The sequence below is a fragment of the Meles meles genome, chromosome X, assembly GCF_922984935.1.
Source record: "Meles meles chromosome X, mMelMel3.1 paternal haplotype, whole genome shotgun sequence".
Taxonomy (NCBI): domain Eukaryota; kingdom Metazoa; phylum Chordata; class Mammalia; order Carnivora; family Mustelidae; genus Meles; species Meles meles.
This window is the reverse complement of record NC_060087.1, coordinates 42,047,182-42,335,539: the sequence shown is the minus strand read 5'-3', so window position 1 is coordinate 42,335,539 and position 288,358 is coordinate 42,047,182. Positions and strand designations below refer to the sequence as shown.

The following is a 288,358-nucleotide window of genomic DNA, read 5'->3' as shown; positions in this document are numbered from 1 at the left end:
CAGTGCAAAGAAGCCCTACCTCTACATCAGAGAGCTGAGACACTCCTAAGGGGAATCCTCATTCTTCTGCAAAACAATCTCCAAAACATTAATTTCTGGAAACTGAGCCACCTGGAGAAAGGGAACGATGCTGGGGGCCATGAGTCCTAGAAACGTGGGAATAGGAGCCCTGAGAAGAGGCATTCTGGAGACAAATTCCTAAGGGGAGCAAGATAGGTCTATAAGACTTGCAGATGCTCCTGTCCCCCAGAGAGGGCACCATGGGTCCAGCACAGCTTGTTTACTTCAGTTACTGAGCAAAAAACTGAGAAGCACATACTTCTAAATGTTGGAAAATATGTGATTCATGGGAGTTCCCCATCTGGGCAACACTGGGATGCGGAACGCCTGAGACAGCATCCACGAAAGAGGGAAAGAATGGCCAAAGCAAAGGCCTTGGAGGTAGGACTGAAGCTGCCTGGCATGGAGGAGGGAGTAGAGAATGGTTTGTAAGTATTGGACTTGGGGACTGGAGAGGCTAGGGGAAGAGGGGATGGAATCTGAGTCCTGGGGATCCTGGCCAAAGATGATCCTTGAGAGAGAGGTAAAGGACGTTACTGGCAGAAGTCACAGCACATGCGAAAATATAGAGGTTGTCTCTTCCCCCCACCCTTAGAGATGGGTCAAGTGATCATCTTAACAGATGAGGAAACCAAGTCTCAGCGGGGATAAGTCACTTTCCCAGGGGTACGGTGGAAACCTAGTTTGAACTTTAAGCACTCTGACTCTAGACTCCACACCTTTACTACCTTGTTTAAACAGGCCAAGGACTTAATGCATAAAGAATGAACAAACGAATAAATGGATGATTCACCTGAAAATCCTGCAGACAGAGAGACTCCAAATCTGCCTTTTTCTTACCGTACTTTCTTTTACCTCACTCCATCCGCCAACATCACTCACTATGGCCCGCAAGGACCTGCTCAGTGTGGTCCTTGCTAACCTCTCTGACCCCATCTCCTGCCACAAACCACCCCACACACACTCACGTTGTTTCAGCCACACTGGCACCACTTTCTAGCACATTATTTTTTTAAAAAAAATGCATGGATCAGAAAGTGAACCCGACCCTTTGGGAATGAATTGGAGCTCCTGGATTCCTTCATTTGTAAAATGGGAACGTTTCCCACCCCATTGTATTGTTGTGAGGGTTGGATGAAATAATACATGTAAACAGCTTAGTTGGGTGCTGTCAACAAATGATTGTTTTTAAATAGATTCACACTTTTATTGTAGAATCTTAAAGGATCTGACAGGGTGGCTTCCACAGCCCCCTTTGCCTGGACTATCAAGGTCATTTGCTCATGTGGCAAACATCATTTGGCACCTACTGTGTGCATACCCTACAATGGGTCTGCCTCTGTCTGTGGAAAGTTCTCTGGTGCGGAGGAGACAGCCATGGGCACTGATGATACCAGATGGTTATGGTGGGTTTTGGCTTTTCCAGGGCAGAGCAATGGGGCATATAGAATGAGTCTGTGTGTGTGTAGGGCCTGGGTTGGAGGGACAGAAATGGACACACATCAGGTCTGGAGCTTCAGGGAATGTGTCTTTGTGGCAGATCTAGGTTTATCGTGACCATCTGTGGGTATGTGATTTGTCTGGGTGTGCATGTTCGTGTGAGTTTCCTTGGGTCTCTGTGTGTAGGTGTGGTGCCTGTTTGTGTGTGTGTGTGTGTGTGTGTGTGTAGGCATATGCGTGCGTGTATGCATGCATGCCCATGTGTGTTACCCTGGGCATCTGTATAGATACCTAGATCAGTGTGATCTCTGTCTATACGTGCCTCTGTGTGTTTCTTTACTTTTGTTTGTGTCTATATGTCTCATCACGTGTGTGTCATTCCTCTGTGCCTCCAGGCCCCAGCAACCCAGGGCAAGGCTGTGTACCCCGCCCAGGTGTCCAAGTCTGCCTGTCTGATGCTGTCTATGCCACCCCCGCACCCTCTCTCTGCCTAGATAAGCCCGTAGGATATGGGAAATTGATTTCCCCTTACAGGGTACTGCTTGTGACCCCCATCTGTCGCGGTGAGGAGGTTATTTTTCTACTTATGAGTCTCTGCGTGTGCCTCTATTCCCCCCACGCCCCACATGACTTCTGTGGTGAATATCAACACTGGAAACTTGAGTATTTGCAGAGAATCCTGCGTGTGGGTGCGTCTGGGTGTGAAGACCAGAATGAGGAGGCGTGGGGGTTCTTGCCTGACCACTCACCCCGACCCTCCCGAGAAATATCTACCCCGCCCCCACCCCCCAAATTGCGCATCCCCAATCGGACGAGGGGGAGGGGAAACAGGATGCGGCGTGGCGCGTGCGCACTGCCGCCTTCAGCACCACGGACAGCTCCTTCGCCCCCGCCTGCCGGCGCGTGCCACCGCCTCCCCAGCACTGAAGGCGCGCTGACGTCACTCGCCGTTCCTCCCCAAACTCCCCTTCCCGGCCGCCTTGGTCGCGTCCGCGCCGCCGCCGGCCCAGCTGGACAGCACCACGAGGGGCGCGAGATAGGGGGGTACGGGCGCGACCAACCGCGCTGCGGCGGCGGCGACTCAGCGCTACCTCAGTCTGCAGCGGGCAACCGAAGAGTCGCGTCGTGCCTGAGAGCGCAGCAGTGCTCCTGGGCCCCGCGCGGTCCGCCCCCGCGGCTCCTGATCAGACTGCTCCTAGGACCCCCTGCCCCGCGCCGCAGCCATGAACTACCTGCGGCGCCGCCTGTCGGACAGCAACTTCATGGCCAATCTGCCAAATGGGTACATGACAGACCTGCAGCGCCCGCAGCCACCCCCGCCGCCGCCGGCTGCCCCCAGCCCCGGAGCCACGCCCGGTCCCGCGACTGCCACTGCCGAGAGGTCCTCCGCGTCTGCCCCTGTGGCCTCTCCGGCTGCCCCTAGTCCTGGGTCTTCGGGGGGTGGTGGCTTCTTCTCGTCTCTGTCCAACGCGGTCAAGCAGACCACGGCGGCCGCGGCGGCCACCTTCAGCGAGCAGGTGGGCGGCGGCTCTGGGGGCGCAGGTCGTGGGGGCGCTGCCGCCAGGGTGCTGCTGGTCATCGACGAGCCCCACACCGACTGGTAAGCCACTGCCGTGGACGTCTTCCCGCGGGCCTGGGTCCCCAGATCGTTCCACGACGAGCACTTACCAAGCACAGCTTGTGTGCCAGGCACCTGGCCCCCTAGCCTAAACCCTTTTACTTTAAATTATTATACCGTGTGCATCCTCTGTGCCCCACCCTTGCCCCCCACCCGGCCTTCTCCATCCATACAGGGAGCAGTTATCCGGCGCCTGCTGTGTAACTCCTTCCCGAAAGACTTGGCTTTAGGATATCCTGTGAGCGTTGGGGAGCCTAATGTGCCTTGCCGCCCCACCCCCCCACCCCAAAGGCCTTGTTCTTTAATGGATCTTGTTAGCATTTATCAAGTACCTGCAGTGTGCCTTCTCTGGGAGTCCTTCCCCAAAGCCTTTGGCTTCCCTGAATTTTGTGAACATTCATTGAGAGTTTGCTATGTGTCTTGTCCCCCTCAAGTCTTGCCCTAAGGCATTCTCTCTAACAGATCTTGTGAGCATGTATCCAGAGTGTGGTATGTGCCCCATCCCAACCCTCCCCGCAAAGACCTTTCAAGCCATTCAGTGAACGTGGATTGCCTGCTGTGTATCCCATCCCCTCTTCTCCCCGAGAAAGTGTTGCCTTTAATGGATCCTGTCAGCCTTTATTGAATGCCTTCTGTGTGTCCCAACTCTAAGTCCTCTCTCCAAGAGCTTATTTCTCCAAAGCACCTAGAAAACATTTACTAAGTGCCTGGTGTATGCCCTATCTCCAAACCCCTTTCTCAAACGTGTTTTGCTCAAATGAGTCCCATGAGCATTTTTGAGCCTCTGTGTGTGACTCATCTTCAGACTCTCCCCAAAATCCTTTTCCTCCGATGGATCTAGAAAGCATTTATTGAGGGCCTTGTTTATTCTCCATTCTCAGGCTACTCCAAAGACCTTTCCTTTGGTGAACCCACACAGAATTTATTGCCTGCCTGCTGCCTGAGCCTACTCGAAAGCTTCTTTCCTCCAGTGTATTCAGCAAGCATTTATTGAGTGCCTGTTGTTTACCCCATCCCCAAACCCTTTCCCCAGTGACATCAGTCTGCATGTGTTGAACACCTGCATGACCCAACCTTAGACCTTCTCCACAAAGACTTGTCTCCAGTTAATACAGTGATCAAATATCTAACACTTGGTGTGTGCACCATTTCAATCCTCTTTCCAGAGTCCTTTTCTTTTTACTCACCCCTTGGAGCATTTGAGGAGGACCACCGTGTGCCTGATTCTATGCACTCACCACAAGAGCCTTTCCTTTCATGGATGGAGAATCAAGCTTACATATCAGGCTTCTGCAGCCCCATTCCCCTTCCCCGAAGACTTTTCCTCCAGTGAATCCAGTGATTGTATGCCTACCCCTAGCCCACCCTCCAGCAAAGACCTTTTCTTTTAATGGATCCAGTGAGCATCTAGTTTTGTACTCTCTGCCAGATGCTTGATTCTAATCACCTTCCCCCAGAGACCTTTTCTTCCCATGGCTCCTGTGAGCATTTGGAGTGCTGTCTGTGTGCTCTATGTTCACAACTCCTTTCCAAAGTCTTTTTCTTTTAGTGGATCCGGTAAGCACATATGCAGTGCCTGCTGTGTGCAGGGAGTAGACACCTCTTCCTTGCCCCTAGAAGAAACTGTGCCAGTCATAAAGCCTCTTCCTAAGATCCTTTTTTTTTTTATAAATCTAGAGCCCAGTTTATAAGGATTACCCTTTTTCCACTCCCCTCAATGTCCCTAGGATTCCCTCTCCCAATCTTAAATCCGTACCCCAAAAGTACTTTCTTCTACTTAAGCCAGTAAACACTTACTTGAGTTCCTACTATATAAGGGCCATTCTCAACGTCTTCTTTTCCAAGTCTGAAAGTTGCTGTCCTGTCTCAAGACCTCTCTCTCCAGGAGTCTACTTCAACCTAAATTTATTGAGTACCAGTTTTTTACTGTTTAGATCGCTCCTCCCCCGCTGCCTTTACCTAGCAGCCGTTCTCTCTATTCAGAGCCGTTTATTCACTCTATAGGTATTTACTGCATAGTTTGCATGTGTCAGAGTGTGGGAGGCATCCATTTAGCATTACTACATACTAGAAAGATCCCTCCTTCAGTTCCCCTTCCTTCTAACCCCAGCCGCCAGCTGGATTCTCTACACCTTCTTCTCCATTCAACCCCACAACTGTTTAATAAACACTTACTGTATACTAAGGTCCCCATATTCAGTGCCTCTTTCCCTCCCCCTCTAATTCCCCCTTTGACAATCCTCATCTGACCTTTGACTCTATGCAATCTGGAAAGTTCACAATGTGCACCTACCGTATTCTGGCTAGGTCCCCTCCCTCCCTTTGTAGCCATCTTCCCAACTGCTTCCCCCCAACCAATTAATCCAAAAGCATTTGTTAATCTCTGACTGTATTCTTTTCAAACCATCTCCTTTTCTCCATCAATCCATAAAGCAGTTCTTGAACACTTACTGTAATTCCTTCACCAACATCCCCTCACACAGGAGCCATCTTCTTGGCTAAATTTGCTCCACTGAAGTCAACAAATGTTAATGGGGCCCCTGCTGTATACTGGTAGCCACTCTCCTTTAGACTTCCTTCCCCACTCCCACACTCCCGGAAGTTCCTTTGCTGCATTTTCCTTTGTTCCAGCAAACATTTATTAATTATCTACCGAATACTGACAAGACCCTCCCCCTTTCCATAATTACAACTCCAATGTTTTCCATTATTTTCGAAGTTGTCCGGCAAGAATTTATTGAGCACCTGTTAAATTCAGTGAAAGATTCTTCCCTTCTCTTCCTGCATCTCAGAAACTCCCCTTTATCCAGCTCCTCTAGTCTTTTCTTCTGGTCAGTCTAGCAAGTGTTTATTTAGTGTTTACTATAGTTGGGGTGGGATGGACAAAGGGAGAGGACTTGTGTACACACAGCAGGCTCAGCGTGGGGAACAGAGACCTCTGCATCACCTGCCTACAGATACTGCAAATACCATCCAGGCTTTGGGGATTTCAGCCTGGAATAGAGGAGGAGTTGCGCAGACTCCGTAATGGATTGTACTCCTAGATAGAGTCTGACACCTTTTCCACCAAATCTCACCACTCTCACCCTTTCCTGGGTCTCGGGTCCTCTGTGGCGCACACTTGCAAACTCTGAGTTGAGAATCATTTCCTCCTTTTAGAGATAATGTAGCCAAGTGTTTCGTTCAAACTACAGGTCACCTACTGGCTTGTAACCAGGATTTAGTTTTCTTCATGCAGTAGTATAAATGAAAATAGAATCTAACAAAAAATATATGACACATGGTAAGTGGGATTATTACCATTTAGTGGAACTCTTACTCCAGGAAATACAATCAGTAATGTATGCCATATACTATATGTGGCATATGCTCTATCATACATTTGCTATATAATAGGTTTATAGTACATAATACATATATATATATATATATATATATATACACACACACACACATGTGTGTGTGTTTTTCTTCATGAAATGGAATAAAATAGAATAGAAAATATCAGACTCCGGTGCACATAGTAAAGGTAATCATTTACTGAAAGTTTCATTCCAGTTCTATAGATATGTTTATATACCTTCTAGGTACATATATGGTTAGTGTGTAATATGTAATATATGATATGTTACATAAGCCACACTATATTATATTTGCTGTGTAACAGTAGAGGTGTCATATAACATATATTACATATATAGGGTAGGTTATTATGCATATATGTATACAGTGGGTTATATAAACTATATCTCTTCTTGTGGCTTCTTTTCTTAGACTTCCCTGGAAGCAGGCCCTGAGACTCTGAGGTTTGTGTGCAGATTTACTGGGGAGAGCTCTTGGGAACAACACCTGTTGCGGAGGAGGAGTGAGGGAAGCAGGATTTAGTGGAGGGAAAGGTTGAGCTATGATGCAGCCACAACAGAAGACTCAGCCAACACTTGGGGGGAGCTAGGGAGCTAGGATGACCCTTCAGAGAGACCTTCACTGGGGGCGGTGGTGTCCAAGCTTTTGTATTCTTACATCAGTCAGTCAGCCTCCTGGAAGGAGGTCTAATTTTGGGGAAGGCAGACCCCTGCTGCAGAAGGCAGTTCCCAGTGAGGGACTCCCAGTGAGCACCGTGAGCCTTCCACAGCAAATCTCCCCGGAAGTTGGAAACTAGATAGGAAAGCTTGAAGGTGAGCCCCATGGCGCGGCAGGTGGAGGTGGGGGGGGGTGGCGGAGTGGAGAGTAAATGGGAGTGGGGGAAGATCTGAGGGGAGCACAGAGTCCACTCCTTATACTGCTCAGATTCACTTCTTAGATTAAGTTAATCACCCCATCTGGGCACAGCATCTCCAGGATTGTGATTGGTCAGGTTTTCTGGGGCGGGGTGGGGGGGGGAAGCTTGAAAGAGAAGGGTTAGTAGCCTCCACTGCTGCAGAAATATATGATCTGTTTCTTCTGTTTCCTTCTTCTACCATACATTCTAGATTCCCCTCCCCCTCAGCTAGTCTCTTGGTCTCTGTGGCTTACCTGATGAGTGATTCATTCCCTCATCCTTGGAGGATCCCTGAGCCCTTGGTCCCCATGCCCTTCTCAGGCTGTGGCCACTGTCCTTGTTCATTTCCCTGCAGAGCTGTGCAAGGAGTACCCACAGACAGCTAAGGGGATCGCCTGTGTGCCAAACATATCTCTCCCCACCCCCCGCTCTTGCCGTGTAATAACAACCCCACCTCCTCCTGATGTTCCAGGCCACGTACCCTTGTGAAGACAGTGATTCATTCCTCTTCATATTCATTGGCGTGTGAAACGTAGGTGTCCAGGTGGCATTCATAGCTTCGAATGTAATAGGATTCTTGCTGTGTCCCCTGGTAGCGGTGTTCCCCTTTGGAGAACCAGGACCTCTAACCTTGCAGAGCCTTGAGCGGGCAGGAAGCACCCGTTCCAAAAGTGGATCACTGGGACTGATGGTAAGCTGGGCCCCTCCTACTTTCTCCTCCGAGTTCCCAGACCCATATGTTCTACCTACTGGGAACACAGCGCAATGAATGGGCCGCTGGTTTTGGGTGCTTTGGAGGACGGTGCCGCATTCTTTCACAGTATCATGTCCAAGCTAGCATCTTCGCCCTGGCTGCAAGCTGTTCCAGGCCAGCAGCTCCTGGGTGCTGTGATGTATAACATCATCAATCAACTCCAAGGTCATGGGCCCGCTTCAGTACCTCCTTTGCTATCAAATGTGTCCTTCCATTTGATGCAGTGTTATGAGGGATCTCATACCGGTGGTTCCAACATTGGGTAAGCCCTCGGGCAGTGATACTGGCTATGACCCTGCGGTCGGGAAAGGCAAACCCCCCATATACAATATTCCCGACAAAATGAATCCTTCGTCTTTCCAGGGTGGTTGGGGCCCAATGGAGTCAGCTCGCCACCAAGTGGCTAGCTAGGCTTCTTAACGGATAGGGACGGTGCTGTGTCATGGGCTCAGTGTTGGTCTCTGCTGCTGAAAGATTGGGCCTCCAGCAATAACACCATTGGCCCCACTTAGAGCCACTTTCTCTGCTTGTCTTGCTACTTCATTCATGGGCCCATCTGCTCGCACTGGGGTGGCCGACTTGAGAGGCTGGCTGACATCATCGGGCTGACTCATTCCGTCTACCTGGTTGTTTAGTGCCTCTTCCATTGTGGATGCTGTCTGGTGGGTGTTAACACACAATGCACAGATCTCCGCTCCTCACTTTTTGCCCACTCCCATGTCCACCCACGTTTCTGTGCCCCAGACCTCCTTGTCCTGATCTTCTTTTTTTAAGTTTATATTTAAATTCCAGCTAGTTAACACACAGTGTGATATTAGTGTCAAGTCTACAGTCTAGTGAGTCAGCACTTCCTTGCGTCGCCCGGTGCCCATCGTCTATTTCACCCTTGCCCTCCCACCCCTGTAACCATCAGTGTGTTCTCTATAGTTAAGAGTCTGTATCTTGGTTTGCCTCCCCCACCTTTTACACTTTGCTCATTTGTTGAGTTTCTTAAATTCCGCCTAGGAGTGAGATCATATGGTATTTGTCTTTCTCCACTGACTTATTTTACTTAGCATAATACTCCTTGTCTTGATCTCCTAATATTTTTCCCTTAAGGCCTCTGATCAGCCAAGCCACCCACCGTGGCCCACCAATGAATGTATATTCTAATCCTGGGCCATTTCCCTTTCCTTGCTAAGTAGATTACCGGGGGCCCAGCCCAAAGCTCTGCCCATTGGGAGCTCTGCCACTGTCTTCCACAACCACCCTGAGTGGGGCTATGACACAGCCTCTGTCCCTTTTTGGCTTCTCCCCACACACCAAGCCAGTCCATTTGTGAACCAAGCTGAGGCTTTTTCTCCCTTCCTTCAGCTGCTGGCTCTGAGGGGTCCCCTTGGTGAGCTGAGGGAGACACCGGGGCACCAGGATGGGTGACACGGGCATCAGGATTACCTGTTCAGTTAGCTTGCTCAGTCCTGCTCGAGCCTGATCCCAGCTGCTGGGTCCATGTGATGTTATTATTTGGTGGGCCCGGCCGGACCCAGCTCGCGAGGGGTACCCAGAGGCACAATCGCTTGGTGCCCCATAGCCATGCATTCTGTCTCTTCCAGAGCCTGGTAGGGTACCAGAAAGTGGTTCTCAAGAGTCACATGATTCTCTGCTGCAGATGGCCTGGCCTTGCTCCAGAACCCCCAAGGGCCTCCCACTCACACTTCCCATAAGCTCCACATTGCATCTTTTCCCACTACTGGCTTATCCGGTATCATAGGATCCGCAGGGTCATATGGCCTAAGTGGAAAGATGGCTGGCACCATGGTCTGGCCCTCCTGCGGATCCCTTTCTGCTCTGGCCCCTGTTCAGGGAGGGCAGCCTAATGCTCCCCCTGAAATAGGAATCAGAGTAGTATCTTCAGATGCGGGATAGGCTGCTTCTGGAACCTGACAATGCCTACCAAGTGCTGTGCGCTTTCCCTCGCGACAGGAGGTGCGAGATATGATGCTTTGCCCTATTATTTGGAGGCGACTGTCCCGGGGCCTGCCTTGGGCCATTGGACCCCTGGAACTTTTGCTAATGTTCCAGGCCCCTGAGTCTTTGTAGGATTCATCTCCTGGCCTCTGGAGAGCATACATCTTAGCCAGACAACGTCCTACTCATCCCTTGTTTATGTCGCCCAGTCAATAAGATGCCATTGATAGAGTGGTCCAGTGTGACATCCTGGGGGGGGGGGTGTCCAGATGGCCCAGTGCCTTTGAACCATAGAATGACACAGGGTGAGAAAGACAGCATGACCCCATGGCAAGACCTTTAACAGATATAGCTATCAGTCCCATGTGAACGTGAAAGGTCACCGATCCTCTTTTCTGGTCAGAATAGAAGAGTGCATTCAGGAAGTCAGCGGCTACCTGCTGGACCCGAATTCTGCTCTGACAATGGCAGCCTGTCCAGTATAGCTGCTTCCCTTAGGGATACTGCTTGGTCAAGCTTGCAAGAGTCTGCAGACATTCTCCAGGAGCCGAACTAGTCCATTCAATGGGAAATATGATGGGACTAACACCCCTGCATCCCTTAGATCTTTCAAAGTAGCGCTAGTTTCCACAATCACCCCTGGGATAGATATAATCTTAGCTTGGATTTGCTGATTTGATTGGGATGGGAGGGTGTAGTTCTAGAGGCATCCATTTGGACCTTCCCACCACAATAGCTCTTACCCCGCAAGCCAAGGAACCCACGTAGGGGTTTCTGACAACTACAGATATGCCCAGTTTAATTATGCATTTGCGGACTGGAGAAGTGACTATGGGGTGGACCCACTGTGAACAGGACCTGGGACAGGACTTCAGTTACCACCTTCCCACTACTGTGCTTCTCAGCCCGGCTGGTGCCACTCTTACCAGCATATTCCTTATTGATTTTGTAAGTTGGGTAGATCCGCTGGCCCTTCCCATAGAACAGAGTCAGCTGATGAGTTTCCTAGACTCATGTAGCATAACTTCTCTAACATGTCTGCTTCTCTGAGTCCTTTGATCCTTTCTTCCACAGTCTGCCATGGAAGATTTTGGCATTTCTGCTTCACTTGATGTGGGCCACTGTTTTCTCCAAGCTTCCACAAGTCATCTGACGGTGGATCGGCTACACCTCCTAGAGTCCTTGCCAGGGTTTCCAATTCTGGGCCCTGGGAGAGCACTCCAACTTCATGTTCCACCTCCTTGGTCCATTGTCCTCAGGACACAGCTTCTTGCATACTTTTATAGCTCTTGTCAGTACATACTGGCCAGATTTTTCAGCTTCTGTATACTGTTTGCTTCCTTTGCAAATGTACCTCTCCAATCAGACGTGCTAGGATTTGACCCTCCTTATTGATCTGGCTGCTAAGAGGGGAGGGAGGGAGGTTGCAAAAGGGGCAAGCATTGTTTTAAAAGGCACCTGCTTCCTTCAAGGCCTCTGTATTACCTTCAAGCGGAGGGAAGGTCTATATTCTAACAAGGAGGAGAAGCCTACCTCTGCAGGCCCAGCTGGTTCAGGTGAATCAATAAGTTTAAGGTATTACATGCATCTTTCCAGATATCCTCATCCCGCGTCTAAGGGCTTCACTTTGGGCCTATAAGGACCCTGATCATGACATAAGAGATGTGCTAGGCCTGAGAATTCAACCTCCTCTAAAGTTTTGTTACACTTAAGATCATGCCCTAAGTCCCTGGTCTTCCCCAACGCCTGCCCTCCAGTTGCAGAGGATTAGGGTTTCCTTAAATGTAACCAAGGAGATCCTCTGGCTTCCACATTTTGCTTTGGATTAGTGATCACTCACCCTGAACATATCCCATCTTTCTTCAGCTAATCATTGGCGTTTAGCAAACAGTCACCTGAGTCTGCTGACCATTTCCCCCAGGCCTCTAGAGTATCAGCGACATTTCACCAACTGGTGCACTCCCTTCTGCCAGGATCTCATTACAGTTGACCCTCAGTAAAGTTATTGATACCCCCACAGCCCGGGGGGTGCCACACTGTAATTCTTATGCTCATGAGAATGAACTCCACACTGCCTCTTTTCTCACCATGGACACGTCCAGTATCATGGAATGTGCCAGAACATAAGGGTGTGAGTGGTATCCTGCTGGTACCACAGCCCAGACCTGCGGCGGAGTGTGTTATGTGGCTACAGTATGTGGGTGGCTCTCCGTGCCCCCCCCAACAAAGGAGGGTTCCTCCTTGCCTGCTGGCTGCTGGGCGACCCAATTCCAGAATGGCATTAGAGTCTGTGTGTGTGTGTGTGTGTGTGTGTGGTTTGACAGCTCTGGCACACTGGTTTAGGCTGGGTTCTCCGGGATTGGATTTCAAGGCAGGCATTTGTAAGCAGGAGGCTTGCTGGGGAGTGCCTTTAGGATCAACCCCTGTAAGAAGGGCAGGGTTGGGGATGGGGGCAGCTGGTCCACAAGGCAGCTGCATCAGAGACTGACTAGGGGGAACCCCTGCGGGTGGGATGGTCCTTCAGAGTCAGCCTATACTGAGGCCAAGAGGCTAGCCTTTGTACTCACCCATGGACCAGAGAGAAGACATGGGCTGCCTAAAGTAGGTCTAGCCTTGGCCAAGGCAATTCTCTATGAGAGAAGACAGTTCCCAGTGGGACACAGCCCTAAGATGTCACCAGCTAACACTCAGGGTGCATTGGCTGTGAAGAGGCCATCTGAGCAGAGCACCACGGTATTCACTACACTTAGGGTCAAAAAAGTTGGAAATATGGGGGGCCTGGGTGGCTCAGTCAGTTAAGCATCTACCTTCAGCTCAGGTCATGATTCTGGGGATCCTGGGATCGAGTCCTGCATGGGGCAGGACTCCCTGCTCGGTGGGGAGCCTGCTTCTCCCTCTCCTCCCCACTCGTCTTCTCCCTCTCTCTCTCTCTCAAATAAATTAAATGAACTCTTTTTTTAAATCTTTGAAATACAGTGATAGAGTCTACACTCATCATTATTTTATAAATGAAAAAATGTGCCGGTCTCAGAGAAATTCTCCTCCAACACTTGTGAGGGGACAGTGTCAGTAATGGAGTGTGCTTGTGAGAGAGAGGGAGGGAGGGAGGGAGAGGGAGAGGAGAAAATGGCTGTGCTTGGGGTCTTTGGGGTTTGTCCATGACGTCTGTAGGGCCCGTTTATGCTGGGTGGGTGTCTGTGTCAGAGACAAGCCTGGGAGTGCCTCCTTTCCTCATCCCTCTTGAGTGAGACCCCTGACTGGAGATGAGCTTCTTTGTGTAGAGAAGCCTGTTGGGTAGGAATCCTGGGCCTGGGGGAGTATGCCGCTGGAAACCCAGCCTGGCCCAGGGATAGTGAGGTGGGAGTTCACGCTGCTCTCATGGCTGCTCCTACCCCTTTTCCCTCCTGTGGCTTCCCCTCGCACTCCCCTGGCTGGCTGGCTGCCAGCCACATCCCTCCCTACACCCATTATTTCTGCCCACCACACCCCCCCTCCACCGCCAGCTTGCACCCCTCGATCTGCTCTTCTTTTCTTTATCTAGCCGCCCACCCATAGTTGGGTCCCTCAGAGCGCTCAGGCACACATGGACAAGTGTGATCCTCCATGGGGAAGGGCCAGGGCGCAGAGAGATCCTTCAGGATGCACAAGCAGACACAGGCAACTGAGGCATTCCCCGGGCACACTTCATATATACATATTCTCTACGGGTTTTGGGTTTTGTTTTGTTTGTTTGTTTTGGTTTTTTTGGTGTTTTGTTTTGTTTTGCTTTGTTTTATTGCCATTTACAAACCTCCATGCAATTCCAAAGTACATTACCGCTTGCAGAGCGCACTCCTCCTTTGGCAAAGCTTTCCGAAAACATTTCTGGTAGCCGTGTGATGAGCAAACAACCCTCTGGGGAATGTCTGCCTGCCGGCTGGGGTTTGAGGACTTCGTTTAGAGTTCGCAAAGTCCTCTGACATTTACACACCTCCGGAAGAGATCACAACAGAACTTAGGGTACCCCAAGCACTGTTGAGCTTTGCAAAGTGTTTCAACAATCACGAAGCACTTTATGGCTCTGAAGGGACAAAAGGGTCAAAGGAACTGGCCTGGGTTTTGACTTCCTGAGACTGATGGCTGTGCTCTGCTTTTCCTCTCCAGGGCAAAATACTTCAAAGGGAAGAAGATCCATGGAGAAATTGACATTAAAGTAGAACAGGTTAGTTGGGGCGGATGGATCTGGGGGTCGGCTGTCCAGACGGAAAACTGGATGGTCATTTTGGTGTGATGCGGCTAAATCACGGATCTTTTTTCTCCTTCCTAGGCTGAATTCTCTGATCTCAACCTCGTGGCTCACGCCAATGGTGGATTCTCCGTGGACATGGAAGTTCTTCGGAACGGGGTGAAGGTCGTGCGGTAAGCAGAGAGGTGAACTCGGTGTTATAGGACAGGCATAAGGACTCCCTTAGAGCTGTGGGAGCGTCCCCCACCTCTCCACCCATCCTCCTGGGAGCAAGAACTTAGGTATGTTACAATAGCCAAGATATGGAAACAACGTGATTCACTAGTGAATGAATGATTAAAGAAGATGCGGTGTGTATACACTATGAACTATTTAGGCCGAGAGAGAAGGAAATCCTGCCCTTTGCAACAACGTGAATGGACCTTGAGGACATTATGCTAAGTAAGATAAATCAGACAGAGAAAGACCAATACTGCATGATATCTCTTGTCTGTGGAATCTAAAAAAAGCCAACCTCGTAAAAATAGAGAGTAAAATGGTGGTTACCGGGGACTGAGGGGTGATAGAATAAAAGAGATGTTTAGGGGCGCCTGGGTGGCTCAGTGCGTTGAGCCTCTGCCTTCGGCTCAGGTCATGATCTCAGGGTCCTGGGATGGAGCCCCGCATCGGGCTCTCTGCTCAGCGGGGAGCTTGCTTCTGCCTCTCTCTCTGCCTGCCTCTCTGCCTACTTGTGATCTCTGTCTCCGTCAAATAAATAAATAAAATCTTTAAAAAAAAACAGAAGAGTTGTTTAAGGGTATAAACCGTCAAATAGGGGCGCCTGGGTGGCTCAGTGGGTTGAGGCCTCTGCCTTCAGCTCAGGTCATGATCCCGGGGTCCTGGGATCGAGCCCCGCATCGGGCTCTCTGCTTGGCTGGGAGCCTGCTTCCTCCTCTCTCTCTCTCTGCCTGCCTCTCTGCCTACTTGTAGTCTCTGTCAAATAAATAAATCTAAAAAAAAAAAAAAAAAAATTTAAACCGTCAAATAAATAAAATCTTAAAAAAATAGAAGAGTTGTTCAAGGGTATAATCCAATGCACAGTATAGTGAATATAGATAACAATATTGTATCTTTCTTTAAAAAGATTTTTATTTATTTATTTGACACAGAGAGAGAGAGATCACAAGTAGGCAGAGAGGCAAGCAGAGAGAGGGGAAGCAGGCTTCCTGCTGAGCAGAGAGCCTGATGTGGGACTTGATCCCAGGACTCTGGAATCATGACCTGAGCCAAAGGCAGAGGCTCAATGCACTGAGCCACCCAGGCACCCCAACTATATTGTATCTTAATTATGGAAGTTATTAAGAGGCCAGATCTTAATTATTCCCACCACAGAAAGGAAGTGATAATTATGTGACATGATAGAAGTGCTAAATAATGCTACAGTGACAATTCTATTACAATATATAAGTGTGTCTAATTGACATCTTTTTTAAAAAATATTTTATCCATTCACTTGACAGAGATCACAAGTAGGCAGAGAGGCAGGCAGAGAGAGAGAGAGGGAAACAGGCTCCCCGCTGAGCAGAGAGCCCACTGAGCCACCCAGGTGCCCCTAATCGACATCTTTTATGCCTTAAACTTACACAGTGTTATATGACAATTTAAAAAGAAATTAGTGGGGGGGGGGGGTGCCTGGGTGGCTCAGTGGGTTAAAGTCTCTGCCTTCGGCTCAGGTGGTGATCCCAGGGTCCTGGGATCGAGCTCCGAATCGGGCTCTCTGCTTGGCGGGGAGCCTGCTTCTCCCTCTCTCTCTGCCTGCCTCTCTGCCTACTTGTGATCTCTGTCAAAAAAAAAAAAAAAAAAAAACTTAGAAAAAATAAAAAGAAATTAGGGGGGCGCCTAGGTGACTCAGTCGGTTAACCATCTGCCTTCGCCTCAGGTCATGATCCCAGAGTCCTACGATCCAGTCCCATGTCAAGCTCCCTGCTTGGCATGAAGCCTGCTTCTCCCTCCCCCACTTCCCCTGCTTGTGTTCCCTCTCTCGCTGTCTCTCTCTGTGTGTCAAATAAATAAATAAAAATCTATATTAAATTAAATAAATAAATAAAAAGAAATTAGGGGGTGCTTGGGTGGCTCAGTTGGTTAAGCATCTGCCTTCAGCTCAGGCAGGTCATGATCCTGGGGTCCTGGGATCGAGTCCTGCATTGGGCTCCCTGCCCAGCCAAGACCTGCTTCTCTCTTTCCCTCTGCTACTCCCCCTGCTTGTGCTCTCTCGTTCTCGTTTCTCTCTGTCTTATAAATAAATAAAATCTTTAAAAAAAATAAAACGAGGTACAGAATGTGGGAAGATCGCCTGTCTTCTGCAGAGCCAAGGGTCCTAGCAGACCGCAAGCCAAACTTTTTAGATATTAAATCAGCAAATATTTCTTGAGCATCTACAGAATGCCAGCTGCTGCCCTCGGCATTTTACATTCAACATATATATTTACTGAGTGCTGATTGTGCACCTGGACCTGTTGCATGTGCTGAGGACCTGGCACTTAAGAAAACTGACTCCCCAAAAGAGCCCCTACCCCCCCAAAACCCCCTCTGCCCTCACGGACCTTGTATTCTACTGTGGGATACATGCAATAAACAAATCAGAAAATAGAAAGTTGCTAAGAAAAAATATATAGCAGCAAAGGAATAAAGGAAACGTTGGATGCTGGAGGGGTCTGCAATTTGGAGGAGGAAGACTGATACTGTGAGACATTTTTTAAAGGGTTTGTTTTTTATTTGCTTGTTTGTTTGAGAGAGAGAGAGAGAGAGAGAGCCCGCGCAAGCAAGGGGAGACGCAGAGGCAGAGGGAGAGTGAGAAGCAGACTCCCAGCTGAGCAGGGAGCTCGCTATGGGGCTGGATCCCAGGACCCTGGGATCACCAGAGTGGGAAAGTGTGGAAAGGGTGTTGCTGCGGGAGGAAACAGCTTGCACGTGTGTGCACGCAGACCTGAGCAACCACTTTGCAATTTCTAGGAGCTGCAGAGATTTCGAGAGGTGGTTTTTGTTCTAAGGGTGGTGGGGAGCTCTGGCGGGGGGATGTATATCCTCGACACCTCTCCCCCTGCCGCTCCAGGTCTCTGAAGCCGGACTTTGTGCTGATCCGCCAGCACGCCTTCAGCATGGCTCGGAACGGAGACTACCGCAGTCTGGTCATCGGGCTGCAGTATGCCGGGATCCCCAGTGTCAACTCTTTGCACTCTGTCTACAACTTCTGTGACAAACCCTGGGTGGTAAGTGGCGGGAAGGGCGCTGCTGGCGGAGGGACTATCTCCTGTATGCGTGCGTGTGGGAGTTCGAAATCCCTGTGATCTGGGGGGGTGGAGGGGGATTCGAAGCTCAGAATCCCAGCTTGGAGACTCTGTCCCCGCGAAGGGCGTGCTGACCCATCTCTCCTGGCTCTCCTAGTTCGCCCAGATGGTTCGACTGCACAAGAAACTGGGAACAGAAGAATTTCCTCTTATCGATCAGACCTTCTACCCCAATCACAAAGAGATGGTGAGTCTAGGGGCCGTAGGAAGGGCGGGAGGGGAAAGCGTGGTGTCTACTGCGACCTGATTGCCAGGGGACGCATTATTAGCTATGGCGACGGTGTCAGGGAGCGCAGCCAGTGGGGGGGGGGGCGGGGGGGCGGTGAAGTTGCTTCGCGACCGGGTTTATTAATAGCATGAATATACTGATGGGCTTACAAGTGTGATTGCAGTCATTGATCCTGTTTCTTATAGTATCTTTTCTCACCGGTATTAAAAATCAACTTCTACTGTAAACGAACAGAGCTAATGTAATGAATCAGATTATATTACATATAGAAATCAAGTCATGGTTGCTTATATTAGCAAATATGCTTCGTGATAGAAATGTCACCCATGTTGCAAATGAGGATTGGCAATGAAAATCATCACTAGCGATGTTACAAATTAAATTGCTTACCAGGAGCAATTGAATTGTGGGTTACTATTATTGTAAAATAAAATCACCAATATTACAACTTATCACTACTACTACAAATTACTGTTATTGCAGTAAATTATGAGGACCCATGTTATGAATCAAATTGCAGTTCCTAACAGAAATTGAATAATCATTACTAGTGTCATTGAAGATCATAACTATTAGTACAAATTATTATCAATATTACAAATTATGCTCTAATATAAATTATAAGTCTCTGTTTTGAATTATATTATGCTTACTAGAAATTGCCTGATCACTACTAATATTAAATATTATAACTAATATTACAAATTTCTGCCAATGTTACAAATTAAGATTACTAATATGAATTATGAGTAACTATGTTTTGAATTATCTGGTAGCTTCTAATAGAAATCATCGTTAATATGGTTTTAACAACTCCAGTTTATATTATGAATAATTACTAATATCAAAGTTACAAGTACTAATACAATTTGAGTACCACAGTTATGAATCAAATTTCAATTGCAAATAGAAATTGAATCACCATTACTGATGCCATCAAACTTTACAACTAATTTTATAAATTTTTAACAGTGTTATAAATTATGTTTGCTTATATAAATAATCAACACCACTTGTGTGAGTTAATTACAGTTAAATGTCAATATTGACCCAATGTTACCAACTTGGTTAAAAAAACATTGGTATCAATATTAAAAATTCTCACCAGCATTACAATTATGGCCACTGATATTAAGTTAACAGTGTTACGAATTAAGTTTTTTTTACAGATGAAGATCAAATCATTTGTTCTTAGGAAACCCAATTTGCTTATCATTATTATTATTCCACGTTCCTTGAGAGGACAGAATAGCTGACTGTGGTTGAGAGCGTGGACTTTGGCCAGAATTTCTATACTGGAATCTGAGACCTACAACTTATTAGCTTCCTAACAGAGAAAATGTTACTTAATGCTCTGTGCCTCAGTTTACCCACCTGCAAAATGGGGGTAATAAAAGGCCCTGCCTCCCAGAGTGGATGTGAGAATTAAATTATTTAATGACTGTAAAGTGGTTAGAACAGTGCGTCTGACATACGTTAACTTCTCCCTCAGTGTTAACAAATTTCCCGTCTATTCCTAATTTGTGGCGTATTATTATCAGGAAAGGATGTTGAACTGTGTCAAATGTTTTTTCTGTATTTACTGATATGATCGTGTGGGTTTTTTCCTTTTATTGTGTGAATATGGTGTATTACATTACTTGAGTTCCATGCGAGTTGAGGCGCATTGGCATTCCTGGACCATCTCTCACTTGGTCTGGTGTATAATCCTTTTTAGGATTCAGTTTTTAGTATTTTGTTGAGAATTATGGTATCTATAATCAGAAAAGATATTGATCTCCTGTTTTGTTATGATGTCTTTGTTTTTGGTATCTGGGTACTAGTAGCCTCACAGAATGAGATGGATAGTGGTCCCTTCTCTTCTATTCTGGGGAAGAGCTGTGGAAGATTAGTGTTAATCTTTTAAATACTTGTAGAATGCGCAGGTGAAGACATCGACATCTAGTCCTGAGCATTTCTTCTTCTTCTTCTTTTTAAGATTTTATTTATTTAGGGTGCCTGGGTGGCTTAGTCAGTTAAACATCTGCCTTTGGTTCAGGTCATGATCCAAACTTCCAGGGATCGAGCCCCACATCAGGCTCCCTGCTCTCGGGGAGCCTGCTTCTCCCTCTCCCTCTCCCCTCACTTGTGTTCCCTCTCTTGCTGTCTCTTGCTCTCTCTCTCTGTCAAGGAAATAAATAATATCTTATTTATTTATTTCTTTGACAGAGAGAGAGAGAGAAAGAGAGCACACAAATAAGGGGAGGGGCAGAGGGAGAAGGAGAAGCAGGCTCCCCGCTGAGCAGGGAGCCCAACATGGAACTTCATCCCAAGACCCTGAGATCATGACCCGAGCCAAAGGTAGACGTTTAACCGACGGAGTCACCCAGATGCCCCTTCCTGGCATTTCTTTGTAGGATGTTGTTGTTGTTATTATTACTGATTTTATATTATTATTACTGATTTTATATTATATATTATTACTGATTTTATAGGATTATTCAGATCCTCTAGTTCTTCTTCAGTCAGTTTTGGTAGTTTGTGTCTTTCTAGGAATTTGTCCCCTTCATCTAGGCTTTCTAATTTGTTAGCATACAGTTGTTCATAGTACTCTCTTCAATTTCTTTTCATTTCTGTAGGTTAGTAGTTACGTCCCCTCTTTCATTCCTTATTTTAATAATTAGTTTTTTCCCTTATTTTTCTTAATCTAAAGGTTTGTCAATTTTGTTGATTTTTTTCAAAGAACCAACTTGTGATTTCATTTATTTTCTCTATTGTTTTTCTATTCTCTATTTCATTTATTTTCTCTATTGTTTTTCTATTCTCTATTTCATTTATTTCCATTCTGATCTTCATTACTTATTTTTTTAAAGATTTTATTTATTTACTTGACAGAGAGAGACAGATCACGAGTAGGCAGAGAAGCAGACAGAGAGAGAGGGAAGCAGGCTTCCTGCTGAGCAGAGAGCCCGATGCGGGGCTCGATCCCAGGACCCTGAGATCATGACCTGAGCCGAAATCAGAAGCTTAACCTTCTGAGCCACCCAGATGCCACCGCCCCTCATTACTTATTTTTTATTGAAGTATAATTAACATGCAGTGTTATATGTTAGTTCCAGATGTATAATATAATGATTCAACAATTCTGTACCTCTCTCAGTGCTCATCAAAGATAAGTGTACTCTTAATCCCTTTTATTTATTTTGTCCATCCCCCTCCCCCACCCCACCTTCCCTCTGGAAACCACCAGTTTGTTCTCTGTATTTAAGAATGTGGGGTTTTTTTAAATTATGAACAATTTTAAAGATTGTATTTATTTATTTATTTGTCAGAGAAAGAGAGAAAAAGGACAAGCAGGGGGAGCAGCAGGCAGAGGGAGAAGCAGACTCCCACCTGAGCAGGGAGCCCAACTCGGGACTCAATCCTAGGACCCTGGGACCATGACCTGAGCCAAAGGCAGATGCTTAAGTGACTGAGCCACCCAGGCATCACTAGGCATTTTTTTCTATCTCCTTTATTCTTGTTTTGTTTCTTATTTTTACTTCAAATCAATTAATTAACATATAATGTATTATTAGCTTCAGAGGTAGAGTTTAGTAATTCATCAGTTGCATATAACACTCAGAGCTCATAACATCAGGTGCCCTCCTTAATGCCCATCACCCAGTTACCCCATGCCTACATCCACCTCCCATCTAGCAATCCTGTTTGTTTCCTAGAGTTTAGAGTCTCTTATCATTTGTATCCCTCTCTGATTTTGTCTTCTTTTTCCCTCCCTCCCCCTAAATCTCACATATGAGTGAAATCATATAGTATTTGCCTTTCTCTGACTTATTTCACTTAGCATTATCCTCTCTAGCTCTGTCCATGTCTTTGCACATGGCAAGATTTCATTCTTTTTAATGGTTGAGTAATAGTCCATTGTAAATATACCACATTTTCTTTATCCATTCATCTATAGATAGACACTTGGGTTGCTTCCATATCTTGGCTGTTGTAAATAATGCTGCAGTAAGCATATATATATATATATATATATATATATATATATATATTTAAAGATTTTATTTATTTATTTGATAGAGATTACAAGTAGTCAGATAGGCAGGCAGGGAGAGAGGAGGAAGCAGGCTCCCCGCTGAGCAGAGAGCCCTATGTGGGGTTTGATCCCAGGACCCTGAGACCATGATCTGAGCTGAAGGCAGAGGCTTTAACCCACTGAGCCACCCAGGTGCCCCAGGGATATATATTTTTGAATTAATGTTTTCCTTTCCTTTGGGTAAATACTGCATAGTGGAATTACTGGATCACATGATAATTCTATTTTTAATTTTTTGAAAAGCCTCCATACTATTTTCCACAGTGACTGCACCAATTTGCATTCCCACCAACAGTACATGAGTGTTCCTTTTTCTCCGCATCCTCGCCAACACTTCTTATTTCTTGTGTTTTTGATTTTAGCCATTCTGACAGGTGTGAGGTGATATCTCATTCTGGTTTTAATTTGCATTTCCTTGATGACTAATGATGTTGAGCATCATTTCATGTGTCTGTTGGACATCTGGATGTTTTCTTTGGAGAAATATCTATTCAAGTTCTCTTTTTAATTAGATTATTTGTGGGCTTTTTAGTGTTGAGCTGTATGAGTTCTTTGTATATTTTGGATATAAACCCCTCATCAGATTAACCCCTACTGATTTGAAAATATCTTCTCCCATTCAGTAGGTTGCCTTTTTGTTTAACTGGTGATTTCTTTTGATGTACCAAAGATTTTTATTTTGGTGTAGTCCCAATACTCTAATTTTGCTTTGTTTCCCTTGCCTGAGGAGACATACCTATAAAAATGTTTCCATGGCTGATGTCAAAGAAATTATTGCCAGTGTATGTCTCTAGGAATTTTATGGTTTCAGGACTCACGTTTAGGTCTTCAATCCATTTTGAGTTTATTTTTGTGCACGGTGTCAGAAAGTGATGCAGTTTCATTCTTTTGCATGTAGCTGTCCAGTTTTGCCAACATCAGTTGTTGAAGAGACTGCCTTTTCCCCATTGTGTATTCTTGTCTCCTTTCTCACAGATTAATTGACTGTATGCATATGGGTTTACTTCTGGACTCTCTATTCTTTTCCATTAATCTACGTGTCCAGTTTTGTGCTGGTAGCATACTGTTTTGATTACTGCAGCTCTGTAGTATATCTTCAAATCTGGGATTGTGATACTGTCAGTTTTGTTCTTATTTTTCAAAATTGCTTTGGCTATTTGGGGTCGTTTGTGGTTCTATACAAATTTTAGGATCATCTGTTCTAGTTTTGTGGAAAATGCTGTTGACATTTTGATGGGGATTACATTAAATCTGTATATTGCTTTGGGTTGTACGGACATTTTAACAATAATGGTTCTCCCAATCCATGAGTACGAAATACCTTTCCATTTGTTTGTGTCATTTTCAATTTCTCTCATCAGTGTTTTATGGTTTTCAGAGTATGGATCTGCCATGTCCTTGATTACGTTTATTCTTAGGTATTTTATTATTCTTGGTGCAGTTGTAAATGGGATTGTTTGTTAATTTCTCTTAATTAGTATCTTAGTTTCTCTTTCTGCTACTTCATTGTTAGTGTATAGAAATGCAACAGATTTCTATACATTAATTTTGTATCCTGTGACTTTTCTGAATTCAGCAATCAGTTCTAGTAGTTTTTTGGTGGAATCTTTAGGGCTTTTTATATATAATATCATTTCATCTGCAAACATTGAAAATGTTACTTCTTCCTTACTAATTCAGGTGACTTATTTCTTTTTCTTGTCTGATTGCTGTGGCTAGGACTTCCATAGTATGTTGAATAAAAGTGGTGAGAGTGGACATCCCTATCATGTTCCTGATCTTAGAGGAAAAACTCTCAGTTTTCCCCCACTGAGTAAGATGTTAGCCATGGACTTTTCATGTAAGGCCTTAATTATGTTGAGATATGTTCTCTCTGAACCTGCTTTGATGATGGACCCTGTGTGCCTGTTGGGGCCTTCCCTCAATGCTCTGGCAGGCTGTTTACAACTTTGCCTTAGCCTTTACTTCCCAGTTTTGCAGAGCCTCAAGATCAGCCAGAGATCCTGAGCATGCACACAGCCTTGGGCATATTTGTGGTTTTCTAGATTCCTGGGAATTTGTCAGTGTTTTTCAAAGCCTCCTATGAAGATCTCCTTACCCAACTTTTCCTGTTAGGTTTTTCAGTCTGCTTGTAATGTTTGTCCTACTATAATCACTGCCTCCAGCACTTGCTATGCTAAACAATTGCTACTGATTATTTTTGAAAAAAAAAAAAAAAACAACAACAACAACAACAACAGGGAAAGCTATTCACACTAGTTGAACTCTGAGTCAGATCAAATAGACAAGCCCTGTGAATGGAGTTTTCTAGGAAAGTGCCAGACAGGTCAAATAAAGATAGTTCTCTAGGAATGGGACTTTTGGAGGAAATTCCAACCCTGTTCTTCCTCCCGCTCTGGCTGTTAGGCTTCTGGTTTTCATCAGGATTACAAGACTGTTGATTTTCAAGGCTGTTATGGAGGTACGGAGAAGGTGAAGGAAACAGAAAGTCCGAATGCCACAAAGCATACTGTTCTTACTGAGATTCAGCCATTTTTCTTGAATAGATGCTTCCTGAATTATTATAAGCCTTTGGCCAATTTTTAGAGTTCTGAAAAAATTAATTTTGACAATTTTGCCAGCATTCCCATTGCTTTTATGGAAGAGAAGATTTTTTTTTTAAAGATTTTATTTATTTGACAGAGAGAAATCACAAGCAGGCAGAGAGGCAAGCAGAGAGAGAGGCAGGGAAGCAGGCTCCCCACTGAGTGGAGAACCTGATGTGGGGCTCGATCCCAGGACCCTGAGATCATGACCCGAGCCGAAGGCAGAGGTTTAACCCACTGAGCCACCTAGGCGCCCCGGAAGAGAAGATTTTTATAGGCCCTTACTCTGGCATTCCACTGACATCACTTCCAGACACACCTTCCTCTTTCCCACCCCAGCCCTAAGATGATAGCATTTCAAAACCAGGGTGTGGGAGCCAGATGTACTCATTGATACTAGAATATCTTTGCTTCTAGGCCCTCTCATTATATAGAGCTAAGAAAAAAAAAATATATATATATATATATAAAATGTGTTCACACTGATACCTCTAATTGTAACCCAACACATCACAGGGTCCCATTTAGCTTTCCCCCGTCTATACTTATATTTTTCTTCTATAACAGTGAGAACCCTAGCCTCCAATATCATCAGTGATCAGTGTGTTTACTCATTTGCTCGGTCCCACAGTACACAGAATGTATTTTTAGAATTTCAACATCCACACCACTATGAAAAACAAACTAAAAGCCTGATATTTGTTTGCCCTTTTTAGGTCTTTAGGTGAGGATGCACAGTCAAAGTGCTATATTCAAAAGTTTCTCGGTTATTTTATTTTTCGTTCAGCATGATTACCTTATTCATTGTATTTCAAATATAATTTGTTTCTCTTTTTATTAAATTTTAGTCTTTTCCCCATCTATGACTTAATTGTTTATTTCTTCATGTAAGACATTAGCATGATCCAAAAGTCAAAATATTAAAAAGCATACATGGATAAAATTTTAAAACCTAGACAGAATGGATAATTTCCTAGAGAAGCACAATTTACCCAAATTGACCCAATTAGAGCTTAAAAGACCAATTTCCATAAAACAAAAGAGAAGGTGAGTAAGAAACTGCCTCATAAAAAAGCATTGGGCCCAGGTGGTTTCACAGGAGAAGTCTCCAAACTTATGGAGGAGTTAATCCTAATGCCAAATAAATCATTCCAGAGAACAGAGAATGAAAAGAAATTTCCACATGGTTTTACTAAAGCAATTATAACATTTATTGCACTCAAAAACGCATGGACTATTTTCACTTGTTAATAACAATGCAATAATCCTAACTGAAATTTTAGCAAATTAATTCAAAACTAAATTTAGAAAATAATGTAGCATAACCCAGTAAGTGAGTTTCCTTCTGGGCATGCAAGGATGGTTCTTTATAAGTAATGTGTTAATATCATACAATTTATTAATAGATCTAAAGAGAAAACCATATGATATTTCCATAGATATTTTAAAAGACTTTGGCAGAATTCTGATATGATCATTCAAAAATAGAAATCAACTGATAACTTCTTAACATGAAAAAATTTGTATACGTCAATCCTAAAGTTATCATCAACTTAATGAAACAACATGGAAGGCATTTCCACTAAGATCAGAAACAAGGCAATGCCCTCTGTCTGCACTCCTTTTCAAAGTTGTACTTAGAGGTATTAGACCAATGCAGTTAGACTAGGAAAAATAATTACAGATGTAAGAATGGGGAAAGAAAATACAAAATCATCTCTATTTTTTAAATATTTTGTTTATTTATTTGAGAAAGAGTGAGAGAGAGAGAGCACTAAAGGGGGGATGGTCAGAGGGAGAAGCGGACTCCCCACTGAGCAGGGAGCCTGTTGCAGGACTCAGATCCTGGGACTCCATGATCATGACCTGAGCTGAAGGCAGTCACTTAACTGACTGAGCCACCCAGGGTCCCTAAAAATATCTCTATTTAAGACAATACCAATAGTATACCCGGAAATTCCCAGGAGAACCAATAATAAAGTTAATTCAAGCAATAAAGAATTCAGTAATACAGAAGAATATAAAATCAATATATAGAAATTAGTTTTCACACACACAAAGAACCAGATATATAATATAAGGGAAAATGCTATTTATGATAACAAAAAAGGATAAGATCTGTCAGGATAAAGTCAACAAGGAGTAATGCAAACTTATATGAAGAAAAATTTAAAACACTCCTGAAAGACACAAAGGTAAACTCACACAAGAGCAAAGACATTCCTTGTTCTTGGATAGGATGAATTAGTATCATAAAGATATCAGTTTCCCTTCTCAAGTCTTCATTTATAAATGTAATGTGAACCCCAGAAACATACCTATAAGCTTTTATCTGCAACTGATAAAAGTTGATAGTGAACTTCACATGAAAATGCAAACATGTGGGGCGCCTGAGTGGCTCAGTGGGTTAAAGCCTCTGCCTTCAGCTCAGGTCATGTTCCCAGGGTCCTGGGATCGAGCCCCACATCAGACTCTGCACAGCAGGGAGCCTGCTTCCTCCTCTCTCTCTCTCTGCCTGCCTCTTTGCCTACTTGTGATCTCTGTCAAATAAATAAATAAAATCTTTAAGAAAAAAAAGAAAATGCAAACATGGAAGAATATCCATTTAAAAAAAAAAAAGAAAGAAAAGCTATAATGGGGGGTGGGGGGAATTAGCCCTAACAGCCTTGAGGGAGTCTAATGCCTCTGCCAGCGAACATTCTATGAAGGTTTTCTAATTTAAACAATATGATGCTGACACATGAACAGGCAGTCTGACAGACTAAAAGAAAAATTAAAAGTCCAGATATAGATCCATGTACATATGGGAATCTAGTGGATGATAAAAGTGGCAAGCTTTGTTTTTGACATTGAAATCCTTCATCTGAAATGGATTTTTTCCCTTTTTTTTAGCACTCTTATAGACATCGCTATTACATGTGTTTTGGACACTTCTCTACATGCATTACAGGATGGTTGAAACGTCCATTCACTTATGTACCACCGTTCTTCACATAGCGAAGAAGAAGCACTCTCACAAATGTCTTTATTATGCGTGTTCTTTAGAATTGATCTTCCTATACAGGGTGAAGTAGGTTGAGATCCAGTTTCATATCTTTCCTTTCCTCCCCCACAGATCTGGTATGCCGCCTCCGCCATGTACCCAAATCTCATGTGTGAATGGGGGCCAGTTCGGGACTCTGATCCAGTCCATTGGTCACTTTCTTTACACCTGTCCTGGAGCAACCCTAGCTTAATGACTGTATTTTCTCATTGACTACTGATACCTAGTAGGGCAGTCCCACCTCCTGGCTATTCTGTAGCTATGCATAGGCAGAAAGAATAGGACCGAAGAGGCCGAGAAGAAGATAGAGCTAATGGCGAGCGATGATGGCGGCTGGATCGCATGGGCATTGGACTTCCCGCAGGCTAGCTTGCCACTCACATTTCCTCTTTTGTCCCCCATCCCAGCGTGTCGCATGGAGGGTCGTAAGCTAGGCGTGGATTTGTGGAAGCCGTCTTCCCCACCCCGTACTTTTGAAGCTCTGGTGGGAAGGTTGCCCAACCTCCATCACGTGGTGGGAGGCACCTATGGAGACTCTGACTCCACTACCCCATCGACTCCCATCCAGGCTGCAGGGCACCAGGAACTGTCAGGGTTGCTTCCCCTCCCTTGCTTCCTACACTCCAGGTGATATATGGCTCAGTGAGTATGTACGGAGGGTACCCAGGGGAACAGGTTGAGTCTGATCCCAAGGCTTCTCAGGATCCAGTCCCTTCTCTGGGCCCAGGATTCATGGATTCCGTGCTGTGGGGAAGGAGATGGGTGCTTGGGAGTGTGAATCAACAGAGTCAGGGATGTAAGGATTGTGTGAAAAAAGAGAGGGCAGGAGTGAGTAAGGAAGTGAAGGAAGGCATGGGGGAGACGCATCAAGAGGATGGGGAGTTTTCTTTGGAGGGGCCAATCTCACGGAGATATGACAAGTCCAGGAAAGAGAACCCCGTCCTGGGTGTGCAGATCCTTATATTGTCACAAAGTGAACACATTCCTGTTGTTTGTGTCCAGACAAAGAAGCACGATGTCACCAGATAGATCCCTAGCACAGGTAGAATGCGACGGTCTGTGGGAGGCTTGAGGGGCCAGTAGTGGGAAGTTGGTGGGCTTGAGGAGTCTTGCAAATGAGAAAGGTGGAGAGTCCCTGACTCACTGTGGCTGAGTAGAAGGCTGGGCTCCAGGCAGAAGGCGGTTGTTCGTGAGGAGGATTCAAGAGCAGATACTGGGTCATCAGGGAAGGCAGCCAAGTTCGTGGTTTCCTGCTCTTTTTTTTTAAGGTTTTGTTTATTTGAAAGAGCACGCAAGAGAGAGCACAAGCAGGGAGGAGGGGTAGAGGGAGAGGGAGAAGAAGACTCCCCGCTGAGCATGATGAGGGGCTCCATCCAAGGACCCTGGGATTGTAATCTGAGCCAAAGGAAGCTGCTTAAGCATAACGACTGAGCCACCCAGGCTCTCCTCATGGCTTCATGTTCTTGCCTATGCTCTGATAAGCAGGTGTCCCTCCACAGACACTGTGCAAGGTTGGGACTTACGGATGTGGCTTTGTGGGGTGGGGGGGGGGTGTTGCTGGCAGGAAGGCATGTAGAAGTGGTTGGGCAGAGCACCCACCCCTCCTCACACTTCTCATAGCTTTTTGCTCCAAGGAGAGCAGGGTGGCAGGCACAAAGCATGGGCAGAGGGGTCAGGGAAGAGGGAAAGGGAATAGATCATGGTGGGGAAGCAGGGAGGAGCAGGGCAGGAAGAAGAGAGCGAAGAGAGGGAGCAGGAGCAGGGAGAGGGAGAGGGAACGTGGAGGAGGAGCAGGGGCCAGGGGCCAGGGACGGAGAACAGGGTGAAGGGGCAGGGGATGCAGGGAGGGAGCAGAGAGCAGAAAGAACAGGGAAGAGTGGCACTGTGGCCATGCACACCTGAGAGACACACTCAACACCCAACCACCCACCCTGGGCCACCCTTCCCTGTAGATATTCATGAAGCCTCCCCAATAGGCTCCTCTCAAAGCCCCTTCCGAGGATACACCACTCATTTCCAGAAGTGCAAGTTCCCATCTCTCGCAGAGCCTAGAGAGGACAAATGCCATGCCTGACTCCCGGAGGTCAGTAAAGCGTGACCAGAAGTCCCTTGGCTAGGAATGTGATCCGCGAGTGGTCAATCACGAAGACTCAGAACACTATGGTATTGGGATAGAATTTGCTGGGATTGGCCTCAACTGGGGCATAGTATCCTGGGGGGGGGCACTTGTGGGAAAAATACCCTGGACAGGGGGTACAGAGTTCCAGGGCTGAGATGGGGAGAAGCCTGAGGATGAGGAGTCCGTGCAGGGTAGAGACTCTCCTCATGGATGTCCCCACAGCTGTTCTTGGAGAGTATGTAAATAGAACGGACCACATTGCTCTTTATATTTGGGTACACATGTGAACCAGAGGTTCAGGACCCCTTTAGGAACCTTGATTGTGAAACAAGGAAGGAAAGGGAGAGGTACCCCAAGGAGCATTTATGGGGTGAGGGACCGAGGTCTTAGTGTCACATCAGTAGCTTTTTGGTCTCAGAGACTCACCCATTTCCTCCACCAGAGCAGGGTCAGGGGCTTGTATTTTGGTGGGGAGACAGGTGTAAGGAAGAGGTTGGCAAAGTCTCCCACATGATGGTCCCACATGAGGACGACTAGTCCCAGGAATTAAGCCGTGAGAACTAGGAATGGGAGAAATGTGTCAGGGAACCCTTTTGGGTTGAGGCAAGATTTCCATCATCCCTAAGACTCCTGAAAAAAGTTTGCAGAGCACCTCCCATCCAGGTTCTATCACCTCAAGGGGCTTTACCTCCCCTTCTGGAACCTCACCATGAGCCCCTGTGTTGGAGGCCTCTCCAAGGTCTGCCCAGACTTATCCATGTCTGGGTTACAATAAATAGTATGGGTGTGTGGATGGTAGCATCCAAAGGCTTGCCCAGGGGTGGTCACGGACAGAGCCAGGAGCAAAGCAGGGACCAGCAGGAAGGTGGGACTATGGCTGGTGCCTGAGAGACATGGGTAGGGGGTAGAGCTGAGAAATGGTCTTTCTCTGGCCCAGCTCATCCCTAAGCAGGAGAAGATCCCGGGAGCACCTGTCTAACACTACTGCTTTCTAGGGGCCTGGGGTCAGGGGGAGGCCCCATGGTGGGGTGGGGGGAAGACACTGAGTCTGGACCTCTGGCCGGTGACCCCACCTCCATCCATCAGAGCTGTAGCTCTCCTCAAAGGTTCGGCAAGAGGCCCAAGTTCAGGGGTAGATAAAGTCAACAAGAGGGGCGCCTGGGTGGCTCAGTAGGTTAAAGCCTCTGCCTTCGGTTCAGGTCATGATCCCAGAGTCATGGGATCGAGCCCTGCATCAGGCTCTCTGCTCAGCAGGGAGCTTGCTTCCCCCACTCTCTCTCTCTGCCTGCCTCTCTGCTTACTTGTGATCTCTATCTATCAAATAAATAAAAAAAAACTTTATAAAAAAAATAGTCAACAAGAGGGAGGTGTGGCGTGGGTATTCCTGCCCACATGAGCTCTCTTTTCTTCTTTCAAGGGAGCGTACCTCCAGTCTTCTACTGGAGTGGGGATCAGGAGTTGGGCAGTCTATCTGAGGTTCCAGTGGCCTCTTAAAGAGACTTTCAACTTATATATATATTTTTTTTTTTCAAAAATCTCCACCTTCATTCCCACACTGAAAGACAACCTGCGTCCCAATTTTTTCCTTTGGAGGGAGCTTTCTGGTGTGATAAGAGTTGGTTTTGGGGTTTTCACTACTGCCATAGAGGAGGCGTCCAGGGCTGGATGGTGAGACCTAGGTGTCCGTCATTACCGAGGAAAAGAAAGGGTTGGTCTTATTATAGAAATCTGCCTCTTCGTGTAGAGCGCCTCGCTGGCTCCATCAGCGCAGTTGGTGGAGCGTGAGGCTCTTGATCTCGGGGTTGTGAGTTCGAGCCCCAGGTTGGATGTAGAAATTACTTAAAAAATTTTTTTTAAAAACCCAAAACCAAACAACAACAACAAAAGAAATCTACCTCTTCATCTGTCATTGGTGGGCTGGGGAGAGATATTTCAACATATATGGTAATAAATTGGGAGGTGTTCCAGCAAGGAGAGTTTTCCAAATGGAGGTATCTAAGGATGGGGAAATTTCAATGACGGTCGATCAATAGGGGGCTATATGGGGCTCAATGAATGGAAAGATTTTCAAGCAGGCTAATCAATGAGATAGAGATCAGTGGTGGGTATTTCTGAATGGGAAGATTTGACAAGGGGGTTTATCAATGGGAGCATTTTGATGGGCCTGTCTGAATAAGGAGATATGTCAGTGGGTAGAGATACAGGAATAGGGTGATTTGTCGATAAAGCTTGTCAGTGGGGGATGGTGACTGGCTGGGTTCAGTAGACGAAGCATGTGAGTTTTGATCTCAGGGTTCTAAGTTTGAGCTCCAGGTTGGGTGTAGAGATTACTTAAAATAAAATCTTTTTTTAAAAAAGATTTTATTTATTTATTTTTGAGAGAGGGGCAGAGAGTGCCTGAGCAAGAGGGGGAGGGGCAGAGGGAGAAGCAGGGAGCCTCGCATGGGGCTTGATCCCAGGACCCTGGGATCATGACCTGAGCCAAAAGCAGTTGCTTAACTGACTGAGCCACCCAGGCATCCCAAAATAAAATCCTTAAAAAAACAAGATTGTCCATGAGAATTATGTCATAAATAGGGAATATACCATTTATAAATAGATTTGTGAACTGGGTGGTCAGTAGGGGATATGCGGATGATGGGTAATTACGAAGAGAGATATTTGTCCCTGGGGTCCCTCACTGGGTGATAGATTGCTGCCAGGTATTTATAAATGGGGAAATTTGTCAGTGGGGGGTCACCAATGGGGAGATATCAATGGGGTATTTATGAATAAGGCAGTAGCTCAACAGAGGTATTTGTTCTGGGGCTAGTTGTGAAAGAGGGGATTTGTAGAGTGAGAAGAGAGGGAGCTTTTCCAAGAAAAGATTTGCCAAGTACTTAGAAACTGGTCACCTGTGGTCTTGGCAACAGAAGAGATTTGTATGTGCAGTGATTTCGTCATCCACGGTGAGGACTTGATAGTGGGGAATATTATCACTGGGGGCGGGGGAGGGTTTCCTTAGAAGTCTTTGAAAATGTTGGTGTTTTTCGGTTGGGGAGACTTGCTCACTGGGAAAAAATGTACAAGTTTCAGAGGAATAAGAAGAAACATCCCAAACGAGCATATTAAACATCTGTAACATCTCTGGGGAGGTTACCAGGATCACAAGTTAAACTAAGGTTTTCCGAGTGCATTAAATTATTACTACTGATATTACACATTATTTCCAATATTGTAAATAATCGTTACTGATAAGAATGATCACTACTATTGTATATGTGAAATTATATTTGGCATACTGCTACTACTAATGATAACGAATACTTGTAAGTGTTACGTATGACCTCATTTATTGCTCACACTGTCCCTGCGAGTTTGGCATTCTTTCTATCCCCATTTTACAGATGTGGAAACTGAGGCACAAAGAGGTCATGTGATTTCCTCAAGGACACAGGGCTTGTATAGGGGAAAGGGCAGGACTGGAATGCAAATGGCCTGGCTCCAGCCTTCACGTTCATGTTCTTAATCACTACACGTCGCCTGTCTAGAAACAAAGTCACTGTTAGTGATATTACCCATGAAGTTGTTATTTATGAGCGCTTTGTGTTTTGACCTGAAAAATATTCATGGGACGAGCACATGCATTAACCATCCTCCAACCCTAGCATGGACCTCAGAAGGATTCTGAGTAGGCACCTTGAGGCCCATTTTTTTCAGGGAGAATTATTGAGGCTCAGATGAGGGCCGGCCCCCCGGCCACCTGTTGAGCTGGGACCGCCCCCCCCAACTCCATGCTGCACACCTCGCAGGGCCGTCATCCCACATGCTTCCTCTCAGCCATCCGTCTGTCCTGAGCAGAGATTGACAGCCAGACACATGGAATGCTGGGGGTGGGGGGTTGTGACTCACTTTACTGGAGTAGATCTTCGAGAAGAGCGATGGAGAGAATGTAGGGACCCCAGGACGACAGAAATCCTGCCAGGGGCTCCTGCTTGGGGAGGTGGCCTTGGATGTTGTTCTGGCCTCCTCAGGGCCTGCTGGTCGGCCCGGCCTTGAAGCCCTGCCGTCTGGAACCAGGGCACCACCTGCTGGCGGACCAGACGGCGGGAGACTGGCCTCCACGCTGCTCGGCTCTGGCCTTTTCCGCTGCCTCGTCCTACCTCACCTTCCTCCCAGGGATTCCAGCCCAGCTAAGGATGGGCGCTGGGACCAGGGGACAAGAGGGGAAGAATGCAGGGAGCTGCTGCTAGGGTTTGGTGAACTGTTGGGAGCAGCTGAGCCCATAGCAATGAGGGCACCAAGGGTCCTTACAGTCACACGCATCAGCCAAGGGGCCATTTGCCCCTTCCAGTGGACGGGGTTCAGAGCCTGCCAAGGCATAACTGAGGTCTCAGTGTTGACACAGAAATTGTCAGTGCAGTGGTTGTCCCCTGAGCGGGCAGAGAATAGGGTGCAGAGAGCTGAAAATCTACCCATCCTGATTTAGGACATACATTGGGCCCTGGGGGGCATCTCCCAGGAGTGCAAGAGGGAGGGCCATAGAGGATCCAGGGGGCCACCTTGTTGACCCCAGAGCTCCCTGGAGGAGATCTGGCTTCTTGTTAGGAGCAGTGGGCAGTCCGATGGGAGGGAATTGGAAGAGGGAAGTGCACCGAAGAAGGTGCACTGGAGCCTTTTTGCAAGCAGGTTCAGATCAAGGGTGACGCTCAAGTGTGCACCAGTCTGAGGTTCTGGGTCCCAGGAGCCCACTTGAATCAGGATCTTTGGGGCGTAAGGGACAGAAGCCAGGGACTGGGAAGGGCCCCGCTGGGGAACAAGAAGGCCTGCGGAAGGGAATGTTTGGAGCATCTGTCACTCAGGATTTATGGGGGAAGATGAGCCAGAAAGGTGAGGCTTGGGTCTAGAGGCCCCAGTTTGGGTAAGACAATGTCTGTATGGGAGATAAATGGGCATTGAAGGCTGACATACCTGCCTGGTCTTGATTTTGAACCCTATCTGCACTTCACTGCTGTATTGCCTTCAGTGGTAGTCAAAGGAGTTAGGGGAGGGGCTCCTGCGTGGCGCAATCGGTAAGTGCCTGCCTTAGGCTCAGGTGATGATCCTGGGGTCCTGGGATCGAGCCCCGCCTCGCCTCGGGCTCCCTGCTAAGTGGGGAGTCTGCTTCTCCCTCTCCCTCTGCTCCTTCCTCACTGCTCCTGCTCTCTCTCTCTCTCAAATAAATAAATAAATATTAAAAGGGGGGAGTGAGGGAGAGGTAGGGGAAGGGGATGAAGGGCAGAGCTTGGGGATTTCCAGATCACAACTTCTCCTCATCCCTGCTATTCCTCAAACAGCCACCCTCCCGCAGGCCACGGATGGGGAGCCCCGGCTGCCCCTTCTTCCAGAGGCCCTGGCTGGGTCACATGGTGAGAGGGGACACCGGGGCGCTCTTGAGCGCCACCCCCCAGCTTTCCCCTTTCACTTAAGTCAGACTCACAGTACGAAACTTAAGGGTGGGGATGGAAATACCCATAGATGTGGAGGGAGCAGGGCTTCCTCCTGGATGACATCAGGACAGTGCCCAGGGGGAGAGAGCTGTTTGCCAATCAGTAAGACATTTGTCAATAAGCTTGGTGACTGGAGAGGGGCTTGTGAATAGAGGGGTCTGCCAGGGAGGTAGTGATTTGTCAGTAGCAGGATAATTTTCTAGAGAGCCCAGTGCAAACAGGGATCAGAAATTAGCCTGGTAAGCTGTTCTTAAGCATCGGGGAAAGCGAGATTATCTGGTACGTTATGGTGGGTAATGCAGGTGAAATGGCCATTGCTGGTGTGGCTGATCGCGGGTGCCGTTGCCGATGTGGAGAATGACTCCCAATACCTGAAATTTTAGGCGAAATACAGATTTCGCATCCCTCACCCCCCTCGGCCTTGGTCCCCTGGTGCTGCCACCAGGTTATCAGTGACATGGATTTGTTCCCAGACATGACACGGGGACACTGCCTGCTGGATGGTAGTTCTTTATTTCATTGTTTTGTGGGATGAAGACAGACAGGAGTGGGAAGTGGGGTGAACACTGTGCAGGCTCCGGCTTCTGGCGGGGGTGGGATCTAGGCCACCCGAGGCCGCAGGGACTGCCAGGTGCAGAGCCCAGGCTCTCTGGGCAGGCAGGCAAGCTGGCGGCTCTGGAAACCCTTGTCCGAGCCGGTGAGGAACTGGTCGGTCCACAAGCAATGAGTGTCACTCTGCAGCTTGCAGGGGAGGGATGAGCAGGCGAACACCTAGTGGAGGGAAGGGAGGCATGTCTCTGAGGGCTTCTCCCCCTGCCCCTACCTCCCCTACACAGCAGCACCTTCCCCTCCTCGGTTTTCAACACTGAGCTGCTAGGGAGACCTGGTGTTGCCCCACCTGGGGAGAGACTCGAGAACAGCCCCTCCCGCTGGAGGAACAGTCACTAGGCTTGGCCACAGTAATCCAGCCAACTGTGATCAGTTTCCTGGAATACCGGTTGGGGAACAGTCATGGGGGTGGGGGGGCGGTCAGGCAGGCTTCCAGGGGAACTATCCCGAAGGATAGGGAACAGCTGGCCCAGGGGTGGGGGGTGGGGACTTGGGAATAGGAAAGAGCCATGGGGCTCAGACACAGCCACTGGGATCAGAGGACTTTCAGGGCCATCGGGAGAAAGCCTTGGACAGTCAGAAGGGCAATGTAAAACACAACCCTGTGTGTGAGGCAGTCAGAGCAAGAATCGGAGGTGCTGGGGAAAAAAAGTCAGTGGGTTGGGGCATCAGCACTTTGGGATCTTGAAGAACATTCCAGGGAACCAAGAAACAATCCCGGGGTGTGGGGGGGGGGGGGTCAGGAATAGACAAGGGACTAGAAAATAGTCACAAGGGGGATTTAGAGGGAAAAGCAGCAGCCCGACAGTCCGGGGAATGGCGGGGTCCTCAGGAATCAGACACAGCTAAGAACAACCAGAATTTCCAGGGAACAGTGTCAGGTTCGGGGGAAGAGCAAGAGAGATCAGGGGCAGCCCTAGAGTTTGGGGAGCAGCCATACGGACAAGGAATGGCCAGAGGGAGCAAGAAACAAGCCACGGTTTGGAGGAAGAGCCCAAAGGGTCGCTCTCCAGGCGGCGGGCAGGGCCCAGGCACTCACCGTGCACTCCTCGCAGCCGGCGGCATAGGTCTTGGTGAAGCCCCGACGCTGAGCGCTACTCAGTCTGTTCCAGGGAGCCACGAAACTGCAGGTGTTGATCTGCAGGTGTCCATTCTGCAGGTTTCCTGGGTCGGGGGGCAACAGGCAGCAGCTGATTGGCTGGGCCGGGGGAGGGGGGCAGGACGGCGCCTGATTGGCGTCCCTGGCGCACAGACCCCGGCGGGGCAAAGCCCCGGCTTTTCTGATAGGCTGAGATCAGGGCGGTCCCCATATCAACTGGGACCAGCCCCTCGGAGCCTCGCCCCAACCCTGCTGCCGGGCAGCGTCGGAGGGACCGGCTGGCGTGGCACCGGGCGAGGGGGCGGGGCCTCACCAGCGATGAGAAACTCCTCGCTGCGGTTCTGGGACCTGTGGAAGTATCCGCAGACGCTCTCCAGGGCGGGGGTGTCGACGAACCGGATGTCAGAGGCATTCCCCAAGGCGCTGAAGCCTTTGAACATCTGTCAACAAGAGTCTGTCTTACTGACAGCCCTCCCACTCCACGCTCTTCCCTGAAGTCCTCTCTAGCATCCTGACATCACAGCTAACTTCCTGGGCTTTGACTTTGACGGGAAGGAAGATGTTAGGAAGTGCTGGGGAAAGGGCGGGAGGGATACCTTGGTCATCTTGATCTCATAACGCCGGTTTAAGTCGGTCTGGTTGACTTCTGCAGTCCCCACGAACTTGGCCCTGATGACTGCAGGAGGGAGCGAGGGGAAGACGAGTCAAATGGACTGCTTGAGCCAATAAAGTAAAATAATCACAGTCCTAACATTCGCGAAGCCCAGACTTCAGTAGGGATCGCGGGAATGCCAGCTGGCACGCCAAGGGATGTACACCCTGGGTAATCGATTAATCTCTATATTGAGTGACTACTCTTTGCCAGGAGCTGCTTTAAGCCTTTCTCATATACTCATCGTGTGTTCATTCGCTCCACAGATATTTCAGAGCACGCCGTGTGCCAGGCACTGTTCTGGGTGTTAGGAACACCACAGTGAACAGAAACCACAGAAGCCCCGCTCCCTTGTGAAGCTCACATTCTAGCCAGGAAGAGACTGAACACAAGTGAAATAAGCGTATGGAAGGCATTCAGTGTGTTGGGGAATTTTAGAGCTGGGATCAGGAGTACTAGGGGATGGGGGTTAAAATTTTGAACAGGGTAGTCGAGGAAGACCATCCTGACATCTGGGGCCGCCCCCACCCCAAGACCTTCGCAAAATGGTGTCCCAGGCAGAGGAAGCCGCCAGTGCAAAGGCCCTGGGGTGGGATTGGGCCTAGAGAAATCAAGGAAGCCTGAGGATGTGTCTAAAGCAGTCAGTGCAGGGCTGAGTGGGATTGCTCTAAAGGTAGGAGCCATTGTGAACCTTGCGGGATTGAGAGGAAACCAAAGCACGGAGTGTGTGGGACAGAGTGGGGTGCACTCACCGATCTGGGAGTTGCAGAAGGCTGTCTGCGGGTGCGGTGGGGCACAGGTACAGGCCCTGCTGGGGGCTGTCAGCCACAGCAATAACAGGATGCAGGAGGCCAGGGGTGCCAAGGGTGCCATGGTGGGTGCTGTGGGGTGGGGAGGAGTGGTCGGTGGTCCTCTGCCAATGTGTGCAGCCCCCCCTCCCACCCCCACGGCCAGCTTGGAAGGCAACTAAGCCACTGCACTCTGGGCTTGAGGGGTTGGAGGTGTGTGGAGATTTTAAGGAAGTTGGAGATTTGGGAGTTGAGAGCCCAGAGGAGCTGAGAGCTGTGGTGTTTGAGCGATTTCAGGGACTGGGTGAGTGGGGAGGACATGAGATTGTGGGATTTAAAGAATAAGGGGGCAGAGGGGTTGCAGGATTTAGGGATGCTGGAAAGTTGTAAGGTCGAGAAGCTGGGATGAGGAATTTGGAGTTTGGGGAGCTGGAGGAGTTTGGGGTTTCAGGGTTGTGCATATTAAGATGGGGGAATGGAGAGAAGCTCAGGAATGGGGAGGACATTGGGGGTTGAGGGAGTTTGGGGACTTAAGGGGGCGGGGTGCCTGAAGGGTTTGGGAGCAGAGAAAGTTGTGGAGTTGGGGATTTAGGAGTCTGGAGTGTTGAGGGGAGCGAAATTTAGGGGAGCTGGTGGCCTGGAAGGCAGCTGTGATATTAGGGGCTCATGGGTTCGGAGGAGTCGGGGGTAGATGTTGGGGTTCCAAGGAGTTTGGAGCGTGGGGATCCGGGGAGCCGTTCCAGCACCCTCCCGCCCTCCTCCCATTGACCAGCCCAGGATCCCAGAACCTGCCGGCCAGCCAGGCTGAGCGGCCAGGGGTCTGGCAGGAAAGCTCCAGCCCGGCTCCAGGCCCCGCGGGGCTGCCCAGGGCCCCAGCCTACCTCTGGTGTATCTCTCAGGGGTGCTGGGTCTGCGGCGATGGCGGCAGGGCCTGAGCAGCGGGGGATAAATGTCCACGCGAGGGGCGGGGGTGGGAGCGGTGCGGAAACCACAGGCCTCCAGGCTTCCTGGATGCATTACTCATCCGCCCACCCTCGGTGGAGGCCAAGGGGCGGGCCGAGGGCTGCCGAAAAGGAGATGCACCCTCCTCCTCTCCCTCCCTCTGGGCCTCGCCCTGGCCACCCACCCCCATCTCCACATCAGTCACCGCTCTTCCAGGCAGCCTCTGTGCAGGGCTTAGAGGTAGAACTAGCCCCCCTCCCAAGGCAATTCCCTAAAGTCTCCAAACTCTCTCCAAAGTCTACCCAGTCCCCCGCCCAGCTCCCCATGGCTGAAGCCCCAGTGAGTTCATCCCTTTAATAAACATTGCTTGTGCACCTACTGTGTGCTGAGCACACGCCGCCGAAGTCCCTCTCCTGGGGGATCTGACAGTCTGGTGAAGGGCAAGCAAGGCAGAGGGGAAACAAATGGAGTAGAAGCAGGGAAGAGAGATAAGGCCCGTGCGTGGAAGAGGAATACAAGGTGGGACAACTGAGGCACGGAGGGCTTAAGTGACTTAGCCAAGATCACTGCTAGTAAGTGGCAGAACTGGAATTTGAACTCAGGTGGCCTGAAGCTGGAGCCTGGATCTTAACCCCTCTAAAAAACACAGGCAGGGACTCCTGGCTGGCTCAGACTATTGATCTTGGGGTTGTGAGTTCCAGCCCCACATTGGGTGTGGAGATTACTTAAAATAAAATCTTTAAGAAAAACAAGCAAACAAACACAAAGACAAACGATCAGCATTTATAGAGCACCAGTTGTGTACCAGGCACTCAGCATAACTTTTCTCACTGAAAACTCACACTAAAACCTCTGAGATGGGTACCGGTATTATTCCCATTTTATAGATGAGGAAATAGGAGCATAGAGGGATTGGAGAACTTTCCCAGGATCACAGGACACGGCTGGGATTTGAACCCAGACTAACCGGTGCTAGGCTCTCACCCGAGGCGTGGCACAGCCCTGGCAAGTGGGGAACGTGCCAGTGAATTAGTGAGCATTGGGGTTGGGGGGGGTAGTTCACTGGTGGGGAAAGAGGGCAGTGAGTCAGGAGAAAACAGATCCCCTCCCATCCTGCCCTGCCCCTTCCCCACCAACCCTCCCACACCTCTGGGGGGGGGGCGGTGAGGCAATCCCTGCCCACCAGCTTCCAGATGCTGCCTGAATCTTCACTGGGGTCCTGGGAAAGGGCTCTAAGTGCTCATTAACGTCCTTTGTTAGTCAGGGAAGGCAGACCAATAATAATAGTGATGGGAGCGATGCCGGCAGCCGCTTACTGAACACTGCGCGCTGTGCCCTATATTCTTTGTATAAATTCTCCCATTTGGTCTTCATTGCCCCCTTGCTCCTGAAGCTTGCGGAACTCAGGGAGGTAAGCTCAGCCAGCACCACCACCACCAGCTGTTATGGGTATTAAACCCGGCTCTAAAATCTCGGTGAGTGCTTTGATCCCAGCTGCCTCCTTGTTAACCAATGCTGGCAGCCCCTCCCCGCACCCCCCCCCCGTGCTGATAACGGCGCCCTGAGCTTGTTGAGGATGGAGGAGGCTTCCTGTGCGCTAGATAGTGCACTAAGCACTTTCCCTGAAATAACTAATCTCTTCCTCCCAACTTCCCCGGTAGGCACAGACTTGCGTCTCTCCCTAGGCAGATGAGGAAAATGAGACACACCAAGGGGTCAAGGGCCACCAACCAAGGAATGAGGATGAAGAAATGACCCTGATGGGGGGGAAGGGAAGTAAACCAGGAATTTGGAGAAGCCAGTTGTGAAAGTGGGGAGGGAGAGTGAATGAGGCAGGGGCTGAGTAAGTCAGCGCTTGGCTGGAGGGAGCTGTGCAGGAAGGGAAAGCCCCTCACGGACGCTGCTCCCCAAGGCCGGCTCTGACTCCCCAGCCTGAGTCAGCCCCAAGTCGGGCTGCATGTCTACACGTGAGGGGTTCTGGGCATCTGGTTTGTAGTGTGCGCTTTGAAACCGGAGGGGCATCAAGGAGGGGTATCCAGCTGTGTGGTCCCCGGGGGGAGCCCGATGGGTGGTGGAGGGGGACCGTGGGGCCAGCCGGGTGTGCAGAGCAGACGCCCCACCATTGCCCACAGCATGCCAAGTGCTTTGGGCCTCCGTTGTGCCCCTTGTACAGACCAGGAAACTGAGGCCCAGAGAAGGTTCAGCGACCCGCCTGGGGCTGCCATGTGGCCCGAGGAGGAGGAGAGGCTGAGAGTCAAAACGCAAGGCTCTTCGGGGGAATCCTAGAGAGCAAAGCTCCCTGCCCTCCTGCACACATGGGCCAGCGCAATCGCGCACTGACACCCGACACCTGGGGCTGTGTTCAGGCTCAAGTCCAGCGCAAACAGGGAATGCTTATGAAAAGAGGGGTCTAGAAACCTGGGGGATTGGCGGTGGGGGGGGGGGTGCGTGTGCACTAATGCGGAGCTCTCCTGTGTCCCTGCCTCCAAGAACTGCGTGTGTGCCTTTAGGTGGCGTGTGCCCCTCTGCGTGGTGCAAGCGTGCTCTGTGTCGCTTTGGGGAGTTGCCCGTCTGCCTCTGCAGAGCCGGTCGAGGTTGCTCGTGTAATTGTGGACGTGGTGTTCGGCTCTGAGCTGTGTGTGCGCTGGAGCCTTGCGTCAAGCGCCGCCTCTGCGTTGTCACCCTGGAACGCTAACTAGAGGATCCCTGTAACCCCTGTCCCAACACCGTGCTTCTCAGGGCCCCGTCATGACGCCAGTCATTTGGGAAATGAGGAAGGTGGGGGTGCAGGGAGAGAGGGTGAGGCCTGAAGGTCAATCGGTCACCCTGAGCCTGCGGGCTTCCTGTGCCTGTCGGGAACTGGGAACCGCCACCACCGCCCCCAGCAGCCCCTCCGGGAAAGCCATCTCTCGGAGAGAGAGGGCGAGGGGGCGGTGGTGCAGGGGCCCAACCTGGGGGCGCCCGGCCCCGCCCCCTTTCCCCAGCCAGGGTCGCAGGGCACTCGGGGTACCCCCACACCCGAATGCGTGTGTGTGTGTGTGTCTCCGTTTGTATGGGTAGCAAGGCATGTTGTGTATGTGTGTGTGTCCCTAGATGTACGTTTTGCTCCCCGGGGGCGTGGTGTGGGTGGTTATGTGACTACCTAGAAAGGTGGGTATCTCTATAGGAGGCATGGGTCCTGTTCGTTGTGCGGATGCCTGGGAGTGTTGCGTGTGTGTCTGTGAGTGTTGAGTATGTGCCCGGTTGTGTCATGTGTGCCTATCAGTTGTGTGTGTCTCTGCTGCGTTCTGACGGTTGTCTCTGTATTGCATGGGTAATCCTCCGTGCTGTGTGTCCCTCTGTCTGGTAGGTTTGGGTGAGAGGAAAGGGGCTGCGCGCGCGCGGGTATGGGTGTGTGTGTGTGTGTGTCTGTGTGTGTGTGTGTGTGTGTCTGCTGCTGGGCAAGGAGGCTGGCCGGGAGCCCCTGCCCCAAAGTGCGAGCACCCGGCTGGCTGAAAGACTATGTGGATATCTGTAGCCAGAGAGCAGAGTGTTCCCAGAGCCTGTATTGGTTCTGGGTCTTTCCATCTTGCGGGTGTTGACATGTGTGGGAATCTCTAGGTTTGGTTGTGTAGGTCTGAGTTCTGAGGGTTTGCGTGCAGGTCTGTAGGTTGCGTCTGTGTATGACTGACACTCACACACGAGGCCTGGCTCAGGGGTCTGGTTACTGTGTGCTCACCACCACACCCCCGTGCACGCACACGCACATGCTCACTTCTCTATCATCCATTCACTGTCAAAACAAACTTTCCCTTTTCCGGAAAAGTCCCCCACCCCTATCCCATGCCTCTGCCCGGGAAAGCAGAGGCGGGATGTCTGGCACTTGGGGGTAGTGGAGGGAGGGATGGGCAGGCAGGGCTCAGAGTTCGATTCTGGGCTCAGAGACGCTGTGTGACACCCCTGCTGCTGGCTGTCTCTGACTCGCCTCTTCTGGGAAGTGGCTCCTGATGTGGCTCCCACTAAATGGGCTTCTCTCAGCACCATCCCCCACCCCTGGCGATTGGACCCCCAGCCCTGACCACGCTCTGCCTCCCCCCCCCCAACCAGCTCAGCAGCACGACGTACCCTGTGGTGGTGAAGATGGGGCACGCACACTCCGGGATGGGCAAGGTGAGTCCCCAGATGGGACGTGTGTGTGTGTGTGTGTGTGTGTGTATGGTGCACACTCCTGGCATCGTGCTTATGTGTGTATGTGTATATTACATAGTCAATGCACCCCAGTCATTCCGTACGCTTGTGTGTCCTGGGGCATCTTTATCGATGTGTATTGTTTCCCTTGCATTCTTAGGTTATGGTGGCCCAGTCTTCTGTCAGACATTCGACCAGTTCTGTGTGTCCTGTTCTTTTGTTCGTGCATCCTGCTTCGTGCCTCTGTGTATGCATGCCTCTGGGTTGAACACACAGCATGTGATCTTTCATGTTCAAGGGTCTTAAGGTCCTGCATGCTTTCCATCCCCCTGACCCTGGCACTGTGTATGTAGGAAACGGACTTGGGATGTGTATGTTCGTGTCTGTGCTTCTGTGTGCTTTCCTGTTGTATGAACCACTGACTTTGGGTCTGGGCACTCCCATGCACAGCTTTACTGAGATAAAAGTCACCGCCCATAACACTTACCCACTTAAAGTGGACAGTTCAATCGTTTTCAGTATGTTTCAAGTCGCATCTCCCCACCTGCGTGTCCGTTGCGTCCATGTGAAAACTCTGTACTCAGCTCCCCAGGCCGTTGGCGTGCACGCCCCCACCCAGAGGCCTCCCCACGGCCCATGGCTGCCCTGTCCTCAGCAGGCCCCGATCCCCACCCTGCCCCCACAGGTCAAGGTGGACAACCAGCACGACTTCCAGGACATCGCCAGCGTTGTAGCGCTGACCAAGACATATGCCACCGCCGAGCCCTTCATTGATGCCAAATATGATGTGCGCGTCCAGAAGATCGGGCAGAACTACAAAGCCTACATGTGAGTGAAGAGACCAGGGCCGGGATCAGGGTCCCCTGCCCTGGGCAGCTCAGGCTCCCTTGAGCTTCTGTCCTCTCTCCTCTTGCCCCCCACCCCAGGAGGACGTCAGTGTCAGGAAACTGGAAGACCAACACCGGCTCCGCGATGCTCGAGCAGATTGCCATGTCTGACAGGTAGGGGTGGCTCAGGCCTGGCTGGAGGGCAGGTTGGGGGAGGGGGGTAAGCGTGGCGCGCCCCAAACCAGGCGCTGACAGGCTGCCTTGCTCCCCATCTCGGCAGGTACAAGCTGTGGGTGGATACTTGCTCAGAGATTTTTGGGGGACTGGACATCTGCGCAGTGGAAGCACTGCACGGCAAGGATGGAAGGGATCACATCATTGAGGTGGGAGCACCCGGAAAGTGGTGGGGGTACAGAGGGAGCGGGGGGGGGGGCGGTGGTGCATGGCAGCCACTGAACCCTGCAGCTCTCCATGGCCCAGCAGGGGGCTACCAAAGCCCTCTGCAAACTGTAAAACACCTTATGAAGTAGGAAATGCCACGTGAACAGCAAAGTGCCTTATAAAACTATTTTTTAAAAAAAAAGGAGCTCTGTAAACTGGGAGGGAGGTCCCTGTTATCGGAGCAAAGCACTTCCGACATGCCAGAGTTCTTCATAGACAGCTGTGCCTCTGGGAAACAGTAAAGCCATTTATGAACTCTAAAGCACCTTGAAAAGTGGAGGGCTTGGTAAACGGTTGGTGGCACTTTATTCGTGGTAAGGCATTTTGTAAACAGTGGTGCCCTTGCAAAGCACTTTCCAAAGTCTAAACACACCATGTAACCCCTAGTCCCTTGAAAAGGACAGCGGCTTTGTAAACTGTAAAGCATCGTATAAGCCACAGAGTTCTTCATGAATGACCAAGCACCGAGCATGCTGTAAGACAGGGGTTGGTAAAGGTTTTCTGTCAAGGGCCAGACAGCGCACATTTCAGGCTTTGTGGGCTGTATGTTTTCTGTTGCAGCCACTCTGCAAAAGCAGCTGAAGTCAGTACGTTAAAAGAAAGAAAGAGGAAAAAAGGCACAGCTGTGTTCCTCTAAAACTGTATGGACATAGAAATTTAAACTTCATATATTTTCACGCGGCATGGAATCTTCTTGTGTTTTTTTTTCCCCCAACAATTAAAAAATGTAAAACCCAACCCTTAGCTTGCAGGGGTCATCCCCAAACGTGGGGGGTTGGGGGCAGATTTGGCCCCACACCCCACGGGCCTGATCGTGGAATTCTACTCTGCGCTGTAGGCCCCCCACCCCCCTTCCTGAGCTGTAAGTTACCTTGTGAACAACAGGCCTTCCTTACACTGCAAAACTGATGTCTCTCAGCCTGAATCTGCTTCCTTGGCAGCAGCCCATGCCTTTTAAAACAGAAGGCGCTTTGTCACTGTCACCCTCCCAGGGACCTGCCGCCTCTCTCCTCACTGGACCCCATTTCCTTCCCCAGGTGGTGGGCTCCTCCATGCCGCTCATCGGGGACCACCAAGATGAAGACAAGCAGCTCATCGTCGAGCTGGTGGTCAACAAGATGGCCCAGGCCCTGCCCAGGCAGCGGCAGCGGGATGCCTCCCCTGGCCGGGGGTCCCACAGCCAGGTCAGGCCCCCAGTGCTGGGCGAGGGCCAGGCTGGCCCGAGGAGGCTGGTAGCGGGCCGGCCAGCCCTGGGTAACGTCACCACAGAGCTAATCAGCAGCAGGCAGAGGGCACAGCCATGACCCATGTGTGGCGGCAATGACCAGTGGTTTTAAAACATGATAAAACAGCCGTTATCCTGATTCCCCCCACCATGAGTGCCTCCCAGCCACTCCCTGAGAACTAGCCCCCACCCCAACACACACAGCCCCACATCCCCTCAGCTCAGCCACAGACGTGGCAACACCCAGCGCAGGGGGAGCCCGTGTCATTTTGATTGGCCGAGGCTCAGGCTGGCCGGTAACTATTTTGAACCTCTCCTGCTCTGCTCCTCTGCCGCAGACTCCGTCCCCAGGGGCCCTGCCCTTGGGCCGCCAGACCTCCCAGCAGCCCTCGGGGCCTCCGGCTCAGCAACGACCCCCACCACAGGGTAAGTGAGGGACCAGCTTCCGGGGCCCCTATGGGACTGGCAACCAACGCCCCCCCCCCCCGCCGACGCCTCTCACGTGTGCACTTTTTCTGTCCCTCAGGTGGCCCTCCACAGCCGGGCCCAGGCCCCCAACGCCAGGGACCCCCGTTGCAGCAGCGCCCACCCCCACAGGGCCAGCAGCACCTTTCGGGCCTCGGACCCCCAGCTGGCAGCCCCCTGCCCCAGCGCCTACCAAGTCCCACATCAGCACCCCAGCAGCCTGCGTCCCAGGCCCCACCACTGACCCAGGGTCAAGGCCGCCAATCCCGGCCGGTGGCAGGAGGCCCTGGGGCACCTCCAGCAGCCCGCCCCCCTGCCTCCCCATCTCCCCAGCGCCAGGCGGGACCCCCACAGGCTACCCGTCAGACATCTATCTCTGGTCAGGCTCCTCCAAAGGCCTCGGGGGCCCCGCCGAGCGGTCAGCAGCGCCAGGGCCCACCCCAGAAACCCCCGGGCCCTGCCGGCCCCACACGCCAGGCCAGCCAGGCGGGTCCCATGCCCCGCACTGGGCCACCCACAACGCAGCAGCCGCGGCCCAGTGGCCCGGGACCTGCTGGACGACCCACCAAGCCACAGCTGGCCCAGAAACCCAGCCAGGACGTGCCACCACCCGCCACTGCCGGGGGACCCCCGCACCCCCAGCTCAAGTAAGAGGACCCCACGGCAGCCCTCGCCTTGCTGCTCACAAAACAGGCTCCCGAACCAGGAGAGTGGCCCCAGCTCCCAGGCTCCTCGGACCCAAGTCCCATACAGGGAGTCCCAAGACTTCCATCTCCAGTCTGAGCAGAACCCTCCTCCGAGCGATCCACCCCCCAACCTCGCCCCAGTTCCTGGGGGCTCCTGCCCTCCATCCCAGAGATTCGTTCCAGAATTCCAGAGAAACTTGTTTTTCTTTCTGTCCTCCAAGTAGGCCCCTGGGAAAGCCCCCTCTCCCAGCCCCTCTAGGCCCAACCCAGGCGCCTTGCTGACCCTCCCTGAGTATCTCCCTGCCCAGCAGATCTTCCTCCCCGCCCGTCTGGAGCATTCCCAGCAAAACGCACCCTTCTCCTGCCCAAACAGACTCCTCCCAGGCAAACCCCCAAACTCCTCCCGGCCCCATTCACAGTCCTCCCATCACTTCGTGCTCTTCCCAGCTGCGCTCATGCTTTCCCTAGGCTCCTTTCCGGGCCATCTCAGTCTCCCCCCAAATCATCACACCGTCCTCTCTACCTCTTCTGGTCCACTCCAGACCTCCCCTGCACCTTAGCTCGAAAGTCCTCCGTGACACACATGACCACTCCCCTAAGGGGGACCCCCACCCCCCACCAGCCTGTCCTGTGTGCAAACCCCACTGCCCTCCCTCCGGGACTCCTCACCCAGATTGGAAATCTCCCCACCCATCTTCACCTGCCACTCCTCCCAGTCCAGCCTAGAATGTGGAGGTGGTTCAGTCCAGGACTCTGCCCACTAAGCCCCGACTTCCCCCTAGACGCAAGTCCTCCCAGCCTGGCCCAGGGCTCCCCCACTCCACCTGAGGATCCATCAGGGTCCAAGCCTGTGATGGTGGTGGTGGGGGGCGGGTCACAGGCACAGCCCCAGGACTAGAGGGGCAGGGCTGGGCCGGGCCTGGGGTAACATTGTGTTTCTCTCCCCTTCCTCCCTTCCTCCCCACCCTTCCTCCCATGCCTCCACCTTGTCTCTCTCTAGCAAATCCCAGTCTCTGACCAATGCCTTCAACCTTCCAGAACCAGCCCCGCCCAGGCCCAGCCTTAGCCAGGACGAGGTGAAAGCTGAGACCATCCGCAGCCTGAGGAAGTCTTTCGCCAGCCTCTTCTCCGACTGACACCCCACCCTGAGAACCCTTAATTCCTCCTGGGCAACCCCTCTCTGGGCCCTGAATCCATTTCTCACTTTTGGAGTCTCCAAATCCCTTGAGAAGCCCTCTCCTGGTCCGAGACCCCTCTTCTCACTCCGCTGAATGCCCTACTCCCTGGGGAAACCTCACTCTTGGTCCTAACTCCAACTCCCACTTTTGGAATTCCCAAGTCCCTTTAAAGCCCAGGCCCCACCACCTCAAGACTTTTCAGTTTTAGAACCTCCAAATTCCTGAAGACCTCTACTCCTGGTCCCCCAGAGTGCACCTTCCTTCCCAGAAGTTCCCAAATACCAGGCAACCCGTTCTGGCCCTCACACCACTCAGTCCCCTCCCGGAGCCCTGGAATTCTCGGAAAACCGTACTCTTGCTCCGGGATCTCTCAAGTATGCCTTGTTCCCCATCAGAATTTCCAAAATCCTTAAGAAACCCCTGCCCTGGAGCCCCTCCATGGATGTCCCATCTCTGGAGAGCCGCCTCGTCAGATGCCACTATCCAGCCCCACAAAGATTTCTCCTACCCGCCCCCAGCCCCCTTCCGACACACTGGGAGGTCCTCCCACTGCTAGGACCCTTCTGTTCCCCAGGGACCCATACTCCCACTTTCCTGCCTCTGACAGCTATCTTTAAATATGCAAACTCTAACCATCCTCCCAGAATCCTTTGCACATGGAGGGCCAGTGGTCCTCCACTTCCGCACCTTTGCCGTGATGTCTGTGTCTGTGACTGACGTGGCCTCCTCTCGTGCCGTGCTTGGCATACGTGGTCTTCGTTCATCGTGCCGCCTGTGGTGATGCGTGCAGTGGCGCTGTTTGTGTGGTCCGCACTCCCCACCCCAACCACTCCTTGCCTGGACTCACCCCCACCCTTCAGCGGCTCTGAACCCCATGAGAAGAGTCGGGAAGCAAAATAAACAAGCAAAGGCCCAGCAGAATTCTGTGCTTCTTGGTGAAGAGGGGAGTCCTTGAATGGTGGGGAAGACACAGAGGGGACCCCCCTAAATCCACAGGGGGTGCTGGGGACCCCAAAATCCAGTGGAAGGCACATCAGGCACAAATTCCAGAGAGGTTCTGAGTGGAACCCCTGCCACAAATCCCAGCCATTGCAGATGGAGGAGCTCCCAAATTTAGAAGTATCCCCAAAGCCAAGAGGAAACCAAATTACAGAGGAAGCAGGGGTGTTGGTCTTTGGGGGTCCCCCAATTCCAGAGGAGCTGGAAAAGCACATGGGGACCCCCTCATCTCCCGGGACGGGGATGGGGGGATCCTGAGGCAGTTATCAGGGCAGAAACAGAACATTGGCTGGCTGGTGGGCAGGGCTCCTTTGCGTGGCAGGCTGAGATGGGTTCCCTGGCCACTGGGGGCAGGGCCTAAGGCACGAGGCGGGCCGCGCTGAGGAGGCAGGCAGGCAACTCATCGGCCTGGGTGCGGTGCAAGGAGGGTTCAGAGGCACTCCGCTCAATCTTGGGGAGTGACCGCTGCAGCAGCTCAATCGTGGCCAGGATCTGGGGGCAGGGGCAGGTTAGGGGGGTGTCCAGAGCCATGTAGGCACCCCGACACCCACAAACCCCAGCCTACAGGGGAAGCACACATGCACACACACACACTCTCACACCATACGCTTCAAAGCCTTGAACTCGCACAATTCCCACAGACACCTCGGAGTCCTCCTCCTCCTCAGACTCACCCTCCCCAGTGCGTCCAACCCTCCTGCCCGGCCCACCTGGGGAAAGAGGGGACGTTCCTCCCGCTGGAACTTGAGGCAGTCAGACAGCAGGCGCCGCATGGCCTTGGGGCAGTTGCTGGAGATTTTGCTGAGGTCCGGGGACAGATAGCCACGGCCCACCATAAAGATAATCTGGAGGGACAGGAATGGGGTGGTCTGGAAGTGTGGGCTGGGAGGCTGAGGGAATTGTGGCTCTAAAGGGGCTTTGGGGGCTCCTTTTGGGGGAAACTAGGGCACTCTGGGTATTGGGATCTGGAGTGCTATGGGGACCCAGTGGATCCAAGGACACTGGGTCTCTGAGCACAGGGCTTCTCTGCAGAACAGAGGGATTGAAGCTTGGGGGAAATCCAAAATTACAGGAATCCCTGACCTCACAGGTTTCTGGGGGCTTACAAGCCTACTGAGTCAGGGGAAACATGAAGTTCTGGGTCTGGGAGGAGCTAGGGGAGTCAAAACCTCAGGGGCCTGTATTTCTGCAGGGGTCTGGGGCCTAGAGAACTATGGGTCCATGTGGCCTGTAGGATTGTGAGTGCTCGGTTCTTAGAGCCTAGAGGAACCCAGGTTTCTGAGGGCCTGAAAGATTCCAGGCCTTCAACCTGGAGAACTTGGGAGAGCCTGGGGCCCAGAGTACCATGGCTTCCAGGGCCCCGATATCCTGGCAGACACCCAAGGCCTGAATGACTGTGGGTATCTGTGAGCAGTCCAGAAGCACAGGCGGCTTCTATCATTGGGAGAAATGGGATGCTGGGCTTTGGGACTTGGGAGATTTGGAGTACTGTAGGTACTGGAGGACTTTAGGTATCCAGAGCCCCAGAGGGCTTCTAGGTGTTTGGGGGCCATGGCGGGTTCTGGGTAGAAGGGATTCTGGGGGTTCTGGACCTCAAGGACCCAGAGGATTGTCAATGTGTAGGGAAGGAGGAGATTCTAGGTAGGGAAGACCAGAGGATTCTGAGAGTTCTCAGCCCAGAAGATTTTGGGTTTCTGGGGGGAAGTGTGGCATTCTTGGTCTTTACCAAGGAGGAAGTCTGGGCTTTGGAGGCTGAAAGGATTCCTCTGCCTGGGAGATTGTGGGTGACGTGTGGGGCTCACCTGGTCACGGCTGCCAATGTGGCTGTAAGGCAGCGAGCCGGTCATGAGCTCATAGAGCACAACCCCATAGGCGTAGACATCCGACTGGAAGCTGTAGGGGTTCGGGTCCTGCATACGGATCACCTCAGCCGCCTTCAATAGGGCAGACCAGACCAGGCAGGGGGACCACGGAGGTCAGCCAATGGCCGGCCACACTCCCAGATCCCACCAGCCACACTGGGTACAACTCAGAGCACCCATGTGAGGCAAAGCATGAGCAGTCTAGACAACCCCATCGGGCACAAGCATTCCCATCCCCACTCAGCTCCCCGCATCCCACCCCAGTCACCCAAGCTCCTACCCAGATGGCCCTAGTCCAGCCCGGCCCAACTCACCATCCATAGCACAGAGCCTGAGGGCTGCTCCAAGGGTTGGGCCCCACTCCACCGTGTCTTCACTGTGGCCAGGCCAAAGTCACCAATCTTCACTGTGAGCCCCTCATGTAGGAAGATGTCCACCAGGGTCAAGGGCCACTACAGGAGCTCCCAACAGCCACATCTCCCATCCTGACTGGGCGGTTCCCACTGATGCCCCCACACCAGTCTTGCCCCTGACCCTGACCAGAAGCCCCCCATATCATACAAACTAGTTACAATCTTGACTTGGGTAGGGAACTCCCAATTATTGCCCCTTATGCTACCCCCCACCCCATGACCCCTGACCAGGAAGCGCCTCGAGTGGGGCTTCAGACTTGCCATGCCCTCCACAGCTCCCAAACCTTGCACCCTGCCCAAAGTCCCCAACAACATCACCGAAACCAGCCACAGCCTTGAGCCTGACCAAGAGACTCCCCCCGCCTTAGAGGTCCTATTAAGCCACGTGCCACGTGACCCTTCCATGCATCCCCAGAAGGCCCCCAACAAGAGCCACCCTGCCAAGCCCCCACCCCAGCCCAGCCCGCGCACAGGGACAGGCAGATACTGTTAGACTTGAGATCTCGATGAATGATGTTCTTGGCGTGGAGGTAGCTGTAGGGGTGGAAATGAAAGGCAGATTGGCCAGGGGGTTACCTCCTCTCCCCACCCCAAGCCTCCCGCCACCCCCGCCACTTTGTCTCCAGGCCGGGAGGCTCACTCCATGCCCTGGGCAGTCTGCCGGGCCACGTCGATGAGCTGGACCATGTCGAAGCGAGTGTCGGCCACGTGCAGGTGGTGGTAGAGGCTGGATCCCTCACACCACTGCGTGATGATGGCAAATCCTGGCCGGGTCATGAAGCCCATGAACAGCAAGATGTTGACATGACGGGTCTTCCTACAGGCAGGGAGGGTATTACCAGGACAGGAAGGAAAAAGAGCAACCATCACTCACTTCTGGAGCATCAGGAACGGGGCTATTCACCGCTGCCCGCTGTCAGCACTTCCACCCTTTCAGGAGGCTCAGGGCCAGACTGCCACCAGACTCAGTGCATTTGTGAGAGATGCTTGATGGGTGAGGATTCCCTCCTGGTGGGGGTGGCATATGTCCCCAGCTTCCTCAGCCATCTCCCAACAGAAGGAGGAGAGAGAGACTACTGCCCCCCCCCCATCGACCAGTGGCTCTCCATCATCAACACCTGCCAGTCTCCAACCCTGACCATGACCTGGGCCTGTGACCATTTTACAGACAAGAGAGTGGAATGCCAACCTTCTTCACTGATACAGCAGCCCGATACTGACAGATGCCAGGAAAGATACCCAGTAACGTGTGACTATTTCCTGTTAATTGCCACGAGAGGCTCAGAAGTATAGAGCTTGGAGTTAAGACTCAGATTAGATCCTGTGTTCCAATCCAGGGTACTCACTGTGCAACCTCAGGGATGACACTTAACCTCTCGGTGCTTCACCTTCCTCAACCGCAAAACTATGATCATTATACTAGCTACCTTACAGGGATATTGGCAAGAATGGGTACCAAATGATCTGTAAGGCACTTGAACAGCACCTACCAGAGCTAAGCACCCTGAAAATGTCACTGTCCTCGTTATTGCCACTGGGTGCCTGAGTCTACCTCAAAGAAACTGCGTCACAGTGAACAGACCCCACCCTCTGGTTTAGGAGGACACCTTCCCTCCTTACAAAAGGAGTCACCAGGGGCGCCTGGGTGGCTCAGTGGGTTAAAGCCTCTGCCTTTCGCTCAGGTCATGATCCCAGGGTCCTGGGATCGAGCCCCGCATTGGGCTCTCTGCTTGGCAGGGAGCCTGCTTCCTCCTCTCTCTCTGCCTGCCTCTCTCCCTACTTGTGATCTCTATCTGTCAAATAAATAAATAAAATCTTTAAAACAAAAAACAAAAAACAAAAACAAAAACAAAAGGAGTCACCATAGGTATAATGGCAACACAAATGCGAACACCAACAGTGCTCTGTGATTTTGCTCATGTCACAGTGGGTAACGGAGGACAGGAGCGCTCTTCACAGTGGTCCGATTACAGTTAAAATATTAATGTGATGCAGGCTAGCAGTGGGCTCAAATCATTTCACAGAGAGGAACAGAGAATAAAAGTTTTCTTGCTGCGGTGTCCATAATGAGGATAAATGTTAAAATGGCACAAGAAATTATGAGAACATCAATTCTGTGATGTACCTGTGCCCATTGGTCAGAGGGCACGCCCACATCAGCAAGCCCAGAAGCGGCAGGTAGGAACTAGAGTGGCAGAAGGGGAACACCAGGGCTTCTCAGGACAAATGAACGGACAGAGCATGAGGGACGTATTAAGCAGAGAATTACAATCGTTAATGAAACAAGGACTAAATCAAGTGAAACAACACCCGCCGTTCTTTAAATCATGGCATGACTGTGATTAGTAACAGGAATCCAGCAGGATAAACCTACTGCTAACAATGTAACACAAGCAGAGGGTAAGGAGGGGCCCGAGGCTTCCTGGCAACGTGCTTAACATCATGCTATGAATGTGAGGGCATGTGGTAACGTGGCTGTCCACGGCCATACCCACTTCAGTGCCGGGTAAATAAGAAGATGCACGTTTTGGAGGCGGAGACATTAGTTAATATCAGTATCAACCGGAACACAAACAGTATCATCATCAGAGGGCCTTGAAACGAAGCCATTTCCCAAAGGGGAAAGGGACATTCCCTGATTGAGAAAGAGCTCATTAACACAACGCAAATGCGGCTGACCTGTGGGAAGCGCCCCAGCTCGGCCTTTCCCCAGGGAGGCGCCCCGTCCCTCTGCCCCGCCTCACACACGTGTCATCTCACCTGAGCACCTGCATCTCGTTCTTGAAGGCCTGGGCCTGCTCAGCTGTGGGTTGGGCCACCTTGAGCACCTTCACGGCCACATCGCCATGCCACCGCCCGCGAAACACGGTGCCAAACGAGCCTGTCCCGATCCTCTTCAGCAGCTGCACCTCGCTGGGCGGCACCTCCCAGTAATAGCCCGAGTCCCGGTACCCCAGATTCTTCTGTGGGCCACATGGGCGGCATCTCAGGGGCCTGCCCGCTTCCCTCATCACTCAGCCTGTGGCGCCCCCAGCAAAGGCTCCCCTGGAGCTTACCACTTTCTTCTTGTCATCGGCCAAGGACTTCCGCTCCCGCTGCTCTGATGGGGACTTGGAATGGGGGGACTTCCTCCCCGAGGGCATGCTGGCCGGGCTAGGGCTCCCCCGGGGGGCTCCATCACCACCACCTCTACTACTGGCAGCTGCGATCATTGTGGGGGAGGTGTGAGCAGAGGTGGGGCGGGGGTGAGGGGGTGCAAGAAACGGGCATGGGGTGGGCGGGGTGGACTCACCATCGGTGCCGAAACTCTGGGTAGTGAGCTGGAAGAAGAGGGGCGGGAGTCAGAGAGGGCACACGGGAGCCAAGAGGAACGGCTCTCTCCTCGGCCCGGTGCCCTCGGGCAACGACCCCCTCGCCACCAACCTGGATGAGGCTGGAGTCTGTGGGGCCTGTGGTGCTGACCATGTGGACGTTGGGAGTGGATGTGGAGCGGATACGCTGGAGCGGGGCGTTGGCCGACGCGGGGAAGGGAAAGTGCTCCGGGTTTCGGTGCGGGACACAGGAGCTGGAGGGGGGGTAAAGGCTGGGAAATCACTGTGGGATGAACGCGAGAACATGGAAAGCTGCCCTCCCCCGCCCTGTAAACGTATGTGTAGCTTTGAGTCACCGTCTACTGTTACTATTGCCATTCGTTTCCTCAAGAGCCATTTACTGGGGGCCTACCCTCTGGCTGAGAGCATTCTACGTAGTGGAAATAAAACCATGGGCAAAACGAAAACAAGTTCCTGCCCTCGTGGGGCTGATGTTCCAGTGAGGAGAGAGCACCAAAAAAAAAAAAAAAAAGAAGAAGATTTAATATGTCCATTGGTGACAGGTACAATAAAGAAAAAAAACGAAGCAACACAAGGAGACAGAAAGCGTCATGGGTGATATCTGGAAAGGCTTCCCCAAGGGGACATCTGAGTAAAGACCTAAAGGAGGAACAGCAAGCCACACAACATAGGGGGGAAGAAAGTAATATGTAATATCTTCTAACTGTGTGCACTACTCAAATATGTTGTTATATAATATATAACATATTATCTGTATTAAGATGTCAATGTTTCCAAATATGTGTATTGCAGTAACGTTACACAGCGGATCCTTGAACAATGCAGGAATTAGGGGCACCATCGCCCCCCGGCCCAGGTGAATGTCCATGTGTAACTTCTGACTCCCCAAAAACTTAACCACTAAGAGCCTACTACTGACCAGAAGCCTTAGTGATAACATAAACACTCAATTAAGCATGTATTCTGTATGTTTTATGTATTATATACTGTATGCTTACAATAAGAGTAAGCTAAAGAAAATGTTTCTGAGAAAATACATTTATAATACTGCATGTAAAAAATCCACGTGTAAGTGGACGCACACAGTTCAAGCCCATGCTGTTCAACGGTCAACTGTGTATGTTATACGTAGATGTAAATACATAAAGATATATGTTATATATATTTTAATGTCACGAATACATTTTTATTTTTAATTTTTATTATATCTATTTTTTAAAGATTTTATTTATTTATTTGACAGAGAGAGATGGCAAGAGCAGGAACACAAGCAGGGGGATTGGGAGAGGGAGAAGCAAGCTTCCCGACAAGTAGGGAGCCCAATGTGGGACTCAATCCCAGGACCCTGGGATCATGACCTGAGCCGAAGGCAGACGCTTAACGACTGAGTCACCCAAAAGCTCCACAAATGTATTTTTAAATGTTCCTTTCACTATCCTGAAATGAAATGCATAGGTAATCCACATATACCCATAATTAAAAGTAACATAATGCCCTACACTATTTTATGTTGCATAAAAATGTGTTTTATATTATATAGTGCACATAGAACACATGATATATTAATATAATGTACCATATAAATACATCCTACAATATACAGACAAATACAATGTATATTTTATAAATTTGTGCTATCTTAGAGCAATAATATACTTTAATATAGAAATACTACAGTACTGGAGCGCCTGGGTGGCTCAGTCGGTTAAGCGTTTGGCTTTGGCTCAGGTTGTGATCCCAAGTTCCTGGGATTGAGCCCCACATCAGGTTCCCTGCTCAGTGGGAAGCCTGCTTCTCCCTCTCCCACTCCCCCTGCTTGTGTTCTCTCTCGCTGTCTCCCTCTGTCAAATAAATAAATAAAATCTTTTTTTTAAAAAAAGAAATACTACAGTATTATAATACTTAACATAAAAAAGAGAAATAAAAGGAAATTTACATATGTATTTCAAAATGGAAAGGCTTGAGCATGATTATACTGTAAGAATTAACGAAATAGTGGGCGCCTGGGTGGCTCAGTGGGTTAAGCCTCTGCCTTTGGCCCAGGTCATGATCTCAGGGTCCTGGGATCGAGCCCTGCAGCGGGCTCTCTGCTCAGCGGGGAGTCTGCTTTCCCCCCCTCTCTCTGCCAGCCTCTCTGCCTACTTGTAATCTCCATCTGCCAAATAAATAAATAAAATCTTTAAAAAAAAAGAATTAACGAAATAGTTAGATACTTATATATATGTCCTTGTAATTAATAAAGACTTCTTATTCTCTATCAGATCTCATTCTAAGCACTGGGTACACCTTAACACATTTAAATTCTCACCAGAACGCTATGTGGTAAAAAGTATTATTACCCCCCTCTTTGTAGATGAGAAAACTGTGGCCCAGAAAGATTAGGTGACTTGCCAAAGGTCCTACAGCTCCACACCTATAGGTGCTCAATAAATGTGTGCAAATAAACATGAGTGAAGTACGGTTTGTGATCTACAAAGGCCTCCAGATCTTTTTCTCCCAGCAACAGGCCTTCAGCTAAGGCATCCCTACCTGGGACCCTGAGGGGTTAGCGGCTCATTCAGCGGACGGTTTGAGGGAACCTCGTGCTGTCTGGAGCCTCCGGACAAATCCTGGACACTGTGGTAGAACCTTGAGGGCATTTAAGGGAATGGAGCAAGAGGACAAGGGTCAGCTATCTGTAAGAACCTTATGGCGTCTGTCATCCCCATTCCCCCACCCACCATAGGCCAGGCTCACTGTCGGCAGTTGGTGCTCATGTCAACACAGACTGTGGGGACTTTAGAGGAACAATGCTGGTGGAACTTGTAGCCACAGGTTTGGCAGCGGAAGCCGTGGAACAGAAACTTAAGGCAGAAGTCACAGAATGCCAGGCTGAAGAACGTCTTCCGTACCTGCTGCCACAGAGCAGGGAAGGTTGAGGCCTGGTCAAGGAACCTCCCCGCCTCATGCCCACAGTCTGCCCCGACTCTCCACTCCACACTCACAAAATTGTGCATGGTCAGTGGAACATCTTCGAGGACCTCTACAATGAGCTCCTCTCCATCCAGGGGGGCAATGGCCGTGTCCCAGGCGGTGACTGTCTTTCGCCTGTACAAAGCATGTAAGGCAGTGAGTGAGAGGGTGGACAGAGATTGTGGGAGGAAGGGAACCCCCAAAAGTCCCTCCACGCCCACCATCCATGGAGCAACATCTGACGTGTTTCATTTTCATCATGGCAACTCTAGGAACTAGTTACTATCCTTGCCCCCATTTTTCAGAGGAGGAAACGGAGGCTTAGAGGGATTCAAGTCACTGGCCCAAGGCCACAAAGGGCTGGGAGTGGCTGGCCAGCGTCAAGAGTCCATGCTCTTAACCACAAGGTGAAGGGGAATAAGCCACGAAATCTCAGAAGCACTCAGCAAGCCCCTGAAAAAGTGGCCGACCAGCACTGAGACGACAAATAAAAAGCCATGTGGGCATGGAATAAAACAGTTCAGGAAGCCCACGACAGAGGAATAAATGGAAGGCCGGCATGGCCCAGCTCAGCAGACCAACTGAGAATGAGGAAGCGGAGGACGCGGAGAGCTGGCAAACAGATCAGATGAAATCGTGAAAGAACACCACAGATGAACTCCTGCATGGGGTGCAGGAGCTGGGCAAGGACCTGAGGGCCAAGGAGAGACGAGCTGCTGGCCTCAGAGGCCGATGAATGAATGAAGTTATGAAACAAAAGCTGCACGCACTTGTGGATTCACTGAGCTTAAGGAAAGACGAACGGGACACTGCACGACAGAGGGAAGGAGTCAGGGGCCTCCGAGGAGGGGGTGGGAGGCTGGGGAGCCCAGTGAAGGGAGGCAAAGTGGCGGGGTGGGGGCACACTTACCCCTCGATGAGCCGGTAGACCACACAGCAATCCTGATTGAGACCCCGTACCTTGAGGGCCTTGTCTAGAGAGTCGTAGACACTCATGCCATCCCGGACAGTCACCTATGCATTTGTGTGTGCACACGGGGGATGGAAGGGGTGGTCAGTGCCCAACATGGGCCCCAGCCGACTCTGCCCGGCCTCTGTAGAAGCCTCCTCCCCCCACCCCCAGTCAGAACTGGATCCGTCCCGACCTCCTGCCAGCTTTGCCCGTCAGACTCACCACCGTGCGTTGCTTGTTGGGCAAATATACTTTGACAGTGCCCACTGCCCGGGATGGCTCGGCCCCGTTGGCAGGGGGGCCTCGTGGTGGCTCCATGGAGCCTAGGACTTTGTCAAGATGGGTTGAGGTGGGGCTGAGCAGGTGCCATGGGGCTCCTAGAACACAGGAGGAATTCAGAGGTCCAGTAATGACAGTCTGGAAGCAAAGTGGCAGGGACAAAAAAAATTTCAATGTCCAGGCTCCACATCACCCCCTCCCCGCTGTTGCCCAATCTACACACAAAGGCCAAGGGATCTTGTAAACACCTCGAACTCATCCAGTCTCTCCTCTGCTCAGGCTGGTCTCCTGTTGTTTGTCTCACTATTTTAAGGGCCAAGGTCTAGGATTCACCGCATAGGGTGGGGGCAGAGGAGAGGGGAGTAACGACACAAGGAGAGGCAGCACATACTGTCCTGGAGGGCACAGGCGTACCCAGTCTCTGTGCTGGGGGGTAACAAGGAAGTCAAACCACACTGCAGTTGGGCGTGTCACGTCCATAAAGGACATGAACAGGCTGTCCTGGCTTTTTAATGGAGAAAGGGTGGTTACCAGATACTGTGGTGAGGGAGAAGTCACAGACAGGATGATGGGAAAGAAATGGAAGAGCTCATCAGATACTGCCCTTAGTTGGGGGGAAATGGGAGCCGCACCAAACGGTGTTCTTAGGGGTCCTGGGGGAATCCCTAAGCCCTGGGCTGTAACGATGGCAGGCTCTGAAGCACTGTTAGGTGGCTAATGGCTGTCATCAGACCATGATGGGGACTTCAAAGGGGCTCAGCAGAAACTGTGCTGAAGGGACTGTAGTGGGGAGAAGTATGGATAATGGACATCACCAGACACTGCCATGGGGGAATGGAGGGATATGGTGCATTACCAAACACTGTCGAGGTGAGATAAACAGGTTGAAAGCGGGGGTGGAGGGGTCCAAACTCCCCCCTAACTAAGGAAGGGGTCACAGACCTATTACTAGTGATAATGGAAGGAGGCTGGGGAGGGTTAAAGAGGAGTAATGGAGAAATCCTCAAACAGTCTCCCAGTGGGTCGCGACGAGTAAACCACAGCTCCACGCACTCCCCATTGCCGGCAAGGCAGGGTCATCAAGACATCTCAAGGAGGTTTAGAGGGAGTCCGGGCACACCACAGCCAGCCCAGGCCCCATTCAGCCCGGCCCCGCCTACCGAGGGCCTTCCAGCTCTGCGCAGGCGCATTGCCACACGCGACGGGCGAAACCATCCCCCGCAGCCTTGCACCCCTATTCCTGTCTACCCACCCCACCCCCGCTGTCGACGATGGTCTCGCCCCAGGTCAAACCACTCCTCCGGTTCCGGGCGGGGGGCGCCGGCGTCCAGGCGAAGCCATCCTGGAGCTAAGCTTTCGGTCCCGGCTCCCTGCCCGTGCCCGGCGGTCGCTCCAGAAACCTAACCCCGCCGGGCCCGCCCTCACCTGTCACGCCGCTACGGCCACCGCCGCCTCCATCTTGGGCCTGTCTTCTTGTTTCCTCGCCGAGTCCGCCTCCACCGCCCCTCTGACTTTCACCATTGGCTCCGCCGGATTCACCTCTCCATCCTTATTGGGTTAGGGTCACGCTTGTCACAGCAGGACCGGCGGAATGTGGGTCGCGTTCCGGATTAGGAGGGGCTGCCTGAAACGTCAGGGTCTGAGGCCAATTCGCCAGTCCTGACTCGCGCAGGCGCAGCTGGGTGGAGAGCGCCGCGCGGTGGACTTTAACCCCCATCGTGCCGTGTTGGAGTAAAGATGGAATTTTTTTCAGCCACTTGGGGCTGACTCTAGGGGTTCTTGAATCTGGGCGGGGAATCTTTAAGTGCCCTTTTTTGGCCAATGACCCGAAGCGCTAGGTACCCATTTGGGCTTTCCCTGTGTCTCGGTTTTACCATATTTGAAGTGAGTTGCCATCAAACCGCAGAACTGCAACGTTTGCCAGTTCTAAGAAACTTGTAGTCAAAGCTTTTGATAACAGCGGGTCTCAGGTCGGGCCGGGGCCGGGGCCGGGGTGTCTGGCCCTAGCAGAAGCATCCTGCCCCATTCTGTGCAGCTTACTTGAGGACTGGCTTTGGTAAGGATTTTGGGGGAGATTAGGCATAGATGACCATGTTAAAGAGGGGAGGGGAAGTGTGGACCTGGAATGGGGCACAGAGCAGGGGAAAGTGTGAAGACATTGTAGGGTGAAGAACTTTTCAAAAGCTGAATTTTCCCTGGTGTCAAAAGTGAATGAGGCTTTCCATCCTCCCTTTTCTTAGAGCTTTTCCTTTAGAAAACTTGTAAAGAATTTTTCCTCCTCCCTTCCAGATGAACGTAAATCTTGTAAAAAGCTAAGTAGGCCTCCTGTCCATATCATTACCCAGGAATGTTGTTCTCAAGGGCTCCAAGTGTAAACATCAGCGGGTCTAGTACCCTTATCTCCTTGTCTGGGTAGGAATTTGACCTAGGCTCTTGGCCCCAAGTTGTTAACCTGCTTGTCAAAGAGATAGGTGTTTTATTTTTCCTTTGCGTAAGGGCAGATGGCTACCCCGATCACCAGGTGAAGTGGAGATAAACTATGGATAGCAAACAGTGCTGTCAAGTTCTCTTGCTGGAGGACAAATTGCCATTCTTGAGAACGTGTATATAACGGGTTATAGCTGCTCGGCTGCATAGAAGATGTTTCTTTCTGTCTCCCAAAGCCTTTTTTTTTTTTAAAGCTCTTTTAAAAAAATTTTTTTAATTCTTTCTTGAAGATTTTATTTATTTATTTGACAGAGAGAGATCACAAGTAGGCTCCCCGCTGAGCAGAGAGCCCAATGCGGGGCTCCATCCCAGGACCTTGAGATCATGACCTGAGCAGAAGGCAGAGGCTTAACCCGCTGAGCCACCCAGGCGCCCCTTTTCCAAAGCTCTTTAGCACATTGCTTGAGTTGCACATTGCCATCTGGTTTAATATTTATTCAATAATAAAACTATTTCAATCTTTTCTACCTTTGTGGAGAGGATTCACAAGCTGACACAAGATTTTTATTTTTTAATTATTTCCCCAACAGTGTGAATTGCCTGTGGTGTTTGAACTGGCTACATTCTCCTGTTTGGAGCCTCAGCTTCCTTATGTGGTGAAATGGAAAAGAGCAAGAGAAAAGTCACTAGGTGCGGAGACGGCAACATGCTTCAGTGTGTATTTAACGTTCCTCTGCCTATAAAGAGAGAGATAAGTTTGGCTTACTGGGCTGTCATAGAACCTCCATTTTTCCACCCCTCCATTCTATTTCGGGATTTTCACCATTCAGTGGCAAAAATTAAAAAGACTGACAATAGGGGCGCCTGGGTGGCTCAGTGGGTTAAAGCCTCTGCCTTTGGCTCAGGTCATGATCCCAGGGTCCTGGGATCCAGCCCTGCATCAGGCTCTCTGTTCAGCAGGGATCCTGCTTCCCCCTCTCTCTCTGCCTGCCTCTCTGCCTACTTCTGATCTCTGTGTGTCAAATAAATAAAATCTTAAAAAAATAATAAAAAGACTGACAATAAAGACCACATGTCATTGAGAATGTGGAGCAACTGGAACTTTCATGCATTGCTATTTGGGAGTGTAAAATGATGACCCACTTTGGAAAGAGATCGAAAGCTTCCTATAAAGGTAAACACACACAATCCAGCAATCTGACTCCCAGGTATTCAAAGAAATAAGAGCTTATGTCCAGTGATGTGCTGGATAGATGTTCAACAACCAGCTCTCCAGGAAAAAAAAACCCTCTAATTTGTAGCATTTGCCAATTATGGTGTCAACACTCCCACCATGACTTATTTCAAGCTAGGAATATGACATCGCTTAACCACAGTTGAGATTTGCAAAATCAGCTCAGTGAGCCGTCCACAGCATGTGATTGCAATTATGTGCACACAAAAACTTGCACGCAGATGGCCATATTAGCTTTATTCATAATAACAAAAAACTGGAAACATCCCACGTGTCCAGGAACAGAAGAATTGACAAGAAACTCAACAGCGGGATCATGGACTACTACTCAGTAATGAAACAAACTACTTCCTATGTCTCTGAATCTTGTAGACATAAGGTTCAGTGAAAGAATCCAGAATCAAAGAAGAAATACTGTATTATTCCTTTTGCATGAAATTCTAAGTCAGGCAAAACTAATCTATAGTGAGGGATTTTCAGACTAGTTGTTATCTTAGGGGAGAAAATCTCGGAAGCACATGAGGAAAATTTGGAGGTGATTGGCCTGTTCAGTATGAATCTGTCCAAACCACTGAACTCTGTACTGAAACTGGGGACATTCTATTGTATGTAAAGCATACCTCATAAAAAAAACGCATGGCAAAAAAATGGCTTCAAGCATAACTCCAAACATCGTGATTTCCTGCAAATTCTTACTGGTTAGAGAATTCTTTAAAAAATTCTCTTTTCTGAAATTGAATCCCTGGACCCCAAATTTCCATTTCTCAGTCCAAGAGCCCTGGCCCCCACCTCAGCACCACATGGGGTCAGGAACAACTATTGGAGCTCAGCGAAGGGCTCCAAAATACTCCAACTCCAACAAGAATAATTTCCAGGGTCGGGAAATACATTTTAAATTCCAATTCACTGAAATATTATTCAGTTATATATTATTAAATTTGTTTAAAATTTTTAATTTCTAGGCAGTATTTGAAGACAGACTTCCTGGTTGTTGCTCGACCATTGCAAAGGGAAAAATCCAAGAAGTCACTGCGCAGGCGCCAGGGGGTGGGGTGGCAGGAAGGGATGGATGGCTCTCTCCGGAGGACTCATAGACTCACTTCAAACCCATCCTAACTGGCATGACTTTAGCCAAGTGTCTCACAGGTATCTAACAAAACATGAAGGCCTTTAAAGTGATGGGGGAGGAGCCTGGGTGGCTCAGTTGTAAAGCGCCTGCCTTCGGCTCAGGTCATGATCCCAGGGTCCTGGCTTCGATCCCCACATCAGGCTCTCTGTTCAGAGGGAGGCCTGCTTCTCCCTCTCTCACTCCCCCTGCTCTGTCAAATAAATAAATAAAATCTTTTAAAAAATTAAGTGATTTGGGTTATTATCATCACTGTCATCATACATTTAAAACCATCAGATGCACTATGTATTAAAACAAAAATTAAAACTGGAACTAGCTGATAATGATTTTTTTCAAAATTACCCACCTAGAAATTTTAAACGATTTAAAAGTGGTTGTTGGTTTTTCTTATTGTTGATTTAAAAGCCTTAGAGGGGCGCCTGGGTGCCCCAGTGGGTTAAAGCCTCTGCCTTCGGCTCAGGTCAGGTCCCAGATCAGGGAGCCTGCTTCCCTTCCTCTCTCTCTGCCTGCCTCTCTGCCTACTTGTGATCTCTATCTGTTACATAAATACATAAAATCTTCTTTAAAAAAGCCTTAGAAAGGGGCGCCTGGGTGGCTCAGTGGGTTAAAGCCTCTGCCTTCAGCTCAGGTCATGATCCCAGGGTCCTGGGATCGAGCCCCGCATCGGGCTCTCTGCTCAGCAAGGAGCCTGCTTCCTCCTCTCTCTCTCTGCCTGCCTCTCTGCCTACTTGAAATCTCTGTCAAATAAATAAATAAAATATTTAAAAAAAAAAAAAGCCTTAGAAACGTGTCTAAAAACAAAATTATAGGGCATCTGGGTGGCTCAGTCTGTTAAGTGTCTGCCTTCCGCTTAGGTCCTGATCCCAGGGTCCTGGAATGTAATCCCACTTGGGGCTCTCTGCTCATCCGGGAGTGGGCTTCTCCCTCTCACTTTCCCTCTGTGCTCTCCCTCAAATAAATAAATAAATAAATAAATCTTTAAATGTGTGTGTGTGTGTGTGTGTGTGTATAATCTGAAGTGTTCACTGTGCTGTTGCAATGCTACCCATTTTTCAGATGAGCAAACCGAGGTTCAGGCTGCCCTAACTGGAGGGAGAGAGAAGAGAGCTCATCCCAGGAATTCAAGTTTGATAAAACTGTTAAACAAGGGTGCAGGCCAGGGACACCTCCTTAAGGAATCTTGGATCCACCCTAGCAGTCCTGACTCCCTGAAGCCCGCCTCCAGAACCTGCTACGCCCATTTCCCAAAGCCAACGCCCTTGACTCCCGCCGCCGCCGCCGCCTTGAGAATGACACCTCTTGAGACCCGATCGCAATGACTCCCTCACTCTCAGCTAATCACTTCGGAAGAGATGACCGCGCATATACACATTTCACTGAGGAGGGAGACTTAGCTGGGTGGCCCTCATGCTTAACTCAGGACCCTCACCTATCTACTCCGCTAGGCCACTCCGCCCTCCAGCCCTCGACAGGCGTCGAGATCAGCCAATAGCAATGGAGAGGAGGGTGGGCTTGGGGATGCCGCAGGCATTGACAGGTTCTACCTCAACCCCTGGGGTTTAAGAATGAGAAGGGAGGGTACGTCGGGACGCTGAGGAGCCACTGACAAACCAATAACTATGCACAGGAGGTGGGCTTTGGGCCATCCCAGCCAATGGAGGTGATGCAAGCCTGAGACTTACTACAAACCAGCAATTTTAACGTTTAAATTAGTGACAATGCATCCGTAATCGGGACCTTCTAAAGCGGAGTGTGTAAGTTTCCACTTCTGAATATTCCTGGAAGAGATTTTTAATATACAACCCAGAGGTAAGAAGTGTGAGGAATTTACATATGAACCAAAACATTACTTTTAACATAAATTTTCCTCATTAAAAATTCTAACAAAATGCTTTGAGCAGGAATTTGAATTTGCTATCCCTATGATCCAAATGGATGAAAAACACCATTGAACCAACACAGGAGTCTTTTGTTTAAAAAAAAATTAAGTTCATTATGTGCTACATACGGCATCCCCATGTTTTCATAAAATTAAACAAACGTGCTGGTTTATTATGTATTTTCAATCTCCAAAGGATCAGAGGAGTAAAAAAAACAAAAGTCAATTATTTCTCAATAAAGAGGGGGAAAATAATTAAACCAAATAACAGTCCTGTAATTGTTATCAAAAATTTCCTCTGGTGACAGAATCCTTTGGTCAGTGTGCTTATTTTTTAGAAATAAAACAAAGGTCAAGTATGAAAATATTTAATATTCAGGGGAAAGGATCAAAAAAACCTACAAACTGAGCAATGGAACCACCTTTGAGGTGCCATGAGCAGTAACATTCACCTTTGGTCCTCCTTGGTAGCTTCCTAGGTAGGGACCAGTATTTACTATGGTTGGCAATTATTTTTTAAATTTTAATTAACTGAACAGCAAACAAAAAATAATTTCCCCAAAGAAAGTGATTCAGGGGACACCTGGGTGGCTCAGTGGGTTAAGCCTCTGCCTTCGATTCAGGTCATGATCTCAGGATCCTGGGATGGAGCCTGGCTTTGGGCTGTCTGCTCGGCGGGAAGCCTGCTTCCCTCTCTCCCTCTGCCTGCCTCTCTGCTCTGTCTGTCAAATAAATAAATAAAATCTTTTTTAAAAAGTGATTCAGAAGGGTCTACTTTGGATTTCATCAGAAATGCATCTGGTAAAACTTTTCTTAAGGTTAACAGATTTATTTCAAGCACATATACACTGACCTACAGGCCCATCATAGGTGAAAAAAAAAGTTTAGTATCTGTTGGTTTACATCACACATACTTAATAAATTTCTAGTCAACACCTAAAACCGTTGTAAATGAGATTTCATGCCAATGTACTCCAAGTAAGTTTTCATTATTTCATTCATTAAATGACCCACATGTGGTCTTTTCTATACCATTCCTGATACAATATACATATTATATGTAGTCCTTTGTATATATAAAAGAATTCTTCATAGTTTTTATGCCACTTACATAAATGTTATGTATGGTCACAGGGTTTGAGAAAATCAATTCTAGAATACCTAGAATGCCTTAGGATTTGACCACTTGTCTAGTTAGAGTGTGCAGGTATCCACATGTCCTGCTACGTCACTGTGTGACCTTGGACAAGTTGATTCCTCTCTTCACGTGTCTCAGCCTTATCTTAATATTATCTTAATATTTCCTAAGTACTGCTGTCATTTAAGGACTTCTGTAATACTCTGTGAACTAATCTATATCAAACTTTACACAGTGCCCAATACACAGTGACTAAGCAGGAATTATTAGCTATTCCCGTTATCACTATCATCACCATCAGTATTGTTAAAGTATTAGAGCAAAGATCTATGGCCACTGGCAGAACTTGATATGACCCAAGTTCAAGGATGCTGACAGGATTACAGAAGGTTAAACATCACAAAGCATCCAATATGAAGACTAGTTTCATTTCAGAAGGCTCAGTACCCATTAACAGATGTGTGAGCCATTCTGGGTTACTGGCCCATAACCAGCTCAGCCTGTGCTAAGGCCTTGAGAAGGTCTTCCATTTTTTCTTTCCTTTTCCTTTTCAAAGATACCCTCTAGAAGGTTGATAAAGTTCCCTTTTATCCTAATATTCTGGGAATTTTTATCAAAATGAGTGTTAGATTTTGTGAAATGCTTTTCTGCCATATGGTTTTCTCCTCTAGTTTGTTATTGTTATTGTGGTGCATTCTGTTCAATGATTTTCAAATGTTAAGCCAATTCTACATTTTTAGGGTAAACCTTACTTGGTCATAATGTATTATCATTTTAATATATTATAGAATTTGATTTGCCAAAATTTTGTTTAGAATTTTTGCATCTATGTTACTGAGGGATATTGGTCCATAGTTGTTTTTTTTTCTTTTCTGTTAATGTTTTTGTCTGATTTTGGTATGAGGGTAATGCCAGCCTCATAGGATGAGTTGGGAGGTATTGCCACCTCTCCAGTTTTGGGGAAGAGTTTGTGTAGAATCATTATTTCCTTTTCCTTAAGATTTTTATTTATTTATTTGACAGAGAGATCACAAGTAGGCAGAGAGGCGGGGGTGGGGGAGCAGGCTCCCTGCTGAGCAGAGAGCCGGATGCAGGGCTCTATCCCAGGTCCCTGGGATCATGACCTGAGCCGAAGGCAGAGGCTTTAACCCACTGAGCCACCCAGGCGCCCCTTCTCCTACTTTTTAAAGGAATTTGTTTATTTATTTATTTATTTGAGAGAGAGAGAGAGAGCACGGGCAGGGGGTGGGTGGCAGAGAGAGAAGCAGACTCCCCGCTGAGCAGGGAGCCCGACGACTTCGGGCTCAACCCCGAGGACTTCAGGCTCAACCCCAGGACCCTGAGATCATGATTTGAGCCAAAGGCAGATGCTCAACCACTCAACCAACTGAGTCACCCAGACATCCCTCTCTTACTTTCAAAGTGTTTTTTTTTAAGCTTTTGCATTTTGAGATAATGGTAGATTCACATGCATCTATAAGAAATAATACAGAGAGATCTGTGTTCCCTTTTCCAAATTTTCCCCAGTGGTAACATCTTGCAAAACTATAGCATGTGATCACACTATAGCATGCTATCACAGCCAGGAGCTCTCCTCAACTCAGGGAGTCCACTGGGCTCCATCTCATTCGCTGGCCCTTTGCTGGATCTGGAAACTCTCAAGACTGTAAGCTGGGGCAATCACAGGGCTGACCTTGTTTATTTTCCATTTCTCAGGAATCATGGTCCTTCAGTGCATGATGTCCAATATCTTAAAAACCATTGTTTTATTTATATTGTCTGGGATTTTTTGGTTCTTTCGGATGGGAGGTTATATTTATTCCCTGTTACTTCATCTTGGTTGGAAAAAGAAGTGTTTACTCCCTTTCTTAATGACGCCACACAATCCCCAAAACCAAGACCTTGGGTACTTTTTCCAAAAGAATGATATTACTGGCCAAAGTTTCTTTAAAAGCTGTATCTTCCCCGAAACTGGTTTTTTTTTTTTCTCCTCACACTGGCAGAAGTTTCTCTGCACAGAACATTCTTCCTCTTGAGAAGACCCGTCTGTCATCCCCAGGATTAATTCTGAGCACACAGTTAAATGTGTGTTCTAGAAATAATCTGGGAGCACCTGTCTGGCTCAGTCAGTGGAGGGTACAGCTCTTGATCTCAGGGTTGTAAATTTGAGCCTCTCGTTGAATGTAGAGGTTATTTGAACATAAAATCTTTTAAAAAAGGAAAGAAATAATAGGTATACAATATGCCTCCACACAATATTTCTGTCCAACAGCTATTTTGAAATACAAATACCTTTGGGCATAGGATGAATATTCTCTGAACCTTCTGAAAAAAATTTTCCATGTTGTGGAATTCCATCATCAACCTTAACATTGAAAGAGATGTATCAATATATATATGGGAAGCAAGCACATCTAGTACGTCCAACTTATTTACGGAAGAGAACGTGGACAGCCTCACTGTCTGTTACGGACTGAATAATGTGTCCCCTCAAAATTCCTGTGGTGGAGCCCTAACCCCCAGTGTGGCTGTATTTGGCTATGGGGCCTCTAAGGAAATAATTAAGGTTAAACAAGGTCATTAGAGTGGGGCCTTGATCTGATGGATTAGTGTTCTTATAGGAAGAAAGAAACACCAGAGAGCACTCATGTACTCTCTTCCCCAACCCTCACCCTTCTTTCTCTCTCCCTCCCTCCCTTCCTGCCTCCTTCTCTCCCCTCACATAGAAGAGGTCCTGTGACCCCACAGTGAGTTGGTTGCCATCTACAAGCCAAAAGAAGAGTTCTCAGGATGAAACCTATCTTGCCAACACTTTGACCTTGGACTTCAGCCTTCAGGACAGTGAGAGATACATTTTCATTGTTGAATTCCCCCAATGTGGTATTTTGTTATGGCAGCTCCAGAAGACTGATACACCATATTTCTTCCCCTCCCCAAGGATGGGGATCTGGGAACATTTCTTTCCTCTAGGTTACACAGTTCTGTTTCAGACTCATGTTCCCAATACCTATATGAGCCAAGACAGTATTATGAAAAGGCATGGAAGGAAACTATTCAAAAATGCCTTTTTATCAGTGATTCTTTTGGGAAATCACTAACAGAGCAACAAGTTCTTGGTACTCACAAATGCACATTTGTCCTCACAAATGCACAATTATAAAATTTATAATTTTATAAATGTCTATTTATATTGCACGAAATGGGTCATTTATATTGTACTAAAATACTATTTCAAGAAGATGCAAGTCTTTGAAGATCTTTACAATTTTATAGATGATGCCTATTTTTCTAGTCTAAATATCATGCTATCTCTTGGGCACTCTTTTCCAATACAGAAGGAAAAGAGATGTCTCGTGGCATTAATTTAGTGAGGTGTCCAAACTGGTGATCAGTCCAGGCAGAGGCTGGCAAAGATAAGTGAGAAACTCAGACCCCTCTTCTTCCTTCCTTGGTCCCAAGGATGAGGAAGCTGAACTTGCCAGGGACAGAATGAGGGGACCTAGACCTGCCTTTTCCAGCAGGGCCTAGCCTAGGCCCTGTAAGGGCCTTTTTTTGTAAGAACACAAAAACACTAATTCAAAGGGATCCATGCCCCCTGGTGTTTATGGCAGCATTGTTTACAATAGCCAAGATATGGAAGCAGCCCGATTGAGGAGTGGAGAAAGAAGAGGCAGTTTATAGACAATGGCATATTACTCAACCATACAAGAGAACTGGAAAGAGAAGTCTTTCCATTTGTAACAACATGGACGCAGGTGAAGAGTATAAGGCTGAGTGACATAAGAATGATTTCACTCACACGTGGAATTTAAGAAACAAAACAAATGAGCAAAGGGGGAAAGAGAGAGAGAGACAAATCAAGAAACAGATTCTTAAAGACAGAGAACCAACAGATGGGTACCAGAGGGGAGGTGGGTGGGGGGATGGGTGAAATAGGAGACGGGGATAAAAGAAGGCACTCTTAGCCAGGAACACCGGGTGCGGTTTGGACCTGTTGACTCACTTGGAACTAATATAACACTCTATGTGACCGACATGGGCATTAAAAGAAAAAAATACAAAAAATTTTAAAAGTACGTTTAGAGAAGTCCAGAAGGGGGGGCGCCTGTATGGCTCAGTCGGTGAAGTGTTTGCTGCTCTGTAGGCCCTCTAGTGGCACTATTGAAAGATTTCTACAAAGACTCGCACTAAAAACTTATAATTTTATAAATATCTATTCATATTGCACGAAATGGGTCATTTATATTGTACTAAAATACTATTTCAAGAAGATGCAAGTCTTTTATTCTGATATTAAATGTCTCTATTCAGAGTAATTTTAAATTTTATGTCATACAAAAGAATAAGAAACAAAAAAGACTAAGATGGTGAAAATTACTTTCAGCCTCAAAATGTGGGTTTTTTCTTTTTTTAAAAGATTTAATTTATTTATTTATTTGACAGAGAGAGAGAGCGAGCACAGAGAGAGAGAGCGAGCACAAACAGAGGGAGCGGTAGAGGGAGAAGGAGAAACAGACTCCCCACCGGGCAGAAAGCCCGACGCAGGGCTCCATCCCAGGACCCTGAGATCATGACCTGAAGCAGAAGCAGATGCTTAACCATCCGAATCACTCAGGTGCCCTAAGAGTTTTTTCTTAAAGATTTTGTCAGTAATCTCTACACTCAATGTGGGGCTCGAACTCATGACCCCGAGATCAAGAGTCCCATGCTCCACCAACTGAGCCAGTCAGGCACCCCCACCGCCCAGTATGAGGTTTTAATTCATGTAAAAACCCTTACATTTCTAGAGCACCGATGTTCTTCACAATTAGCGGGCAAATTTTCATGTTTAATCCAAGAGTCTGTGTGCCTTAGTATTTGTACAAACGAACAGAAATCTGAGCTGGGTTAAAGGACATTTTCCATTTTTATCTTTGTTCAAAATGCCCATATTTCCCAGTAGGCTGAAGCTTTGCGACTTGAGGCACAATCTAGATACACGGTATTAACTATATTATATACAGAAGTTTATTGAAACCATATAGCTTGAAGCCGAGGACTAGTCCATCTGCTCAGGTAGTCACGATGTCTGTCATTTCCTTTAAAATCTGACAGCAGAGGCCTCAAGATGGAAAGGTGACTGTGCAAGTTGGGTTTTCTAATAAACAGGCCCTGTGGTGGAGTTCAGTTCACGGACTGTTTATTCGGGAATGTTCTTGGCATCAGTGCACATGGAAACAATGGGAGAGGCTGGATTGGACTGAAGGACAAGGGGAGCTCTTATGTGCAGTGCCTTGGACAGCCTTGGCTGATCACGCAGAATAGCTCTAGATGGAGGGTGGCCCATCAGAGATTTCCAGAGCAGGGCCGAAGATAGCCAGGCCTTTCTACCCCCTTATTAGTCAGTGACTGGGTGTGGACGGCCCTGGGGAAGGCAAAGCCTTGTGCAAAGTGGCTCTCTGCAGCCCTAAGCACCCTTCCGGGGTTGGATGGCTAAGGACTGTGTTCTCAGTGCTCCCAGCAGCTGGGGCCACAAGTTCTTGCTTGAAGGGACATCAAAGTGCCACATCAGAGTATCCCACCATAGCTGGGTTGGGGACATTTTCTAGTTTTATTGAGGTATAATTGACCATAAAAATTATATATATTTAAAATGGACAAGGTGGGCGCCTGGGTGGCTCAGTCATTAAGCATCTGCTTTCGGCTCAGGTCATGACTCCAGGGTCCTGGGATCGAGTCCCGCATCGGGCTCTCTGCTCAGCGGGAGTCTGCTTCTCCCTCTCCCACTCCCCCTGCTTGTGTTCCCTCTCTCGTTTTCTCTTCTCTCTGTCAAATAAATAAATAAAATCTCAAAATGGACAAGGTAATGGTTTGATATACCTATATGTTACAAAATGATTACCACAACCAAGTTGACATATCCATCACCTTCCATAATCACCATCTTTTTTTGGAGGGGGGGTTGTGTTACAGAGAGAGAGCATGAGTGAGGAAGGGTGGGGACAGAGAGAGAGAGAGAGAAAGAATCCCAGGCAGGCTCCACCCTCAGCACGGAGCCTGATGTGGGGCTCCACCTCATGACCCCGAGATCACTACCTGAGCCAAAACCAAGAGTCGGATGCCTAACTGACTGAGCCACCCAGGTGCCCCCTTATCGAGATCTATAATGCCTTGTGAGTTGATGTTTCGTAGATAGTGTGAAATAGGGAACCAATTTCAGTTTTTTTCCATATAGATACACAACTGGCCCAGAACCATTTATTGAAAAGGCCCACCTTCCCCCAATGCTCTGTAGTAGCACCTGGATCGTAGATCAAAGTTCTGTGCTGGGCGAGTTGCCATGCTTTCCATTTGGCTAAATTTATTTGCTTGTCTATTCCTGTGCCATTACCACACTGCCCTCATTTATAGACATTCTGACACCTGGTGGAAAAAGTCTTCCAAACTTGGCTCTTCTTCGAGAAGAACATCCATACAGTCTAACACCCCCTCCCAGCAGGTCCTAAAGCAAAAACACAAACACAGGCCATATGGGTAGTTGAAAGTTATAAGTCAATCAGAGAAAGATAATTATCATGTGGTTTCACTCATATGTGGAATATAAGAAACAGCACAGAGGATCATAGGGAACGGGGCAGGGGCACTGAATGGGAAGTCAACAGAGAGGGAGACAAACCATGAGAGACTCTTAACTCTAGGAAACAAACTGAGGGTTGCTGGAAGGGAGGTGGGTGGGGAGAGGGGGTAACTGGGTGATGGGCATGAAGGAGGCATGTGACGGGATGAGCACTGGGTGTTGAATGAAACTGATAAACTGCTGAACACTGAGTCTGAAACTAATGATGTACTGTATGTTGGCTAATTGAATTTAAATTAAAAAAAGAAAAAAGTTATAAGACAAACTAAAAATTTAAATAAATATGCAAGAATGATCAATGAATACTAAGCGGGAGGGAGGAGTTTGGTCTACAGAACATCCTACCCTAGGGCACCTGGGTGGCTCAGTGGGTTAAAGCCTCTGCCTTTGGCTCAGGTCGCCCATTGGGCTCTCTGCTCAGCAGAGAGCCTGCTTCCCTTCCTCTCTCTCTCTCTGTCTCTCTCTCTGCCTGCCTCTCTGTCTACTTGTGATCTCTGTCTGTCAAATAAATAAATAAATAAATCTTTTAAAAAAAAGGAATCCTATCCTCATCAAAGTGTCTATGTACCATTCTTGCAAGTTTTCTGTTAAATTTAAAAGCATTTCAAAATAAACATTTAAAAATGTAAAATAGGGCCATAAGCCCAGGTGGCTCAGTTGGTTAGGCATCTGCCTTCGGCTCAGGTCATGATCTTGGGGTCCTGGGATCGAGCCCCACATCGGGCTCCCTGCTCAGTAGGGAGTCTGCTTCTCCCTCTCCCTCTGGCCCTCTCCTGGCTTGTTTTTTCTCTCTCTCTTTCTCTCCCTCCTCTAGAATAAATAAATAAAACCTTTCTAAAAATGTAAAAGAAAATATGGTGGGAAAGAGAAGAAATACCCTATCTTGGAACTAGAGAATGCCTACAAACCTACTTATTCCGTAAGTACAGCCCACTCGGGCATACATGGCATTTCCATGTCTGCAGGTTTGGCTTCAGGGTTTCTTGGCCTTCCTTCTCGATGCCCACAGTTAAGCAGAAGACCTGGTGTCTGCAAGGAGTTTGAGGAAGGCGCCCATCCAGGGGTACAGAGAAAGCAAATGCCTGAAGGGCAGAAGCCAGCTGCGATGGGAGACATGAGAAGGTCTCCCTGAAGCATAGTTGAAGAACTAAGGAATGAAGGGGCCTTGGCCAAGTGACAGCTGGGCTTGCGGAGAGAGAAGATCTACCAGAGGGAATGAAAATGGTAACAGTGCTGGTTTCCTGAGACGTAGGGCTTGCAATCTAGATTAGTCAGGGAAATCTTTGGGGGGGGTGGGGTGGGGAGAGAATTAATGGAATGATAAGCGCCTGGTACCTCAAAGGAATTTGTAAATATTTGTGGAAAAAAATAAGTAAATGATCTCAACTCAAAACACACTTTAACGACAGAGAGTCATTGGACAGTTTCTTCCCCCCTCCTTGAAATCAAGATAAAATTTCTTCCTGGAAAAGTGATCCATGCCTTCTTCACATAAGTACATTCTTCCACTTTTTTGGTGAAAGGATAAAAATGACCCAATGAGTGGCGCCTGAGTGGCTCAGTCGGTTAAGTGGCTGACTCTTAGTTTCTGCTCAGGTCATGATCTCAGGGTCCTGGGATGGAGCTGGGTGGGGCTCTGTGCTCAGCACGGAGTCGGCTTGTCCCTCTCCCTCTATATCCCTCTCTGTCTCTCTGCCAAATAAATAAAAAATTTGAAATACATAAATAACAAAAAAATCAAAAATTAAAAAATTAAAAATTTAAAAGTGACCAATTAGGTAAAGGTTAAATGAGTCATTCTCATGCACATTTTAGACTGTTCTAAAAAATGTTTTTAACAAAAATTTTAAAAAGTTGGTCCAAATGTTTTGAATTTTTTAATTTTAATTGAATGAGTTATTATTATTTTTGAAGCAGGCTCTGCGCCCAATGTGGGGCTTGAACTGATGGCCTTGAGATTAAGGGTCCCGGGCTCTACCAACTGAGACAGAGGCACCCCTTGAATTGTTTTGATAGGCATGTATTTACTTCCTGTCTCTTGATTTTCCCTTCTGTGTTTTCTCTTTTTGAAAACGGAATATTCCAAACCAAAAAAAAAAAAAAAAAAAAAAGTTCTATGTTTAAAATCAGGAAAACAAAAGAATGTGGCAAAATTAGCCATAATCTCTTCAGTAGTAATCACTATTTACCATTGTAATGTCTTCCTTTTTAATGTATTCTCCTAAGCATTCATATTATGCGTCTAGATATCTTTCAAATACATTTTCAAACGGGGCTAGGAATCCTAGGGGAATAAAAGCTGCAGTATAAAATACTTGCATGGTAATTCACATAATAGGGATATTTTCCCAAGCTGCTAGTTATTCTTAGAAACCATTTCTTCTGCCTCCTTGATTAAAAGGAAGCTCAGAAGCCATCTGTTGTTAGCCAAACGGCTGTAACTGGAAACTGATGGGCCTGTGGGTGGAGTGTGGGAGGTTGGAAGCCCTCATTCCTCATTTCCTAACTGGTCTCTGCAGCGTCTTAAATACATGCCTGATTGCGGCTCAGAACACAGGGCCCTCTACTGGGCTACGTGCAAAATCTCATCCAGGGAATTTTCTGGAAGGAAACAGGCCGTGGCCAGTGTAAGGGAAAAATTCTGAGAACCAAAGAAAACAAAGAGGTATTCGTTTCATTTTGTACACATTTTGAAAACTGCTTAGAGGATACAATATTTAGATCATAAAGTTAGCTGCTTTTCCCTCTCTCCTTTTGGTTAACAACACCTGACCTGTACTGATGTGTTGTTTATTTTTTTAAAGCTAATGACTAAAATGGTACACTTTTATCATCACTCTGGAAAGCAAAACTTTGTAATTTTCCAACCTTCGTAACTTTGTGGTCTTCAGAATCTTAATTACTATTTTTTTAATATTAAAATTCATATCCACCTGAGAGGTGGTGAAAAAAAAATATATGCTCTGTGACTCAGCATTTTGTTTTTCCAGAATCCTTTATCTCCAGCCACACACTGGAGCAGAGGATGTCAGAAAAGCTTTGGATTAGGTCCTTTGAAACCCTTTGATAAGACTCTCTAGGCATTATAAAATGGGCTTATTTGTTGCTTCTCCGTAACCTAGTTAGTTAAGATATTAACAAAAGAGGAGAATATGAAAGAGAATACATTCTCAATTCCAATGTAATGAGATACTTCTACATCCATTAAAACAAAGGCACTAACTTGGAAAGATGCCATTATTCCATTGCCAAGTGTATAAAAATAAGTTGCAAAGCAATAAGCATTCACTGATCTCATTTTTCTTAAAAAAATTATGTTGGCACAAGAATAGCAAAATGCTCAGAAACATCCATAATTATATTTTTAGGAGGCCTAATTGAGCAATTTTTTTCCTTTCATGACAGCTGATTTGTCAGTTATAAAAATATTCGCCTGTGTTTTAATTTAATAGTTCCAATGTGTTTTTCTTTTTCTTTAGGCTTGTCTGGGTCGTTTTGTTTTGTTTTGTTTTCAGCATTTAAAGCTTCTATCCCAACGGCATTTATTTTGGTATGAGGCATAAGATAGATCTCGAGTTTTCATTTTTTTTCCCCCCAAATAACTACTAGATACCCTAGAAATGTTTGAAATTTCTTGGAACTGGTCAGGAAAAGAGCATATAAGGAAAATAGTGAAAACTTTCAATTGAAAATTTTCAGAGCGCTTTGAATTTCTGCTGTTTTACAAACAGTGAGATGTACAGGAAGAAAGGCCACAGAACGGGCAATTCAACGAAGCAACTCCCGAAATAGAAACATGTCAGGATATTACCTGAGGAGGGAAAAGCCACAGCACTTGGAAATACATGCCCTTTTGGCATCAAAATCTCCAAGCTGGTAAGGCAGAAAAACGCCTTCATCTTGAAGTCTGTAAGAGAAGAGTCATTTAAAAATAATTAATAGTTGGGGCGCCTGGATGGCTCAGTCATTAAGCATCTGCCTTCGACTCAGGTCATGATCCCAGGGTCCTGGGATCAAGCCCCACATCAGGCTCTCTGCTCAGCAGGAAGCCTGCTTCTCCCTCTCCTGCTTCCCCTGCTTGTGTTCCTTCTCTCGCCGTGTCTCCCTCTGTCAAGTAAATACATACAATCTTTAAAAAAATAAAAATAGTTAATAGCCCAAATAAGTTTTGCTCTCTGACTATGAGCCCACAGAATGTAAGGCAGCTAACTGTAATATGTGTTTCCTTTACCCATTTGTGAGGTAAAACTGTTGGGTAAAAAAAATATTGCTGGACATACATCACTCACCAAAATGAACTCGAAATGGATTAAAGACTTAAATTTAAGACCCGAACCCATAAAACTCGCATAAGAAAACACCAGGAAAAAGCTCCTTGATGTTGGTCAGCAGTGGTTTCCTGGATGTTACCCTAAAAGCACAGACAACACAAGGAAAAATAAACAAGGGGAACCACATCAAATTAAAAAGCTTTTGTATGGCAAGAGGGACCACCAAACATGAAAAGGCAACCTAAGGGTATGGGAGAACATATTTGCGAATTGTGTATTTGATGAGGGGTTGATGTTTAAAACATACAGAGCTCCTATAACTCAAAAGGGGAAAATGAACAATCCAATTTAAATTGTGGGCAGAGGATCTGAAGAGACATTTTTCCACCAAAGACATACAGTGGGCAACGGGTACGTGAAAAGTGTTCAACATCACTCATCATCAGAGAAATGTGGGAAAACCACAATGAGAGATTACCTCCCACCTGTTAGAGTGGCTATTCTCAGCAAAGATGAGAAAGAACAAGTGTTGGCAAGACTGTGGAGAGAAGGGAACCCTCGTGCACTGCTGATGGGAATGTAAGCTGGTGCAGCTGTTGTGGAAAACAGTATGGAGGCTCCTCAGAAAATTAAAAATAGCATATGATCTACCAATTGCACTGCTGGGTATTTATCTTAAGGAAATGAAAGCACCAACTCAAAAAGATTTATGCACCCCTGTGTTTATGGCAGCGTTATTTATAACACATAGAATTAACCTAAGTGTCCATCAATGGATGAAAAGATCAAGAAAAAATAGATAAACACACACACAATGAAGTATTTACTCAGCCATAAAAAAGAAGGAAATCCTGCCATTTTCAACAGCCTGGATGGAACTAGAGGGTACTAGGCTAAGTGAAATAAATCAGAAAGAGAAAGACAAATACCGTTGTGATATCACATATATGTGGACTCTAAACAAAGACAAAGAGAAATGGAGTAGAGTGTTGATTACGGGGGTAGAGAGGCAGGAGAAATGGGGAGACATTGGTCAATGGGTACAAACTTCCAGTTATAAGATTAACAGTTGGGGGATCTAAGGTACAGCATAGCGGTTCAAGCTAATGACACTGTATCATATATATATATATATATGTATATTTAAGGATTTTATTCACTGATTTGATGGAGAGAGACACACAGCGAAGAGAGGGAACACAAGCAAGGTGAGTGGGAAAGGGAGAGCAGGCTCCCCACTGAGCAGGGAGCCCGATGCGGGACTCTATCCCGGGACCCTGAGATCATGACCTGAGCCAAAGGCAGAGGCTTAACCCACTGAGCCATCCAGGTGCCCCTCTATGTCAACTTTTATATGTCAATATTGTCAATTGCCTGTTTCAATTTCTTGTTCATTTTTCTATGTAGTTGTCCAATGACTTTCTTTTGTTGTTGTTGTTTTCTTTTTTAAGGATTTTTTTTAAAAGATTATTTATTTTTTTATTTGACAGAGAGAGATCACAAGTAGGCAGAGAGGCAGGCAGAGAGAGAGGAGGAAGCAGGCTCCCTGCTGAGCAGAGAGCATGACGTGGGGCTGGATCCCAGGACCCTGGGATCATGACCCGATTGGAAGACAGAGGCTTTAACCCACTGAGCCACCCAGGTGCCCCAGTACGTGCCCTCCTTAATACCCATCATCGGGCTCACCCATCCCTTCCCCCCAACACTCTTACTGTCTAATCCTCAGACCCCATCAGTGTTCACCTATTGTTCCAACAGTGTTCAGTTATGTTCAGTGTTGAGTTTTTGTGTCTCTTTAGTGTTGTTCAATCAAGATTAGTTCTTCAGTCTGCCTTTGTCTTTCATAAACTTTTGAAGATTGCAGGGCAGTTATTTTGTAGAATGTTCCTCAGTTTGAATTAGTCTGATGTTTCCTCATGGTGAGGTTCAGGTTATGTATCTTTGTCAGGGATAGAACAGAAGCGATGCTGTGTCCCGAGGGCATCCAATCAGGTGGCACGTAATGTCAGTTTCTCCCCTTACCGATAATATTCATTGTAATTGCTTGATTGAAGTGGATCTGCCAGACGTCTCCCCTGTAAAGTTACTCTATCCCCCTTTGTAATTAACATGTAATTTATGGAGAGTCACTTTGAGATCATGCAGATATCCTCTCCCTCATCAAATATTTAATTTATTCATGGCTTTATATCAGGATGCACTCACAATGCCCTGTTTTAGTTAATGGGCTATAAGTTACAATTATTATTTGTTTTTATTTTTAAAAGTTAATATTGTTTTTATTATACAAATTAGGATAAAGGCGGAGAAGAATGGAGTCATACAAAAAGAAGACAGCAAGTCTGAACAGTCACACAAATGGGTACATATAATATTGTAAGGGCCTATTCAGCCAGAGCAGCCCCACCCCGGTTGAACTGCCATTTTGTTGTAAAATTTAAATTGACTTTGCCCACCCCCCACCAGGGTAACTTACTTAAAAACAAGTCCGGGAAACCAGTCCCAGGTAACAAAGTCCAAGTAAAAAGGGTGGGTAAGGCCAGGTGGAGGTATTCAATCAGTGGGGGGGCGCATACCGTCTCCTAGCTACCAAGGAGTATGGGCCCCACCCTTTGGGAGCCTTTTGGCGCCAATCCTAACCAAGGTGTGATAGGCTAAATCAAATGTCTACTAGGGTAAATTGTAATCCAATTGGTCACCTAGCATGACTGCAGCTTTCTCTGTGTGTTACAATTTCATTGGACACCTGTGTGTGGCCAGGCCCAACCACATGGCCTTTGCTCTATAAAAGTCTGGAAAGCAGGGAGGGATCGTTTGATTCTTGATGCTTGGCGCGAAATAAAGCTTTGCTTAACCTTCACTTTGTATCAGTCTCGCTCCTTTAATCACGGACCCATTATTGGGGTACCCATTTTTGGGGGGGCCTAACAGTATATGTTAGTTATCCCCAGAATAATGGAATTTTCATGAGTTAAATAGTCATGTGATGTGATTTTACGGTAGTTTTTAAGATATCAACCTAGCATTTTTTTAGTGCGCCGGGGAGTCAATGTCAGAAGTTGAGCATTATCCTTCCTAGGTGACATAATAGAAATAATAAGAAATCCTTGAGTGCTAACTATGTATCAGGTGCTGTTCTAAGTAGTTTATACATATTAACTCAACTACATTTTATAGATGAGGAAACTGAGGCACGGAGGAAGGGAGTTAATAACCAGGGCTGTAGAACAAGTATGTGGCAGACTCAAGATTCTAGCCCAGGCAATGTGGCTCCTGCCACCACGGGCTTGCTTGTTTCTCTCTGTTGTTTCCAGAAGATTCTTGCCTTCCCCACTTTATTCTCATCACCCCCTGGTGACTACTTTGTAGCCATGATCTAAACCAGAGATATATGACCATAAAATGTGAGTTATGCATTTTTAAAAATTAAACTTATTTTGAGATCATTATAGATTTACCTGCAATTGTAAAAAATAATACAGAGAGATCCTTTATCCAATTTCCTCCAATAGTACACCTTTCAAAACCATAGTATGATATCACAACCAGGGGATTGACATTGATATAATTCACAGGATCTCTCCTGCTGCCCTTTAATAACCACATCAGCTACTTTTTCACCCTCAATTCTCTCCTCCATGTCCCTGTTCCCTGACATGAATCTGTTCTCTGTATCTATCATTTTGTCATTTCGAGACTGTTACACAAATGGAATCATAGAGCATATGACCATTTGGGTTTGGCTCCTTTCAACCAGCATCATTCCCTGGAGGTTCACTCAAGTTGCATGTTCCTTTTGGAACATTTCATTCCATTTTATTGCTCTGTAGTGTTCCATAATATGGATGTACCACAGTTTATTTACGTGTTCGCTGGTCGAAGGAATCTAAATTGTTTCCACATTTTCACTATTACTAATAAAGCTTCTATGAACATTTGTGTACAATTTTTTCGTTTGAACATAAGTTTTTGTTTCTCTGGAATAAATGCTGAAGAGTGTAAGTGTTGAGTCATATGGTAATTACATGTTTAGTTTATAAGAAACTGCCCTACTGTTTTTCAGAGTGCTTGTACCATTTTACATACCCACCTGCGATGTATGAGTTATCCAGTTTCTCTGCATGCTTGCTAGCATTTGGGATTACTATTTTTTATTTTAGTCATTCTGTTAGGAGTGCATGGTGAGAGCTCATTCTGGTTTTAATATTCATTTCCCTATGGATAACAGCGTTGAACAACTTCTCATGTGTTTATTTGCCACTGCATATCCCATTCAGTGAAATGTCCCTTCATACCTTTTGTCCAGTTTCTTTTTTTTTTTTTAACACTGAAAGGAATTTTAATTGATTTAACACAAAGCATTAAGCAAGCAAAATAATGTTAATAAAATTTTTTAAATAAAATATTTAAAACAAAAACAGCAGTGCAGAAAACAGCATTAAAATGTTTGCATATTACAGACATTTTAACACTTGCACATTCTTTTTGGAATCCAGGCTTTTAAGTCTGGGGAACATGTTAAATTACAGGCAAATAGAAGAACGCAGATGAACTGATTCTAGAGTTATAATCCGGAAAACTATTTCCCTAGAGTCCTACCACCAGATGAGCAGTTACATGAATTTTAGAATCAAAACAATATTCTTTGCTCTTCAAAGTAAGACCAAGAATTATACTAGAAAAATGTGTGCATACTGATGTGTTATATAATGTCATCACATTCTCTACCCCTTCCACCTAGATACATTGATTTACCGACCTCAGTTGTATATTACTATTGACTTTGTCAGCACGTTTGCCAGACTCAGAACAAGTCAGATGTATTTTAAACATGCAAACATATTAAAAATATAACCATATGAATCGTCTAATAAAACTGGGGGTCCATTCTGTTAATGCCATCAATCCCCAACAACGAGCGCACTGAAGGTAAGCAGCACAGTGAGCATTTTCACACTCCCGAAAGTCATGAAATGACAACAGTACAATTACTACGTTTAACTGTAATTCGATCCAATGACAGGTACATTTTGCTTAAGAGGATTTTTGAAAGGATTAAAACCTTAAGCTACAGAATTCTGTTCTACATAAAAGGATATGGAAATCTTACACATTCTTTACCATAAAGATGGAAAAGCCCTCTCACAAATTAAAAATTCAGAATACTTTCTATATCTGTTTCAACTGAGTTCCTCCAGCCGATACCTATAAAGGGAGAACTTTCTGTACAGAATTCAGGAATTAACTTTAAAGACCAGGCATTGAATTATTTGCCCATCTTTAAATTTTGCTATTTGCTTCTGATTGGACATGATATAATCCTGGTGCAAAAGTATGCTTTATAAAATGGTCATGTATTTGTGGAAACAACTTGCTTTGCCAATGTTTTTAGTAGGAGGCACGCCATTTTCCAGCTATAGCTACAGAGTTTCATAATTAAGGATTCCAGTGCTAGTCAGTATATATTATCCAAAAAGTTTTCTTTTTTTTTGAATCCCCAGATAATTTTTAACAAATTTATCCCTCACTTTTCAATTCATAAGGAACAAAACTGATACAGGTTTATGTGTATATGTGTGTCTTAACAGATTTATTTTGATATTTGTCAAATAGTTCACATTATATGACACGGGGCTGTCTGAACTCATCCACACAGTAACTGTCCGATAATAGACATTGACTTCAACTATTAAAATTGTACACAAGGAAATTAGGGGTGTTGCAGTATTTGGTTGCAAATAACTTGCCATCTGGTGTTGGGTCAGAAAATGCTATATCATCAATCTTGAGGAAACAGCCAAACATGAAGCAATTCCTGAGAGTATCTACCAATCATCGTGCAATGCGCTTTCTTCGTTTCAGTCTGAAGACCCAGATTCTACTTATTCCACAGACTGCAGGCTCTGGTACATCTGAACATTGCCAAGCCCGGTGACATTCTTTAGAGCTTGGGGATCCTGGACCAGTTGGTTCAGAAAGGACACGGAAGGCCTGTTTGATGGGCTCTGCAATTAAACACCCAACTACTTTCTTTTCATCAGATATGAAGAGAAAAGTCTTGGTTTTGTTTGGACATCTGGGAACAACTTGGTGGAACCCCAATTCATTATCGACCAGTTCTTGGACATCTTCTACCTTTCTAATAGCATAACTTGGATCACGTGGCAGGACCAACACAATTTTCCCATCCCAAAACTGTGCTACTACACGTTCTTTTTTCCAGCCAGTGTATTTGATGCCCTCCAGAAATCTGTAGTGATGCTGGACATGCTGCAGTTCATCTTCAGGGCTGGAAACAGTGTAGATCATGCCACAAGACTTACACATGGTGGCTCCAAAGTGTTTCTGACCTGCGTCAATGATGAGCTGCTCTTTTGTTCCTTTATTTGTATCTCTGGTATTAGTACTTTTCTGTGTACTGATCTGTTTCAAAGAGTTAGCAGATATGATGGATCCCACAGAAGACTGTTCTTCAGCTAAAGATCTTTTTGTATTGACTGGAGACACACTGAAGATGGGATAAACAATGGATTCAGGAGAAACCGCCTTGTTTTCACTGAGAGAATCCTCTGAAGGAAAACACTTATTTTCATCAGGTTTACATTCTCTTAAAGAAACTACTCCACCTAATGAATCCTTTATTAATTTTTCTTCATTTTTACTTCTTGCATGAAGCAGCTCGACGTTCGGTTCTTTTTCTAGTAACAAGCACTTTGGCACTTGCCTTGTCTCAAAATTTTTTCTTTTACTGACAGTCTCTACATCAGAATCTTCAATCACTTCTGATATATTCTTTTGTGTGAGTCCCAGTAATGGCTTGTTTTCCAGAGACAATTTTCTAAGACAGGGCTTTTTTCTACTAACAAAAAATGCTGCTCCCCCCTGCAGTGTAACTTGTGGTTTGACTTTTTGGCTTAGAACCCGAGGAGCATTCAGATTATTTTGAGCTGAATAATAACTATTCTCTTTCTCTATAATTGGCTTATAGACCACTCGATTTTGCTTAGAATTTTTAGAATTCTTTGATAGAGGCTTGATGCATTTATATTTTGGTTGACACTTAGAAGTTAAACTCTTTTGTGGTTTTTTATTCAATCTCTTGGAGCAGACTGGTTTTCCCTGCATTTTTTCTGTCACAACGGGAAAAGATGTGTCTTCATTATTAGTTTTTAGACAAATGGATCTACTCTCTTTTATCAGCTTTCTTTCTAATGGGTTGAGGTACCACTTGTCTTTGTTGTAAAAGGATACAGTAGACACAGCAGATTTAAATGGCGAACCTTGATTTGCAGGTGGAAACCTGGTTTTTTTAGTTGTTTCGAGTGGACTTGAAAGGAAATGGCCTTGTTGAGAGCAGTGTGCCTTTTCTTCACTGTTATCACTGCTTTGGCAAATGTAATTTTGATCAGGTGATGGAAGTATATTCTCAGCAAAGTCCAGAATTGATTTCTTTGATGAAATGTTTGATAATAGGTTGTCATAGTTTGAAGAATGCTGCTTCCTTTTTCTTGGAGTAAAAGCTGACATCTTCTTAACTGAACTCCTGAGGTTCGAAGCCGGGAATCTCCCTCCCGTGGAGCCCGTTTCTCCTCCCTTTTGTCCAGTTTCTAATGGGATTTTTTTTTTTTTACAGTTGAGGTTTTTTTGTTTGTTTGTTTGTTTTGTTTTGTTTTTAGTAGGCTCCGTGCCCAGTGTGGAGTCCAACACAGGGCTCGAACTCATGACCCTGAGACGAAGACCTGAGCTGAGATTAAGAGTCAGACAATTGGGGCACCTGGGGGGCTCAGTTGGTTAGGCATCTGACTCTTGATTTTGGCTCAGGTCATGAGCTCAGGTTCATAAGACTGAGCCCTGCAATGGGTTCACACTCAGTGCAGAGTCTGCTTGTCCCTCTCCCTCTCCCTCTCCTCTTCCCCTCACTTGCTCGCACTCTCACATGCACTTTCTTTCTCTCTCTCTTTAAAATAAACACATTTTTTAAATCTTAAAAAAAAAGAGTTGGACAGTTAACCAAGTCAACCAAGTGGCCCTTTACTGTTGAGTTTTGAGAGTTCTTTATGTATTCTCACATGTTATCTGATCATGTTTTTAATCCACTCTGCCAATCTCTCTTAATTGATGAATTTAGATCATTTACATTTGTCATTATAGATATATTACAGTTTAAGTCTGCCATGTTAATATGTTTTTTGCATGTTTTCTCCTTATTTCTTTCTCTTACTTTCCTGTGGGTTATTCGAACATGTTTTAGGATTCCAACTTGATTTATTTATAGTGTTTTGAGTATATCTCTTTGTATAGATTTCTTAGTGGTTGCTCTAGGTAACAGGTAGATATGCATAACTCATCTGTCGGTATCAGCATTTACTACTTCGAATGAAATATAGACATCTTACTTCTTTCACCCTTCCCCCTTTTTATTTTTTATTATTTATTTAATTTATTTGAGAGAGAGCAAGCACAAAGAGAAAGAGAAGCAGACTCATGGAGCGGAGAGCCCAATGTAGGGCTTGATCCCAGGACCCTGAGATCACAACCTGAGCTGAAGGCAGGCCCTTAACCAACTGAGCCATCCAGGTGCCTCCCCTTTCCCACTTTTTAAATATAATTCTCTTAAATCTTTTTTTTTAACATTTTATTTATTTACTTGAGAGAGAGAGTATGAGTGGGAGGAAGGGCAGAGAGAGAGAGAGGGACAAGCAGACTCCTCATGGAATAGGGAGCCTGATGTGGGGCTTGATCCTAGAACTCCAGGATCATGACCTGAGCTGAAGGCAGTCGCTTAACCAACTGAGCCACCCAGGCATCCCTTAAATCTTTTTTTTTTAAAGATCTTATTTATTTACTTGATAGAGAGAGAGAGATCACAAGTAGGCAGAGAGGCAGGCAGAGAGAGAGGGGGAAGCAGGTTCCCTGCTGAGCAGAGAGCCCGATGAGGGGCTAGATCCCAGGACCCTGAGATTATGACCTGAGCCAAAGGCAGAGGCTTAACCCACTAAGCCTCTCAAGTGCTCCAAATTAATGTTTTTTTAAAAAGATTTTATTTATTTATTTATTTATTTATTTATTTATTTATCAGGGAGAGAGAGCACACAAGCAGGCAGAGTGTCAGGCAGAGGCAGAGAGAGAAGCAGGCTCCCCGCTGAGCAGGGAGCCCAATGTGGGACTCAATCCCAGGACCCTGGGATCATGATCTGAGTCGAAGGCAGCAGCTTAACCGACTGAGCCACCCAGGCATCCCTAGATCTTTTTTTAAAGGACTTTATTTATTTATTTGACAGAGAGACAGTGAGAGAGGGAACAAAAGCAGGCCAATGGGAGAAGTAGGCTCCCCATGGGACAGGGGGCCTGACGTGGGGCTTGATTTCAGAACCCTGGGATCATGGCAGACGTTGAAGGACTGAGCCACCCAGGTGCCCCTTAAATCTTTTCTCTACTTACACTGAGCACCATATCAGATATTATCTACAAGAAATTTACCACAAACACAATGACATAAGTAGATTGAAAGTAAAAGGATGGAAAAAGGTATGCCATGCAAACATTAACTTTTTTAAAAGGGGGCACCTGGGTGGCTCAGTGAGTTAAGGCCTCTGCCTTCGGCTCAGGTCATGATCTCAGGGTCCTGGGATTGAGCCCTGGATCGGGCTCTCTGCTTGGTGGGAGCCTGCTTCCCCCTCTCTCTCTGCCTGCCTCTCTGTCTACTTGTGATCTCTCTTTCTGTGTCAAATAAATAAAATCTTAAAAAAAAAATAAAAATAAAAAAGGAGTGGCTGTATTAATATCAGTGTAATAAAACCTTAGTAAAAACAAAGAGGGATATTGCATAATGATAAAAGGATTAATGTACCATCCTAAATATGCAAGTGCCAAACAAAAGAGCCTCAAAGTTCATAAAACAAAAACCGATGCCCACCAGTCAGAATGGCTAGTATCAAAACCACAAGAAATAACTAGTGTTGTCATACATTACTGGTGGGAATGTGAATTGGTGCAGCCGCTGTGGAGGACAGTATGGAGGTTTCTTTAAAAATTAGAAAACAGGGGCACCTGGGTGGCTCAGTCGTTAAGCATCTGCCTTTGGCTCAGGTCATGATCCCAGGGTCCTGGAATCGAGCCCCGCATGGGGCTCCCTGCTCCACAGGGAGCCTGCTTCTCCCTGCTTCTCCTATTGGCCCTGCTTGTGTTCCCTCTCTTGTGGTGACTCTCTCTCTCTCTGTCAAATAAACAAAAATCTTTAAAAAATTAAAAATTAAAAACAGAAATACCATACAATCCAGTAATTCACTACTGGGTATTTATCCAAAGAAAACAAAAGCACTAATTGAAAAAGATACATGCACCCCTATGTTCATTGCAGCATTATTTTCAATAGCCAAGATATGGAAGCAGCCCAAGTGTCAGTCCATAGATGACTGGATAAAGCAGATGTGATACACACACACGATGGAATATTCCTCAGCCATAAAAAAGAATGAAATCTTGCCATTCACAACAAGATGGATAGGCCCAAAGAGTGTTATGTTACGTGAACTATGTCAGACAGAAAATCAAATACCATATGACTTCATTTATATGTGGGATCTAAAAAACAAAACAAAAGAAACAACAACAACAAACAAAAAAGGACGCATAAATACAAAGAAGAAATTGGTGGTTGCCAGAGAGCAAGAAGGGCTGGGGAGATGATTGGAAGGTGAAGGGGATTAAGAACTACAAACTTCCAGTTATGAAATAAATAAGTCATAATGTTGAAAAGAACAGCATAGACAATATAGTCAATAATACAGTGATAACATTGTATGCTGACAGACGGTAGCTACCTTTTTTGTGCTGAGCCCTGCATAACGTATAGAATTGTCAAATCGCTATGTCGTACACCTGAAAGTAATGGAACATTGTATGTCAACTGCACTTCAATAGTAATTAAAAAATCAGTGGAGCCGAAAGGAGAAATAAACAAACACGCTGTTATAGTTGAGGACTTCGGCACCCGCTCCTATCAACTGATAAAACTACTAGACAAAAACTCAGCAAGTATATGGAAGCTGTGACCCGCCCAACACCTGTAGAATGCACGTTCTTTCCAAGTGTCCCGCGAAGACAGAGCGCTTAATCACGCTGCCTCCTTCTACTGCAGGTGCAGTGGAAACTCATCTCCTCCCCCAGCAGGAAATTTGCTCCCAGCGAAATTAGGGTGTAGACAGGCACCAACTCCTTATCTCTGTGTGGGATTGTGAGCTCACCCCCCTGCTGGGTCCTGTTGACACGGGAGGTGAAGGGAATGTGGAATCCTGCTTAGAGCCCTCTCTCCTCTGGTCAGGTGGCTGGGGATGGAGACTCAGTTCACTTCCTCCTGCTGAGGGGTGGCGTGGAGCATGAGCGCCACGTTCCCCTGATGAAATGATGAAATCTGGCTGTTGTTGGGGTGGGGGGTACCAGTGCTGTGGATTTTCCATTGTGTTTGGCCTTGCAGGGCTGGTATTGTCTAAAAACTTTTCTGTTGTCAGTCCACCGGTTTTCCGGGACCTATGGCTAAGGGGAACAGGCTTTCCTTGTAGTTTGTCATTTTTTTATATCTCTTCGGTGCCTGTCGGGAGTTGGGAATTGAAGGCTTCTGGAGCCCCTGTCCAGGATCCACAGGTAGCAACCGGAAGCTGAGGAAATTCACTGTTGTGTCCCTAGGAGTCCCGGAGTCTCTAGGAAGTTTGTCTTCTTTCCACCTTTTGGAGTCCTTCTATGTTTATTGTTAATTACAGGGGGTTTTAGTTGTAAGAAGGAAGGCTTGGGAGGAATGGGGCTACTCCAACTTGGTGGAAACTAGAAGTCCTATTATTATTTATTTTGGTGCTTAAATGGTCCAGATTTGACCCAGTGAGGGTCCCTTCGATCTGCCTCCTACATCATTCTGATATGCCCCCATCATTCCTGAGCATTCCCTTACTTTCTGGTGCAACATGCTGCAAGTTTATCTTTCACTTCCCTTGTTCAGCCCTGGAATAAGCGATTTCTCCAAAGGGCCCTGTATCCTTTTGTGGAGAGTGGCGTTTAGAAACCACTAACGAGGTTAGCAGATATCCCCTTCATCCCCCTGGGGCTCCAACACATGTTTTCCAGATATAAGGTGTGCGAAGGCCAAGGTTAAAATGTTCCCCCTATCAGAATAAATACTCCTCTTGCAGCCCCTGAGCGCCGCCCCCAACCTGCTCTCCAACTCCATTCACCCTGGCATTGGTCGCTAAGGAGGTATGGCTTTGATTCTGGGGGTGAGCTTGCGTTTGGCCAACCCCAGACATACCTGAAGGGTTCTGGAAAGATCTAAGGGTTGAACGAATGAATGCCTTAGTTTGCTTGGGGGCGGGGTTAGGTTACGCGATGGGCAAGGACGTTGCTTCATCCAGAGATTGGTGCTTTTCTTTTTTTTTTTTTTAATCTTTTTTTTTCAAGATTTTATTTATTTATTTGACAGAGAGAGAAATCACAAGTAGGCAGAGAGGCAAGTGGGGGGGGGGCAGTCTCCCTGCTGAGCAGAGAGCCCGATGTGGGACTCGATTCCAGGACCCTGAGCTGAAGGCAGTGGCTTAACCCACTGAGCCACCCAGGCGCCCCAGATTGGTGGGGAGCTGGCATTCTGACCTGGAAGAGCCAGGCACCCCTCCTCCCCGCCGTGGGGTGTTTCCCTCCCTGGAACCTTGTCGCCGCCCCCTCCAGCATACCCATCCCCGTCCTCCTCCCGTTCCCCCCCCCCCCACCGCCTCTCCGGCTCCTTGGGCACCTTGGCAGGCTGTTCACGTCCCACCCCAGCCCCTCCTTTCTAGGTTTCTAGGTCTCCCCCAGTCCAGCGCGATCCGCCACCCCCCACCCCCCGCCCGCGGCACCTACCGCCGCTGCCCACTGCCAGGGAGGCTCATCTGATGCACTTGTGCCCTTGGCGACAGGGGCAGCGCTTGGCTTGTCGGGGGCTGCAGGGAGCTGCGCGGGCAGAGAGTTAACCCTTATCTCCTAGGTAATACGCAAGACAGTATTGATTGCTTCCTGAGCACCAGCCACCTTGGACGCAGCGGATACAAGTTTAAAACCTCACAAAGTCTCATATATTTACTCTTCTTTTCTTTTCTTTTTTTTTTTTTGTTTATTTGTTTATTTACAGCATAACAGTGTTCATTGTTTTGCCATCACACCCAGTGCTCCATGCAGTACGTGCCCTCCCTATTACCCACCACCTGGTTCCTCAACCTCCCACCAACCCCCCCCCCCCCCCCCCCCCCCCCCCCCGGCCCCTTCAACACCCTCTGGTTGTTTTTCAGAGTCCATAGTCTCTCATGGTTCATCTCCCCTTCCAGTTTCCCTCAACTCCCTCTCCTCTCCATCTCCCCATGTCCACCGTGTTCTTTGTTATGCTCCACAAATAAGTGAGAACATATGATACTTGACTCTCTCTGCTTGACTTACTTCGCTCAGCATAATCTCTTCCAGTCCCGTCCATGTTGCTACAAAAGTTGGGTATTCATCCTTTCTGATGGAGGCATAATACTCCTTTGTGTATATGGACCACATCTTCCTTATCCATTCATCCGTTGAAGGGCATCTTGGTTCTTTCCACAGTTTGGCGACCGTGGCCATTGCTGCAATAAACATTGGGGTACAGATGGCCCTTCTTTTCACTACATTTGTATCTTTGGGGTAAATACCCAGTAGTGCAATTGCAGGGTCATAGGGAAGCTCTATTCTTAATTTCTTCAGGAATCTCCACACTGTTCTCCAAAGTGGCTGCACACACACACATGTGAGGACGAGTGCGGGGGGCGGGGGCAGTGAGGGTGAGGGACAAAGGGAGGGAGAAGCAGACTCCTTGATGAACTCTATCGCAGGGCCCTGAGATCACGACCTGAGCCAAAGGCAGGTGCTTAACCGAATGAGCCACCCAGTTGCCCCCCACTCCTTTTAAAACTTTTTTGGATATTAACCCCTTATCAGATAGATAGTTTGCAAATATTTTCTGCCATTCCATAGGTTGTCTTTTCACTCTGTTGATTGTTTCTCTTGTTGTGCAGAAGCTTTTTAGTCTGATGGAGTCCCACTTGTCTACTTCTGCTTTTGTTGCCTGTGCTTTTGGTGTCAAATCTAGGAAATCCTTGCGGACACCAGTGTCAAGGAGCCTCTCCCCTATGTCTTCTTTGAGGAATTTTACAGTTTTACATCTTACGTGTAAGTCTTTAATCCATTTTGAGTTCATTTTCATGGATGGAGATAGAGGCCTAATTGCATTCTTTTGCATGTGGCATTTATTTCAAAATAAAGGGACTGGCTCAAGGATTTGGCCAAAGTCCCACAGATCCTGGCAAAGCCCGGATCAGGAAAGAGTGCCCCAAAGATGCAGCAAGTGGTACTCCTGGACCGGATGGGGAGAGAATGGGTGAGGACGGAAAGGAGCAAAGCATAAGCTGGGGTTACCCAGTCCTCTTTGCCTTCAGTGAGGTCAATGTGGCTCCGCATTCTCCATCTCTGGGCCTTCCTGAGCAGCCCATGACAAAGACCCTGAGGAACCTGGGGCCAGTTCTGGGGGCTTACAAGGAGCTTACTCCTTTGGAGATTGCCATACCCCTTCCTGGACATCTGCCGGGGAGCACATTCCAGAGAACAGACTTAACTCACATAGTTGCTACTTTTCTGCATTTTTTTTTTTACATTTTTACAAAATACGTATGAATCCTTGAACTTGGGGTGCCTGGGTGGCTCAGTTGGTTAAGCATCTGCTTTCGGCTCAGGTTATGATCCTGGAGTCCTGGGATGGAACCCTGCATCTGGCTCATCAGGGAATCTTCTTCTCCCTTTCCCTCTGCCCCCCACTTCTGCCCCGCGCGTGTTCGTGTGTTTGCGCATGTGTGCCTGTCTCTTTTTCTGGCTCACTCTCTCTCAAATAAATAAATAAATAAATAATGTTAAAAAAAATTTTTTTAAGATTTTATTTATTTTTTTTATATGACAGAGAGAGAGAGAGAGGGAGGGAGGGAGAGAGAGAGAGAGAGATCACAAGTAGGCAGAGAGGCAGGCAGAGCGGAGGGGGAATCAGGCTCCCCGCCAAGCAGAGAGCCTGATGCAGGGCTAGATCCAAGGACCCTGAGATCATGACCTGAGCTAAAGGTAGATGCTTAACCCACTGAGCCACCCAGGCAGCCCTAAATAATGTTTTTGAAAAATCCTTGGACTTAGAGTACTTGTGCAAGTATTTAAACTTTATTTAAATGATGTCAGGACCCTGAGATCATGACCTGAGCTAAAACCAAGAGTCAGACTCTCAACCTCCTGAGCCATCCAGGGGCCGCCAGTATGTATTATTATTTTTTAAGATTTTATTTATTTATTTGAGAAAGAGAGAGAGAGAGAGCATTGGCGGGAGGGGCAGAGGGAGAGGAAGAAGCAATCTCCAGGCAGAAGTTTGACAAAATCCAACACCCATTCTTGATTAAAAAACAAAACCAAACTCTTAGAAAACCTGGAATAAAGGTTAACTTTGCCAACTTGCTAAAAATAAGATCTACCAAAAAAACTATAACTAACATCATACTTAATAGTGAGAGACTGAATGTTTGCTCCCTAATATCAGGAACGACACAAGGACGCCAACTGTCACCACTCTTATTCAGTACAGTAATGAAAATTCTTGCCAGTGCAATGAGGCAAGAAAAAAGAACAAAAGGCATAGAAATTGAAGAGGATGAAATAAAACTGACCCTACTTGCAGGTAACATGATGGTCCAGATAGAAAATCCCTAGGACCCTACACAAAACTTCTAGAAGAAGGGGCGCCTGGGTGGCTCAGTAGATTAAACATTTGCCTTCAGCTCAGGTCATGATCCCTGATCCCACAGAAGGGATCACATGGAAGTCTCGAGTGAAATGGGATCAGGGTCCTGGGATGGAGCCTCACATGGTACACTCAGCGGGTACCCTGCTTTCTCTCTCCCTCCGTCCCTTACCCCTACTCATGCTTGCTCCTGCTCTCTCAAATAAATAACTAAAATCTTTAAAAAAAGAGAAATTCTTTTTAACCCTAAGTTTATAAAGTTACTCCCTTACCATCTCTAATTTTTAGAGTTCTGGGTTTCACATTTATGTTTCAATCCCTCTACAACTGATTTGCATGTTGGATTGCATATGGATACCGGATTGTCCCAGCTGTTAATTAAGATATCCATTCTTTCCTCACAGACCTGATGTCTGGCCCTGTCATAAGTCAAACGGCTCTAATCAGTTCTGTTTCTGGGCACTGTCCTTTATTTGGGATGTTTGTGTTTCCTTTCAACACTATCACACTGCCTTGGTTACTACAGTGTTTACAATCTTGAAATCTGTTGAGCAATTTCCCCATCTCATTCTTTTTTTAAACAGTGTCTGAAGCCATTACACTTCCATGTAAATTTTAAAGTCTGCTTGTGAAGGTCCTCAGGAAACTTTTTTCCTTTTCACGTTGTTAAATTCAAGTTTGTTAACATATAGCATCATGTTAGTTTCAGGGGTAGAATTCAGTGGGGTTCATCACTTACCTACAACACTCAGTGCTTATCACAACAAGTGCTCTCCTTAATCCCCATCACCTGTTTAACCCATCCCCCCACCTACCTCCTCTCCAGCAGCCCTCAGTGTGTTCTCTTTGCCTCTCTTTTTTCCCACCCTCTATATTCATCTATTTTGTTTCTTAACTTCCACATGTGAGTGAAATCATATGGTGTTTCTCTTTCTCTGACTGATTCATTTCACTTAGCATAATACTCTAGCTCCATCCACGTTATCTCAAATGGCAAGAGGTCATTCTTTTTGATGGCTGCATGATATTCCATTAAAGATACACACTTCTTCTTTATCCGTTCATCATTTTATTTACCCATTGGATACACAAATTATGGAAAGGGTCCAAAATGTCCTCAGGCAGGGCGCCTGGGTGGCTCAGTGGGTTAAGCCGCTGCCTTCGGCTCGGGTCATGATCTCGGGGTCCTGGGATCGAGTCCCGCGTGGGGCTCTCTGCTCAGAAGGGAGCCTGCTTCCCTCTCTCTCTCTCTCTCTGCCTGCCTCTCTATCTACTTGTGATCTGTCTCTGTCAAATAAATGTTTAAAAAAAAATGTCCTCAGGCAAACTTTTTAAGCTTTTGCCTGAAAGCGCATTGAATACGAGATTAATTTGGGGACTCTCAACATCTTATTGATGTCGAGTCTCCCTGTGGATAAATGTGGTATGACTCTTCATTTCTTTCAGTCTCCTTTTCTGTCTTGCCATAAAATGTCATAACTTGGTCATCAAAGTTGACTCTGCAGACCATTGCATGAATCAAGATCCTGACTCTGCTCAGCTGTCCGACTGTGGGAAAGTTGCTTAACCTCAGTGCTATGGCGCCCTCATCTGCAAATTGGGGATAACATTACTTATGCCATAGGACTACGTTAAGGATTAGATGCGTATATAAAGTACTTGCTATCGTGCAGGGCACGCAGTAATCGCTATAATTATTTTTACAATTCTTCCTATATTTATTTATAGGTTTTTATATTTGGGGCTGCTATTGAAGATGCTATGTATGTTTTTTGTTTTTTATTTTATTTTAAAAAGAGTTGATTTATTTATTTGACCCAGAGAGAAAGAGAGAGCAAACACAAGCAGGGGGAGTGGTAGAGGGAGAGGGAAAAGCAGGCTTCTCACCCAGCAGGGAGCCGGACATGGGGCTCGATCCCAGGACCCTGGGATCATGACCTGAGCCAAAAGCAGACGCTTAACTGACTGAGCCACCTGGGTGCACTGCTATATATATTTTTAATAGACTTTATTTTTTTAGTGAAGTTTTAGGTTCACAGTAAAACTGAGGAGAAAGCACAGAAAATTCCCATATAGCCCCCTGCCCCCCTCCCCCCACACACAACCTCTCTCCATATCAACATGGCCCCACTGGAGTGGTACGTGCTCGAATCAGTAAACCTACACAGACACATCGTTATCACCCCCAAGTTCATAGTTTATATTAGGGTTCACTCTTGGCCTTGTACATTCTATGGGTTTTGAGAAATGTATAATGACATATATCCACCACTGAATGGAATAACTCTCTTTCAGAGCACCTGGACCGTTTTTCATTCCCACCAGCAATGTATGAAAGTTCTAGTTGTTGCGCATGTCTGCCAGCATTTGGTATGTCGTTCTGAATTTTCACCATTCTGATAGGTGTGCAGTGGTATCCCATCGCATTCATTTGTAATTCTCCCAGGATGTGTGATGTGGTGGCATCTTTTCATATCCTGATTCGCCACCCATGTCTTCACTGCTGAGATGTCTGTTCGGATCTCTTGCTCATGTTTTAATCAGGACGTTCATTTTTTTATTGTTGAGATTATATACTTTGGACAGCAGTCCTTTATCAGATAGATAGGTTTTTTTTAAAGATTTTATTTATTTATTTGACAGACAGAGATCACAAGTAGGCAGAGAGGCAGGCAGAGAGGAAGGGAAGCGGGCTCCCTGCTGAGCAGAGAGCCCGACATGGGGCTCGATCCCATGACCCCAGGATCACGACCTGAGCCGAAGGCAGAGGCTTTAACCCGCTGAGCCACCCAGGCACCCAGATAGATGGTTTTGCAAATGTTTTCTCCCAGTCTGTTGGGGAAGGTCATGGAAGAGACGCAACTGCCCGTCAACCCATCTGTGGGCTCTGTTTACTTTTCCCTCTCCCAGAGGCTGCTCCAAGAACATAGGCTTGAGATGGTGAAGTTGTGTTGAGACCCCCTGCATTAGCATATGTGAGTGAACCTACTTAAGGCCTCTGCATAAATTTTTAAGATTTGGGGGGGTGGGGTGCCTGAGTGGTTCAGTCGATTGAGCATCCTGGGATGGAACCCTGGGTCGGGCTCCCTGATTGGCAGGGAGTCTGCTTCTCCCTCTCCCTCTGCCCCTCCTCAAAACTTGTGTTCTCTCTCTCTCCCCCTCTCTCAAATAAATAAATAAATAAAATCTTAAAAAAAAAAAAGATTTGGTAGGTGGGTGCGGGGATTCATTCATTTGCGGCCACCCAAGACAAGCCTGATCCATAAGCTCCTTTTGCTTATTAAACCTGTCACCTACCAGTCTGGAGGGGCCTGCCTCTTTCTTCCATCTCTCCCTGCCTTCCCCATTTGGGGGCCAGTTTCCAATCACACCTGGGAACCTCCCAAGAAGCTTATAAACCAACAGTTGGTGAGCCATCCAGGAAATCAAAGAAATGGGCCTTGGGAATGAGGCATCCCCAGGGGGGAAATCCCGAATTGGCCATTGACCTCTACGTGGGGGAGGCGGGGACCATATGTCAGATGCTGTAGACCGCCACCTGAGCACAAGGTCACCCTGAAAATGCCGACTGATTTAAGGGGTTTGTTTGAGGAACTGCGCAGAGCACACAGCAGCAAAGAAGGGAAATGCATGGTTGCCACAGTGGGCTGGGCTCTCCTGTGGGCAGTCGGGCTGGCCACCGACGCCCAGCTAAAGGCGGAAGCTCGGGTTAGAAAGTTAGAAGAGCTGAGGTTAGAGAAGGACCCGTGGTTGTGCGCTGCTCTACCAGCGTCGGGGCTGGCAGACCAGGTGGGGGCAAAGAATCATGAGTCAGAGGTCTTTTTCTCTTTTTAAGTAATCTCTGCACTCAACATGAAGCTCGAACTCACCACCTTAAGATCAAGAGTCGCACGCTCCACCCCTGAGCCAGCCAGGCGCCCCAAGTTAGAGGTCTTATTGCGTGACTTTTGGCAAAGCTAGGAGAGCCTAACATTGGCTCAGATTACGATCTGGGTACTTGGGACAAAGCCTGATGAGGATGTTAAGAGGTGGAATCTCTGAGAAAGTTTGGAAAGAGAAGAGGAGGATGTCGTGGTGATTGATACTGAAATGCCTTCTGACCCCTGGTACTAAGGAACATTTTAAATAGCAATTACCCCAACACTCCTGGGAGAAAACTTGCATTCTTCCTCTGTCCCAGGAAGTTGTAAATCGCATGTCTTTGAAACATAAACACCCCAGGAGACAACAAAAACATTGACCAGAGACCAAAGAAAAACAAACGGGGACGCTTTTTTTTTTTTTAAATACAGACTGTTGCAGGAGTTCCCTCGCCCTAAATCCAGCCCACAGCCTCCATAAGATCACAAATATCAATAAAAAGCTCTAGCCCTGTGAGCATGTGCCTGATTCATTAGTTTTGGGGTGAAAACTGAATGGGTAGAAAGTTGGAGAAGGTCTACGGAAAAGGAATACAGAGAAAGGAATTTTATGGGTAGTCAAGCTAAGAGGTTGGAATGGACTTACGTAGGCGTTGGAATGAACTTATGCAAATTAAAAAGAAAAAATAAGAGTTTTAATATCAAAAGTACACTGTTAAGAAAACAGTTTTTTTAGATTATTGGCCGCTTCTTAATAAGAAATTGTAGGGGCACCTGGGTGGCTCAGTCGGTTAAGCATCTGACTCTTTTTTTTTTTTTTTTTTAAAGATTTATTTATTTGACAGATAGAGATTACAAGTAGGCAGAGAGGCAGGCAGAGAGAGAGAGAGGAGGAAGCAGGCTCCCAGCCAAGCAGAGAGCCTGATGCGGGGCTCGATCCCAGGACCCTGGGATCATGACCTGAGCTGAAGGCAGAGGCTTTAACCCGCTGAGCCACCCAGGCGCCCCAGCATCTGACTCTTGATTTTGGCTCAGGTCGTGGTCTCAAGGTCATAGAATAGAGCCCCATGTCAGGCTCTGTGCTCAGCATGGAGTTTGCTTGAAATTCTTTTCCTCTGTACCCCCCGCCCCCGCTCGCATGCTCTCTCTCTAAAATAGTATAGATAAATAAAATCATTTAAAAAGGAAACCATAAATAATGGTTTTTCTTTACTTTTACTGTAATCTGCCTGAAAAACATAGATTGTTTTGTTTTTATCTGGTCTTTGACTACTTAAAAACCGAGTTGTCTCTATTCAAAGAGCTAAATTTTTTATGACTATGCAGCTTTTTGTATATGCTACATTTCATGGGAAGCCTGTCAAAAAGGGTGCTGAAAGATGTATTTGTATGAAATTCCTAAAATCAGATATGTCCTGGTATAATGTTATCAGCCATAATTTTAAAATGTATGTCACAGAAATACCCAAATTCTTTTGTCGATTGAATTGTCATGGACTCTCACCAGATCTTTGACCATGGCCATGTTAAGTCTCTTGTCACTTACAGAGAGTTATTGTTTTACTCTGAGGCTTTGGCACAAAGCATTTTTGCAAAAGTGCTTCATCTTGGGGCACCTGGGTGGCTCAGTCGTTAAGCGTCTGCCTTAGGCTCAGGTCATAATCCCAGGGTCCTGGGATCGAGCCCCGCATCAGACTCCCTGCTCTGCGGGAAGACTGCTTCTCCCTCTCCCACTTCCCCTGCTTGTGTTCCTTCTCTCGCTGTGTCTCTCTCTGTCAAATAAATAATAATCTTTAAAAAAAAAAAACAGTGCTTCATCTAAGGAGATTCATGGAAAAGACTTTGACAAGTTTCTGATAACTAGGCTCAATGTGCCTTCATATGGGAAGGAGACTAGTGAACCTTCCAAGTCTTCCCCCAAGGTCACCCGCACAGCCCACAGTATGTCTTGAGATGGTAGCCCGAGACCTGTCCTTGTTCTTCTTCCCCACATCTGTAATATGGGTCCATCATGTTGATGATATAATGTTAACATGTGAAGATTTGCTTCTGCCACAGGACACACTGAAGGCTTTGCGGGAGCATCTGTGAGGGAGAGGGTAGAAAGTGAACCCACAGAAAATTCAAGGCACAGACACTGCTGTAAGGTTTTGGGTGTCTAGTTAAGTCAAGGTCTAGTTAAGTCTCACATTGTTAAGTCTAGTTAAAACTCATGTTGTTCCCAAAGCTATGATTAATAAGGTCCAGGTCTCTGTAGGGATTTGGGGGTCTGGGAAGATTTTCATTCCCCCATCCCTTATGCCTCCTGGTAAAGAAAGAGCACACGTGGACTGGGGATCAGTGGCAAGCTGCCTTTGAGAAGGGAAAAATGCCAGGGAAAGAGATTAAAGCTCTGGGCATCTCCCAAGCAGGGCGACCATTTGAATTACATGTGTCTGTGATTCGAGAGGGTTTGGGTCCGGTACTATGGCGCAGAATACCCCCAGGATTTTGATCCCAGTTCTGGAAGGGGGCAGAAACACCACATACCCCACCGAGCAGCAACTCCTAGCAGGGAGAACCCCCTCACATGGCAGTCAGTGCAGCAGACAATGGACTGGGTTTGGAGCGGTTTGTCTGGCGATCACTCTTGACCTCTTCCCATTAACTCTTTGCCCTGACAGTTGGACTGTTCTAAAGGGATTAATTGTATGGCTTGGACAGTGGAAAACCAAGTGGGTAAATAATCATAAATAAGCCCTTGTGGGGTCAGGGGGTATGTGAAAAGATATCCGAATTTGCCTACAGGAGCCTGAAACAGCCCTCCCTTTTTCATGGCTCAGCTCATAAAGCACTGACACCCCACCGGCAATGAGAAAGCTGGGACCCTAAGCCCGGGGATGAACCCTAGCTACTGAGTTTTCAGTGGTTACGGCAGATCAGATGCATATAAAGAGTGGCCACCACAGGGCCGGAGTAGGATGGCACATTGCCAAGGGTACCAGACTGCCCTTGAAGTATGGTGATTTGGTTAAACCAGTGAGAGATTAGCAAATGATTATATTGCCCGCCCCCCACCCCAAGTAAGGGTTCTAAATATGCCTTGGTTTGTTGTGGACAATTCATCTGGCCCAACCCACGTTTTCCCCTGTTGCCAGGCAAACCAGACTACAGCCATTAGGAGATTTAAAAAAAAAAAAAAAAAAAAACTATGTAAAGATACCATCATTGTGGGGCACCTGGGTAGCTCAGTCATTAAGTGGCTGCCTTCAGCTCAGGTCATAATCCCAGTATCCTGTGATCGATCCCCAAATTAGGCTCCCTCTCCAGCTCCCCCGTGCTCATGTTCCCTCTCTTGATATCTCTTCCTGTCGAATAAATAAATAGAATCTTTAAAAAAGAGATTAAAATGGACTAAACAGTGATTGGGATCCTGTTTCAAATGTCATGACATACAAGACTGGGCATAGAACATGACCTTGAGAGGCACCTAGGTGGTCCAGTCAGTTAAGTGTCCGACTCTTGATTTCGGCTCAGGTCATGATCTCAGGGTCATGAGATGAAACCCTACATTGGGCTCTGCACTAGGCATGGAGCCTGCTTAAGATTCTCTCTCTCTCCCCCTTTCTCTCTCTGCCCCTCCCCCTTCATGCACACCTGCTGTCTCTCTCTCTCTTTCTCTAAAAAAAAAAAAGAAGAAGAACGTGACACTGAGCAGAGGTTCCATCTCTCCTGCAACCAACAAACAAACATCAGGGTTGGTAAAAAGGAAGGATGAAATATTAAAACAACAGATTAAATTATTAACAGGTAAAACCACCTTGGTCAGGTGGATTAAAGTACTCACCCAGGCTTTAATCCATTTGGATGACCAACCAGTAGGACCTATTGCCCCATATGCCAGACTGGGGACCCCTGTCGAAACACCCAACACCGTAAAGTTGCGGAGGTCTTGGAGAACAACCATTACCTCGACTCTCACCGTGGATCAACGTGCTGTGCTGCTGAGAACACTAAGTCCCATCAAACCTGGGAAAGGCATTATCTACTGGGATTTACAATGGGACATCCCACCAGGATGGGTGAGTTACTCTGTACCCCTGATGGGGGGGGGGAACTACTCAATCTCCCCTGGGATCCCATTGTCTTGCTTCAAGCCAGAACCATTGGAATGGATTGTACCTGAAATGGAACACGCACCATTGAATGAGGGGAGAAGATGGAGACCCTGGTCTGATTTATCCCATCCCCAGTCCATCTCCTCACACCGGATAGTGCTGCCTCCCCCCACCAACATGTATGGTGTGCTCAACCTGGTCAAATTCCTAAAGTTGCCCACCTCCCTCTCCTCGAGGCCAGATGGACACATCCTGTTTTCCATGGGTCCATTTGGCCACCATCTTTGTCCCCACCATTGGAATGGCCGATATTACAGCACACCTAGAAACGTTCACCCAGCAAGCCTTAAATGATAGCCAGCAAAGCCTGAACACTTGAAACGTGTCCAGTGAAAAAACTGTCCTCCAAAACAGGATGGCCTTAGACATTATTACTGCCTTGTAAGTAGGCACCTGTGCCATTATCCCAACAGAATGTTGTGTGTTCAACCTGATGAGTCTGCTAATGTATCATCTTTAATAAATCACACAAGGCCACAAGTAAACGCCTTGAGCGATCCAATCCCCAGTCTAGGGGACTTAATAAATCAGTGGTTCAGATCATGGAGCTCTCATGGCAAAAGTTGTCACTGATTTTGGTATCAGTCTTTTCTTAAAGATTTTTATTTGTTTATCTGAGAAAGAGAGGGAGAGGGAGCATGAGCAGGGGGAGTGGCAGAGGGAGAAGTAGGCTCTCCACTGGGCAGGGAGCCCAACGTGGAGCCCGACGTGGGGCTCGATCCCAGGACTCTGGAATCATAACCTGGGCCCAAGGCAGATGCTTAACTGACTGAGCCACACAGGGGCACCTGGAATCATTGTCTCAATCAGTGTTTTCTCTTACATTTACTTACATTGTTGTGTGGCATCTGCCTCTAATGCAGCCAGAGAGATTGTAAGAGCCTGCTGTGATGGGTAGAGTGTTGGGGAAGGTCATGGACAAGACACGATCGCTGACTGACCCATAAGCTGGACCTGGGCAGTCAGAGGCTCCTCACCACCTCCCCTGTCCTTGGAACATGGGTTCTGCTTGCTTTTCCCTCTTCCAGAGGCTGGTCCAAGGGCAGAGCCTTGAGATAGTGATAGGGTGTTGTGAATTCCTACACGGTATATGTGATTGAACCCAGTGAAGGCCTCTATCTACATAAACTTTTCGGATTTAGCAAGTGGGTATAGGGGTCCACTTGTCTTGCTGCTGCCCAAGACATGCCTCGTATATGAGTTCCCCTTGCTTATTAAACTTGTCACCTGGGGCACCTGGGCGGCTCAGTCTGCTAAGCATCTGCCTTTGGTGCAGGTTATGATCTCAGGGTCCTGGGATTGAGCTGCCAGTCTGGCTCCCTACTCAGCGGGGAGTCTGCTTCCCCTTCTTCTCCCTCTGCCCCTCCCCGCCTCCCTGTTTGGGGGGCCAGTTTCAGAGTCTACCTGGAAAGCTCCCCAGGAGCTTATAAACCAAAACAGCCTGTGGCTTATCATCTCATTCTCTTGAGATGCTATTTTTCAGTTATGTTTTCTAAATGTTTATTTCTAGTGTACAGAAATGCGATAGATTTTGGTATATCTAGCCAATATTACATCAAATTTGCTGTCTATCGCTAATTCTTCTTATTACTATTTCTTATTCTTCTGATCATTATTATTTTTATTATTTCTCATTCTTTCTCTGTAGTCTTGGAATAGACAATCATATCTGCTGATAATGACAATACTTTTTCTCTTTTCTCTGTTCTTCCACACACATCAAAAAAATATTTTAGTAATCTCTACACTCAACAGGGGTCTTGAACGCATGACCCCGAGAACACGAGTTGTGTGCTTAACCAACTATGTCAGCCGCACACCCAGTTCTCACACATATTATACCCTCCTTTTATCTTCCTGCCCTAGTTAAGACCTCCAGTACAATACTGGATAGAAGCAGGTGGTAACGGTTACCCACATGTTTGCCAATTTCTTCTTCATTTTCCCTTTCATCTCCAACCTTTCTTGTGGTATTACTCTCACTCTTCTTCACCACTTAGAAGGTAGTTTAGTAATAGTCTGTTGGTAATAAACTTGCTCTGACTTTATTTTCTGAAGTGTCCTTATTTTGCTTGCATTTTTAGTTAGGTAAGCACCTTTCAAAAATAACATCTTTATTGAGATAGACTTGGCAGATAATAAATTGCATATATTTAAGGTATTTAATTCAATAAGTTTGAGGTGTACATTAGTGAAACCATCACCACAGTCAAGAGAGTGAACATACCATCATTCACAAGAGTTTCCTCTTGCCCCTTATTTATTTATTAATTTAAAAATTTTTATTTTTAAGTAATCTATACCCCCAACACGGGACTCGAACTCACAACCCCGAGATCAAAAGTTGCGTGCTCGGGGCACCTGGGTGACTCAGTCCATTAAGCCTCTGCTTTCAGCTCCAGTCATGATCCCAGGGACCTGGGATGAAGCCCAAAGTCAACTCCCTGCTCAGCAGGGAGTGTCCCTCTCCCCCTACCTCTCCCCTGGGCTCATACTTTCTCTCTCTCAAATAAATAAATAAAGTCTTAAAAAAAAAAAAAAAAACAGAGTTGCGTGCTCTACTGACTGAAACAGCCAGGTACCTCTTGCCCCTTTTTAATTACTCCTTTCTGCTCCTCCCTGTCCCCACAACCACCACCCCTAACCGGACGGCCACTAATCTGATTTCTGCCACCATAGATTAGTTTGCGTTTTCTAGAATTTTATACACATAGAATCCTACAATATGTATCCTTTCTTGTGTACCTTCTTTCATGCAGCAGTATTATTTTGAGATTCATCAACGCCATTGTGTGTACCAATGTCCATTCTTTCTATTGCTGAGTACTCTTCAGTGCATGGCTATTCCATAATTTGTTTCTTCATTCATCTGTTGATGGGCGTTTGGTTCATTTCCAGGTTTTGTCTGTTACAAAGTCTCACAGGGTGTAGAGACTACTTAAATAAATAAACTTTAAAAAAGAAACCTTTTACAAATAACTCATATTTGAAAGTCACCGAAGTCAATAACCTAGAAGCGTATTTTTGGGTTTTTTTTCATTTTAATAAACCATTTTTTGAAGATTTTATTTATTTATTTGACAGAAAGAGAAAGAGAGCACAATTCAAGGGAGGAGCAGAAAGAGAGAGAGAAGCAGCTTCCCTGCTGAGCCGGGACGCCGGCACAGGGTTGTTGTTTTTTTTTTTAAGATTTTATTTATTTATTTGACAGAGAGAGATCACAAGTAGACAGAGAGGCAGGCAGAGAGAGAGGGAAGCAGGCTCACTGCTGAGCAGAGAGCCCGATACGGGACTCGATCCCAGGACACTGAGATCATGACCTGAGCCGAAGGCAGAGGCTTAACCCACTGAGCCACCCAGGCGCCCCTGACACAGGGTTTTATCCCAGGACCCTGGGATCATGACCTGAGGCCAAGGCAGATGCTTAAGCCACTGAGCCACCCAGGAGCCCCTTATGAGCATTTTTGAAGTTTGATTTTTCATACATTTCTCACTACCTTATTCAAAACTTCATTCATCAAATAATTATTGGAAAGCTGCTCTAGGGAGTTAAATACATAGCAGCAAGCAAAGTCAGACACAGTCTGTTTTCTCATGCATCCAACGTTCCCATGGAAGGTAGCTTTCCTTGGAATTTTTGATAAATTCATACTAATCTTTATACCTGTGGGTTCCTGAGCCTTCTGGTTTTGACCTTTTGTTTGTTTTTTTTTCTCTACCTGCTTTCCTTAGGCAATCACGTCCTTGCTAATTGTTTTAAACTTCAACCTACATGCATCTCACTACCAGGTGTAATCTCCAGCTCTGATCTCACTCCTGCTTGACTTATGGGAATGTCCCATAGATCTTTCAAGCTCGAGAGATCTAGAATGATCTTGTCACCTTACAGCCCGACCCCCCTCTACTCCCTTCCCCATCCTCCTCTGATACTAACACACAAATCACTCTGAAATGGAAGTATTCCAAATCTGGAAGCTGAATTCTCCTTCCTTCACATTTCAACAATCAGCAAGACCTGTGGCTCTTACATCCACAGGTGAATTGTGTTCCAGTTCCTCCTCTTTTGTCTGTCCCTCCATGGCTCTAGTTCAAGTCCTAGGCTGCTAATCTATCTCTCCTCTTGTTATGGGCTGAATTGTGTCCCTGGAAAATTCACATGTTGAAGCCCTAACCCCCAGTACCTCAGAATGTGACAGTATTTGGAGATAGGGTCTTTACAGAGATAATCATGTTTCTTTTTTCTTTTTTTTTCAAGTTATTTATTTATTTTTTTAATAATTTCTACACCCAACATGGGGATTGAACTCACGACCCCGAGATCAAGAGTCTCAGGTTCTTCTCACTAAGCCAGCCAGGAGCCCCTGGGGTTAATCAAGTTTAAATGAGGTCAGTAGTGGGCGCCTGACTGGCTCAGCTGGTTAAGCAGCTGCCTCGGGCTCAGGTCATGATGCCAGGGTCCTGGGACAAAGCCCCAAGTCAGACTCCGTGCTCAGTGGGGAGGCTGGTTCTCCCTCTCCCTCTGTCCCTCACCCTGCTCGTGCTCTATCTCTCTCTCAAGTAAATAAATAAAATCTTAAAAAAATACATGAGGTCATTCGGGCGGACTCTCATCCAATATGACGTCTTTATAAAAAGGGGCCATTTGGACACAGAGAAACACACATGGAAGAACGGCATGTGAAGATGAAGCCAGAGTTCGGGTGATGCTTACACAAACCAAGGAACACCAAAGATTGCCAGCAAGCCACCAGAAGTTGGGCACGAGGCATGGAATAGATCCTTCCTCACAACCTCAGAAGGCACCAACCCTGCTGGCACCTTGATCTTGGACTTCCAGCCCCCAGAAGTGAGACAATGCATTTCTGTCACTAGGCAACCCAGTGTGTGGTACACCGCTACATTAGCCCTAGCAAACTAATATGCCCTTCTATTTGGGGATCCCTCTCCTATTTACGCTCAACACTGCAGCTGAGGGAATCAGATCTCAAGACAGATATTCCCATGTCGTTCTCCCGCTAAAAGCCATCCAGTTTAGTTCTTCTTCCTCCCCCAAAAGTGGTCCAGGCTCCTTTAAGCAGAGCCCAACGCCATTCATATTCTGCCCCCTCCTAGCCCCCAACTGCCTCATCTTTCAAGCCCTCCTGCCCTCCCACCTCAGCCCCCAGCTGGTGGGCCTTCTCTACCTAGTACTGCTTTGTGCCCCTGGACCTTTATTCCTGCTGTTCTTTCTGTCTGTGAATTCTTCCGTGTTTTCTTCTATTGGGTCATTCCTTTTTTAAGATTTTATTTATCTATTTGAGAGAGAGAGAGAGAGCGAGCACAAGCAGGGGGAGCAGCAGGCAGAGGGAGAGGGAGAAGCAGGCTTTCCATGGAACAGGAGCATGATGTGGGGCTCTATCTCAGGGTCCTGGGATCGTGACCAGAGTCGAAGGCAGATGCTTCCCCCGCTGAGCCACCCAGGTGCCCTGGCTCATTCTTATTTTGTCTGTACTGGCTCCAGTATTTTCTTTCCAGGGAATGGCTCCCCTTCCCTGTGCCTGATGCAAACCTTTATCTTATTACAGTATTAAAATGACCTCATTAGGAGCCCTGTTCTCCCATGAAGCCTGTCGTCCAAAGGGTTCCGCATGTGTTAGCTTCATGTCTACACCAGACTGGCCCCCCACCTGTTTCTGGATAACACAAAATAGGAACTCATTAAAAGCTCATTTGACAGAACTTTAAAAAAAAAACAAACCAAAACTCCAGTAGATGCCCCAAATCAAAGTGCCAAAGGGCCTGAGCAAAGAAACAAGTATTGGACCATGAGAAAAACATTCATCTCATGAGTGGAAAAAGAAATGAAAATGAACACCACCAGAAAACAATCGTTTTCAAATGTCGAAGTAGCATTAATTAGAAACAATGATATTCAGGGCTGAAGATGGAGATAACGAGGGTTGGGAGTATCAAACCACTCCCTTAGAAAGAAATGAATGATTCTCTAGGCAGAAAGAAATGATTCTCTAGGCAGGTAAATAAGAAAGCTTAAGGGAGCTTGTGCCCTTGGACCCGGTAAGCCTTCTGTGGCTATCGAGCTTAGGGAAAAATGGAAACACAGGAAAACCTTTCCACAGGCAAGCAGTTCGCTCCTACTGTTCACAGAGACCTCAGCGCTCCTGTCCTAGCCTGGCCCTGGGCCACCCCGACCCAAGGCCTCAGGCACAGAGAAACTGAACTGTTCTTTCCCTGTGATTCTGAGAGTTGGAGGGCAGAGCCCCAGAGAGAGGTATGGGACTGAGCTCAGGGACCAAAAGAGCCTGACCCTGGGGCGGGGGGCGGGGGGGGGGGGGGCAAACGAGAGGAGCTCAGGGTGACTCCACAGAGGAACTGCCTTGTCTGTGGGCCATGCGGAGAGTGCCTGGAATGGGAGTCACACCAAATGTTGCCTCAGCCTTCTCGGTTACACAGTGGGCCAGGGAATATACGTAGGGTAGTGGGGGGACCTTTCTGTTTGGTTGTGGGGGCTGAGTAGGGAAGAACTGAGGAGAGAGGCCCAGGAGGAAGTGGCTCCTGTCGCCACACCAAGCCAACTATACCAGTGAGAGCAGGGGAGGCTCCCAAGGACCGGCCTGCCCCAGGGCTGTGAGGCCCTGGTCACTCACAAGGTGGGCAGGAAGGCCCAGAGCTAGTTACAATGCAGGGGTTCCTGGTAGACACGGGGGTCAGACCCAAGTCCCTTCCAAGTTATGCGGAGCTATGAACTCTGGGTCAAGTAGCATCAGAAGCTTCCAGGTGGATGGGACTTGCTGTCCTTCCTGATGGGGGAAGGAAGCCACTGATTTATGGGGACTCTCCTCCTCCTTGCAGAGACACCTGGCTTCTTTGGGGCCTTAATCCCCCTGACCCGCCCCGACAAGACCAGACGAACCTTCCCATGCAGTTCTCAGGTTCTCACCCCTGTTCTCCTCCGAGGACATGGCTGCCCGCCGCGCGAGACACTGACACCATCTGACTGTCGTCAGAGGGAGGACTGCCAGCCCCCTGAAGATCCGGACCACTCTTTTTGCTGGAGGAGGCTTCTGGAACAAGTCACTGTGACCTGCACGGAGCAAACAACGAGTACATGACGCTAAAGAAATGTCTGTGCTCCCAGAATGTTTTCAAATGTAATAAAATCACATTAAATCACATTCCAGTGCCAAGAAAAAAGAAAGGAAGAAAGGAAGAAGAAATGTCTCTGGGATAGGGGCCATCATTTTTCAGTGGAAGTTGCCCTGGACGGGAAGGTGTGTGTGGTGGGGGCATGAGGGTGCCGGGTGGATTATGACAGGTCTCCGACGAACCCCCTTACTCCCTGTACTTGCACTTCCTGAAGAGATGCTTAGGTCACTGAGGGGTCATGGCTGAATCCAGAAGGAGAGCTGGCCTACAGGCCCGAGAACCTCCCTCAACCTCCCTCTCCTCTGAGACCCCTCTGGAAAATCTTCCCTCCCTCTGTCTTCCCTCCTCTCCCTCTGTCTTTCTCTTTCTTTTCCTCCCTCCCTCCCTCCCTCCCTCCTTCACTCTCTTTCTCCTCTCTCTCTCCCGCACCTTTCTTCATTCCTTCCACACTTTGTCTCGAGACCTCATTCTTTCTCCTCTATCCCTTCTTCCTATCCATCCAGGCACGCAGGCACCCATCCTCCTTCCTTCTGTCCTTCTGTCCTTTCTAAATGAAAGGATACAGCACTCCTTCTGCTCTAGGTTGCATTGCTGTGTGAAAGGCCATGGTCGGGCTGAGATGACAACACGTGAGTTATGGGATATTACAGCCTTCGCCTCCCATTTCTCGGCATCCGTGTCCCTCCCTGTGTTGTGAAACCCAGGCCCACATGAAACTTTTTCTGGGAAGGGTGGGTGGCAGGTTGGTTGAATTCGAGATGGCAGGTGGTTGGTTAGGAGAATGCCAAGGGAGGGCGAGGGGTCACTGGGGCAGGATGATGGGAATCTGAGGTCCCAGAGAGCATGTGGAGGGCCCCCATTGTCGCCTACCCTTGGATGGAGCCCTGAATGGCAGAAGACAAATCACCTCACCAGCTTGGAAGGAAGGCTGCTTGGGAAGGGGGTGTGGGCTTGGGTAACTGGGTCATCTGCTGCACTACTTCACTTCCAGAATCCTCCCCAGAGCTGAAAAGAACATGGCATCCCTTTGGAATCCCAGCACTGCCAGGAGCCAGATAAGGCTTTCCTCCTGGCATACACTCACGGAAACCACCTGCGGGGGCTGTTTTCTGACGGAACTCATCTCACAGAGAGGGAGGACCACAGCCCAGCCCTTACTCGATGTATCTACCAGACGCCAGGCACCATGGGGGCTGTTTTTCCCTTGGCCCGACCTGATTTCAAGCTCCCAGGAAGCTTGGGAGGGGAGTTATGTCCATCAGCCTCCCCACACTTCCTGTCTCAGTTCCTTCACCGCTCCTCACCTGGATTATGATGTGTATTTCCCAAACTGTTCTCTCTGCTTCCAGACTTTGGTTCGGTTCTGTGTGTTTGTCTTTATAGACCAAGTTACATTTCAAACTTTATTCAAACACACCAATCGTGGCCAAGAGCGCTGATAAGTGACAGTCATCATACCCAACGCCTGGATCTAAGACCATGAGGGAACCTGTGAGCACCTAGCAGCCCCTGCCCCTTCCGTAGTGCTCCTCCTTCTTCTCTGACACCTGTTGTCACCTTTGAGGTTGGTTAAACCTGTACAGGAAACCAAGGTGCTTTCAAGGAGACTGGGCTGCTCCCCATGACCAAGAAGTACCTCAGGTTCTGAGAAAAAGCGGCAATTGGAGACGCCAACCCGCCTCCTTCCGGCACCCGGCCTGCTTCATCCCCAGCCCCATGATTACTCTGGGCCCTGGCTTGGGCTGGACTCAACAGAAGAGAAGACAGGAAGACACTCTCCACTCAGTGGCACTAGGAAGCTTGAGAGATTGTGTCATGGATTAAGATGATATTCCTAAACCTACAGGCAGAATTCTGGGTAGTTCCCAGCCTTTTCAGGGGGGGTGGGGAATCCTCAATTTATATTTGAAAAGTAAATTCTACACCCAACCTCGGGCTCGAACTAATGACCCCGAAATCAAGAGCCACGTGCTCTAGGACTGAGTCAGCCAGGCGTCCCTTTTTGGTGAGGTGGGGCAGGGAAGGAAAGGAGGAAATCTTTGAAGAGAGAATGCCAGCTTTATTCACAAATGACTTGGGTCCAATACTTTCACAGAAATCCTAGAAAATGACTCATTGGCAGATTCCCGGCATGTTGGAATATTTAAAGTTTGTCACTGGTGATTTTTTTTTTTCACCCAGTGTTAATGTTTGCTTTTTCCCTTCAAAGAGTATTAAAACCGTGACTGTGTTATCAAAATGATAACTGACTACCCTCAAAAAAGAATCCACATAAACCCACTTATAATCTGTAAGTTACCTTTGGACAGAACCAATAAAGAGTTTGCAATATGGTGAAAAAAAATGAAATAAAAGTTGTCACTGGGGGTGGCAGCGAGAGAGGAAACTTGGTGAAAATCAGTCCTCTAAAGGCAGAAAGTTGACCTAGGTCTGCTTGTCAGGATGCTGGGTTCAAGGCCAATACCAGTCCTAGCACCCCCCCCTTTCCAATCTTGCTACCCTAGATGCCCCCTCTACACTGCCAGTGGTCAACCTGCCCAACCCAAGTCCAACACACTTCCTCTAATCCTCGTGCTGCCCTCCATGTTCAGGCTAGTGCCCCCCTTGCCCACCTCCCCTGCTCTGGGACAGCCTTGGTCATGTGAGCAGGGACCTGGGGCCACAGGATCCCTGCTTCCTTTGCCAAGAGACCCCAGCCTTCCTTGCTTGGTCTACTTGGCAAATCCCTGCTCAGCTCACTACTCAGAGCTTAGCTCTGAGGTGACCTCTTGGGAGCCGCATTTTCTGCTCCGCTTCTGACCGGTTCTTCTAGTTTCCCCTGCACAAGCTCCCTGAGTGCCTTTGGCCGTGATACCATCTTCCCTCCTTCACCCTCGGAGCTCATTCTTACTCCGCTTTGCCCCTCAGGCAGCTGGGAGCTCTACAGATACTTGGTGAATGTGTGGACAGAAGAATATAGGGGAAAAAGTGTGGCGATCCTGAGTCTTTGTAAGGCTGGGTCACGTGTGTAAGCTTGGCGCTCCCAGACGTGTGAGTGAATCAGTGGGCAGGCAGGAATCCCTGGGCCCTAGTGTTTGCAACTCTCTTCCCCTCCTGGGGAGCTGGCTCTGCTTGGGAGGTCTGTGGGGTCCCTGGGGTTGGCAGCTGGGTGGGTTCTGGAATCAAGCTTTGTGTCTGACTACTGGGAATCATCCCCCGCCTGCAAACCATGCTTAGGTGGCTTGGGTCAGGCCATGCAATCCCTGGTCTGGGACAGCAGGAGCGATAACGTGGGTCCAAACACAGGAGGCATAGAGAGGCACGTAAATGGGGATTCCAGGTGACATAGGATGCGAATTGAACCTCATGTGGAGAGACTTGACCCTGGCTTTGTGGAGGGTCACTAAGATGCCTTCTGGACCCACGTGGATTAAGTCTGGAGGCTGGACCCTGAGAAGTTCTTCAGGCCAGGAGCCTGGCTGGAATTCGAGAGCGGGTGGGGGCCCCCCTGGCCAGAATCCCTCATATCCGATCACCCTCAATACATGATCAGGCTCCTTAGGCTCCACCAGCCCTGCCCAGCGATGTGTGATCACCCTAGCCTGCCCTCAGCAAGAACCGTCACAGGTCCATTTAGCCGGAGTCCCCCTGACCCTGCCATTTCTTCTTAATGATGTTCCATCCCCAGGTACACCCCTTCCCCGCTCCTTGGCTGTGCATTGCCACTGGCCCAAGCCGTATTCAGAACTGAGGCCGGTTCTCTGCCGAAGTTTCTTTTCCCCTGTTGCCGTAGTCCTGAGTAAAATCTGTTTTCACCACTCTAACTACTGTCCAGCTCTGGTTTTTCTTTGACAATGGGAGGTCCAGGCCCTTGACACCCCCAGGCCTCTGGCTTTCCTGTTCGATTTCCTCTGCCCGAAGTGGGGGACCTGCAGGGGCAAAGCTGTGCAGTCCCTACAGTAGCCGGGTTTGGTCCCTTCCAGCACCTCCACCCGGGACCACAGAGACTGAGAGACCAGGATCTGCAAGGAGGGGCCCCGGGCCCCTGGCCCCGGCAGCTAGGGGCGACAGTTCAAGATCAGCCACAAAATGCCGGGAGGGGAACTGGACCCTGGCCAAGTCGCCAGCCGGCCCGCCCGGGCCCCCTCTCGGCCGGCTCGTTCCCCTGGGTCTAATAAGCAGCCAGGTCCGCAAGGGGCTCCTCGGGCTGGAACCCCCACATTAACAAGCGGACGGCTGGAGAGAGACAAGGGAGAGAGGGGTGAAGGAAAAAGCTGCGGCAAAATGGAGGAGGCGGCGGCGAAAAGGAGAGGAAGAGCAGCCGCCCCTTCCAAGTTTACGGCGAGAACGGCAGGGGGCGCCGGAGACCGCTGAGGCCAAGGCCAGGTGCCACTGCGGCAAAGGCGCCCGCCCTGTTCTCCGCAGTGTGGAGGGCTGGCCTCCGCCTTCCGACTCTAGCCGCTCCGCCCCGTTCCGCAGCCTCGGCGCGGTGACGGTAGTGCTCACTCCTGGCTCCGCTCCCCCTCTACCAGGGCTCCTAACGTGAAGCAATGGTCCTCCTCCCTTCGTCCTCCCTCTCCTCCCACGCCTCCTCCATCTTCTCGTTTCTCGTCCATCTTCTCCATCTTCTCGTCCGTATTCACCTGCCTTCGATACACAGATGGTAGATAAAGAGATAGGGGTGTGTGTATGTGTGTGTACAGGTAGCTATCCAGGCTTTACTTGTAAAAACGGAAATATTGAAATCACAGTTGGACCGTAATAAACTAAGGAACCCAGGGTAGACTGCCTCTCTAAAGATACTATGAAACCATTTAAAATATTGTTTCTCAAGACTGTGTAACATGACTGGAAAATGATTTTTCATGCAATAGTAAAGCAAAAAATGCAAGAATATACGTGGATTTCCATGTAAAAAAATGTTAACTACTTGAAGAAAAGGAATGACAATATCCACCCCCCCAAAATATGAATAATGGTTTTCTGGAGGTATAGTAATGCTTTTCCAGAGCTTACACGTTTATAGAATTATAAACGCTAATAGAATTCGTACTAAAAAAAAGGAAAAAAAATAAAAAATAAAATAAAAGGAAGCCTTCTCTCTTTGCAAGTAGAGGAAACAAGCTGCATCAGGGCTGTGGCTGGGCGGGAGGGGGAGCCTGGGCAGGGCGTGAGTGGAACACCGGGTCTCCTGAGCAAAACCGTGGCTGCTGTCCTCCAGACTCTGGGGTCTACCCCATACATCTCGAAAACCCGCAGTTCTCGGCACCCCCCTTCCTCTGTGCGCAGGTATCTCATCCTTAAGAACCCCACACACACACACACACATATACAAACCCACCCACACAAACCCAGAACCTTGCTCTTGAAGCTTCTCGAAGTAACCTGTTAACATTTCTCTGCTCAAAATAGTTTTAAAATCTTTTCATTGGCCTAATGAATTGAAGAAGTCTATCCATGTCTGGCATTAGAAACATTAGCACATTTGGCCCTGATTTATAGTTTCCTGGTAACTGCAATTTTCCCCATAGGTATATGTATCAGACAAAGGAGGCAAGTGGCCATTCCTGAATCCTCCTCACCTTGCTGATGGTGCTCAGGGCCATCCATGCCCCTGAGCCCTGGGCTCAGAGCCCTAACGGGGAGCTCAGAGCCCCAGGGTGTGTTGCCTTGGCCCCAGGGAGCCTTGAGTCTAACAGATGGCACTGAAGTGAAAAGACAGGTAACACATGTGCGGGGCACAACCCTGGCAAAGAGCAAAGCAAGATTTTAAAATAAGCATTTCATTTCCAAGCGTCTGATACACTTTATAGTCATGTTCAGGCCCTACCCAGGCCCCTAAAAGTAATTTTCACCCAAGTATATTGGGCCCAGGATGGCAGGTAAGGAATTTGAAAACATCCCGATCTACTGCTTCCCGCGGAGGCGCAAGAGGACAAACTTGGCATCTTCTGTGCGCATACGAAGGGGCTCTGTGACTTCCGCCCCCCTAACTCACTGGGACCGGCAAAGAATGGTTTCACACTGAGCCTGCGATCTTGATTTGCAGCTCTGGCTTCGGTGGAGCTGAAATACAGCTTCTGACTGAACTGCTACGGCAAGGGCCACCTTTTTGCCCAAAGCACACCTGCCCGCTAGGCCGGGGCTCCCTGGGGGATGGGGCAGAAGCGACTGCACTCCCCTTCTCCCTAGTCACACCCTTTCTTCCTGTGTTCTCTGCACCTGACGTGTCCCTTCTCTTCCAGCTTGTCACCATGACTGGAATAGACGGAGGGATGAGTCAGGACCTGGCAGTGATGGAGGGGCTGGAGGGGAGGGGCTGGTCCTCGGGCTCTAACACTTCCTGTTACAAATCTGGCCCCTGCCTTCAGCGACGAGGCAGGTGGTGGGCAGAGGAGACTGAGGCACCAGGAGTTGACACTGGTCGTTTTTTCCCCCTCCTCCTCCCAACTTTCTTTGGCTGTTATTTCTGCTTTATGTCCCAGATCGACCTGACATTCAGCTGCACTGCCCCAGGCAGCCTTTCAGGACCTCCGTCCCCACCCCATTCACTGTACATCAAATTCGGATCCACAATATTTTTAGGATGTGATGTGTGTGTGTCTATTATATATATCAGAAAGAAGAACACATGGTGCTTCTCTAATTGTCACAATTTAGGTTCAGATGGCATTTTTGAGGAGCACCTGGGTAGCTCAGTTGGTTAAGCATCCAACTTTTGATTTTGACTCAGATCATGATCTCAAGGTCATGAGATGGAGCCCCATGCCAGACTTGCACTGGGTGTGGAACCTGCTTAGGATTCTCTTTTCCTCTCCTTTGCCCCTAGCCCCCCCCCAAAAAAAAGGAAGGAAGGAAGGGCATTTTTCTGTCCCATCTATTAAAGAGAAGATATCTAACATGAATCTGATCCTTGTTATACCCTTCTCCCTTCTTGTTTTTTGTTTTTAATTAATCTATGGGTTATGACTCACATAGTTATCAATGTGTTATTTTAGATAATAATCTTTTAAAATTTTTTTGAAGATTTTATTTATTTGAGAGACAGAGAGAGTGAGAGAGATCACAAGGGATGGGAGGGAGAGGGAGAAGCAGGTCCCCCTCTGAGCAGAGAGCCCGATGCAGAACTCCACCCCAGGACCCTGGGATCATGACCTGAGTCAAAGCCAGACACTTAACTGACTGAGCCACCAAATGCCCCTATATAATAGTCTTCTGATCATATTTTGACATTCAGTTTTATAACTGGATTTAGACTTTTATAAACCATGATTGTGTCTAACCAGCTTCAAGCTTCACTGGCCAGACTCCACCAGAACCAGCACTTTGTCCCATAGGAATATAAGGCAAGCCATATAAGTAACTTTAAATTTCCTTGCAGCCACTTTATAAAATGTAGAAGGATACAAGCAAAATTAATTCAAAGAATATATCTCATTTAACCTAACATGTCCTAAGTCATTACCATTTCGACATGCAGTGGATCTGAGAATATTAATGAGATACTGTATTCTGTTTTCATACTGAATCATTGAAATTCCACATGTACGGGCACCAGGGTGGCTCAGTCATTAAGTATCTGCCTTCGGCTTGGGTCATGATCCCAGGGTCCTGGGATCGAGCCCAGAATCGGGCTTCTTGCTCGGTGGGAAGCCTGCTTCTCCCTCTCCCACTCCCCCTGCTTGTGTTCCTTCTCTCGCCATCTCTCTCTCTCTCTCTGTCAAATAAATAAATAAAATCTCCTTGAAAAATTCCACATGTATTTTACATATCTCAATTCTTGTTGGCCAGTGGCTGCTGTATTGAACAGTGCGAGTCTATGAACCTCCATCCCTTTGTAGGCAGGATGAGGAATCAAATGAACTGAATTTGAAGATGAAATTCTAGCCTGTCATTTTCAGCTATGTCATGTTAGGGAATAAGCACAGCCAGTCACAGTCAAAATACTTGCAATTCTCTTTAGTTCACCGACTCAGCGTGTTGAAACAGAAAGAAAAGTAGCAGAGATTTATCTACTATATCTAATTGTTTTATTACTCATTTTAATAATGATGACCATTTATTAAGCACTTACCTCATGCCTGCTCGTGTGTGTTTTATGGACCTTCTGGAAGCATCCTGTTAAGCACATGGGGCTCTGGAGGCAGACTGCCTATGGATTAATCTTGATTTGATCCTTTATTAGCTGTGTTCCTTTGAATAAGGACATTGAATAAGGGCAATCCTGTTTTCTCAGGATAATAATACCTAATGCACTGTTGCCATGAGGATTAAACGAGGTAATTCTCCATAAGACCTTACTCCACTGGGGCGCCTGGGTGGCTCAGTCAGTTATGCGTCTGCCTTCGACTCAGGTCATGATTCCAGAGTCCCGGGATTGAGCTCTATGTCGGGCTCCCTGCTCGGGGAGAGCCTGCTTCTCCCTCTCCCTCTGCCCTCCACTGCTCATGCTCACTTTCTCTGTCAAATAAATAAATGAATAGAATCTTAAAAAAAAAAAAAAAGACCTTACCCCATTGCCTGGCTCATAGGAGTTCCCCAGTGAATGTTCACCTGCTACCATTAGTGTCCATTACTCAACCCTTAGGATGATCAAGTCTATTTGAGGGATAAGGAACCTTGGGTTAAGTGGCTGTCCAGGGGTTATAGGAGCTGTTAGATGATGATGGAACTGGTCCTTAAGCCTTTGTTTCCCTGCCCCAGAATCCAGGGGGTTTTAATTCCCACGATACTCCCTGTCTCTACTCTCATCGTCAGCTTCATAACCAGAGGAATTGGTTGCATATGATTGGGAATCTATCCAATACAGAGCCTTCTTTTTTTTAAGTTTTATTTTTTAAATTTTTAAAAAGATTTTATTTATTTATTTGGCAGAGAGATCACAAGTAGGGAGAGAGGCAGGCAGAGAGAGTGGGGGAAGCAGGCTCCCTGCTGAGCAGAGAGCCCAATGCGGGGCTCGATTCCGGGACCCTGAGATCATGACCTGAGCTGAAGGCAGAGGCTTAACCCACAGAGCCACCCAGGCACCCCCCAACTTTTAAAAAAAGATTTATTTATTTGTTTATTTGACAGAGAGAGAGAGAGAGCACAGGTAGGCAAAGAGTCAGGCAGAGAGAGAGGGGAAAGCAGGCTCCCCACTGAGCAGAGAACCTGATGCAGGGCTGAATCCCAGGACCCTGAGACCATGACCAGAGCCAAAGGCAGAGGCTTAACCCACTGAGCCACCCAGGTGCCCCCAAGACAGAGCCTTCTCATGGGATTTCCAGGCAACAATGAAGACAAGCAATTGCAGAACCTTAGGGGAGTAACTTAATCCAGAAATGAAATAGAAAAATTACACATAAGTCATTTTTATTGGCAGGACTTCGGGGTACAATTTTTCTTACATGTGAACAGCCATACAACTTTTTCTATTCATAGATCATTGTCCATTCATTATAAACATTCAGAGTAAACAGAACAACAGAAAACATTTTTAACAGGAATCTGTATTCCCACTACCACGATAAAATCACCAGGCTTCTTTTTTCTATGCATTTGTTAGGCCAACCACAGAGAAACCAATGGTACAGGTACTGTAAGGGCCTATTCAGCCAGAGCAGGCCCATCCCGGTTGAACAGCCATTTTGTTGTAAAACTTAAATTGACTTTGCGCGCCCCCCTCCCCAGGGAACTTACTTAAAAACAAGTCCCGGAAACCAGTCCCAGGTAACAAAGCCCAAGTACAAGGGTGGGTCAGGTCAGGTGGAGACATTCAATCAGCGCCGGGTGGGGTGGGGGGTGGGGCATACTGTCTCCTAGCTACCAAGGAGTATGGGCCCCGCCCTTTGGGCTCCTTTTGGGCTCCAATTCTGACCAAGGTGATAGGCTGTTTCAAATGTCTACTAGGGCAAATCGTAATTCAATTGGTCACCTAGCATGACTGCGCGCTTTCTCTGTGTGTTACAATTTCATTGGACACCTGTGCGTGGCCAGGCCCAACCACATGGCCTTTGCTCTATAAAAGCTAGTCTGTGAAGCAGAGAGAGGTCGTGCTCTCTGTAAGAGGCACGGCCCCGAATGTTCGGTTTGATTCTTGATGCTTGGCACAAAATAAAACTTTGCTTGACTTTCACTTTGTATCAGTCTCGCTCCTTTAATCACGGACCCATTATTGGGGGACCCAATATTGGGGAACCCAACAGTACATAGAAAGATGGAACTGAACAGAGAGGGAGAGACAGAGAGAGAGAGAGCGCGCGCACATGACACTGACCTCATCGGGTTTGGAGTTATATTAAGCAGCAGGAGATGCTGGAAGCTAGAGGGTTAGCTTGGGATGGGCAGCTGATGGGAATGGGAGGGCAAGACCGTTTGGGTCTGGCTGGGAAGCAAGTGGTGCTTGAGATCCCTGTGTGCCCTTTGCTATCTGGGGACATCAGGTCCCTGGAGAGTGACACGTGCTTCATGTGTTCACATTCCCAGTTCCTGGCAGGCCCCCCTTGGCTCTGTCTGTCTCTCTCCCCTCCCCACTCCAATCCCTCAGCTGGTCCTTAATGGTTCTGTGTTTTTCAATCCAAGGTACATACACCCTCTCGTGGCTTCTTACCTCTGCCCACACTTTTGCCATTTTCTTAGACCCTTCACGTCACCCAGTTGGAGGGTGCCATCTGTTTTCTGCCAGGACCCTGACTGGCAGGATAGAAATAGCCCAAAAGTATTTTTCTTATTTATAATCCCTTCCCATTTGCATTTCACATACCTATTTTCGTATACTGTGTTGTCGTGATGTAACTGTTCTTTTTTTTTTTCCAGGTTCCACATTTTCTACTGCATTGTTTAATGTACATGTTCTGAAAGTGTGCCATGTGTCAATAACGTGCCCCATCCCCCACTGTGTGGAGAGTGCCATCCTCATGGCCTTGGCCTTTGAGAAGTATTTGAGTCCGGGCATGTGAGAGCAACTGGTCGGAGTACAGGGCCTTTTGCTGGGACATCTTGTAGGAGAACCACAAGATTATGGCCTCTTGGGGCGCCTGGGTGGCTCAGTCAGTGAAGCGTCCGCCTTCCTCTCAGATCATGATCCCGTGGTCCTGGGATGGAGCCCCACATTGGGCTCCCTGCTCGTGGAGAGCCTGCTCCTCCCTCTCCCTCTGCTGCTCCCCCTGCTTGTGTTCTCTCATCCCTGTCTCTGTTAAATAAATAAATAAAATTTAAAAAAAAAGATAGTGGCCTCTTGTGTTCAGAGCAGCTCTGAGTCAATAGTCAAGAATTTTGCAAGACAATGAGGTGACGTCATCTCCTTCCATGTTTTAATTGGCATCTCTATACCAGCCATCACAAGATTCACATTTGCGGCCCAGACCTTTGTCAGCTTCGGTCTCCTGGGCATTGTTCTTTGAACATTTTGCTGTTTTTAAAGGTACCTAAAAACTCAATATTAACCTCATCTGACTCCTAGGATGTAAGCCTAGTAGCAGGGCAGGGACTTCGTTTCTTTTTGTTGTTTTACTCCTGTACGGTCAACGCCATATAGTAGTTGCTTAATAAAAATTTGTTCAATGCTGAAAAAATAAATGTATTATTCCTTTTACTTATTTATTTATTTAAAGATTTTAATTTATTTACTTATTTTGAGAGAGAGAGAGCATGAGTCGGGGTGGGGGAGGCATAGGCAGAAGGAGAGGAAGAAGCAGGAGAGGAGAAGCAGGCTCCCCACTGAGCAGGGAGCCTGATGCAAGGCTCCATCCCAAGACTCTGGGATCATGACCTGAGCCGAAGGCAAAGGCCTTAACCCACTGAGCCACCCAGGAGCCCCTGTATTATTCTTTTCAACCAAACTCTATCAGAGCATGCGGCCATAACACAATTTACTTAAAAAGGTATATAGAGCGTTTTCCATATTTCAGGGTCTCTTGTAAATAATAATTCCCTAAGTTTTATACCTGTGATTTTTAGCGGTGTTGAGTCATTTCTAAAAGAAAAATTATGAAACATGAGGCTAACGGGCTAAAAGCTGTGAACATCTGTATGGTAAATGACATGTATGGCCAATTTTTTTTCCCAATGGGGATTAGGAAAAAACACCAGAGCAATGCTAGACTAAAACGGGTGAGTTTTAAAATACGTTTTCAAAATATCCCCATTAATAGAATCAGCATACCATATTGTTTCCCTTTTCTCCTTCCTTTCTTCCTTCCTTCCTTCCTCTCTCTCTCTCTTTTTCTTTCTTTCTTGTCTTTTTTTTTCCTAGAAAAAGACTGGCTGGTCAGGTATTTGAGATGTCAGAGTAAACGGTCATCTACCCTGAACCAAACAATAAATAAATGAAAACACAAAACACTAGAGTTAAAACTTACGCTTAGGTGTCTAAAATGCCTAAGATCTCTCCAAAAAGAATTTCAGACAGTTCATCCCTGAACCTGTAAGTAACTAGTGTCTCAGAGATTTGAGAAAAGGAATCCATGTCACTGTGAAATTTACCAGTATCAGGAAACAGTCGCAACAATGTGTAAGCTCTTGTCACAACAAACAGCAAGTATACCAGCGGTTTGCAGAGTGTAAGGATCCGAAGAAGTCCAGTATGTCTCCCTTCCAGACTGGATTAGCTGGTAGATTTTAACATCGAAAGGTATCTACATTATACTGATGAACAAAGCAGAATAAAACAAAGCAAAGGTTTCAATTCCCAAGGTCACTGGTCAATATTGGTATCATGAAAAGGAAAACAATGCTGTGTCATGTGTGTATCCGTAAGTGCAATTAAAAAAAATGCACATCTCCTATGAAGTATTCTCATCAAAATATAACACGTGAATCTGATCGAGCTTCTAACATCTGTTCACAGGAACTTGAGGGGATAGAGGTACAAATTATAGGCCACAAGGAAAATGCGGTGAGCTAAATCCAGAATGTGAAAAATTCCAGGCCAAGGCACCAGGATGCTTTCACAAGTAAAACACAAGAATAAAAGAAAAGGAGGGGGAGTCTGGGTGGCTCAGTGGGTTAAGCCTTTGCCTTCGGCTCAGGTCATGATCTCAGGGTCCTGGGATCAAGGCCCGCATCGGGCGCTCTGTTTGGCAGGAGCCTGCTTCCCCCTCTCCTTCTACCTGCCTCTCTTCCTACTTGTGATCTCTCTCTGTCAAATAAATAAATACAATCTTAAAAAAAAAGAAAAGGAGGAAATGTGTTATTGATTAAAAGACACTTAAGAGGCATATTAATGACATGCAATGTGGACATTAGGTTCTTATTGGAACAACCCAGTTGTAAATAAGAGACTTAAGAGACAATCAGGGAAACCTGAACACTGATAATATTAAGGGATTTTTGATAGATTTTGGAGCATGTTAATGGCATTGTGGTAATGTTATTAAAACAAAGGGTCCTTGCGCTTCAGGATGCATAATATAGTATTTATTTATTTATTTTATTTTCCCATAATGTGGTATTTATTGACAAGCTGTTACAGTGTCTGGGACTTACTCTTCAATAGTCAACAGTGGAGTTGAAGTACAGAGAAAACAAGTTACATATCGATAGTTGTTGAAGCTGGGTGACAGATAAACAAGGGATTATTTTACTGGTATTTTCTCTTTATTAAATTTAAAAAAATTATTTTAAAGTGGGCTCCACACCCACTGTGGGGCTTGAATTCACGACCCTGGGATTAAGAGTCCCATGCTCTACCAACTGAGCCATCAGGTGCCCCTAGCATTTTCTCTTTTATATAAGTTTTAAAGTACCTATAATAAAAATAATAAATGCTTTTAGGGTGCCCAAGTGGATCAGTCGGTTGAACGTCTGACTCTTGATTTAGAACCCCAAGTCCAAGTCCAGCTCTATGCTCAGTGTGGAGTCTCTTTGAGATTCTTTCCACCTGCCCCCTCTCAAATAAATAAGTAAATAAATTTCTAAAAAATAATAAACATTTTAAGAGTAGGTTTCAAAATAATGCACAATATTAGAGATTTTTGGAATAATGTTGGGTCTTTAGGCAAAAGATAGGCTGGGAAGATACATACAAAAACAATAACGGGGGCGTCTGGATGGTTCAGTTGGTTAACCATCCGATTCTTGATTTCAGCTCAGGTCACAACCTCATGGTTGTGAGATCGAGCCCCACCTCGGGCTCCACACTGAGCCTGGAGCTTGCTTAAGATCCTCTCTCTCTCCCTCTTCCTTTACCCCTCTACCCCTCTAAAAAATATTAAAAAAATAAAAAATATACCAGCCAGAAAAAAAAGAAAAATAAATAAAAGGCATCCAAATAGTAAAATCGTCTTTGTTTGCAGATGATATGATCTTATATAGAGAAAATCCTAAAGACTACACACACACACACACACACACACACACACACACACACCTGCTAGAACTAATCAATAAATTTAGTGAAGTTGCAGGATACAATATCAACATACAGTATTGTGTTTCTATACGTTAGTAATGAAACCCCTGAAAAAGAAATAAAGAAAACAATTTTACTCACAGTAGCATCAAAAACAACAAAATACTTAAGAATAAATCTAACCAAGGAAGTGAAAGATCTTTACGCTGAAATCTCTAAGACTTTGATGAAAGAAATGGAAGAAGATATGAATAGAAAGATATCCTATGTTCGTGGATCAGAAGAATTAATATTGTGAAAGTGCCCATATCACCCAAAGAAATCTACAAATTCAATGCAATCCCTATCAAAATTCCAATGTCATTTTTCACAGAATTAGGAAAAACAATCCTAAAATTTGTATGGAGCCGCCAAAGACCCCGAATAGCCAAAGCAACCTTGAGAAAGAGCAAAGCTGGAGGCATTACACTTCCTGATTTTAAACTATACTACAAACCTGTAATAATCAAAAAAGTATGGTAGTGGCATAAAAATAGACACTTAGACCAATGGAATAGAATAGAGAGCCTAGAAATAAACCCATGCATGAACAATCAACTAATATTTGTCAACGGAACTGAGTACTCAAGGAGGAAGGAGAGTCACTTTAATCAGTGGTGCCAAGAAAACTGGATACCCACACGCAGAAAAATGAAAGTGGACCCCTGTCTTCCACTGTCACAATGATTAACTTGAAATGGATTAAAGGCTTAAGTTTAAGACCTGAAACAGTAAAACTCCTAGAAGAAAACATTGGGTAAAAACTCCTTGACGTTGGTTTCCCCAAGAATCGTCTGGATATAACAGCAAAAACACGAGCAACAAAAGCAAAAATGAAGAAGCGGCATTATATCACACAAATATCTTCTGCACAGCAAAGTAAACGGTCGAATAACACGAAAAGGCAACCTCGGGGTGCCTGGGTGGTTCAGTCGTTAAGTGTCTGTCTGCCTTCGGCTCAGGTCGTGGTCTCAGGGTCCTGGGATCGAGCCCCGCATCTGGGCTCCCTGCTCAGCGGGGAGACTGCTTCTCCCTCTCCTGCTGCCCTTCCCCCTGTTGGGTTCCCCCTCTCTCACTGTCTCTCTGTCAAATAAATAAAATCTTAAAAAAAAAAAAAAAAAGAAAAGGCAACATCAGAAATAGAAAAAAAAGTTTGCAAATGGTACATCTGATAAGGGATTAGTAGCCAAACTATATTCAGAAATCATACAATTTAATGGCAAAAAAACGAACATCCCAATTACAAAGTGGAAAGAGGAACCGAGTAGACAGTTTTCCACAGAGGACCTACAGATGGCCAACAGGTACGTGCAAAGGTGCTTGACATCACTCATCATCAGAGAAATGCAAGCCAAAACGACAACGAGATATCACCTCCCACTAGTCAGAATGGCTGTCATCAAGAAGACAAGGGATAAGCGTAGGCGAAGATGCGGCAAAAAGGGAAGCCTCTCGCACTGTCAGTGGGAATGGAAACTGGCACAGCCTATAGCAAGCAGCACAGAGGTTCCTCAAAAAATAAGAAATAGAACTACCATATGAGCTAGCAATCCCACTTCTGGGTGTGTATCCAAAGGAACTGAAATCAGAATCTTGTAAAGAGACATCTGCTCCCCCAAGTGCTTTGCAACATTATTCATAATAGCCGAGACAGGGAAACAACCTAAGTGTCCATCAGTGGATGAACGGATAAAGAAGGTGTGATATATCTATAGATGTATCTACATCCATATATGATATATAATGGAATACTACTCAGCCACGAGAAAGAAGGAAATCTTGCCATCTGCAACAACATGGGATGAAATTCAAGGGCATTGCGCGAAGACAGAGGAAGGCAGCTAGTGTATGATCTCACTTGTCTGAGGAACCTAAAAAAGCCAAACTCATAGAACCAGAGAGTAGAATGGTGGTTACCAGAGGTCGGAGGGGTGAGGGAAATGGAGTGATATTGGTCAAACGGTACACACTCCCGGTTAGGAAATGAACAAATTCTGGGGATCCAATGTATGGCATGGTGATTCTGGCTAATGATACTGTATCCTGTACTTTAATGTTGCTCAGAGCATAGACCTTAAAAGTGCTCACCACAAAAAAGAAACGGTAACTATGTGATGGCATGGAGGTCGCAGATACTGCTATGGTGGTGTCATTTTGCAACATTTAAATGTATCGAGTCGACCGTGTCCTACACCCACCCTAAACATATTCGGTGTAATGTGTAAATTACATCAAAGCCAGGGGCAAAAACCCGCCTAGGATGGGAATAGTCTTTCTTAAGGAAAATCACAAAAGTACAGTTTATAAGGCAAAAATTTGGTAAATATCTACTTCAGAGGAATTTCTGCTCAATTAAGGGGCCCATAGACAAAGTTAATAGACCAATGAAAAATTGGGAGTCAATATTTAAATGTCGAACACCAACCAAGGACAATATCTACTGTATATCAAGGAACTTCTGCAAATCAGTAACCCCAATGAAAAGGTAGGAACCCCAATCGAAAAATAGGCAAAACATGACAGGCAGTTCAACAAGCCTGATGCCAAGAAACATATGAAGCGATATTTGAACTTTTTAATAGTTAGAGAAGGGTAAGTTAAAACTACGATATAGGGGCTCCAAGGCGACTCAGTCATGATCTCGGCTCCTGGGATCGATACCCATGTGGGGGTCCTTGCTCATCGAGGAATCTGCTTCTCCCTATGTACTTCCCCCTACTTGTTCTCTCTCTCTCTCTCAAATAAATAAATAAAATCTTTTTTTAAAAAACTATGATATATTATTTATACCCATGAGGTTATCGTAAATTGGAGAGTTGAATCATGCCACATTTTGGCAGGGATGAGGGGACAGATGAACTCCACGCCCAGTGGGTGACAGCAGCCCTTTGAGAATGCCATCTGGCAGTGCTCATTTAAGTATAGCTAAGTCCTATGACTTAGAAATCTGAGACCTAGGCAGAAATCCCCGGGCAAATCCTGTCCTCACAGTGGACCTAGATGAGGACATAGATTGCTTGCTTGGGGGCAGTATGGGTGTCTGACCCTGGTGGAGAAGCACCACGAGGGACTAAGTAACATTGGTGAATCCTGAAAACACATGCTTCACAAAACAGAAATAATCCAACTAACCGCATGACCAACACCATCTCTTTCATTTTTTAACTTAATAAACTTTATGTTTTTAGAGTAGTTTCGGGTTTGCATAAAATAGGTCAGCTAGGGCAGAGTTCCCGTATGCCCCCTCTCCCCACAACTCACAGGTTCTCTTGCTAGTAACATCTAGCCTTTGCCTGACACGTTTGTTACAACTCATAAGATAATATTAATACCTGATTATTAACTGAAGTCCATGGTTTACATTATGGCTGACTCTTGGTTTTGTACAGTTCTAGGAATTTTGACAAATGTGTAATGACATGTATCCAGAATCACGGTGTCATACAGAATAATTTCATTGCTTGAAACCTCCCCTTGTTCCACCTGTTCACCCTTCCCCCTCTCCCCATGAAACTGGCAACTGCTGATCTTTTTACTGTTTTCATCATTTTTTAAAATGTTTTTTATTGTGGGGCGCCTGGATGGCTCAGTGGTTAGGTGTCTGCCTTCAGCTCAGGTCATGGTCATGGGGTCCTAAGATTGAGTCCCGCCTTGGCGGGGGTTGGGGGGGATCTCTGCTCAGGGAAGAGTCGACTTCTCCCTCTCCCTCTGCCCCTCCCCCTGCTTGCACGCGCGCACGCGTGCGCGCTCTCTCTCTCTCTCAAATAAATAAATAAACTCCTTTTTTTAAAATATTTTATTTATTTGACAGAGAGAAATCACAACTAGGCAGAGAGGCAGGCAGAGAGAGGGGAGGAAGCAGGCTCCCCGCGGATCAGGCTCGATCCCAGGACCCTGGGATCATGACCCCAGCGGAAGGCAGAGGCTTTAACCCACTGAGCCACCCAGGCGCCCCAATAAATAAAATCTTAAGTAAAATAAAATAAAGTGGTTTTTATGGTGGCAAATGACATATCACATAAAATTTACCATTGTAACCATTTCAGGTGCACAGTTCAGGGGCTCTAAGTAGATCCACAATGTAGGGCAACAGAGCTCAAGATCCTTTTCATCTCACAAAACCGAAACTCAGCCCTCATTAGACAACAGCTCCTCATGGCCTCCTCCCCCAGCTTCTGGTAACCACCATTCTGCTTTCTGTTTCTATCAATTTGACTACTTTAGATCCTCCATGAAAGTGGAATCATAGAGTATGTGCATTTTTGTGACTGATGTATTTCACTTAGCAGAATGTCATCAAGGTTCACACACATTGGAGCCTGGGCCACAATTTCTTTCCTTTTTAAAGCCGAATAATGTCCCATCATATGTATATACCACATTTTGTTTATGAACTCATCCATTCGTGGCATCTGCCTTGTTTCTACCTCTTAGAGAATAATGCCATTACGAACATGGGTATACATGTCTCTACTGATTTGGTTTTTTTTGTTTTTTTTTTGCAGAATGTCAAAAAGTTGGGACCATATGGTATGTAACCTTTGCAGATTGGGCCTCTTCCACTAAGCAATGTGTATTTAAAGTTCCTTCATGTGGGGGTGCCTGAATGGCTCGGTCGGCTAAGGGCCCAACTCTTGATTTCAGCTCAGTTCATGATCCCGGGGTCTTGAGGTCAAGGCTGGCATTAAGTCCTGCATCAGGCTCTGCACTGGATGTGAAGAGCCTGCTTGGGATTCTCTCTCTCTTTCTCTCTCAATATCCCTCCTCCCCTTCCCCGACCTCTAAAAAAAATTAAATAAAAAACAGAAATCAATTTTAAAAAGAAAAGAAAGTTCCTCCATGTCTTTTCATGGCTTGATAGCTTGATTTATTATTATTATTATTATTAATTGAATAATAGTCCATTGTGTGGATGTGCCATGTTGGTTTTTTTTTCATTCACCCTTTGAAGGACATTTTGGTTACTTCCAGTTCTCAGCAATGGTGATGAAAGTACTATATACGTTCCTGTCTAGGTTTTAGTGTGGACGTAAATTTCAACTCATTTGGGTTAATATCTGGGAGCGCAATGCCTAGGTCATACGGTAAGCTTACATATAACATTGTAAGGAAGTGCCAAATACTTCCAATAAGGTTATACCATTTTGCACTCCCATCAGCAATGAATGAGAGCTCCCACTGCTCCGTATCTTCATCAGGATTTGGTGTTGTCAGTTTTGTGATTTTAGCCATTCTAATAGGTATGTAATGGACTTTCACTGTGGTTTTAATTTGCAGCTCCCTAAGGAGGTATGACATGGAGCATCTTTTCATGTGCTTGCTTGCCAACTGTATATCTTTCTTCGTGGTTAATTTTCTGTGGGGGATCAGGGATGGACTCTGTGGCTGTCAGTGATCAGTGGACTTCAGAGCACACTGTGCAAGAATCTATGCAGCTATTCGTTGTCTGTTGAGTCCGAGGTGGAAGTCTCTGGATGTCACATTTTGGGTGTCTCTTGGATCAGTGATTTGGGATCTGTTGATATCAAGGGTTGGAGATCCATGAGCATCAAGAAAACAGAGCGCTGTTGCTTAAAGCAACCGAGGGCCTGTGAGAGTTGTTGGCTGGGGCAGGGGTGACATGTAGGTGAGTAATTGGGAGGCCTATGGGTTATGACTGTGGTTGTCTGCAAGGTAGTGATTGGGGGGAATCGGGGGTGTGGGTGCTCTCGTGGTCGATTGTTAGGAGTTCTGTGTTCTGTGGGGTCTGTGTGGGACCAGTCTAATCAAATCTATGTCTCTTAGTGATTAAGAGTCAGTAATTAAGAGGTTTGGGGGCCACACAAGTGGGTTTCATAGGGTACCTAGATGGAGGCAATTCCTTTTTTTTAACATTTTATTTATTTATTTGGTAGAGATCACAAGCAGACAGAGAGGCAGGCAGAGAGAGAAGGGGGAAGCAGGCTCCCCGCCAAACAGAGAGACTAATGCGGGGGTCAATCCCAGGACCCTGAGATCATGACCTGAGCCCAAGGCAGAGGCTTAACCCACTGAGCCACCCAGGCGCCCCAATGGAGGCAATTCTAAGATCAGTATTTTTCAGCCAACACCAGATTCTGGGGTCAGCAATGCTGAGCATATGATGAGGTGATTAGGAGGCTTTGGAAGTCAACAGATGGAACATTCCTGGAGGTCATTTTCTGGGTGTGTAATGGGTCAGTGATTCACAGCCCAGCAATGTCCATGATTGTGTCCCAATGATATAGTTACTGAGAAATCAAATCTATAATCCCCCAAACATGAACAACTTCTGTGTTGCAGGGGACCCTACCGTGCATTGTAGGCTGTTTACCAGCATCTCTGGACTCTCCCCTTTAAACCCCAGAAGCACAATCCCTACCTCATTGGAAAAACTAAAGTGTCTCCAGACATTGCCAATGTCCTTGACAGGGTGTGTATGACAAAACTGACCCCTGTTGAGAATCACTGGTCTAGAAACAAGGCCCAAAGAATCATGCTGACTATAAATGATAGAGAATCTCAGAATGGATATACGAATGAGATATGGTTATATTTGATTGACAGTGGGAACGTTCAATGTGAAATGGAAAGGTTGGAAAGGATAAGAAGGATGAAGTGTTCTGTAAGCCTGTTGGGTCTGGTTACACAGCTCGCTGTTGGCCCGCACGTTCTAATTTGGGAAAGTGACTGGCTTTCTAGAGGTTAAAGGTCATGGAAATTCAGTTCTGAAGTTCAGAGGAAGGTACGGGTGGGGTGTAGCTGTATTCAGGAGAAGCACGTGGTTGATGGGAAAGTGTGGGTCTTGATCTCGCTGTCAGCAGGCACTAGATGTTTCGTTTTGAGGATGTCTGCGATAAGACAAGCTTCCTGCCCCTGTGGACTGCCTTGATCATAATTTGAAGTTTCGGTCTCAGTGGCAGGCATGCTGCTTTCTGCCATTATTTTTGCTTATAAAAATCTTAAGGGAGATGTTGGTTCTGGCAGGATCGAGCTGATGAATTCTCTTCCCAAAAAGCAACTCTAAAAGCTGGAGGGAAAAAATGGTCAAAACAAACCAACCAACAAACAAAAAAGCCCAAAAAACAACCACTTGGGTCCCCCAGAATTAGACTAAATGCATACTACAAATTGAGAAGTGGTTTTTTTTTAAGGATTTTATTTATTTATTTGGCAGAGAGAGACCCAGCAAGAGAGGGAACACAAGCAGAGAAAGTGGGAGAGGGAGAAGGAGGCTTCCCACGGAGCAGGGAGCCCAATGCGGGGCTCGATCCCAGGACCCCAGGATCATGACCCAAGCTAAAGGCAGACGCTTAATGACTGAGCCACCCAGGCTCCCCGAGAAGTGTTTTATTCATCAAAACTGTTCAACTGTGGCTCAAAGCGGGATAGTTTGTGGTTTTTTTTCCCCAGTGGGGTTCCCATCCCTCCTCCCATCCCATCCCAAACAACCCAAATGTCCTTTTTCCTAGTAGGGGTCCCATCCTTCAAAAGTCATTCAAGCAGGGCAAAGCAGACTGGGAAAACAAGTTTCACAGCGGCTTCTGGAGATGGCTAGAGTGATCTGGAGTCTGGCCAACTTAAGTGACTCTCTCAGCAGCAAGCAAAGGGAAGGGGCCAGCAGTGCCATTTATCAGACCTGACAGCCTGTTGGGGGCTATCAATGGACCGATCTGCTGGGAATTGAACTTGGTGGTCTGGGAGGTGGGACATCCATAGGAGACCTGATGTCTTGGGCAGACTGGAGCCCGTAGGCATGGGCAGCTGAGCTGGGAGCAGACCCAGATCACCCACATAGTGTGCTCGGGGTGGGGGGTGGGGGGAGACACGAGTAAGCCCCATGGGGGGAAAAAAGCAGCCAGGGAAGATTTGCACGCACTCTCCAGCCGTGAAGCGAAGTTAGACATGGCTTGACCTGTTTTCTCACAACCTCTGATCAATCTTTGGCTGAACGCTATGCGGTACGGACAGGGGGTGACCTTCAAAAGTCACCTTAAGTACAAAACAAAACAAAACGAAACGAAAAACCCAGCAGAGACATCCATGGCTGCACATTGCTAGGGAGACAAACTTCACAGATTTAGCCTGGCAATAAAACCTGAGCGAAATGCATGGACCAGCCATTGGAGAGTTCTGAAAAGTACACAGATCAGGAACCCCAAGTCTGAGGTGCTGTTGAAATGGTGTGAGCTTACCATTTTTTTTTTCCTCCTCCAGGATGCCCCGGCTTGAACTAAATGCGGTTGAAATGGGCAATGAAGACTATGTATAGAAAGATGTGGGAGAAGCCCTTTAGTTCTGGGGCGAGGAATAGAAAAGAGAATGCCTAATGCTCAGAGAGGACATGGACATTCCCCCCACCATTTTATTTTTATTTTTATTTTCTCTGGTCTCCTGTGCCCAGGCCTCGAAGCAGCATCATTGTGTCATCAGAGTGGCTAAAAGGAGCCAGAACCCAGAGAGAGGGGACACCTTCCTTTCCAGCAGGTGGAGCTGTGGGCCCAGGCGGTCGGGACCTCCCTCCCACCGCAGACTGAAGAACTCAGTAAACCCCATAAAATGATTTGTGAACTCCAGAGGTCAGTAAACTTGTTCTGTAAAAGGCCAACCAGTAAATATTTTAGACTTGGTGCACCACACAGGTTCTATCACAACTACCCCTCTCTGCCATTGTACCAGAAAAGCAACCGGTACAGGAACAAATGAGTGTGTCTGATTCAAATAAAACTTTATTTACAAACACAGGCAGCAGCCTGGTTTTGGCTCACAGGCTGCAGTTTGCTGGCCTCTGCCATAGAGGAGTGAAGACTTCCGTGCACACCAAATGTGAATGTTGATCACAGCCCTACCCATACTTGTCCCAAACTGGAAACAACCCCAAACATCCTTCAATGAGTAAACATAGTAAACTATGATACATTCATACAATAGAACATACAAACTATGTTGAGTGTACTCAGCAATAAAAAGAAATGAACGGGGGCGCCTGGGTGGCTCAGTTGGCTAAGCAGCTGCCTTCGGCTTGGGTCATGATGCCAGGGTCTTGGGATCCAGCCCCACATCAGGTTTCCTGCTAGGTGAGAAGCTTGCTTCTTCCTCTCCCTCTGCCTGGGGCTCCACCAGCTTATGTCTTCACTCTCTGTCAAATAAATAAATAAAATCTAAAAAAACCTGAACATGCATACATGCATCGACATGGATGAATTTTAAATATTAAGCTGAGCAAAAGAAACCAGGCTTAAAACGTTAGGTACCATAACCTGAACGAATGTTCCTGATGATTCCATTACATGGCATTCTGGTAAAAACAAAATGGTAGGGACAGAGACTGATCAGTGGTTGCCAAGTGTTGCCAAGGATGAGGGAGAGGTTTGATTATAAAGGAGAAGCATAAGGGAATTTTTCAAGATAGGAAACTGTTGTGTATACCGATTTCAGTGGTGAATCAATATATGGGTTAAAACTCATTGAACTTGGAGGCGCCTGGGTGGCTTAGTTGGTTAAGCAGCTGCCTTTGGCTCAGGTCATGATCCCAGGGTCCTGGGATCAAGCCCTGCATCAGGCTCCCTGCTCGGTGGGAAGCCTGCTTCTCCCTCTCCCACTCCCCCTGCTTGTGTTCCTTCTCTCACTGTCTCTCTCTGTCAAATAAATAAATAAAATCTTAAAAAAAAAACGCATTGAATTGTACAATGGAATACATCAATTTTACTGTATGTATGCAAATTTTAAAATAATCATATCCTTGTGTAAGAAAAATTAAACTATACTCCAGGTGGGCAACAATGCTGGCTATAAAAATGTTGGATGACAATATAGAACATTACTAAATAATCTCAGTTTGTAGAAGGATTTTTACAGTAAGATATAAAATACAAAGCCAGAAGGAAAACTGTTGACAAATATTACCACATGTAAGTTCAAAACTCCTGCAAAATAGAAGATAGTAAATAGCATTGAAAGATAAGTCATGGGGCGCCTGGGTGGCTCAGTGGTTTAAGCCTCTGCCTTCGGCTCAGGTCATGATCTCAGGGTCCTGGGATCGAGCCCTACATCGGGCTCTCTGCTCAGTGGGGAGCCTGTTTCTCCCTCTCTCTCTGCCTGCCTCTCTGCCTACTTGTGATCTCTCTCTCTGTCAAATAAATAAATTTAAGAATTTAAAAAAAAAGGAAAGATAAGTCTCAAAAGGAGAATGAGGTTTAATATCTAAAACTCAGGAATTCCAACTAACCAATGGGAAAAAGATTTTTGTTTAAAACCCATAAAAAATGGGTATGTTATGTGAACAAGCGATTCATAGAAAAAGAAATACAAATGTCCAGTCAATTTAGGAAATTATGCTCAACAATAGAGAAGTACAAAGGTATTTAGAGACACGCAAAGTGAAACCAATATATGATTTAGTTTTGCTTGAGCTAAGGAGTGATTGTATCCAACGTTGGAGAAAGAGTGTATAATTGGCAGAAACTTCCACTCACAAACATTGCTGATTCTACCTTTTGGAGGATAATTTGGTTGTTTTTTAAAATAAAGATTTATTTAGTTTAGAGGTAGGGAGAGGCGGAGGGAGAGAAGCCTCTCCAAGCAGATTCCCCACTGAGCACGGAGCCCGGCATGTGGGGCTCGAGCTCACAACCCTGAGATCACTACCTGAGACAAAATCAAGAGTCGGACGCTCAACCCACCAAGCCACCAGGGAGCTCCTAATTTGGCAATTTAATTACAATGAGTAGTGCCCATCTTTGTCCTAGGAATTCTATTTCTAGATATCCCTTCTCCTGATAAAAGATTCACATGAATAACCACACAGAATTCTGTACCAGGGAATCTGGTGAGCAAGCACTCAAGTGAAAACTTAAGAGTGACCTACAAGTTCACGGGTAGGGAAATGGCAGAACGAACAGCGGCATTCCCCTACTACGGAGTAATGACAGAGTAGCAGTTCAAAATGATGAGGTGGTAAGTATATTCACTTCCTTTTGCTGCTGTAACAAATTACCACAAAGTTTGTGGTTTACGACAACACGAAGTTACCATCTTAACAATTTTGGATGTGGAAAGTTCTAAATGGGTCTCACTGGGCTGAAATCAAAGTGTTTGCCAGGCCGCGTTCCTTCCGCGGGCTCTAGGGAAAAATTCGTCTTCTTGCCCTTTCTATCTTCTAGAGGTCACCTACATTCCTTGGCTTATGATCCCATTTTTCATCTTCAAAAGATCAGCATAGAAATCCACCCCCACCCCACTACAACCCTTCTGCTTCTCTGTCTTTTAAAAAAAAATTTTTTTTCTATTTCTTTGCTGAGAATGCCTGGGTTTTTGTTTGTTTGTTTTTGTTTGTTTGTTTGTTAGTATTTTAAGTTTACTTATTTTTTTCAGTTATCTATATGCCCAGTGTGGGGCTTGATCTCACGACCCTGAGATCAAAAGCAGCACACTCCACCAACTGAGCCATACATGCCCACTGCTTATAAGGGCCCTTGTGATTATATTGGGACCAGCCAGATAAGCTAGAATAATCTCCTTGTTAGAAGATAATTAATCTAATCTATCTGCAAGTCCCTTTTGCCACGTAAGGTCACACATTCCTAGGTTCCAGGGATTTTGATGTGGGTATCTTTGAAGGCGTCATTATTCTGAATACCACAGGTAGCTTTATGTGTATCAATATGGAAAACTCTCCGATCCATATTCAACCTACATTTTTTTTATATTTTATTTATTTATTTGACAGAAAGAGAGAGAGAGAGCACAAGTAGGCAGAGAAGCAGGCAGAGAGAGAGAGGAAGCAGGCTCCCTGCTGAGCAGAGAGCCCGATGTGGGGCTCGATCCCAAGACCCCGAGATCATGACCTGAGCCGAAAGCAGAGGCTTAACCCACTGAGCCACCCAGGCGCCCTCAACCTACATTTTTAATTGGAAAAGCAATTGGCAGAAAAATAAGAATATTCCCAGAAAAGAAAAAACACAAACGATGCATTTTTCTGTGTACTATATATATATATGTAAATGCACAGAAGATGGTCTGGAAGGACACCCAGGAAGCTGACCCACAGCAGTGACCTCACCAGATTCTAGCATTGGAGTGGGCGGCCAAGTGTAGGACAATGAGCTCAGACTGGGGCAGGCCAGAAACCTGCTGAAGAGATTTTTTTCAAGATTTATTCAAGGGATTTCTTCTAGCAGATGGAATCTTCAAAAGATTCCATCAAGCAGATGGAATGAATAACCTGTGTTTATTATTTGAATCCCAGCACCAGCACTTTCTAGCCTGTGATCTGAGGTGATAGGATATAATAGAAAATATCATTTGGTATCTGCTCCCCGTTCCTGGCACAGAGCTCCAAAATTCCTTGTAATTTCCTAAGTGATGAGAGCACTAGAAGCACCTTTTGTTCTAATATTTAGTCTTTGACCCTGCTTCCTGCCAGCGGCCTCCTGAAACTCATAATTTCCTGGGTGATGGGCGTGCCTTTTGTTCTGGTGAGGCAACTGTGGGTGGCCTCCCAGATGAGGGCTGGTCCCCAGAAAGACCAAGCCATGATTAGATACTTGAGATTTTCAGCCCCATCCCCCATGGTCTCGAAAAGGGCGAAGGGCTGGAAATGGAGTTAATGAGCAGCCATGCCTCTGTAGAATCCCAAGAGTATAGGGTTCAGAGAGATTCTGGGTTGGTGACCACGTGGAGGTGCTGGGAGAGTGGCACCTGGAAGAAGGCACGGAAGCTCTCCCCCCTCTCCCCATACCTGACCCTTCCATCTCTTCCATATGGCTCTTCATCTGTATCCTTTATCATATTCTCTCTTTTTAAAAGATTTTATTTATTTATTTGACAGAGAGAGAGAGCACAAGAGAGGGAACACAAGCAGGGGGAGTGGGAGAGGGAGAAGCAGGCTTCCCGCTGAGCAGGGAGCCCGATGCGGGGCTCGATCCCAGGACCCTGAGATCATGACCTGAGTCGAAGGCAGCCTCTTAATGACTGAGCCACCCGAGTGCCCCAGTCATATTCTTTTATAATAAACCAGTAAATGTAAATAAACTGTTGTTCTGGGGCACCTGGGTGGCTCAGTGGGTTGGGCAACTGACTCTTGGTTTCCACTCAGGTTGGGATCTCAGGGTGGTGACATTGAGCCCTGCGTGGGGCTCCAAGCCCAGTGGGAAGTCTGCTTGGAATTCTCTCCCTCTCCTCCCGTCCCTCCCCCTGCGCTCTCTCTCTCTCTCCCCCTCAAATAGATAAATGAATAAGTAAATAAATAAAGTCTTAAAAAATAAAATAGACCATTTTCCTAAGTTTTGTAAGTGGCTCTAGCAAATTAATCAAACCCAAAGAAGGCATCATGGGGACCTCTGATTTATAGCCCATCAGTCAGAAACACAGGTGACAACCTGGGACTTGGGATTAGCATCTACGTGAGGAAAGGGAGCCGTCTTATGGGACTGAGCCCTTAACCTGTGAGTTCTGATGCTCTCTCCAGGTAGATCATGTCAGAATGAGTTAAATTGTAGGACACCCCCTCTGGTGTCACAGAGAATCACCTGGTGTGGGGAAACACCTCCCCGCATTGACTGGGTGACCAGAAGTGTCAGAAATGAAGTGTTTTGTGGCACACCTGCATGGCTTCATCATTAAGTGCCTGCCTTCAGCTCAGGTCATGATTCCAGGGTCATGAGATCAAGTCCCACATCAGGTTCCCTGCTTCCCCCTCTCCCTCTGCCGCTCCCCTGCTTGTACGTGCATGCGCTCTCTCTCAAGTAAATAAACATATTTTTTTGAAAAATCATAAAAAAAGAAGCAAAGTGTTCTATGTGAGAGTAAAGGAGGGGGAACTGTAGGTTCTATCTACGTATGCGGTTACTTCCTTAAAATCTCTGCTCTTCAGTCTCCTCAGCTAATAAAATAGGGAAACTCAGATAACCTCTCTCATCAGGTGGTTGTGGGGTGTTATGTGGAGTGCCTACAGCGGTACCTGTTACATAAGCGTTTGCTGCTGATATTATTATTATCATTAACCCAATAGGTGGAATATGTTGATAACATCTATCAACAGGAATAATTCCAATAGGAAGAATTCCAAGGTCAATTCCCGGTAAGCACAGAGAAAATCAAATAAACCTCTAAACCAGACAATGATCAACTGTAGGAAAAATGAAAAGATGAGCAGGAAAGGAAAAATAATCAAACCACAGCATGGCCCAGCGGTGAATAGCTTCTGTGGTCGAAAAAATAAATACTGGCCTTAGATCTAGCCAAGTTACAAGGCCACGTTAGGAGGATGGAGCTTGGGCAGTGAGGGGGTGAATGCTGGAGAGGGGGGTGGCACCCGTGGGAGAGAGCTGAATCCTTATCTCCTGTGCTGGAAAGACGAAACACAGTGCCTGCCAAAGAGCGGATGAGCAATACATGCATGAAATGTACAGATGGGAGGTAAGAGCAAAAGAATCAATTAAATGCATCTGAAGTAGTTTCCCCTTTGAGAAGCTGGAAAAGGGGCGGAGGAGTCAAGGAAATGCTTTCTTTCTTTCTTTTTTTGGTAACAGGCCTTAGAGAAATTTGCCAGTTTTCACTAAATGTGGGTGTGATGTTATTTTGTTTGTTTATTGAAATATGATTAACACACTGTGGTGCAGCCACTGTGGAAAACAGTATGGCGGGGCGCCTGGGTGTCTCAGTCATTAAGCATCTGCCTTCGGCTCAGGTCATGATCCCAGGGTCCTGGGATCCAGCCCCACATCGGGGTCCCTGCCAAGCGGGAAGTCTGCTTCTCCTTTTACCCCTCCCTCCGGCTCATGATCTCTCTCTCAAATAAGTAAATAAAATCTTAAAAAATAAAATAAATAAAAATTTTTAAAAAGACAAATACTGCACGATTCCACATATAGGAGGTCCCCAGAGTAGACAAAGTGAAAGAGCTGGAAAGTAGAATGGAGGGGGTTGCCAGAGGCTGGGGAGGGAAGGGAAAGGTGGGGAGTTGGCATTTCATGGGTCTAGAGTTTCAGTTTTGCAAGATGAAAAGTTCTGGAAGTTGGCTGCCCAGCAGTGTAAAAATACTTCACAGTACCAAAACTGTATGTTTAAAAACAGTTGAGACAGTACATTTATGTTATGTGTATTTTACCATAATTCTGTTGTAATTTTAAAATTTACTGGGCAAATACATCGTGGAGACCCTTGAGAGAGGTCACAGTGCTGGATATAATATACGAAGTACAATAAAAATCGGCTCTAGATTTTAGTCATGCTGGAGTACTGGAACTACCACAGAACTCTGAGTAAAATTAATGAGTTTCTATTTCAGTTCTTCCCCTTTTTAGATGTGAAAATAGAAAGAGGGTAATTTTCACTTGCCTTGTCTTAAAGGTGTGTATGAAAATTCCTATCGGTCAATGCAAAGGTATTTTTCAGACCAAGAGTGCAGAGAATTTACCATCCATGTTCTGGGCTTGAGAAAAATATTCAACAAAATTCTCGAACTTTAGAGCAGAAATTTCGAAATGAGGAAAATGGCAGCAAGAAATGACTCTTCTAAGAGACACATAAAATGAAATCTAAATGGAAGTGACTGCATTTAAGATAAATATTCTTTGTTCTAAGAGGAAAAAAACCCCACAATAATAGCCCAGGGTCTGAACATTTTTATTAAAAATAAAGTATTAAAAAAATAAAATATAGATCGAGAAAGCCATATATCGCCAAAACATAGCTTAAGGGATTTATGATAAAGCAAACATCCTTGTCACCACTACCAAACTCAAAGAACTTTGCCACTCACCCCAGAAACCTCATCCAAATTCAACCCATCAGCCATTACACTGACTCTATAGCAATTATCTCTTTGCGTTTTTATTTTTTTTTATAGTTTTTTAAAAAAGATTTTATTTACTTGACAGAGAGAGACAGCAAGAGAGGGAACACAAGCAGGGAGAGTGGGAGAGGGAGAAGCAGGCTCCCTGCCGAGCAGGGAGCCCAATGCAGGACTCGATCCCAGGACCCTGGGATCCTGACCTGAGCCTAAGGCAGATGCTTAACCGACTGAGCCACCCAGGTGTATTTTTTAAATTGTTTTATTGCCCAAGTGTCCACCCAAACATTGGAGTTTAGTCTTCGCCATTAAAAAAAAAGTTGTTAGGTGTCTGGGGCTCCTGGCTGGCTCAGTCAGAAGAGCATGCGACTCTTGATCTTGGGGTTGTGAGTTCAAGCCCCATGCTGGGTGTAGAGATGACTTAAATAAATAAATAAATAAACTAACTTTAAAAAATCATTAGGTTTTTATGTCTCTTAATTTTTTAAGTTCCCACTCAGGTCTGGATTTGAGTGATTGCCTACACATAGTGCAGTGTCTAGAAAGCCTACACAACACTTCCCATGGGTTTCTCCTCTACTGTCCCATGACTGCCATGCTCACAACCCTTCTGACACCAGAGGTGCGGGTGTCTGCCAACTTAACTCAATTCTGACACTACCTGGAGATAGGGTCAGATCCCACTATGTAAGTAAGGGCTCAGCCCCACAAGGCTGTCCCCTCCCCTCCACTTCAGATGCCAGTCCCAAGGCCACGTGGTCACCTGTGCCTCTGACTGGGGGGCTATATAAATCACAGGTTCCCATGACGGCGTCTTTAGTTTCCATTATTTGCCAGAGCGGCTCCCAGGAAAGCAGTTTACTTACTGTTTACCAGTTTATTACAGAAGGACATGATAAGGGATAGAGATGAACAGCCAGATGGAAGAGGTGGGCAGGACAAGGGTATGCAAAGGGTTGGGGAAGCTTCCATATCCTCTCCTGGGCATCACACTCCCAGGAGCCCCACACGTTCACCAGTCTGGAAGCACTCCAAACCATGGACTTTTGGGTTTTTATGGAAGCTTCATCGTGTAGACATGATTGATGATTAACTCGTTCCAGTCCCTCTCCCCTCTCTGGAGTAGTTGGGTAGGGGGCGGGGCTGAAAATCCCAACCTCCTCATCATGGCTTAGTCTTTCTGGGGACCAGCCTCCATCCAGGACTCACCTAGAGTCATCTCATTCAACAAAAGACATTACTGTCACCCAGGAAATTCCAAAGGACCTGTGAACTCTGTGCCAGGAACCAGGTTCAAAGACCAAATATTAGAACAGAAGATGCTCCTAGTGCTCTTCATGGTTTGGAAATTAGAAGGATTTGAGAAGATCTGTGCTAGGACCCAAAAGACAGAGATCAATAGAGATTTTTTTCTATTATGTCCCATGCAGTTCAACGTATTTCACTGGACTCTTGTGTCCTGCAAATTGGCAGTTGGATGCAGAGGCCAGATCTGGTTCAGGTTTGATCTTTTTAGTAATATTACAGATAGGGGCACACACGTCTTCTTATCAGGGGTCACATACTGTCCGATTGTCATTCTTTTTGTGAAGTTAGCAGCTGAGATTCTCAATCCGTTTGATCCTAGATCCGTTCACTGGTGGTGGCAAAATAATGATATTCAAATTTTAATGATTCGTTTTCATTTGTTAATTGCAATGATTTTATAGAGATGCTTTTAGCCATCTATTGTTTGGTTACCGATGCTATAGTTCATGTAGAAGGACAGGAGAAATGCTTTTTTTTTTAAGATTTTATTTATTTATTTGACAGAGAGAGAGAGAGAGAGAGAACACAAGTAGGCAGAGTGGCAGGCAGAGAGAGGGGGAGAAACAGGCTCTCCACTTAGCACTCTCCACTGAGCAGAGAACCCAATGCGGGGCTTGACCCCAGGACGCTGGGATCATGACCTGAGCCAAAGACATCTGCTTAAGCTACTGAGCCACCCAGGCGCCCCCAGGAGAAATGCTTTATTCTTTCCCCTTTATTTGCCGTTTTCAAGAAAACGGTTTGGGGTGTCTGGGTTAAACCTCTGCCTTCAGCTCAGGTCATGATCTCAGGGTCCTGGAATCGAGGCCCACATCGGGCTCTCTGCTCAGCAGGGAGCCTGCATCCCCCTCTCTCTCTGCCTGCCTCTCTGCCTAATTGTGATCTCTCTCTCTCTCTGTCAAATAAATAAATAGAGAGAGAAAGAGAGAGAGAGATAAATCAATAAATAAGTCTTTAAAAAAAAGAAAAGAGGGGCGCCTGGGTGGCTCAGTGGGTTAAGCCGCTTCCTTCGGCTCAGGTCATGATCTCAGGGTCCTGGGATCGAGTCCTGCATCGGGCTCTCTGCTCAGCAGGGAGCCTGCTTCCCTCTCTCTCTCTCTCTCTGCCTGCCTCTCTGTCTACTTGTGATCTCTCTCTGTCAAGTAAATAAATAAAATCTTTAAAAAAAAAGAAAAGAAAAGAAAAAACGGTTGGTCCCCTATCATCTTCCAAAGTCACGACTGGATTAAACATCATTGTGACATCATTAATTTAACCGTGTTAGCTGGATTTCAGTCAGATTGCAATTATGATCTTCTTGAAGCTCCCATGATCTCATCTGTGGCCAATGGGAGACCGAGGGTCCTTTGGCCATGATCCTAGGAAGCCTCAACAGCTTCCCCACAATCTGCTAAAATGACAATATTCTAGGGTCATCTTGTACATTTCCAATCCCAGACTTAGAATCAGCCATTTCTCCAAGAGACTGATTTCCTTTCATGGGAAATTATAAGGCTTCAATCTGAATGTCAGCGTGGCCAGCTGTTGAGCTGGTCATTGTTTCTAGGCCACTTCGGCAGACAGAACTAGAAAGGACACGCACATGAACGCACACATTCTTCTTTTTTTTCAGTGCCCTATCTTATGAGAGCATACTGATGCTTCCGATTCAAATTCAGGAATACACATTTTTTGGTTTTGAACCTCTTGTGTATTGTATCTGTATTTTCTTCTTCCACGCCCAAAACACAGGTTCTCAAAGATAACAGGGAATGATGAAATATCTCATAATTATTCACTGGCTTTACCCCACTGTGTTAGAGGTTCCCAAGTTCACCTCACACTTGGTGGCTCACTAGAAAAATTCATAGGATGGAACATATAGTAGTATTCACGGCTAAGGTTTATTACGGCAAAAGGATTTGTGACAGAAAAAAAAAAAACAACAAGAGACAAAGATGTAGGTAGGCAGAGTCTAAAGGATGCCATGCAAAGGCTTTCATCGGCTGTCTCCCTCCCACGTTGGGTCACACAGAGCTCACTGTTTCCCTAGCAACGAAATGCAGTGACTCACGTGTGATGTTTCTACCCAGAGAAGCCATTAGAGACTCAATGCCCAATCACTGGGGGCTGGTCACTAGACGCCCTCTGCCTAGCACATACTAAAAGTCCAGACCCCTTTTTTTTGAGGATTTTATTTATTTATTTGAGATGAGAAAGAGAGAAACAAAGTAATGGAAAAAAATAGAAGAAAAATAGTGACAGAGAGCATGAGCCAGGAGGAGAGGGAGAGGTCCCTGTTGAGCAGGGACCATAATGCAGGCCTCCATCCCAGGACCCCAGGATCATGACCTGAGCTGAAGGCAGATGCTTAACCGACTGAGTCACCCAGATGCCCCAAAAGTCCAGACTCTTAGGAGGAAAGCAGATGAGCATCATAAACCACGCTGTTGGCACAAATAGTCTGGGTACAGGGAGCCATTCTGATCAGTTAAGGAAGAGTAGGACCACTCCCCAAATCCAAATTCCCAGCCAAGTGCCAACCTTGCAAGCAGGCCTTTCAAAGGAGAGCAGTCTCTGGCCTGCTTTTTTTTTTTTTTTAAGATTTTTTGTTTATTTATTTGACAGAGAGAGATCACAAGTAGGCAGAAGCAGGCAGAGAGAGAGAGAGAAGGAAGCAGGCTCCCTGCTGAGCAGAGAGCCTGACGTGGGGCTCAATTCCAGGACTCTGAGATCATGACCCGAGCGGAAGGCAGAGGCTTTAACCCACTGAGCCACCCAGGCGCCCTCTGGCCTGCTCTATTAGCCTCCTTCTGGAGAGCCCACACCTTGGCTCTTGGGCAGGTCAACTTTACAGCAAAATTATCAGTAGGACCAAGTTGGTGAGACCAACCGGCAGCCTTGACCTCATTCCTACCCTCCAGGAGTCCTCGATTTCTCCAGTTAAAACAAATCCCATTAACCACAAAGACCTATCTTAGAAAGCCAGGTGGTTTCTTCCATAAGTTTCAACACTTTTGGACTTGGCTCATGGCATCCATTCAGACACAGCGTACCCTGGTCAGGAAGCAGAAGCTGACCTGAAAGTCTTCCGGGCTGAGGCAGTGTCGAGGTGGTCTGGTGCACATACACAGGAGGTGCAGTCCCAGAGGGCACGTGTGGCACTCCAGGGAACAGTTGACAATTGTTAGGACACCCCAAGCAGGAAAGACATTAGTCAGGCAGTATGGGTTAGCAAAGCACCCCCCGACCCAGGCCCCAGGGTGGTCTCCCGCCCAGTCCAATCCAAATAATTCCATTTAGTCCTTGGTTTCAGAGGGACGGCTTGAAAGCAAGCCGGTTTCTATCGGTTCTGCTTGTCTGAGACGTATGTCTTCCCTGTCCTGAGCATGGAGACATCTGGAGGTGTCAGAGCCCCCCCCCCTCCTGCAGTTGGGAGTCAATTTGCATATTCAAGGTGCTCACAGCAGCTTGGGAATCAAGCCCCGTGGGGCATTTTTCTTCCAGAAGACAGGAAGCTTCCAGAACAGTTCAGAAAAGAAAAGATTGTTGATGCCCGCTGTACTCCCTGGCTCCTCCCCAAATGTCTCCTGATTTCTCCATGGTTACACCATCAGTGTTTCTCACGCAGTGACCTAACCTTCCATTTCCCAAGCATTCTATTCTCCACCAAACCTTTTGTCTGGAAGCGTTGCGTGCATGAGGGACAGAAACAATTTCCCTGGAAAAAAAATTGTTATATGATTTTAACCAGAAGGATGCATCACGTCCGGGAATTGGTCAGGAAGAATTCTCAACTTTCAATTTGTTTCAAAATGGGTTTACATAACCTCCCACTCCTTTCATGCTGATCATTTTCCCAGTGAACAGCCTAGAAAAACACCAAGCCCTTGCCCGGGGACAGCTGCGTTTGGTAATCAAGCGCCTGGCAAATGTGCGTGTAGCACAGAGAGTGATGAAGAGTCAGGCAGGCTCTCATTTCAAGGGTACAAACTGCAAGTAATCTGGAAATTTGGATCACAGCAAGTCGACAGCGGCAACACATCTCCAAGAGAGGGTCAGGAGTCCCATCTGTATGGGACTTTACCCACTGGTGAAGGGTCGCAATGTCGCCCCCACAATTAGTCTCTGTATCAGTAATAGAAAGACAACCAGAGGGGCAGTTGGGTGGCTCAGTTAGTTAAGCCTTTGCTTTCGGTTTAGATCATGATCCCAGGGTCCTGGGATCGAGCCTCGAAGCTCCCCTGCTCAATGGGGAGCCTGCTTCTCTCTCTCTCTCTCTCTCTCCTCTCTCTCTCTCTCATTCTCGCTCTCTCAAATGAATCAATGAAATCTATAATACATACATACATACATACATACATACATACATACATACATACATAAAAATAAAGCCAACCAGCAGCTCCATTTCAGAGAACAAGTCCACTCCTCTGGGCATCTGTATGATATTTGGATAGATCCACGAGTGTGTTTCTGATTTCTTTGCCGGTTCGGTTTGGTTGGTTGGTTGGTTGGTTGAGAACAAATTGGTGGTTGTCAGAGGGAAGGAGTGGGGGCTGGGTGAGATAGACAGGTAAAGGGAATGAAGAGATAGATACTGCCAGTGATCAACTAAATAAGTCACCAGGATGCAAAGTACAACGTGGAGAATATTGCCAATAATATTGTAGTAACGTGCTAGAGTGACATATGGGGACGACATTTATCATGGGGGGGAGCTGCATAACGTATGGAATTGTTGAATCACCGTGCTGTATCCCCAAAGCTGATATAACATTATCTGTCAACAGTGCTTCAAGAATCAAACATAGAAATGGGGGGAAAAAAGCTCAAATATCCTATTTAATCCGCACCTGCGATCTGTTCCTAGTTTATGCACTCCACCCCCACCCCCTGTCCCGGCGGGGGGCTGTCTTAAATAGGCAAGCCTTCCAGAATCCGGGTTCTGTTCTTTGAGATGTGTTTCAGTTCCGCACAGCTCACGGTCGGTCGGTCCAAAACAGCTGCAGAAGCCAACTGTCAACTTTTAGCTTCGAGTCAGGCCCCAGCAACTGGGATCTGGGAATCCAGGACTTTTTTTCCAAAGTTCGAAGCTTTTCTTCAGTAGCGGCAAAGCCAAGACAAGGAAGGGCCAGACAGCTGTGCTCCCAATCCCAGCGCCAAGCAAAGCTTCCCTTAGTAGCCCTTTTCATCTTGTCAGTTTCAGAGTCCAAGCAGACCCACTCAAACATACTGCATGGGGCTGGAAAGCCTCTGTGGGGTTCAGGCACCTCGTTTCCAGAAGAGCACCTTAGCAAACCAAAACCTGATTTTCCCATCTGCAGAAGTGCCATTTCTATACGGGCACTGCCTCTTTTCTTTTTCTTTCTTTCTTTTTTTTTTTTTTAAGATTTTATTTATTTATTTGACAGAGAGTGAGGACAAGTGGGGGTAGGTGCAGGCCGAGGGAGAAGGGATGGAGGGAGAAGTGGGCTCCCTGCAGAGCAAGGAACCCTACTCAGGCTCGATCCCAGCACCCTGCATCAGCATCATAGGGCTCCTTGCTTAGCTGGGAGCCTGTTTCTCCTTCTTCGGGACTCGATCCCAGGACCCCCGAGATCATGACCTGAGCCAAAGGCAGACACCTAACAGACTGATCCACTCGGGTGCCCCAGACTGCCTCTTTTCATGGTTGTCTCTTTTTCCAGAGACTCGAATAGGCAAAAATCATCCCTTATGGAGTCTTGCTCTGTCTTCAATACCCAAAGACTTTAAACCGCCATCTGCCCCCAGGCAAGACAAAGTGAGGGAGCTAGGAGCCACCGACCCTTTTTGCTCCGTCTATGGCTTTCCTGATGCGGACGACCTGCCTAGCGCTGATGAAACGTCTGACCCTTTACATCCATTTTTATCATGCCCCCAGATGCAGTAGCCACAGGATCCAACGTCTGTTTAAAAATCCCCCTCTTTTATCCTTGAACCCCTAGCTGTAAAATCAGCATTTACAGGGTTAACATTACAGCTGCGGGAGCTCAGAGCAGCCAAGTAAGGAGCTGTCGCCTACCCCACCCCCGCCTCACTGCAGCCAGAATGGGGCAGCTGCTAAACTGGAAAAAAAAAAAAAAAAAGAAAAAAGGCTAGAGTGGTTTTTTTGTTCTTTTCTTTTCTTTGCCATTTTTTGTCCCTCTAGTTTATGTAAAGCCTTGCTCCAGCCCTCGGATGCAATTTAGCTGTTTTTCTTCCACTTAGAGGAGAGAGCAACACAGGTTTAACGTTTTTTAGTCCACCCCAAAATCTGCCTTCCGGGGAATTTGGAGACCCTTACCCCTCCTACCTGGAGGAGAGAACAACTACAAACTCATTTTGATTTGTCTTTAACTCCTACAAAGCTCACTGGGGCGGGCGGTGGGGGGGGGGCTATTTGGGCCCTTTCTCCTCCCCTTGGAGGACAGAACCCAAACCAAAGGCATTGTTCGGAGTTGTTCTTTTTCCTCCCTTTACCCAGCAGGACCAAGAGCAGCCCGAAAATCTTCTAGCAAGCCAACTGGCCTTCTAACTTTAGATTTATGGTCTTCAAATTCCAAAGAGAGCTTTCACCACTCGTTACTGTAGGTCACTCCATTAGCCACCCAGACACCAGGATCTTTTTTTTTCTTTTAAAAGATTTTATTTCTTTATTTGACAGACAGAGATCACAAGTAGGCAGAGAGGCAGGCAGAGACAGAGGGGGAAGCAGGCTCCCCACTGAGCAGAGAGCTGGATGCAGGGCTCAATCCCAGGACCCTGAGATCATGACCTGAGCCAAAGGCAGAGGCTTTAACCCACATAGACACCCAGGCGCCCCCAGACACCAGGATCTTGTCATTCTCCCCAGGATCTCCCCAGGATCTTCTCATTCCCTTTTTCTTTTTCCTAAGCCATGCTGGAGCCATATTTCAGTGAGTCAGGTTGTTCAACTGAGTCCCACCACTGCCACCACATCCAATGATCTGCTATGAGGACTCCTGGGACTTGGGTTATAGCGGTATCCCCACTAAGATTTATAACAGCCAATAATAAATACATGGTAGAATCCACAAGGGGAAACGACACAGGAGGATGCCAAGCACAGACTTCCTCACTGTCTCCCTCCCACGAGGGGTCACACACACTCAGCTTGCGGTTTCCCGGGCAACAAAAACGCAGCAATACTCGTTTCCTCCAGGAGAAGCCCGTTAGAGACTTGGTGGCCAAGGATTTCACTGGGACTTAGTCACTAGGCACCCTCGGCAGAGCACGTACCAATATTCCAGATCGCCAGCACTAAAGCAGATGTTTGCCATAAACCACACCGCTGGCACAGTCTAGGCATAATAAGCCATGCTTATCAGTCAGGGAACAGTGGGAACCCTCCTGAAATCCAAGTTCCGAGACTCGAGCCAAGGGCAAACCTTGTGAGCGGAACTTTTGAGGGCTAGCACTCTCAGACTTGCTAAGTTAACCCCTTTCTGGTCATCCATGCTGGTCAGTCCCGGTAAAACAATACTAATTCTACCACCACTGACTTGATGGCCACAAATAGTTTAAAAACAGGAGCATATGCTCCCCTATCCTCTTCCAATTCCTTTCCCGGTTGCATTATACCTACATCATCTGAGCCATGACCCACTCAACTCTCCCTCTAAACTGTTACTGAGTCTTAATTCTTAGTTCAGTGCTTACTACCAATCCTTAGGTCAAAGAATCCTGAGCCATTGTGATTTTCTGAAGCCTGTTCCTTAATAGACTATAGAAAGGACTTATGAGCACAATATTTCTTGAGTTTTTGCATGTTGATAACATTTTGTTGAAAGACGGCTTTTCTTGGTATAAAGTTCTTGGCTCACATTTTCTCTTCTTGTTATTTTAAATGTTGCTCCACTTTATCCTAACATAAAAGGCTGCCATCGCAGTCTGATGACGATCTAATTTTCTTACCCTTATCCATCATTTGCTCTTTTTTTTCCCCTAGAGGCTCAAAGATTTTTTTTCTTTGTTCTTTATTTTAAAGTCCAGCTATTGGGGCACCTGGGTGGCTCAGTTGGTTGGGCATCCACCTTCGGCTCCAGTCGTGATCCCGGTGTCCTGGGATGGACCCCACACCAGGTTCCCTGCTGAGCAGGGAGCCTGCTTCTCCCTGTCCCTCAGCTGCTCCCCCTGCTTGTGTTCCCTCTCTCCCTGTGTGTGTCTGTCTCTCTGTCAAATAAATAAATAAAATCTTTTAAAAAATAGAGTCCAGCCATTTATGAGAATAGGACAGTGTGGTGGTCACTCTGGGTGGATATTCTTGAGTGTGTGGGGTGCCCTTTCCAATATTTTTTTTTCTGTACCTCCACCTGCCAGAGACAACAGCCACATGCACATTAGACAACTTGAATTTATCCCATGGCTGATACACTGCTCATTTTTTCCGTCATTTTCCCTTCTATATTTTGGTTTGGATAGTTTCTATTCCTATGCCTTCAAATTCGCTAATCTTTTCTTCTGCCGCGTCTCACCTGCTGTTAATGCCGTCCATACATTTTTCATTTCAAACTTTATATTTTCATCTCTAGAAGTTCTATTTGGGCCTTTTTAGAGTCTTCCCTGTCTCTCCTTAAGATGCTTGATCTAGGCTTTTGAACATTTGGACTAGAGTTATAATGCCTGTTCTCATGTCCTTCACTATTGATTCAAAATGCCATGACTTCTGGGTCAATTCAAATTGATTGATTTTTCTCCAAATTATGCATCATCAGTTCCTGGTTCACTGCATGCCTGGTTATTTTTTGCTGGGTGGCAGACATTGTGAATTTTACCTTGCCTGGGGCTGGATAGTTTTGTATTCCTATGAAGTTGTTAAGCTTTATTCTGGGACACCGTTAACGTATCTGGGAACAGTTTGATTCTTCTGGGTCTTGTTTTTAAGCTTTATTGATCAGGGGCAAAGCAGGTACACTCCGGGGCTGTTTTTGCCCTCATTGTTAGCCTCCTAAGTACTCTACTCAATCATCTATAAATTATGAATTTTCTTCTCTATCTGGTGAGACCAGGAACTCTTGCCAGCCCTTTGTGAATTCCCAGGATTATTCCCGCTAATCCTTCTTGGTGGTCCTTTGCCCAGCTTTGGTTGGGTAGTTTCCTCACATACAAGAGCTGAGGAGTACTTAGCTGAAGACTCGAGTGGGACCCTCTGCAGACCTCTAGAGCTCTTTTCAACTCTATGCAGCCCTCTCCTCTCTAGTACCCTGCCCTTGACCTCCACCCGCCTTGGTCTCCTCGGACTCCCAGGTCTATCTCCTTAACTCGCAAGGAGCACCAGGCTCTGCCTGGATTCCCCTCTCAGTGCTGTGATGGGAAACCATCCAGGCTGAGGCATTTGCAGGGCTCACTTCACTTGTTTCCCCTTTCACAAGGATCACCGTTCTTTGTTGGTTGATGTCCATCATCTTGAAGACCGTTGTTCCATATATTTTCCCGTTTCAGTTATTTCAGTTGGGAGGGTAAATTTGGTCCCTGTTACTCCATCTTGGTCAGAAGCAGAAGAAAGTCCGGTATGCCCTCTCAGTATATAGGGTTGTTTTATTATTATTATTATTATTATTACTCCAAGAAGTTTTATGGAATTATAGTTTTTTTAGTATTTGTTTTGTTTCCTTAGTATGATTTTCTTTTTCAGGGACTCTGCTGGTTTATGAACTAGATCTTCTCTTTCTAACTTTGATATTTGTCACTTGTTCTCAAATCTTTTTACTTCTTAAAAAAAAAAAAAGTTCCTCTTTGTCACCTATTTCTCTTAAGCCGTTGTGTGTTGTGTTTATTTGGTTTGTGTTCCTTGTAGTTTAATCTTCTATTCTGAAATGATTTTTTCCTTTTAATTCCAAATATTTCCTGAGATCTATCAAGTCATTTCTGAGTTTTTTTAGTATTTATTTTATGTTTTCTTTCACTGTCTTACATTTATTCTCTCTCGTTTTAAAGCTTTTATTTTCAAAGAATTTCTACACCCAACCCAGGGCTCGAACCCATAGCCCCGAGATCAAGAGTCACATGCTTCGCTGACTGAACCAGGTGCCCCTTACATCATTTTCTTAATATCTTTTACTTTGTTCAAAGTAGCTGGCTCCGGGGTAGAGCTCAGGGGTAGAGCATTTGACTGCAAAGTAGCTGGCTATAGCTTTGATCTGTTCTGTAAGCGTGGTTTTCTAGCACATCTTCATTGTCTCTTAGGGTGGTGTTCTTCCTCTTACCCTTATAGCGACATTGTATGGGATTTTCCTTGTACGTTTTTTGTTGCTCTTCGTTATACAAAATTAGTTTTCCTTAACTTTTGGAGGGAGGTGGGGTTCGGGGTAGCTTCTTAAATGTCAGAGCTCCCTCTTCTGTTGTTTTTGCATAGTGCTAAAAATTATGGCAACTTCTTTCGAAAACTTCTTCACTCTTTTCACCTACTTTTTCTGGACATTCTCTTTCCTTACTGAGGTAGGCTAAATTGTTTCTTCCTAAAAGAAATCCAAGTCCTAATCCCTGAAACCTGTGTTACCATAAAAGGACTTTGCAGATGTGATTATAAGGATTCTAGGTGAAGAGATTATTCTGAATTATCCAGGTGGCCCTAACTGCAATGGAATGTGTCTTTGTACGCGGGAGGCAAAACGAGATCCCACAAATAGAAGAGAAGAAAGAGATGTGATATGTAGGCAGATATTGGAGTGATGGGGCTACAAGCCAAGGAATGCCAGCAGCCACCAGAAGCCAGAAAAAGCAAGGAATGAATTCTCCCTTAGCGCTCCCAGACGGAGCATGATCCTGCCAGCACCTTGATCTTGGCCCAGAAATACTGATTTGGGGGGCGCCTGGGTGGCTCAGTGGGTTAAAGCCTCTGCCTTCGGCTCAGGTCGTGGTCCCAGGGTCCTGGGATCGAGCCCCGCATCGGGCTCTCTGCTCGGCGGGGAGCTTGCTTCCTCCTCTCTCTCTGCCTGCCTCTCTGCCTACTTGTGATCTCTGTCTGTCAAATAAATAAATAAAATCTTAAAAAAAAAAAGAAATACTGATTTGGGACTTCTGGCCTCCAGAACTATAACAGAATAAGTATCTTTTGTTTTAAGTCACACGGTTTGTGGTAAACTGTCCTAGCTGCCATAGAAAACAGGCTTTGGTGCCGGAAGAATGGTGTTACTATAAGAAATCTCAAAAAATGTGAAAGTGACTTCAGAATAGGGTAATGGGTAATAGGTGGAGGCTGGAAGAATGGTAAGGAACAGGACAGGAAAAAAAGCCTAGATTGCCTAGAAATAGAAATCCAGATGATGAAGGTGCTGCTGGTGAGGGCTCAGAAGTAAGGAACATGGTAGAAAAGCCTATATTGTCTTAGAGAAGATAGATGATTGATAGATGATAGATAGATAGATTGATGCAGATATAGACATTCAACAAAATGTTGGCATAAATATGAGCCTTCAAGTGTTGCTCATGAGGGTTCAGAAGGAAATGTGGAACATGTTGCTGGAAACTGGAGGGAAAGCGATCCTCATTATATCGAAACAGGGAACGTAGCTTAATTGTTTCTACAGTGATAGGGAGAGCAGAACTTTTTTTGTTTAAAGACAGACTTTTTTAAAAGAGAGAGAGATCACAAGTAGGCAGAGAGAGAGAGAGAAGCAAGATCCCCGCTGAGCAGAGAGCCCAATGCGGGACTCGATCCCAGGACCCCGAGATCGTGACCTGAGCCGAAGGCAGAGGCTTTAACCCACTGAGCCACCCAGACGCCCGCTGAGGAAATTGAAGTGTTGAAGGTGTAGCCTGGTTTCTCCTTACTGCTTATAGGAAAAAGTGGGAGGAAAGAGGGGAAACTGAAGGAAGAACTGCTGAGCAAAAAAAGGCACCAACGCTTGAGGATTTGGGAAGATCTCAGCCTATCCAGATTGCAGAAGGTGCTAAAATTAGGAGATTCACTGTCAAGAAAGCACGTTCTGGAGATAGTGCCAAGGGTGTGGCCAGACAACCTTTTGCTATTACTGAAGAGATTAAACATTTGACTCAGTGATTTCCCCCCCCCACCCCGCCCCGCCCCGCCTTCACAGCAGAAGCCAGGAGTAGAGATGGGATTAATGAGGAACACATGTGGAGGCACCTTGTCTCCAATGGCGTGAATCCCTGTGACATAGAGAGGGGACCCGCAAGGTTTTTGAGACCATTATGTCATCAGAAATACTGCCAGTGTGGACTGAAAGGGACAAAGATAGGATGAAATGAAATGAAGGCTAGCAGATTCCTGAAACAAGAAACAGGCTTCTAAAACTACTCAGCTTTGAACGTGCATTACCCTTCCAGAAAAAGCATGAATGAGTGGAGTTTTGAGTGAGGTAGAGCCTCAAGCTATGAACCATTATTTCCCAGACTTAAAGTCTGATGACGTCCGCCCTCTTGGATTGCAAAATGGCTCAGTGACAATGGCTTTCTATTTTCCTTCTATTTTTCTCTCTCTTTGGAAATAGGAATGTCTATGACGTTTATGCTATGACCGTCTCACCATTGTATTTGAGGAGGTGGTTTTAATTTGTTTTCTTGTTTCACAAGTGCACAAATTGAGCAAAATTTTGTTCCAGGCTGGCATACTAAAAGAATGCATTCATCCTGATTCAAATGATGAGATTTAATACTTCTGAGCTGATGATCTTTAGATGAAATTTTGGACTTGAGTTGACACTGTCATGTGTTGGCCCTTTTAAGGGTGTTGGGGTAGCGTGAACATATTTTGTATGTGGGATGGACAGCGATATTTGGGGACTAGAGAGTGGACTGTGGTAGGTTGAATAACAGCTCCCTAAAGATATCCTCGTGTTAACTCCTGGAACAGTGAATGTTAGATTATTTGGGGGAAAAAAAAGACTTTGCAGGTATGAAGGTCTTAAGATAAGGCGTTAAGACCCGTTAAGTTAGGGGTCTCGAAGATAGAGCGATCATCTTGGATTATCCAGATGGGCCTTAAACGGCATCACAAGTGCTCTTACAAGAGAGAGGCAGAGATGACATGGGCAGAAGAGGAGATGACAGTGTGATCACAGAAGCAGATTGAAGTGATACAGCCGCCAGCCAAGGAGCGCCTGTAGCCTCGGGAGGGAGCTGAGCTCTGCTCACACCATGATTTTAGCCTAGCGATGCCGATTCAGAATTCTTGCTTCCAGAACTGCGAAAGAAGAACTTCATTGTCTTAAGCCACCATAGGAAATGAATACACTCACTGTCAACTGTTCTAACCTGCTCAATTTTTATTTGATCCCCAGCAGTTTCTCCTCTCCATCCCCAGATCCCTGTGCGAGGAGAGAGCCCCCATGGATCAGTATGGTAAAGGGTTAATTCAGCCCCTCTGGAGTATCCAAACCTCACACTTTCCTAAGAAAGTTTTGGCCCTTGCACAGCTCCTGGGAGACAACTTCTAAGACCTTGGAATATCCTGCCTGTTAAGAATGTCTTTGTTTGGGGCACCTGGGTGGCTTAGTCGGTTAAGCACCCACCTTAGGTTCAGGTCATGATCCCAGGGTCCTGGGATAGAGCCCCATATTGGGCTCCCTGCTCAGTGGGGAATCTGCATCTCCCTCTCCCTCTGCCGCTGCCCCTGCTTGTGCTCTCTCTCTCTGTCAAATAAATAAATAAAATCTTAAAAAAAAAAAAGAGTTCACAGGAATTAGGTTGCTCCATCCCACTCAGACCTTACCACAGACCCTTTGCACTTGCTTCTCACTGGATGGAGCACAACACCTGTCTGTTTCCACTGCTGAATTCATGCTGGCCTACCATACCAGATGATTGTTTTGGCATTCTCCTGTTCTCAGGTCTGTCAAATGCTAGTTACTTCTCTCTGCTTTTCAGATAACCATTCAGATAACTATATCATATGGTTCCTGCGGCTCTTGGCAACTTGTCCTCACCCACATGTATTTTGAGACTCATGGACATTTCCTCTATCTATTGCTGTGTAAATAAACCACACCAAAACATAGTGGCTTAGAATTTTATTTTTTTATTGCTCGTGATTCTCTGGGTCAGGAACTTGGGGAGGGCATAGTGCGGAGGGCTTGTTTCTTCTCCATATGATCTCAGAAACAGCTAAGGCGGGGTCGGACAGTCCGAGATGATTTCATCACATGACTGGGACCTCTGCGGGTTGGGAGCTGGGGCTTCAGTCCTCATGCACATGGTCCATTTTGAAAATACTGTCTCATTGTCCAGGGTCTCTGTCTTCAAAAGGATAGAGTCCCCTGCTTCTGCTCTCTCTTTCTCTCCGACAAATAAATAAATAAAAAAAATCTTAAAAAAATTATTTCAGAAAGAACAGACACTTGGTGTGAGGGTAGAGTAAAGAAATAAAATCAGGGCCGCCTGGGTGGCTCAGTGGGTTAAGCCTCTGCCTTCGGGTCCGGTCATGATCTCAGGGTCCTGGGATCACTGCTCAGCAGGGAGTCTGTTTCCCCCCCCCTCTCTGCCGGCTGCTCTGCCTACTTGTGATCTCTCTCTCTCTGCCAAATAAATAAATAAAATCTTAAAAAAAAAAGAAGTAAAATCATCCTAAAGATTCTTTTTTTTTGAGAGAGAGAGAAAGCGAGTACAGAGAGAGGGACAGAGGGAGAAGCTGACTCCTCACTGAGCGGGGAGCCCAATGTCAGACTCGATCCCAGAGACCCTGGACTCATGACCTGAGCTGAAGCCAGACACTTAACCAACTGAGCTACCCAGGAACTTGGAAGTAAAAACGTTCTAAATGTTTCATGCTCCTGAGAAATTAGGGGTAAATGCAAATAATGTGTGTGTTCAATCTACCAATAGAGAAAATCTGAATCATGTTCATAATGGAAGAATAATAACCAGTAGATTGATAAGCATAGTTGAACATCCAAATTACTAAGAAAGGGAAAAGGAGATTGAACAGAAACTTGACAGAGACAGCAAACCTAAGGAAATGGAAAAAGAATGAGCAACAACAGAGACAGTCCTTCTGAATGGAAGACACAAAATCAGGCATATCATTAACAAATGAAATTGATTGGGTTCTCCTATAAGAGACTGGGGAATTGGGTTTAAAAAACAAGAGTTCTTGGATGCCTGGGTGGCTCAGTCGGTTGAGCGTCTGCCTTCAGCTCATGATCCCAGGACCCTGGGATTGAGACCCGAATTGGGCTCCCTGCTCAGTGGGGAGCCTGCTTCTCCCTCTTCCTCTGCCTGCTGCCTGGGCACACGCTGTCTCTCCCTGACAGGTAGATGGATACAATCTTTTTAAAAAAACAAAACAGAACAAGAGTTCTGTGTTGTTTACTAAAAGAGGCAAAATTTAAAAATAGCAAAGGATACATGTCAGGTAAATGCAAGCAGAATGAAAGCAGGTCTGATGATATAATTATCAAGTTAAATTCGATGGCTAAAAGCATTCAACAGATGAAAAGAGACATTACATAATAATAAAGTCTACCTTTGGTGAAGATATAATATGTATAAACCTTTACAAAAACACAAATAGAACCAGCAAAAATAAAAGAGATGAAACAAAACCTTAAAATTATAATTTATAGTGACAGATTATACCTCTTTCAGAATATGATGAATCAAGTTAACATAAACAAAGGCAAAAAAGATATGAAAATTATAATCAATAAGCCATATTTAATACACATAAAAAGAACTTTTTATCTTTTTTAATTTTAATTTTTTAAGATTTTGTTTATTAATTTGATGGGGAGAGAGACAGCAAGAGCGGGAACACAAGCAGGGGGAGAGAGAGAGGGAGAAGCAGGATCCCCGCTGAGCAGGAAGCCAGATGCGGGGCTCCATCCCAGGACCCCGGGATCATGACCTGAGCTGAAGGCAGACATTTAATGACTGAGCCACCCAGGCGCTCCTATCTTTGTTTTTAAAAGATTTTATTTATTTACTTGAGAGAGAGTCTGTGCAAGCAGGAGGGAGAGGGAAAAAGAATCTGAAGGAGACGCTGTGCTGAGAGTGGAGCCTTGCCACATGCTTGTTTCCCAGGACCTGAAATGACGACCTGAGCCGAAACCAAGGGCCAGACAATCAATCGAGTCAGCCAGCCAGGCACACCAAGAACTTTATATCTTACAAAGAAACTATATAATCCCATGTCCTTGCAACATTAAAAAACATTCAGTTCTCCCACCTGGCCTAAGAGAAATGATGGATACATTTTTAAAAAGTAGGGCCTTCACAGATCGTTTCCTGTGATAAGAGTCAGTAAAAACAGAAATAAATTAAAATGTTACCGAAATACCTTAACCAGCTGGAAGTTAAGAAGCACTTTCCTAAATAAATCATGATGAAAGGGGTCTATGTTTCATAAACTCTACCAGCTCCTAGAGAAAGATGGAAATTTTCCAATTTATTTTATGAAAGAATAACCTTAATGCCGAAACGGAAATATATTGCTTGAAAAACAAGATGATTGGAGACAATCTTTCATAAATGTGAGCGACAATTTCTAAATGAAGTATCCACATATCAAATCCAGGCGTGTCTCCAGAAAACAAAGGGCTCCTGGGTGGCTCAGTCAGTTAAGAATCCAACTGTTGATTTCAGCTCAGGTCATGATCTTGGGGTTGTGAGATGGAACCCCAACTCTGGAGCTGTCTCTCTCTCTCCTTGGCTGTCTCTCTCTCTCCTTCCGCCCTCCCTCCCCCTCAACACGCATGTGCTCTTTCTTTCTCTCTAAAAAAAGAAAAAGAAAAAAAAATACACCATAACCATTAGGATGATTCTAGAAATGCTAGTGTAGTTTAATATTTATAAGTCAATCAACAGAAGTCATTACCCCAACATTTTAGAAAAGCTACATAATGCTATTGATATTTCAAAAGTATATGATATAATTCTAGTCATTATATTAATAGTAAAAACTCAAAATAACAACAGAAGGAAACTACTTAGGGTGCCTGGGTGGCTCAGTCTGTTAAGTGTCTGCCTTCAGCTTGGGTCATGATCCCGCTGTCCTGGGATAGAGCCCCACATCAGGCTCCTTGCTTAGCAGGGAGCCTACATCTCCCTCTGCCTGCTGCTCTCCCTGCTGTGCTCTCTCTCTGTCAAATAAATAATAAAATCTTAAAAAAAAAGAGTCTGTTTCTAATAAACTTAAATTTAAATAACCACATGAGCTTAGTGGCTACTGTACTGAATAGCTAACACAATAAAAAGAATCACAGCAAGTACTGGATAAATGAGAAAATATTATCTGTATTTGATAGGTTGTACAATCAGAAAACGAGAGACTACATACTAAGAAGCTACCAGAATTGGCAGGTAGTTTTGATAATGAGCTGGATAAAAGATAAAATTATAAAAATAGGTATTTTCTTCCTATACCAATAGTAAGCAGATAGGATTAACAAGCAGGCCTTAACACTGACAACAAAAATATTGTGACTATCTGAGAACAAATTTAACCAAAAAAGAAGATGGACTTATAAGAAGACGACAAAATGTCATTGCCGTATATAAGACATAACCAAGTAGAGACTCATGAAATCTCTAGATACAAAGGCTTATTGTAACGAAAAGCATTGACTCTTCCCAAACTATGATATTAGGGTAATATAATCCCAATCAGAATCCCCAAAGTTTTGTTTTGTTGGGGTTTTGGGGAGGGGGTAGCGTTCATTTTGAAACTTCATTTTAAACTTCAGGGAGTTGTTAGAAAAATAAATTTGGGGGCGCCTGGGTGGCTCAGTGGGTTAAAGCCTCTGCCTTTGGCTCAGGTCGCCCATTGGGCTCTCTGCTCAGCAGGGAGCCTGGTTCCCTTCCTCTCTCTCTCTCTCTCTCTCTCTCTGCCTGCCTCTTTGCCTACTTGTGATCTCTGTCTGTCAAATAAATAAAAAAATAAGAAAAATAAATTTTCAAGAAGAGAACTCCTTTGAAATCAGATTGCAGAGACACAATCAAGAAAGAGTTCCAGTCAGGCAAAACATATGTGTGACCTTGTATGAACAAAGTGATATTTAATTCGGGGATACAAGGCACTGTGTTTCATAAACAGTGCCACGTGGCCCTGTTGAATTTTACCTGAGTCCTGTGATCCAGGTAAACAGTGAAGCCCCTTATTCTTTCATGTTCTGGAAAACTGCTTACTGCCAAGAACTCCCCTTCCCTCCCTGACTTAGACAGGACTCACTGATGCTCCTGTTCTTTACATATGACAAGGACAGACGCAGACCTTCCAAATTCCCAGTCCTTGCCTCATAAACACTGACTGTGTTTCAGAACAAAATGCTTGTTACCAAACGGCAGTCGAGTCTCTCTCTTTCCTGCAGCCTCCTGAACTCGGCTTGTCCCCAAGTCTGAGACAGCACAAAAGATTGTGGACCCTCTCTTTTCAGCCTCCCTGGAGAGGGAATCAACCAGCCACAGTGGGCCCTTTCCTTTCAGATCCCACTGGCCATTCTCCTGCTAAAGCAGTTCCTCGCTCACAGATTCTGCTTATCTCCGCTTGTCTCCTCCTTACCCTGTCTACAAAAGAGAAGCCCTTTTCTGCTTGGTTATGAGATAATTGCAGATTTCTGAAATGGAAGCTTTCTCCCTATTTGATACAGCAAGAACAAACCTTGACCTTAGCCTCATACCATACGTCACAGTAAATTCCAACTAGATTAAAAAAATTAAAGCAATAGGGACACCTGGGTGGCTCAGTGGGTTAAAGCCTCTGCCTTCGGCTCAGGTCATGATCCCAGAGTCCTGGGATCGAGCCCCATCTCTGCTGGGCAGAGAGCCTGCTTCCTTTCCTCTCTCTCTGTCTGCCTCTCTGCCTACTTGTGATCTCTCTGTCAAATAAATAAATAAAATCTTAAAAAAAATTAAAGCAATAAAAATAAAATAAATGTTAAGACTTTTTTTGGGCAGATGTGGAATGGGGGAGGAGGACCATGCAAGACAGGAAATACAGAGACCAGGAAAGAAAGCTTAGACATTTCTGTTGAGAGAATGCGTCTTTCTAATTACATATCGAAGGACACCTATAAAATGCAAAGGAGAATAAGAGTTAGGGGGAAATACTGCAGCACAACTCACAAAGGGTTGCTATCTGTAATGCACAAAGAGCTTCTATAAATCGATAAGAAAAAGACAAATCACTCCAAAGTAAATTGGACAAAGGATATGAAGATCTGCAGAAGAGAAAATCTAAGTGGTCAGCAAACAGAAAAAGATCCTCTGTTGCAGAATTAGGAAAACGCAAATTAAAGCGATTAAACACTACTGGCAGTTACACTGGCAAACATGAAAGTATCAACATCTAGTGCTGAAAAGAGTTGCCTCAATGAACTCCTATTTTGCTGCTGGCAGTAGGCATGTTACAACCTTTTGCGGAATTGATTCGGCTGTATGTATTTGACAACAAAATACCCTCACCTGAATTTAATAATAATAAACTTCAAAATATAGAAGGCAAAAATAGACTAGCACAATGAAAACCTGACCTAACAATACAGTGGGAGAATGTCTCAACTCTCTCAGGAACTCATGGGGCAAGCAGAAGAAAATCATCAGGAAGGAAATACATTTTTAAGGCCCGACTAACAAGCTTGAGCCAACAAATGCATATGTTCAACCCAACAACTGGAAAATACAATCTTTTAAATCAGGAGATGAAACATTTCTGAAACCTGGGCCCGTGCTTGAGCCATAAGGCAAGTTTCAACAAATTTCAAAGACTCAGCATCATTCAGACAAAATTCCCAGACCACAATGCGATTAGGTGAGAAAACACTAGTGTCAGGTTAACTTTGTGTTTGTTGGGAGAATGAAAAATGGTGTCAGGAACTGTAAACTCTTCTGCACTCCCTCTACCTTCCTTCGTGGTGTCATTAATTCCGAGAGGAGAGTGTGACGAAACTCGTCTCCCCTAGAACACTCCCCTTGCTCGGGGAAACGCTGGGTTGGGCTGTTCTCCCCCTTGCAGCAGCCTGAAAAAAAATCCCCGTTCCCTAGCCCTACGAGGAGTCCCGGAGAAGTTTTGCAAGTTGGACAATGGACTTCTAAATAATTCATGGGATAAAAGGGGGAAAAACTTATAAATTAGCACTTGAAACCAAACACTAATGGAAAGCCATAGAAACTTGGATCTTTGGAACTTTTAGCCTGAAGGCTTTCATAAGGACACTAGGAAGGCTGATCACTTGATTTAAAAAAAAAAAAAAAAATGGATGAAATGCCCCACCACTGGTATCTCGGGCCCCCTAGTTAGCCGCTCCACGGATCCTTGGTCCCCAGCGCTAAATCGCCTGAGCTCCCCGCGCCCAGAGTGGTTAAACTCTGGCTGCGGGCGACTTCCGCTTCCTGGCCTAAATCTGACACGTACTGTTCTCCCCCCGCCCGTGGCAACCACCCAGGGTCGGTGACAGTCGAGGAGCCCGGCGATGCCCTCAGCCGAGGCGGGGACAGAGAGGCGCCGGCAGGTGGGCACGTTGCGGCGCCATGGGCCCCGCCGCCGCCGCGAGCCACCCGCGCCCGCCAGGGGCCGTCCCATTCGCTCGAGAAGGGGAGCCGGAGCGGAGGCCGGGGCGGGGGCGGGCCAGGCTGTGGACCCGCGGCTTGGAGGAGTCTTTCTAGCGGGGACCCGGTGGCAGGACGCGAGTGGGGGGTGAGGGGGTGGCCTAGCGGCGCGTGAAAAAGCCGCGGCTCCCCGGGGATGCGGCCCGAGGGCGGGGCCCCTGAGCGCCAGGAAAGGCGAGCGCCGGGGCCTGCGTCCAGGCGGCCACCGCGGAGAACGTGGCGCGGGCGGGAGAAGTGCTGGCCGCACAGCCCGCACTACTGCCCGGTCGTCTCCCGGGAGACCCCGCAGGGCCAGATCGGGTTGGGGACGGCCGGGTCCGCGGCCGAACTGAGCACCCTTCCAAGATGGCGACTCCCGTAGAGACACTCCCGAGGGGACAGCCATGTTAGCCGCCTGACAAAGTCACTAAAGAACATTTGAAAGTCCGCCTCTCCACCGCCACGCACACGGGCTAACACCGCACGAGGGCACCCCTGTGGGACAGCGGCCGCCGACCGCTCCCAGGCTGACTCTGAGCATGTGCACGGTCAAGTCCAGACACGGAAGGGTCCCTCAGAGGTAGTTTCCACACTTAGGGTTCAGGGAAGTGAGTTTAACAGAGGCGGCAAGGTTGGGCCACCGAAGCACTGACATGATTATTGGGGTGTGGTGACATGGATTTCGCACTCAGTGATGCTACTCCGTAGGGTGAGTGATGAGGCTTCTCTGAAGTCCATAAGTAGGAGGGGCGTGGAGTGAGTGACACGGATTTGGGGTGACTGATGGGATCAGTGGGGAACATAAAATGCGTAGTCTGCAGGTTCAGTGATGAGGGTCCTGGGGGTCTATAGGGTGAGCAATGAGGACGCTGTGGGGGAGAGTGGTGAGGATTCTCAGAAGTCACTGATGGGGTCTTGCAGTGTAACTTGATTGACCCGTGGGGTAAGTTATGGGGATCTGTGGGGTGATTCATAGGGGGTTAGTGGAGTAAGTGATAGGGGCCTGCAAGATGAACGATTGGACTTCAGTGAGTGAGTGGTGAGGGTGTTTGGAAAGTAATGGGTAGTCTGAGGGGTGAATGGTGGAGAGTTTGTGTGGTGAGTATTGAAGGATCAGTGAGTGAATGATTCGGATCGTAGGGTGACTTGCGTGGTCTGTGAGGTGCATGGTGGGGTTTATTGAGTGGACGGTCAAGGTTTCTGTGGCATTTATTTGGGACTGGTTGATGGAGGGCCAATGGAATCAGATCTGCTGCCTCAGCGACGGGTGGTCTTAAACCAAGATGAAATTGTTTCAAAACTCTACTTTGACTTTGTTGGACCTCCTGTATTTTTGTTTTCCGCATCATTAATTTCTCTCCTTGATTTCATTATTTCTCTTCTTTCGGTTTTTTCTTTTATTCTTAAGATTTTATTTATTCACTTGACAGAGAGAGAGCACAGCAGGGGGAGTGGAAAGGGAGAAGCAGACTCCCCGCTGAGCAAGGACCCCCCCCACCCAATGCCAGGCTCCATCCCAGGACACAGCGATCATGACCTGAGCTGAAGCCAGAGGCTTAACCTACTGAGCCACTCAGGCTCCCTCTTTTATTCTTTTCTTTTTTTAATTCCTAAGATGAATGCTTATCTCATTAATATTCAGTCACTTTTCTTTTATAATATAAGCTTTAAGTTCATGAATTTTTCATGAACACTTTAGCTCCATGTAACAAATTTTGATACGTAACATTTCACTATAGTTTACTTCAAATGTTTTCTAATTTCTCTTGTGGTTTCCTCTCTGACCCCATAGTTATTTAGATATGAGATTCTGATTTTCCAAAAAGTTGAAATTTTTATTACTGATTTCACTCAGAGACTGTCGTCTGAGTGATTATTAGGTGCAGAAATGGATGTTCCTTAAAGTGGATGGTATGTATTGAACTTTAAATTATTTTCCAAACCGTTTGTAAAACTGGTACTCCCACCAACAACATATTAAAGGGCTCACTCCGGGGGCGCCTGGGTGGCTCAGTCTGTTGAGCGTCTGAATTGGGCTGGGATCTTGATCTCGGGGTCACATCCCTGACTTGGGCTCCGCACTGGGGGGAAGTCTGCTTCTCTGTCTCCCTCTGCCTCTATCCCCATCCTGGACCACCCCCTCCCCGCTTGTGCTTGCGCTCTCTCCAATAAATAGATAAAATCTTTAAAAATAGAAAAAAATTGAAAAAATAAAAGGGCTCATTCTAACATCCTCTCCCACACTGAATTTTGCTGCTTTTTAAATTTTCCCCATTCTGAGGGCCAGACAGAATGGTATCTGTTTTTACTTTGGTAAAGTAAGTGGTATCTAGTATCTTGTTTTACTTTGATATGCATTTTCCTGGCAACTGATGTTTGAATACCTTTGAATGGGTTTTTTAAAGTTTTCATATCCTTTGCTCTTTTTTTCCTTTAGGTGGTTTGTCTTTCTAATTTGTGAAAATTAACCTCGTGTCATTTATTGTGATATTTTCCCTCTTATCTATCTATCCTTATATCTTGATTTTTGAAAGATGTTTTCACATATCACATATCATTAGAAAAAGTAATCATCCGATTAGAGATATCTGTCTTTTTCCTTTTCAGGCTCTGAGTATCTTCTCTTGCCTAGTGAGTTCTCTCCACTTCATGCTTAAACAAATACATGCCTGAAGTTTAACATTTGTAAACTTCATTTGTAAAAATGTAAAAAAAAAATTTGTTTTAATTTTTAAAAGATTATTTGTTTATTTGTTTATTTGACAGAGAGAGAGAGAGATCACAAGTAAGCAAGGAGGCAGGCAGAGAGAGAGAGAGAAGCAGGCTCCCCGCTGAGCAGAGAGCCTGATGTGGGACTTGATCCCAGGACCCTGAGATCATGACCTGAGCTGAAGGCAGAGGCTTTAACCCACTGAGCCACCCAGGTGCCCCTAATTTTTAAAATTAAATTTCAGTCCAGCTGGAATTTACTCTGGTGTGTGGTGTGAGATGAGATTGAAATTTGTATTTCCCATTTGGATGTATATTTGCTGGCACCAATCATTACATGAATACACTTTTCTAATTCAACTACATGCCACTTTTGTCACATAAATTTCCAAATGCATATTGCTCTATGTCTGAGCTCTTTTCTTCTGATATATGTTATCTACTCCCCTTTAAAAAAGTGTACTGACTTTTAGAAATGCTTTTAATATCAAATAATGCTAGCCCCTTCACTGTTCCTTTTCTTTATTTTTTGGTTGTTTTCTTTAATATTATATTTTTTAAAAGATTCTATTTATCTATTTGAAAGGGAGAGAAAGGAAGAGAACACGAGTGGGGGGGCGTGTCAGAGGGAAGGGCGAACCAGACTCCCCCGCCCCCCGTGCCTGACATGGGGCTGGATCCCAGGACCCCGAGATCATGATTTGAGTCATAGGCAGATGCGTAACCAACTGAGCCATCCAGGCACCCCTGTTTAATATTCTTTAGCATTTATTCTTCCATGTGAATGTTAAAACCATCTTATTTTGTTTCAAAACAGCCATTAAATCTATGCATTTTGTAGTTTTCTTTTTTTTAAAGATTTATTTATTTATTTATTTGAGAGAGAGAGTGCATGAGAGTTAGAGGAGGGGCAGAGGGAGAGAATCTCAAGCAGATTCCCCACTGAGTGAACAGCCTGACTAAGGGCTTGATCTCATGAGATCATGACCTGAGTCGAAACCAAGAGTCAGAGGCTCAACTGAGCCCCCCAGGAGCACATGTTGCTTTCTTTTTATAGACCCAGCACCTTTTTTTAAAAGATTTTATTTGTTGACACTGGGAGAGAGAGAGAACACCAGTAGGCAGAGAGGCAGGCAGAGAGAGAGGGGGGAGCAGGCCCCCCTGAGCAGAGAGCCTTATGCAGGGCTCGATCCCGGGACCCGAAGATCATGGCCTGAGCTGAAGGCAGAGGCTCAACCTGCTGAGCTACCCAGGCACCCCACCCAGCACGTTTTTATTTTTAAAATTGCATTCTTTAATATTTTACATTTATTTTTGTCACTATGGTGAAATGCATACTTTTTCTGTTTCCAGAGGAAGAAAAGATCTATCAATTTTTCTTTTCGTTTTTTTTAAATTTCTTATCCAGTTCAATGATCAGATTCGCATGTGAATTCTAGTTGCTTTTCATAGTCTCGTAGTTTTCCTAGATAGATTATCCAGTTAACAATGATACTCTCTCTTCCTTCCAAATATTTATTCTGATACCTCATCTTCTCTTGCATTAGCTAGCACTTTTGGAACAATGTTGAATGATACTTGATAGAGTTTATCCCTATTTTGTTGCTAATTTGAAAGTGAAAGGTGCTCATTCATTCATTCATTCATTTGCTCATTCATTTATTCATACATTCGACAACCATTTATTGAGTAGCTTCCCCTTGCCAAGAGACTGGGTTTGAAATCCTGCATGGCCACTTACTAGCTACATGATCTTTTTTTTTTCCTAACAGATTTATTGATATAATTTATCTACTATAAACTTATGGTAAACTATCCATTCAAAGCTTACAGTTTGGTGGTTCTAAGTATATTCATAGAGTTGTGCAACCACCACCACAATCTAATTTTAGAACATTCTATAACCTCAGAAAGAAACATGGTACTCATTCCTCATCCCATTCTGTATTCCCCTGCTGCAGGCAACTCCTTTCTGTCTCTGTAGAGAGACATTGACTATTCTAGGCTTTTATAAATGGGATCATACTACAGGTGGTTTTTTGTGACTCTCTTCTCTCATTTACCATAATGTTTTCAAGATTCATTCATGCGTGTGACAGCATGTATTGGTACTTCATTCCTTTTTTATTACTGAATAATATTCTTTTGTGAGGATATACCACATTTTTTTCCCATTCATCAGCTGAGGGATGTTTGGGTTGTTGCCACTTTTAACTACAATGAATAATGCTGCTGTGAACATTTGTGTCCGCATTTTTGTGTGAACATCTATTTTCATTCTCTGGGGAGTTAAATTGCTAGATCATATGGTACCTCTATGTTTAACACTTGGAAGAACTGCCAAACTGTTTTTCAAAATGGCTGTGCCATTTTACATCCCACCAGGAATGCATGTAGGTTCCAATTAGTCACAACTCCGCCAACACTTGTTACTGTCTTTTTTTATTCTAGCCATCCTAGTGAGTGGGAAGTGCTATCTCATTGTGGTTTCAATTTCTATTTCTCTAATGACTACTGATATTGAATATCTTTTCATGTGTGCAATGGACTGAATGTTTGGGTCAATTCAAATCCTTTGCCTATTATGAGTGATTTGGTTTTTTATTATTGAGTTGTAAGTGTTCTTGATACGTTCTGGATACAAGTCCCTTGTCAGATATGCGATTTGCATGTATTTTCTCCTATTTTGTGGGTATCTTTTCACTGTCTTGGTGGTTGACTTTGTAGCACAAAAGTTTGTGATTTTGGTACAGTCCAGTTTATCTATTTTTTCCTTTTGTTTCTTGTGCTTTTGATGTCATAGACTTTTCTTTCCCCATGGAATTATATTGGAATGCTTATCTAAAATCAGTTGACTGTACGAGCCCTGGCTAGCTCAGTAGTTAACAGTCTGGCTCTTGATTTTGGCTTAGGTCGTGATCTCAGGGTCGTGTACCATCAAGCCCTGCATAGGGCTTCTCGCTCAGCAGGGAGTTAGCTTGTGTCTTGTCCTCCCCTCCCCCCACTCATGCTTGTGCACGCTCTCTCTCTCTCAAATAAATAAAAATTTTTAAAATGGTAAATTGCAATTATTTTCTTTTCTCTGATTATTGGTCTTAACAGGTTTCTGCTTTGGGGGGGATTAATTTTGGTAGTTTATGTTTGCTGGGGATTTTATATTCTTGCAGAACTGCGCATAATGCTTAGTTAAATTATTTTGTTCACTCCCACCTTATTCTTTGTTAAGACTGCTTTAGCTATTCTAGGGGCTGTGCCTTTCTGTATAAATTCTAGAATATGTTTGTCTATGGATGTTGAACATATTCTCATGTACTTATTTTCCCTCTTTGGTGAAATGTCTCTTCATGTCTTTTGCCCATTTTCTAATTGGATTGTTTGTTTCTTCCTTGTTGAGTTTTGAGAGTTCTTTATGTTATACTTTTGAGTCTTTGTCAGATACTTTTTAACACTCTGTAGCTTTTCATTTCATCCTCCTAACAGTGTCTTTTGCAGAGCTACAGTTTTTAACCTGTTGAAGGCAAATATATGTGTTTTTTCCTTTTATTGATCATGGTTTTGGTGTCATATCTAGCAACTTTTACTAAGCCCTAAGTCCTGATGATTTTCTCCCACATGGTCCTCTTTTTTTTTTTAAGATTTTATTTATTTATTTGACACAGAGAGAGATCACAAGTAGGCAGAGAGGCAGACAGAGAGAGAGGGGGAAGCAGACTCCTGCCGAGCAAAGAGCCTGATGCGGGGCTCAATCCCAGGACCCTGAGACCATGACCTGAGCCGAAGGCAGAGGCTTAACCCACTGAGTCATCCAGGCGCCCTCCCACATGGTCTTCTAACGGTTTTATAGTTTTACATTTTACATTTTTTTTATTTTTTGAAAGACTTTATTTATTTATTTGACAGAGATCACAAGTAGGCAGAGAGGCAGGCAGAGAGAGAGGAGGAAGCAGGCTCCCTGCCAAGCAGAGAGCCTGATGTGGGGCTCGATCTCAGGACCCTGGGATCTTGACCTGAGCCAAAAACAGAGGCTTTAACCCACTGAGCCAGCCAGATGCCCCTACATTTTACATTTGAATCTATGATCCATTTCGGGTTAATTTTTTATGAAGTGTGACACTTAGATTGAGATTCATTTTGGTTTTTTTCCTTATGAATGATCCGATTGCTCCACCACCATTGTTGAAAAGACTTTCCTTCATCCATTGAATAGTTTTTGCACCTTTGTAAAAAAAAAATAGTTGGCTATACTTTTGTGGGGCTATTTCTGGGCCCTCTCTTCTGTTTCATTGCTCAGTACCACATTGTCTTGATTCCTGTAGTTAAATAAAAAAGCTTGAGAAAACAGGTAAATTGATTTCTCCCATTTTATTCCTTGTCAGAATTGTTTGTAGCTAGTATAGATCCTTTGTTCTTCCACATAAACTTGAGAATAACTGTGCCTATATCTACAAAAAATTCTTGCTGAGATTTTAATAGGAATTATATTAAGTCTGTAAATCAACTTGTGAAGAATTGATATTTTTACTGCATTGAGGCTACCCGCCCATAAACACAGTATCTGTCTCCATTTATTTAGATCTTTGTTGACTTCTTTCATCAACATTCTCTAGTTTTCAGCAGGCAAGGCCTGTATATGTTTTGTTACATTTACACCTAAATATTTCACTTTCTGAGTGATGTAAAGTATTGTGTTTTTAATTTGTTTCATTATGTTCATTGTAGTATATAAAAATACAGCTGATTTTTGTGTGTTGTTTTGTGTCCCATAACCTTGCTGAAGTCACTTTTACTTCTAGAAGGTTTTTTTGAAGATTTTATTTATTATTTGAGAGAGCAGGAGCGAGCATGAGTAGGGGGGAGGGACAGAGGGAGAGAGAGAAGCAGGGTCCCCGCTGAGTGTCCCATGTGAGGCTCCATCCCAGGACCCTGATCCCATTTCACTCAAGACTTCCATGTGATCCCTTCTGTGGGATCAGGGATCATGACCTGAGCTGAAGGCAAACGTTTAATCTACTGAGCCACCCAGGATCCCCTTCTTCTAGAAGTTTTTGTGTAGGGTCCTAGAGATTTTCTATCTGGACCATCATGTTACCTGCAAGTAGGGTCAGTTTTATTTCTTCCTCTTCAATTTCTATGCCTTTTGTTCTTTTTTCTTGCCTCATTGCACTGGCAAGAATTTTCATTACTGTACTGGATAAGAGTGGTGACAGTTGGCATCCTTGTGTCGTTCCTGATATTAGGGAGCAAACATTCAGTCTCTCACTATTAAGTATGATGTTAGTTCTAGTTTTTTTGGTAGATCTTATTTTTAGCAAGTTGGCAAAGTTAACCTTTATTCCAGGTTTTCTAAGAGTTTGGTTTTTTAAAATCATGAATGGGTGTTGGATTTTGTCAAAACCTTTTTCTGCATCAGTTGATATGATCATGTGTTTTTTTTCTTCTGTGGCCTGTTAGTATGGTAAATTATATCAATTGATTTTCAAATATTGAACTAGTCTTGCATTCCTGGAATAAATACCAGTTGGTCATGGTGTATAATTCTCTTTGTATGTTGCTGAATTACGTTTGCTAACAAATATGCTACGAATTCTTGCATCTATGGGGCACCTGGGTGGCTCAGTTGGTTTGGTTAAGTGAGTGCCTTCAGCTCGGGTCATGATCCTGGAGTCCCCAGATTGAGCCCCACATCAGGCTCCCTGCTTGGCGGGGAGTCTGCTTCTCCCTCTGACCCTCTCCCCTCTCATGCTCTCTCTCTCACTCTCTCTCTCTCTCCAATAAATAAATGAAATCTTTTAAAAAAAGAATTCTTGCATCTATGCTTATGAAGGATATTGGTCTGTAGGTTTTTTACACTTTTTTGACTTAAGCAATAGAATTATTCATCAAGAAAATACTATTTTCAAATACAGGTGATGACAAAATGTGCAAAATTTGCTATGCAAACCACGTATAAACTAGTGGGAAAACATGAACACATCAATGACCTATTTATTGTACTCTTTGTCTACTTTCGGTATCAGCCTTTAGGGAATGAATTAGGAAGAATTCCGTCTTCTATTTCCTGGGAGACATAATGTGCCATTGGTGTTAATTCTTCTTGAAAAGTTGGTTGAAGTCTCCAGTGAAACCATTTGGCCTAGAGATTTATATTTCAAGAGTTGTTTTTTAACTTGCAAAGTGCATTTCCTTAATAGTTATGAGGCTATCCAAATGAACTCTTTCGTATTGGAAGAGTTGTGGTGGTTTGTACTTATTGAGGAATTGGTCCATGTCCTCTAAGTTGTCAAATTTATTATTGTATTCCTTTATTATTCTTTTGATGTCTGCAGGGTCTGTGGTGTTATCCCCTGTTTCGTTCTTGATATTAATCATTTGTGTCTCTGATTTTTTTCTTTGTCAATATTGCTAAAGGTTTGTTTAATTTTATTATTCTTTTTGGAAAACCAGCCCTCTGTTTCAGTGTTGTTGTTTTTTTCTGTTGTTTTTCTGTTTTCAACTTCATTGATTTCTGCTCCTACTTCATTGTTTCCTTTCTTGTGCTAGCTTTGGGTTTATTTTGTTCTTTTGTAAATTCTTTTTTTTTTTTAAAGATTTTATTTATTTATTAGACAGAGAACACAAGTAGGCAGAGAGGCAGGCAGAGAGAGAGGGGAAGCAGGCTCCCTGCTGAGCAGAGAGCCCTATATGGGGCTCGATCCCAGGACCCTGAGATCATGACCTGAGTCAAAGGCAGAGGCTTTAACCCACTGAGCCACCCAGGTGCCCCTGTAAATTCTTTTTTTTAAGATTTTATTTTTAAGTAATCTCTACACCCAACGTGGGGCTCCAACTTACAACTCTGAGATCAAGAGTCGCATGTTCCACTGACCAAGCCTGCCAGGTGCCCCTTCTTCTCTAATTTCTTGAGATGAGAGTTTAGATTATTGATCTGAGGCTTTTTCTCTTTCACTTATAAATGTTTAGTGCCATAAATTTTCCTTGTAGCACTGCTGTAGTCTATAGAGCAGAGTCTTGTGCACTGGTTATCAAATCTCAGGGGAGGACTCCAAACACTTTTGCCTACTGTGACTTAGTATCAGAGTTACCAAGGAAAACACTGAATGGAACAACACTTTACTTGCCTAGAGAAGAGGCAAAGCAAGGTCAGCGTCAGTAGTAGACATCCTCTCCTCATAGCTAACAGGTCCCCTGGCAGCCAAATGGCGAGTAAGCATAGGAAAAGATCCTTCACTCCATTACTTAGCAAAGAAATCTAAATTGAACTAAACTAAGATACTATTCACACCCCTCTCATATTGCAGTGGAAGGACCCCACCCACTCCCCCATGGAGTCTGAAATACTGAAAGCTAAGGGCATGCGGAAGAGCCATTGACTTACAAACTTCTGCAGAACAGAACAGCACACACTGAGTTCAAAATAGGGAAAGATATTCCCACACAAGGCGGTAGCCCAACACAGGCTGTGTGGGCTCTTGGTCTCATGTTCCAGGCCCATTTTTTTAAAGACTTTTTTTTATTGATTTGAGAAAGAGGTAGAGAGAGAGAGAGAGTACAAGGGAGCGGGGAGAGGCAGAGGGAGAAGCAGACTCCCCACTGAGCCGGGAGCCCAACATGATTTGGGCTGGGGTCTTGGTCTCAGGGTCATGACTGAGCCCGGTATTGAGCTCCGCCCTCAGCAGGGAGTCTGCTTGGGATTCTCTCTCCCTCTCCCTTTGCTGGAGGTCACGACCTGAGCCGAAGACAGAGACTCAACCATCTGAGCCACCCAAGTGCCCCAAGGTCCATTTCTATATGGTCAAAGGGGGATTAAATGATTAGATGCCCAAGACTGTATCCTACAAATTTTGATATGTTGTATTTTAATTTTTATTCAGTTCAGTGTATTTTTTAAAATTTCCCTCGAGACTTCCTCATTGAGCTATGTATTATTTAGAAGTATGTTGTTTAGTTTCTAAGTGTTTGGGGACTTTACTGTTACCTCTTTGTTTTGATTACTAGTTTCATTCCACTGTGGACAGAAAACATACTGTGTATGATTTTAATTCTTTTACATTTGTTGAGATTGGTTATATGGTCTAGGATATGGTCTATATGACATATTTTCTGCAGGTACTTAAAAAGAATGTGTGTTCTGTTACTGTTGGGTGGAAAGTCCTATAAGTGTCGCTTAGATCCTGTTGGCTAATGATGTTCATGAATTCTTTTATAACCTCGCTGATTTTCTGTCCAATTGTTCTTTCAGTTGTTGAATGAAGGGTATTGAAGTCTCCAGCTGTAATTGTGATTTTGCCCATTTCTCCTTTCAGTTTTATCAAGATTTTCTTCATATATTTTGCAATTCTATTGCATGGTGCATACACATTTAAAATTGCTATGTCTTCTTGGTGGACTGACCCTTTTATCATTATGTAATGTCCCTGTCCGTCCCTGGTAACTTTCGTTACTCTGAAATCTACACTATCCAAAATTAATAAATCTACTCCAGCTTCCTTTTAATTAATGTTTCCATGATACATCTTTTCCATCCTTTTACTTCCGACCTACATGTATCATTATGTTTGAAGCACATTTCTTGTAGACAGTATATAGCTGGGTCATGATTTTTGAAATAGAATCTGCAATTTCTGTCTACATTTGGTGCATTTATGCCATTTACATTTTATGTAATTATTTATACATTAAGGTTTAAGTCTGTCGTATTTTGTGTTTTCTGGTTTTTGTTTTTTTCTCTCTCTCACTCTCTCTCGCCTTTTTTTTTTTTTTTTTGGCCCTTCTTTGGGATATTTGGACATTTTAAAGAATTCTGCTTTGCTTATCTAGTGTTTTCAGGAGGTTCTCTTTATACAGCTTTTTTTTTGACCTGATACTGTGTGTGTCATGTAATACATACACAACTTATCAGAGTCCACTGGTATCATTTGACCAGTTCCAGGGAAGTGTGGAAACCTTACTTACCTCCCCTATTTATAATATAATTGTCTTAAATATTTCCTTTACCTGCATTGAGCACCACATTAGATGGTGTTAGAATTTTCACTTCAACTGTCAAACATAATTTAGAAAACTTAGGAGAAGGAAAGCATATTATATTTACCTATATTTTCCCTCTTCCCATGTTCTTTCTGGCTGGTGTTCCAAGATTCCTACTTCTATTATTGCTTTTCTGGTTAGAGAACTTCCTGTAGCTATTCTTTTATGGTAGGTCTCCTGGTAACAAATTCTTAGTTTTCCTTCATCTGAAGATGTCTTGACAGTGCTTTGATTCTGGAAGGATATTTTCTATGGGTATAGGATTCTAGGCTAACGATTCTTTTCTTTTAGTGCTTGAAACGTGTTGTGCCATTTCCTTCTGTTCCTAGTGGCATCTTCTTCCAATAGAAGGCTGTTTCGTCTATGTTGAAAATCTGCTGTTCAGTGTAACCATCTTCCATAATTATCTTAGCTGGATCTTCTGGATAATTGGCTTCAGCTTCCATACCAGCACCTGCTGCTTCACCTTACACTTTAATGTTATGGAGACAGCTTCTTTCCTTAAAATTCATGAAGCAACAGGGTGCCTGTGGGGCTCTGTCCATTAAGCATCTGCCTTCGGCTCAGGTCATGATCCCAGGGTCTTGGAATCTGGCCCCTGCATCAAACTCCCTGCTCAGTGGGGAGCCTACTTCTCCCTCTGCCTTCCACCATGCTCGTTCTCTCTCTCTCTCTCTCTGGAATGAATAAATAAAACCTTTTTTAAAAAGCCGTGAACCAATCTCTGCTCGCTTCAGACTTTTTTTCTGCAGTTTCCTCACCTCTCTCAGCCTTCAGAGAACTGAAGAGAGTTAGGTCCTCAATCTGGATTAGGTTTTGGTTTAAGGGATTGTTGTGACTAGTGATGTGGATATGGCTTGTGGTGCCCCCAAACGATTGTGATGGTAACATCAAAGATCACTGACAACAGGTCACCATAATAAATATAATAATAATGAAAAAGTTTGAAATATTACAAAGTATTACCAAAATGTGACACAGAGACATGAAGTGAGCAGTTGCTATTAGAAAAATGGCGCCGACAGACTTACTTGACAGAGTTGCCATAAACCTTCAATCTGTCAAAACTTCAATATCTGGGAAGCACAATAAAATGAGGTATGCCTGTATTTCTTTGCTGAGATTTTCTGTTGTCTCATCTGTGTTAAGCATTTTTCGTAATTGCCCAATGAAGCATGTTTATGATGGCTGCTCTAAAATCCTTGTCAGATGGGGCTCCTGGGTGGCTCAGTCAGTTGGGCGTCGGACTCTTGATTTTGGCTGGGGTCTTGGTCTCAGGGTCATGACTGAGCCGGGTATTGAGCTCCGCACTCAGCAGGGAGTCTGCTTGGGATTCTCTCTCCCTCTCCCTTTGCTGTCAGTAATGGTGGTGGGACCCCAGTGTTTTTTGTGGTGTTTGGCCTGAGTGGAGCCATTGTTGTCTACAAGTTTTCTGTCTTGGTAGTATGCCTCTTTCCTGGTCCTTTGACTAGAGAGAACAGGCTTTTCTGGGGGCAGTTTGTGTCTGTACCCACTGGCCTCTAGTTCTAAGTTGCTGCTTCTCCAGCACCAAGTGTAGGCTAGATGAGGCTAAAAGAAAACCAAGAGAACTCACTGCCAGGATTCCTAGTCAGTCTGGCCTCTTCACTCCACCTTTTCACATCTTCCTATATTTTTAAAAAGATTTTATTTATTTATCTGAGAGAGAGAGTATGAGTGAGAGGGAGAGAACAAGCCAGTGGGAGAAGCAGAGGGAGAAGCAGACTCCTCACTGAGCAGGGAGCCTGATGGGGGCTCGATTCCAGGACCCTCAGATCATGACCTGAACCAAAGGCAGGTGCTTAACTGACTGAGCCACCCAGGCACCCTTCTCCCTGTGTTTATGTATAATATCTACCCTTTTTAGTTGTATTTAGTTGTATTAGTTGTGTTTAGCAGAAAGAATAGGTTAACTACTCCATCTTCAGAAGAGGAAGTCCCCATAATTATGATTTTTTGTGGTTTCATGCATTTGTGCTCATTTTATTTGTACATATTGAATAGCCCTAAAAATTTATGAAAAAGTTTATGTACTTCTTTCTTGTATATTTTACTAAAAATGAACCTCTTTGTTAATCTACAGAACAGTTTAGACTTAATTTCCACCTCAATAATTATATTTCTAGATATGCTTTCATTTTCTTACATTTGCCTAGTGTATTTTTTTTTAAAAAAATCCTTATTTAATTATGACATAATATAGGAAACTGCACAGATTATGCATTTAGCTTGATGATTTTTTGACAGACTGCATGAACATGCACAACCACCACCTAGATTTAGAAATAGAACATCGCTACACCCGAGAAATACCCGCTTGTGTTCCTTTCCAGTTACTAACCTCCTCCCAAGGGGTACCAACAGCCTGACTCCTAACAGCATAGATTAGTTTTACATGTTTTTGAAATTTATATAAACATAATCCTACGGTATTGATGCATTGCTCTTTTGGGTCTGGCTTCTTTGGCCAATGGAATATTCATAAGATGAGATTCTTGTCTGTCGTGCATAGTAATCTGTTCATTCTTGTTACTGTAGAGTACTACCTTGTATGATTATAGGACAACTTGTTTATCCATTCTGATATTGATGGGCATTTGGATAATTTTCAGTTTTGAATAAAGCCACTCTGAACATCATCTTGTCTTTCAATCAAAATATGTTTGCCTTTCTCCTGAGTACCTTCCTAGGAGTCGAAGAGCTGGGTCATAGACTATTACTTGGGTTCAGCTCTCTCTCTCTTTTTTTAAGATTTTATTTATTTGAGAGAGAGAGCACATAAGCAGGGGGCGGGGTAGAAGGAGAGGGAGAAGCAGGCTCCCCACTGAGCAGGGATTCCCCATGCGGGGCTTGATCCCAGGACCCTGGAATCATGACCTGAGGCGCTCCTGTGTTCAGCTTTCATAGATAACACCAGTTTTACAAAGTGTTTGTGTTACTGTATGCTCCTCAGAAACAATTTATGAGTTTCCATTGCTCATATCCTCACTAGCTCTCTTGGTTATTTTCCATCTTTTCCATTTTCAGCTATTTCTGGTGGTTATGAAGTAGTATCTGATTGCAGTTTAATCTATATATCCTTGCTAACTAATGAAGTTGAGTATCTTTTCCTATGCTTATTTGCCACTTGGCCTATCTTCTTTGGGAAGTGTCTGTTCCCTTTGAGTTTTTCCTGTTACTCCTATTGATTTCTAGGAATTCTTGATATATTTGAGATATGAATTGTTTGTCAGATACCAGTATTACGATCATCTTCTCTCACTGTGGGATTTGCCTTTTCACTCTTAATTTTGTCTTCTGATGAGCCAAGGTCTTTCATTTTAGTGTAGTCCAATTTAATATCCTTTTATTCTACCAGATATCGAAACTTGATATGAAGCACATTAATCAAGATGTAATAGTAGTGGTCCACATATAGACAAATAGACCAGTCAAAGCACAGAGTCCAGGAATGGACCTCTACCTAGATGGTCACAAAATAATACTGCAGAGCAGTGGAGAAAGGACAGTCTTTTCAATAAGCCATGTTGGATCTCCTTGATATCCATATGGAAGAAAAGAATATTTTTTTAAAAGATTTTATTTATTTGACAGAGAGCATGCACAGGCAGGAGGAGGGACAAAGGAAGAGGGAGAAGTAGACTCTCCACTGAGCAAGGAGCCTGACCTGATCTGGGGCTCGATCCCAGGACCCCAGGACCCCAGGATCATGACCTGAGCCAAAGGCAGACACTTAACTGACTGAGCCCCCCAGGCGCCCTGGAAGAAATGAATCTCGACCCTAGCACATACCACACACCAGAATCCTTTTCAAGAAGGCTATAAATCTAAATGTAAAAGATAGAACAATCCAAATTTAGAAGAAAACATTGAACATCTTTATGACCCTGAGTTTTCCTAACTAAGACATAGCGAGTACCAACCATAACAGAAAGAATGATAAACAGCACTGGCATGTTTCTGTCCCACGCTTCATTTCACGTCTTTGTCTTTTTGTTTTACGTATGTGGCACCTGTGTTTTGTTTTGTGAACCAGTCCCATTGTCTTTGTCTTTTATGGCAGGAGTCAGCTCATTCAATTTAGTTGATTTATAACCTATTAAATTTCATGCCTTCTATTATTTTATGCTAACTATTTATTTGACTTGGTTGGTATTTCTACTCTTTTCCTATTTTTGCTGGTTTGGTCACATTTCTCATTCCCCTCTGGGTTCATATTATCTAGGAATTCTGATAGTTTGGGATTTTGATTACTTACATCAATTTCTGCTAGTAGTTGCCTTCACCTTCCTTACAAATATAATTGTCTACCTTTTCTCTATTACTAAATCCAATAATGTTGTAATCACATTTGGATCTAGGAATAGAGGTGCGTGATTTGTCTTCTCTTCGTCATTTTACTCAGTAGATTTTTCCAGGCTATTGTAAATTTTCCACTTAACAATTATCTTATTTATTCCATATGCCTACTTACTTTATTTTTCTTTATTCAGATATAACTATATATTACAAGAATCATTTCTCAAGACTGCTTTCCTCTGGTTTTTGAGGTTCCTGTTACTATTCAACTTATAATTGCTTAGACTCTTCCTTTGAGTGGTCTCCTGAGCGGGGAATGGTGGCATTTAATGTTATAAATACTTTTATGTCTAAAGTTGTCTTTTGCTCTGACAGAAGAATAGTATCAAGCTAGGATTCGTTTAAAATTCTCAGATCTCAGCCCCTTTCTCTCAGTAATTTGTAGATATTTTCTTCTAATATGATTCCTATCATTGCAAACAATAAGTCTAGTTGCCATTGTGAGCCCTTTCCATTGTAAATAACATGTCGTTTCTGCCTGGAAGTATTTTAGGTTTTCTTTCTTTTTTTTTAAAAAGATTTTATTTATTTATTTGACAGAGAGATCACAGGTAGGCCAAGAGAGAGGGGGAAGCTGGCTCCCTGCTGAGCAGAGAGCCTGATGTGGGGCTTGATCCCAGGACCCTGAGATCATGACCTGAGCCAAAGGCAGAGGCTTAACCCACTGAGCCACCCAGGCATGCCTTGGGTTTTCTTTTTATTCTCTAAATTCAATGCCACATCAGGTTTGGGGTTGATTTGGTTCCTCTGGGAGTCAAGGATTGGGGTGATTTCTTTGGGGATGGATCAATGAGGTAGGGTCCAGTAGGATTAGATAATCTAAAGCCTATATATGTGATTCACAATGGGGCAGTGAGTGACAGTCTTGGGAAATTCTTGAGATTTTATAAGAGTTGGAGATATAGGGGTGCTTGGGTGACTCAGTTGGTTAAGCGTCTGCCCTCAGCTCAGGTTACGATCTCAGGGTCCTGGGATCAAGCCCCGCATCTGGCTCCCTGCTTAGTGGGGAGTCTGCTTCTCCCTCTCTCTCTCTGTCTCCCACTCCCCTTGCTTGTGCTCTCTCTCTGGTCAAATAAATAAAAAAATTAATAAAATCTTTTTTAAAAAGAGTTGGAGATATAAGTATCTGAAGTCATTGATTAGCCCACGAAAGTTATTGATTGGACCCTGAGGTGGCAAATGATTGCTTGTAAGCCTGGGATTACAAGTTTTGGGGAGTCAGTTTTGGTGACCTTTTCCGAGTCATTGATTGAGACCTGTGGATATCGGTAAATGCAGGACTGTGTGAGTTGGTATGTGATAGACTATTACTAAAGATTTTATGGGAGTCACTAATTCTCCATATGGGCTGTGAGTTATGGGGTCCTATAGGAGGTCAGGTTTGGTCCCCAAAAGTCATTGAGTGGATCAGTGGTTGGTTTTTCTTTTGAGAGTGCATTGCCTGTGTTGATGATTATTTGGGGAACCTATGAAAACCAGTGGATGATACCATCTGGGACACGATTTTGTCAAGCAGTGTGGGTGACTGATTTAGGAGCCTGTACAGACATGCTGGTTGTCAGTGCCCAGATGGGAGTTGGGGGAGGGAGGCAATGAGTTTATGTTTTCATCTATGGCAGAAGAAGGTGGGCTCTCTCAGTTGCCCAGAGCAGACACCAAATTATCCAGAAGCTCAGTTTATGCAGTTGTGGCATGATCACCCCTAACCAGAGCACTTTAAGGGCAGCAGGAAATGGAAATAATGTTTTTTGTGACCTCCCATGTACAGAATACCGTATGGCTTAGTATTTAAGAAAATGTACCTTGGAGCCAGACATACCTGGGTTTGAGTCCCTGTCCTTCCCCCTAATCTGAGTGATCTAGGGGGAAATTTCTTAATATCTCTGAACATCTCTATGTGATGATAAATGGGAATAATACTACTAGAATACCTAGTTCATAGGATGAGTTTGAAAATTAAAAGAGGTACCTGCTTTGTCCTTATAATAATAACAATATTTAATATCAATGGAGTATGTTCCAGGTGCCAAGTAGGAATGAGCGCTTTGGAGGTATTATACCATTTAATTCTAATGACCCTATGAAAACAGATGTTTTCATCCTCAGTTGTAAGATAAAGAAACTCAGACTAAAGTGACTTGCCCCAAATTCTAGCTAGAAGATCTGGAATTCAAGCCCTCATTCATTTTATACCAAGGCTTATGAGTATTTTTTTTCATATTATATGCTAACACTTGGTGTTGGTTTTACTGAACTTTTTCACAGTATCCAGACAGAGAGCTGCCCCCTCGGTGCCCCCAGGAGGCAATTGTGGGGAGAATGGTGAATGACTGACCACGTGGACACTGGCTTTTCAGCATTTCTTGGAGTCTCTGCGGAGCCCCCGGGCCGGACCCCGTAGTGGAGGCTGTAGGTCCTACCTCCCGGCCCCAGCAGCTCTGATTGGGTCCCTGGCTGCCCACCCGGCTTCGAGCTGCTGGGAAGAGTGGAGTCATCGGCAAGAGAGCCTGGACAGCTGAGGCCCAGCGGGAACATGCCAGCTAACCAGAGTTCTCCCCAGTGGTCCTCGGTCCTGGCTGCAGAGGGACATGGCAGCCTGTGTGAGGTGAGGAAGGAGAGGATTCCAGGGGCTGGAATTCACTCAGTGAGGAGGCAGCCCTGACTTGTCCCCAGGGCCACAAGGAGGGGGCAGGTGGGTCACAGAAGTGGTTGATTCCAAGACTCCAGGATGCCAGGTCACCGTCCTCCGGCTGTGTGAGTACCACGTAGCCGGTGTCCCACATCCAGAGCCCTGTGTGTTTCAGTGGTCATGTGATGGAGGGAAGGTGGAATGGGAGGGTCACCCCAACATCCGGGGTCCTAGCAAGGAAGACACTACCCCTGACCCCCCCCCCCAGACCCTGCACTCTCCATTGGCTCTCTATAGATGCTCAGCTGGTCACTCCCCCCTCCCCCAGCCTCCTTTCTCCCTTGTCTCAGGGGATTTGCTGATTTCTCCTCTATCCTGATCTAAGGCAGAAAAAACCCTTTTCTCTGGAACTGAGAGGATGGCAGGGTAGTAGGACAACAACAGGATCCAGGGTCCTTCTAGTTCTTCCTCTTCCTTTCAAAGGTGATAAAATGGCCTGAGAACAGACATGACTTGCCCAGGCCCCTTGGACTGTGAGTAACAGCATTAGACTGGAACCAGGTCTGCTGAATGGGTCCTCCACCCTCACCACACCACAGCCAAGACCAAGTTGCCCACTACAATTTCCCTTTGAGCATCTGGGTGGCTCAGTCTGTTGGGCGCCTGCCTTCAGCTCAAGTCATGATCTCTAGGTCCTGGGATCGAGCCCCGTGTCTGCTTTCCCTCTCCATCTGCCCCTCCACCCCTCCACCCCCACCCCGGCTTATGTTCTTTCTCTTTCTCTCTCAAATAATAAATAAAATATTTTTAAAAAAAGAAAAAGAAAAAGAAAAAAAATTCCCCTTGAGAATCTGTAAACAGGGGAAGGAGATGAGAGAGCCAGACAACAGCTCCCTGCTTCAGACCTTCCTGTGGGTGCTGTCACCTCTGGGACAGGCTTCTGGTCACAGGGGCTCAGGGTCACGTGGTCATTAGGATATTAGCTTTAAAAAATTATTTTGATTTTTATTGTTTCATAATTTCATTATACCACAATAAAATGTTAGAAAACACAGGTAAACAAATAGAAGAGAATGAAACGTTACTTGTAATTCCAGCATTACCCAAAGTTAACCATTGTTAACATTCAGCTACATTTCCTTTCGGTTCATTTTTCCTTTGTACGCACATGCGTGCGTGTATGTGGGTGTATGTTCGGGACTGTGTCTGTGCACGCATACCAGACACGGATACATCCTGTAGCTCAAGTTTAAAAATGGAATCACAGTATTTGGTTGCCTCCTTTTTTCATTTGTCAGCTTAACATGATTTTCTGGGCATTAAGTATTTTATCTTCCTGTCCGCATAACGCACAGCATTATGTCCTTTGGATAAACTTGAATTAATTTAACCAATCCGCTGTATGTGTATTTAGGGTGTTTCAGGTTTTCTGTTGTGATCAACACTGCTGTGGGAAAATTCCTGCACTTGAATCTTTTGCTCACATCACTGAAATTATATTTGGGTAAAAGGTATGAAGCTGTCAAATGGTAAACAAATTGCCGCCTAATCATAGTGCCCTTCCTTCCGCCCATGGAAATGTATAGGCTCCATCGTATCAATCACAGACCCACAGTTTGGGGCCGCAACAATGTGCTCCTCCCCAGTCTTTCCGCAGGTGGCCTCTTGCCCAGCCAGTGTGTGGGAATTTCTAGATTAAAGATTCTGGGCTCTACAGGGTACATTTCTCCACTCATCTCTTCCTTTCCAACCACAGACTTCTGACCCTTTTCAAGAAGAGATGGAAATGACCAAGACACTGTTGAATGTTATTTATTCACTTATTTATTTGTTGGGTTTTTGGTTTTTTTCGTTAGATGCCAGGGAGCAGAGAATGGGCAGAGATGCCAAAGAACCAATAAGAGTGTCCCTGGATGTAGGGAACAGCCAGCGGGACCAGGAAATAGTGGCTGAACCTGGAAAATAGGCAGAAGGGTCAGTAAGAGAAAGAGGGATGAGGAGCAGCTGAAGGGACCCTGGTGCTCTCCCTGGAGATGGAGGATAGCCAAGGGACCCAGGGGGCAGATGAGAGTGCAATGGAACAGAGGAAACGGGAAACAGAAGCCCAGAAGCCAGGGGCAGCAGAGAGACCAACAAATAGTCATGGGGACTGGAGAAGTAGAGAGCAGGGAAAAGCCAGCAGGTCCAAGAACAATAAGAGGGATCGCAAAATAGGAGGAGGGACCAGAAGGTAGAGGGACCAGATAGCAGCCAGAGGAGCAGAGACCATCCAGAGGGATGGGAAAACAAAATTTGGCTAAAATGGAGAAAGTAGAGGGGCACCTGGGTGGCTCAGTGGGTTAAAGCCTCTGCCTTCTGCCTCAGGTCATGATTCCAGGGTCCTGGGATCAAGCCCCACATCAGGCTCTCTGCTCAGCAGGGAGCCCGCTTCCCCCTCTCTCTCTGCCTGCCTCTCTGCCTACTTGTGATCTCTGTCTGTCAAATAAATAAATAGAATCTTAAAAAAAAAAAGTAGATAGGTTTGGCGTTCTGGGCAAGAGCCTGTGGGACAAGCAACTTCACAAGGCACCAGGGCTTAAGGAAGAATCCAAGGGGATGGGGAAAGGTAGAGGCACCAGGGAACAAAAAAATAGGAAAGAATGGGAAGGGAGTGGATAGCAGCCAGAGGAGCAGGGACCAGCTGCCGAGGCTATAAACAGGGGGAAGGGTGGGGAGGGGAGAGGCCCATGGGACAGGTGGAAAGACAGGGAAAGGCCTCCCGGGCTGAGGAGTAGCTGAGGACATCAGGAGCCACACGGAACAAGGAAGAGTCTCTGGGTCCAGGAACAGCCAGATGGAACAACAAAGCTGTACTGGGCACAGAGTGTCTACTGGAGGTCCCTGGGGCTAACCAGGGGACTAGGAAACAACAAAGTGGCCATTAAAAGTTTATCTGGTGTTGGAGAGCAGCTTGACGGACCAGAGAACAGCTAGAGGGACTAGAGAATAGCTGGAAGGCATAGTAGGCATTCCGGAGGCCAGTTAGCAGCGAGAGGCCCCATGTCACAGGCACCAGGGTTAAGAGCCAGTTGCAAAAAAAAAAAAAAAAAGCCAGTTGCAGAAGCCAGGGAGAGGCTGAGGAACAGCCAGAGTTCCCTGGAATAGGGTCACAGGGTTTCCTGGGATCAGGGATTTCAGTGCGAAAATAGGGAAAGTCCTGGGCGAATGAAACAGTTGGTCACTCTACCCAGGAAACAGAAGAACCAGCAAATAGACATGATGTAAGTGATGGAGAAGGCGAAAGTCCAAAATCAAGCATGGCGGAGCACCCAGAACTGGTAGACTTTGGTGGTCAAGAGTCTAGGCTAGGAGCCGGGTTGACCAGCCCTTTGCAAAGTGCCCCCCCACCCACCTCTCCAAACCAGATGCAGGAGTGTCGAGTGAGAGTATATTAAAAATACATTCTAGATTTGCCGAAGGCACAGGGAAGAATTGGGACCGGCGGACAGCAGTCAGGGGCCTCAAAGGGCAGTCAGTCTGTGCCAAGTAGAAGGAGTAAGAAAAGATCATCAGGACCAGGGAACAGCCAGATGGACTAGGGCGCCATCAGAAGAATGATGCCACAGACTAAGGGTCAGCTAGAGGGAAAACTGTCAGAGGAAACACAGGATAGTCAGAGGCACCAGGGAGCAGTCAGAGGGAAGAAGAAACAGGAGGCGTGGAACAGTTAGAGGAACCCAGGGACAATCGGGAAAGAGACCAAAGGGCACCCAGAAGGAGCAAGCAACGTTTAGAGGTTACAGTAAACAGAGGGACCAAGGAAGTCCGATGGGGACTAACGCTGAGGGAATAAAGACCAGCAGAGGGAGCAGCAGGGGGAAGAGACAGGAGTGGTCAGGGGTAGCAGAGGAAACCGAGAGGGAGCCGCGGAGGGGTAGGAGAACAGTCCGAGAACAGTCCGAGGGAACGGAACAACCAGAGGGAGCAGGGAAGATCAAAGCAACCCCAGCCATGGGCAAACATACAGAGAGGCTGGGTCTTTGGCCTCTGGTGAGGGCCCGGGGAGCCAAGAACTCGCTGCACACTTTCAGCCAGCCCCGTAAGCACCATGGAAGCCTTTCTGCTAGGCTGGGACAGGGTATAGAAGGGCTGGGTCCTATCACAGGAGGGGATGTGGAAGTGTTCACCGGCAGGAATGAGGCAAGCCCAGAACTGGGGGTGTGGAGACCTAAGCCCGCTGCGGGATGGGCGCGAGCTGAGGGCCAGGAAACACAACGGGCAGTGAGTAGTCAATCCTGGCAGCCCAGCAGGGTCCCTGGGATGAGAGCCCGTAGTGTGTGGCTCAGATGATCCCGAAGGGAGACAGGAGAGCCGAGTGGGTCGCTGGAGAGCCGCGAGGAGCTAGAGTGGGGATCCTCACCTCGGATGAGGAAGTCCTTGCAGGGGTCCTGGTGGTGGTAGACCCGCGTGCCATCTGCCTGGTATAAATGGGACAGGAAATCAAACCTTTTCAGCGGGTGAGGCTGAAATCTGGGCGAGTCTGTGTTAGCAACTTTCTCCCCAGATTTCTGGCGCCAAAATCCCCCTCCCAAAGCTGCTATTTTTGCAGGGAAGGGGAGCAAAGAGGGGCATCTGTGGGCAGTATACTTTGCGTATATTTATCTTGTGTCTGTCCATGCTGAGAATGCCTGTCATGGGTTTTGTACACTTTCCCTGCAATGGGGCCTTCATGACTCCCTGGGAGGGAGGGACTGACTGAGGGTGGTCTTTTCTTTTCTTTTTTTTTTCTTTTCAGTGTAACAGAATTCATTGTTTTTGCACCACACCCAGTGCTCCATGCAATACGTTCCCTCCATAATACCGACCACCTGGCTCCCCCAACCTCCCACCCCACCCCACCCCCGCCCCTTCAAAACCCTCAGGTTGTTTTTCAGAGTCCACAGTCTCTCATGTTTCATCTCCCCTTCCAGTTTCCCTCAACTCCCTTCTCCTCTCCATCTCCCCATGTCCTCCATGTTATTTGTTATGCTCCACAAATAAGTGAGACCATATGATACTTGACTCTCTCTGCTTGACTTATTTCACTCAGCATAATCTCTTCCAGTCCCGTCCATGTTGCTACAAAAGTTGGGTATTCATCCTTTCTGATGGAGGCATAATACTCCATCGTGTATATGGACCACATCTTCCTTATCCATGTGTCCGTTGAAGGGCATCTTGGTTCTTTCCACAGTTTGGCGAGGGCGGTCTTTTGTCCACTAGCTTGAGCCCCTGAAGTTGTCAAAATGTCTAACAAATGAGAGAGTATTTTCATTCTTGCATACTGATTGGTAAATAGCCACTCATGTCCCACCCCCGAGACTCCTCCCCCTCGTGTTGCCCACACACCCACCCCTCTGCCCTCTAGCTGGCAAGCTGCTCCAGAGGATGGGTGGGCAGAATGAGAGCTTCCGGAAAGCCTGACCCCAGGGCTTCCCCTCGTTGACTGCCTTTGGGTGATGAAGGGGGTACAGGTCAGGTGTGTTCCTAGGGGCTCAAGTGAAAGTCCTCCTCTCAGCAACCCTCAGGGCTGGGCTCAGGAGCGCTGGTTTGGTGGGGGGGGGGGTGGCGGTGCTCCAAGTGCTGGGCTCAGTCCAGGGTTTGTGTTGCCGCCTCCAGAAGCTGCTGGTGCTGGAGAAGGTACTGTGAGTTCCCTGCACGTTTGGTGCCCCTGATCATTCACCAGCAAGGGGAGGCCGACCTGGGCTCCCAGAGGCCAGAGGGGCTTTTGGCGAATAAAGCTTCTTCACTTCCAAAAAGTCAAATCATGAGGTCTTTTCTTTGATACTCAACGCATATTCTCTGTCCTTTAGGAAATCCTCACCCACCCCAAGGCCTAAACAAATATTCACCTAAATTTTCCACGAGGAGTTTCAAAGCTTTGGTTTTTTGTTTTTAACTTTTGATTCTTTTGAAATAATTTTAAAATGAAAGAGAAGTTACTGGAACAGCACGAAGAACTATGTACCCCCTGCATCCAAAATAACCCGTTAACATTTTGCCACATTTGCTTTCATTCCATTCTTGATGTATGCCTGTGTGTTTGTAAGTTCGTGTCTATGTGTATACACACAGCTATATTTAAAACTTTATTTTCTGAACCACTTGAGAGGAATTTGCAGACACGGTTTTTAGTATTTACCCCTAAATACTTCAAGGCGAATCTTTTAAGAACAAGGACATTCTCTTCCGTAACCACAGTACAGTTTTCAGAAGGAAGAAATTTCACATTGATAAGGGGCTAACATAGCATGCATTACCTAATTATCTAATCTGGAACGTGTAATATACAGTTTCCCCAGCTGTCACAAGAAGGTCCTTTATAGCATTTCCCCCTGGTCCAGGATCCAATCCAGGTTCATTTATTATGTTTCCTTGGCATGTCCTTTTAGTCTTGGATCCGGAAGAGTGCCTCAGCCTTTCCTTGACTTTCATGACATGGACCGTTTGGAAGAATGTCCCTCAACTTGGATTTGTTTCTTCCTTCCTCATAATCAGATTTAGGTCATTCCCTTTTTTGCTCAGGAGTATCACAGAAACAGTGCTGTGTTCTCAGTGCTTCGTGTCAGTAGGCATTCTCTATCAATTTAGACTTCATTGATAATATTAACTTTGTTCACTATGACTGAGACAGTGTCTGTCAGGTTCTGTAATGTGACTGTCTTTCCCTGTGTAATTAATAACTATCTTGTGGGGAGATACTTTGAGGCTATGTAAATATCCTATTTCTCATGCATCCAGTGACAATTCTTGCCTCTAACAATTACTCTGCTGTTCCCCTAATGACATTTTTCTAATCCCATCACTTCTTCCACATTGATTAGTTGGCATTTCAAGGAAGAACAGCCCTCGCTCTGACTGCTGAAAATGCAATTACACTCCAGGCACAACAAGCACACCTTGACTTGTCATTCATCACTAATGGGAACTAGAGCTTCTTGGAGAAATGAAAGATTCCAGGGTTAGAGCAGAGAGTACAAAATGACCGTGGAAGAACTCATCGTACTGAAAAGTAATAGAGTGCTTAAAAGATGGGGCCATGTCAAAATGACACAGGAACCATCCGGAAGGAACTCCCTGTGGCCAAATTGGACAATTTGAGTAGCAAAATAGAAAATGATAGCAATAGATGTTAACCCACTGAATAAAGTAGGAAGTCACCAGCCCATATAATAGGTGGATAGGTTTGTAGGTAGGCAGAGAGGAAAGAAATGAATGCTTCTTTTTAATAGCATTCTGATCTTTTCTGGTGTGCCCACTACTCCAGTCCTTCTGAGGATAATATTGGCAGCTTGTTAAAACTTTTTATTTTTGAAATAATTATAAATTTACTGGAACTCGCAAAGATGGAGAGAGGTCTCATGTAACCCTTTATGCAGTTTCTGCTAGTGGTTACATCCTGCATCACTGAGTATCACAAACGGGAAACTGACATTGCTACAGTGTGTGTGTGTAGCTCTCTGCCATTCATGTACTGATTCTTCCTTTTTAAAGATATTATTTATTTATTTACTTATTTATTTGGGAGAGAGAGAGAGAATGAGGGAGAGAGAGCATGAGAGGGGAAAGGTCAGAGGGAGAAGCACACTCCCTGCTGAGCGGGGAGCCCAATGCGGGACTCGATCCCAGGACTCCGGGATCATGACCTGAGCCAAAGGCAGTCGCCCAACCAACTGAGCTACCCAGGCGCCCCCATGTATTGATTCTTGTGCAATAATACAGATACAGAACTATTCCATCACCAAATAAGTCACTGGCATTGACATTTTACCAGTTAGAATGAAGCATAGAAGACTTAGTGACCTTTAAATCCCTTTATCCTTACCAGATTATATTATAATACAGTTGTCTTAAATATTCCCCCTACATACATGGAAATCCATAATAGACAATGTAATACATTTTCCTTTGACCTGCAAACGTAATTTAGAAAACCCAAGAGGAGGAGGAATGTCTATTGTGTTTACTTATATTTTTACTTTTTCCGTTTTCTCTTCCTTCCTGATGCTCCGGGATTCCTTCTCTTATTATCTCCTTTCTGTTTACAGAACTTGCATTGCCCATTCACTTAGGGTAGGTCTGCTGGCCAGAGATTTTCCTTCACCTGAGAATATCTTGATTTCCTTTTCACTTCTTCTTTCCTAATTATAGCTTCACTGAGATAAAATTCACATACCATGCAATTTACCCATTTAAAGCATTCAATTCACTGGTTTTTATATTTATGGATATGAGCAACCATCACCACAATCCATTTGACAACAATTTCATCACCTCAAAAAGAAGCCCCATTTCCTGCAGCCGTCACTCCTCCCCACCCCTCCACCCCCGTTCCCTGTCTCCCCTAACCCCAGCAACCACTAATACACTTTCCGTCTCTATAGACGTCACTCTTCTGGGCAGTTCACATGAATGGGCTCATATATTCTGTGATCTTTGTGTCTGGCTTCTTTCACATAGCATAATGTTTCAAGGAACTCCCTCTGGTCAAATCTGGGACAATTTGAGTAGCAAAATAAATAATGGTAGTAATAGGTTATATATAACCTGATGAATAAAGTAGGAAGTCTCCAGTCCCTATAGGTGGGTAAGTTTGTACGTAGATACAGATAGGGAAGAAGTCTAGCACGCTGGACCTGGACCTGTTGTAGCATGTGTCCATTATTTTATTCCTTTTTATGGCTGAATAATATGCCATTGTATAGATGTATCGTGTTTTGTTGATCCCTTTGTCAGCTGACATACACCGGGGTGATTTCCACCTTTTAGCTCTTATGAGTAATGCTGCTCTCGACATATGTGTACGTGTTTTTATGCAGCCGTATATTTTCTTTTTTAAAAAAAGATTTTATTTATTTATTTGACACACAGAGATCACAAGTAGGCAGAGAGACAGGCAGAGAGAAAGGAAGGGAAGCAGGCTCCCCACTGAGCAGAGAGCCCGATGCGGGGCTCAATTCCAGGACCCTGTGATCATGACCTGAGCCGAAGGCAGAGGCTTTAACCCACTGAGCCACCCAGGCGCCCCCACACCGTATATTTTCATTTCTCTTGAGGATGCATGTACCTAGGAATGGAATTGCTGGGTCAAATGGTAGCTATATGCAGTCATTTGGGGAGCTGCCAGATTGTTTCCCAAAGCAGCTGCGCCATTTTGCACTCCCCCGGCAATATATGAAGGTTCCAATTTCTCCACGTTCTCACCAACACTTGCTATTTTCTGACGTCTTGATTCCAGTCATCCTAGTGGGCGTGAGGTAGTATCTCATCGTCATTTTGATTTGTATTTCACTGATCATTAATGACGCTGAGCACCTTGTCTTGTATTTATTGGCCACTACCAGTTCATTTCTTTTTATTGGAGGGTGGGGGAGCGGGGAAGGGGGGTGGAGCAGAGGGAGAGGGAAAGAGAGAATCTTAAGCAGGCTCTATGCCCAGCATGGAGCCCAATGCAGGGCTTGATTTCATTACCCTGACATCATGACCCGAGCCAAAATCAAGAGTCAAACGCTTAAATGACTAAGCCACCCAGATGCCTGTTACCACTTCATTTCTTAGGGGTAGTTTTGCCAGATATGGCAGGGTCGACAGTTCTCTTCTTTGAGTACTTAAAAATGTTGTGCCGATGTACCTCGGTGGCTCAGTCAGTTAGGCAGCTGACGCTTGATTTTGGCTCAGGTCATGATCTCAGGGTCCTGTGATCAAGGCCTGCATCAGGCTCTGCATTCAGTGGGGAGTCTGCCTGAGGATTCTGTCTCTCTCTGCCCCTCCCCTCAATATAAATAAATAAATAAATCTTTGGGAAGAATAAAAGAAAAATGTTGTGCCATTTGCATCTCTCCTTCATGGTTTCTGATGAGAAATCTGTCGTCACTTTGTTTTCTGCCCATAAGTAAGTTGTGGTTTCTCTCTAGCTAATTTTAAGGTTTTTTTTCCTTTGTCTTTAGTTTTCTAAAGTCTGATTGTAATGTGTCTTGGTGTAGATTTCTTTGACTTTTCCTCTGGGGGTTTTCCTCAGCTTCTTGAAACTTGTAAGTTGATAATTTTTGTTAAATTTGGGAAATTGTCGGCCAGTTTCTTCAAATACTTTTTCAGCCCCACACTTGTTCTCCTCTCCTTCTGGGACTCTGATGACACAAATGCCAGATCTTCTATTATTGTCTCAGGTCCCCGAGGCTCTGCTCATTTTTTTTTTCCAGCCAATTTTCCTTTCTGTTCATGTTGGATCATTTCCATTGTTCCATTGTCAAGTTCTCAGATGCTTTCCTCTGTCCTCTCTATTCTCCTGTTGAGCCCACAGTGGAGTTTTAAATTTTGTCAATGTATTTTTTGGTTCTAAAATTTCCATTCAGTTTGTCTTTGTATCTTTTCTTTCTTGGCTAAGACTTTCTATTCTCAAATTTCTTTTGAGTATGTTGAAACATTTTTATGATATCTGCTCTAAAATTCTTGTCAGATAGTTCTAACATCTGTGTTATCTCAATGTTGGTATCTCTTGATTGTCTTTTCTCATTCCAGTTGAGATTTTTCTGCTTCTTCTCATGATGCCTGATTTTTCAGTTATGTCCTGGATATTTTGGGAACTGTGACACTCTAGATTTTATTTAAATGCTGTGTTTAACAGGTCTCCTCTGACACTGTTCTGCTAGAAAGGAAGAATCTTCTTCTTCTGAAGAGGATTCTGAAAAATGCTCCTTATTGCCAGGTAGATGTAAAGTTCAGGTTCCCCAGTTGACCCCCTTTGACACTCCAGAAGGAGACAAGCACCTTGTTGCTACTGGGCAAGGGTAGGATTTCAGGCCTTCCAACACACCACGTCTGACACCACCCTGGTGGGAAGGCAGAGGACACCTTGCTGTCGAGTGGGGATGGAAGTCCAAGAGCCCCACATGGCCTAAACTGATACTATGGGCAAGGGGTCTCATTACCCCCAGGCTGGGATGAAAATCTAGGCTCCCCATTCAGCCTTTGCTGATGAGAATGGGAGTAGGAGCACAGTTCTTTTCCGTGATACTTGGCTGGAACAGGGTGGTATTTAAGTTTTTCTCTCTTGCTACATGGCCTTTTCCCTGGTACTTTAACTCAGAAAGCAGGCTTTCCTGGGACTGTTTTCAGTCCATGCCAGTTGGCATTCTAGGTTACCAGTTTCTCTAGCACCTAGTCCAAGATATGTGGGGCAAAAAGAAAATGGGGAAATCACCACTGTGACATTCCTCAGGTTCTGACGACCACGGCAAGTTTGCCTCCCTCTCTCCAACTTACAGAGTACCCTTATCTTCATTTTATATATAATGTCCTGGGGTTTTAGCTGTACTCAGCAGGAGAAATAGAGAGAATTATGTCTATTCCATTTTGGTCCCATTGGTAATTTTTAACCTAATTTTTGAATAGGTAATACATTCACATGGCTCTCTCCCCCTCTCTCCCCCAACTCCCCAGATCTCCCTAGCCAGAAAACTGGTCTTGGGTCATGTGTGTGTGTGGCGTGGGTGGGTGTAATATGCTTAGGGATTATGCAAATAAAAGGCACTAAGAAGATATTCTTTTTTAAAGATTTTTTTATTGATTTATTTAGAGAGAGGGAGCACAAGTAGGAGGAAGGGCAGAGAGAGAGGGGGAGAGAGAATCTCAAACAGACTTGGCACTGAACGCAGAGCCTGACACAAGGCTTGACCTCATGACCCCAAGATCACGACCTGAGCCAAAATCAAGAATCGGTCACTCAGGGCTCCTGGGTGGTTCAGTCATCAAGCGTCTGCCTTCGGTCCCAGGATCCTGGGATCAAGCTCCGCATGGGGCTCCCTGCTCAGCAGGAAGCCTGCTTCTCCCTCTCCCTCTCCCACTCCCCCTGCCTGTGTTTCCTCTCTTGCTGTCTCTCTCTCTCTCTCTCTGTCAAATAAATAAATTAATTAATTAAATCTTTGTTTTTTATAAAGAAAAATCTTAAAAAAAAAAAAGCATCCAACTGAGCTACCCAGGCATCCCCGAAAATACCTTTTAAAAAAAAAGTTGTTATTTATTTATTTGACACATAGAGAGAGATCACAAGTAGGCAGAGAGAGAGAGGGAGAAGCAGGCTCCCACTGAGCAGAGAGCCCCATGCAGGGCTCGATCCCAAGACCCTGAGATCACGACCTGAGCTGAAGGCAGAGGCTCAACCCACTGAGCCACCCAGGCGCCCCCCCAGAAAATATTCTTAATATTTTTCACACAGAGAATAGATACTGTTACTATTATGTTGAACACTGGTTTTTTAATTACTATTAATTTTTAACTTTTTATCATGAAATACTACACACATTTTGGATAATGCTGCTGTAAATATTCTTGGCCATGCCTCCCATTGCACATGTACACATATTCCAACTGGGCATATTGCCACGAGTGGAATCACTGTGTTCTCGTGTATGCATGCTTTAACATTACCCAATAAAGATAAAATGCTTTCCAGCAAAGTCGCACCAATTTAGATCACCATCAGAAATATGAGAGTTCTTATCACACCACATTCTCCTCAACACTTCATACTATCAGCCTTTTTCATTGAGGACATTCTAGGGATTGTATAGTGGTATCTCACAAAGGGTTTTTTTTTTAGATTTTTTTTATTTATTTGACAGAGAGAGCACGCACAAGCACAGGGGGCAGGAGGGGGAAAGCAGGCTCCCGGCTGATTAGGGAGCCCGATGCAGGGCTCCATTCCAGGACCCTGGGATCATGACCTGAGCGGAAGGCAGATGCCCAACGAACTGAGCCACCCAGATGCCCCTCACTGTGGTTTAAATTTGCATTCCCTGGTTACTAAGGTTAAGCCCTTTTCATGTTTACTGAAACCTTGGATTTCCCCTTTTGCAAAATGCCTGTTCAAATGCTTTGCCCACTTTTCTACTCGGTGATCTTCTTATTGGCTTGTAAGAGTTCTTTACGTCCTCTAGATATAAACCCTTTGACAGTAATAGGTGTTGCAGATATCTTCTATTCGGTGGCTTTCCTTTTCTTCTCTTATAGCACTATCTTTTAAATGAATAGAAGCTTTAAAATTTATGGTAGCCAGATGTCAATCTTTTTCATTATGGTTAATGTTTTTTGCATCTTGTTTGAGAATTATTTTCCTAATCTGTGATCATAAAGATACTTGTCTATATCATCTTTTTCCTGTTTTGTTTTGTTTTGTTTCTTGTGCCAAAACCTGGAGATGAATTTTCTGTATTGTCTTTAAAGGCTCTCTTGCTTCACCTTTCCCCCTATGTGTTTCTTGTTATTCAATTTCTATTTTATTCAATTCTGTATTGCCATGGCCCGGCACACGATCAATCAGTAAATGTAAGTAGTACCCACATTAACTAGAGGACTTAAAGAGAGCCTATTTTAATCCTCATGTTTGCAAAAGAATGACTGACTATATAAACAAATGAACGTACTACATACACAATGAACGTCAAGCTACTTCAGTAAGTTTTTTTCTCTCACAGAATGAAACACAAAACCAGGTACTGAGCTAAAGCCCTATGTGGTACATTACAGTAAAACATGATGAGAAAACGACTTCCTATTTGTCTTCCTTCCAACCTTCCCCCCACCCCAACAGCCCACCGCCCCCTGCTGACCCTGTCGCCTTGAACGGGACTGTGCTGTTACAGGTCTCCGTGTCATTCGAGGACGTGACTGTGGACTTCAGCAAGGAAGAGTGGCAGCGCTTGGACCCTGCTCAGAGACGCTTGTACCGGGATGTGACGCTGGAGAATTACAGCCACCTGCGCTCAGTGGGTAAGCACAGCTGCCCTGTGTGCCTGCCAGGCGCCCGAGTGTGGCTATTTCCATTCTCAGCTGCTGGGTGTTCTGGAACATCTTGAGTGTGTGATGGGGTCATCTTTGATCTGTCCAGGATTCTTCAGTCCCTTTTCAGCACTCATTATTACTCTGTTGCCAATGAAATGTGCTTACTTTTCTGGAGAGCAAATGGAAATGTCATTGAAAGTCCCCTGAAATCCAATCAGCTGGACCCAATCCTGTACTATGTCCTGTTAACAGGGTGCCAGGTTCCCAAACCAGAAGTCATCTTCAAGTTGGAGCAAGGAGAGGGGCCATGGACATTGGAGGGGGAAACCCCACATCAGAGCTGGTCAGGTGAGTGAGTGTGACTCAGGCAGATGGGGGACATGGAAGCAAATATCATTTTTTCTAGAAGAGGCTGATAGCTTTGAAAGGTGGTGAAGTTAACCTGCCTGCAAGTTCTAAACTGCCTTTTTTTTTTTTAGGATTTTATTTATTTATTCCACTGAAAGAGAGGGCAAGAGAGCACATAAGCAGGGGGGTAGGGAGCAGCAGACAGAGGGACAGAGAGACAAAGAGAAGCAGGCTCCCCACTGAGTAAGGAGCCGGATGCCAGGCTTGATCTCAGGGACCCCGGGATCGTGTCCTGAGCCAAAAGCAGACGCTTAACCAACTGAGCCACCCAGGCGCCCCAAAAGTTCTAAACTTCTATAGTTTATTGGAGATAGTTCACGGAAGCTCCTCTGATAGCTAAACAGTTTCTCCAAGTACAATCCTTGCAAATAGCCCTTGTCTTCATGGCTTGGCATTTTGTGACGAGAGAGCTGTCTCTCGTCTCTGTATCCTGGATCACATACCTCCCACCCTATCTTATCTAAGATCTGTTTTTTCTTCCTACTCCTCTCCCACCCCCTTTCTCTTAGATTCTTTCCTTGCACATTCAGACATTTTAACATTTCTTCCCTTTTTTTTTTAAGATTTTATTTATTTATTTGACAGAGAGAGATCACAAGTAGGCAGAGAGGCAGGCAGAGAGAGTGAGAGGGAAGCAGGCTCCCTTCAGAGCAGAGAGCCGGACGCGGGACTCGATTCCAGAACCCCGAGATCATGACCTGAGCCGAAGGCAGCGGCTCAAACCACTGAGCCACCCAGGCGCCCATTTTATTCCAGTTCCGCATGTTCGTTCCAGGGGCAACGGAGCTACTGTGTTTATCTGTGAATTTGCGTGGTATTCATTAAAAGCCGGAAGTATGGGTTTGTGAGTCTATTTTTAGTACATATAAATTATATTGTGCCCCAGGTCTTAATTCTGTTCCTTTTTTTTTTCACTCATCCATAAGGTCTGTCCGTATTACAGTGTGTTCATCTGGCTTCATTCCTTCAAACGGCTGCGTAATATTTTATTACTTGCCCCTTTATCCAGCCTTCTCTTCTTCCTTATTCCCCAGCCATGAGGTTGCCCTAGGGACCCTGTCCACTGTTCACCAGTCTTTTCTTCATATACATGCACACATTCATCCGTATTAAATTCTGATGACTCTGCTTTTGACATCTCCAGTCTGGTTTTTACTGGTATTTTAGTACTAGATTTAGCTACCCAGAAAGTTCCCACGGGATGTTTCTCTTGACCCTCAGCATGTCAGAAATTGGAATCATCATCTCACACGTCACCTTCCCACCTTCCAAATTCTGTCACATTCTGTCAGTGCTTCTTAAATCTTTCAGCCTTTTTTTTAATTAGTCACCCTAGAGTTCCTTGTGCTTTTCCATTTTTGCAAATACCATTTTCAGTTCTCAGCCCATCTTCCCAGTTCCCAGTGATACCACCTAAAACCGGCTCCGTGTTTTCTTATGCCTGAATTATGATGATTTTATGCCTGATTGAATTCACTGATGCCGTTTTTCTATTAGTTCACTTTCAGTGACCCTTTGGATGTCTTCTTTGGAAAACTGTCTATTCAGTTCCTCTACCCATTTTTTTTCATTGGTTTGCTTGCTTTGTGCCAATGAGTTGTATGAGCTCTTTATAGCGTTTGGATATTAACTCCTGATCAGATACGTGACTTGCAAAGATCTTCTAGCCTCGCGTTAGCTGCTTTTTCATTTTGTTGATTGTTTCATTTGCTGTGCATTTCTGCATCTTCTTGATGTCTCCCACATTTGTCAGTGTTCCATGAATCTGACTCTTTATTCTGTGCCTGTTAGGTCCGTTATTAAACGAAACGAGACTGAGACAAAGTAAAAGTTATTTAAAGCTTTATTTTATGCCAAGTATTGGAAGTTAGACTGATCGGCCAGGGGAACGAGACTGAGACAAGGTGAAAGTTATGCAAAGCTCTATTCTATGCCAAGCATTAGAAGTCAGACTGACCGGTCAGGGCCGTCTCCGAAGAGAGCGACCCCTCCCAATCTTACAGGCTACCTTTTATTGGGTAAAACTGCAACCCATATCTTGGTATCTCAACCCACTGGGTTTGTGTGTCTCTTGCTGATTGGCTAGTTCCATCTGGTCTGGTGGTCTGGTGACATGTTATTCAAGATTACCCCATACCAGGAACTGTTACAAACAGTACTTTCTGGGAAGGCTTAGTCAGTTAACATATTCAGTGTGAATAATAAGATTGTCGTCCTTCCCAAGATGGAGTCATTTTGGTTTGGGCAAGACCTTCTCACTGTTACAAACAGTACTTCGTACTGATTAGATGTCTCCATCCGGCCTGACTCGTCCTTGTATTCTGGGCTCTGTTATCAGGAACTAGCCTGGAACTACATTTTACTGGTTTCCCAGACTCGTTTCTAAGTAAGTTTCTTTGGGGGGGCAGGGTCAATTTAAGTTTTACTGCACAAACAACAAAATGGCTATTTACCCAAGATGGAGTCGCTCTGGCTAAATAGGTCCCTACAGTGCCCTCTCCCTTCAGATGACACGTTTGCACCTGGTGATCAGATTTTGGCATTCTGCGAAATGGCTCACTTACTCCAACATAGATGGCTCTTTATTTTTCCTCACCTTTCTTTCCAAAGGAACTCAGAAAAAAAAGCACATATTTTAGACTGTGTGGTCACTGAGGCCTTTACCTCCATGTTTTTAGAAAGTTCTCAGAATGAAGAGCCTGTTTCTTACTGTACAATTCAGGGGCTGATCAGGAGAGAGAAACTATGTACGAATTTGAACAGGGAAAGCATAGCATAAAGAATTATTGGGGCGCCTGGGTGGCTCAGTCATTAAACCTCTGCCTTCAGCTCACGTCATGATCCCAGGGTCCTGGGATCGAGCCCAGCATCGGGCTCTCTGCTCAGCAGGAAACCTGCATCTCCCTCTCCCTCTGCCCCTGCTTGTGTTCCCTCTCTCCCTGTGTCTCTCTCTGTCAATAAATAAATAAAATCTCAAAAAAGAAAGAATCGTTAGCTCTGGTGAGACAGAAGTGACAAGAGATTAGCTAGTAGAAGTAAAGAGGAATCTAAAGAATAAAGGAACCACAGATAAAAGGAACAGCCAGTGCCTCTAGGGCTGCAATGGACCACCCACCAAAGAGCCTCCCTTGCTTCCCAGGGAAGAAGCCAGACCTTGTTGAGGGGCCCAGCCATGGCCCAGAGCACAGAAGAAGAGTTACTGAGGTGCCATGCTGGTGGAACTTGCTGGAAATCCGCCCCCCGGCGTTCCAGAGAAAGCTGACGATGGGGAACTTCTTACTGGAAGTAGTCCCCCCACACATCTTCCACGAGGGGCGCCTGGGGAACTACTGGGTGCTGAGTGCTGCCGGGTGGGCTCCAATACATGGCAGGAGCCTGGAGCTGGAGAAGCTACCAGTGTTGCAGAAGCCGGCTGCTCAGGAAGCCGTCTGAGCTGCAGGAACTGGGTGCTAGAAAAGCCGCCCACACTGCAAGCCCTGGGTGCCCGGGAAGCTGCGTGTGCGTCAGGAGCCCCGTGTTGGCAAAGCCACCTGCACCGCGGGAGCCTGGTGCCAGACAAGCTGCCCTTGCTGGAGGAGCCCGCCGAGCGAGCCCCCCAGAACCAGGAAGCAAAATCCCCTCCTCCTGCAGTGTTTCTCCATCAACCTGGGCTGAAAAGGCTCAACACTGCGACAGATATTTAAAGAGACTCAGATCCGTCTTTGTAGAGCAGGCAAAGAGGTGTGAAAAAGGAAGAATACCCGGCACCTTTATTCTTCCTTTTTTCTGAAGCAAAGCATGGGAACTATTTGGCAAACTTAAATTCATTGAATTGGGGGAGATCGGCAGAGGAGAATCTCTTGCTGTCTTTCGGGAGGAGGTTTCAAGTGTCGACTCAGGGGAATTCCAAGGACCATAGATTATGTTTGGAAAGGGACGACAACTGCATGAAACGTTAACAATTTCAGTCTTTGTGTTCTGAAAGAAAACCATGCCAAATTCAGTATCGGTATGAGTCTGATTTGTAAATTCACAGCAGATATAACCTCCGGAGAAGTGTCCTAAAATCAGAGCTAACATTTTGAATATTCGGAGGAGCAAAACAACAAGCTCAGTGTCAATGTATAGCGTCTTTTGTATAAGAAGTCTGAGATGAATGGATTTGTTCAGCAAGTCAACTCTGATCCCAGCGGGCCATTTGGGGACCACGTTCCAAGTCCCTGCTCTGACATCTCCTAGGGCACCGTTGTCAGCTGTGTGGTGAATGTTGGGTCATTGTTGAGTCCAGTGGGAAGGAGAGAGGGGAAGAGTGTTGCCCACTGTCTTAAGGCCCAGCCTGGCGGCTGCACATGTCATTTCTACTCATACTCCACTGGGGAAGACAAAGGAAGGCTGGTAAACGGGTTGCCCAGCTACCTTCTAGTACTATAAAAGAAGAGGCAAATGCAAATCGTTTTTTGGTGGATAGCTTGCAGTTTCTGCCGTAGGTGGCTTTCCCTGGCCTATTTGACACTTGTTGAAAGCATCGATCCCTGGGACCAAGGAAAACTTGCCGCTGGCCGAGAGTTGGAGCACGGTATCTATTTACTATTTAGATGGCTGATGTTGGCACGGTGTTTCCTACAGATGTAGAAGAATGGGTCTTTGAGGCACATAAATTTTATGCTGGTGCTTGTATGGTTCAGAGGGAAAAGTGAGAGAAGGCAAAGAGATTAGAACAGTTTAGAGCTGATAAGTAATGAAGACATATAATCCGAACTCTCTCTCCCCTGCCAGGATTCCCCTTAACAGACTTGGCTTTCTTCTTCTGGTTAGACTCACTGTCCAGACCTCCTCCATAGTGGATATGAATCCCGAGGATTCAAATCCCATATCTCTCATTTATTTAGCAATTTGATTTCAGCAAGATGCATAACCTCTGTGCTGCTGTTTTCTCATCTGTGAAACATGGTTGGTAATGATGGCCGCCTTTAAAGGTTTAGTGAGGATTAAATGAGCTATTACGTGTGAAGCACTGGGAACGGGGCCTGGTGCATTATAAATGGTATGTAATTATTTCGTATGTAGTAAGCACTTTAGAAGAATTTTATATGACTACATTATTACTGTTTTCATGATTGTCATATGGACTCTTCCATTTCTGTGTTCACCTCGTCTGAACTACATGTACCCCCTACCCTCTGCTAATTGTCCTTCGAGTTATTTTTACTTTTTTCTTTTTCTTTTTAGACGAGGATACTGGGGAAAAGCAACACCAGAGAATTGCTGGAAAAGTTTCATTGCACTGTGAGAAATTTGGTCAACCCATAAGGGAAGATCCATTGTGTTCCATTTTAGAAGAATTGTGGCAAAACAACAGCCAGCTAGAGAGATATCGGGAGAGCCAGAATCACCCTTTAAGTCATGTGCAAGTATTGATTAAGGAGAGGGGCTATGAATGTAAGAATATTGAAAAAATAACCCATGTGAGTACCAAGCTTGTTCCTTCAATTAAAAGTCTCCGTAAATATGACCCATTTGGAAAGAGTCTGAAGCATACTTTAAACTTACACAATCACAATAAAAGCAATGCAACAAAGAAGCTTGATAAGATTTTTGGAAATGATAACAATTTTGCCCCTAGCTCTTCGTCTACTGAGACTGCGAATACAGGGGCAAATTCCTATGACATTAATCAACGTGAAAAACATCTTGGCAACAAACAAGTTCTCATCCACCATCAGACAGTTCAGACTGGGGAGCAACTGCCTGTATGTACTGAGTGTGTAAAGAGCTTCCCCCCAAAGCCCCATCTCTCTGAGCATCAGAGAATTCATGCTGAGGAAAAATCCCATGAATGTCATAAAAGCCACAAAGCCCTCAGGCAGAAGCCACCAATTAATGTACCTCAAAGTGCTTATACAGGAGACAAACCCTATATATGTACTCAATGTGAGAAGGCCTTTACTCTCAAGTCGAACCTCATTACACATCAGAAAATTCATACTGGGCAGAAACCCTATAAATGCAGTGAATGCGGAAAAGCCTTTTTCCACAGATCCTATCTCTTTAGACACATGCGAATCCATACGGGAGAAAAACCGTACGAATGCCGTGAGTGTGGAAGAGGCTTCTCCCAGAATTCAGACCTTACCATCCATCAGAAAACTCATACCGGAGAGAAACACTATGCGTGCGGCGAATGCGGGAAAGCCTTCACAAGAAAGTCAGCACTGAGAATGCATCAGAGAATCCACACAGGAGAGAAACCCTACGTGTGCCCTGAATGCGGGAAGGCCTTCATCCAGAAATCCCACTTCAACACACATCAGAGAATCCATACCGGCGAGAAGCCTTACGAATGCGGCGAGTGCAGAAAGTCGTTCACTAAGAAGTCACAGCTCCACGTGCATCAAAGAATTCACACAGGGGAAAAACCCTATATATGTACAGAATGTGGAAAGGTCTTCACTCACAGGACGAACCTCACTACACATCAGAAAACTCATACCGGAGAGAAACCCTATACGTGTGCTGAATGTGGCAAGGCTTTCAGCGACCAGTCAAATCTCATTAAACACCAGAAGACGCACACTGGAGAGAAACCCTATAAATGCAATGGTTGTGGAAAAGCCTTCATATGGAAGTCACGCCTCAAAATACATCAGAAATCTCATATTGGAGAGAGACACTATGAATGCAATGAATGCGGGAAAGCCTTCATCCAGAAATCGACACTAAGTGTGCATCAGAGAATCCACACAGGAGAGAAACCCTACGTTTGTCCTGAATGCGGGAAGGCCTTCATCCAGAAATCCCACTTCATTGCACATCATAGAATCCATACCGGAGAGAAGCCTTACGAGTGCAGTGACTGTGGAAAGTGCTTTACTAAGAAGTCACAGCTCCGTGTGCATCAGAAGATTCACACAGGGGAGAAACCCAATATATGCGCCGAATGTGGAAAGGCCTTCACTGACAGGTCCAATCTGATAACACACCAGAAGATCCACACTAGAGAGAAACCCTATAAATGCAGTGACTGCGGAAAAACCTTCACTTGGAAGTCCCGCCTCACTATCCATCAGAAATCTCATACTGGAGAGAGACACTATGAATGTGGTAAATGCGGGAAAGCCTTCATCCAGAAAGCAACATTAAGTATGCATCAGATGATTCATACCGGAAAGAAACCCTATGCCTGTACAGAATGTCAGAAGGCCTTCACCGACAGATCGAATCTCATTAAGCACCAGAAAACTCACAGTGGAGAAAAAGTATAAAGCCACTGACTGAAAAAGCCTTCAGCTGGGACTCAGACCTGGGGATACATCAGAGGTCTCAGAGTAGGGAAGAGGAGTGCCAGGTGCTATGATGGGGGGGGGTACGGGGTTGGGGCGGGGGGGGGGGGGCGGGGGGCATGGCAGCCCACAGCTTAAGTGAACAGAGGGCAAACAAAGCCAAGTGTCCTTCAGCCAATTGGAAATAGAAACACCCGCACCACCAGTTGACGTGCAATTATATGCAGATGGAAACACTTTGATAAGGCACTTGAGCAATAGTCCTTTTCGGTTGCATGATTCACGTGGAGACCCTCAAGCTCCTGCAAACAGTAGAAAGACAGACCCCAGGAGATGACTTGTAATCTCTTATGTTTCACTTTTTGGATTGTATAAGGTCAGCACTGATTGGTTCTTCATACCCTGGGATGCAGAAGTGCTTAATACCGGCCACCTTGTTTTCAAATGTCTAGGGTGGGGAGAGGAGTTTTCATTACCCAAACACCCTCGGAGCACCAAAGTCAAGGCAAAAACCTACTGGGGAAGACAGATCTGTGAGGAGAGGCCAGAAGTTTTTGTGATCATTGACATTTAAGGCCCAGAAAAGATGGCCACGAGGCACTGTTCTTTCTCTTCGCTTCTCCAGAGTATATTTTTAAAAAACGAAATGGAATTTTAATGACTTTATATATTGGCAAATTAGGCATAGCTGTAGCCGGTGTTACAGGAATATAGTTATTAAACCTTACAGACATCTGAAGGTGGCATTTGCTCCCTCATTACTTCCATGCTGTGGCCGCAGGTGATTCACATCCAAAAAAGGTATGCATACTTTCTGACCTGTACACCAAAAGCTATCTTTCATGTAACCCACAGACACAGACTTCTCATCCCCTTAGTAACTGACCCTAAAACAATGAAACTGAGCCACGACACACTGGACTTCTGGTCTCATCTACTGAAGCTTCTGCTTTCTTTAGGTTTCCTGTTTAAAAGGAGTGGTTGATTAATTGGGTTTCAAGACATAACATTTTGATTTTGTTTTTCTTTCAATTTGGTAAGATACATTCATTTTCTACATGCACACGAAGAGCAGAATTGTGTTGATTGCTATGGGATAAAGTCATGTTGCACTGTATTTGTTTAGTCTAAGATATGATTATAGTTGAACAGCTAGAAGACTTCTCTAGAAAGAGCACTGCTTTTTTTAAAGCACTGATCTGTAGACACTTTCTCATTTTCCCTTCAATGTTTTTTATGATACTCATAAGAAAAGGGGCTCTCTAGCATGCAAATTTACCTGATTTTTAAACCTTTTTATTAACGTATAATGCAGACAGAAAATGCAGCTATCGTAAGCAAACAGCTCAATGAATTCTTACAAACTGAACACACTCAGATCAAGAAACACAACATGCCCAACACACCAGAAGCATTCCCTGTGCTCCCTTCCAGGCCTCATCCCCTCAACTCCCAAGATAAACACTATCTGACTTCTGACAGCATCGATTAGTTTTGTCTGTTTGGTATCTTATGTAAATTGAGTCAAACAATTAAATATATTTCATACTTTAATAATACACTCTTTAGTGTCTATGTTTCCTTCACATTGTAAATGTAAGGTTCATCCACTTTATTGAATACCCTTGTAGATCATTCATTCATTCTCATGGTCACGATATATTCCATTGTGTGAACTGTAGTATACCACAGTATGTTTATTCCACTGTTGGTGAACATTTGGGTTGTCTGCAACCTCGGGCTATTGGAAATAGTGGTGCTACAAATATTTTAGTACCCATTTATTAATGACCATATTTATGAATCTCTGTTAGGCATATTCCTAGGCTTTGAACTGCCAAATCGTACAGTATCTATATGCTCAGCTTTAGTTTATAAAACTAGTTTTCCAACGGGGCTGTACTAATATACACTCTCACCAGCGCAGTAGATGAGTTCTAGGTTCTTGCCAACACTTGGTATTTTCCACATTTTTCTACTTTAGCTTATATATTCTCCATAATATTAGTATCTAGTGATATCTCAGTGGGATTATAATTTTTATTTCTTCCAATTCTACCATAGCAACTCTCCAAGACAGTTAACTGATAACTGAGATCTGAGACCCAGGCGTGGTCCTCACATGCCTCACAGTAAGCAAATACTAAGTTTAAATCTTCCCACACAAAAAAGCCTAAAGCCAGATGGTTTAACTGGTTAATTGCATTAAACATTTATAGGAGAAATAATACCGAAGCTTCATAAAATCGTTCAAAAAATAAAGGAAGAAGGAACACTCCCCAAGTCTGTGAGGCCAGTATTACCCTGATACTTAAGCTATACCAACACATAACAACAACAACAAACTACAGATCAGTATTCCTCATGAATATAGACATAAAAATCCTCAACAAAATATTAGCAAATTGAACCTAACAACATATAAAAGAATTATACATCATGACCAAGTGAGGTTTATTCCATGATGCAAGGCTGCATCAACATTCAAAAATCATTCAATGTAATGATATTAATAAGCTGAGGAAGAAAAGTCACATGATCTATAGATTCAATACAATTTTATCAAACTTCGAGCAGGCTTTCTTCTCCTCAAAACTGATAAACTAATCTTCAAAATATAGAGAGATGTAGAAAAGATCAAGAATAGCAAAAAGGTTGGAGCACCTGGGTTGCTCAGTGGCTTAAGCCTCTGCCTTCGTCTCGGGGTCATGATCTCAGGGTCCTGGGATCGAGCCCTGCATCAGGCCCTCTGCCCGGCGGGGAGCCTGCTTCTCTCTCTCTGCCTGCCTCTCTGCCTACTTGTGATCTCTCTCTGTCAAATAAATAAATAAAATGTTAAAGAAAAAAGAATAGCAAAAAGGAATCTGCCAAAGAACAAAGAGGGAGGACATTTGCCTACCAATTTCAAAATTATTATAAAGCTACAGTAATGGGAGATAGTACGGTACTGGCATGGGGATAGAGCAACAGAACAGAATAGAGTCCAGCAATAAACCCTCATGCTTACTGTAAACATCTTGTTTCTACTTTATTTTTTTTCCACAAAAGAGCGAAAGCAATTCAATGGGGGAAAGAAAACCCTTTCAACATTTGGTGGAGGGATAATTGGATATTCACATGCAAAAAGATAAATTTAAATCTTGCTTCACACCATCCTAACAACTCAAAATGGACCACAGACATAAATATAAAAGCTAAAACTATAAAGGTTTTAGCCAAAAAAAGGAGAAAAGTCTCTGTGATCTTGTTTTAGACGAGAAATTCTTAGATAGGACACCAAGAACATGATCCATAAGGAAAAAAAATAATAAACTGGACTTCAGCAAACCCAAAACCGAAAAGGTTTGTCCTTCAAAAGACACCACCGAGGAAATGAAAAGACAAAACAGACTGAGAGAAAACATTTGTAGGTCCTATGTCTGATCAAGGACTTGTATGCAGGATATATAAAAAAACTCCTACAACTCGATAAAAAAAAGACAAACAACCCATTTTAAAAATGGGCCAAAGACTTAAAGAGACCTTATGCACATAAAGAAATACCCAACATCATTGGTCATTAGGGAAATTCTAATGAAAACCACAATGAGATACCCCTTTGCATGCACTAAAATGGTTATAATAAAAAAAGACTATCATAACAAATGTTGGCAAATACATGGAGAGTTAGGAACTTTCATACATTTCTGGTATAAATGCATTAAAGTGGTATAGCCACTTAAGAAAAGTGTCAGTTTCCTTAAAAGTTCATCATAAATTTACCATAGGACCCAGCGATGTCACTCCTAGGATCTGCCCAAAAGATACGTAACGTGTTCACACAAACACTTGCACCAGTTCATAACAGCATTATTTATACCAGGCAAAGAGTAGAGACAATCCAAATGTTCATCAAATGGCAAATGATACACAAAATATGGTGCATTCAACAATAAAAAGGAACAAACACTAATAAACATTACAACATGGGTGAACCTCAAAAATACTACACTAAGTGAAAGAAGCAAGACACAAAAGATCAAGGATCATATTCGTATATTGTATTTCCATGGAATTTCCAGGAAAATCTATAAAGATCTGTAGACTAGTGGTTGTCTGGGGGTGAAAATGGGAATGGTCATTAACTGTAAATTAGTACCGGAATCTTACTGGGGTGATATAGATGTCCTAGAACTTGATTGTGGTGATGGTTTCATGACTGGGTAAATTTAATGAAGGTCATTGAGGTGATCCTTAATTCCATTCCTTTTTGAACATCTGGATTCCCTGCCATACCATCTGTAGCCCCCTATAGCTAGAATGAACTGTTGTTGTCTTAGAGCCTGTTGTACATTTAAGAATAAACTTTTGATGAAAAAAAGTCCTTGAACTGTACAATTTAAATAATGGAATGTAAATTATACCTCAATAAAGTTTTTTCTTCTTCAGAGTTTGTTTTGCCTGTTCTAGGTCCTTTACATTTCCATATGAATTGTAGAGTAAGTTTGTCCATTTCAACAACAACAAAAAAGCTGCTGTGGTTTTGATTTGGATTAATTTGAATCTATAGATCAATTTGGGGATAATTGAAATCTTAACAATAGTTTTCTGATTCATAAATAGGTATATCTCTCAATTTTTTTAAAAAGATTTTTTTTAAAGATTTTTATTTATTTAACACAGAGAGAGAGATCACAAGTAGGAAGAGCAGCAGGCAGAGAGAGAGGGGGAAGCAGGCTCCCTGCTGAGCAGAGAGCCAGATGCGGGGCTCGATCCCAGGACCCTGGGATCATGACCTGAGCCAAAGGCAGAGGCTTAACCCACTGAGCCACCCAGGCGCCCCTAAAAAGATTTTTATTTATTTATTTGACAGACAGAGATCACAAGTAGAGAGGCAGGCAGAGAGAGAGGAGGAGGCAGGTTCCCTGCTGAGCAGAGAGCCCAAAGTGGGGCTCTACCCAGGACCCTGGGATCATGACCTGAGCTGAAGGCAGAGACTTTAACCCACTGTGCCACCCAAGCGCCCCTATCTCTTGATTTCTGTAAGTATTCTTTAATGTTGTTGCATTTTATTACATTTGTCGTTTTTGGGTTTTGTTTTGTTTTTAAGGACTTTATTCATTTATTTGTCAGAGAGAGAGAGAGAGCACAAGCAGGGGGAGCGGCAGGCAGAGGCAGAAGCAGTCTCCCCCCTGAGCAAGGACTTGATTCCAGGACCCTGGGATGATGACATTAGCCAAAGGTACACAGGTCTTTCACATCTTCTGACAAATTATTCCCTAAGTTTTTCATATTTTTCATGCTTTTTTACTTCGTGTCTTCTTGTTTCTACTTTATTGTGTGATATTGGGTTTGTTTGGTTTTTTTACTTAAATTTCTTTTTTTTTTAAATAACCTCTCTACACCCAGCATGGGGCTTGAACTCACATCCCTGAGATCAAGAGTTACATGCTGGGGTGCCTGGGTGGCTCAGTGGGTTGAGTCTCTGCCTTTGGCTCAGGTCATGATCTCAGGGTCCTGGGATCGAGCCCTGCATCAAGCCCCGCGTCAGGCCCCCTGCTCAGCAGGGAGCCTGCTTCTCTCTCTCTCTCTCTCTCTCTCTCTCTCTTTCTGCCTGCCTGTGATCTCTCTTTCTCTGTCAAATAAATAAATAAAATCTTAAAAAAAAAAAAAAGAGTTGCGTGCTCCACTCGCTGAGCCAGCCAGGCACCCTTTTAAATTTCTTACTGTTAATTACTAGTATATAGAAACTCAGTTGATGTTTATGTTTATCTTGTGCAGAAGTTAGAGGAAAGAGTCCCCACACAAGACTGCCCTCACTTATGACAGCAACAGCAAGTTCAATGGTCTCTAAGACCACCCTCTCTGTTTCAATAATTCACTAGCTGGATTCTCAGAACTCACTGAATGCTGTTAATACTCACGGTTACATTTTATTACAGCTGGAGGATAGACATTAAAATCAGTCAAGGGAAGAAGGAAATGGAACAGAGTCCTGGAAGGTAAGCTTCCAGTTGGAAGGAAAAGCTTCCAGTTGTCCTCTCCCCATGGAGACAGTATTCTCCTGGCCTTGATAAGTGAAAGCAGCATGGAGTACTGCCAACCAGTACTCAAGCCTTCAATGGGCTCCATCATGTAGGCATGGTTGACTGCTCACATGGCTGATTTCGGTTTCCAAACCTCAGGAGGCCAAGCTTCATGAACCAAAGCCCCCACACTTCATTATGCTGTTCATATGGCTCTGACCCTCACCTTAAATCACCTAGTTACTATCTGGAAGGCATGAGACCCCCAAGTAAACAAAGACATTCCTATCAGGCACGACATTCCAAGGGCCTAGAGATTATTGTCCAGAAGCTGAAGGCAAAGGCAAGACTTCTCTTTGAATAAGGTTAAATTATTTACTATACAGGTCACCCCCAACCTTTGGCCAATGCTCTTTCACAGCAAAATATATTTACTTGAACTTGTGATGAACGATTTATCATAGAAATTAGCTAATGGTTACTGAAGTCCAGTTCTTCAAGCCATTTTCCATCGGGGGGAAAATAAAGCCTTTAGCTCAATTACTCAATATATTTGACCACCAGTATATATAATATATATAATATTATAATCTTAACCATAATGCCAGCATTACACATCATAGTATAGTAGTGGAGGTGATCTGTACACACTAACCCTATAATCAACAATAAGGTATTGTACATTTAAAATTTTGCATCTCTCCTGTTAAAGGTTCTTTTCCAAATTAAAAAAAAAATTTTTTAAATGAAGGAGGAGAGGTGCTTGGTTGGCTCAGTCAGTAGAGCATGGGACCTTTGGTCTTGGGGTTGTGAGTTCGAGCCCCATGTTGGGTGTAGAGATTACTTAAAAATTAAAAAAAACTTTTAAAAATAAATAAAAATAAAAAATAAAAATGAAGGAAGAATAAAGACATTCTCGGATTAACACTCAGATTCTTGAATCTATAAATTTACCTCATACCAAATTTAGGAATTTCTTGGGCAATTATTTATTTGGGTAGTTCTTTTTTTTTTTTTTTAAGATTTTATTTATTTATTTGACAGACGGAGATCACAAGTAGGCAGAGAAGCAGGTACAGAGAGAGGAGAAGCAGGCAGAGAGAGAGGAGGAAGCAGGCTCCCCGCCGAGCAGAGAGCCCGATGCGGGGCTCGATCCCAGGACCCCGGGCTCATGACCCGAGCCGAAGGCAGAGTCTTTAACCCACCGAGCCACCCAGGCGCCCCTTGGGTAGTTCTTTAGTCATGCCCTAGTTCTCCACTCCTCCAGGACTCAAATGACAGGATCATTAAATACTGCATGATAGTCTCATGCGTCCCTGAGGATCTGTTCATTTTAAAAATTCTATTCCTCTCTGTTGCTGAGATGGGGTAGTTTCTGCTCTCCTATCTTCCAACTCACTGATTCCTTCATTGGTTCCCCCAGTGAGCTTGTCTTTTGAGGTTTTCATCCTGGTTATTGTATTTTTCAGTTCTAAATTTCCACGTGGTTTTTATATATATTTCTGTATCTTTGATGAGACTTTCCACTTTTTTGCTGAGAGGCTATTTTGTCATTTGTTTCAAGTGTTCTTTTTCTTTTCTTTTTTTTTTTTAAGATGGATTTATTTATTTATTTATTTGACAGAGAGAGACACAGAGAGAGGGACCACAAGCAGGGGGAGTGGGAGAGGGAGAAGCAGGCTTCCTGCACGGAGCAGGGAGCCCAACACGGGGCTCAATCCCAGGACCCCGGGATCGTGACCTGAGCTGAAAGCAGATGCTTAACCACTGAGCCACCCAGGTGCCCCGGTTTCAAGTGTCCTTTTTGTTCACTAAAGCATTTTTTTTTAGTTTTATGGTTTTATTAACACAAATATGACATGCACATGAGGTGTCTATTCATTTTCTTCACTGCACAGCCTGGCATTGGGATTGGTGACGCTGATGGACAGCTGGGCTGCTCTTTCTACAGCGGCTTGGCGGTTCTTGGAGGAGACATTGTGAGCAGCCTGGGCGCAGTAAGATTTGCTGCACATCAGCAGCACCTGAGATAGACTAGGAACTTCCGGAAGCCACTGGGCAGCGTGTGCTCTGCTTTCTTGTTGCTTCTGTAACGGATGTTGGGCATCAAGGTCAGGCCCTTGATTCTTCTGTGCACCCTACTGTCAATGCCTCTGGGTTTCCACCAGTTGTGCTTAATTTTGACCTATCAGTCTGACTGGCCCCGGATGAACTTATTTCTTGGTCCTCTTTCTAATGATCTTAGGCTTCACGAGGGTTCTGAGGGCGGCCATGATACCAAGTAGGAGACGGCTGCCATCTCTGCAGGGAGCGCCAAGGAAAAGGAACCATTTTTATTACAGCTGCTTTAAAATCTTTGAAAGATGATGTCAGATAATTTGTCATCTTTGTATTCACATGTATTGATTATTTGTTTTCATTCAGTTTGATATATTCCTGGTTCTTGGTACGACAGGTGATTTCCAATTATAAGCTAAACATTTTACATATGTTATGAAACTCTGGTTCTTATTTAAGCCTTCTTTTTATTTTTTAAATTTTTTTGAATTCGTGAATATATTTATTTTGTATTTTTAAAATTAACACATAATGTATTATTTGTTTCAGGGGTACAGGTCTGTGAATCACCAGTCTTACACAATTCACAGCACTCACCATAGCACATACCCTCCCCAGGGTCCATCACCCAGCCACCCCATCCCTCTCATCCCCCTCCCCTCAAACAACGCTCAGTTTGTTTCCTGAGATTAAGAGTCTCTTATGGTCTGTCTCCCTCTTGGGTTTCGTCTTGTTTCATTTTTCCCTCCCTTCCCCTATGGTCCTCTGTCTTGTTTATCAAATTCCTCAAATAAGTGAGATCATATGATAATTGTCTTTCTCTGATCGACTTGCTTTGCTTAGCATAACACCCTCTAGTTTCATCCACACCATTGCAAATGGGGGGTTTTGATGGCTGCATAGTATTCCATTGTATATATGTACCACATCTTCTTTATCCATTCATCTGTTGATGGACATCTAGGTTCTTTCCATAGTTTGGCTATTGTGGACATTGCTGCTATAAACACTGGGGTGCAGGTACCCCCTTTGGATCACTACATTTGTATCTTTGGTGTAAATACCCAGGAGTGCAATTGCTGGGTTATAGGGTAGCTCTAGTTTCAACTTTTCAAGGAACCTCCATGCTGTTTTCCAGAGTGGCTGCACCAGCTTGCATTCCCACCAACAGTGGAGGAGGGTTCCCCTTTCTCCGCATCCTCACCAACATCTGTTGTTTCCTGACTTGTTAATTTTAGCCATTCTGACTGGTGTGAGGTGGTATCTCACTGTGGGTTTGATTTGTATCTCCCTGACGCCGAGTGATGTGGAGCACTTTTTCATGTGTCTGTTGGCCATCTGGATGTCTTCTTTGCAGAAATGTCTGTTCATGTCCTCTGCCCATTTCTTGATTGGAATGTTTGTTCTTTGGGTGTTGAGTTTGATAAGCTCTTTATAGATTTTGGATACTAGCTCTTTATCTGTCATTTGCAACTAACTTGCCCATGCTGTTAGTTGTCTTTTGGTTTTGTGGACTGTTTCCTTTGTTGTGCAAAAGGTTTTGATCTTGAAGTCCCAATAGTTCATTTTTGCCCTTACTTCCCTTGCCTTTGGCGATGCTTCTAGGAAGAAGTTGCTGCGGCTGAGGTTGTAAGCCTTCTTTTTAAACTGGCTTTTTGTGATACCATTCCAGCAGGGAAAATGAGTGGAGGGTGCCAGTTTGCTAATGCCCGGTATGGGAAGAAGTCTAGCTTCCCCACTTGGCCTCTGTTGATAACAGAGAGGGGAGGCTCCTTGCTACTGTTGGGTAGGGCTTGGAGTTCCGCTCACAAGTAGGGCTCCACTTACAGTTCCCTGGGAGGAAGGGGTAGCCGTGCCTCCTTTCTGCTCTCTGTATGGCCTCCAATGATACGACCCTGGGGGGGAAAGAGAGGGGTGGGTGCCTGGATACTGCCAAGTGAGAGAGCAAGTCTAGGCTCCCCACATGGTCTCCACTGACACCACATAGGGGAAGGCTTGTTACAACCCGGTCAAGAAAAAAGTCCTAGCTCTGTAATCAGTCTTTTCTGAGATCACCTTGGCAGAGGTTTGGCATGAATTCACAGTCTCTAGAGGGTGAAACCATAAGCTCCTCGCTTGGCAACTGTTGGTGGAGGTGGGAATTAGGCCACATCTTTTTCTACACTGTTTTGATTCAACAATGTAACAATTTTTTAAAAGTTTACTATCTCATGGGGCTGCCCATTTCCTGGTTCTTTGACAAAAGAAAGAAAGCTTCGGTTGCGGTCATTTGTCTTGTTTGGGTCCATTGGTATTTCTAGGTTGCCAGGTTGCACAGTCTCAAATGCACGAAGAAAAAAAAAATCCATAGAACTCACCAGTGTGCTCTTTTTTGGGTTCTGATCCCTAGTCAGTCTGCATTCTTCCCTCCACTTTTCAGAGTCATCTTACGTTTGCTTTTATAAATATTATTTCCAGGGGTTTTTTGTACTCCGGGGGAGAGACAGGGAAAAAGGCATCTACTCCGTTTTCCGAGAAGTGGAAATCCCATATGGGTCTCTCTCTATATTTCTTCCATGTCTCTACTAACTTTCTGAGGATATGCAATACATTTGTTCATTCATTCATTCATTCATTCATTCATTTATTAAATAAGTCCAAACTCTCATTGTGTGACTAATGGTTGAAATCCTTAAGATGAACTCGATGCTGCACATGGTTCCCTCATGGAATCCGTGCCCGAGTCTGCAGCATACAATTTTTAGGTCCCTCATTCGACCAACCGGTCCCAGTGGTATTTCATCTTTTAGCCTTGGCACTGCAGTTACACTTTCCCTTCCCCTTGGCAGGATAGCCACATTTGCCGCAGGTCAACTTCCGAACGTGGTGGGCCCTCGAGCCACAGTGCAGAACAATGTGTGTGTCTTACTACAATGCTTTCCAAATGATGAAGTCCCCTTTGTCATCTTGTTTAGGTGGCCACGGCCAAAGAGCTGGGGAGAGAAGCCACTGTGCAATAAACTTATAATAATTGTTTAATACCCTTATTTGTTAATTCTAACATGGATGTCAGCTCTGGGTGAGTTGATCGATTGCTTGATTATTCTCACTACGTGTGCTGTTTTCCTACCTCTTTGCGTACCTATTGATAGTTGATTGAATTGTGGATTCTACTTTGTTGGATAATGGATACTTATGCATTTTTATAAACTATTTGGAGTTTTGTTCTGGGACACAAGTAAGTTCCGTGGAAAGTTTTATCCTTATATAAGGTCTTCCTTATATAATTTTTAGGTGTATCTGGAACAGAGGTCAACCTAGGGCTAATTATTCCCCACTACTGGGGCAAGAGCTTCTGGAATTTTTTATGCAGTGCCTTATTTTTCCAGTCTGGTTGGTGATTACGGCACTATTACCAGCCATGAATGAGCATCAGACCCCGTTTTCTCTTATCCTTTCAGATGGCTCTCTCACTGACCTCAGTTTCCTCACCCACATGTGCCGATCCATACTTTATCGAACACTCACGGAGGACCCTAGAGGGATCACTTGGAGCTTCTCTCTGCAGTTTTCTGCAGTCTTCTGGTGGCTTGTCCTATGAATCCTAGCTGCCTTCTCTTCCTTAGACTCTCAGTTCCTTCTCAAGTCAGGGAGAATTCACCAGCCTTTTCCTCAGTTCCCCCTCTCTGTGCGATGCCCTGGGATGTCTCTCAAGCAAGTATGCTAGAACAATCAGACGGCTCACTTTATTTGTTTCCCTTTCCTCAGGGATCACTGTTGTTCATTGCCTGCTACCCAGAGCCTTGAAAACTGTGGATTGTTGTTGTTGGGTTTTTTTTTTTCAATGTCTTTTGTCTGCTTTGTTTGTTTATTTGTTTGTTCCAGGCCTAAGGGAAATCTGGTCTCTGTGACTCCATCTTGGCTGGAATAAGTCACGGAAGAAAATTTATAAATGTGAAGTTTGTCAGTGGAGGTCACCGGTATGAGATATACTTGAGTTAGTGTGATTGTTATGAATAGGGAATACTGTAACCTGGGTTTGAGACAATATGCCAATGAACTTGTATCGGTGAATGGGGAACTTGTATCTATTAAGTGCTCATCAGTGTGGGATATATTGGGAAGTATTTAAAAAAGAGGAGATACGTTAATGTAGGCTGTCACTAAGAAATATTCTCCAGTATGTGAAAATTTATGAATATATTCAACTGAGATTTTCAACGTAAAAAATTCCAGTGGGCAGGCATTTACTACACTTGATCTTAGCCAAAAGGCCGAGAAGTGATAGGCAGGCATTTACAAGTCAGATCTCTAAATTGGGTTGTCAATGAGAGATATGCTTAATGAGGACTTAGGAACAAAGAGATTTTTCACCAGTGATCATCAATGGAGTTTTATGGGTTGGGGGCAGTATTTATGAATATAGATCCTGATAATAAATGTGGACCTACCAATCAGGGATACATTGATATGTGTGCGTGAATGGGGAGATATAAAATAGGTATTGTGGTTTTTGTTTGTTTTTAAAGACTTTGATTTATTTATTTGACAGAGAGAGAGCATGTGAATGCACAAGCAGGGGGAGGGGCAGAGGGAGAAGCAGACTCCCTGATGAACAGGGATCCCAGTGCGGGGCTCGATCCCAGGAACCGGCTGAGCCACCCAGAAGTCCCTGTGTAATGGGTCCTGTGCGATAGGTGTTGTATAGGTTAATGTAGTATATGTCAACAGGAGTATTGATTGGATAGTTGTAAAACCAGCTGAGCAATAGAGCATATGCCAATAGGCAGATGTTTGAAAGATAAGGCAAGGGGCACCTGGGTGGCTCAGGTGTTAAGCGTCTGCCTTTGGCTCCGGTCATGAGGCCAGGGTCCTGGGATCGAGCCCCACATCAGGCTCCCTGCTCAGTGGGAAGCTGCTTCTCTCTCTCCCACTCCCCCTGTTTGTATTCCCTCTCTCACTGTATCTCTGTCAAATAAATAAAAAATCTTAAAACAAATAAAAGATAAGGCAATTTGTCATTAAAGTCATAAACGAGTTATACAATCAGGTAGATATTTAAGAATACAGATTTTTTCAAAGGCAAGCAACAATGGAGTATGTATTGTGATGGTTATCAATAAAGAAAGTTTTTCTGAAAGAGACAGTGTGTACAAGGGGAGGGGAGGGGCAGAGGGAGAGGGAGAGAGAGAATCTTAAGCAGGCTCCACGCCCAGGCAGAGCCCAACACGGGGCTCAAATTTATGACCCCGAGAACATGACCTGAGCTGAAATCGAGAGTCGGATCCTTAACCAACTGAGCTACCAGGTGCTCCAATAGAGATTTTTAAAACAGGGGTTATATATAGATTTACTTTATTAGTTTGTTATGTGCAAAATATCATTGGTGTTTACATTATTCTTTAGTTTTTTATAATTTCAATTTTAATAAATGTACTAACAAAAATGCAACCTATGTGTTTCAAATAAACAAACAAACAAACAAATAAAAAATAAACAGGTATTATAATAAGAAATATTCCAGTGGGGATGGCTGGCTGGCTCAGTAGGAAGGGCATGGGACTCTTGATCTCAGGGTCATGAGTTCAAGCCCCATGTTGGGTGTAGAAATTACTTAAATAAAAATAAAACATTAAAAAAAAAAAAAGGCTCCTGGGTGGCTCAGTTGGTTAACCATCCAACCCTTGATTTCAGCTCAAGTTATAATCTCAGGTTTGGGAGACTGAGCCCCCTCGCTGGGCTCTGCACTGGGCATGGAGCCTGCTTTAGATTCTCTCTCCCTCTCCCTCTGCCCCTCCTCCACTTCTCTCTTTTTCTCTCTCTCTCTCTAAAAAAAAAGAAAGAAAGAAAAAAAAAGGGGGGGCGCCTGGGTGGCTCAGTGGGTTAAAGCCTCTGCCTTCGGCTCAGGGCATGATCGCAGGGTCCTGGGATCGAGTCCCACATCGGGCTCTCTGCTCGGTGGGGAACCTGCTTCTTCCTCTCTCTCTGCCTGCCTCTCTGCCTACTTGTGATCTGTGTCTCTCAAATAAATAAATAAAATCTTAAAAAGAAAAGAAATATGCCAATGGGTGTTCATGAATAAGATTTCTCAATGTCAGACATCTATGGGTGATATGTCAATGGTTTTTATTTCTCAGTGGGGGGATTTGTCAAGAGGGGTCGTGAACTGAGATATCTTAACAGATATTTTTGAATGGAGCAGTTTTTTTTTTTCCCCAAGAGGTTAATGGATGGAAGATTTGCCAACGGGTAGGTATTTATGGAAGGGGAGATATACCATAAAGAATCATAAATGGAGATAAACCAGTGGGATGTTCATGAATAAATAGCACAAAAGTGGCTACAGTAGGCAGAATTCCAAGAATGACCCCCAATATCCCTATCACCCTTACATAAACTCCTCCCCTTGAATGTGAGTGAGGAAACCTGTGAATATGAAGCCCTGTAACTCCATGATTGTATTACATTAGGTAGCAAAAGGGATCTTGCCGATGAAATTAAGGTTAATCAGTTGACCATAAAATAGGGAGATTACCCAGGTGAGCCAAATCTCATTAAGCACAGGAGCCCTTCAAAAATGCAGCTTTCTCCTGCTGGTGGCAGAAGAGACATCAGAGAAACTGAAAGCATGAGAAACGTTTGGCACATCCTATTGGCTTCGAAGACAAAGAGGCCCAAGTGGTGAGGCACGCAACGGGCCTCTAAGGGCAGGGAACGAGCCCCGGCTGAGCAAGGAAATGGGAGCCTCAGCACCACAGCAGCAAGACTCTGAATACTCTGCCGACAACCTGAATAAGGCTGGAAATGGATTCTTCCTGTGAGCCTCCAGGTAGGAGCTCAGTGTGGTCAGCTTCGGTTTCCTGAGACCCCTAAACAGAGAACTCAGCCAAGCGCTCCTGAACTTTGGACCTACAGAACTGTGAGTTCATAAACGGGTGTTGTTTTGCTGCTCAGTTTGGGGTAATGTGTTACATAGCAACAGGAACCGAAAAAAGTACTCGCCAGTTGGGTATTTATGAAAGAGGGGTTAGGCCACAAAGGGGGGACTTTTCAAGGTATTTACCAATGGCTTGGGGATTTGTCGTGTGCGATCTCTGCCAACAGTTGAGATTTATAAACATGGGGATTTGTCTACAGTGGGGATTGCCTAAAGGGGAACTAATGGTTGCGGGTTGAACTGTGTCCTCCAAAAAGGTACAGTGAAGCCCCAACTCCCCGTACCTTAGAATGTGACCTTACTTGGAAATCATAATAGGAACATTCTCACTCGGGGCGATGGTTGTCCTCAGAAGTCTTTGAAAACGTTGGTATTTGCCAGTGTGGGTATTTACACACTAGAAATTAGTGTATGAGCATCATTCTCAGAAAAAAAGACGTTACAAATGAGCACTTTAATATTTGTAATGTTTTGGGGAAAGACCATCAAAATCACGAGTTAAATTAAAGGTACCAGTGTGCATGAAATTATTACTCCTAGCATTATACATTATTTCTAATATTATAAATTACCATTCCTAATAAAATATTATTTGCAATATTATAAGTAATTTACTAGATTCATCACTACAAAGTTATAAATTATATTTACTCTTACTACTCATAGTAATAAGTAATACAGAGCGCTGACTAGGAGGCTGGCATTGTTTTAAGCACTTTATGCATATATGACTTCATTTAATATTCACACTGTTCCTATGAGTTAGGCATTATTTTTAATCCTCATTTTACAGATGTAAAAACTGAGGCATAGAGAGATAATATGATTTCTCCAAGGCCACACAGGTAGGACAAGGAAAAGGTAAGATTTCTTAGGCAAAACTGTAAGCAGACACTAATGAAAACTTTTTTCATTAAAAAAAATCACAAGGACTCAAATTTTAAAATACTGACCCAGTTAAAATCTTTTATTTTTATAATATTTTTCTTTTTAAAACATTACTGAGGTGTAAATCACATACAATAAATTTTATCCATTCAACGCGACAATTAAGTCCATTTTAGCATATTCACAAAGTTGTGCAACCATCACAATAGAATTTTAGAATTGATTCATCATCCCAAAAAGGAGACCCTGTACCCATTAGCAGTCTACTCTCCACTGCTCCCCCTTCCTCCCACCCCAGCCATAGACAACCACTGAGTTATTTTCTAACTCCACAGTTTTGCCTATTCTGGACATTTCATATAAATGGAGTCATACCATATGTGGTCTTTTGTGACTAGCTTCTTTCAAGTAATATTTTCAAACTTCATCCGTGTTGTAGCGGTATCAGTACATCATTCCTTTTGATTACTGAAGAACATTCCACGGTATAGCTATACCATATTTTGATCAGCCATTCATCAGTCAAAGGACGTATGTGTTGTTTCCACTTTGGGGTGACGATGAATAATGCTGCTGTGAACATTTGTGTATAGGTTTTTATATGGACAGGTTTTCATTTCTCTTGGGTGGATGCCCAGCATTGCAATTTCTGAATCGTACGGTAACTCTGTTTAACGTTTTTTGAGACACTTTCAAACTGTTTTCCAAAATGGCTGCCCCACTTTATGTTCTGCCAGCAATGTAAAATGGGTTCAATTTTTCCACATCCTCACCAACACTTGTTGCTGTCTACACTTTTTCTTCTAGCTATCCAAGTAGGTGTGAAGTGTTATCTCATTGTGGTATTTTTTTTTCATTGTGGTTTTGATCCCCACCTCCTGATGCCTAATGATGTTGAGCAGTTTTTCTTGTGCTTAGACCCATTTCTATAGCTCATTTGGAGAAATTGCTATTCAGATCCTTTGCCCATTTTTAAGTTGCGTTATTTATGTTTTTATTATTGAGTCATAAGAGTTCTTTATATGTTCTAGATAAAAGATATGTGATTTGTAAATATTTTCTCCCATTCTGTGGGTTCACTTTTCACTTTCTTGACAGTACTGTTTGCAGAACAAAAGTTAATTTTGATGAAATCCAATTTATCTGTTTGTTTTACAGTGTCTGCTTTTGATGTTATATTTAAGAAACCATTAAGGGACAGGATTTGAATACAGATTTGGCACCAGCATTTGCGTTCTTCGTTACACTACATTACCTGTCTAGAAATTAAATCACTGCTATTAATGTTACACATGAAGTTATTATTATGTGTTTTGTGTTTTGACCTGAAAAAATACACCCCTCCATCATCCTCCCATCCTAGCACAGACTCCAGGATTCTGGGTATGGATTGTGAGGCCCATTTTTTAGGGGAAGTACGGAGACTTAGTGGAAGGAAGGGCCACCCGTTGAGCTGGACTCCCCCGCCCACCCCATGCTGCACACCTCACAGGGCTGACACCCTCACGGGCTTCCGCTCCGCCATCCGTCTCTCCCAAGCACAGATTCACACCCAGACACATGGAATGCTGAGGTGGAGGGTAACTCCCTTTACTTACTTTCGTGGATTTTCTGGAAGGGTAATGGAGGAAATGTGGTGACACCAGGACTACAGATAGCCTGCCAGGAGGCACACAAGGACTCTGAACTGTAAGGTAAGTTCTCCATGGCAGCCATAACTAAAGGCAACTACGTGGAAGGAAGGTGCTTCCTCTGGAGCCTGACACTCTTTGTTGTCTGATACTCCCGGCCACATCCAGTGGCTACAACGGTCCTTGGTTTTGAGAAACAGTTGGATAAACCAGAAAATAATCAGGTGTGAATATACCTAGGATTGAGGTAACAACTGGGAGGGTTTGGTGAATTATTCCAGGCACTGGAGAACAACCAGAAGCAGCAGGAATAGTCTGTGGCTGAGAAGATATTCCAGGACACGGGGAACAGTCACTGCAGTGATGTGAAACAGTCAAAGAGACTATCAAATAGCCAGAGGGACAGAGAACAGTCCTTGGAGTTAGAGGATAGCCAAAGAAACTCTAGAATGGCCACAGGAAGTCACTCCTAAATGTTATGCAATAGCCAGAAATACCTAGGAGACAGCCAGAGATAAGGGAACAGTCTCAGGCTGAAGGAATAGCCAGAGAAATAAGGCAACAGCTGGATGGGGACAGTGTCTGGACCTGAGGAACAGCAGGATCATCAAACATCTGGAGAGACCACAAAAATAGTCCTTGTATATTTGGAAGATAATCAGAGGGACTGCAAAACAGCCAGAGCAACAGATAGACCCTAGGGATCAGACCACAGCAAGAAAAAAAAAAAAAAAAAGAAAGAAAGAAAGAAAGAAAGAAAAAGACCAAGGAGTAAGTTCTGAAGTACAAGGAACAGAAAAATAAAGTAGCAGTCCGAGGGACTGGGGAACCACCAGAGTCCAAGGAACAATTGCAAGGACTGAAACAATAGCCAAGAAACCAACATACAGAGATCAGGGAACAATGGCTGGTCCTAATACAGGGTCATCATAAACTGTGGGGAATAATCACAGAGATCAAAGACACTATACTTAGGACTAGTGGGAATTCAACAGACAGTCGTGGGAGCTGATATAGCACCAGCAGGCAGAGCTACGGGGGACTACTGGGCATCAAAGACCCTGTCCTAGTGGCTAATACAGGATCATCTGAACCAGGAAGGGCTCTAATGTAGGGTAGGCTCTCATGAGTCCCAGGCACTCTGATGAGGCTCACGAGGCCAATACACAGCACTAGGGAATAATGAAGGACCGGCATCCACAGGGATGGGGATAATAAATGAACTGATGCTGAGATAGAGACATTATCACTTTAGTGGTGGTGCATGGCTAATCAGCAGAGTGACTAAGGGCTATTTTTTTTTATGATCAAAAACACTGTATTTGTGAGCAATATAAGTGGATAGTGATGACACTAATTCAGGGTCAGCAGCAGATGGCAAGACTGAGAAGCATGAGGCAAAGATTAAACTAATGAACAGTCACAGGGCTGAGGCTACTCTAATGTTAGCATATGCAGCGATGAACTCGAATGGATGGTCGACACGCACTCGGCTGGGGCACCGTTGCATTCTGACACTGTACTAGTGGCTCATGACTGTAACTTAAGAGGGTCAAAGACCCTGTACTGACGGCTAAAAGGTGATCAGCAAGTTGGGGCTAATGGGGAATCAGCAGATACCGTCCTGGAAGCTCATGGAAGTTAGTCTCAGCTCTTGTGGCTAATTGGGGATCAGCAGACAGAGGGAAGGTAGCGGAGTAGGATCTGCAGATACACTGCTGGGGCCTCACGGGTGTCAAAGAAACTACTGCTGGCTAATGGAGGACCAATAGATACCGTCAGAGGGGCTAATGTGGGTCAGCAGACTGGACTGAGGCTTCAACTGGTCAGAGACACAGAACTGGTGGTTAAAGGGAGGAGATTTAGCTGACATAATGATTTGACTAAAGAGAAAAAAAAAACGTGATGCATCCTCAAGGAGTTCATACTCTGCTAGTGGCTAATAAATGAAAAAACGCTTTGGGGTGCCTGGGTAGCACAGGTGGTTAAGCTTCAACTCGGGTTTGGCTCAGGTCATGATCTCAGGGTCATGAGACGGAGCCCTCTGTTGGGCTCCACACTCAGCCTGGAGTCTGCTTAAGATTCTCTGTCTCTCTCCCTCTGCCCCTCTGCACTGTGCTTACGCTCTCTCCCCCTCTCTCTCATTAATAAATCAACACATCTTTAAAAATCAACCAGTCAAAAGACGTCGCTGTATGGTCAGCAGATACAAGGACAGGCCGTAGTGGAGGGTCAGAAGACACAGGGATGGGGGCTCTTTTAAACAGACACCACTGGGTCTCAAGGTTAAAAATCTTGAAGCTTGGTAAACAGGGGATCAGAAGACAGAGTGACAAGGTCATCTGAATTCTGCAGATACTGTACTGGGGCTCAGAAGGATCAAGCTCACCACCCTGGGGGATAATTGGGGAACAGCAGATGGAAACTGGTGCAGTTGTGCTGTGCTGTGGGTACATGGTGAGGTCAGACACTGACTACAGGTGGCTGATAAACATCACCACAACGAGCCCATCCAATGTGCTTAGAACACATTGGATTGAATATATCGTATGGTAGCCAAGAGGGGAGCAGTAGACACTGCCGATATGGGTCAACAGACATTACCTTCAGTCTAACAGAAGGCGACTAGACACATTACTGTGAGTTAATGTGAGGTCAGCAGTCACCGTGCTGAATCTACAGGAAGGCAAAAAACCCCCATGATACTGAGTTAATGGAAGATCATCAGTCACAAAGCCGGAGGCTAACGGGGTGAAAAGACACTCTGCTGTGAGCAAACGGGTCAGCAAAAATTGTAATGGCAGCGAAAAGGGGTGGTGAGACATGATGCTCCGAGCTAATGGGGAGTCAGCAGACTCTGCTGGATCAAAAAGTTGTGATAAGACAAGATATTGTGAGCTGATGGTATAGGTCATTGTACAGACACTGTGCTCCAGGCCCACAGAAGTGAAAAGAAGTGCTGTAGGTTACTGGGGCTGACATATCCTGGGGTAAAACCTACTGTGGCGGTGGCTAATGGAGGATCGAGAGGGATTGTGCTTAAGCCATTAGGAGTCAAATACACACAGTAGTGTTGGCAGCGAGGGTGCTAACTGAGGGTAAGCACAACCCATCACGGGGCCTCAGTGAAGGTCATCTTCACGAAGCAAGGCCGTTTCGAAAGCCTTCGGAGGACTAAGTCTCCCATTGCCAGTGTTCTTTTATCTGATCTAGTGGTCAAGATTCCTGGTTTTCTCCCTGGAAGCCCACATACGGCTCCTGGTGTGGGAACCCGTAACATTTGTATTGTTGCTTTTAAATTTTAATTGAGATATAATTTATATCAATAAAGTGCACAAATCTTAAATTTACTCATTTAATAATTTAATATGCGTGCCAATCAAGATACAGAATAGTTCTTTCACCCCCCCCAGGAAGTTCCCTCCTACCCCTTAGGATTTAATCCCCATCCCACAGGCAATCACTGATCTGCTTTCTGTCACTACAGATTACTTTTATTTAGGTTTGATATTTTCCATAATAATAAGAATAATAATTTTAAAACAAAATTGAAGTTTATTAAATGGCTGAGCTGAAGATTAAAAGAATAAATAAGATAAGATCTTGATAAATGTAATTAATACTCAGTAAATGAGGGATAGGGAATGCTGTTTAAAAAATGTAAAGTATAATATATATATTCAAGTGTATGCTGTATTTGGAGGCATCTGATGATTAATCCAAATATCCTGGGTCTTCATATTTATTATGAAACATCCAGGAAACAAAACAAAAACATATACTTAATTTAGCATCAATTTACTATAGCGTAGTGCTACAAAATACTAATGGTAAAGGATTAACTTTTGTGGATCAAAATGGTGCATTAGAAAACATTCTCAGGGTGCCTGGCTGGTTCCGTTGGTAGAGCATATGACTCTTGACCTTGGGATCATGAGCTGGAGTCCCATGGTGGGCCTAGAGCTTATTTAAAAAAGAAAAAAATGAAAAAGATAAGCTTTACAAAAAAAAAATAACACATTTTCCAAGTTGAGAGGTTTGGGTATACACTAACAAACCTCCACTAAAGGGTATTTTTCAGGCAAAGAAGAAAATGATCCCGGATGGAATGCAGAAAGGAATGAAGAGCAACCAAGATGGCAAACAAGTGGGTAAAATGAAATGAACATATAAAACAAAAATGTTTTGTGGGGATACATGACTGTATCTGTGTATGTGTGTATATGTGTGTGTGTGTATATATATAATATATATACATATAGTACATATAAATATCTATATAAACCCCATAATACATTATTACATTTTAAGATATATATGTACATACAGATATATGAGCAAAGTTTCTGTTAAAAATTAGCTTTAAAAGATAATTTCTTGGGGAAAACCATAAAATACTATCAAAGGTTAAAAAGGCGACTTAAAAAATAAAAAGACAAACCATATTCATGGATACAACAGCTTCAAGCCATTTTACACTTTTCAGACTGGCCACAATTTGAAAGACTGCTAATAAGTCCTGGTGAATACATGGGAAAACGTAAACTTCATCTCAAACTTCTCATGAGAATGTAAGTTAGTACAACCTAGAAGGGGAAAAATCCAATTATTTAACAAAGTTGAAAAACTTCTGTATCAATCTGAAGAACCCAGCTAGGGGACAGAAACAATACCAGCTATTTTTTAATGAAAAGAACTTATTATAAAGACTTTTTAGCTAGTCACAGAGTTACTAACCATGTAACTGAAAAGACAGGGAACATTAAAATCATCGTGGAGATAGCAACTACAGGAAGCAGCTGGCTTAAGGTAACAAGGGAAGAAACTGGAATCGAAAAGTTGGAGGAGTAGTGTCATGTGGGTGGGACTCACACCTCTAGGGAGGTGGCACCGGCCAGCGGCTGCCAGCGTCTCTGAGGGGGTGGGAGGTGTACCGTAGGGGGTTCCATGGGTGCTGGAAATCTACAACCTGGATTAAACTACCGCCACCACGAGGAACTGCTGCTGGCCAAGGGAAGAAGTAGCACTGGGCTGACGCTCAGATGAACAGGGAGCTAACAGGAAGGGAAAAAAAGGAGCAGGTCCCTTCTTCCTTCCTCACCCTCAAAGTCTATATTTAGTATCTCTTATTGGCAAGACCCAACAGGAAGAAGATGGCAAGACAGAAACATGTTTTGTAGAGTCACAGCCCAAGCACCACAAAGCACAGTGTAGAAGGGGGATGTTAGAGCTAGGGCACAAGAGCTGAATCACTTAAACACTGCCTACACTCTATGACCCATCAGTTCCATTTTTAGATTTAGACACCAAACACAGACACGATACAAATGTCTTGCACCAAGAGAACGGAGAGAGAAATAAATGGACCAGACCTATATTTATCCGCGTGGACAGACCCTGGAAAGGTAACGTTTCATGAAAGGAGCGAGCTGCAGAACATTCAACACCGTGTGATACCATTCATGTAAAGTTTTTAAAAGCAATAGGGTATTATATATGGTACGGTTCACACTATACACACAAAAATCCTCAGGGTAGATGACAAATTCTCGATGTTGAAAGGAAACCCTTAACTTTAGAAGAAAGAATAGGAGAATATTACCACCCTGAATCTGATCATATTCCAACATAAAACCTCAGCAGAAGACTTAACAAAATTAAACAACCAGGCCCGGTCCATGAGGACATATCTGTAACACACATAACTGAAAAAAGATTTTTATATGCTCATATAGTAAAAAACAAAGCCAACGGACACTTAAGCCAAGAAGTAAGAGAGAAGCGGCCCATTAAAAACAATGGGCAAAGGACAGAGCACTGTCCGTGCACAGAGGAAAAAACCGAAATGGCCAAACAACAGACAAGAAGCCGTGGCACCATACCATTCATTAGGGAAATCCAAATGAAATGAAAACGACAATGAGCTATCCCCTAACGGAACTGGGATGTATTTTCACACCAGTGTAGGAGCCAAACTGTTACAGGTGTACTCTGGGTGCAGGGTGACCAGATGACCCAAAGGGCCCGATCAAATGGTGATGGGAGTCTTCACAGAGAAGCTTTCTCCATTGTACAAGGCAAGGGCCGGCCTACGTGGGTTCTCTGATGTTCTGTGAGGTGTGCTTTCCGGCAAAAGGCTTTCCCACATTCCCGACATTCAAAGGGTCTCTCTCCTGTGTGAATTCGCTGATGTTCAATGAGGCGTACTTTCACGTAGAAGGCATTTCCGCATTCGCTACATTCGTAGGGTTTCTCTCCCGTGTGAGTTCTCTGGTGCTGACAAAGGGATTTCTTCATACTGAAGATTTTTCCGCATTCGCTACATTCATAGGGCTTCTCTCCTGAATGCATCCTCTGGTGTTCAATGAGGCGTGCTTTTACGTAGAAGGCGTTACCACATTTATTACACTCATAAGGTTTCTCTCCTGTGTGAATTCGCTGATGTATCCCAAGAGATGAGTGTACCCTGAAAGATTTCCCACATTCATTGCACTGATAGGGTTTTTCACCTGTGTGAGTCCTCTGATGATTATTGAGAGTCATTTTCATTCTGAAGAATTTCCCGCATTCACCACATTTATAGGGTTTCTCACCTGTGTGAATTCTTTGATGTTGGTTTAGGGATTTCTTTGCACGGAAGTTCTTCCCACAGTCCCCACATTCATATGGTTTCTCCCCCGTGTGAGTTCTCTGGTGCTGGGTAAGGGATATCTTAACTCGAAATGTCTTTCCACATTCACTACACTCGTAGGGCTTCTCTCCTGTGTGAGTTCTCTGGTGAATCATGAGGGTTGCCTTCTCAGAAAAGGTTTTCCCACATTCGGTACATTCATAGGGTCTCTCTCCTGTGTGCGTTCTCTGATGTAGAGTGAGTTGTGACTTCCTGCCAAAAGATTTCCTACATTCGTTACATTCAAAGGGTTTCTCCCCTGTGTGAGTTTTCTGATGAGCAATGAGGTATGACCTTGCACTAAAGGTCTTTGCACATTCTGCACATTCATAAGGTCTCTCCCCTGTGTGTATTCTCAGATGTTCAATAAGGTTTGATTTCCGGCAGTAAGCTTTCCCACATTCATGACATCCAAAGTTTTTTACCCCTGTGTGTGCCTTTTTAGGACCAACAAAGCCTGTTTTCTTGTAGAAGATTTTCCCATATCCATTATATTCAACAGCTTGGTCCAAAGTTTGAATCTTCTGAAGCCGGAGGTCATTATCATGCCCGAGGGCATTACCCCCAACAGAACTGCTGTCACACAGCAGGGAGAGAGATCCTGTAAAAACAAATCAGATCACCCTTTCACTTAAAACTCAACAACGGCCACAGTATCAAATGAAAGTGCTTCATAAAGCCTACAAAAAAGTGCTTAACAGAGCCTAGAAATCTCTGCATGATTTGGCCCCCAGCTAACTCACTTGATTTTGCCTCTCACCACCCACTGTTAAGTTGCACTGGCCTCTTTGCTATTTTTAGGATATACCAGTCAGACCAGACCTGACGCGTACAATCCTCTCTACCCAAAATATTCAAAATCTCCACGGTTCTGTCTCTCTCCCATCACCGATGTTGGCGCACTCATGTTAACCTCACCAAAGAGTCCTCCCTGAGCACACGCTCTCCAAGCACACAACCATCATTAGCTAGCTTTCTTATCTTGCACTGATTTTCTTTTCACCACCAAACATGATGTATTTGTCTCTGGTCCCTTTCCCTCATCGGACTGCAAGCTCCAGGAGAGCAGAGCTCTTAGTTCATTCGCTGCTGGACCCCCACACCGCGAACGTGACCAGATTAGAGCTGATACTCATTTAAGACTTGGTGGAACACTAAATGAATGAACGAGCGAAGCCCTGACAACAGAAGGCATCCCAGGCACCAGAGGGAAGGAAGGCAATTTAGAATGCTAAAGAGAGGCAGAACAGCTAAGAATGTCTGAGATGAGGCAGGCAGGGATAGATAAGAATGGCAGATAACTACAGAAATCAAAATAAAAGAGCACGGAGCACGTGAGCGTGAGCACGATAACGGCATGTGTGATTTAGGTATCTGAAGTGTGGAAACCTTACGTGGCCTCCAGTCATTTCCAAAGTGCGAGGGCCTCTAAAAAGAGATTACCAGAGAACACCTCCCAGAGTGTTCTGACCTACGTTTCTGGGCTCTTATTTCCCCTGTTTCCATCTGTCTGGATACTGCACACTCACCTGGGTAACCAGGGCCTGGGGATTCCTCCTCTAATATCCACAGCTCTTCTCCTCGCTCCAACTTGAAGATCATCTCTGGTTTGGCCACGCAGAGGCCTGTTAATGGGAAATGGCACAGGACATGGGCCAAGTTGTCTGAGCTTAGGGCCTCTGATGGAGGAGGAAGGTGCATCTTCGTGAGCTGCACAAGGAAGGGCCCATTTAAACCTTTCACTGGGGGGAAGTGACGACACACACACTTCCCGGTGCCCCAAACTGATCAGTCACCTGTGACCCCTGCCTCTAGAACTCGAGCATCATCAAAGTCTACAAAGGCTGCACACATCCCAGTAACCACGACAGGACACACATGCGACCGGGAGTGACGTGGGAGATAATCCTCACCCACAGATGCCAGATTGCTGTAGTTCTCCAACATGACATCCTTGTGCATGGTCCTCTGAGCGGGGTCCAGTCTGTGCCATTCCTGTCGGGTAAAATCCACAGCCACGTCCTCAAATGACACAGATCCCTGTAACAACAATCTGCAAGGATCAGAATGGGACACACAGAGAAGATGTGTGGGAACTAATTCCACGGAGCACTAATATAATCAGAGTTAACTAGGAGTTGGGGCGCCTGGGTGGCTCAGTGGGTTAAGCCTCTGCCTTCGGCTCAGGTTATGATCTCTGGGTCCTGGGGTCGGGCCCTGCATCGGGCTCCCCGCTCAGTGGGGAGCCTGCTTCTCCTTCTGCCTGTCCCCCTGCTCATGTTTTCTCTCACGGATGAATAAAATCTTTTTTTTTTTTAAAGATTTTATTTATTTATTTGACAGAGAGAGATCACAAGTAGGCAGAGAGGCAGGCAGAGAGAGTGAGAGGGAAGCAGGCTCCCCGCCGAGCAGAGAGCCCGATGCGGGACTCGATCCCAGGACCCTGAGATCATGACCTGAGCCGAAGGCAGCGGCCTAAACCACTGAGCCACCCAGGCGCCCGAATAAAATCTTTTTTAAAATCCAAAAAAAAAAAAAAAGGAATAAGCTCATACCCCAATAAAGAGACACATCCTTTCCAGGTGTCTTGGTGGCTCAGTAGGTTAAGCCTCTGCCTTTAGCTCAGGTCATGATCCCAGGGTCCTGGGATCGAGCCCCACATCAGGCTCTCTGCTCAGCGGGAAGTCTGCTTCTCCCTCTCCCACTCTCTCTGCTTGTGTTCTCTCTCTCACCGTCTCTCCCTCGTGTGTCAAATAAATAAATAAAATATTTATTTTTTAGCACACGGGAGCTATGCTAGACATGTGTGCAGAGTACGGTGGGCTTTCACAAGGGATGGAATGGGATTCTACTTTGTGTTACCAGATTCAAATCGATTCAGCTTCATTGGGGGAGATAGAGCTTTGAATCCTTAAACAAGAATACAATTTCCCTCCACAAACATGGGGCAATCACGTAAGAAAAGGCAGGAAAACATGAAACACACATGGTGAGTGAGGGAACCTCACATAGAACAGTGTGACGGAAAACAGCACTTCAGGCTACGATGAAATAAAGGCTGTGGAGACACTCAGGGGCCAGAGAGTGGAGGGATTTGGGGCTCTTTTTTCCTACACATTATCGGTCTCTAAGATATTTGACTCCTTACACCATCAGAACATTTTTTGACCTTTGCACAATATATTCATACTTATAAATTATACAGAAGCACTGTCAAGTGAGGGAAAAGCACAGAATACTAACTCCCAGAAAAATGGCGTGAGCAGATGGGTTGGGGCTGGTGGCACATATGGAGATTAGCAAAACAAAAGAGATACTAGGTTGGCAGAAGGGGAAATTAAAATAGATCTTGGACCTCAGCTGGAGTGTTTATGACACATACTGATAGACATCCAGCTGGCAGGTGGGTATATGATTCTGAAGCTCAGAAGAGAAGGCCAGGATAGGCCAAGGCTTGGGAGGCAATCACATTTCAGTACAAGCTGAAACCACCAGAATAAACTGGATAGCTAAGAAAAAATAACAAAAAACAAAAAACAAAGAGCTTGAGAAAAGCACCAAGTAGGTACTGAGTCAGCAGGGACACCAAAATGACAGGAAGCTTGAAGGAGGGTACTGTGGGACAGAGAAAATGGGAGAAGTCCTGTTTTAGTTTTTTTTAATGCACTCCTGCCCCAAAGTCAGCCCCAGAATCAAAGCCACAAGCTTGTAGCAGCAGACACCTCGCACTCTGAGGAAGAGAAATCTTTTTCTTTAGCAAGGAGAATAGTGCTCTGAAGAGTGTGGAAAGGAGGGTGCCTGGGTGGCTCAGTCGGTTAAGCGTCTGTCTTCGGTTCCGGTCCCGATCGCAGGGTCCTGGGATCGAGCTCCACATCCGGCTCTGTGTCCAGTGGGAAGCCTGCTTCTCCCTCTCCCACTCCCCCTGCTTCTGCTCCCTCTCTTGCTGTGTCTCTCTCTTTCAAATAAATAAATAAAATTTAAAAAAAAAAGTGACTGCCTTCGGCCCAGGTCATGATCCTGGCGTCTCGGAATCGAGTCCCACATCAGGCTCCCAGCTCCATGGGGAGTCTGCTTCTCCCTCTGACCTTCTCCCCTCTCATGCTCTCTCTCACTCTCTCTCTCCCTCAAATAAATAAATAAAATCTTTTTTTTTTTTAAAAGAGAGTATGGAAAGGATCTGCATTGCCTTTTCTCTAACCCCCCCACCACTTGGCCCTGAGGGTAAACACAGTTATAGAAAGTGAGAGCCAAAGTGGAGAGATTAAAGCCCTAACTCTCCAGCCAAAAGACCATGGAGGGGACCGTGGGAGAGCGGGATCGTGGAGGGGGGAATTGCTCTAATAAAATAGCCTAGAATACATGAAACAAAACTAAAAGAACTGGGAGGAAAAGATGGGCAGACCCACGCTCACGGCTGTTGACCTTCGACACTTCTTTTACTAATAAAAGTAACTGGAAGACAGAAAATCAGCAGGGATATAGAAAAACTGAACACCAACCAACCGACTTTGCAGAGCATTCCACTCAAAAATATAGAAATTAATTCTGTTTCTTCAAGTACACATGGTATATTCACCAAGCTAGAACACACCCAGCATCATAAAACAAACCTCAACACCTTCAAAGGCCCGTTGGGTCCCAAGGAACCAGCTCCGAGATGTATCTTATTAAAACAATTAGAATTTAGAGACAAGGAAACTATTCCCTCAGGGCCTCCAGGCAAAAAGATGAAATAACTCCCAAGACAAGAGAATTAAACTGGCATCAATTTCGCAAGACACAAAGCAGTAGTACTGTGGCACTTTCAAGAAAGTGAAGGGGGGAAAGTACCAACAAAGGCAATTTGACGCTTTATACTTGATACTCTTCAAGCATCGAGGCTATCAGAAGAACAGCTGAGTGGGCCAAAACACTGGTGCCCTTTCTAAGGAATTTCATAGAGTTGCACCGTCCAATTTGGTAGCCACTAGACACATGTGGTTATCGAAATTTAAGTTTTGATGAATTAAAATGGAGTAACATAGGAAATTCAGTTTCTCGGTCACATCAGGCATATTTCCAGTGTTCGGTAACCGCATGTGGCTAGTTACAGTCCTGGACAGGAGAGACCCAGAACATGCTCATCGCTGCAGGAAATGCTATTAGCCAGCCCTGTACCATCCAACCAAAACCAATGAATGGAAAAATTCTGGCAAAAGCCTAACAGTGAGCATTCCATATACTAACTGTAAAGCTAAGACTAAAACAAGGCCGGGGTCATGGGTCGAACTTGAAGTTGTCCTGACAAAGTAGAAGAACAAAGAAAAATGGAAGAATAGAAAGAAAATGAGAAAAGATGAGTAAGATCATTGACTTCTATATAGGCAAAGCTGAGATACAAATTAGATGTTATAAAAGATTAATAAGGAAAAAAAGGTAGGGCCATCTGGTTGGCTCGGTTGGTGGATCGTGTGACTCTTGATCTAGGGGTTGTAAGTCTGAGGCTCACAGTGGGTGTAGAGATTACTTAAAAATAAAATCTTAAAAGGTAAACAGGTACAGCCGCTATGGAGAACAGTATGGAGGTTGTTCAAAAAATTAAAAATAGAACTATATGATCCGGCAGTCCCCCTTCTGGGGATGTATCTGAAGGAAGTGAAATCACTATCCCAAAGAGATAGCCGTGTTCCCATGATCACTGCAGCATTATTCACAATAACCAAGATACGGAAAACAACCTAAGCGTCCATCGGTGGATGAAGGGATAAACATGTGGTTTATATATACAACCAGATTGATTCAGTCATGACGAAGAATGAAATCCCACCATTTGCAACAATTTAGATGAAACTGGAGGACATGATGCCAAGTGAAATGAATCAGACAGGGGCGCCTGGGTGGCTCAGTTGTTAAGCGTCTGCCTTTAGCTCAGGTCAGGATCTCAAGGTCCTGGAATTGAGCCCCGCATTGGGCTCCTGCTCATCGGGGAGTCTGCTTCTGCCTCTCCCTCTGCCTGTTGCTCCCCCTGCTTATGCTCACTCTCTCACCCTCTCTCTGATAAATAAATAAATAAAATATTTTTTTTAATTTTTTTTTAAAAAGGAAATGAATCAGAGAAAGTCAAATACTGTATGACCTCACTTGTATGTGAAATCTTTTTTAAAAAGGTCAAACTCATAGAAGCAGAGAGGAATGTTACCAGGGGGATAGCGGAAATGAGTACATGTTGGTCAAACAATACAAAGTCAGTTATGTAGATGAATAAAGTCTAGAGATCTATGAGCACCTGGCTGGCTCCGTCAGTGGAGCATGCAACTCTTTTTTTTTTTTAAGATTTTATTTATTTATTGGACAGAGATCACAAGTAGGCAGAGAGGCAGGTTGGGGTCGGGGGGGAAGCAGACTCCCTGCCAAGCAGAGAGCCTGATGCAGGGCTCGATCCCAGGACCCTGGGATCACGACCTGAGCTTTAACCCACTGAGCCACCCAGGTGCCCTGGAGTGTGCGACTCTTGATCTCAGCTTGTGAGATCTACACCCATGCTGGGTGTAGAGATTACTTAAATATAAAATCTTTAGAGATCTAACATATAGGCATGAAGACTATACTTAATAATACTATATTGAACAACGGAAATATGCCAAGAAAGTAAATTACGGGTGTACTCATCACACACAAAAAAATGGTAACTATGGGGGCGCCTGGCTGGCTCAGTTAGAGGAGTGTGTGACTCTGGATCTCGGGGTCGGGAGTTCAAGCCCCATGGGGGGGGGGGGTGTAGAGATTACGTAAATAAAGACAACTTTTTTTAAAAATGGTAAATATGTGAGGAGATAATATGTTTATTAGCTTAACTGTAGTAATCATTTCAATATGTGTATCAAATTATCATGTCGTATACCTTAAACATACACAACTTTTGTGAATAAATAAGTAAATGGAAAGAAAGGAGGGTTGACTAAGGGTACTATAAGAAGTATTAACACGAAGGAGTGCCTGAGTGGTTCAATTGGTTCAGTTTTGGCTCTTGATTTTGGCTCAGGTCATGATCTCAGGGTCGTGAGATCCAGCCCTGTGAAGGGCCCCACAGTAAGCATGGAGCCTGCTTAAGATTCTTTCTCTCCCGTGGGGCGCCTGGGTAAGCATTCCTACTCTTGCTTTTGAATCAGGTCGTGATCTCAAGGTCATGAGACGGAGTCCCTCCTTGGGCTCTGAGTCTTCTTGAGATTTTTTTCCCCTTCCCCTCTGCTCCTACTCCCACCCACACTCTCATTCTCAAATAAATAAATGTTTTTTTAAAAAACGATTTTCTCTCTCCCTCTCCCTCGCCCCCCCCCCCCACTCACACCCTCTCCCTCTCTCTCTGAAAGAAAAAAAGAGAAGTATTAACACAAAGGGAATTACCAGCATAAAAATACAACCTTCTTTTTTTTTTTTTTTTTTTTTTTTTTAAGATTTTATTCATTTGACAGTGAGAGAGAGAGATCACAAGTAGGCAGAGGGGCAGGCAGAGAGAGAGGAGGAAGCAGGCTCCCTGCGGAGCAGAGAGCCCGATGCGGGGCTCGATCCCAGGACCCTGAGATCATGACCCGAGCCGAAGGCAGCGGCTTAATCCACTGAGCCACCCAGGCGCCCCAAACCTTCTTAATTACCAAAAAAATTTAAGAGGAAACACTCGATAAAGAAGCACAGTGAATATAACATATAAACATAGTGATTACATCAGAAGAGAAAATGAAAGTATTGTATTTGTATTTGTATACAAATATTGAAAATATTTGTATTGTTTCTATCATCAAACTATAACAGAAATAACTGTTAATAGGCTTACCTCACCTGTTAACCAAAAAAGATTTTCACAGTGCCTCATAAAGCAGAGCCCACCAACGCCGTGCACAAAAGACATGTTTAAAACACAGTCATTGCAAAAGGCTAAAATTAAAGAGAGGGACAAAGATTTACCAAATGAAAACAATATAAAAGCAGGGACAGAAATCCTGATGCCAACGTAGAATTCCAAAAGCAATTATATGAGCCAAAGGAAGATACTCTGTAATGTTAAAAGCCCCCTCCAAAATGAAGATTTGACAACAAAGATATGTGAAAATACCTATGCACAAAGTTACACAGCAAAAGCCTCTATAAACCAAAACTTAGGAATGCAAGAAACAGAAGCATTCTCTAATGGGAGACTTTTAACATACCACTCACAAACTGAGACAGGTTAAGTGGACAAAAAAAAATAAGCAATGATACAAAGGACCCAAGCAACATAATTAAGAAGGTGAAACTTTTGGACCTATATATATTGAACATTACAGATCATACAAAATATAGTCTTTCTCAAGCACACACAGGATATTCACAAAAACTGACCATATAGTAGGGCACAAAGAAGAAAATCTCAGTAGGCTCCCTAAAATAGAAATATGAAAAACGTCAATCACAATCAGTAAAGAAATTTAACAGTTAGAAATTGACAAGCTGATTCTAAAATTCATATTTAAAAAATGAAAGGACCTAGGTAGCCAAAGTGATTTTGAAAAAGGAGAAAGAAGTTGAAGGGCTTATATTATCTCATTTTAAGACTTATAAAGCTACAGTCTCAAGACAGTATGGTATTTTTTCAAGATACACACGACACAAAATTAAGTTTAGAAAGAGACCTACACATAAATGGTCAGTTGATGTCTAACGAAGGTGTCAAGGATATTCAGTGGAGAAAGAATACTTTTAACAAATGGCCCCGGAAAAACTTCAGACCTTGGATAGTCATGCCCCAAAAAGTTCAGAGTTCCTGAGTGCCTCGGTGGCTCAGTGGTTAAGCATCTGCCTTTGGCTCAGGTCATGATCCCAGGGTTCTGGGATCAAGTCCTGCATCGGGCTCCCTAGAGGCAATTTTCATATGGTTTCACTTATTTGTGGAGCATAACAAATAACATGGAGGACATGGGGAGATGGAGAGGAGAAGGGAGTTGAGGGGAATTGGAAGGGGAGGTGAACCATGAGAGACTATGGACTCTGAAAAACAACCTGCGAGTTTTGAAGGGGTGGGGGGGTGGGAGGTTGGGGAACAAGGTGGTGGGTATTAGGGAGGGCACGTATTGCATGGAGCACTGGGTGTGGCACAAAAACAATGAATAGTGTCACGCTGAAAAGAAATTATAAATAAATAAATAAATAAATAAATAAAGATGTGAGCATTCTGGGAAAAGAAAAAAAAAAAAACTTCAGAGTTCCTGAAGGATCTTACTCAACTGAAAAGACTGATTATCTCCAGAAGGTAAGGAGATTATGAGGAATTTTCAAAGTAAAATTTTTGTATTTCTGATCATTTAGTTAACGTGGTGTCTATTAGGTTTCTCCATTATAAAGTTACCAATTTTCCCCAAGTCATTAATGAGTAATCTGTGGGGATGTAACTTGAGACTCTAAATATTTTGTTCCTCATTAAACTTTCATCCAGTAGCTTTGGATCTCATCAGTGATGCTTGCTTGGCTCAATTATTACTTTAATGATTTCAAAATGGTTATTTTTCTAACTCTCATTCTTTCCACATTATTAATTAGCATTAGACATTAAGAAAGAACTTTCCCGGGGCGCCTGGGTGGCTCAGTGGGTTAAAGCCTCTGCCTTCGGCTCAGGTCATGATCTCAGGGTCCTGGGATCGAGCCCCACATCGGGCTCTCTGCTCAGCAGGGAGCCTGCTTCCTTCTCTCTCTCTCTGACTGCCTCTCTGCCTGCTTGTGATCTCTGTCTGTCAAATAAATAAATAAAATTTAAAAAAAAAAAGAAAGAACTTTCCCTGTCTCCTGTTCCTTCATTTATTATCAATATGGACTCACGGTTTAGCTTGATCTCCAACCAGATTCAACACCTAGCTGCACCCAAGGCCATATGCACATGTGTGGGTAAAATGGCCAGGAGGACAGAGAAGAAACTTCTCTGGGACTCTGTCATGAAAAAATAATGAACTTGATCCCAAAATCGGCTGGCGGAGTCCTAACAGGGGCCATAGTTAGATGAGGAGGATATAGGGATACAACAGTTGATGGAATTAAGGTGGAAGGTTGGATGAAAATGGGAATGTCTGAATGGACTTGATGGGAAGTGGTTACATCTCCATCTAAATTATCTCTGAGATGGATATTATGTCCAACAAGGGACATATACACAGAAGGGAATACTTCTCTCTAGTATGGTAACACAGAAGGAATAGAAGTTCATCCTTTGGGCAGTATTAATTGTACATGATAACTGAGAATCTTCAGAATTGCCCAAGCCTACACAAGTTGTTATTCTGAAGCAGGGCAAAATACATGGTGGACAAAAAGAGATTACTGCTTTTAATTAACGGCATGTTAGAAGCTGGAGTGCTGGTCCAACAGATTCTCCTACGGTGCATGGGTGGTTCAGTGGTAGAATTCTCGCCTGCCAACAGATTCTCCTAGAACAGCCTTGTGTGACCTGTGACAAAGGTGGAAGGCACAGGACGACTAACAGCAGATCATCAGGGCTTACATAAAAGAGTAACGCCCTCTAGCCTCAGTAGCTCCAGATATGGTTCCAACAGTGGAAAAATAAAGAAAGGTAAGGAGACTGGTTCTCAGTGACTGATCCTGCAAAGGCTTTTTCTTCTATCTCAATGTAGGAAAAGAGTCAGTGGTACTTTGCTTTCACATGGGGAAGATTCCAATTTCCATGTATGGTACTACCATGGTGTTCTCTGAATTCACCAGTTGCCATAATTTGGTTAGAAGGGATCTGGACTTGATCCAGGTCCCAAGGACAATAATACACTACACTGATGACATCATGGTCAAGTCAGAAACTGAAAATCAAGCCAGGACTGACTGACTCGCAAGAGCAACGCATGGCGAACAGAGGGGAGTAGATAAATTCAACAAAAATCCAAAGGCCTCCTCAGATGGTGAAATTCATCAGAATATGCTGATAGCAAGAGCTATCCATGACATTCGACAGGCAACCAAAAATGAACTCTTGTTGGACCGCGAGCATGGGCGAGAGCCAGAAACTGACTGGAGCTTGAAAGGAGCCAGAAACTTCTGTCATTCTCAGAAGGTCAATAGGCCTCGGGCCCTGCATAAGGCATGAGTGATGGGATCTACACTTCTTCCTGAAAGGAGGATTCTGTGGTCACCAGGTCAACCGGCACAGGCATTTCTCTTCTTATGATGAAGATCAGGGATCTAAACTTACCTGCAAAGCTAGAGACGCACCATGTGTCCCCACTGGGATGGCAGGATTTTCGGCAATCTTTGTGTGTGGAGTATATAAATTGAAGAGCAGGTCAAATACTAAAATGTCATCTGTTCACCGGACCCACATGTGCCCGGCAGCCCAAGGCTTTGCTGTGGGAGCAATGACTCTTGCTATAGGCTAAGGAATTCTGGGCAAAGCCTAAACCTTAGAAGGAAGGAAGCTGTCTTGGTCTTGGAGTGGGTAGTTGCTTTACCTAGACATCTCATCTTGACGTTGTATGTTCATGTTGAAGGTAAGTCATTAGAGTGGGTCAGACAATAACACAGTGATTTGAATATTGGCTTCCTTTCTTGCAGGCCTCATCGGTCTGATGACCAAATTATTGGTGATGAGTTCACTAAACAGGTCGTTCAGGGGAGTCAAAACAGCACCCCAAAATGTCACTTTTTTTATTAATAGTTTTTTGTGGGTTTTTTTTTTTAAGATTTTACTTATTTATTTGACAGACAGAGACCACAAGTAGGCAGAGAGGCAGGCAGAGAGAGAGGGAAGAAGCAGGCTCCCTGCAGAGCAGAGAGCCCGATGCGGGGCTCGATCCCAGGACCCTGAGATCATGACCTGAGCCGAAGGCAAAGGCTTTAACCCACTGAGCCACCAGGTGCCCCCAAAATCACTTTTAAAAGTACCTGTTACTGGTATATTTACCTTCTTAAACTCTTCTGGTGAAATCAGTTCTAAAGAGGACAACATTCCAGTCCTGACGTACTTCCAGTCGCTGCAGAGTATCGTGTGCATTGGATGTTACGTAGGAATCCGATTTATTCCAGTTAATTTAACTTTCTTCTGTGTGCTTTGTGGACTGACGGAGTACTTTGCTTTTAAGGCTGGTTAGCTATTGAATCCTCTCAGAACACTGCATGGAATGTAACATTCTAAGCCTCCCCACGAGTGAAAATATGTGGATGTTTCAACCAAACCCAAAAAGCTGACAGAAGAACTAATCAGAAGTAGAAATATTTATTTCAGGATCACACTTGCAAACATGAGAATAACTCACTTATGGATCCCAGTCTAGCCCTTCCGTAACTGCAGAATTATGTTTATGCTGCTGCTATATTAGAATAATTTGTAAAGGGCACCTGGGTGGCTCAGTGGGTTGGGCCTCTGCCTTCGGCTCGGGTCATGGTCTCAGGGTCCTGGGATCGAGCCCCACGTCAGGCTCTCTGCTCGGCGGGGAGCCTGCTTCCTCTTCTCTCTGCCTGCCTCTCTGCCTACTGTGACCTCTCTCTCTGTCAAATAAATAAATAAAATCTTTTTTAAAAAAAGGAAAAAAAAGAGTAATTTGTAAATGTCATCTTGAAATAGAAATACTTATTTTGGGGTGCCTGGGTGGGCTCAGTCAGTTAAGCGTCTGCCTTCGGCTCAGGTCATGATCCCAGGGTCCTGGGATCGAGCCCCGCATCAGGCTCCCTGCTCAGCGGGGAGCCTGCTTCTCCCTCTGCCTCTGCCTCTCTTTCTCTCCGTCTCTCATGAGTAAATAAATAAAGTCTTTAAAAAAAAAAGAAATACGTATTTTAAGTGCTAATGCAAAGGTAAATGAAGAACACTTTTTAAATATGAAGTATGTTTATTTTTCCCATAAGAATCATAAATGTTAATGAATTACCTATAATGGAAATGATTAATGACTCAGGAGCCAGCTGGTTTGGTCAGACATTATACACAGACTTCCGTATACTCCAGAAGGTGTTATTGAACTTGTGAAATTCTCCTGTCTAACCTAAATTTACATTCCACGGTCACAATGTGGTAAATGTAGTCTTACTAGAGTAACTGAACACATAAAAAAACAAACAAACAAACAAAAAACCCAGAAACCTACTGTTGCCTACCGCTGGTACTAAGCAAAAAACACAACGCCTGATCAGGTTATCTGGATTTTGCAGGATATCTGTTTCACATCTGTGCATACTGTTAGCTCCTATCTATAAAATTACCCAAAGAAGGTCATATTTGAATAAGATCCTGAAAAAAAGTAAGCCATCTCAACTGCAAAAAACAGTAGCTCGTTGTGTGTGTGTGTGGGTGGGTGTGTGGGTGGGTGTGTGTGATGAAAAAAACACATTTAGAATTAGCCAGCTGGACCCAGTTTCGATGCTCCCATTTTTGCTGGCAACATCCAAAGAACCATAGTCAGGAGCCTGTCGAACATATGCCTTCTTCTCTCCATTTGGCCTGATCAAGATGTCGATCTTGGTCCCGTCAATGTCATAGCGCTTCCTCCCAGCCTGTGTGATCTGCTGCTTGTTGGCCTTGACATCCACAATGAACACAGGTGTGTTGTGGTCTTTCTGTCCTCTTCATGGCTGGCTTGGTAGTCAGGAGGAATATGATGACGGCACAGTGGTCAAGCTTGTTTCTCCTGGGGGCGCTCTTTTGAGGCTACTTAGGCTGCCTTCAGAGATGCAGAGTCTTGGGCCGTCAGAAGGTAAGTGACAGGCAGATCGTTTTTTGTGTGTGACTGGATGCCTTTCAGCACTACTTTCTTGGCCTTCAAGGCCCCTGCTTCGGCTGCAGCTTTGGGAAGGGCAGGGGTTTCCTTACTAGCCTTCGGTGCCATCTTCATGAAAGGGAACTGTGGCTCTCTTGATGCCTTTGGTCATCAGGATCCACACTCATATGATTCTGGAACCATCCGCAACTTGGGCTAATGAAGACAGGAGCCCAGGAGGCTCACGAGCAAAACGACCGCAGTGATGGGGATGGAGGTTATGTACGGACCCAGCAACATGGGCTTCCACTCGCCAAGGCTGATCTGGCTCCAACCACAGCTGCGTGCCCCAGGTGCCAGTCACAGAGACCAACACTGAGTCTCTGATATGGCACCATTCTCTGGGGTTATCACCCAGCGAGCTGGTGGCGGCATGACGACACCGGACCGCTCCCGTCATGGAAGGGCAGCACGTTCTTGTTATGGGAATAGACAGTCACTCTGGATATGGAGTTGCCTTTCCTGCACACCACGCTTCTGCCAAAACTACCATCTGTAGACTTACGTGCTGCCCTACCCACTATTGTGGTATGCAACACCGTGTTGTTTCTGACGACGGAATTTACTTCACGGCAGATGATGTTCAGCAACGGGTCTGTGCTCGTGGAATCCACGTGTCTTACAGGGTTCCCCACTGTCCTAAAGCAGCCGGCTTGACAGAATGGTGGAACGGCCTTCTGAAGACGCAGCGGCAATGCCAACTAGGGGCAATGCCAACTAAAGCCTTGCAGAACTGGGGCGATGTCCTCCGGGGGGCGATGTCCTCCGGGGGGCTGCACGGGCTCTGAATCAGCATCTAATACATGGCACTGGCTCTCCCATAGACAGGAGTCGCGGCTCCAGGACTCAAGGGGTGAAAATGGGAAATGGCACCAGCCACTATTACCCATAAGGACCAGCTAGCAGGGCGCCTGGGTGGCTCAGTGGGTTAAAGCCTCTGCCTTCGGCTCAGGTCATGATCTCAGGGTTCTGGGATCGAGTCCCGCATCAGTCTCTCTGCTCAGCAGGGAGCCTGCTTCCTCCTCTCTCTCTCTCTGCCTGCCTCTCTGCCTAGTTGTGATTTCTCTCTGTCAAATAAATAAAATATTTTTTAAAAATTAAAAAAAAAGGACCAACTAGCAAAAATGTCCCTTCTCGTCCACCATGTGACCTTATGTTCTGCTGGTACAGAGATCTCAGTTACAAAGGGATGAATGCTTCCACCAGGGGACACAGTAGTGATTCCATTTAACTAGAACCTGGGACTGCCACCCAGCAGCTTTGGGTGCCTCCTGCCTCTGAATCAGGCTGATTGAGTCTGACTACCAAACTGAGCAAGTAAGGGTGAAGTAAGGAGGTATACGCCTGAAACACAGAAGGCCCCTTGGGCACCTGCGTGGTGGCTCAGTCGGTTAAGTGTCTGACTTCTGATCTCAGCTCAGGTCTTGATCTCAGGGTTGTGAGTTCAAGCCCCATGTTGGGCTCCATGCTGGGCTCCGAGCAAAAAAAAAAAAAAAAAAGGCCCCTTAAGGCATACTATCGTGCTCTGTGAGGGAAGTTAATGGAAACCTATACAACCCAATTCAGGCAAGATTATTAATAGCTGGACCCTGGAGGAATGAAGGTTTGGGTCACCGTACTAAGCAAAGAACCATGACCCACCGATGCTCGCGGAGGGCAGAGGAATATGGAATGGGTAGTAGATGTATTTATAAATACCAGTTATGACCACATGACCAGTTACAGAAATGAGGACTATAATTTTTGAGTATTTTTTCCTTGTTTTGTTCTGAACATCTGTGTAAGACAATTATTTTTGCTTTGTGCCCTCCCTTAGCCTCTTATCATCCAACATAAAGTCTATGCATAATGATCAGTTTTACATCACAGTATTTAAGTTATGGTATATCAAGGAGAAGAGTAAACACCACTCAATGACTTTGCATCCTCTTCTGAGGAAATAATTGGCCTGTTTTCGGTTGTACACATGATAGCTGTATCACGTTGGACAGAAGGACGACCCTGTTACTCTCTTTATTTGGGGACTGAGCGTGATGTAAGGTGTTGCGTGTGGAAGCCAAGCTGACAAGGGGTGAACTGTGATGGTCAGTTTCACGAGTCAAGTTGGCTAGCTATCGCCCCCAGCTACTCAGCCAAACACTGATCCAGGTGTTGCCGTGAAGTTCTTTTGTGGATGCGTTTGAACATCTCCCATTAGTTGACTTTAGGAAAGAAGATTATCCTCGATAATCTGGAGTGGGTTTTATCCAATCAGCTGAAAGGCCTTAAAAGCAAAACTGAAGTTTCCCCGAAGAAGAAGTTCTGCCTGTGGATGGCAGTGTCAGTTCCTCCAGCCAGTTTCCTACCCTGCGGATTTGGGACTTGCCTAGCCAACTCACACAATCACGTAATTCAATTCTTTGCAATAAATCTCTTAAAGTACCTATAAATATATATCCGCTACTGGCTCTATTTCTCCAATAGAACTCTGACTGATACAGAGTACCCCGTTGGGCCTTTAATCCCTATAAGACACGGAGGAGGAGAAGGCACACACAAAGGAGAGAGTCACGTAAAGACAGAAGCAGAGATTATAGTGACACAGCCACAGACCAATGAAAGCCTATACCCATGAGAAGGTGGAAGAAGTAAGGAAGGGCTCTCCCTTTTTGTAATAAAGCTAGAAGAATTTTGAGGCAAGTGACAGCAAAAACCCAGACTACCCTGAAGAGAATGTTGGAAGAAATATGGACATTATGGGGCACCTGGGTGGCTCAGTTGCTTAAGCGTCTGCTTTCGGCTCAGGTCATGATCCCAGGGTCCTGGAATTGAGCCTCCCATTGGGCTCCCTGCTCAGTGGTGGGGGCCTGCTTCTCCCTCTCCCTCGGCCTGCCTCTCCCCCTGCCTATGCTCTCCTGCTCTCTGTCAAATAAATAAATAAAATCTCTAAAAAAAAAAAAAAACAACCAACAAGAAATATGGACGTTAAAGGCACTGCTGGAGAGGGCTCAGAAGAAGGCAGAAAAGACGGTAGAAGAAGCTTCTATCATTTTAGAGAATACATATATCATGAACACAATGTTAACAGCCATATGAACATTAAAGGTGCTTCTGGTGAAGCTTCAGGTGAAAATGAGGAACATCTTATTGGAAACTGAAAAAAGGACTTTCCTTGTCATATAGTGGCAGAAAATTTGGTAGAATTGAGGTGCACCTGGGTGACTCAGTCGGTTAAGCATCTGTCTTCAGCTAAGGTCATGATCCCAGGGTCCTGGGATCCAGCCCCACGTCAGGTTCCCTCTCCCTTTATCCCTCTCCCCAGCTGTTCTCACTCTTTCATAAAGAAATAAAATATTTTGGGGCGCCTGGGTGGCTCAGTGGGTTAAGCCGCTGCCTTCGGCTCAGGTCATGATCTCGGGGTCCTGGGATCGAGTCCCGCATCGGGCTCTCTGCTCAGCAGGGAGCCTGCTTCCCTCTCTCTCTGCCTGCCTCTCTGTCTATTATGACTTCTCTCTGTCAAATAAATAAATAAAATCTTTAAAAAAAAAACAATAAAATAAATAAATAAATAAATAAAATATTTTAAAATTAACTTAAACTAAATTAAATTTTAAAAACTTGGTAGAATTGTGTTCTATAGTTCCGTGGGAACGAAACCTTATAAGGAATGAACTTGGATATTTAGCTGAGAGATTTTCAAACGAAGTACTGAAGGTATAGCCTGGTTTTGTCTTGCTGCTTATAATAAAAGGTAAGACAAAAGGAGTGTCTTGAGTAAGGAACAATTACGCAGAAAAAAACCAACACTTGATGATTTGGTATATTCTCAGCCTACACATACTGTCATGAATGCTAAAATTAGAAAACTCATTGTTGGGAACTAGTGCTGTGGAAAGCCAAGGGTGTGGCTAATCTTTCCCTGAAAAGATTAGGTATGTGGCTCATCGATCCACTGAACCATCTCCACAAAATCCAGGAATGGCGATGGGATTATCCAGTACAGATCTTTGGGGTCCCTCTTGTCTAAAGGGAACATCCACAAGAGAGTCACAGGCTTTTGAGAACGCTATAGGCATAGAAACTTTGCCAGCTTGAACTGAAAGGGACAGATGGGGGACAAAATGAGAACATGCTGAGAGCTTCTAGGTTGGTGAACATGTGGAAGAGGGGAGACCGGTATGTCTTGAGAGGGTGGGGAAGCTCGGCACCCTTTCCCTGTACCTGGCCTTGTGCAACCCTTCATCTGGCTGTTGGTTTGTTTACTTTATCAGACCCTTTAACAAACAAGAAACATTTTAAAACGACACAAGGCTGCCAGACTTCCAAAATTTTATAGGTAGGAAACCAGCTGACGGAACTACCCAGCTGTAAGTGTGTGCTACTCCGCCAGAAAAAAAAAGGAAGAATGACTTCAAAGGTAGGGCCGCAGGTGCATCCAGCGGAAGTGTGGGCCCAGAGGTAGAGGCCAATGGACGCACTGCAGGCATCGCAGAAGCTAGAAGCGTTGCCATAGGTCCAGAGGCTCAAGAATCTTACGCAAGACAAAGAAACACTATTGCAATATCTCAATTCTGTCTTTCTGATGCTTCTTCCTTTATAAGTCGGTTTCCTCTGGACTCTAATGGGGAAAGAGCATGATGGCAATTTGCTGAACAGGCAGGAAGACCAACTACATCTACGGTACGCTCTTCCAGTGGGGACACTTGGGACCCCGCTAGGCACGGTACTCTATCCGTGACTTGTCATCCAGGTATTGACCGGCAATTGGCATTGTACTCATCACCTGCGTAGATGTGTCTGACAACATCAGCAAAACACTCAAGTCGGCATCGCACAGCAACTCACAAGAAAACTTAGAAAGAACCGCCTGGATGGTGTCAGAAAAGGCATGGGAAAGACTTAAAAGGGGGACAGTAATAAATTAAGGACCAAAGATGATGGTGAAGATGGAAACACTTGGAATCCAAATTCTACTCAACAGATGTAGTGAGACTGGTGCAATACATACAACCAATCACTGTTTCTCTTATAATTTAAGTCAACTAAAATTCTACTGGGGAATGAAGGAGGGCACTGGTTGTGATGAGCACTGGATATTATATGTAAGTGTCGAATTACTACATTGTACACCTGAAACAAATATTATGTGTATGTTAACTAACTGGAATTTAAAGAAAAACTAGAAAAAATTCTACTGGGGAGAACCTGGGTGGCTCAGTCCTTAAGCATCTGCCTTCAGCTTAGGTCATGATCCCAGGGTCCTGGGATCGAGCCCCACATTGGGCTCCCTGCTCAATGGAGAGCCTGCTTCTCCTTCTCCCACTCCCCCTACCTATGTTCCATCTCTTGCTGTGTCTCTCTCTGTCCAATAAATAAATAAAGTCTTAAAACAAAATTCTAGGGGTTTTGGGGGGATGGATGAGCCTGGTGATGGGTATTAAGGAGGGCATAATTGCATGGAGGACTGGGTGTTGTATGTAAACAATGAATGAATCTTGGAACACTGCATTAAAAACTAATGATGAATTTTATGGTGACTCACAGAACACAATAGAAGAAAATATTTTAAAATATGCACATACAAAAAAATTCTATTGGGGCAGTAGGACTGCTTTATGTTTCCCAAGTAATCTATATTTTAAAGTGTTTCTTTAATCCTCTTTAGTGCATGTGAGTTAAAACACATAGACCAATAGAACAGGATACAGAGTCCAGAAATAAACCTACACATATATGTCAATTACTATACAACAAAGGAGGAAGAATTTACAATGAGAAAAAGGCAGTCTATTCAATGAATGGTGTTGGGAAAACTGGACAGCTATATGCAAAAGAATGAAAGTGGACTATTTTTTTTTAAGATTTTATTTATTTATTTGACAGAGAGAGAGAGATCACAAGTAGGCAGAGAGGCAGGCAGAGAGAGAGGAGGAAGCAGGCTCCCTGCAGAGCAGAGAGCCCGATGCGGGGCTCGATCCGGGGACCCCGAGATCATGACCTGAGCCGAAGGCAGCGGCTTAATCCACTGAGTCACCCAGGCGCCCCGAAAATGGACTATTTTTTACACCATACAAAAAAAACCCTTCAAAACTCCTAAAATAAACCATAGGCAATAATTTCTTGGACACCGCCCTTAGCAACACATTTATTGATATGTTTCCTCAGGAAGGGAAACAAAATAAAACCATTGGGACTACACCAAAATAAAAAGCTTCTACATGCACACACACACACACACACACACACACACACACAGGCTTCTGCACAGCAAAGGAAACCAACAAAATGAAAAGGCAACCTATTGAATGGGAGAAGATACCCGCAAATGATGTATCTGATAATGGGTTAATACACAAAATACATAAGAACTTATACAACTCAACACTAAAAAAATCTTATTAAAAAACAGACAGAGAGGGTGCCCGGGTGGCTCAGTGTGTTAAGCCCCTGCCTTCGGCTCAGGTCATGATCTCAGGGTTCTGGGATCGAGTCCCACATCAGGCCCTCTGCTTGGCAGGGAGCCTGTTTCCTCCTTTCTCTCTGCCTGCCTCTCTGCCTACTTGTGATCTCTCTCTGTTAAATAAATAAATAAAATCTTTAAAAAAAATTAAAAGAAAAAAAAAACGGGCAGAGATGGGGCACCTGGGTGGTTCAATCATTAACCGTCTGCCTTTGGCTCAGGTCATGATCCCAGGTCCTGGGATCAAGTCCCACATGGGGCTCCCTGCTCTATGGGAAGCCTGCTTTTCCCTCTCCCACTACCCCCCGCTTGTGTGCTCTTTCTCTCTCTCTCTCTCTCGCTATCTCTCTTTCAAATAAATAAAAATCTTTAAATAATAAATATGAAAAAATTAAAAATGGGCAGAGAACCTAAACAGACATTTTTCCAAAGAAGACAAATAGCTAACAGACACATGAAAAGATACTCAGCATCACTCATCATCAGGGAAATGCAAATCAAAACCACAGTGAGATACCAACTCACACCAGTCAGAACAGCTAGAATCAAAAAGAAAAGAAGTAAGTGTTGGCAAGGATACAGAGAAGAAGAAACCCTAGTGCACCATTAACAGCCAAGTACATTGGTACAACCACATACTGTGGAAAACAGCATGGAGATACTTTCAAAAATTAGAAATAGAAATACCGTATGATCTAGCAATTCCACTACTAGGTATTTACCCAAAGGAAATGAAAACACTAATTTGAAAAGATATAAGCACCCTTACATTTACTGCAGCATTATATTCACTAGCCACCATACAGAAGCAGCCCAAGTGTCCATTATGAGATGAATGGATAAAGAAGATACATATACACAATGGAATATTGTTGAGCCATAAGAAAGAATAAGATCTTTCTGTCTATGACAACACGGATGGACCTAGAAGGTATTACGCTAAGTGTAAGAAGTCAGACAGGGAGAGTCAAGTACCCTATGATTTCACTTATACCCGGAATCTAAAAAACAAAACAAATAGACTCATAAACACAGGGAACAAACTGGTGGTTGCCAGAGTATAGGTGGATGGGGGAATGAGCAAAATAGATAAAGGGGATTAAGAGGTAGAAACTTCTAGGGGTGCCTGGGTGGCTCAGTGGGTTAAGCCTCTGCCTTCGGCTCAGGTCATGATCCCAGGGTCCTGGGATGGAGCCCCACATTGGGCTCCACGCTCCGCGGAAAGCCTGCTTCTCCCTCTCCCACTCCCCCTGCTTGTGTTCCCTCTCTTGCTGTCTCTCTCTGTCAAATGAATAAATAAAATATTTCTTAAAAATAATATAATATATAATAACATTGAAACTAATATAACATTGTATGCTAATTAAGCTTTATTAAAAAAAGAATCTATAACTTAGAAATAACATCGTATGCTAATTATATATTATATATATTCACTCCATATAACTTGTGTATGTACAATATAACATTATAGGTAATGTTAAAATGAAACTGAAAAAAGATTTTATTATATATTTATTTGAGAAAGAGAGAGTGAATGAGAGAGACAGAGAGCGAGCAAGCACAAGCCCCGGGAGAGGCAGAGGGAAAGGGAGCCTGACGCGGGGCTCATTTCTTTGTAAACCAGAGTTAATTCCATTTTGAGTTCCCAATCCCCATCAGGCTGGAGAGAAACTCAGCGTTAGTCATTTGGGGACCCCTCACTCAGACTTGTGGACGACTTACAGTATTTTATTTTATTTTTAAAGATTTTATACATTTATTTGACAGAGAGAGAGAGCAGCAGAGGGAGAGGCAGACTCCCATGCTGAGCAGGGAGACTGACCCAGGGTGGATCCCCGCGGCCTGAGCGGAAGGCAGCCACTTAACCGACTGAGCCACCCAGGCACCGCCCCTTCCATCAGCTTTCTTTGTTTTTTAATCTTTATTTTATTTATTTGAGAGAAAGAGTGTGTGTGAGAGAGAGACAGCACAAGCAGGGGGAGTGGGAGAAGTAGAAGCAGGCTCCCCGCTGAGCAGAGAACCCGATGCGGGGCTCGATTCCAGCACCCTGAGATCATGATCCAGACTGAAAGCAGTCGCGCAACAGACTGAGCCACCCAGGTGCCCCGTACTCTTTTTCTTTTAACCAACAACTGAGCCACTCAAGCGCCCCCCATCAGCTTTCATATGTAGTATTTCATATACCCAGTATCACTATCTTGTTAGATGGCATGTTTTGCTTAGGCGTATTTTCTTCTAAAACTCTTAAGCCAGGACGCCTGGGTGGCGCAGTCATTAGGCGTCTGCTTTCGGCTCAGGTCGTGATCCTGGGGTCCTGGGATAGAGCCTCGCATCGGGCTGCCTGCTCAGCGGGAAGCCTGCTTCTCCCTCTCCCACTCCCCCTGCTTGTGTTCCCTCTCTCACTGTCTCTCCCTCTCTGTTAAATAAATAAAGAAAATCTTAAAAAAAAAATTTCCTGACCCTCAAGTATCAGGAAATCTTTACTATAGAAGAGTTATTGATTTCTTTATGGAGATACTGTAATTCGTGTGTCTGATTGCACTTCTTACTGTTGCGCCTTCCCAAGATATCAGAGATCAGGCTGGACCTCAGAGCATCTAGCTGTGCAGGACTGTCTACCAGCAGGCCTACATTCTAAAACGTATGTTGATCTTTTCTTCTTTTTACTCCCTTTTTTGATCCTAATACTTCTCTACTTATACTTAGACGCATCTTAAAAACCACAGGAAAGGGGCGCCTGGGTGGCTCAGTGGGTTAAAGCCTCTGCCTTCAGCTCAGGTCATGATCTCAGGGTCCTGGGATCGAGCCCCGCATCGGGCTCTCTGCTCCACGGGGAGCCTGCTTCCTCCTCTCTCTCCGCCTGCCTCTCTGCCTAGTTGTGATTTCTCTCTGTCAAATAAAATGTTAAAAAAAGAACCACAGGAAAACAAAAGCAACAAGTAAATAAATGAACCAATAAAAACTGAGGAGGCAGTCATTTCTAACTCTTCTTTAGATGATCTGGGAAGGAAGAGTTGGGGTGGGGTCCGGAGGGCCAGTGAGGAAAATGTTGCCATGTATGACCCGCAGCCGTCAGTCTCCAAACAGTATGACCATGTAGAGTATGACGAGGTACATGTTTCACTGACATCCAACGAATTCCTTACAACCTAGTGATCCTTCTCCTGCGACACAAAAATTCCATTTCTAGAAAAATGTCTTGAACGAATAATCATGCATGTGCCTAAAGACATAAATTGAGGAATTTCACCACCGAAGTGTCAATGTTAATGAAAACCTACTGTCACTGCCATTGCTCAAAGGATGAAATGCTATGTGACCATTAAGATTATGGAGAAAATGATCTCTGGACATGGAAGAATATTGATGTTCCACTCCCAAAGTTTCTTTTCTTTTTTTTTTTTTTTTTAGAAAAGGCGACCATTCTTACTAGTTTTACTTTATCCTCCCACTATTTTCCATATTACAGGATAAACCAATCAAGTAAATTATGTTCATGTCATTATGACCTCTCCGCCAAAACAGATACATAAATAAATATCGAAGAAGTAAAAGTTCTGTGATTTTAATGTGAAATGAAATTGAGGTATTTTTTAAAATATTTTTTATTTGTTTGACAGAGAGAAAGCACACGCATAAGCAGGGGGAGCAGCAGGCAGACAGAGAAGCAGGCTCCCCACTGAGGAAGGAGATTGGTTCAGTTGGTTAAGCATCTGCCTTTGGCTCAGGTCATGATCTCAGTGTCCTGGGATCGAGCCCTGTCTCAGGCTCCTTGCTCAGCAGAGGGTCTGCTTCTCCCTCTCCCTCTGACCCTCATCCCCACTTGTTCGTTTTCTTATTGTCTGTAGGGATGCAAGCTGGTGCAGCAACTCTGGAAAATAGCATGGAGGTTCCTCAAGAAGTTAAAAATAAAACTATCTTATGACTCAGCAATTACACTACTAGGTATTTATCCAAAAGATACAAACATAGTGATTTGAAAGGACATGTGCCCCCCAATGTTTATAGCAGCAATGTTCACAATAGCCAAACTATGGAAAGAGCCCAGATGTCCATTGATGGATGAATGGATAAAGAAAATGTGGTAGATATATACACAATGGAATAGTACTCAGCCATCAAAAAGAATGAAATCTTGCTATTTGCAATGACGTGGATGGAACTAGAGTGTATTATGTTAAGCAAAATAAGTCAGCAAAAGATGAGTACCATATGATTTCACTCATACATGTAACTTAAGAAACAAAACAGGTGAATGTAGGGGAAGGAAAAGAAAAATAAAATAAGATAAAAATGGAGAGACAAACCTTAAGAGACTCTTAACTAGAGGGTAACGGTTGCTGGAGAGGAGGTGAGTAGGGGTGTGGGGTAATTAGGTAGTAGGCATTAAGGAGGGCAATTGACAAAATGAGCACTGGGTATTATACACAACTGATTAATCACTTAACTCTACCCTGAACCTAACAATACACTACATGTTAACTGACTTTAATTTAAATTTTTTTAAAAAGGGGGGAAAAAAGTACATGAAGAAATAATGGCTAAAAATGTCCCAATTTAGCAAAACATAAATTTACAGGGGCACCTGGCTGGCACACTCAGAAAGGCATGCAACTCTTGATATCCGGGTTGTGAATTCAAACCCCATGTTGGATACAGAAATTACTTAAAATCTTAAAAAATAATGATAAATAAATAAAAATAAACTTACAGACTGAAGAACCAGAACAAACCACAAACAGGATAAAACCAAAGAAATCCACACCAAGACGTATTGTTAAGCTTTTGAAAACTAAAGATTAAAAATATGTACATGGGGGATGCCTGGGTGGCTCAGTGGGTTAAGCCTCTGCCTTCAGCTCAGGTCATGATCCCAGGGTCCTGGGATCAAGCTCCTCAGGCTCCCTGCTCAGCAGGGAGCCTGCTTCTCCCTCTCCCTCCATCCCTCCCCCTGCTTGTACTCTCCCTCCCACTCTCTCTCTGTCAAATAAATAAAATATTTTAAATAAATAAATAAAAATATGTACATGGGAAGGCACAAGACAGAAATAACACCTTACCTACAGAAACAATTTGAGTGAAGCTGATTTCACATCAGAAACCATAGAGGCCATAGTGGGTAGCACAACATTTTTCAGCTAAAAGAAAAGAACTGTCAACAATGAAAATATCATTTAGGAATGAAGGAGAAATCAAGACATTCTCAGATGAAAAAAAAAAAAACTAATAGAATTTGTGTCCAGCAAAACTATCCTATAAAAATGGCTAAAGGAAGTTCCCTAAACAGAAAATGAAAGATAAAGGAAGGAATCTTGTCACACCACAAAGGAAGAAAGAACGCAGGAAACAAAAATGTGGGGAAACACAACAGACCTCCCTTCCCCTCTTGAGGTTTCCACATTATGTTTGCCAGTTGAAGCAAAAAATTATAACACTATTTGATGAGGTTCTAAATATATGTAGATGAAATATTTAAGACAAGAGATGCCTGGGTGGTTCAGTGGGTTACGCATGGGCCTTCGGCTCAGGTCATGATCCCAGGGTCCTGGGATCCAGCCCCGGGCTCTCTGCTCAGCAGGGAGCCTGCTTCCCTCTCTCTGCCTGCCTCTCTGCCTACTTGTGATCTCTCTCTGTCAAATAAATAAATAAAATCTTTAAAATAAATAAATCAATAAGCAAACAAATAAATAATAAATGAAAAACTACACAAAGTCCCTGGCTGGCTCAGTCAGTGGAGCAAATGACTCTTGATCTCAGGGTCATGAGTTTGAGCCCCACACTGGGGGTACACTTATTTCATTTAAAAATAAATAAATACTTATTTCAAAAATAAATAAATAAATACTTATTTCATTTAAAAATAAATAAATAAATAGCTATACAAAGAGACACGCTCATAAACACTATAGGTAAATCAAAATGGAATTCTAAAAAAGAAATGTTCAAGTGACTGAAAGGAAGATAGGGAAAAATAAAACAGAAAGTGAACGAGAGAACAAAAGAAGAAAAAATAAAATGTAGACATAAGGCCTAACATACCCTTAATTACATTAAATGTAAATGGTCTAGGGGGTGCCTCGGTGACTCAGTCAGTTGAGCCTCCGATTCTTGGTTTCAGCTCAGGTCGTGATATTGGGGTGGTGGGATCGAGCCCCGCATCGGGCTCCGTGCTCAGTGGGGAGTCTGCTTGAGATTCTCTCCCACTCCCTCCACCTCTCTCCTGCTTGTGCACACGTGCACATCGCACGATCTCTCTCTCCCCCTCTCTCTCAGATAAATGAATCTTTTAAAAAAATAATAAAATAAAAAGTAAAATAAATGTAAATGGTCTAACTGCACCAATTAAAAGACAGAAATTGGTAGAAAAAATTAAAAACATCACCCAAGTGTATGGTATCTAAAAGAGCAATACAGGAGCGCCTGGGTGGCTCAGTGGGTTAAAGCTTCTGCCTTCGGCTCAGGTCATGATCTCAGGGTCCTGGGATTGAGCCCCGCATCGGGTTCTCTGCTCAGCAGGGAGCCTGCTTCCCCCTCTCTCTCTCTGCCTGCCTCTCTGCCTACTTGTGATCTCTGTCTGTCAAATAAATAAATGAAATCTTTAAAAATAATAATAATAATAATAAATAAAAGAGCAATACAGGCAGGTTGAAGGTAAAAGTATGGGAAAAGATACATCATGCAAACATCCATCAAAAGAACACAGAAATGTTGTTAATTATACCTAAATAAAGCTGGAGAAAAAGAAAGCAAAAGTAGCTATATTAATGTCAGAGAAAGTAGACTTCAGAGAAAAATATTACCACAGAGAGAGAAGACATCTAACAATAAAAAAAGTCGATTAATCAAAAGAGACAAATCAATCCTAAATGTGTATGAGGCAAACACAAAAGAAAAAGCTAATAAAACTGGGGTGGGGGAGACAAATTAGGGGGCCCTGGGTGGCTGAGGGACTGACTCTTGATTTTGGCTGAGGTCATGATTCCAGGGTCATGAGATCAAGCCCCGCAGATCGAGCCTTGCGGTGTCCATGGGCACCATGCTCAGCAAGGAGTCTGCTTCTCTCCCTCTGCCCCTCACCCCACTTGTGCATGTACACTATTAATCTGGCTAAAAATAAAAAAATAAATATCTTTTTAAAAAGACAAATTATAGTTGGAAACCTCAATGCCACTTTTTGCAATTCAGAGCAACTAAATAGAAAATGAGCAATTTTTCCATGACCCCACTGGAAAGAAACTAGAAATCAGTAACAGAGGGGCACCGGGTGGTTCAGTCCATTAAGCTGTCTGCCTTCGGCTGAGGTCATCATCCCAAGGTCCTGGGATCAAATGTCGCATCGGACTCCCTGCTCAGCGGAAAGCCTGCTTCTCCCTCTGCCTGCTGCTCCCCCTCCCTGCTTGTGCACGCTTGCGCGCGCTCTCTCTCTCTCTCTCTCTCTCTCAATGCCAAATAAATAAATAAATAAAATCTTTTTTAAAAAAGACATCAGTAACAGAAAGATAACAAGAGAATCTCCAAACACTTGGAAACTAAGTAACACATTTCTAATATCTATGGTTCAAAGAGGAAGTCTCAAAGGAAATTTAAAAAATACAATCAACTGAATAAAAATGAAAACACAACATTTTCAATTCGGGGAACACGTCTAAAGCAGTGCTGAGAGAAAAGTATAGAGCACTAAATGCATGCGGTTGGAAAAGGAAAGTCTCAAATAAAACATCTAAGGTCCTACCTCAAACACGAGGGGGAAAAAAGACCGTATTGGGGATATATGCTGTTTAAGAGTACAATCTTTGAACTAGTAGATAAGTAAGTATTGGAGAGCTAATGCATAGCAAGTTGATTATCGGATACAATACTATAAACTTCAAAGTTCTTAAGAAATTAGACCTAGGGATGCCTGGGTGGCTCGGCCGTTAAGTGTCTGCCTTTGGCTCAGTTCATGATCCCAGCATCTTGGGATGAAGCCCCGGCATCGGGCTCCCTGCTCAGCCGGAAGCCTGCTTCTCTCTCTCCGACTCTCTGTGCTTGTGTTTCCTCTCTCACGCTCTCTCAGTCTCTCTCTGTCAAATAAATAAATAATCGTTTTAAAAAAAAGAAACTAGACCTAAATTGTTCCAACCACAAAAAACAAATGATAATTATGTGATATGATAGAGATGTTAAACACTTCAGTGGTAATCACATTGCAATATATAAATGTATCAAACCAGCACACTGTACACCTTAAACTTCCACAATGTTATATTATCAATTATATTTTGCTTTTTAAAAGGACCAAAGTAAACCCAGAGCAAGCAGAAGGAAGGAAAACAGAAAAGAGCAGAAATCAGTGAAGGCTCAGTTGGCTAACCACTTGCCTTTGGCTCAGGTCATGATCCTGGGGTTCTGGGATCAAGCCCCACATCGGGCTCCCTGCTCAGTGGGGAAGCCTGTTTCTCCCTCTCCCACTCCCCCTGCTTCTGTTCCTGCTCTCACTGTCTCTCTTGCTGTCAAATAAATAAATAAAATCTTTAAAAATAAAGAAATGGAAATGAAAGGTATACAGAATAAAGAAGAAAAAATAAAAATGTCCCTATTCCTAGATGACATGATTGTCTAGGGGTAAAATCACACACACACACACAAATCTCCAAAAAAAGAAAAACCTCCTAGAACTGAATTTAAGCAGTCATGCGAAACAAGATCCAATACAAAAACCCATTGTATTTCTACGTTAGCCATGGACTCTAGAATTAAAAATACATATATAAAATCATTCATAATCACTAAGAAATATGAAATACTTTACTATAAATCTGATAAAACATGTACAAAACTTGTAAATTAATAACTACAACACTCTAGCAATCTTTTTTTTAAAGATTTTATTTATTTATTTGAGAGAAAGAGGAGAGAACACCAGAGAGAGACAGAATGAGCAGGGGAAGAGGCAGAGGGAGAAGCAGGCTGCCTGCTCAGCAGGGACTTCATCCCAGAACTCTGGGAACATGACCTGAGCCAAAGGTAGACACTTAACCGAATGAGCCACCCAGGTGTCCCATATTAGCAATCTTGAGAAGAAAGAACAATGCTGGAGGCATCATGCTCTCTGATTTTAAACTATCATACAAAGCTAGAGTAATCAAAGCAGCGTGGTATTGGCATAAAAATAGACACATATCTCAGGCACCTGGGTGGCCCAGTTGGTCATGCACCCACCTTCGGCTCAGGTCATGATCCCAGGGTCCTGGAATCAAGTCCCGCATTGGGCTCCCTGCTCAGCAGGAAGTCTGCTTCTCACTCCCCCTCTGCTCCTCCCTGCCCCCCCCCTTATGCTCTCTAACTCTCTCTGTCAACTAAGTAAATAAAATTAAAATCTTAAACAAATAGACACATATCTCAATGGAACAAAACAGAGTTCAGAAATAAACCCACTTGATTTATGACCAAAGACCCAAGAATATTCATTGAAGAAAAGAGTCTTCAATATTGGACAGCCACATGCAGAAAAATGAAACTGGGGACCACTATCTTACACCATGCATAAAAATTAACTCAAAATGGATTAAAGACTTGAACCTAAGACCTGAAACCATCAAACTCCAAGAAAATATAGGCAGTAAGGTCCCTGACATCAGTCTTGGTGATGATTTTTTGGATTTGATACCAAAAGCAAAGGCAACAAAAGCAAAAATAAACAAGTAGAACTACATCAAACTAAAAAGCTTCTGCACAGCAAAGGAAACCTCAACTAAATGAAAAGACAACCTACCGAAGGGTAGAAAATATTTGTAAATCATATATCTGGTAAGAGGCTAATATCCAAAAATTTATAAAAAATCCATATGACTCAAGAGCAAAAAACAATCTGATTTAAAAATAGGCAGGGGAGCCTGGGTAGCTCAGTGGATTAAGCCTCTGCCTTTGGCTAAGGTCATGACCTCAGGGTCCTGGGATCGAGCCCTGCATCAGGCTCTCTGCTTAGCGGGGAGCCTGCTTCCTCCTCTCTCTCTGCCTGCCTCTCTGCCTACTTGTGATCTCTGTTTATCAAATAAACAAGTAAATAAAATATTTTAAAAACTAAAAATAGGCAGAGGAGGGGCACCTGGGTGACTCGGTCGGTTAAGTGTCTGCCTTTGGCTTAGGTCATGATCCCAGAGTCCTGGGACCAAGCCCAGAACTGGGCTCCCTGCTCACCTCTGTCCTTCCCCACCATTCATGCTCTCTCTCTTTCTCTTTCTCGTTCTCGCTCTCTCACTCTCTCGAATAAACAAATAAAATCTTTTGGAAAAAATGGCCAGAGGATATAAACGGACAGTTTTCCAAAGAAGATATGCAGATGGCCAACGAGTACATAAAAGATGCTCAACATCACTAATTTAGGGGCACCTGGCTGGCTCAGTAGGTAGGGCATGCGACACTTGATCTCAGGGTTGTGAGTTCAAGCCCCACGCTGAGCATGAAGCCTACTTGAAAAAAATCACTAATCTAATCATTGGAGAAAGGCAAACCAAAACCACAATGACATATCACCCCACACCTGCTAGAACGGCTAGTATCAAACACACAAGTTGGTGAGGATGTAAAGAAAAGGCAACCCTTGTGCACTGCTGATAGGAATAGCAACTGGTACAGCCACTATGGAAAACAGTATGTAGGTTCCTCAAAAAATTAAATATAGAACTATCATATCATCCAGCAATTCCACTTCTGAGTATTTATCCAAAGGAAAAACACACTAACAAAGAAATATATACACCCCATGTTCACTGCCACATTATTCACAATAGCCAAGATACAGAAACAACCCAAGCGTCCATCAACAGATGAATGAATAAAGAAAATATGGGGTGTGTGTGTGTGTGTGTGTTTGTGTGTGTGTGTACACACAATAGAATATTATTCAGCCATAAAAGAATGGGGAAATCTTTCCATTTGCAAGAATATGGATGGATCCTGAAGGCATTATGCTAAGGGAAATAAGTCAGAGAAAGAAAAGTCCTGTATGATCTCACTTATATGAGGGATCTAAAAACAACAACAACAACAACAACAAAGCTCACAGTACAGAGAAAGATTGGTGGTTGCCAGATGTGGGGATAAGAGTTAGGCATTATACCTCCATCAGAAAGGATGTATACCCAACGTTTGAATCACCATGGACGGGACTGGAGAAGATTATGCTGAGTGAAATAAGTCAAACAGAGAGAGTCAATTATCATACGGTTTCACTTGTTTGTGGAGCATAAGGAATAACATGGAGGACATGGGGAGATGGAGAGGATAAGGGAGTTGGGGGAAATCGGAGGGGGAGACAAACCACGAGAGACTGTGGACTCTGAGAAACAAACTGAGGGTTTTGGAAGGGAGGGTGCCTAGAGGGTTGGGTGATCCTGGTGGTGGGTATTATGGAGGGCACGTACTGCATGGAGCACTGGGTGTGGTGCATAAACAATGAATTGTGGAACATGGAAAAAATAAAATTAAATTTTAAAAAAGAGGCAAATGGGTGAAGGGAGTCAAAAAATACAAACTTAGGGGGCCTGGGTGGCTCAGTGGGTTAAAGCCTCTGCCTTCGGCTCAGGTCATGATCCCAAGGTCCTGGGATCGAGCCCCGCATTGGGCTCTCTGCTCAGCAGGGAGCCTGCTTCCCCCCACTCTCTCTCTGCCTGTCTCTCTGCCTGCTTGTGACCTCTGTCTGTCAAATAAATTAATAAGATCTTTAAAAAAAAATACAAACTTACAGTTATAAAAAAAAGCCATGGGGATGTAATGTACAGCATGGCAACTATAAGTAATTATACTGTATTGCATATTTAAAAGTTGCTATAAGTAAATCTTAAAAGTTCCCATCACAAGAAAAAATTCTACAACTGTACATGGTGATGGATGTTAACTAGCCTTATTGTGGTGATCATTTTGCAACACATGCAAATTTAGATTGATTATGTTGTACATATGTTGTACTCCTGAAATTAATATAATGTTGTAAGTCAATGAGACCTCAATAAAAAAAGAGCATGGTAGGGGCGCCTGGGTGGCTCAGTGGGTTGAGCCTCCGCCTTTGGCTCAGGTCATGGTCTCAGGGTCCCGGGATCGAGCCCTGCATCAGGCTCTCTGCTCAGCGGGGAGCCTGCTACCCCCCACCCCTTCCCCGTCTGCCTCTCTGCCTACTTGTGATCTCTTTCTCTCTGTGTCAACTAAATAAATAAATAAATAATCTAAAACGAAATAAATAAATAGATAGATAGATAGATAGATAGATGAAGAGCATGGTATGGGTGAAGAATAAACAAATATATCAGTGGAACAAACAGAAAGGAAATAGATCCGGGGCTCCTGGGTGGCTCAGTCAGTTAAGCATCTGACTCTTGATTTCAGCTCAGGTCATGATCTCAGGGTCATGAGATCAAGCCCCAGGTCAGGCTTCATGTTCATTGTGAATCTGCTTATTCATCTCCCTCCCTCCCTCCCACTCCCCCACTTGCACGCTGTGTGCACGTGTGCACACGCATGCGCTCTTTCTCTCTCAAATAAATAAATCTTACTTTCAAAAATATTGTGTTTGTTTGTTTATTTATTTATTTATTTATTTGAAAGCGAGCACACAAACAATGGGGAGGGGGAGAGGGAGAGGGATAAGCAGACTCCCCACTGAGCAGGGAACCCAACACAGGGCTCGATCCCAGGACCCTGAGATCATGACCTGAGCCAAAGGCAGACACCCAAAGGACTGAGCCACCCAGATGCCCCCTCTCAGATAAATAAATAAATCTTAAAAAAAAAAGGAAAAAAGTTCTAAATAGACATTTGACCAAAGAAAATATACAGATGGCAAATGAACATGTACAACTATGTTCAACATCATTTTTCATTAGGGAATTATAAATCAAAACAATGATGAGATACCATTATACCCCTATTAGAACGGTTACAATCCAAAAACCCAACAATACCAAATGCTGACAAGGGTATGGAACAACAGGAATGTTCTCGTTTATTGCTGGTTTGAACATAAAATGGTGAAGAACTTGGGAAGACAGTTTGACAGTTTCTTGCAAAGCTGGTCTTACTGTATGACCCAAAATTGCACTCCTACTTATTTACCCATATGAACTAAAAACATATGTCCACACAAAAACCTGTATATAAATGTTTATAGCAGCTTTATTCATAATTGCCCCAAACTGGGAACAACTAAGATGTCCTCCGATAGGTGAATGAATAAGCAAATTGTGGTACATCCACACGATGGAATATTATTCAGTGATAAAAATAAACGAGATAAAAAGCTACAAAAAGACATGGAGGAAGCTAAAATGCAAATTGCTGGGCGCCTGGGTAGCTCAGTCATTAAGCATCTGCCTTCGGCTCAGGTCATGATCCTAGGGTCCTGGGATTAAGCCCCACCTCGGGCTCCCTGCTCAGCGGGAAGCCTGCTCTCCCTCTCCCACTCGCCCTGCTTGTGTTCCCTCTCTCTGTCTCTCTCTCTGCCAAAAAATTAAATAAAGATCTTTAAAAAAAATTTTAAATAAAATGAATAAATAAATAAAATGCAAACTGCTAAATGACAGAAGCTAATCTGAAAAGGCTGTAGACTGCATAATTCCTAATATATGACACCTTAAAAGAGGTAAGACTATATAGAGACAATAAAACAACAACCAAAAAAACAGAGGTTCAAGCCTAGGGAGAGAAAGGATGAACAGCTGAGGCACAGATGAAACTGTTCCGTATTAAACTGTAATGGCGAATATATGTTATTCTGCATTTGTCAAAACCTAAAGACTGCACAACACAAAGAATGAACTTTACTATAGACTATAATGAATAACAGGGTATCCGTATTAGTTCATTGTAACCAACGTACTACATGAGTGCAAGATATTAATCATGGGCAAACTATGGAGGAGACGGAGAGTGGTACATGGAACTACATGTACTATTTTCTCAATTATTCTATAAATCTGAAGTTGTAGTAAAAAAAAATTAAGTCAATTGTTTGAAATGCACTTAGCATACAATCTAGCCATTGCGTTCACGTGCATTCGTCTCATACAAAATCCTTACACAAACAATCATAGCATCTTTATTCATAATAGCTCCAAACTGGAAACAGCCAAGATGTCCTTCAACAAGAGTTTGGTTAAGCCAACTGTGGTATATTGATACCAGGGAATACTATTCAGCAATAAAAAGGAACAAGCTATTCATATACCACCCAACAATCCGCATCAAGCTCCAGAGAATTATGTTGTGTAAAAAAAGCCAGTCCCCAAAAGTTACATACTGTATTATTCCATTTATATGTCATGCTTGAAATGACAAACTTATAGCTCAGTGATGGCCAGGAGTTAAGGAGGGAGTGGGGGAGGAGAGAAGTGGTTGTGTCTATTAAAAGGCAAGATGAGGGGTCCTTGTCAGGATGGAAATGTTCCCTATGTCAATATCCTAGTTGTGATACTATACCAAGGCTTTTGCATGATGTTCCCATTAGAGGAAACTGGGTAAATGGTACATTGCATTGGAATCTACAATTATCTCAAAATTTAAAAATTTATCTTAAAAAAAAGAAAAAAATTTAAAGTAGGCTCCTCCTCCTTACCTCACATGATCTGCCAGGCAGTCCTGGAACCAGAGCAGGGAACCTCTGGGGTGATTTCCTATTAGCTGACATGTTCACCCTGGGTCTCAGCCCACCTTCCAAAGCTGGAGGGGAGTCGGTATACGGGCTGCGGTCAGAATGAATGGAAGATCCCGCAGCCTCCAGTAAGGAGAAACCTCAACAGCTCCACAGAGACACCAAGAAATCCTAAAAGGACAGCATCCGTGTGATCAGTGTCATTCCACATTTACACCACAAAGTTCAGCAACCCCCACTCTGGGCATTAGGGTGGATTATGAAAACCATCAAGATATCTGAAGTCAAATGAATGACCTCAGAGTCCTTTATTCTGGGGTGGCTCCACAGGGAGCTTCACACCTTACCTAGCCAGCCAATTCCTCAATTCTGGGTTCAAGGTGGACCTGAGTTTGCAGGGAGGGCAGAATTGGGGCAGCGAATGGTGCTAAAGTCGATGGGGACCTGAGGGGTCACTGACAGGAAACTTGGAAACCCGGTAATCTGAATGAAAGGTATCTCTTCTGCCCTCTTCAATTATTTTTTCCATTTTAGGGTGAAAAATCCCTCTTGAGCGAAATAAGTCAAGCAGAGAGAGTCAAGTATCATATGGTCTCACTTATTTGTGGAGCATAACAAATAACATGGAGGACATGGGGAGATGGAGAGGAGAGGGAGTTGAGGGAAACTGGAAGGGGAGATGAACCATGAGAGACTATGGACTCTGAAAAACAACCAGAGGGTTATGAAGGGGCGGCAGGGGGGTGGGGTGGGGGGGTGGGAGGTTGAGGAACCAGGTGGTGGGTAATAGGTAGGGCATGTACTGCATGGAGCACTGGGTGTGATGCCAAAACAATGAACACTGTTATGCTGTAAATAAACAAATAAAAATAAATAAAAACAAAACAAAACAAAAAGTAAGTTAATGGTAAATGTTAAAATATGATTAAAATAACAATAATAAAATATTGATTAAAATGTTAAAAGGAAAAAAAAATCCCTCTTAAATTCTTCTACAGGAAGCTTAGCCTCTTCTTTCCAGAAGATGGTTCAACATTAATAATATTTATTAATCAACAAATCAGGGGGCATGTTGCTATTAACTTACACCAGAAAAGCATTTGACACTATTCAGGAGACATTACCAATAGAATTCCAGCTAAAATTAGGAAAGATGTAAACCATTTAAATATCACAAAAATCATTTACAAAACATAGCCCTGGACTATTATGCTAAAAAGTAAAATGAAGAAGCTATTGCCATTAAAATTATCAACAAGATAGGGATGTCTAATAGAACTCACGATTGTTTTGCTGGCTCTAGCTCACACTATGGAAGATGAAACAGTAAGAATGGATATTGCAAGGAAATGGAAATGTGGCTTTCTTTTGCCAATGATATGATTTTATACAAAGAAAAAAAGACACTACCAGCATTCATAGGGCAATTTGAAAAGGGGCTGGATACCAGATAAAATTATAAGAGCGGATAGTTTTTCCTCCACAATAGCAGTGATCATATAAAAATGGGGGGAAAAAACATTACTAACGACAGTAAGAAATACACAAAATATATTTAAGGAGTTGGACTTCTACAATTAAAAAAAAATTGACAGATATAAAATAGTCACACAGATATACCATATCCTTGGATAAGATGTAATAAAATGTCAACCCTTCCAAAATGCGTTTTATTAAGGTAATATAAATAATTAAAAAAACCACAAATCTCAGTAATAATAAGATGGTGTATGTAAAATTTTGTGGAGTGCAGCTAAAGAGATTCTTAAAGAGAAATTCATGTTCTAAATGGTTTTTAACAAAGAAGAAAGACTGAACATTAATGAATTAATATCCAATTTAAAAAGTTAAAGTGTTACAGATAAGAGCCGAAATTAAAGAAATAGAAAAACAAAGGTACATCAGAGAGGATCAACAAGGCCAAAAGTTGGTTCTTTGGAAAGACTAGTAAGATTAGCACGCCTCTGGGGAGACTGATAAGGAAAAAACCTAAACACACTCTTAAGATTTGACAAGATGCAGCAAGGAATCTAAAAACTGACTATCCCAGAAACCCCCATCCCTGACCTGCACAGATTCCCATTCACCAGATTCTGCAACTCCCCACCAAAGGACCTTACAAACTGACAATTCGTCATTCCCAAAAGCCAACAAAGCCATCACCTCAAAATCACAGATGACTGTCACGCCTTAAAACCTCGTGCACTCGCTTTAGCGCGGCGCGCCAACAAGACTTAAACGTCCTCTGAGGGCCACTTCCGTTTCCTGTCCTCACCCCTGACAGTGCCCCTTCTGTGGTGTTGGTCTCGCACACATGGGAAGGGCTGCGGTGCTGTGTGGTCTACTCACTCTGAGCAAGGTGCAGTTACGGATCGGCAGGGACTTTGTCCATGAGTGGCGTTGTTGGGCGAGGAACATGGCTGTGCCGAGGCTTTCCTCCATGGAGGCCGCCATCTTAGCGCCCATTCCGTACAGTGGGCTGTTCCACCGAAGGCGGGGGCAGGGGGCAGGGGGCGTTGTTCAGGGCTAGCGTCCGGGAGCAGTTGGTCTTTGGAATTGGGTTCTATAGGTCTGTGCAAAGTTTACGGAAGCGGAGGCTCCGGGGGCAGGGGAGATGTGACCTTCTCTCTAAGGGAGATACCACTGGGTAGAGGGGAAAGAACAGGATTAGTTTCCTCCGGGAAGATGTAACTCGGAGGAAAGGAGAAATTAGAATGGTACAGCCCCCCACCCCACCCCCGGCAGATACCACTGGGCAGGAGAGGGAAGGAGTCGGTGTGGTACAGTTCTCTCCTTGAAGATACCCCTGGGAAGAGGTGGGGAAAGTCGGGTTATTGTTGATCCCCTCCTGGGTGATACTACTGGAGAAGAGTGGGGAGGAGTCATAGTGATACATTATTTTGATGTGCTGGAATTGGTGTAGAAGGGAATTGAAACCCCCTCAGTCTCTATTACTGCCATTACGCCCACTAAAATGATAGTGGCTAGAAATAATAATAATAATAACCTTTGATATAGACAACTAATATTTTTAAGCAAATTGCCAATAGGAAAATATTTTTAAAACATAGTAAGCATACTGTCCCCGAAAATACATCTCGGAAACACGCCCCTAACTCCTCCTGTCAACCAGTTTGCAGCCTCGTAACCTCTCTTACATGGGACTTTAGGAGCTACTATGTACTCTTGGGAGAGAAGAGAGAATTCTACATGTTCTTCACCTCCAAACTCCTAATCTAAACATTCTTCAAAACCTACTCCTACATATACTCTTCCTGCAGGCCTTCTCTGCCAAGAGGTAGAAGGCTCTTTGCCCTGTTGAAGGCATTTCAGACACAACAGGTAGGCCCTAGCTAAGCTTGGGCATGGATTGCTGGGTCCCCTAGGAACATTCAGACCCTCTGCCTGGGTCTCGGCACAACAATCGGGAGAGTTGAGTGTCACCCTCTCAGTATTTGTGAATTGAGTGGAAGAAAGAGTAGCAAATGTGAGAATATTATTGTAGCCCACACACTTCTACAGAAATTTCCAAAACATTCTTGTCATGACTTTTGGGCAACATCTCAAATCCTGGACTGTGCTAACTTCTACCATCAATGCCTCCTGGGCTGATGTCAAACCTGGATCTTTTTCAACGCTACCAACACCTTGTTGCACTCTTGATCTAAATTCATGTGCTCTATTAATCATTTCATCATTAGTGTCTCTGTATTTTGACCATGAATCCAAGATGCTGCTAACTCATTTACCATATGTGCCCTTTTTTTTATAGACTGAGAGTAGACATTTGTTAATTTTCCACTGTCAATACCTCTCTGATCTATATCTCAACTATTGGACCAAGGTTGACTTTTCTACCATCCATGTCCTTTGGATTAGACCTCCAAAACAGACATAGGTCACAGATGACTGGGTTCCAGCTCAAACCTGAGAGGAAATTATGTCTGAAGGATAACAGAGGCCCAAGTTCAAGAACTGGACCTGAGGACCATCAAAGGTACAAGTTCATTCATGGTAGAAGATTGCTCCCCAGGCTGGGCTTATGGTCAGTAAAACAAGAGGGTGATTTCTGGCAAAATCCTTAACAGATGTTTTTAGATCAAACCAGGGAGACTGAGGATGTTGAAAGTTCGTATTTTCCTAAGGTAGACACAGGGAATTGTTGACGGAGGCCCAGGGTTCCAAGTCAGAAGAGATGGTTTGTCACCTCAGAGAACAGACTATAAAAGACTGAGGCTTCCGTGTGTTCTCTCTCTCTTTCTCTCTCTGTCTCTCTTCATCCCTCATATCACTCACTGTGGGAGAAACCAGCTGCCATGTGATAATGACACTAAGGCAGGCAGCCTTTGGAGAGGCCCAAATGCCAAGCACACCTGCCAGTAACCAGTGAGGAACTGAGGCCTCTAGCCTATAGCCGTATGAATGAGCCAGACTCCAGCCTCAAGGACTACAACCCCAGGCAACAACTTGAACTATAACCTCAGTTAGAGACCCTGAAACAGAATCTTGAACCCAAGCCTCCCCCAAGTTCTTAACCCCACAGACACTGTGAGATAATAAATGTTTGTTGTTTAAACCTTTACGTTTAAGAGTAATTGGTTGTGCAGCAATAGATAACAATATAAGCATTTAAAGTTTTGATATTTTGTTCATCATGGATTTTTGCATTAATTTTGACTTTTGAAAACATTGCACTGGGGCCCCTGGCTGGCTCAGTCAGTAAAACAGGTCATGATCCCAGGGTCTGGGATCAAACCCTATACTGGGCTCTTTGCTCAGCAGGGAGCCTGCTTCTCCCTCTCCCTCTGCCTGCCACTCCCCCTGCTTGTGCTCTCTCTAATTAATTAATTAATTTTTAAAAAAGAAAACATTACACTGAATGATATATATCTTGATTACTGAGTTTTTTTCATGCCCCCTTAAATTTTGCGTTTGGAGGTGACTCACCGTAGTCCTGGTCCTGCTAAGAAAACTTCTCTAAAATCATAGACTATCAGAAACTTTGCTATTTGAAATTATATCAATAAGAATAAAACATCCTACTCTGCCTGGAGGATCCAAGTCACTTTGACATAGAGGAGCAACCTCAATTTCCAGCCCAGCTTCAGAGGCTCAAATAAGGGGCATCTGGAGTGAACATGTCATATATATTTTAACTTTAGTGTTTCCAAATAAAAAGTCCCCTGAATCCATTTCACAGTCCAGACTTAACATTGACTCTTTTATATACCAACTTGCTTTGCTTTGCGCTAATCAAAACCCTGCTTCACTGAAAATTTTTTTAAGGTTTTATTTACTTACTTGTCAGAGGGAGAGTGTACAGGCACAAGCAGGTTTAGTGGCGGGCAGAGGGCGAAGCAGGCTTCCCTGCTGAACAGAGATTCTGAAGTGGGGCTCGACCCCAGGACCCCAAATCATGACCTGAGCTGACCACCCAGGTGTTCCTCATTTAAGGTTTACCTTAACTCAACTCTTTCCCAAAACCCTATAGTAATCCTATTTCCTCCTTTGTTTGCAAAGTCTAAGGTGATCAACCATCCTTGCTTGCCTAAAACTGAGGGATTTACTGGGCCAAGGGACAATCAATGCTGAAACCAGGAAAGTCCTAGACAAACTTGAACAAGTTGTCTGCCCTAGGTGAGATTCCCTCACAGTCTTTACGGTGTGTGGTCTCCCTTGCTGCAGCAAGTTAATAGGCCCATTAATGTCAGACTATGGATGTGACCCTGGTGGTCTTCATCAGGTAGGCTTTATCAAGATCATTAATGTTGGAAGGGTTCAGAGGTCACGTTTGAGATCAGTCCTGGTATACACTGATGGTGGAACATTTAACACACCTGGACTGAAGCTTCGGATCAAAGGGGCTTTGATGGAGGCGTAATTAACGGAAGGCTGAGTGCTAAACCATGCCAGAAAAGCACTGATGGTAGAAGAGTTATGAGAACTCTAAGTCAGACTAGAACAATATTAGATGGGGTTAGAAATTGGTCCAGAGGAGGGAGAAATGTTAAAAGGGGCCCAGAGTTTAGATTTTGACAAGAAGGTCGTTGGTGGTGGATTAGATAACAAATGCCCAAGTTCAAGGGCCAGCTCGATGAGCAGTGGGGGTGGAAGAGTTAACAGAAGCCAGCAATTTGAATCTAGACCAAGTCTGTGGGTTGTAGATAAATGGTACAGCTGGCCAATGGCTGTGTAAGAGAGGTGGGGTCTAGCTCCTGGTGGCCAATGAGGGGAAGCAGCAGCCTGTTACTAAGGAGAAGCTCCTGTTGCTATGTGCTGAGTACCAACGCCATGAGAAATGGGCCAGCCAAAGGGACACCTGAGAAGCTGTAGACAGAAGGCGCAGTTAGGGAATGGCTGAGCATAAGAATCAGGCTCTGGCCTCCCCACTCAAATAAGACTGCTAGGTCTATAAACCAGAAGTCCCTATTGTCCAATGCAGGGAGGGGGCAGGGCACGTCTGAGGGGGTGTAGATACCTGATGCTGTGTGAGGGGTGGGGGCAAAGCCTGGGGCTGCTCTGGACAGAGGATGCAGCTGGCCAATGACTCCGTGGGGGAGGCGAGCTTTAGTTTCCATGGCCAATGAAATGTGAACATCGCTGTTACTATGCAGAAATAACTTTGCTGTACCAAATTATATCCATAAGAATGAAGCCTTTCCCTGTTGCCTGGAGAACCTAAATCGCTTTGATGAAAAACAACAAGCCTCCATGTCCAACTCCAGTGGAAAGGGAGGAGGAAACAGCATGAGGGGCTGCAGACAGGTGACACATTGGGAAGAAAAAGAAACAAGAAATGTCATGATGTATTTTATTTAAACTACATATCCAAAACATCATTTCGACTTATAATCAGTTTTTTAAATTGCCGATGAGATATTTGGCATCCTTTTTGTTGTAAATAAGTCTGCGAAATCAGATGTGTATTTTACACTTAACAATATGCCTCAGTTTGAATACTAAATTTCCACCAGAAATACTTGATTTGTATTTAGATTTCATAACATTTAAATTTGAAAACATAGATTAATATTCACAAATTCGTCCAAACATACTTGAAAAGTTTTCCGATAACTGAATTGAGTATCTATTTTATTTTATATTTTAAAGACTTTATTTATCCATTTGACAGAGAGAGAGAGATCACAAGTAGGCAGAGGGGCAAGCGGAGAGAGAGGGGGAAGCAGGCTCCCCGAGGAGCAGAGAGCCCGATGCGGGGGCTTGATCCCAGGACCCTGAGACCATGACCTGAGCTGAAGGCAGAGGCTTAACCCACTGAGCCACTAAACTAAATGTTTAGTTAAGGGTGCCTGTGGTTTAGTGGGTTAAGCCTCTGCCTTCAGCTCAGGTCATGATCTCAGGGTCCTGGGATAGCATCCCACATCGGGCTCTCTGCTCAGCAGGAAGCCTGCTTCTCTCTCTCTCATTGCCTGCTGTTCTGTCTACTTGTGACCTCTCTCTCTGTGTGTGTCAAATAAATAAATAAAATCTTTTTTAAAAATAAAATAAATGTTTAGTTAATTCAAATAAATAACATTTAAAATTCAATTCTCAATCTGACTAGTTTCATTTCAAGTATTCCATAACCACATGTGCCTGGTGTCTACCATATCAAATGCACAATTCTAGACAATATGCCACTGAGGGTGGTTGAGTTAGAGACACGTGGTTTTGAGTTGTGGACCAGGTAGGCGTGGATGGTAGAAGAGGTCACAGAAGCCAGGGTTGGAGAGATACAAAAGACGGGAAACGGTGATGGATTGTTGACAGAAGCCCACCTTCAAGGACAGACCAATGTAGCAAGGATGGTGGAAGAATTAACAGAAGCTTGGGTCTGAGGTCAGCCCTGAGAGGTGTTGATGGTTAAAAAATAGAGTTTTCCAGTCACAACAAGATAGCAGAGACCCGTTTCTCCCTGTTCCCTCCTGCTAAGCACAACTATCAATCCTAGAAATGAAACAGGAGAACATCAAGAAAAACTATGAAGGGTGGTTAAAAAAATTAAACTGAGTTTGTTTTTTAAAAGATCTTATCTATTTATTCCTCAGAGAGAGAAAGCACAGAAGGAAAAGCAGGCTCCCCACTGAGCAGGGAGCCAGATGTAGGACTCCATCCTGGGACCCTGAGATCATGACCTGAGCTGACGGCAGATGCTTAACCGACTGAACCATCAGGCTCCCAAGAAGGTGAATTCATTTAGGATCCCAGGACTGGAGGAACAGTACAACTTCAAGGTATCTTACATTCCATCCTCCATCCCAGGAGAAGGTGACTCAGGCCGGGCATCTTCTGACACCAAACTTAGGAACACGAGGCAGCTCAAGGAGGTTCAAATGGAAGGCCCTCTGACAACATGAGGCAAACCCAGTAACCACAAGGGGATGGACTGGGAGCCTTCTTATAATAAGTGGCCATGAGAAGTTCTCTCTTTCTCCATTAGGCCCCAGACTGCCCTCCCCCACCAACGCTGCAGGAAACAGGGGGAGCTGTAAGAGGGAGGCAGCCACAGCAAGACACCAGGCCTGGAAAACTCCCCTTCCCTTGAAAGCCCCCAAGACCTGAGATTCCCTTCCCCCAATAGGAGGCACAAGGCGAGTGCATGAAATCAGCAGGAAGAACTCAACCAGGCAACCAGACTTGAAAAATCCTTCACATTACCAGGGGTACCGGGGCAAGCAGGCAGAAGCAGAAAAAGGGGCTCAGCCACAACAAGCATCATGCCCCAAGATGCCACTTTGAACGTGCTGGCCAAAGATTCCTCTTCCCTGCACAGAGATACCTGGGCAGCCATGAAGCAGTGATCAGGGGAGCTCATCACATCCCTCTACCACTGAGGGACCCCAGAAGTCTGGCCTGTAGAAATCTTTTCCACCCCCTCAGGCAGAGCCAGCAGAGACAAATGGAAGCCCCAGAGACACCAGATAGACCAAGCAGATGAAAATTACACCACAAAGTTTCTGAAAATTAAGCTTCCATTGGGGGATGTCTGGGAGGCTTAGTCAGTTAAGCATTCGCCTTCGGCTCAGGTCATGATCCCAGGGTTGTGGGATCAAGTCCTGCATTGGGCTCCCTGCTCAGTGAGGAGCCTGCTTCTCCTTCTGCCTGCTGCTCCCCCTGCTTGTGCTCTCTCTCTCTGACAAATAAATCAATAAAATATTTTTTTAAAAATCTTCTATTAGAACTACAGCACAAAAACTATGTCAAAGCCCACATCCTAAACCTAAACAGGGTAATAAAAGATTTTAATAGGACCCAGAGTCTCCTAACATCATAGACAAATGCCTGGGATACAATAGAAAATTTTCCATCATTCCAAAAGCAAAGAAAATCACACTTGAATGAGAAAAAAAAAAAAAAAAACCTGGTGCCAACACGGAGATGACCCAGATGTTCCAATTATCTGCTGAGGATTTTAAAGCAGCCATCATCAAAATGTTTCAACAGTTATAAGATCTGCAAAGTCTCATGGAACAAATGAAAAAAACAAGAAAAATCTCAGCAAAGAAATAGAAGTTGTTGTTTTAAACCCAATGGCAATTGTAGAACTGAAAAATGCAATAAAAGAAATAAAAATCTCACTGGATGGGCTTTTTAAAGAACAAAATTGAACTGAATACCTTTAAACCTCTAATTGGCTTTATTCAATCATTAATGAATCTAGCAGTATCCCATCTATGCAATAAAAAAACAGCTCCAAAGAGCTGTACAAAACATTAGATTTTTATAGGTAGAAGAAGGCAGGACAAGGAAGTTACTAGCAAGGAGTGAATTGTTTCAGGGAAGGTCACCTTCCTTTGAGGGGTGACGGAGGTCTATAAGTAATTACCTCATTAGTGCTGACCAGGAAATTCTAGACTGACTGGTTTATATTACGTTCCTGGGAGAGACTGAAACTGCAGTTAGGTTAGGGATTAAGTCTCTATTTGGTGATACGAGTTTAGCACAGATGACTCCATTTTGGGGCCTGTTGTCCTCCCTGCCCCGCCCCCCACCACCGTGGGCTCAATAGTAGAGTGGAGATGACAAAAGATAGAATCAATAAATCTGAAAACTAATCAATAGAATTAACCCAATCTGAACAACAGAAAACTGATTGAAAATATTGAACTGATGGGGCACCGGGGTGACTCAGTCCTTAAGCATCTGCCTTCAGCTCAGGTCATGATCCCACATTGTGCTCCCTGCTAAGTGAGAAGACTGCTTCTCCCTCTCCCACTCCCCTACTTGTGTTCTCTCTCATTCTCTTTCTCTCTGTCAAATAAAAGAAGAAAGGAAGAGAGAGAGAGAAAGGAAGGAAGGAAGGAAGAAAGGAAGGAAATACTGAATTGAGAAACAGTAACAAAACACCTAGCGTTCGGGACGCCTGGGTGGCTCAGTGGGTTAAGTGGCTGCCTTCAGCTCAAGTCATGATCCCAGTGTCCTTGGATCAAGTCCCACATCGGGCTCCTTGCTCGGCAGGGAGCCTGCTTCTCCCTCTGCCTCTGCCTGTGCTTGCGCTCTCTCTCTCTCTAACAAATAAATAAATAAAATCTTAAAAAAAAAAAAAAGCGCCTAGCATTCATATCGTAGATGTTCCAGAAGGGTGACAAAAAGCAAGGCCAAAAGAATACTTGAATAACAGCTAAAATGTTCCAAATCTGTCAAAAGACACAAACCTACAGATCCAAGGAGCTGAGGCAATCTCAATGGGATAAACCCACCCCAAATTCACATCAAGATATATCATAATTAAGCTTTTGAAAACTAAAGACAATGAAAATACCTTGACAGCAACCAGAGAGAAACAAAGCATTAGCTCTAGGGGAGCACCCATTTAAATGACAGCAGATTGGGTGAGGGAGTTGGGGAGATGTTGTTTAAGGGGACAAACCTGCAACTCTTAGAAATAAGTTCGGGGTATCTAACGCACAGCGTGATGAATAAAGCTAAGGGTATCATATCTGATGTGAAAATTCGGGGATTCGGGAGTGAAAGGTCAAGCGAGAATTCTTGAGATGTCTTCCGTGCAAAAAGGTCGTTTTATTAAAGCATGTCGACAGGTCCCATGGGCAGAAAGAGCTGCACTGGGGTTGTGAGGAGTGGCTGATTATACACTTTCAAGTTGGGAGGGAGTTAGGGATAGTGTCAGTCTCTAAGGAATTTGGAAGCAAGGTTTGCTGGACCTTGAGGGGCCGCTGTTGAAGATAAGGTCATTTACTACTGTCTAGTTCAACCTTAGTCATGAGACCCTTCAGATGGATATCAGCAAGCCTATGCTTGGAGGATGACTGCTAAGATACATCTTAGGGGGTAGAGATAAAGGAAGTTTCCAAAGGAATTTTTCTGTTAAGGAGATTTACAGGATCCAGGGGGGTTGGGATGATGCTAAGGTGGCTTTTGCTCTTAGCTAAGTATTAACCTAGAGGAAGGTCGCTCTGCTGGTCTCAAGGACTTGTCAGTGGGCTGTAAGTAGTAAGGAAATTTATTTTTTTCCTTTGCCTCTGTTCCCACATCAATATCCTTGAATACTACTAGAAGAGTAGGTCTTGAATGTTCTCACCATAAAAAAAGAAAGGGTAACTGCGACAGGATGGAGGTATTAGCTAATGTTCCAGGAGTGATCATACTGCAATATATAAATGTATCAAATGAACACATTATCCACCTTAAACTTACACAGTGTTATATGTCAACTATATCTCAATTTTTTAAATTAAAAAAAAAAAAAACTCTCAGTAAAAATGATAACAAAGGGATGTGTGGGTGGCTCAGTCAGTTAAGCGTCTGCCTTTGGCTCCAGTCATGATCCCAGGGTCCTGGGATCGAGCCCTACTTCAGCTTTGGGCTTCCTGCTCAGCGGGGAGCCTGCTTCTCCCTCTTTCTCTGCCCTCTCTCAGCTCGTTTTCTCTCTTTCTCAAACAAATACATAAAATCTTTTTAAAAAAATAACAAAAATTTAAAAAAAACTTTCAACCAAGTACATTTTGAAGATCTAATTGGCTTTATTAATTGACTCCTGAATTGGACAGCAACCTGTCTAGCAAGTCCGAGGGACTACAGAAAGGGAAAAGTCTTTAAAGGTAGAGAGGGAGTGGGAAAAAGGAAATTATTAGCAAAGAATCCACGGTTTAGGCAAGGTCACCTGCCTTCGGGGAATGGAAGGGGTCTCTCAGTAAATTTCCTATTACTGACCAGGAAATTCCCAGGTTGACTGGTTAAAGGTTACATTACCAAGAGGTTGAAACTGCAGTTAGGGTTAGGTATTAAGTCTTGGTTTACTAACTTGGGGTCGTAACCCTATGGGATACAATTTGGGGCCGGTGGCTTTCTTTTTAACGCTGGTACTCTAGTAACAAAAATGTTCCTGAGTTATGTGACCTGCTCTAGCAAATTAATGGAGCCTAAGGAGGGGTCGTGAGAATCTCTGGTTTGTAGCCGGATGGTCAGAAGTACAGGTAATCTGAGCTTGTGACTGCCATCTGAAGTGTGTCTGTGGCGGGCTGGGGCGAGGGCGGCGGGGTGGGGGTGGGGCGAGTCTTGTAGGACTGAACCCTTAATCTGCAGAACCTGGGGCCATCTCCGGGCAAACGGAATCAGAATTGCCCGCTGTGGTGTCAGAAGGTCCCCCCTCCCCCATCCAGGCATTGGAATTGGGTCCAGAAACCCAACGTAGTTGGGATTTGCTAAGAATGGCCCTTGGCTACTGGAAACTAGTGGTTTGGAGAGGGAAGGATAAGGGGGTGGAGGTGGGGATGAGGCAGGTTTGATTCCGGGGTGGCCACGTGGTCACTTAAGGTTTAGAGCCGCAGCTGTGCGGTGCTCAGTTACTAAAGATAAAAATTACCAATGAAATTTAAAAATGCATCCAACTCGCAGGCGGTTGGTTCACTGAATGCATAAGGAAAGAATGAGAAGCTAAGAAGAAAGCATATTAATAAAAGGCCAAATCTTCAATCCCTTGGTTACTGTCAGTCATCTGCAATAGCTAAACAAAAAGTCAGAGAGAATGCCGGCTGGGGCTCTGATGCTAGCCCAAGCTCAGATTTCAGTCTAAGCTTCAGCCCCCCGGCGTCAAAGCCGCCCCCAAGATAAAAACCCAGGTGGGGGATGGGCAAAGCCGGGAAACAATTGAAACTGGGGGGAGGGGTGGGAGGGAGAGGGGGTTGTTTCCTTTTGTAGAATGGGGTGCCCTCAGCTTCCAGAAGAGCCTTTACCAAAATGAATTATGAGAATCATTTCCTTAGGAGCTGCGTCCGTGGTCTTTGAGTGCTGCCGAGCGGAAGAGCATGTCTGGTTTGATCCAGGACTCGCAGCTCACTCCCCAGGTCAAGATAAATGCTGTGATTAAGGGGCCCCCTTTCACGGGGCACCGCAGACAACCTTATTGTGGCAGAACTGAAAAACAGCTCCGGAAGCCTTATTGAATTTGGAGTCTCAGCTTCCCCTCCCGGGTCTTACAGATGCTAATGAACATTAGGGTCATTAACAAGTGAATGGGGGACATTCCGAGGGCACAATCCTAAGACTCTTCCCCCACCAGGTGGAAAATTTTTTAACAGTTGTTCAGAAGTGGGGTGAAGAAAGCAAATAATTTAGGAGCAAAACGGGGAGAGTCACGGGATTTGTCCCAGCAGGGTGGAAATCTGTAGATGGTTAGTAAGAGATGGGATGAATGAAACAGACATTGAGGGGGTTAAAACAGAGGTTTTAATACAGCACTACCGAAGGTAGCAATACCAAAGCTATTACCAAATGTTGGGTGGGCGGAAGGGACCCCTCCACACACCGCAAGTGCCCCAATATCAAAGGGCCTCGAACAATTCTGCTTTATTTACCCCAGTTAGAAGCAATTTAAAAAGTCAGAAGGTAGAGATTCCTATAAGAAACCTGACCAGCAATCCCATGGATCAATGGCTAGGCAAATTAATCAAGTTAAAAGTTGACAAAAGCCCTGGGGCCGGGGGGGGGGGGGGGGGCAACGTCTGGCTGGCTTGGTCACTGGAGCCTGAGACTGAATCTGGGGCTTATGAGCTCAAGACCCATGGTGGGCATAGAGATTACTGAAAAATAACAGCTTAAAAAAAAAAAAAAAAAAAAGGCTGACAAAAGGGCCAGAGTCCCGTGTCTGGGTCCGGCTCTGAGGAGCCAAAGGCCTTTAGCACCAGAGTAGATAAAATGGTCGGGGGATGGAGAAGTTTCGAGGACTCTTTGAAACAGAAGCGGTGCAGATACAGAGCTGTAGTACCAAAACCTGCTGATGAAGTCTTGATGGAGGCTACGGTTAGAAATGCAAGCGAAGGGGAGCACGCTTTTCCACCCCAAAATGTGCTTCTTTGGCATGGGGATTATTTTAAGCTGCTTACTTTCAAGAAACAGCAGACACAGGTGAAACTCTGAAAATTGAATAAAGGTTACATTTGGTAAGAGACATTTACATGTGTAAGGGAAATATCCATTTGCAAAAGAGTCTTTGTTACCGTACCAGGACCAGGGTTATGACTCAATCTCTAGAAATTCTTTTTTTTAAAAAAGATTTTATTTATTTATTTGACAGCGAGAGAGGGAACACAAGCAAGGGGAGAGGGAGAGAAGCAGGCTTCCCGCTGAGCAGGGTGCCCCTCAATCTCTAGAAATTCTTATCCACGGAGAAGACGGTGACTTAACTGTGCATAAGAACCCTATGCCAGGGGAGCCTGGGTGGCTCAGAGTGTTAAGCCTCTGCTTTCAGCTCAGGTCATGATCTCGGGGTCCTAGGATTGAGCCCTGCATCGGGCTCTCTGCTCAGCAGGGAGCCTGCCTCCCTGCCTCTCTGCCTACTTGTGATCTCTCTCTCTGCTAAATAAATAAAATCTTAAAAAAAAAAAAAGAACCCTATACCAGAGTATCCTGTGCTCTGTTTCTTTTGTCTTTAGCTGAAGGTGGTATTTAAAGGGATGGCTTTGACCTTTTCCGGGGGGGGCGGGGATTACTCAGTTTTCCTGGTCTGTCCCATGTATAAGGGAGGTATACACGTGATTAAACTTACGTTTTTTCCCTCTTGATTGGTCTTGTTAATTTACTTATCAGACCAGCCAAAGAAGCAAGAAGGGGAGAAGGGAGAACTTTTCCACCCCTACCTAAGGGCTGATAAAATTAAGGTGAAAGTTTGTAGGGGAATTGCTGTGTTTGAAGAGGCTTTATGTGAAGTGGTTGTATTTTTTTTTTTTTTAATCTAATTGTATTGTGGAGATGGACACTGTAACTGACTGGGGAATGTTTCCTCTGCCCAATAGCGTGACCCAGAAGGCATGGAAGCCTGCCCTTCAAAGCAATGTTAATTGGACATGCTCAATGGGAATCAGTAAGATTGCCCGAGCCCACGGTGCAGAACGGGAGCTGGAGCATGTAAAAGATTTCAGAATAGAGCGAGCCAGCCTAGATAAGAGTTCTTTTAAAAATAGGGTCAGGAGGCCATCAGGGAGGAGGAATTTATGCACATACTCACTGAAGAAGCCATGAACTTTTTTTGAACTTTTCAGCCAGCTGCAAGCCCTCAGCCTGGGCTTAACTTTATATCATGGGCCCCCTCCTGCCCCTGTCCCCCAGTCATCCCCAACTTCACTTTGAAATGAGCCAAAGTGACTTAACAATTGTCAATCCCTCCTGTGCGGATGAACCCAACGAATCCCAGTTAACCTAGTTTCGGGCCCCGTTTTCCCTGGGGGACCTGAAAGAGAGCTACACTGTAAGGCTTTTGCCCCTCTCTTTGTTTTCGTTGGAACATAACTTAGATTTCTACCTGAATCTGTGTCTCCCGAATCTCAAGTCTAACTGCTCAAATAAATGCCTTTTTGTTTAAATTCTCGGGGAATTCTTTCTTAGTCCACAAGCGCTGATAGGGACAAACAATGCAGTAGCCCCACAGGGAGCTTAGATTGGGCCTTACGGCAAAAACCAGTGAACGCCTCCCAGCAACTACTCGGAGGACCTTGAACTAGAGAATTTCCACTGGAAGGCACTTAATACCTTCCTATGAGACATTATTAATTGAAGCTATCTCTGTGACTGAAGGACATAAAGTGATCTTAATGCCAGAAAGTAGGCCACGAAAGACCAAGACCCAGTGAACAAATCCAGGCAGAAAGGAAGTGGCCCAAAGGCAAAGTCCAGAACAAGTTCAATAACGTAGACTTCTTTGACAAAACAACATACGACAAACTCTGCAAAAAGTTCCCAACTATACGTTTATAACCCCAGCTGTTGTCTCGGAGAGACTGAAGGTTCAAGGTTCCCAGACCCGGGCAGCCCTTCAGGGTTTCTTAGGAAAGGACTTATTAAACTGGTTTCAAAATATAGAGCTCAAACCTAAGCAACCATCAGCTTAACAGAGACCGCTATATGCGGAAGATGTTATATAAAAACCTAATAATAACCGCAAATCAGAAACCACTAATAGACACAGAAAAAGAAAAGAGAAAGGCATCCAAGTGTATCACTAAAGACAACCAGCAAACCATGAAACAGAGAAAGAGAAGAAAGGATCAGAGACAAACAACCACAAAACAAGTAACAAAATAATTATAAATACTATCTATCAATAATTACTTAGGGACCGACTGAGTGGCTCAGTCAGTTAGGCGTCTGCCTTTGGCTCAGGTCATAATCCCCTGGTCCTGGGATTCAGCCCCGGCATCTGGCTCCCTGCTCAGTGGGGAGCCTGCTTCTCCTTTTACCTCTGCCTGCCACTCCCCTTGCTTGTGCTCTCTCTGTCAAATAAATAAATAAAATCTTTAATAGTAATAATAATTTACTTTGAATGTAAACAGACTAAACATTCCAATCAAAAGACACAGTGTGTGGGGTGCCTGGGTGGCTCAGTCAGTTAAGCCTCCAACTGTTTTTTTTTTCTAAGTATTTTATTTATTTATTTGAGAGAGAGCATGAGCAGAGGAGTAGCAGAGGGAGAGGGAGAAGCAGGCTCCCCACTGTGCAGGGACACTCCCCCACCCCTCATGTGGGGCTTGATCCCAGGACCTTGGGATCATGGCCTGAGCCAAAGTTAGATGCTTAGCCAACTGAGCCACCCAGGTGCCCCAAGCATCCAACTCTTGATCTCAGCTCAGATCTTGATCTCAGGGTCATGAGTTCAAGCCCTGCATTGGACTCCATGTTGGGCATGCAGCCTACTTTAAAAAACACAGGGTCGGGGCACCTGGGTGGCTCAGTGGGTTAAGCCGCTGCCTTCGGCTCAGGTCATGATCTCAGGGTCCTGGGATCGAGTCCCGCATCGGGTTCTCTGCTCAGCAGGGAGCCTGCTTCCCCCTCTCTCTGCCTGCCTCTCTGCCTACTTGTGATCTCTCTCTGTCAAATAAAAAAAAAACAAAAAAAACAAACACAGGGTCACAGAAGGGATTAAAAAGGAAAGACCTGGGGGTGCCTGGGTGGCTCAGTGGGTTAAGCTGCTGCCTTCGGCTCAGGTCATGATCTCAGGGTCCTGGGATCGAGACCCCGCATCAGGCTCTCTGCTCAGCAGGGAGCCTGCTTCCCTTCCACTCTCTCTGCCTGCCTCTCTGCTTATTTGTGATCTTTGTCAAATAAATAAATAGTCTTTAAAAAAAAAAAAAAGGAAAGACACTGGCAGATTAAAAGTGACAGAGTGGAGAAACATCTATCTTGCAAATGGATGTCAAAACAAAGCTAGAGTAGCAAAACTTATTTCAGAAAAAATAGACTTTAAAATGAAGACTGGGTGCACCTGGGTGGCTCAGTCAGTTAAACACCTGACGCTTGGTTTTGGCTCAGGTCATGATCTCAGGGTCATGAGAGCTCCATGTCAGGTTCCCTGCTCAGCACAGTCTGCTCAAGATTTTTCCCCCTCCCCCTCTGCTCCTCCTCCTGCTCATGCCCATACACTCTGTCTGTATCTTCTTCTCTCCAAAATAAACAAACAAATAAATAAAATCTTCTTTTAAAAAGAATATAAGTGAATCAGGAGAAAGAATGTTAAAAAACAAAACAAAACAGAGACTGTAACAATAGACAAGAGACAAAGAAGGACCCTATCCAACAAGAAAATATGACAATTATAAATACTTATACACCCAACATGTGAGCATCCACATATACAAGGTAGTTAATAACAAACAAAAAGAAACTAATCTATAGTAATAAAACAGTAGAGGACTTTAACACACCACTTCCATCGATGAACAGAACATCCAAACAAAATCAACAAGGAAACAATGGCTTTGAATGACACGCTGGACCAGTTGGATTTCACAGATATATTCAAAACATTCCATCCTAAAACAGCAGAATACACATTCTTTTCAAGTGCACATGGAACATTCTCCAGAAAGTTCCCATATTAGGTCACAACAAGTCTCAGCAAATTCAGTTTTAGTACATGAGCTGCTGAAGCGAGCACTAGTCTCAGCAAATTCAAAAAGATCAAAGTCATTTCATGCTTCTTTTCTGACTACAAAGCTATGAAACTAGAAATCAACCACAACTACATGCTACTAAATAATGAATGGGTCAACCAAGAAATCAAAAGTACATGGAAACAAACCAAAATTAAAACACGATGGTCCAAAGCCTTTGGGACGCAGCAAAAGCAGTTCTAAGGGTGAAGTTTATAGCAAGAAAGGCCTAGCCTTCCTTACTCAAGAAAGAAGAAAAAGCTCAAATAAACAAACTCACCTTATACCTAAAGAAGCTAGAAAAAGAATGACAAACAAAACCCCAAACCAGCAGAAGGAAGGAAATAAGAAAGATTAGAGCAGAAACAAATGATATAGAAACTTTAAAACAATGGAATAGATCAATGAAACCAGGAGCTGGTTCTTTGAAAATATCACCAAAAATGGACAAACCTCTAGCCAGACTCATAAAAAAAAGACACAAATATATAAAAATCACAGATGAAAGAGGAGAAATAACAACCAACACCACAGAAATACAGTTGTAAAATAATATTATAAAAAGTTATATGCCAACAAATTGGACAGCCCAGAAGAAATGGATAAATTCCTAAAAACATAAAACCTATCAAGACTGAAATGGGAAGAAATAGAAAATTTAAACAGACCAATTACCAGCAAGGAGGTTGAATCAGTAACCAAAAAACTCCCAACAAACAAAAATCCAGGAACAGACAGATCACAGACAAATTCTACAAAACATTTAAAGAAAAGTTAATACGTATTCTTTTCAAACTATTACAAAAAACAGAAAAGGAAGGAAAACTTTAAATTTATTCTATGAGGCAAGTATCACCTGATACCAAAACCAGATTTAAAACACACACACACACACACACACACACACACACACACAAGAGAGAACTATAAGCCAATATCTCTCATAAACATAGATGCAAAAATCCTCAACAAAATACATCAAACTGATTCCAACAATATATTTTAAAAAGTCATTCACTGGCAGACAGTCTCTGCTTTGTTGTCCTGCCTGCCATTCCCTTGTGGTATATTCAACAAACTTCTATCTTTTTTTTTTAAGATTTTATTTATTTATTTGACAGAGAGAAACACAGCAAGAGAGGGAATAGAAGCAAGGGGAGTGGGAGAGGGAGAAGCAGTCCTCTCACTGAGCAGGCAGCCCAGTGCAGGGGCTCGATCCCAGGACATCAAGATCATGATCTGAGCTGAAGGCAGACGCCTAAAGACTGAGCCACCCAGGTGCCCCAATATCTATCTTCTTTTAAAAAAAGATGACTCACCACAATCAAGTGGGATTTATTCCTGAGATGCAAGTATGGTTTAATATTTGCAAATCAATCAATGTGATACATCACATCAATAAGAGAAAGAATAAAAACTATATGATCATTTCAGTAGATACAGAAAAAGTATCTGACAAACTATAACATCCGTTCATGATAAAAGCCCTCAAAAAAATAGGTTTAGAGGGAACAGACCTCAACATAATAAAGGCTCCATAAGAAAAATCCATTATAACGATCAAATTCAATGGGGAAAAAGTAAGAGCTTTCTCCTTAAGGTCAGAAAAAAGACAAGGATATCTACTCTCACCACTTTTATTTAACATAGTACTGGAAGTCCTAGTCACAGCTATTAGACAAGAAAAAGAAATGAAAGCATCCAAACTCATAAGGAAGAAGTAAAACTTTCATTATTTGTAGATGACATGATACTATATAGAGAAGACCCAAAAGAATCTATCAAAAGACTACTAGAACTGATAAATGAATTCGGTGAAGTCATAGGTTACAAAATCAATATACAAAAATCCATTGCATGTCTATATACTAATAATGATACAGCGGAAAGAGAAATTAAGAAAAAAAATCCCATTTAGAAATGCACCAAAAAGAATAAGATACCTAATAATGAACTTAACCAAAAAGGTAAAAGACCTGTACTCTAAAAGCTATAGAAAACTGATGAAAGAAATTAAGACAACACAAAGAAATGGAAAGACTTTCTATGCTCATGAATTGGATGAACAAATTTTGTTAAAATGTCTACACGACCCAAAGCAATCTATACATTTAATCTAATCCCTATCAATATACCAATACCATTTTTCACAGAACCAGAATAAACAATCCTAACATCTGTATGGAACCACAAAAGACCCCAAATAGCCAAAGCAATTTTGAAAAAAGGAAAGCAAACCTGACGGTATCACAATTCCAGACTTCAAGTTTTATTACAAAACTGTAGTGATGAAAACAGTATGGTACTGGCACAAAAATAGACACACAGATCAATGGAAGAAAATAGAAAACCCAGAAATAAACCCCCAATTATGTGGTCAATGAATCGTCAACAAACCAGGAAAGAATATCCAATGGCAGAAAGACAATCTCTTTCATAAACTGTGTTGGGAAACTAGTCAGTTACACGCAAAAGGATAAAACTGGACTACTTTCTTACTCCATACGCAAAAACAAATTCAAAATAGATTAAAGATCTAAATGTGAAACCTGAAACCATAAAAATCCTAGAAGAGAACACAGGCAGTAATGTCTCTGATATTAGCTGTAGCAACACTTTTCTAGACAGGACTCCTGAGGCAAGGGAAATAAAAGCAAAAATAAACTATTCGACTACATCAAAATAAAAAGCCTCTGCACAGCAAAGGAAACAATCAACAAAACTAAAAGGTAACCTACAGAATGGGAGAAGAGGTTTGCAAATGACATATCTGATAAAGGGTTAGTACCCAAAATATATGAAGAACTTTTATAAGTCAACACCCAAAAACCAAATAGTCGGATTTAAAAATGGGCAGAAGACATGTATGGACATTTCTGCGAAGAAGACATCCAGATGGACAACAGACACATGAAAAGATGCTCAACATCACTCATGATCAGGGAAATCCAAATCCAAACTGCTATGAGATACCACCGCATACCTGTCAGAATGGCTAAAATCAAAAACGCAAGAACAACAGCTGTTGGTGAGGATGTGGAGAAAAAGGAGCCCTCTTGCCCTGTTGGTGGGAAGGCAAACTGGTGCAGCCACTCTGGAAAACAGCATGGAGGTTCCTCAGAAAGTTGAAAACAGAGCTACCCTAAGACCCAGCAATTGCACTACTGGGTATTAAATCCCCCCAAATATATAGAAACTCTAATTTGAAAGGATTCATGTACCCCTATGTTTATAACAGCATTATTTATAGTAACCAAATTATGGAAGCAGACCATATGTCCATTTATAGACAAATGGATTAAAAAGTGGAATATTATTCAGCCATAAAAAGAATGAAATCTTGCCATTTGAAATGACTGGAATGGTGCTAGAGAGTGTAAGGCTAAGTGAAATAAGTCAGTCAGAGAAAGACAAATACCATATGATTTCACTCCCATGTGGAATTTAAGAAACAAAACAAACAAGCAAAGGAAAAGAGAAGGTAAAAGAGAGAGAGAGAGAGAAACCAAGAAACAGACTCTTAACTATAGAGAACAAACAGATGGTTACCAGAGGGGAGGTAAGTGGGGGGATGGTGAAACAGGTGATGGGGATTAAGGAAGGCACTGGTCATGATGAGCACTGGGTGATGTGTGGAAGTGTTGAATTGCTATATTGTACACCTGAAATTAATAAAATCCTGTATGTTAACCATACTGGAATTAACATTTTATAAAGATTTTATTTATCGGGGCACCTGGGTGGCTCAGTGGGTTAAGCCTCCGCCTTCAGCTCAGGTCATGATCTCAAGGTCCTGGGATCGAGCCCTGCACCGGCCTCTCCGCTCCTCGGGGAGCCTGCTTCCCCCTCTCTGCCTTCCTGTCTGCCTAGTTGTGATCTCTCTCTCTCCCTGTCAAATAAATAAATAAAAATCTTTAAAAAAAAAGATTTTATTTATCTACCTGAGAGACAGAGAGACAGAGAGAGAGAGAGAGAGAACAAGCAGGGGGACAGCCAAGGGAAAGGAGAAGCAGGCTCCCCACTGAGCAGGGACCCCGATGGGGGGCTCGATCCCAGGACCCTGAGATCATGACCTGAGCTGAAGACAGATGTTTAACCGACTGAGCCACCCAGATGTCCTGGAATTAAAATTTTTTTTAAAAACTCCGAGCGAAGTAATTTACACCAGAAACATCAAGGGTGGAGATGCCCCAGCTGCTGATGAAGATACACGAACAGATCCTACCAACTGTACATTTTGAAAAGTACAACTTCATTAAATTGAAAAAAAAAATAAACAAACCATGAAATACCCACAATGTCTAGGATGGTGTTGAAGAAATGCCCTAATGGGTATGGCAGTGCCCAGAAGAATTCCATGATAAAATGGAAATAGTTTATACAGGATCATGCTGCCCAGCCATGGGAGAGAGCAGGGAGAGCAGGGAGCCCCTTTTGCCTAGGATTGATTCTGGAACTGTGTGAGGAATTGCTGGATTCTATTGTCACTTGGACAATGCCTTATCCACAGCTCTCAACTGACCAACAACGAGCTTCTTGGTTGGTGGATGGTAGTCCCACCATGAGTGGAAAGCATCCTGTTTGGAAGGCCACCACTCTGATTGAATAAGGTTAAACACTGATTAGCTCAGTGGTCTGAATTGCATGTTCTTTTGTTAGCAGTGATGGAAGAATTGAACCATGGTGAAAGCCTATATGTTTGACTTTTGACGGACTCATGCGCTGTGGCCAATGGCTTGGCCACATGATCAGCAAGTGGGCAATGGGAATGTGGCCTATTAAAGGGATGTCCATGTAGGACATAGCCCTCTAGAAATTTTTTTTTAAAGATTTTATTTATTTATTTGACAGAGAGAGATCACAAGTAGGCAGAGAGACAGGCAGAGAGAGAGGGGAAGCAGGCTCCCCGCTGAGCAGAGAGCCTGATGTGGGACTCGATCCCAGGACCCTAGGATCATGACCTGAGCTGAAGGCAGAGGCCGACCCATTGAGCCACCCAGGCGCCCCTATAAATTTTTTATATATATATTTTTTATTTATTTGACAGAGAGAAATCACAACTAAGCAGAGAGGCAGGCAGAGAGAGAGGAGGAAGCCGGCTCCCTGCGGAGCAGAGAGCCCGATGCGGGGCTCGATCCCAGGAGTCTGGGATCATGACCTGAGCCGAAGGCAGAGGCTTTAACCCACTGAGCCACCCAGGCGCCCCTAGAAATTTTTTTAAATAATCGTTACACCCAGTGTGGAGCTCGAACTCACGACCCTGAGATCAAGGGTCCCGTGCTTTGCTGACTGAGCCAACCAGGTGCCGCAGCCCTGTGGAAATGTGAGGGGTGTGTCAGAGTAGGACATGTCAACGCCCATCAGAAGAACTCCGTTCCTGGTTTGGAAGATGGTTGGAACAAACAAGCAGACATCTCCATGTGCTCCCTTGATGTGGCCACCTGGGTCCGTGAGATGAGTGGACACGGGGGGTCTGCAGCCATGCAGAGACGGCTGGTTCCAGACCTGTTCCTCTGGCACCTTCTGAAGCACAAAATGTCAACAAGAACTGTTCTGAGTGCAGGTGGCCTTGTGGCAGATTCCCTGGTGGGAAGAGCTGGTGAGGGAGCCTGATGCTGGCAGCCCCAAGGGCCACGAATGGGTCCTGACAGCAGGAGTCACTGACTCTAGACTGACTTTGCTTCCCTGGTGGGAGGGGCGGACGCTCCAGTGCTGGGAAAGAACCAGAACTGAGGACAGGGTGCTTTTTTGGACAGCCCATCGACACTTCTTCAGACCGAGGAATGTACTTTCGAGCTGATAATGTCCAACACTGGGCAGGGAAATCCTCCTCAGAGTACTAGTTAGACAGAGAGTGGAGGGGGCGATTAAATAGTGGTTGTTGAAAAGTGGGGATTCGGTGAGGGGCAAGGGGGGAGACACGCATGAAGTGGGCTGGCTTACAGTCCTTCACGAGCGTGTGCTCACACTCAGTGCGAACACGAGGAGGCTACAGGAGTGTCCCCCCCGGATAGATTCCTCTGTTTTTCTGGTGGGTCTGGGGAAGGGGGGTGTGGAAGGAAGGTGCTAGGATTCTTTCTTTTCCACATCGCCTCAACTTGCCCCCGCCCCCTACTTGATGCAGTCGTTGGAGGACCAGGGCTGCAAGTACAAGGGCTGGAAGCAAGGATGATTCCTAAGCAAGAAATGTCGCTGTGTTTTAACTTTTATTTCAGGATTCCTAAGGGCCTAATGGAGCAGGATTTGCCTTCACCCTGTCTGGCAAAAATGGATTAACAATGAATGTGGCTCTGCTGCCGAGGGGTAGAGCTAGCCCACCAGGCTGTGTGCCTAGGTAACCTAACCTAGGTAACCTTATCCTGTGTGAACAGGAGTCACTGAGGGGAAGCATTCACTAGACTAGTATTGCTGCCTCCAATCTAGAGCACTGGAGGGGTAAAGCCTAATGTGCCCTCCAAAGGTGGAAAAGCTTGGGTATAATCGGAAAGAAGGAAAAATAGTAGCTGAGAGTAAGGGGATGAGTGAATGGGTTATGTTATGTGATGAGAGAAAGCTAATATACATTAACACCTTTAAAGAGGCTCAGAGCAAGAAATGATACTCTCTAAATATGATTATACCAAGTGCCTGAAAGGGTGAAGCCATAACTTTGCTGACACCACTCCTGCTTTTGGAAACTGACCAGATGAAATGGAAGCCTGTGTAGGGGAGGAAAGATTTTATTCCTACCCTTCTAATTTCTTTGGCTGGTTTCATAAATAAACTGACATAAGACCGGGGCGCCTGGGTGGCTCAGTGGGTTAAAGCCTCTGCCTTCGGCTCAGGTCATGATCTCAGGGTCCTGGGATCGAGCCCTGCATTGGGCTCCCTGCTCAGCAGGGAGCCTGCTTCCCTTCCTCTCTCTCTGCCTGCCTCTCTGCCTGCTTGTGATCTTTGTCAAATAAATAAATAAAATCTTAAAAAAAACCTGACATAAGACAGATTAACAGGAGAAAAACAGATTTAATTATGTAAGTACAGGAGCCCCAAAAGTATAAGACTCAAGGGCAAGTTGGTCAATTGAGGCGTACAGGCCATCCTGAACTAAGAATAGCAGAGACACCTGGGGCTTCAAAGGGAAGGATGGTAATTCACAGGACAGTAAGAAAATCAAAGTTTGGTAATTAGATATTTGCCCTGCCATACAGACAGGTCATTCAGATAAAAGTTATCTCCAGTAATAGTTCTTTCTCTGACCCAGACGCCACCCCCCCCAAATCTAAATTATTTTAGGTAGTTAAGGGAGAAGTAACTGCTGGGCCTTGATTGCCTTCAGTTCAAAATAATCCACGTGTCAATGTGGCGTGTTTTGGCGTCACATATTCTGCTCCCCTTCGCCTGCATATCTGACTGGTTTCACCCTGGGAGACATTTTCATGTGATATGATGATGGACTGGATAGTTACTAATGACTGAATGAGATTCTAATAATGTTGCATTATCTTTTGACATTTATGATGATTTTGCTATAAAGGGTCCATGTTCAAAGACCAGGGGGTGGACAGCAATAATGCAATTTACTTATTTGTTTAGAATATTTAATTTATTTATTTCTTAAGATTTTACTCACTTATTTGACAGAGAGAGTGAGAGAGCACAAGCACGGGGAACTGTAGAGGGAGAGGGAGAAGCAGGCTCCCTGCTGAGCCGGGAGCCTGATGTGGGCTCGATCCTAAGACCCTGGGATCATGACCTGAGCCAAAGGCAGACGCTTAACCATCCAAGCCACCCAGGCGCTCCTTATTTATTTATTTTAGAGAGTCAGGGGGGAAAGGGGTGGATAGAGAGGGAGAAGCAGACTCCTTGCTGAGTAGGGATCCTGACACAACATGGGGCTTGATCCCAGGACCCTGAGATCATGACACCTAACCAACTGAGTTACCCAGGCACCCCAATGTTGTGATTTATAATAGGAAATACATATTTAGTCTTCATTTCCATTTCTAGCACAGTCCTCCTAAAACCCCTGGAATTTCCTAAGTGAGGAGAGCAGTAAAGTCTTCTGTTATGTTAATAAGATGGTTTTTGGAAACCCTCTAAGGAGAGAGGGTTGGTTTCCAGGGGGAACCAACCATGATTGCAGGGTTGGAATTTTTGGTCCCCCTCCCCCAACATCTCTGGAGGGTACAGGGACTAGAGATTGAATTCAGTCACCAATGGTTAATGATTTAATCAACTGTGCCTATGTACTGAAGCTTCCATAAAACCCCAAAAGGATGGATTTGGAAAGCTTCCAGATTAGTAAACACATGGAGATATAGGGAGAGGGGCAGGCCAAGAGAGGGCATGGAAGCTCTATACCCTTTCCAGAACTGTGATAAAATACCCTTCTGTTGTTTAAGCCACCCAGCCCATTGTATTTTGTTATGGTGGCTGTAGCAGAATAATATACTGGTAAGACATTTAATGTGGTTTCTGCAGAAAGAAACAGGCAAGGCAGGGTAAGAAGGTTTACAATTGTTTAGTTTGAATACTTACAGGGGCTTCTGGGTACAAGAGGCTGCCTCTAGTTGTCTGGTACCTGGCCTTGGGGTGAGTAGGACAGACAGATAATGGCCTGGAGTGTGACAGCCTGAGAAAGGCAGTGGTGAAGGGTTTGGGCTCTGGGGGTGCCTGGGTGGCTCAGTTGTTAAACATCTGCCTTTGGCTCAGGTCATGATCCAAGGATCCTGGGATAGAACCCCGCACTGGGCTCCCTACTCAGTGGGGAGTCTGTTTCTCCCTTTACCACCCACCCCCCTGCCGCTTGTGTTCCCTCTTTTGCTGTCTCTCTCTCTGTGTCAAATAAATAAATAAATAAAGTCTTTTTTAAAAAGGGTGTGTGTGTGGGCTCTCGATTGGTTGGTTTGCATCATGGTGCTCATTATCAATATCAAAACACATTCCTGTAGCTCAGGAAATCCCAAGGATTTTAGGAACTCTGTGCCAGAAAATGGGGACAGTGACCAAATATATATATTATACTATACAACCTGAAGAAGACAAATCATGCAACCATATTAATTGATGCAGAAAAAGTATTGGACAAGATCCAACACCCACTCTTGATTAAAAAAAAAAAAAAAGAACTCTCAGCAAGTTAGGAATACAAGAGAATTACCTCAACTTGATAAAGACCATCTACAAAAATCCTACAGCTGACACCGTATTTTTGGTTTCATATTTTGGGTTGAACCATTTCCCCCTAAAATAGGGAAGAGGACGCCCAGGAGTGGACAGCGTGGTCTGAGAAAAAAATAAAATAAAACAGGGAACAGGGCAAGAATAACTGATCTTACCATTCTTATTCAACATAGTATGAGAACTTCTAATCACTCCAATAACACAAGAGAAAGAATACAAGCAACCAGATTATAAAGAAGAAAGTAAAAACTGTCCTTATATGCAAGTGGCATAATTGCCTATGTAAAGTATCCCAAGGAATCTAACCCTGGGGGCGCCTGGGTGGCTTAGTCCATTAAGCATCCGACTCTTGCTTTCAGCTCAGGTCATGATCTCATGGTCATGAGATTGAGCCCCATGCTGGGCCCTGTTCTCCCTGCAGAGTCTGCTTCAGAATCTCTCTCCCTCTCCTTCTGCTTCTCCCCCCACTCATGTTTTCTCTCTCATAAATAAATAAATAAACAAACAAAATAAATAAAACCAATCTTAAAAAAAAAAAAAGAAAAGTTTACCCCCCCAAACCTTCTAGAATTAATCAGGGAGTGCAGCAAGTTTGCTAGATAAAAGATTAACATGCAAAACAATCACATTTCTATATACTAACAATGAATACACAGAAACTGAAATTTTAAATACAGTATGATTTACAAACAGTCCTAAGAAAATGAAACACTTGGGTATGCACTTAACAAAACATATAAAAGGTCTTCACGATCTAGAGATTACAAAATGCTGATGAAATAAGAGAAGACTTTATTTATTTATTTACTTATTTTAAAGATTTGATTTATTTATTTGACAGACAGAGATCACAAGTAGGCAGAGAGGCAGGTGGCCGGAGTGGTCGGGGGCCCCACCTCAGCAGGGGCCTCCCCACTGAGCAAAGAGCTAGATGGGGGGCTCAATGCGGCTTCAGTTAAAGCCAAAGGCAGAGGCTTTAACCCACTGAGCCACCCAGGCGCCCCTTTATTTATTTTT

General features: G+C 44.9%; 6 protein-coding genes and 3 pseudogenes across 11 annotated transcripts; 3 read left to right on the top strand and 6 right to left on the bottom strand.

Annotated features, from left to right (window-relative positions):
- Positions 1 to 2,563: 2,563 nt before the first annotated feature.
- On the top strand, positions 2,564 to 49,169 carry SYN1 (synapsin I). Of its 2 annotated transcripts, none has more exons than XM_045995100.1 (13): positions 2,564 to 3,100; positions 14,221 to 14,278; positions 14,384 to 14,475; positions 17,394 to 17,550; positions 17,726 to 17,815; positions 43,327 to 43,389; positions 44,093 to 44,235; positions 44,334 to 44,408; positions 44,515 to 44,617; positions 45,713 to 45,859; positions 46,239 to 46,326; positions 46,427 to 47,012; positions 48,090 to 49,169. In XM_045995100.1, the coding sequence occupies exons 1-13, from the start codon at positions 2,724 to 2,726 to the stop codon at positions 48,115 to 48,117; spliced, it is 2,007 nt and encodes a 668-aa protein (XP_045851056.1). In that variant the 5' UTR covers positions 2,564 to 2,723; the 3' UTR covers positions 48,118 to 49,169. The 2 variants fall into 2 exon arrangements, with proteins under 2 accessions (XP_045851056.1, XP_045851055.1); XM_045995099.1 differs by having other exon boundaries at positions 2,565 to 3,100; positions 48,052 to 49,169.
- Positions 35,648 to 39,320, bottom strand: TIMP1 (TIMP metallopeptidase inhibitor 1). Its single transcript, XM_045995105.1, has 6 exons — positions 39,180 to 39,320; positions 38,263 to 38,391; positions 37,455 to 37,534; positions 37,172 to 37,298; positions 36,799 to 36,923; positions 35,648 to 35,921 (listed from the first exon to the last, which is right to left on the bottom strand). Exons 1-6 carry the CDS (start codon positions 39,313 to 39,315, stop codon positions 35,751 to 35,753), a joined length of 768 nt encoding a protein of 255 aa, XP_045851061.1. The 5' UTR covers positions 39,316 to 39,320; the 3' UTR covers positions 35,648 to 35,750.
- Positions 49,141 to 60,672, bottom strand: ARAF (A-Raf proto-oncogene, serine/threonine kinase). 3 transcript variants are annotated; one of them, XM_045995103.1, is made up of 16 exons: positions 60,444 to 60,672; positions 58,962 to 59,116; positions 58,698 to 58,801; positions 57,820 to 57,922; positions 57,572 to 57,729; positions 57,365 to 57,463; positions 54,927 to 55,068; positions 54,796 to 54,823; positions 54,560 to 54,705; positions 54,264 to 54,466; positions 52,144 to 52,320; positions 51,991 to 52,037; positions 51,405 to 51,523; positions 51,031 to 51,162; positions 49,939 to 50,073; positions 49,141 to 49,720 (listed from the first exon to the last, which is right to left on the bottom strand). In XM_045995103.1, exons 2-16 carry the CDS (start codon positions 59,055 to 59,057, stop codon positions 49,586 to 49,588), a joined length of 1,824 nt encoding a protein of 607 aa, XP_045851059.1. In that variant the 5' UTR covers positions 59,058 to 59,116; positions 60,444 to 60,672; the 3' UTR covers positions 49,141 to 49,585. The 3 variants fall into 3 exon arrangements, with proteins under 3 accessions (XP_045851059.1, XP_045851057.1, XP_045851060.1); XM_045995101.1 differs by having other exon boundaries at positions 58,962 to 59,156; positions 60,444 to 60,671; XM_045995104.1 differs by having other exon boundaries at positions 57,572 to 57,726; positions 58,962 to 59,156; positions 60,444 to 60,670.
- A 22,370-nt stretch (positions 60,673 to 83,042) lies between these two features.
- On the bottom strand, positions 83,043 to 85,271 carry LOC123934515 (N-acetyltransferase ESCO2-like). Its single transcript, XM_045994664.1, is given in 1 exon segment — positions 83,043 to 85,271. A coding segment is annotated over 1 exon segment (1,845 nt). The 5' UTR covers positions 85,240 to 85,271; the 3' UTR covers positions 83,043 to 83,394.
- Positions 85,272 to 160,399: 75,128 nt separating this feature from the next.
- On the top strand, positions 160,400 to 205,239 carry ZNF41 (zinc finger protein 41). Of its 3 annotated transcripts, none has more exons than XM_045996092.1 (5): positions 160,400 to 160,530; positions 178,985 to 179,324; positions 193,007 to 193,133; positions 193,398 to 193,493; positions 198,762 to 205,239. In XM_045996092.1, the coding sequence occupies exons 2-5, from the start codon at positions 179,253 to 179,255 to the stop codon at positions 200,792 to 200,794; spliced, it is 2,328 nt and encodes a 775-aa protein (XP_045852048.1). In that variant the 5' UTR covers positions 160,400 to 160,530; positions 178,985 to 179,252; the 3' UTR covers positions 200,795 to 205,239. The 3 variants fall into 3 exon arrangements, with proteins under 3 accessions (XP_045852048.1, XP_045852050.1, XP_045852049.1); XM_045996094.1 differs by having other exon boundaries at positions 192,955 to 193,133; XM_045996093.1 differs by lacking the exon at positions 160,400 to 160,530 and adding an exon at positions 161,281 to 161,315.
- Positions 205,240 to 208,691: 3,452 nt separating this feature from the next.
- On the bottom strand, positions 208,692 to 209,090 carry LOC123935600 (annotated as a pseudogene).
- Positions 209,091 to 213,007: 3,917 nt separating this feature from the next.
- Positions 213,008 to 213,140, bottom strand: LOC123935739 (annotated as a pseudogene).
- Positions 213,141 to 224,253: 11,113 nt separating this feature from the next.
- ZNF157 (zinc finger protein 157) lies at positions 224,254 to 262,207 on the bottom strand. The gene is made up of 5 exons (XM_045995709.1): positions 262,149 to 262,207; positions 259,764 to 259,970; positions 226,894 to 227,020; positions 226,510 to 226,605; positions 224,254 to 225,581 (listed from the first exon to the last, which is right to left on the bottom strand). Exons 2-5 carry the CDS (start codon positions 259,833 to 259,835, stop codon positions 224,359 to 224,361), a joined length of 1,518 nt encoding a protein of 505 aa, XP_045851665.1. The 5' UTR covers positions 259,836 to 259,970; positions 262,149 to 262,207; the 3' UTR covers positions 224,254 to 224,358.
- Positions 235,908 to 236,392, top strand: LOC123935218 (annotated as a pseudogene).
- Positions 262,208 to 288,358: the final 26,151 nt, after the last annotated feature.

Bases quoted from the DNA above. Each gene is read 5' to 3' on its own strand.
- TIMP1 (XM_045995105.1), bottom strand. From the start codon at position 39,315: ATGCATCCAGGAAGCCTGGAGGCCTGTGGTTTCCGCACCGCTCCCACC. The intron at 37,535-38,262 runs GTGAGTGCACCC...TCCCTCCTGCAG, and splicing joins CTTCTGCAACTCCCAGATCG to TCATCAGGGCCAAGTTCGTG. The intron at 36,924-37,171 runs GTGAGGCCCCGC...CCCCCGACCCAG, and splicing joins CGAGGAGTTTCTCATCGCTG to GAAACCTGCAGAATGGACAC.
- ZNF41 (XM_045996092.1), top strand. From the start codon at position 179,253: ATGCCAGCTAACCAGAGTTCTCCCCAGTGGTCCTCGGTCCTGGCTGCA. The intron at 193,134-193,397 runs GTAAGCACAGCT...TCCTGTTAACAG, and splicing joins CAGCCACCTGCGCTCAGTGG to GGTGCCAGGTTCCCAAACCA. The intron at 193,494-198,761 runs GTGAGTGAGTGT...TTTTCTTTTTAG, and splicing joins CCCACATCAGAGCTGGTCAG to ACGAGGATACTGGGGAAAAG.
- SYN1 (XM_045995099.1), top strand. From the start codon at position 2,724: ATGAACTACCTGCGGCGCCGCCTGTCGGACAGCAACTTCATGGCCAAT. The intron at 45,860-46,238 runs GTCAGGCCCCCA...CCTCTGCCGCAG, and splicing joins GCCGGGGGTCCCACAGCCAG to ACTCCGTCCCCAGGGGCCCT. The intron at 47,013-48,051 runs GTAAGAGGACCC...GTCTCTCTCTAG, and splicing joins CCCCCGCACCCCCAGCTCAA to CAAATCCCAGTCTCTGACCA.
- ZNF157 (XM_045995709.1), bottom strand. From the start codon at position 259,835: ATGTCAGCTAATAGGAAATCACCCCAGAGGTTCCCTGCTCTGGTTCCA. The intron at 227,021-259,763 runs GTAAGGAGGAGG...TTGTTGTTACAG, and splicing joins TGCCTGGCAGATCATGTGAG to GGATCTGTGTCATTTGAGGA. The intron at 226,606-226,893 runs GTGAGGATTATC...TCCCATTAACAG, and splicing joins CAGCAATCTGGCATCTGTGG to GCCTCTGCGTGGCCAAACCA.
- ARAF (XM_045995103.1), bottom strand. From the start codon at position 59,057: ATGGAGCCACCACGAGGCCCCCCTGCCAACGGGGCCGAGCCATCCCGG. The intron at 51,524-51,990 runs GTATCTGCCTGT...TGACCCTGGTGG, and splicing joins TCGAGATCTCAAGTCTAACA to ACATCTTCCTACATGAGGGG. The intron at 50,074-51,030 runs GTGAGCCCCACA...CTGTCCCTCCAG, and splicing joins ACATTGGCAGCCGTGACCAG to ATTATCTTTATGGTGGGCCG.